Source organism: Coregonus clupeaformis, chromosome 5 (genome assembly GCF_020615455.1).
Source record: "Coregonus clupeaformis isolate EN_2021a chromosome 5, ASM2061545v1, whole genome shotgun sequence".
Classification (NCBI taxonomy): domain Eukaryota; kingdom Metazoa; phylum Chordata; class Actinopteri; order Salmoniformes; family Salmonidae; genus Coregonus; species Coregonus clupeaformis.
Window position 1 is genome coordinate 19,664,518 of NC_059196.1, and position 288,358 is coordinate 19,952,875.

The window sequence follows — 288,358 nt, forward strand, 5'->3', positions numbered from 1 at the left end:
GCCGCTCAGCAAGGAAGAAGCCACTGCTCCAAAACCGCCATAAAAAAGCCAGTCTACGGTTTGCAACTGCACATGGGGACAAAGATTGTAGTTTTTGGAGAAATGTCCTCTGGTCTGATGAAACAAAAATAGAACAGTTTGGTGCAGTGGTCTAAGGCACTGCATCGCAGTGCTGGCTGTGCCACTAGAGATCATGGTTCGAATCCAGGCTCTGTCATAGCCGGCCGTGACCGGGAGACCCATGGGGCGGCGCACAATTGGCCCAGCGTCGTCCAGGGTAGGGGAGGGAATGGCCGGCAGGGATGTAGCTCAGTTGATAGAGCATGGTGTTTGCAACGCCAGGGTTGTGGGTTCAATTCCCACGGGGGGCCAGTATGAAAAATAAAATAAAAAATAATGTATGCACTCACTAACTGTAAGTCGCTCTGGATAAGAGCGTCTGCTAAAATGACGTAAATGTAAATAATGACCATCGTTATGTTTGGAGGAAAAAGGGGGTTGCTTGCAAGCCGAAGAACACCATCCCAACCGTGAAGCGCGGGGGTGGCAGCATCATGCTGTGGGGGTGCTTTGCTGCAGGAAGGACTGGTGCACTTCACAAAATAGATGGCATCATGAGGAAGGAAAATTATGTGGATATATTGAAGCAACATCTCAATTCATCAGTCAAGAAGTTAAAGCTTGGTCGCAAATCGGTCTTCCAAATGGACAATGACCCCAAGCATACTTCCAAAGTTGTGGCAAAGTGGCTTAAGAACAACAAAGTCAAGGTATTGGAGTGGCCATCACAATGCTCTGACCTCAATCCTATAGAAAATGTGTGGGCAGAACTGAAAAAGCGTGTGCGAGCAAGGAGACCTACAAACCTGACTCAGTTACACCAGCTCTGTCAGGAGGAATGGGCCAAAATTCACCCAACTTATTGTGGGAAGCTTGTGGAAGGCTACCCAAAACGTTTGACCCAAGTTAAACAATTTAAAGGCAATGCTATCAAATACTAATTGAGTGTATGTAAACTTCTGACCCACTGGGAATGTGATGAAAGCAGTAAAAGCTGAAATAAATAATTCTCTCTACTATTCTTCTGACATTTCACATTCATAAAATAAAGTGGTGATCCTAACTGACCTAAGACAGGGCATTTTTACTAGGATTAAATGTCAGGAATTGTGAAAAACTGAGTTTAAATGTATTTGGCTAAGGTGTATGTAAACTTCCGACTTCAACTGTATGTTTGTGTGTATCAGATCATACACAGATCATATGTTTAGCATAAATGCTGTTTTTCTAATAACCAACTCTGTTGGGTTCATGCGAGTGGCTGATTGATTGTACACATTGATTGATTATAAATGGGAGGAATCCTCACTATCACTGTATAAGCAATTTGGCACTACGCCCAGAACATTGCTCTGGGGACCAAAAGGAGTATCTCAGTTTCAAGGTCCCAGCTTTGAGGGAAGAAGCCTTATCAGTCACATGCAGGAACCAACATTAATAAGGAATAATGAATATTGTAAATCATGCTTATATGACTTGTTTGTGTAGCAGTATATAAGGACTGAAAGGGAATGCCCTTTTCAGAGTTTTCATCAAGCTTGGATTGAGTTTGTGAACCTCTCCGGCCGTGATAATAAAGATTGATTAATTTACATTGAGTTTGAGTCCTTAGTGGTGAATTTCCACTACAATTTTGGCGTCACGAAAAGGATGTTTGATCTTCTTGACGTGATCCATCAGTGAAGGTTTGAGAGGGAACACCGGTGGCGCTTTCTTGGGAAGGCGTAAAGGGAAATTCCTGTCTCACTAAAAGAGGTCGAGGACCCGCCCGTAACATCCCTTCACTGTGGGATGCGTCTGGGAGGAAACATAACATCTACGATACCTAGTAGGACAACTCAACTGATTTTAGTAAGTCAATAAAACTAAACAAACCAATAAAACTAAACAAAAAAATGAAGAAACTGTCTTAGAAGAAGGCTAGAGTGAAGGAAGGAAAAGCCCCATTGACAATTGTCTGTAGGCATTCATGAGAAGTGTCTACGTGGTCTGAGAACCACTGTAATAGCACAAGGTGTTTTTGAGCAAGAGGTGTTATTTTATATGTAGGCATTTATGAGAAGCGTCTATGTGGTCTGAGAACCACTGGTAATAGCACAAGGTGCACAAGGTGCTATTCTATATGTATAGGAGGTAGAGGCAAGACTATAGAGCATATAGACTATAGAGACTGAGAGACTATAGAGACTCAGAGACTATGGCGACTATAGAGACCATGGCGATAGAGACTATAGAGACTATAGAGAGAACCGTTGAAGATGCATTTGTATGCATAAGAGGTAACGACAAGAGAATTGTTGAAGATGCATAAGGAGTAATAAGGGAGATTACTGAGTGTGTTTGGGAATAGGACCAAGTGAATGTGGATGTGAATATTGTGTGATTGACTAATTAACGGAACAGGGGTTTCGCCTTGGTGTGAGAGTTGTATGAGTGTGGGATGACGTGTTAAGCTGGACATTTTTTTTAAATGAGTTCAACAAGGGATTTAGTATGGGAAAGGAAAATAGTAAGAGTAGGATGGAGGATCCGTGCTGGGAACCAAAAGGGCTGTGCAGTGTAATGGCAAAAAAAATGGTAGGGGGGTACTAAACCAAACAGAAGACTGGACAAGATGGACAGATGGAGATTTCCCTGCTGATGGGACGCTGAGCATAGGAAAAACTGGAGTCTGTGAGAGGCCAACTTGAAAAGAAAGAAGGACAAAATAAAAAGAAGATGCCTGGCTGGCCTTTCTCTGAGGGGAACCCTTTCATGGGTCCCCCCTTGTATCCGCCACTGCCAAATCCTCCACCAGCAGATGGAGATGTTGGTCTCCCACCCCCTCATAACCCACTTGGAGGTGGGCCTGTGCCAGGTGGAGGATCCGTGGGATTAGGAGCTGTTGGAGGAGCTGCAGAAGGTGCTGGAGCTGAAGACAGAAAGCAACCAGCCAAGACAAGAACCAGAACAAACGAGCAGAGAGAAAAAGAGGCAGAGTAAGATTTAGAGGCCGAGGGGCCCCTGCTGGAGTTGACGGAGGAAGAGACTGGAGCTGCTACAACTGTGGGAAGTTAGGGCATTTCTCAAGACCAAGGAGAGTGGCCGTCCACACCTGTTGGCGTGCAGGTGGACAACCCATTTGGAAGAGGAGGTGGACGAGGGGGCTAACAAACACAGCATGAGACGGAAAACGAAGAAGAAACTAATGAAGAAAACAATGATGAAGAACCAGAAGAAACCTGTCAAATGCTAAAGTTGACCAACTTGTCAACCCAAAACCCCCTTATTGATATTTTAGTTAATAAACATAAAATTCCATTTTTGGTGGACATTGGGGCCGTGGTCTCAGTGTTGAAAATGTCTGCCCTGTCTGTCCCCCCCTCAATGAAAACAATGCACACAGTTGGATCATCTGGAAATCCATATGAAGAATGTTTTACCTTTCCCCTGGACGTGGAGTGGGGAGAGGGCAAATGGAGACTCCGATTCCTATACTCCTATGCATGCCCAGTACATTTATTAGGAAGAGATTTGATGTGTAAAATGAATTTATCTGTTGCCTGTACTGAAGAAGGATTGTCATTGGGATCGAGAGAATCTTCCCGTGCCTGTTACTATGCTTGGCACCTGAATGATCAACATGTTGCGGGAGAGCTGAGAGAGCAATCTGTCTCTTCCCCGTTGCATGCTAACTGGGAAGTGTCTGAACACCTACATTGTACTGCTGCTGTTCCCTCATGTGAAGAGGACCCTTAATACCAAAAGAGATGGTCAAAACAAAAAGAAAGTTGAGATGTCCGTGAATGGGTTATACAGAGGAGAAGACTTTGTAGCAGCTGGAGTGTTGCTGACGGATATTAAGATGAGTCTGTATGAAGTCCCTGGCTCTGTTCCCCATTGTAGCTTATCAAAAGCTCCTGGAAAACAATGGAAAGATGTGGGTATTTGGATGAAGAAAGTGATGGAAGCAACTGACTGGGTGGCCTGGAAGGGTCAGCTTCAACAGCAACTTTCTATTACCCATACTGGGCTACAGCAATGACAATACCAAGAAAAGAACGGATTCCCTTTCAAACCATGTCTGTGGTATTACAAGATAATTCACACATTGATTGGCTAAAAGATATACCTGAAGAACAGTGGGGTAAATCAAAGACCGACATGGGAAGCATGAAAGGAGCTGCGCCAGTTGTGGTCGTTCCAAAAAACGCCCACAGACCTTACAAAGCTCAGTACCCTCTTAGCAAAGAAGCCGAAAGGGGTATAATTTTCATTTATAGTGCTTTAGTTGAAAGAGGCGCTCTGGTTCACACACCAATTTTACCTTTTAGGTGATTATCGTTTTGTGCAAGACCTTAGAATAGTAAACAATGCTGTACATAATAAGGCACCCATAAATGAAATTGTGTAATGAAGAATGTGTGTAACTGTATGACCTACTAGTTAGATTTTACAACCCAGAATGAAGGGTTTGAAAGGATAGTGTCTGGTTTTATGTGTTGATTTTGCTTACTTTATTTTAATAGAACATTTGTGGAGGGAGCTGAAGGTTCGAGTTGCCAAACGTCAGCCTCAAAACCTTAATGACTTGGAGAAGATTGTCACGATCGTCTTGACGAGAAGGAGTAGACCAAGGCGCAGCGTGTGAAACGAACATGACTTTAATTAGTTAAAGCACAAGTACAAAACAAAACACGATCGTGAAGTCCACAGTAACACTGACTGAACACGGAACAAAAACCCACAACCCCAAGGTGAAAACAGACAGTATAAATATGGCTCCCAATCAGAGACAACGAGCCAACAGCTGACACTCGTTACCTCTGATTGGGAGTCACTCATCCAAACAAAGAAATACAACCACATAGAACAACCCAACCAAACAGAACACCACGAAACGAACACACCCTGGCTCAACATACAAAGTCCCGGAGCCAGAGCGTGACAGTACCCCCTAAAGGCGCGGACTGCGATCGCGCCTCAAAACCCCAAACAGGGGAGGGCTGGGTGGGCATTTCTCCTCGGAGGTGGCTCCGGCCCGGGCTTGACCACCACCCTTCCACAATCCCCCGTAGCGCCCCGGTCCGGTCTGACACCGCTGGCTGGATCTGGACCGGACATAGACGGAGCGGATTGCTCAAACTCCGTAGTGGAGTAGCTGACCTGATCAGGCACCGGACTGACGACGCGCACCCCTGGCTTGGCGCGTGAGGCAGGAACGGACCGGACCTGGCTGACGATACGCACCCTTGGCCTGGTGCGTGAGCCGAACGGACCTCACCAGGCTGACGACTCGCATCCTTGGCTTGGTGCGAGTAGCAGGAATGGGCTGGATCAGGCTGACGACTCGCACCCTTGGCTTGGTGCGAGTAGCAGGAACGAGCTGGACCAGGCCGACGACGCACCCCGTAGGCTTGGTGCGTGGAGCAGGAACAGGCCGGGCTGGGCTGGCGACGCACACCGTAGGCTTAGTGCGTGGAGCAGGAACAGGCCGGACAGGGCTGGCGACGCACACCGTAGGTTTGGTGCGTGGAGCAGGGACAGGCCGGGCCGGGCTGACGACGCACCCCGTAGGCTTGGTGCGTGGAGCAGGAACAGGCCGGGCTGGGCTGGCGACGCACACCGTAGGTTTGGTGCGTGGAGCAGGAACAGGCCGGGCAGGGCTGGCGACGCACACCGTAGGTTTGGTGCGTGGAGCAGGGACAGGCCGGGTCGGGCTGACGACGCACCCCATAGGCTTGGTGCGTGGAGCAGGGACAGGCTGGGCAGGGCTGTCGACGCACACCGTAGACTTGGTGCGTGGAGCAGGAACAGGCCAGGCAGGGCTGTCGACGCACACCGTAGACTTGGTGCGTGGAGCAGGAACAGGCCGGGCAGGGCTGTCGACGCACACCGTAGACTTGGTGCGTGGAGCAGGAACAGGCCGGGCAGGGCTGTCGACGCACACAGTAGACTTGGTGCGTGGAGCAGGAACAGGCCGGGCAGGGCTGTCGACGCACACCGTAGACTTGGTGCGTGGAGCAGGAACAGGCCGGGCTGGGCTGGCGACGCACACCGTAGGTTTGGTGCGTGGAGCAGGGACAGGCCGGACCGTACTGGGAACACACACCACTGGCTTTAAACGGGGATCAGGAACGGGCCGGACCGGACTGGCAATCCACCTCAGTCCCTCTCGCCGTGCCTCTACGACTTCCTTCCCTCCTCTCGCCAATGGCTCCCGTAACCCGGTGGCCTTCTCTCCTCTTCTCCTATTTCGCCCTGTGGCAGCCTCCTGCTGCCCAGTCGCCCATGCCGTGTGCCCCCCCCTAAAAAATTATTGGGGGTGCCTCACGTCCGTCCGACGATGGCACTGCTGACGCCGCTGCTCCTCTCTCGCCAGGGCCTTGATCCTACCCCAAGGTCCCTTGCCCCCGAGCATGTCCTCCCAGGACCACACTTTGCCCACCTGGGCCATCGCCAGCCTCTCCATCTCCTTTCCTGGCGCTTCCTCCCATGACCAGGCTGCCTGCTCCTGGACACGCTGCTTGGTCGTTGTATGGTGGGTTTTTCTGTCACGATCGTCTTGACGAGAAGGAGTAGACCAAGGCGCAGCGTGTGAAACGAACATGACTTTAATTAGTTAAAGCACAAGTACAAAACAAAACACGATCGTGAAGTCCACAGTAACACTGACTGAACACGGAACAAAAACCCACAACCCCAAGGTGAAAACAGACAGTATAAATATGGCTCCCAATCAGAGACAACGAGCCAACAGCTGACACTCGTTACCTCTGATTGGGAGTCACTCATCCAAACAAAGAAATACAACCACATAGAACAACCCAACCAAACAGAACACCACGAAACGAACACACCCTGGCTCAACATACAAAGTCCCGGAGCCAGAGCGTGACAAAGATCTGCAAAGATGAGTGGGACAAAATCCCTCCTGAGATGTGTGCAAACCTTGACATGCATTTTTCTGGATTTTGTTGTTGTTATTCTGTCTCTCACTGTTCAAAAAAACCTACCATTAAAATTATAGACTGATCATGTCTTTGTCAGTGGGCAAACGTACAAAATCAGCAGGGGATCAAATACTTTTTTCCCTCACTATATATATACGTATATATATACGTGTATATATATATATATACAGTGGGGGAAAAAAGTATTTAGTCAGCCACCAATTGTGCAAGTTCTCCCACTTAAAAAGATGAGAGAGGCCTGTAATTTTCATCATAGGTACACGTCAACTATGACAGACAAATTGAGATTTTTTTTCTCCAGAAAATCACATTGTAGGATTTTTTATGAATTTATTTGAAAATTATGGTGGAAAATAAGTATTTGGTCACCTACAAACAAGCAAGATTTCTGGCTCTCACAGACCTGTAACTTCTTCTTTAAGAGGCTCCTCTGTCCTCCACTCGTTACCTGTATTAATGGCACCTGTTTGAACTTGTTATCAGTATAAAAGACACCTGTCCACAACCTCAAACAGTCACACTCCAAACTCCACTATGGCCAAGACCAAAGAGCTGTCAAAGGACACCAGAAACAAAATTGTAGACCTGCACCAGGCTGGGAAGACTGAATCTGCAATAGGTAAGCAGCTTGGTTTGAAGAAATCAACTGTGGGAGCAATTATTAGGAAATGGAAGACATACAAGACCACTGATAATCTCCCTCAAGCTGGGGCTCCACGCAAGATCTCACCCCGTGGGGTCAAAATGATCACAAGAACGGTGATCAAAAATCCCAGAACCACACGGGGGGACCTAGTGAATGACCTGCAGAGAGCTGGGACCAAAGTAACAAAGCCTACCATCAGTAACACACTACGCCGCCAGGGACTCAAATCCTGCAGTGCAAGACGTGTCCCCCTGCTTAAGCCAGTACATGTCCAGGCCCGTCTGAATTTTTCCATCTATAAAGTTATCTAGGGGTTCCGTCCACCACCACCCATCGTAGTCTGGGACTACTAATAATAGCATGTTTTTTTATTTATTTAATTTTTTTATATTATTTAACCTTTATTTAACCAGGTAAGCCAGTTGAGAACAAGTTCTCATTTACAACTGCGACCTGGCCAATATAAAGCAAAGAAGTGCGATAAAAACAACAACACAGAGTTACATTTGGAATAAACAAAACGTACATTCAATAACACAATAGAAAATCCATATACAGTGTTTGCAAATGTAGTAAGTTATGGAGGTAAGGCTATAAATTGGCCATAGTGCAAAATAATTACAATTTAGTATTTACACTGGAGTGATAGATGTGCAGAAGATGATGTGCAAATAGAGATACTGGGGTGCAAATGAGGGGATGAGGTAGTTGGGTGGGCTAATTACAGATGGGGGTGTAGAGCTGCAGTGATCGGTAAGCTGCTCGGACAACTGATTTTTAAAGATAGTGAGGGAGATAAGAGTCTCCAGCTTGAGAGATTTTTGCAGTTCGTTCCAGTCATTTGCAGCAGAGAACTGGAAGGAATGGCGGCCAAATGAGGTGTTGGCTTTGGGGATGACCAGTGAGATATACCTGCTGGAACGCATACTACGGGTAGGTGTTGCTATGGTGACCAATGAGCTAAGATAAGGCGGGGATTTGCCTAGAAGAGATTTATAGAAGACCTGGAGCCAGTGGGTTTGGCTCGAGAATTGAACCCTGTGGCTCCCCAGGATATTATAACATTTAGGACCTTGAGCGTGGCTGAGGTGCACCCATGACCAGCTCGGAAACCAGAATGCATAGTGGAGAAGGTACGGTGGGATTCGAAATGGTCGGTGATCTGTTTGTTAACTTGGCTTTCAAATACTTTCGAAAGGCAGGGCAGGATGGATATAGGTCTGTAACAGTTTGGATCTTTTGCAGCTCTTTCAGGACATCAGCTATCGAATTTGGTGAAGGAGAAGCGGGGGGAGGGGCATGGGCAAGTTGCAGCGGAGGGTGCAGAGCTGGTGGCCGGGGTAGGGGTAGCCAGGTGGAAAGCATGGCCAGCCTTAGCAAAATGCTTATTGAAATTCTCGATTATCGTAGATTTATCGGTGGTGACAGTGTTTCCTAGCCTCAGTGCAGTGGGTAGCTGGGAAGAGGTGCTCTTATTCTCCATGGATTTTAGTGTCCCAAAACGTTTTGGAGTTAGTGCTACAGGATGCAAATTTCTGTTTGAAAAAGCTAGCCTTTGCTTTCCTAACTGATTGTGTATATTGGTTCCTGACTTCCCTGAAAAGTTTCATATTGCGGGGGCTGTTCGATGCTAATGCAGTACGCCACAGGATGTTTTTGTGCTGGTCAAGGGCAGTCAAGTCTGGGGTGAACCAGGGGCTATATCTGTTCTTAGTTCTGAATTTTTGGAATGGGGCATGCTTATTTAAGATGGAGAGGAAAGCACTTTTGAAGAACATCCAAGCATCCTCTAATGATGGAATGAGGTCAATATCCATCCAGGATACCCGGCCGGGTCAATTAGAAAGGCCTGCTCGCTGAAGTGTTTTAGGGAGCGTTTGACAGTGATGAGGGGTGGTCGTTTGACCGCAGACCCATTACGGACGAAGGCAATGAGGCAGTGATCGCTGAGATCCTGGTTGAAGACAGCGGAGGTGTATTTAGAGGGTAAATTAGTCAGGATGATATCTATGAGGGTGCCCATGTTTACGGATTTAGGGTTGTACCTGGTAGGTTCCTTGATAATTTGTGTGAGATTGAGGGAATCTAGTTTGATTGTAGGACGGCCGGGGTGTTAAGCATATCCCAGTTTAGGTCACCAAGCAGTACGAACTCAGAGGATAGATGGGGGGCAAGCAATTCACATATGGTGTCCAGGGCACAACTGGGGGCTGAGGGGGGTCTGTAGCAAGCGGCAACAGTGAGAGACTTATTTCTGGAAAGGTGGATTTTTAGAAGAAGAAGCTCAAACTGGGCACAGACCTGGATAGTATGATAGAGCTCTGCAGGCTCTCTCTACAGTAGATTGCAACTCCGCCACCTTTGGCAGTTTTATCTAGATAGAAAATGTTGTAATTCGGGATGGACATTTCTGAATTTTTGGTGGCCTTCCTAAGCCAGGATTCAGACACTGCTAGAACATCAGGGTTGGCAGAGTGTGCTAACGCAGTGAATAACTCAAACTTGGGGAGGAGGCTTCTGATGTTGACATGCAAGAAACCAAGGCTTTTACGGTTACAGAAGTCAACAAATGATAGCGCCTGGGGAGTAGGAGTGATACTGGGGGCTACAGGGCCTGGGTTAACCTCTACATCACCAGAGGAACAGAGGAGGAATATAATAAGGATACGGCTAAAGGCTTTAAGAACTGCTCTTCTAGTGCGTTGGGTACAGAGAATTAAAGGGGCAGATTTCCGGGCGTTGTAGAATAGATTCAGGGCATTATGTACAGACAAGGATATGGAAGGATATGAGTACAGTGGAGGTACACCTAAGCATTGGGTAACGATGAAAGAGGTAGCATCACTGGAGGTACCGATTGAGCCGGTCTCCGCGTGTATGGGGGGTGGGACAAAGGAGTTCTCTGAGGCTGGTTGAGCGGGACTGGGGGCTCTACAGTGAAATAGTACAATAAGAACTAGCCCAAACAGCAATAGGCTAGGCATATTGACATGGGAGAGAGGCATAACGCAATCACAGGTGTTATTCGAGAGGGCTAAGACAACAACTGATAATGGCGATGAAAGTTTGGGCTGAGGCTAAACAGATAAACAGGATAGGGTACTGTGTAAAGGAACAGTCCAGCAGGCATCAGCTGTGTAGCTGAGTGATCATAAGGTCCAGTGAACAGCAATAGGTAAGTCCGGGAGCAGTTCGTAGGCTGATACAGCACAGGCGAGCAGGAGGCACGGCTGTTGATTGCGAGTGCTAGCGGGCCGTGGCTAGCAGATGGATCTTCGTGGTCGTCGCAACGGGAAGCCTGTTGAAACCACATCAGACGATTACGTCGGCAGACCAGTCATGATGGATCGGCGGGGCTCCGTGTCGACACTAGGAGGTCCCGTCCGGTTGACAGAGAGGTAGATATACGGGAGATGGGCCTGGCTCGAGGCTAGCTCAAGGCTAACTGGGGCATCGGGACAGTGGTGAATTAGCCAACAACAGCCATTCGGTTGCAGCTAGCTAGTTGCGATGATCCGGTGTTAAGATCCAGTGATTCAGTGATTCCGGCAAAAATCCGATATGCTCTGGGTCGATAGCACGCTGTGCAGACTGGCCAATAATTGTCCAGGCCACGGACAGGGGTGAAGACCGCTAACGGTGGCTAATAGCAAGTAGCTAGTTAGCTGGCTAGCTGGCTAGTTTCAGCCGTAGGTTCTTGATAAAAATAAAGAAATAATAGAATCCGTTCCACATTGGGTGAGGTGGGTTACAGGAAAGTATATTTAGTTAAAGGATGGAAAGCGAGATAGAGAAATATATATGAAAAAAAGACAAAAAACAAAAAAACTGGTTATTTACACGAGGACACAACAGAATACACGACCACACTGCTACGCCATCTTGGATCTCATCTTGGATTTGTTTTATATGTATAGCGTAGCGGTCTATAGGGATTTCTGAATTGTCTATGTGGTCTGGGACCACTGTCTCTGGGAGGCTAGAACCGTTGAAGATACATATGGTGCATAGATCAAATCAAATCAAATTATATTTGGAACATGCGCCGAATACAACAGGTGTAGACATTAGAGGGAAATGCTTACAAGCCCTTAACCAACAATGAATTTTTGAAAGATTTCTTAAGAGCAGCAGTAAAATAAAATAATAGTAGGTAGGCTATATACAGGGGGGTACCGGTGCAGAGTCAATGTGCGGGGGCACCGGCTAGTCGAGGTAATTGAGGTAATATGTACATGTGGGTAGAGTTAAAGTGACTATGCATAAATAATAAACAGAGTAGCAGCAGCGTAAAAGAGGGGGGTGGGGGTGGGGGGGAAGTGCAAATAGTCCAGGTAGCAATGATTAGCTGTTCAGGAGTCTTATGGCTTGGGGGTAGAAGCTGTTGAGAAGCCTTTTGGACCTAGACTTGGTGCTCCGGTACCACTTGCCATGCAGTAGCAGAGAGAACAGTCTATAACTAGGGTGGCTGGAGTCTTTGAAAATGTTGAGGGCCTTCCTCTGACACCGCCTGGTAGAGAGGTCCTGGATGACAGGAAGCTTGGCCCCAGTGATGTACTGGGCCGTACGCACTACCCTCTGTAGTGCCTTGCGGTCGGAGGCCGAGCAGTCGCCATACCAGGAGGTGATGCAACCAGTCAGGATGCTCTCGATGGTGCAGCTGTATAACTTTTTGAGGATCTGAGGACCCATGCCAAATCTTTTCAGTCTCCTGAGGGGGAATAGGCTTTGTCGTGCCCTCTTCACGACTGTATTGGTGTGTTTGGACCATGATAGTTCGTTGGTGATGTGCACACCAAGGAACTTTAAGCTCTCAACCAGTTCCACTACAGCCCCGTCGATGAGAATGGGGGCGTGCTCAGTCCTCTTTTTTTTCTGTAGTCCACAATCATCTCCTTTGTTTTGATCAAGTTGAGGGAGAGGTTGTTATCCTGGCACCACACTGCCAGGTCTCGGACCTCCTCCCTATGGCTGTCTCACTGTTGTGTCGGCAGCAAACTTAATTTACGTTTTACATTTTAGTCATTTAGCAGACGCTCTTATCCAGAGCGACTTACAGTTAGTGAGTGCATCCAATTATAATTTTTTTCATACTTAATGATGGTGTTGGAGTTGTGCCTGGCCATGCAGTCATGGGTGAACAGGGAGTACAGGAGGGGACTGAGCACGCACCCCTGAGGGGTCCCCGTGTTGAGGATCACCGTGGCAGATGTGTTGTTACCTACCCTTACCACCTGGGGGTCGCCCGTCAAGAAGTCCAGGATCCAGTTGCAGAGGGAGGTGTTTAGTCCCAGGATCCTTAGCTTAGTGATCAGCTTTGAGGGCACTATGGTGTTGAACGCTGATCTGTAGTCAATGAACAGCATTCTCACGTAGGTGTTCCTCTTGTCCAGGTGGGAAAGGGCAGTGTGGAGTGCATTAGAGATTGCGTCACCTGTGGATCTGTTGGGGTGGTATGCACGTTGGAGTGGGTCTAGGGTTTCTGAGATAATAGTGTCGATGTGAGCCATGACCAGCCAGTCATTTAGGCAGGTTATCTTAGTGTCCTTGGGCACAGGGACTATGGTGGGCTGCTTGAAACATGTTGGTATTACAGACTCAGCCAGGGACATGTTGAAAATGTCAGTGAAGACACTTGCCAGTTGGTCAGCACATGCTCGGAGTACACGTCCTGGTAATCCGTCTGGCCCTGCGGCCTTGTGAATGTTGACCTGCTTAAAAGTCTTACTCAAATTGGCTACGGATAGCGAGATCACATAGTCATCTGGAACAGCTGGTGCTCTCATGCATGCTTCAGTGTTGCTTGCCTCGAAGCGAGCATAGAAGTGACATAGCTCGTCTGGTAGGCTTGTGTCACTGGGCAGCTCGTGGCTGTGCTTCCTTTTGTAGTCTGTAATAGTTTTCAAGCCCTGCCACATTCGACGAGTGTCAGAGCCGGTGTGGTACGATTCAATCTTAGTCCGGTATTGACTCTTTGTCTGTTTGATGGTTCGTCTGAGGGCATAGAAGGATTTCTTATAAGCGTCCGGGTTACAGTACCGCTCCTTGAAAGCGGCAGCTTTACCCTTTAGCTCAGTGCGGATGTTGCCTGTAATCTATGGCTTCTGGTTGGGGTATGTACATACGGTCACTGTGGGGATGACGTCAACGATGCACTTATTGATGAAGCCAGTGATTGATGTGGTGTACTCCTCAATGTTATACATATTTCAGTCTGTGCTAGCGAAACAGTCCTGTAGCTTAGCATCTGCATCATCTGACCACTTTTTTATTAACCGAGTCACTGGTGCTTCCTGCTTTAGTTTTTGCTTATAAGCAGGAATCAGGAGGATAGAGTTATGGTCAGATTTGCCAAATGGAGGGCCGAGGGAGAGTTTTGTATGCATCTCTGTGTGTGGAGTAAAGGTGGTCTAGAGTTTTTTTTCCTCTGGTTGCACATTTAACATGCTGGTAGAAATTAGGTAGAACGGATTTAAGTTTCCCTGCATTAAAGTCCCCGGCCACTAGGAGCACTGCCTCTGGATGAGCATTTTCCTGTTTACTTATGGTCTTATACAGCTCATTGAGTGCAATCTTAACGGCAGCATCGGTTTGTGGTGGTAGATAGACTGATTCGAATAATATGGATGAAAAGTCTCTTGGTAAATATTGTGGTCTACAGTTTATCATGAGATACTCTACCTCAGGCGGACAAAACCTCTAGACTTCCTTAGTATTAGATTTTGTGCCCAGCTGTTGTTTACAGATATACACAGACGGCCACCCCTTGTCTTACCGGAGTCAGCCGTTCTATCCTGCCGATGTAGCGTATATCCCGTCAGCTGTATGTTGTCCATGTCGTCGTTCAGCCACGACTTGGTGAAACATAAGATATTACAGTTTTTAATGTCCCGTTGGTAGGATAACCGTAATCTTCGGTCGTCCAATTTGTTCTCAAATGATTGAACATTGGATAATAGGATTGATGGAAGAGGCAGTTTACTTGCTCGCCGTCGGATCCTTAAAAGGCACCCCGGCCTACGTCCACGATATCTCTGTGTCTTTCTCATGCGAATGACGGAGATTTGGGCCTTGTCGGGTGTCTGTAGGATATCCTTCTCGTCCGGCTTGTTGAAGAAGAAATCTTAGTCCAATACGAGGTGAGTAATCGCTGTCCTGATATCCAGATGCTCTTTTTGGTCATAAGAGAAGGGTGGCAGAAACATTACAGTGAGGGAAAAAAGTATTTGATCCCCTGCTGATTTTTTACGTTTGCTCAATGACAAAAGACATCATCAGTCTATAATTTTAATGGTAGGTTTATTTGAACAGTGAGAGACAGAATAACAACAAGAAAATCCAGAAAAACGCATGTCAAAAATGTAATACATTGATTTGCATTTTAATGAGGGAAATAAGTATTTGACCCCTCTGCAAAACATGACTTAGTACTTGGTGGCAAAACCCTTGTTGGAAATCACAGAGGTCAGACGTTTCTTGTAGTTGGCCACCAGGTTTGCACACATCTCAGGAGGGATTTTGTCCCACTCCTCTTTGCAGATCTTCTCCAAGTCATTAAGGTTTCGAGGCTGACGTTTGGCAACTCAAATCTTCAGCTCCCTCCACAGATTTTCTATGGGATTAAGGTCTGGAGACTGGCTAGGCCACTCCAGGACCTTAATGTGCTTCTTCTTGAGCCACTCCTTTGTTGCCTTGGCCATGTGTTTTGGGTCATTGTCATGCTGGAATACCCATCCACGACCCATTTTTAATGCCCTGGCTGAGGGAAGGAGGTTCTCACCCAAGATTTGACGGTACATGGCCCGTCCATCGTCCCTTTGATGCGGTGAAGTTGTCCTGTCCCCTTAGCATGGTGTTCTTGGGGTCATAGGCAGCATTCCTCCTCCTCCAAAAACACGGCGAGTTGAGTTGCTACAAGACCATGGTGCTTGCCTACGGAGCTGTGAGGGGAACGGCACCTCCGTACCTTCAGGCTCTGATCAGTCCCTACACCCAAACGAGGGCATTGCGTTCATCCACCTCTGGCCTTCTGGCCCCCCTACCTCTGCGGAAGCACAGTTCCCGCTCAGCCCAGTCAAAACTGTTCGCTGCTCTAGCACCCCAATGGTGGAACAAGCTCCCTCACGACGCCAGGACAGCGGAGTCACTCACCACCTTCCGGAGACACTTGAAACCCCACCTCTTTAAGGAATACCTGGGATAGGATAAAGTAATCCTTCTACCCCCCCCAAAAAAAATAAATAAATAAATAAACATATTGTAAAGTGGTTATCCCACTGGCTATAAAGTGAATGCACCAATTTGTAAGTCGCTCTGGATAAGAGCGTCTGCTAAATGACGTAAATGTAAATGTTGATGCCAAAGAGCTCGATTTTGGTCTCATCTGACCACAACACTTTCACCCAGTTCTCCTCTGAATCATTCAGATGTTCATTGGCAAACTTCAGACGGGCCTGTATATGTACTTTCTATAGCAGGGGGACCTTGCGGGCGCTGCAGGATTTCAGTCCTTCACGGCGTAGTGTGTTACCAATTGTTTTCTTGGTGACTATGGTCCCAGCTGCCTTGAGATCATTGACAAGATCCTCCCGTGTAGTTCTGGGCTGATTCTTCACCCTTCTCATGATCATTGCAACTCCACGAGGTGAGATCTTGCATGGAGCCCCAGGCCGAGGGAGATTGACAGTTATTTTGTGTTTCTTCCATTTGCCAATAATCGCACCAACTGTTGTCACCTTCTCACCATGCTGCTTGGCGATGGTCTTGTAGCCCATTCCAGCCTTGTGTAGGTCTACAATCTTGTCCCTGACCTCCTTGGAGAGCTCTTTGGTCTTGGCCATGGTGGAGAGTTTGGAATCTGATTGATTGATTGCTTCTGTGGACAGGTGTCTTTTATACAGGTAACAAGCTGAGATTAGGAGCACTCCCTTTAAGAGTGTGCTCCTAATTTTTTATAAATTCACTCCCATTAATAGAAGTATAACCTTTATTATGATTATAGTATTACCATACTAATTAGATTGTATAACCCAGAATGAAGGGTTTGAAAAGTGTCTGGTGTTATGTGTTGATTTCCCTTACTTTAATAGAAATATGGTAGAAGCTCACATCTAAATGCTTACATTAACATTTAATGATTATTATCACACATGTGATAAGAGGATGGAATGTGATGGAAAATGTTATGTTGGTGCTTTTCTATTTTACCAATTTCTGTGTTCTATGTTTGTGCTTTTTATAAACCAATTTCTGTGTTCATGCAAGTGACCAATTGAATGAAATCTCACTATCAGTATCTGCAATTTGGCAGTACTTCCAGAACATTGTTTAGAGAAAAGGATATCTCAGTTTCAAGGTCTCAGCTTAGAGAGAAGAAGCCTCGTGAGGAATTGGTCTGTCTCATGCATGACCCAGTATTGGTCGTCACATGAATGATGCAAACATTAATTATGAATGATGAATAAGCTAAATCATGCAAATATAACTTGTCGATATATAAGGGAACTAACGGGACTGCCCCGTTAGAGCTCACTTCAGACCCGTACTTTATGCATCTAAGTTTGACTGTGACCTCTCCAGCTTGCTGACAATAAAGGATGATTCAATTAAGATTGACTTCGAGTGTCCCTGTGTAAGAATTTCCACAACAGCAACATGCAAAGATTTCAAAGATTTTACTGAGTTACAGTTCATATAAGGAAATCAGTCCATTTAAATACATTTATTAGGCACTAGTCTATGGATTACACATGACCGGGCAGGGGTGCTGCCATGGGTGGTTCTGGGAAGGCATAGGCCCACCCAATTGGCAGCCAGGCTCTCCCTATTGGGAGTCAGTCCCAGCCAATCAGAATGAGTTTTTCCCCACAAAAGGGCTTTATTACAGACAGAAATACTCCTCAGTTTCATCAGCTGTCAGGGTGGCTGGTCTCAGACGATCCCGCAGGTGAAGAAGCCGGATGTGGAGGTACTGGGCTGGCGTGGTTACACGTGGCCTGCGGTTGTAAGACCGGTTGGACGTACTGCTAAATTCTCTAAAATGGCGTTGGAAGCGGCTTATGGTAGTGAAATTAACATTCAATTCTCTGGCAACAGCTCTGGTGGACATTCCTGCAGTCAGCATGCCAATTGCACGCTCCCTCAAAACTTGAGACATCTGTGGCATTGTGTTGTGTGGCAAAACAACACATTTTTGAGTGGCCTTTTACTGTCCCCAGGACAAGGTGCACCTGTGTAATGATCATGCTGTTTAATCAGCTTATTGATATGCCACACCTGTCAGGTGAATGGATTATCTTGGGAAAGGAAAAATACTCACTAACATGGATGTAAACAAATGTTTGCACAACATTTGAGAGAAATAAGCTTTTTGTGCGTATGGAAAATGTCTGGGATCTTTTATTTCAGCTCATGAAACATGGGACCAACACTTTACATGTTGCGTTTATATTTATGTTCAGTATACATATTAGAGGCATGACTGTTCTACCTAATTTCTATCTGAACGTTCCACAACATTGTGCGCTGCTGAACATGGCCCAGGCATGAGAGCCGTAGAAAAGTACAGTATTTCTTTCCAAACCAGGAAATGGATATCATTATTTTCATAAATATCATTTCAGTCTAACTAAACATGTCAGTTTCTAATTAGCATTAGGTCCATTGCCTCAGGACCATAAGTATAAACATTTAAAAATGACTTTATGGCACACACTTCCTGCTCTTCAAATGGACAAGTGCAACTTCTGGTGACTGTATAGAGCACACTATGGCCTGAAAAGGGTGGTTCTGAACCAAAATGCATGACAAGCATGTCCGAATTAGGGGTGTGGTGTAGTGGAGAGAAATTAGGTGTTCTCTATTTACAATTGGTAGTTGGATCCGTAATTTCGATACCTTTTGGAAACAAAACACGTTTTACAAGGAGGATGGGATCCACCCAAATCATTTGGGTTCCTGGATCCTTTCACAGCATTATAAGGATGCGTTGAGACAATGACTTATCAATGACCCAAGTCCAGCTCAGTTAGTCCCTACTATTGTGTCGCTGAGTCGTCATAATGCTTTAGCGAATGTACATTATACCAGGGCCATTGGTAGACACAATGTAAGTAACCTAATTTATGTCCCTCTAACTGCCCTGAATGCCTCTGCTGATCCTACAGCTATTGTATGCAGCAATCATGTGCCTATGAAACAGATTTATGCTGTTAGCACTGAGGTGTCCCAGTAGGAAGTCCACTGTGTGCAGCACACCCTGCACTAACATAAATAACATGAGAATATCTACTTCTGATAAGCTTCCAAGTAAAGCAATGAAAACAAGCAAGCATCGCAGAACAGTGCTCAAAATAGCCCACGTTAACATATGTAGCTTAAGAAACAAGGTTCATGAAACTTGCTAGTAACAGATGACATTTATATTTTGACTATCTCTGAAACTCACTTAGATAATACCTTTGATGATACAGTGGTAGCAATACAAGGTTATAACATTAACAGAAAATACAGAAATGCTAGTGGTGGACGTGTTGCTGTTTATACTCAGAACCCCATTCCTGTAAAGCTTTGAGAGGATCTCATGTTAAATACTGTTGAAGTAATATGGCTACAGGTTAATCTGCCTCACCTAAAGCCCATTCTTGTGGGAAGCTGCTATAGACCACCAAGTGCTAATGGTCAGTATCTGGATAACGTGTGAAATGCTTGATAATGTTTGTAATATCAACAGAAAGGTGTTACAGGAGGGGGTCGCAGTTCCGGAGCGACCCACAAGGTGTCATCCTCCGATACCTTAGGCACCTCCTCACTCACAGTCGGGACTAATCATCATCCTATTGGTGTCACGTGTGTCTATCGGTTCACCTGTGTATTTATGCCCTCACTTCCCTGTGTTTCCTTGCTCAGTTTTCTCTATATCCAGCAGTACTACTCAGTGTCTGATCGGAGACCTATGTACAGGTACTTGAGAAGTGTTCTCCCTGGTTCGTTATTTGTTTCAGTCTTAGGTAGTATTTTGTATTTTGTCTGTCAGCCGGTTTTTGGAGACTTATTTGCTCCGCCTTTCTTTTATCGTGAGAAGTCCGTTCTTTTGTATTTTGGCTTCGGGACCACCAGTAAAGATCCTTGTTTCACCATCTCTGCCAACTGCCTACTGTATATCCTGCACCGCACCTGGGTCAAATCTCACCCCAACCATTACAGAAATCTGAGCCAATATGGACCCAGCGGAGGCAGCACAGTATAGGAGCGCATTGGCAACACAGGGAGCTATGCTGAACCAACACGACCACAGCCTGCAGCAGATCACCGAGAATCTCCGCCAGCTGACGATCGCCGTGCAGAGCCGGGTGGACACCCGACCAGCCCCGGCAGCCGCCTGCGACAATGCTGCACCATCGAGAGCATCCTGACCGGTTGCATCACCGCATGGTATAGCAACTGCTCGGCATCTGACCGTAAGGCGCTACAGAGGGTAGTGCGTACCGACCAGTACATCACTGGGGCCAAGGTACCTGCAATCCAGGCCCTATATACTAGGCGGTGTCAGAGGAAAGCCCAAAAAATTGTCAAAGATTCCAGTCACCCAAGTCATAAACTGTTCTCTCTGCTACCGCACGGCAAGTGGTACCGGAGTGCTAAGTCTAGGACCAAAAGGCTCCTTAACAGCTTCTACCCCCAAGCCATAAGAATGCTGAACAATTAATGAAATGGCCACCCGGACTATTTACATTGACCCCCCCACCTCACCCCCCCTCCATTTGTTTTTACACTGCTGCTACCCGCTGTCTATTAGATGTATAGTCACTTTACCCCTACCTACATGTACAAATTACCTCGACTAACCTGTACCCCCGCACATTGACTCGGTACCGGTTGCTTTTTATTATTTTTTACTTTAGTTTATTTGGTAAATATTTTCATAACTCTTTCTGGAACTGCATTGTTGGACAAGGTAAGTAAGCATTTTGGCGGATGTAAGTAAGCATTTTGGCGCATGTGACAAATAAAGTTTGATTTGATTTGAATTGATAAATGATAGTAAAAAGCTTTGGAGCTTATGGCTTTACACCCCCTGCTATATTGTGGATAAAGAGTTACCTGTCTAACATAGCGCAGAGGGTGTTCTTTAATGGAAGCCTCACCAACATAATCCAGGTAGAATCAGGAATTCCCCAGGGCAATTGTCTAGGCCCCTTACTTTTTTCAATGTTTACAAACAACATGCCATTGGCTTTGAGTAAAGCCAGTGTGTCTATGTATGCGGATGACTCAACACTATACATGTCAGCTACTACAGCAACAAAAATGACTGCATCACTTAACAAAGAGCTGCAGTTAGTTTCAGAATAGGTGGCAAGGAATAAATTAGTCCTAAATATTTCAAAAACTAAAAGCATTGTATTTGGGACAAATCATTCACCCAAACCCTAAACCTCAGCTAAATCTTGTAATAAATAATGTGGAAATTGAGCAAGTTGAGGTGACTAAACTGCTTGGAGTAACCCTGGATTTTAAACTGTCATGGTCAAAACATATTGTAGCTAAGATGGGGAAGATGTCTGTCCATAATAAAGCGCTGCTCTATCTTCTTAAAAGCACTATCAACAAGACAGGTCCTACATGCTCTAGTTTTTTCGCACCTGGACTACTGTTCAGTCGTGTGGTCAGGTGCCACAAAGAGGGACTTAGGAAAATTGCAATTGGCTCAGAACAGAGCAGCACGGCTGGCCCTTGGATGTACACAGAGAGCTAACATTAATAATATACATGTCAATCTCTCCTGACTCAAAGTGGAGGAGAGATTGACTTCATCTACTTGTATGTGTGAGAGGTAATGACATGTTGAAAGCACCAAGCTGTCTGTTTAAATGACTAGCACACAGCTCAGACACCCATGCATAGCCCACAAGACATGCCACCAGAGGTCTCTTCACAGTCCCCAAGTCCAGAACAGACGATGGGTGGTGCACAGTACTACATTGAGCCATGACTACATGGAACTCTATTCCACATCAGGTAACTGATGCAAGCAGTAGAATCAGATTGAAAAAAACAGGTAAAAATACACCTTATGGAACAGCAGGGACTGTAAAGCAACACAAACATAGGTACAGACACATGCATACACACACATGATAACATACGCACTATACACACATGTACATTTGTATTTTGTGTTGTAGATATGTATTAGTGGAGTAGGGGCCTGAGGGCACACACTTAGTATGTTGTGAAATCTGTTATGAATGTTTTGTAATGTTTTTAAAATTGTATAACTGCCTTAATTTTGCCAGACCCCAGGAAGTGTAGCTGCTGCCTTGGCAGCAGCTAATGGTGATCGATAATAAATACAAATACAAATTGCATAAAAAGTTGAAAACTCAACTTTTGTTAACCTGGTCTAGCAGGTCTCTTTTACAAAAGAGAATTGAGCTCAATGCGTCTAACCTGGATATATGAAGGGTTTATTAAAAAAAAAAATATATTGTGTTATACCTGTGTCAGACTGTTCTACTAACAAATGTTGTTATCCTGGGCCCATATTCATAAAACATCTCAGAGTAGGAGTGCTGATCTGGGAACAGGTCCCCCTTGTCCATACTGTATAATCTTGTTCATTACAAAACTGATCTTAGATCAGCACTCCTAGAAGCTTTATGAATATGGGCCCTGGCTGTGTGGTCATGGGAATACAGATTAGGGGACTATCTTAATTTAGTTATTACAGTCACATTATTCACCCAGTACTACCGCCTATTTATACTACTATTGAGCTGATACATTATGCATAGTGCTCCCCAATGTCACATTAATGTGTGTAGCCCTTTCCTGCAGTCAACTGACCAAATTGCCCTCAGCTTGGGGTGAAATAATGCAACTTTACTACTGCCACTATATAAAACTACTTTCAACCTCCTACTCAAGCAGAAAGACAAGTATTTATCAATTCCATCAAAATTAGTAAAGAAATATTACTTCAAATGCATCACACTGTGTTTACAATGGTTATCAACATCATAATTTTCATACTGGCTATCAGATACAGACCAAATATTGATACCTGTTCAGGCAAAACGTACCTAAAAGCAAACGTGTGATATGCTCCCTTGTCTGCGTTAACACAGGCAGCCCAATTCTGATTTTTTTCCCCACTCATTTGTATTTTGACCAGTCAGATTAGCTCTGAAAAAGATCTGATGTGAAAAGATCTGTGATTGGTCAAAAGACCAATTAGTGTCAAAAAACTATATCAGAATTGTGCTCCCTGTGTAAACACAGCCCTTGTGGTTGATTGAAACAACGTTTCAATTTTTTTTCCAATAAACCACATGGGAGCATTATAGATTACAGTGTTTGACTTTTTTTCTGAACATATTCTTGATTTCAGCAACCGCTTGATAATACTGGGCATGCATATCTATTTACAATCTGTATTAATACTCACAGACAGTCTAATTAGTGGAGATCCTTAAAAACAGCATGCTGTAATGAGGTTATACAATTCCGGTTGAGATATCTACACAAAAAAACACAGACAGATCCCCAATGTTAATTTTTTTATTCATCAAAAGAAATGGACTGGACCAGAAACAATTGATTTCTTTAATACTATATTTTCTTTCTTTCCTTTACAACTACAGTAACTCAATGCTACCTGGGCCTGAAGGAGGTGATACACATGGCTGAGACTCAGACAGAAGAGTGGTTAGGGGATGTTCTTCCAATTCAAGATTAATCCTATTCAAGTCACTGGAGATTATACTCTCTCAGTATGGAAAGCCGTTGTAACATATATTCATTGCATTTTTTATATAAATAATTGCTTTTTTAATAATATATTAAAAATTAAGGCCAGGCACCACAGGCTGAAATTACATTTTTGCATCTACCTATAAATGTTGAGATTTGTTGGTATTTTGGCACATTAATATTAGTATTTACAAAAAGTAAACATACAAATTTAAAAAACGTTGTTTATCATACAGCATTTTAATTAATTTTAACCACTTTAAAATGGACATACATAAATGATTTCAAAGACTCACTACATTAAATTACATAATTTAAAAGCCCATTTCTCAGAGAGTGTTACAAACTGGACTGTATTTAGTAATTTACTTTGAAGAGATGGGGATTGGGTCTTTTGGCATTTGGTAGTCTTAATTCAGTGTACTTGTCTTTAACTGCCATTTCCCAAAGTCAGACTCTTCCCCCATGCCAACTAATTTCTCTCAGCTTCAGAAGCATCTGCATTCACCAAATTGTGTGTGGTTATCTTTATATATATATTCTCCAGACTTGCCCAGAGGGAATTGTTGATATGTTGTAAATGTTTTATTCTCACTGATCAATTGCTCGCGCTTCTGCTTAAATTCTGCTTCCGGGCTATCGATGTTTGTCAGGTAGATAACGTCAGTGCCTGATTTAAAATGACACTATAAACTTGAATAAATAAGAAAAGAAAAAAAAAATATATATATATACAGTTTAAGTCAGAAGTTTACATACACCTTAGCCAAATACATTTAAACTCAGTTTTTCACAATTCCTGACATTTAATCCTAGTAAAAATTCCCTGTTTTAGGTCAGTTAGGATCACCACTTTATTTTAAGAATGTGAAATGTCAGAATAATAGTAGAGCTTTTTCAACTTTGATTTCTTTCATCACATTCCCAGAGGGTCAGAAGTTTACATACACTCAATTAGTATTTGGTAACATTGCCTTTAAATTGTGTAGCCTTCCACAAGCTTCCCACAATAAATTGGCCCATTCCTCCTGACAGAGCTGGTGTAACTGAGTCAGGTTTGTAGGCCTCCTTGCTCGCACACGCTTTTTCAGTTCTGCCCACAAATCTTTTATAGGATTAAGGTCAGGGCTTTGTGATGGCCACTCCAATACCTTGACTTTGTTGTCCTTAAGCCATTTTGCCACAACATTGGAAGTATGCTTGGGGTCATTGTCCATTTGGAAGAACCATTTGCGACCAAGCTTTAACTTCCTGACTGATGTCTTGAGAAGTTGCTTCAATATATCCACATAACTTTCCTTCCTCATGATGCCATCTATTTTGTGAAGTGCACCAGTCCCTCCTGCAGCAAAGCACCCCCACAGCATGATGCTGCCACCCCCGTGCTTCATGGTTGGGATGGTGTTCTTCGGCTTGCAAGCCACCCCCTTTTTCCTCCAAACATAACGATGGTCATTATGGCCAAACAGTTCTATTTTTGTTTCATCAGACCAGAGAACATTTCTCCAAAACGTATGATCTTTGTCCCAATGTGCAGTTGCAAACCGTAGTCTGGCTTTTTTATGGCGGTTTTGAAGCAGTGGCTTCTTCCTTGCTGAGCTACCTTTCAGGTTATGTCGACATAGGACTCATTTTACTGTGGATATAGATACTTTTGTACCGGTTTCCTCCAGCATCTTCACAAAGTCCTTTGCTGTTGTTCTAGGATTAATTTGCACTTTTCGCACCAAAGTACGTTCATCTCTAGGAGACAGAACGCGTCTCCTTCCTGAGCGGTATGACGGCTGCATGGTCCCATGGTGTTTATACTTGCTTACTATTGTTTGTACAGATGAACATGTTACCTTCAGGTGTTTGGAAATTGCTCCCAAGGATGAACCAGACTTGTGGAGGTCTATAATTTTTTTTCTGAGGTCTTGGCTTGAAGGTAGGCCTTGAAATACATCCACAGGTGCACCTCCGATTGACACAAATTATGTCATTTAGCCTATCAGAAGCTTCTAAAGCCATAACATCATTTTCTTAAAATTTCCAAGCTGTTTAAAGGCACAGTCAACTTAGTGTATGTAAACTTCTGACCCACTGGAATTGTGATACAGTGAATTATTTTCACGCCCTGACCTTAGAGATCACCTGTATTCTCTGTTTGGTTAGGTCAGGGTGTGATTTGGATACATTCTAGTGTATCTATTTCTATGTTGGCCGGGTGTGGTTCCCAATCAGAGGCAGCTGTCGATCGTTGTCTCTGATTGGGGATCATACTTAGGCAGCCATTTTGCCTACCTATGTTGTGGGATCTTGTTTCTGTTTGGCTTGTTGGATGTTTAGCCTCTTGAACTTCACGTTCTGTTGGATTTGTTATTTTGTCTGTGTTTCTTAGAATAAACGACTATGTACGCATACCACGCTGTACCTTGGTCCAATCCTTTATACAACGAACGACAGAAGATGTCCTAACCGACTTGCCAAACTATAGTTTGTTAGCAAGAAATGTGTGGAGTGGTTGAAAAACGAGTTTTAATGACTCCAACCTAAGTTTATGTAAACTTCCGACTTCAACATCCGACTTCAATATTGTAAGAGCTTTCATTGTCTGCTTATATGCCCCCTTTATTTATCATATGGTTCTGACTTGGTGTACAGGGAGAATAATGTAAGAACGGCCCATGTTCTGAATTCTGTCGCTGTACATTTCAAAAGTGCTGAACAAATAGCTATATTGACTACGTCTGTCCTAGCTCGGATTGACTCTTATACGCTCGTCGTTCCCTTATGCCATAGTTTGTATTTATTAAGGATCCCCATTATCTGCTGCCAAGGCAGCAGCTACTCTTCCTGGGGTCCTACAACATTAAGGCAGTTATATACAATTTAAAATATTACATTACATTATATTGGATGACTGTTCAAATAAGTTTTCCGTATTTTCCCAGTCTGAGCTAGTTTTTTTCATAGTTCCCAGTTGTCTTGAACTCACTGAAGTCTGAGATTTCCCAGTACCGAGTTTCCAGTTATTTTGAACGCGGCAGAAGTCATGCTGGATTGACAGCTTGGCCAATGTATTCAACCTTAACCAATTGGATATCACGAAATTGGGGTAAAAAAGGGGGTAAAAAAAATTATATATATACACTACCAGTCAAAAGTTTGGACACACCTACTCATTCAAGGGTTTTTCTTAATTTTTTAAACTATTGTTTACATTGTAGAATAATAGTGAAGACATTAAAACGATGAAATAACACATGGAATCATATAGTAACCAAAAAAGTGTTAAATAAATCAAAATATATTTTATATTTGAGATTCTTCAAATAGCCAACCTTTGCCTTGATGACAGCTTTGCACACTCTTGGCATTCTCTCAACCATATAATACAACAATATTACAATGTACGTGTGTTTAGAGTTTGTGTGCTAGCACTTGTGTCCTCTCTACATTTTCTTCATCTGTTTCTGCTGCTAAGGCCACTTTCTACCACTCTAAATTCCAAGCATCTGCCTCTAACCCTAGGAAGCTCTTTGCCACATTTTCCTCCCTGCTGAATCCCTGCTGACATCCGATCCTCGTTTGTTAAGTCTAATGACACTGCTGGTCCTACTCACACTGCCCTACCCTATGCTTTGACTTCTTTCTCCCCTCTCTCTCCAGATAAAATCCTGCGACTTGTGACTGCAGGCCGCCCAACAACCTGCCCGCTTGACCCCATCCCCTCCTCTCTTCTCCAGACCATCTCCGGTGACCTTCTCCCCTACCTCACCTCGCTGATCAACTCATCCTTGACCGCTGGCCATGTCCCTTCCGTCTTCAAGAGAGCGAGAGTTGCTCCCCTTCTCAAAAAACCAACACTCGATCCCACTGATGTCAACAACTACAGACCAGTATCCCTTCTTTCTTTTCTTTCCAAAACTATTGAGCGTGCCGTCTTTAGCCAACTCTCTTGCTATCTCTCTCAGAATGACCTTCTTGATCCAAACCAGTCAGGTTTCAGGACTGGTCATTCAACTGAGACTGCTCTTCTCTGTGTCACGGAGGCTCTCCGCACTGCTAAAGCTAACTCTCTCTCCTCTGCTCTTGTCCTTCTAGACCTGTCTGCTGCCTTTGATACTGTGAACCATCAGATCCTCCTCTCCACCCTCTCCGAGCTGGGCATCTCCGGCGCGGCTCACTCCTGGATTGCGTCCTACCTGACCGGTCGCTCCTACCAAGTGGCGTGGCGAGAAGCTGTCTCCGCACCACGTGCTCTCACCACTGGTGTCCCCCAGGACTCAGTTCTAGGCCCTCTCCTTTTCTCCCTATACACCAAGTCACTTGGCTCTGTCATATCCTCACATGGCCTCTCCTATCATTGCTACGCTGACGATACACAACTAATCTTCTCCTTTCCCCCTTCTGTGGCTCTGCTGTCCCCAGGCCCCGTTCCAATCCACACCACCACATGGTCCCTTGAGCAAGACACTTAACCCTAATTGCTCCTGTAAGTCGCTCTGGATAAGAGCGTCTGCTAAATGACTAAAATGTAAATGTAAAATGTGATAACCAGGTGGCGAATCGCATCTCTGCATGTCTGGCAGACATATCAGTATGGATGACGGATCACCACCTCAAGCTGAACCCTGGCAAGACGGAGCTGCTCTTCCTCCCGGGGAAGGACTGCCCGTTCCATGATCTCGCCATCACGGTTGACAACTCCGATGTGTCCTCCTCCCAGAGTGCGAAGAGCCTTGGCGTGACCCTGGACAACACCCTGTCGTTCTCCGCTAACATCAAGGCGGTGACCCGCTCCTGCAGGTTCATGCTCTACAACATTCGGAGAGTACGACCCTGCCTTACACAGGAAGCGGCACAGGTCCTAATCCAGGCACTTGTCATCTCCCGTCTGGATTACTGCAACTCGCTGTTGGCTGGCCTCCCTGCCTGTGCCATTAAACCCCTACAACTCATCCAGAATGCCGCAGCCCGTCTGGTGTTCAACCTTCCCAAGTTCTCTCACGTCACCCCCCTCCTCCGCACACTCCACTGGCTTCCAGTTGAAGCTCGCATCCGTTACAAGACCATGGTGCTTGCCTATGGAGCAGTGAGGGGAACGGCACCTCTGTACCTTCGGGCTCTGATCAGTCCCTACACCCAAACGAGGGCATTGCGTTCATCCACCTCTGGCCTGCTGGCTCCCTTCCTCTGCGGAAGCATAGTTCCCGCTCAGCCCAGTCAAAACTGTTCGCTGCTCTGGCACCCCAATGGTGGAACAAGCTCCCCTCACGACGCCAGGACAGCGGAGTCACTCACCACCTTCCGGAGACATTTGAAACCCCACCTCTTTAAGGAATACCTGGGATAGGATAAAGTAATCCTTCTACCCCCCCCCAAAAAAAATTGTAAAGTGGTTATCCCACTGGCTATAGGGTGAATGCACCAATTTGTGAGTCGCTCTGGATAAGAGCGTCTGCTAAATGACGTAAATGTGCCCTTGAGCAAGGCACTTAACCCTAATTGCTCCTGTAAGTCGCTCTGGATAAGAGCGTCTGCTAAATGACTAAAATGTAATGTAATGTAAATGTTCCATAAGGTGTATTTTTACCTGTTTTTTTTACAATCTGATTCTACTGTTTGCATCAGTTACCTGATGTGGAATAGAGTTCCATGTAGTCATGGCTCTATGTAGTACTGTGCGCCTCCCATAGTCTGTTCTGGACTTGGGGATTGTGAAGAGACCTCTGGTGGCAAAATGTCTTACAAGAACAATCTCTCCTTCACTTTGAGCCAGGAAAGATTGACATATATATTATTAATTTTAGCTCTCTGTGTACATTTAAGGGCCAGCCATGCTGCCCTGTTTGAGCCATGTACTTTTTCTAAGTCCCTCTTTGTGGCACCTGACCACACTACTGAACAGTAGTCTAGGTGCGACAAAACTAGGGCCTGTAGGACCTGCCTTGTTGATAGTGTTGTTAAGAAGGCAGACCAGCGCTTTATTATGGACAGACTTCTCCCCATCTTAGCTACTGTTGTATCAATATGTTTTGACCATGACAGTTTACAATCCAGGGTTACTCCAAGCAGTTTAGTCACCTCAACTTGCTCAATTTCGACATTATTCATTACAATATTTAGTTGAGGTTTAGGGTTCAGTGAATGATTTGTCCCAAATACAATGCTTTTCGTTTTTGAAATGTTTAGGACTAACTTATTCCTTGCCACCCATTCTGAAACTAACTGCAGCTCTTTGTTAATTGTTGCAGTAATTTTTGTCGCTGTAGTAGCTGACGTGTATAGTGTTGAGTCATCCGCATACATAGACACACTGGCTTTACTCAAAGCCAGTCGCATGTCATTATTAAACATTGAAAAAAGTAAGAGGCCTAGACAGCTGCCCTGGGGAATTTCTGATTCTACCTGGATTATGTTGGAGAGGCTTCCATTAAAGAACACCCTCTGTGTTCTGTTAGACAGGTAATTATTTATCCACAATATAACAGAGGATGTAAAGCCATAACACATACATTTTTCCAGCAGCAGACTATGATCGATAATGTCAAAACAGCCCCCACAATCTTTATATCATCAATTTCTCTAAGCCAATCATTAGTCATTTGTGTAAGTGCTGTGCTTGTTGAATGTCCTTCCCTATAGGCGTGCTGAAAGTCTGTTGTCAATTGATTTACTTTAAAATAGCATTGTATCTGGTCAAACACAATTGTTTCCAAAAGTTTACTAAGGGTTAGTAACAGGCTGATTGGTTTGCTATTTGAGCAAGTAAAGGGGGCTTTACTATTCTTGGGTAGCGGAATGACTTTTGCTTCCCTCCAGGCCTGAGGGCACACACTTTTTGTAGGCTTAAATTGAAGATGTGGCAAATAGGAGTGGCAATATCGTCCGCTATTATCCTCAGTAATTTTCCATCCAGATTGTCAGATCCCGGTGCCTTGTCATTGTTGATAGACAACAATACTTTTTTCACCTCTTCCAAACTGGCTTTACGGAATTCAAAAGTACAATGCTTGTCTTTCATAATTTGGTCAGATATACTTGGATATGTAGTGTCAGCGTTTGTTACTGGCATGTAATGCTTGAGTTTGCTAATCTTGCCAATGAAAAAATAATTAAAGCAGTTGACAATATCAGTGGGTTTTGTGATGAATGAGCCATCTTATTCAATGAATGATGGAGCCGAGTTTGACTTTTTGCCCAAAATTTAATTTAAGGTGCTCCAAAACTTTTTACTATCATTTTTTATATCATTTATTTTTGTTTCATAGTATAGTTTTTGTATTTTTATTTAGGTTAGTCACATGATTTCTCAATTTGCAGTACGTTTTCCTATCGGTTATGCTGCCAGACTTATTTGCCATACCTTTTGCCTCATCTCTCTCAACCATACCATTTTTCAATTACTCATTAATCCAAGGGGAGTTAACAGTTTTACAGTCATTTTCTTAATGGGTGCATGCTTATTCGTAACTGGAAAAAGCAATTTCGTAATGTGTCAAGTGCAGTGTCTGGTTGCTCCTCATTACACAGCACAGACCAGCAAATATTATTTACATCATCAACATAAGAATCACTACAGCACTTCTTGTATGACCTCTTATACACTTTATTAGGCCCAGCCTTTGGAACTTTGGTTTTCCTAGATATAGCTACTATATTGTGATCACTACATCCTATGGATTTGGATACTGCTTTAAAGCACATTTCTGCAGCATTAGTAAAGATGTGATGAATACATTTAATTCCTGTGCTGTTTGTAACTACCCTGGTAGGTTGACTGATAACCTGAACCAGGTTGCAGTTAATATCTAGGTGAGATGGTACTAACCAGTTAATATCTAGGTGAGATGGTAGTAGCCAGTTAATATAGGTGAGATAGTATACCTACCACAGTTCTCCTCATCAGCCCCGTTTGGGCAGTCTAGGTGTCAGTTTCAGTGAAGCAGCTGTGGCAGACACATACTCAGGTTGCCACAAGGGAACTGGCACAGTGGATAATCTTCCTCCAGCTGCAACCAGCCTGGATCCATCACTGCAGCTAGAAAGCAGCATTGGGGGTCAATTCAGGAAGCGCTTAAGGCATTCTTAATGAAATGTGTGTTTGATCTGTTATTTCATTTATTTAAACTTTTACAAAAGTAGCAGGTTGACAGGAAACATATGCTTAGTGCCAAGACACTACAGTACCCTCACACATGTCAAACTTACCCCAAAATAACTCATTTCACCTCATACTATTTTGTTCAAGCCCTGAAGCTCCACTAACCTGGAGCGTTACTCTGGGTAGGTTGTTAAAGGTATTTCAAATGACAAAACTGCACCTGTTTAGTGGTTAAGAGCGTTGGGCCAGTAACTGAACGGTCGCTGGTTCGAATCCCAGAGCCGAATCCCAGTGCCCGTGAGTAAGGAACTTAACCCTAATTTAAGCGCTTTGAGATTTCTATTATGAAAAGTGCTATTGAAGTTCAATAAATTATTATTATTATTATTATTAATTTCTCCTGTAAGTCGCTCTGGATAAGAGTGTCTGCTAAATGATTAAAATGTAAATGTCAAAACATGAAAAATCAGCATGCCTTCCCAGCGGGCTAAACTAGTTTGGTTAAAGCTACAGTCTGGGATTCGAAAAACAACAAATTCCAGCCGCCCCGCAACTTAGGTAGACAGCAAAGGGCTGTAGCTTGAGAAATGTAACCACTCTGAAATTCATAGCAAATGGGTACAAGGACGGACCACTACAATTTACAATTTACAAACAAGATGGGTTATGATGTACAACTGTACTAAGCTCAATAGGCATTTATAGGTTATATTTTTAAAAACCCAAATGGCCATTAATTCAAAAGTCCAAAAATGTATGTACCAATTGCAAACTGTAGCTTTAAAGTCTTTATCTGGTTGTAATTTGGCTAACTGACCAGATAAGCAAAATATCACGTCCTGATCTCGTCATGAAAAATGTATTTACCTGGTAATAACAGAGAACAGTTGTAATCTTTTCAACCACAAAAACAGTTTACATCCAGAAAATTACATTCAGATATCATGTGCCAAGTTTTGCCTGCTGGGTTGTTATTGTGCTGACAGGATGGAAATGTTTGAATGGATTCAAAAGAAAGTAAAATACTATCCATATCATTATCATCTATAAAGAAACTCACTCTTCATTTCAATTTCTATTAGACCTCTCAAAATCATACGTGATGCCTCGACGATGAGAGATGAGGAGAAGCGAGGGAGCAAATCAATATGATATTATAGTCAGTATTCTGTCTTCAAATGACAATATCAAAGCGTAACATGTAATAGAGATGCAGAGAAAGGGATGTGGTGTGTCTTTCAGTCTTATTTGTGTATGTCATCAACAACATTAGATTGGAAATGGAAACCAATTTCACCTTCTTTCTAGCACCTGTTTTCCTCAAGTCTAAGTATCTTGACAGCTTCATCAACCATTCAGAACTGACTGTTCGTCTCCACTTTGTTTCTCTCTCTTTGAATTAAAATGCATGACAGATAGGGGGAGTGAGAGAGAGAGAGCGAGGGGGGGGCAGGACAGAGAGCATGAATGGATATACAGTAGTTAATTTTTATGAATGAATGAATAAGTGAATGAATGAATGGTGTAAGTGCACATTTACATAGAGATCTGGGGCTCTGAACACTGAACTTCCACGATATGGATTAAATAAAGCCCCTGATTGGGACAAGATATAATAAATTGAACGTAATTTAAGTAAACTATCCCTTTAAGTTGCTTTAGTAAAAATGTCCAACAGAATGCAACTGAAAAAGGATATACATTATATATACAAAAGTATGTGGACACCCCTTCAAATTAGTGGATTCGGCTATTTCAGCCACACCCATTGCTGACAGGTGTATAAAATCGAGCATACAGCCATGCAATCTCCATAGACAAACATTGGCAGTAGAATGGCCTTACTGAAGAGCTCTGTGACTTTCAACGTGGCACCATCGTAGGATGCCACCTTTCCAACAAGTCAGTTTGTCAAATTTCTGCCCTGCTAGGGCTGCCCTGGTCAACTGTAAGTTCTGTTATTGTGACGTGGAAACGTCTAGGAGCAACAATGGCTCAGCGGCGAAGTGGTAGGCCACACAAGCTCACAGAATGGGACCGCCGAGTGCTGAAGCGCGTAGAGCATAACAATCATCTGTCATCGGTTGCAACACTCACTACTGAGTTCCAAACTGCCCCTGGAAGCAACATCAGCACAAGAACTGTTCGTCGGGAGCTTCATGAAATGGGTTTCCATGGTCGAGCAGCCGCACACAAGTTTAAGGTTACCATGCGCAATGCCAAGTGTCGGCTGGAGTGGTGTAAAGCTTGCCGCCATTGGACTCTGGAGCAGTGGAAACACGTTCTCTGGAGCGATGAATCACGCTTCACCATCTGGCAGTCCGACGGACGAATCTGGGTTTGGCGGATGCCAGGAGAACGCTACCTGCCCCAATGCATAGTGCCAACTGTAAAGTTTGGTGGAGGAGGAATAATGGTCTGGGGCTGTTTTTCATGGTTTGGGCTAGGCCCCTTAGTTCCAGTGAGGGGAAATCTTAACGCTAAAGCATACAATGACATTCTAGACAATTCTGTGCTTCCAACTTTGTGGCAACAGTTTGGGGAAGGCCCTTTCCTGTTTCAGCATGACAATGCCACTGTGTACAAAGCGTGGTCCATACAGAAATGGTTTGTCGAGATCGGTGTGGAAGAACTTGACTGGCCTGCACAGAGCCCTGACCTCAACCCCATCGAACACCTTTGGGATGAATTAGAACGCCGACTGCGAACCAGGCCTAATCGCCCAACATCAGTGTCCGACCTCACTAATGCTTTTGTGGCTGAATGGAAGCAAGTCCCCGCAGCAATGTTCCAACATCTAGTGGAAAGCCTTCCCAGAAGAGTGGAGGCTGTTATAGCAGCAAAGGCGGGACCAACTCCATATTAATGTCCATGATTTTGGAATGAGATTTATGACGAGCAGGTGTCCACATACCTTTGGTCATGTAGTGTAATTCATTAATGTGCATTTGGCGAGTTTCCTCACATTAATTTATTCAGAAGTTACCCTGACTACTCTGATAAATAGGGAAACAGAAGACAGAAGAGGACGCTCTATTCTTGGTGAATGACTCAATCATGACTTTACACCATATAAAAGACAGGTGTCAAACTCATTCCACGGAGGGCCGAGTGTCTGCTGGTTTTCCCTCCTCCCTTGTACTTGACTGATGAATTAAGGTCACTAATTAGTAAGGAACTCCCCACACCTGGTTGTCTAGGGCTTAATTGAAAGGAAAAACCAAAAACCTGCAGACACTAGGCCCTCCATGGAAGGAGTTTGACACCCCTGAAAAGGGTTATTTTAACAACATGTCAGCCTAGTTGTATTATTCACATCCCTGTCCCCATGCTGGGCCTGTATTGATAAGTCTTCCATAAACAAAGTTACACAAGTTAAAACTGAACACTCATGAAGTTATGAAGTAATGAGGAAAGCTAGTGTGTCATGGCAGAAATATGGGTGTCCCCCCAAGCACAGCACAAGGGCCTTTGCTTTCACAGTTATCATCAAAGTTATCATAAAGAAAACATCAGGAGTTATTTCTCTAAGCTTCTATTTAAAATTCCATTGAACAGTATGTGTTGTGTGTGTGATAATAGGGGCTATGAAAACACACACACTTCATAGACCCTATTATTTACAGTCACAATTAATAGTAATTAATTAATCCTGAAACCAAATGGCAGAAATAAAACTCCAATAAGACAGAGCAAACACATATTTTTAAGTGATAACATGTTTTTATAAAAATAGTACACATTGTACAGCATGTAGTAATAATGTTGAGCTATGTCCTTAAGAAGAAAATGAGTTTCATTGTTCAACTTGGCAAGATTTATAGATTATATCATATTATAAATATACACAGACAAGATCCGAACACACACTGACAACCTCAACATGCAAATCTATTGAAACTGTGGCCGAGATTCAATACAAGTTACAGAGCTGCGCACTAGACAGCCGACAATGTGTCTTCTAAAGGCGTTTTCCCGACCCTCGCGGAGATCGCATTCATGGTAAATGCTGCGCATGTCGGCCCAAGCGTAAATTACCTTTGAAAGTCCATTTTAGTGCGCTGCTCTAATGCGCCTGGCCTCAGTCATGAATAAGTTCCCAAACACACAGTCATGGACAGAGACTTGCATGAACCTTCCAAATTATATCTCCGCAAGATTAACAATATAGAAAACATTTATACTGATAGAGGAAACATGCTGACAATACGTTTGTTCATGACTCCACACACACACACACACATACACGCACGCACACTAAGACTGATAGTGTCTGAGTGACTATAACTCTTCCTTGGTGCTCTTGTTTAGTCCGTGTGGGGTTGTTGACCTCGACTCGTCCTTTAGCCACCTGTTGAAGACGGCGACGGGGTCGATGTTCCAGTGTTTGTGGAAGGAGATGGGCACCTGGTGGGCTAGGAAGTCTCTGGAGTAGTCTTCAGGTCGAGCCTGGAGGGACAGAACAATTATTGAAATGCTAATATCGAGGATATTGACTTGCATTGGTTTTGTGTCACAAATGCTCAAAAGTTAGTAAATGCTCAAAAGTTAGCATTTGGAGACAGTGGCTAGTAAACAAAACCAAAGCATGGATTGCTCTCTTATTTAGATTTGAGTAATTTAGCAGCCGCTCTTATCCAGAGCGACTTACAGGCGCAATTAGGGTTAAGTGCCTAGTCGGCTCGGGGATTCGAACCAATGACCTTTCGATTACTAGCCCAACACTCTTAACCGCTAGGCTACCTGCCTCGCTTACCTTGTTAATAGACTACTTACAGGGCAAGGAAACCAATTTGCTATTTTGTAATTTGAGTGAACTATTCCTTTCAACACCTTCCATTACCATCAGCCACAGGAGACTGCTGTAATTGCTACGATTAAACAGGGCTATTAAATACACTGGTACAATCAGAGAGAACCAGTCCCCCAGGAGATGAGGAGAAAGTAAGGAGTTAACTAAGGAGGGATATTGGCTATTGTCTAGTATCTTTGTTACCTGAGCCTTGCTACAACAACCATTGTTGAACTGTGAAATTGACGTACTGTGAAATGTTGTATTATCAGGTAAGAATAATGGGTAAAGAGTATTAGGTCTTAGGTAACTTATTAGATAACGGTAATGGGTTAGGGTAGTTGGTATTAGGTAAGGGTAATGGGTAAAAATGTATAAGGTAATGGCTCTCTCCCACAGTGCGTTTTTGATCATCCAAACCTCTTTGCTATGTCGTGCAGTGGAAGTGCTCCACTGTACGACATAACAGCTGATACATCTTGAGGATCTGCTATCTGAAGGGTGTTCTCACTTTACTACTTGTATAAATTAAGTAACATTTGCTTTGATTAGAATTTGTCTTTTCAAAATAGCAGAAAGTGCTTATTTGTCAAATCTGCCATAATCTGTGTTCTAGTAGGCCTACAATGTGGTTAATAAAATCGGATACTTAGAGATGGTCATTTAGGGTGTAGAAAATGTTAGATAACATGCTGTGTAGAAAGATGGACCAATTGCTTCATCTTTTCTACAGTGCATGCCAGCTTACAGCGTTCCTATTGGCGTGGAATCTCCTTCGTAGCAGTGTTCACACAGCAGGAAAAATGCAGGGCAACGACAACGACAGAAAAGTCTGTGTTGTCGGGAAATCACAAGTGCAGTAAATCCGCTAATGTTGACCCTGCCAGATTGAGCGACTCTAGAGCTCCCATTTTTCGTGTACGATCATGAAATAACAATCATGAAAATAGTATGTGACACATGAATCGTGCCAATAAAATTCCAAACTGTGGGTTCCTGGCATAAAGGTAATGGGTAAGGCCAGTGTTTTACCTGGTGGAAGAGGGAGCTATGTGTGATAGAGAGCCCCAGAGCATTGAGACACATCCCCAGCACCATGTCATCAGGGGCGTCATTACTGTAACACTTGCAGTCACTGGCCAGGAGCCTCACCACCGCGGCCCTACTGAACACCATCCTGACAGGACACAACACATGCACACACGCCAACACACATTAGCTTATGTGTGGTGAGCGTTCTGGCACAGAAAATGATTGAGCACCTACGTGGAGAATCCAATCAACTATTATTATTATTATTATTATTATTATTATCACACACATTAACATCACTACTCTGACCAACACAGTTAAGTGAAAACAAGGTGGATTGACAACTTAAAGACGCATTCCAGGTATTTTTGTACTTTTCCTGTTGAAAAACAAGATCCCACGTATAAATACAGTAATGTACACACATTTAAGGGTAAACAAATATGTTTTGAGCAAAATTGTGTTTTTTTTAGACACAAGTGCAAAATTAATGGAGTAGGCCATTAAAGGAGTCTGATGGTGCGCTCTGATGTCATAGGCCCCTTGCTTGAGGAACAATATAGGAGCAATAGAGAACAAAAGAGGAAAGCCCCCCCAACCCCATTTGTGCCATGTCAGAGGACACCTGGACCACCTATTGAGATGTGCCTTTTGTTAAGTAAATCAGGTGATAAAGGAGCTGAAAAGGAGATTGGAGTAGGACTTTAAAGGTTTATGTTCAATATTTCCAGTAAAGAGCAACCCTTAGCATAGTAGTCTGGTTAATTTCACATGTACTGTACACACAGATCCCACAAATAAGAATGAATGGCCTAATTGCAACGAAACCTGCGGATTACCTGTAGGTTGCCGCTGGTTTTCTTGACACGCTACTATACGGAGATTACGCGGAGCTCTGAGATAGAATAACTCAGTTTACAACTAAAAAACTGCACAATAAAACTACTAGACCAGCTGATCTGATGCTGTTATGGTGTCAAACCAGTTTAATACTAGAGAGCGGAAATGGCATGGGAAATGGTCATTGTCTGCCTTCACTACTCCCGCCCCAATGAAAAAACATCCTATTAGGAACAATGAAATTGAAATATGAAAAAGTTAAACGGAAGAATGTGACATATTACAACTGAAATAAAATGATTAAACTGGATAAGTAGCCCATGTCAATAACTTTGCGAAAAGAAAGTTATTGAAAACCAACTTTTAATTAATTAGCCTACCACATTGTAAATTAAAGTGATATCGATCGCAGCAATGACTGTTATAAACTATTTAAATATAATTATAAAACGAAACACTTTGCATCTGTTTCTTTGGATAACGACTTCCAAATAATACGAAACGACTCTCCCTACCACATTTCTTTCCAATTCAGACATTGTTTCTTCAATAAGGTAGACTACTGGCCTAATTAGTAGCCCTGTGCTAAATTATAAAGGTTCACTACTGAGTCTTATCACGTTGTTCTACAAATAACTTAAAGAACTATCCGCACAATATTAGAATACAATATTATTTGATTCAAAATACAACACAATCACGATTTTGTTTCAAATATCAAATGTGTAGCCTACAGTTCAGGAATATTTCCCTTTCCCTTCTTGATAAGAAATGGGCATATTTGATTCAGACAAGTAAAATCAATGTATTACAAAATCTTGAAAAAATATAAAAGCGACATCCATCTTAAGGCTTCCCATCCGAAAAAGTTCAAAACAGTTTGTGCATATGCAATGACAACATTTTGTGAAGTTGTTGTTCGTTTTGGTGTTCGGCAAGGGTTTTATCAGCTGTTCGTGCACACAAACATTTTCTTGAGGCAAGTCGAACTTCAGTTGCCGAAGTCTACGCCCCTTCGTCAGTGATTGGTCAACAGTAGGGATTCTTCAATGAACTGTTTGTTGTAATTCAAATTTCACTTGAGAAATATCGCACCAAAGATCTTAGTTAGATAGAAAATTGTGCATCTACGACCTTCTCTGCAAAAATGACAAAATTATTTGCAGATTTCTTGAGGAAGTGTACTGGCTACAGAGTCTCGAGGGACAAACAGCAAACCTAGTATAAGGACGCCTTTATGGAGCGGTAAATCGGTGGCAGATGATGGTTGCAATTGAAATCAGCTGTAGGGTGATTTTAGCGCATATTGATGGTTTAAACAGAGATCAGCTGGCAATAATCTAGTGGCCAATCTTGGTTGCAATTGGTCCAACATGACCCACATTTACAGTGCATTCGGAAAGTATTCAGACCACTTGACTTTTTCCACATTTTGTTACATTACAGTCTTACTCTAAAATGGATTAAATCGTTGTTTTTCTTCATCAATCTATACACAATACCCCATAATGACAAAGCAAAAACTGTTTTTAGAAATGTGTGCAAAAAAAATAAAAAAATAACTGAAATATTACATTTATATAAGTATTCAGACCCTTTACTCAGTACTTTGTTGAAGCACCTTTGGCAGCGATTACATCCTCAAGTTTTCTTAGGTATGAAGCTACAAGCTTGTCACATCTGTATTTGGGGAGTTTCTCCCATTCTTCTCCGCAGATCCTCTCAAGCTCTGTCAGGTTGGATGGGGAGTGTCGCTGAACAGCTATTTTCAGGTCTCACCAGAGATGTTCAATCGGGTTCAAGTCCGGCCTCTCGCTGGGCCACTCAGGGACATTCAAAGACTTGTCCCGAAGCCACTTCTGCGTTGTCTTGGCTGTGTGCTTAGGGTCGTTCTCCTGTTGGAAGGTGAACCTTCGCCTCAGTCTGAGGCTCTGGAGAAGGTTTTCATCAAGGATCTCTCTATACTTTGCTCCGTTCATCTTTCCCTCGATCCTGACTAGTCTCCCAGACCCTGCTGCTGAAAAACATCTCCACAGCATGATGCTTCCACCACCATGCTTCACCGTAGGGATGGTGCCAGGTTTCCTCCAGACGTGACGCTTGGCATTCAGGCCAAAGAGTCCAATCTTGCTTTCATTAGACCAGATAATCTTGTTTCTCATGGTCTGAGAGTCCTTTAGGTGCCTTTTGGCAAACTCCAAGCAGGCTGTCATGTGCCTTTTACTGAAGAGTGGCTTCTGTCTTGCCACGCTACCACAAAGGCCTGATTGGTGGAGTGCTGCAGAGATGGTTGTCCTTCTGGAAGGTTCTCCCATCTCCACAGAGGAACTTTGGAGCTCTGTCAGAGTGACCATCGGGTTCCTGGTCACCTCCCTGACCAAGGCCCTTCTTCCCCGATTGCTCAGTTTGGCCAGGCGGCCAGCTCTAGGAAGAGTCTTGGCGGTTCCAAATTTCTTCCATTTAAGAATGATGGAGGCCACTGTGTTCTTTGGATCCTTCAATGGTGAAGAAATGTTTTGCCACCCTTCCCCAGATCTGTGCCTCGACACAACCTGTCTCTGAGCTCTATGGACAATTCCTTCGACCTCATAGCTTGGTTTTTGCTCTGAAATGCACTATCAACTGTGGGACCTTATATAGACAGGTGTGTGCATTTACAAATCATGTCCAATCAATTGAATTTACCACAGGTGTACTCCAATCAAATTGTAGAAACATCTCAAGGATGATCAATGGGAACAGGATGTACCTGAGGTCAATTTCAAATCTCAGAGCAAAGGGTCTGAATACTTATGTAATAAGGTATTTTAGTTTTTTATTTTGAATACATTTGCAAAAATGTATAAAAATCTGTTTTAGTTTTGTCATTATGGGGTATTGTGTGTAGATTGATGAGGAAATTGTTTTATTTAATAAATTTTAGAATAAGGCTATAATGTAGCAAAATGTGGAAAAAGGGACCGGGTCTGAATACTTTCCGAATGCACTATGTCTGTCTTATATTCTAATATTCTATTATATTCTTCTTATATTTTGATCTAACAATCCAGTCAAATCTATAGTAACACCACATATGATTTGAAGTGAGAATGGGAAATTACACCATAAAGGTCAAATCATTACAGAGAAACATACAGAGAAACGAGGCAGAAATACAATAACTGAAGATAAGCATCTGTAGAGAAAACTTCAAGTTCGGATGTTTGGGAGATTGCTAAATGGATTTGTTCTAAATATAGTTCCTCCTGCAGTTTATCCACAGTTCAACAGCAACCTGCTGCATCCCACCCATAGCTACCACACAACAACAACAACAACAACAACATCAACAATTCCTCTAAAACAGTGGTTCCCAACTCCGGTCCTCAAGTACCCTTCAACAGCCCCATACAAACATACCTGATTCAACTCATTGAGGGCCTGATGATTCATTGACAAGTTCAATCAGGTGTGCTTGTCCGGGGCTACAATAAAAAACATGTACTGTTGGGGGTAGAGGTCTTCATGGGTCCAAAACGTTGGACCAGTTCCAAACTGGATCTGTGGCTTTCCCACCCGACCCGATTTGCATAAATTCATTTTATTTTAACGGAGACCCGTTCCGAATGGACCCGAGGACAGTCAGACCCATTCCGAAAAGGCCAGTGGAAAAACAGAGAGACCCGTTCAGATCCGAGAGTAGAAATCGAAGAAACCTCAGAATGCCAGCGCCATCAATAAACGAGCGATAGAGGCCAAATGATCGACAGTGTCCTTAAAAACTGCCTATAACTAATTTAAAAAAACTAATATTCATTGTGTTTCGATGTGTAGCATATTCATAACTTTATACTTTGTTGATTGAGTTGGAGGCGTGCTTGGCCACGCAGTCATGGGTGAACAGGGAGTACAGGAGGGGGCTGAGCACGCATCCTTGTGGGGCCGCAGTGTTGAGGATCAGCGAAGTGGAGATGTTGTTTCCTACCTTCACCACCTGGGGGCGGCCCGTCAGGAAGTCCAGGACCCAGTTGCACAGGGCGGGGTTCAGACCCAGGGCCTCAAGCTTGATGATGAGCTTGGAGGGTACTATGGTGTTGAATGCTGAGCTATAGTCAATGAACAGCATTCTTACATAGGTATTCCTCTTGTCCAGATGGGATAGGGCAGTGTGCAAGATGTGTAAACATTATTAAAGTGACTACTTTTCCATTTCTTAAAGTGGCCAGTGATTTCAATAGGCAGCAGCAGCCTCTAATGTGCTAGTGATGGCTATTTAACAGTCTGATGGCCTTGAGATAGAAGCTGTTTTTCATTCTCTCGGTCCCAGCTTTGATGTACCTGTACTGGCCTTCTGGATGATAGAGGGGTGAACAGGCAGTGGCTCGGGTGGTTGATGTCCTTGATGATCTTTTTGGCCTTCCTGTGACATCGGGTGCTGTATGTGTCTTGGAGGGCGGTTGCTGTATGTGTCGCCTGCGGTTGCGGGCGGAGTAGTTGCCGTACCAGGTGGTGATACAGCAAGACAGGACGCTCTCAATTGTGCATCTGTAAAAGTTTGAGTGTTTTAGTTGCCAAGACAAATTTCTTCAGCCTCCTGAGGTTGAAGAGGCTCTGTTGCACCCTCTTCACCACACTGCGTGGGTGGACCATTTCAGTTTGTCGGTGATGTGTACGCCAAGGAACTTGAAGCTTTCCACCTTCTCCACTGCGGTCCCGTCGATGTGGATAGGGGGGTGCACCCTCTGCTGTTTCCTGAAGTCCACAATCATCTCCTTTGTTTTGTTGACGCAGAGTGAGAGGTTATTTTCCTGGCACCACACTCCCAGAGCCCTCACCTCCTCACTGTAGGCGGTCTCATCATTGTTGGTAATCAAACCTACTACTGTTGTGTCGTCTGAAAACTTGATGATTGAGTTGGAGGCGTGCTTGGCCACGCAGTCATGGGTGAACAGGGAGTACAGGAGGGGGCTGAGCACGCATCCTTGTGGGGCCGCAGTGTTGAGGATCAGCGAAGTGGAGATGTTGTTTCCTACCTTCACCACCTGGGGGCGGCCCGTCAGGAAGTCCAGGACCCAGTTGCACAGGGCGGGGTTCAGACCCAGGGCCTCGAGCTTGATGATGAGCTTGGAGGGTACTATGGTGTTGAATGCTGAGCTATAGTCAATGAACAGCATTCTTACATAGGTATTCCTCTTGTCCAGATGGGATAGGGCAGTGTGCAGTGTGATGGCGATTGCATCGTCTGTGGATCTATTGGGGCGGTAAGCAAATTGAAGTGGGTCTAGGGTGACAGGTAAGGTAGAGGTGATATGATCCTTGAGTAGTCTGTCAAAGCACTTCATGATGACAGAGGTGAGTGCTACAGGGCGATAGTCATTTAGTTCAGTTACCTTTGCTTTCTTGGGTACAGGAACAATGGTGGCCATCTTGAAGCATGTGGGAACAGCAGACTGGGAAAGGGAGAGATTGAATATGTCCATAAACACACCAGCCACCTGCTCTGAGGACGCGGCTAGGGATGCCGTCTGGGCCGGCAGCCTTGCGGGGGTTAACATGCTTAATCACGTCGGCCACGGAGAAGGAGAGGCCACAGTCCTTGGTAGTGGGCCTCGTCAGTGGCGCTGTGTTATCCTCAAAGCGGGCGAAGAAGGTGTTTAGCTTGTCTGGAAGCGAGACGTCAGTGTCGGCGATGTGGCTGGTTTTCCTTTTGTAGTCTTTAGACCCTGCCACATACGTCTCGTGTCTGAGCCGCTGAATTGCGACTCCACTTTGTCTCTACACTGATGTTTTGCCAGTTTAATTGCCTTGCGGAGTGAGTAGCTACACTGTTTGTATTCTACACTGTTTGTATTCTATTGCTGCCATTTGTCGGGTAGGACTACATATAGTAGGCCTACCGGTAATTCTATTATATTGCGGCAAACACAACATTACAGTTGGAACTTAACTTGGCCTGTCACGATCGTTGCACGATGAAGCGGACCAAGGCGCAGCGTGATATGCGTACATCTTTTATTTCGTACACAACACTAACAATACAACAAACCAAACGATACGTGAAGTCCTAGGTTAACACACCAAAACAAACCTTACGGAACAAGATCCCACAATACTAAAGTGCCAAAAGGCTGCCTAATTATGGTCCCCAATCAGAGACAACGAGCTACAGCTGTCTCTGATTGGGAACCACCCTGGCCAACATAGAAAACACGAACTAGAACAAAACATAGAAAATCACACATAGAAAATCCACACCCTGGCTCAACATATAAGAGTCCCCAGAGCCAGGGCGTGACAGTACCCCCAAAGCGCGGACTGCACCGCGCCAACCAAACACAAGAGGGTAGGGGCCGGGTGGGCATTCCGCCTCGGAGGCGGATCCGGCTCCGGGCGTGACCACCACTCTCTCGCTACCCCCCCGTAGCGCCCCTGGTCTGGTCTGGCCCCGCTGGCCGGAGCTGGACTGCACACCGGTGGAGCGGATTGCTCTGGCTCCGGCGTGGAGCAGCTGACCGGTGCCGGACCAGGCACAGGTGGAACAGGCACGGACCGTGCCGGACTGACGACGCGCACCACTGGCTTGGTGCGGGGAGCGGGAACGGGCCGGACCGGGCTGACGACGCGCACCACTGGCTTGGTGCGGGGAGCAGGAACGGGCCGGACCGGGCTGACGACGCGCACCACTGGCTTGGTGCGGGGAGCAGGAACAGGCCAGACCGGGCTGGCGACGCGCACCACAGGCTTGGTGCGGGGAGCAGGAACAGGCCAGACCGGGCTGGCGACGCGCACCACAGGCTTGGTGCGGGGAGCAGGAACGGGCCGGACCGGGCTGACGACGCGCACCACTGGCTTGGTGCGGGGAGCAGGAACGGGCCGGGCCGGGCTGGCGACGCGCACCACAGGCTTGGTGCGGGGAGCAGGAACGGGCCGGACCGGGCTGGCGACGCGCACCACAGGCTTGGTGCGGGGAGCAGGAACGGGCCGGACCGGGCTGGCGACGCGCACCATTGGCTTGGTGCGGGGAGCAGGAACAGGCCGGACCGGGCTGGCGACGCGCACCACTGGCTTGGTGCGGGGAGCAGGAACGGGCCGGGCCGGGCAGGCGACGCGCACCACAGGCTTGGTGCGGGGAGCAGACACAGGCCGGACCGGGCTGGCAACGCGCACCACTGGCTTGGTGCGGGGAGCAGGAACAGGCCGGACCGGGCTGGCGACGCGCACCACAGGCTTGGTGCGATGGACAGGAACAGGCCGGACCGTACTGGGAACACACACCACTGGCCTTGTGCGGGGATCAGGAACGGGCCGGACCGGACTGGTAACACACCCCAGTACCTCTCGCCGTGCCTCTACACTCTCCTTCCCCCTCATGACCAATGGCCCCCGTAACCTGGTGGCCTCCTCTCCTAGTCCGCAAACTCGCCCTGTAGCTGCCTCCAGCAGCCCCGTCGTCCATGCCGTGTGCTCCCCCCAAAAAAATTACTTCGGGTTGCCTCTCGCCTGTCCGACGACGGCCCGGTTGGCGCCGCTTCTCCTCTCCTGCCTGGGCATCCTCCCTCATCGCCCTCCGGTAGCGGACGGCCTCCTCCTCCGTGATTCTCCCCCAACCGAGGAGGACATCTACCAGAGTAACCTCCTGTTCCATACCCGGCGTTTGCTCCTGCACACGCTGCTTGGTCCTATTTTGGTGGGATCTTCTGTCACGATCGTTATTAGAGGCAGACCAAGGCGCAGCGTGATAGGCGTACATCTTTTAATGAGTACTTTACACCAACAACAAAACGATACGTGAAGTCTAAAGGTTCACCAACACAAACCTATACAGAACAAGATCCCACAATACTAATGTGCCAAAAGGCTGCCTAAGTATGGTCCCCAATCAGAGACAACGAGCTACAGCTGTCTCTGATTGGGAACCACCCTGGCCAACATAGATATGAACGATCTAGAACAGACCCAATGAAAACTAAACATAACAAGTCCACACCCTGGCTCAACATTTAAGAGTCCCCAGAGCCAGGGCGTGACATGGCCAAAGAAAACGGCTCAATAGAATGAAACAAGGTTTGAAGGTTTAAACTTTCACAAAAGTTTTTAACAGGCTAGGCCTATTTTGCAGCAATTACCAACAAAGGCAGGTGCCTACTGTAGTCCTATCCGACAAATGGCAGCAATAGAGAGCAATAGTAATGGCGTCTTTTTGTAGGCACTAACTCCGCCATGGTTCGTTGGACACAGCCTATGGGAAAATGAACAGAGGTTTTGTCGGGTTTTTGGAAATGCAGAAAATAAGGTCTGTGGAAAACACAGGCTTAGGAGATCTTATACGTTGTAATTTTTCCTATTCTTTTCCCATTCATTTTCCCCATAGGAATGGCTGAACGAACCAGAGGTAACTCATTTCCGGTTTTTAGGACTACAAGCTGGCGAGCTCTATAGGCTAATGATATTTATTTTACAACAGGACCACTTGTAACCTATCTTAAACTAAATATGGAGCACAAAATCAAAAAGACAGTTCGAACTTAACTTATCCAATGAAAATGCCCCCCCCCCAAAAAAAATTGTAAAGTGGTTATCCCACTGGCTATAGGGTGAACGCACCAATTGGTGAGTCGCTCTGGATAAGAGCGTCTGCTAAATGACGTAAATGTGCCCTTGAGCAAGGCACTTAACCCTAATTGCTCCTGTAAGTCGCTCTGGATAAGAGCGTCTGCTAAATGACTAAAATGTAAATGTAAAAAATGCCTGAACAAAAGGAATCAAAACACTGCATATTTAAAGAACTGGTTTAGATTCTTAAATAGGCCTACAATAATAAAAATGATAATAAACCTAAATTGCATCAAACCTGAATAGCGAGTTGCACACAGTCCATTTGACCGCGCCAATGTTCTTCTCACCCTTGTCCACTACAATATTACAACTTGTCCCCACGGAGGACATTCCCCTTATCTGCTTCTTTTCACTACACTCTTTCTCCTCTAACTTTCGTTTTACTTCAATGAAAAAGGCCTCCATCTGCGCAATCAAGAGTAGCCTATAGGCCAAGGCTCCTCTCACTCGATCCGAGACAAAAGTGAGAATTTAGGACCCGGATCCGCTCCGGTCCCTGGTCGGGTCTCGGAATTTCGGGTCTGTTGGGGGTACTCGAGGACCTTAGTTAGGAACCACTGCTCTAAAAGTATGGCCTCTGTCTCAATTAACATCAATTGCTGCATCCAAAATGTCTGTGTCAGAGATGTTAGCTGAGTGCCAAAAAGCACCCTATTCCCTACACAGTACAGTACTTTTGATCAAAAGTAGTGTACTGTGCAGGGAATAGGGTTCCATTTGGGATGCAGATGTAAGTCACTTACCCCCCTCCTCCGGTGATGTAGCTGTAGCCTCCCTGGCCCAGCCCGTAGCCGTACCTCTCCCCTAGACACACCGGTTCAGAGGGGTCGTAACAGCTCAGCAGCATCTGCAGTCTGGGCAGGCTGGGGAAGGCACACACTCACACTCAGGTACACATGCATGTACAAACAAACACACACAAACAATGCACACACACTTGTACACTGGTAGGATATTCCTCATCAAAATCCCCCAATTAAATTCTGACACCACTGCACTCTACATCCAATATCCTCCGTACTAAATAAAAAATAATTAGTTTGCTGACTTTGCCCTCAGGAGGCAGCCTTGAAGAGTTCTTTCAACTTTTCAACTTTTTTATTTGACAGCTTTTTCACTGCACCAGGGGTTTTGGCATAAGTGTATACACACATTTTGACTGAGGAGGAACTATCACTCAGACACACCATCAGCCTTAGTGTCTGTCTGTGTGTGTGGCTGCATGCGTGCATGTGTGTGTGTGTGTGTGTGTGTGTGTGTGTGTGCGTGTACTGAGAGCTTTACCTGATGAGAGTGTCATCATCCACCACCAGAAGCCAGCTCGTCTTTGGCACCGCGTCGGTGACATACCTCTTCAAGATGGCAAACGTCTTCCCACAATGGCCTGCAGAACAAAACACACAGAGTACCGTTTCTGTAACTGTAGGACGCAAGGTTGCCCATCAGTTGACAGGACATTAAAGGGCCAAATCTTAATTTCAGATCTAGAATCCTCATTCGAGAACTAGAACTAAAAATAATTGTGCATATGGACCCGAGTTAGGATTAGGATTGACTGTGGGATATAGCTAGGTTGTTGTCTGTAACCATTTACTGACTTTGTTGACAGACTTATTGCGATGTCTGTTAACTTGTTGGAGACAGGTTGACTTTACAAACCAGATGTATTTCAATTCAGCGACACGGTCCAGAGAATCAAAGCTCTCATTCCCGTCACAGTAGGGGAATGCTTAAGGAGACAGGAAATCAATGAGGCTATTATGCCCTTTCTGACTAGAATTCAATCTTTATCCAACCTGGCCAATAAAAGTCAGAGAGATACTGTACAACAACAGGGGAGATGAATGTAGGCCTTTGCCTTCATTAATCTCCCCTGTTGTTGTACAGTATCTCTCTTTAGAGAAAGCATGAAAGAGGAGCATGGGATTTGAGTGAAGAGTGAGGTAGCAACAATGGTGGAGGGGGGCTAGAAAATGACTCATCAGTAGACGGAAAAGAGAAAGTGACACAGTGACACTAGCTGGGGTCTGACTTATTGCTAGAATAATACCTACCGGCTCAGACTTCATCCTAAATGGCAACCTATTTCCTTTATAGTGCACTACTTTTGACCAGGGCCCGTAGCCTGTTACAGGAGGACCACTCCACAACAAATAGCAAGAACCCAGTGAAATAATGTCGCCCATCGCCATCGGAATCCCCCGTCTGTCCCTCTCTCCCAACCATCGGGACTGAGAGACATGGTGGAATTCCCCAGTCAAGCACCACCATCACAGAGAATACACAGACCCTTATGCTTAATTTCTCTCCTCGTCTCTCCCTGTAGCACCCTTGTCTCGTTACCTCTCTCTCCCTTTCTTTGCCACCCCCTCTCCTCCTCTCTCTTTTCCCCCTCCTCCCTCGCTCTCTGTGTCTGAATGTGGAATAACAAGACAACACCATGAAATGCAGACAGGAAAGAAAGCCAATGGTACTATTACAGCCTACTATTAGAGCCAGTTCTGTGCACTAGTCTAGTTGCTCTAATTTCCCCACTCCTACAGTGTCTACTGCTCCCATATTAGTGATGTTACAATACCAGAATTGTGGACTTTGATGCCGACAAGGCCCTAGCCTTTTGGGGGCCCAACCACCTCTCGGGCAAAACATTTTAGTGGCCCTCCTCTTGACGGCGGAGAGAAACGTTTAAGTTTTAAAGTCAATTTCCTACAATTCTACACATTTTGCCATGGGGAGTAGAGAAAATGTTGCAGTTTTAAAGGAGCTAAATGTAATATTTGTGTGGCCAGCATGTCTCTTGTTGTCAAATTGACTGGGGCTGAGCAATTTGTACAAATCAAATCAATTGTTATTGGTCGCATATACATATTTAGCAGATGTTATTGCGATGTGCAGCGAACTGCTTGTGTTCCTAACTCAAACAGTGCAGTAATATCTCCAAAATCCCACCTCCATATTTCCATCAAAAAGGCACAATTGATCTATTTATATGTGGTCCTCTGTAGCTCAATTGGTAGAGCATGGCGCTTGTAACGCCAGGGTAGTGGGTTCGATCCCCGGGACCACCCATACGTAAACATGTATGCGCACATGACTGTAAGTCGCTTTGGATAAAAGCGTCTGCTAAATGGCATATTATTATATTATTATTCTGCCCATGGCAAGAACACCGGCCGGTCCTGGCAGTAGGACCGCAGGAACCTACCCACATCCTGATTTACCCGTTCCACCTGCCCATTACTCTCGGGGTGAAACCCAGAGGTCAGGCTGACCGAGACCCCCAGACGTTCCATGAACGCCTTCCAGACCGTGGATGTAAACTGGGGACCTCGGTCAGACACTATGTCCTCTGGTACCCCGTAGTGCTGGAAGACGTGAGTAAACAGGGCCTCCGCAGTCTGCAGGGCCGTGGGGAGACCGGGCAGAGGAAGGAGGCGGCAGGCCTTGGAAAAGCGGTCCACAGCGACCAGGATGGTGGTGTTACCCTGAGAGAGGGGAAGATCAGTGAGAAAATCAATACACAGGTGGGACCAAGGCCGTTGTGGAACTGGTAAGGGCTGTAATTTACCCGCTGGGTGGTGCCTAGGTGCCTTAATCTGGGCACACACCGAGCAGGAGGAGACATATACCCTCACGTCCTTAGCCAAGGTAGGCCACCAGTACTTTTCGGTCAGGCAGCGCACTGTACCGCCGATACCTGGATGACCAGAGGAGGGGGACGTGTGTGCCCAATAGATCAGACGGTCACGGACAAGAGACGGCACGTACTGCAGCCCAGCTGGGCACTGAAGTGGAGATGGCTCTGTGCGTAATGCCCGCTCTATGTCCGTGTCCATCGCCCACACTACCGCCGCCACAATGCAGGAGGCCCGGGAGTATGGGGGTGTTGTCTATGGGCATCTCCTCTGTGTCGTACAGCCGTGACAGTGTGTCTGCCTTCACGTTCTTCGTACCCGGGATGTAAGATAGTGTAAAATCAAACCGTATGAAGAATAGAGCCCACCTGGCCTGGCGAGGATTCAGCCTCCTCGCTGCCCGGATGTACTCCAGGTTACGGTGGTCCATCCAGACGAGGAAAGGGTGTTTCGCCCCCTCAAGCCAGTGCCTCCACACGGTCAGGGATCGTACAACAGCCAACAGCTCCCGATCACCAACGTCGTAGTTATGCTCCGCCGGGCTGAGCTTCTTGGAGAAGAAGGCACAGGGGCGGAGCTAGGGTGGCGTGCCCGAGCGTTGAGATAGGTCAGCGCCTATCCCTACCTCGGACACATCCACCTCCACTACGAATGGTAGTGATGGTTCGGGATGGGCCAGTACCGGGGCTGAGGTGAACAGAACCCTCAGGTTACTGAAGGCCCTGTCAGCCTCAGCAGACCAGCGGAGCCGGGACGGCTCACCCTTCAACAGAGATGTGATGGGAGCTGCGACCTTGCCAAAGCCCCGAATAAACATCCGATAGTAGTTGGCAAAGCCAATAAAGCGCTGCATATCCTTTACCTTGGTTGGAGTCGGCCAATTACGCACGGCTGAAATGCAATCTCCCTCCATCTCCACACCTAAGGTGGTAAAGCGGTATCCGAGGAAGGAGACGGACTGTTGGAAAAAACAAACACTTTTCTGCCTTGTCAAAAAGGTCATGTTCCAAAAGTCGGCCTAGCACTTTGCGAACCAGGGACACATTCTCGGCGCGCGTAGCGGAATACACCAGAATGTCATCGATCTAGACCACTATACCGAGACCAAGCATGTCCCGAAACACCTCGTTCACAAAGGACTGGAAGAAGGATGGAGCATTCATCAAACCGTACGGCATCATCAGGTATTCGTAATGCCCCGTGGTTGTGCTGAATGCTGTCTTCCACTCGTCACCCTCTCGGACACGCACCACGTTGTACGCACTCTGGAGATCTGATTTTTGAAGAAGCGCGCCCCATGCATTGATCATAGTGACTGGTGCTGTAACTTCCCTAACGAACCTGAACCCTAATGGTCGACTGTCAAGTGCTCTGATCGGGAGTGGAATGGATAGGGGAACCAATGTAATAACTAGCCTATGTGCTAATGACCTGTCCATTAAGTTCCCAGCTGCGCCTGAATCGACCAGCGCCTTACACTGGGGAACTACCGTGTAATCAGGGAAGTGGATGTGTAGGGTACAGTGCGCAGCAGAGGGCTCTGAACGATGGTGGGTGTTTGATACCTGGGGTGACGCGAGAGTGCCCTGCCTGCCGCCTCCAGACCCAAAAGAACGCTGACGACATCATGCAGTAGAATGTCCTCTCGTGCCTCTAGAAGCTAGCAGGTTGTCCAACCGGTTGGCCATGTCCAACAGTTGATTGAAAGACAACGTGTTGTCCCGGCAGGCTAGCTCCCTTCGGATGTCCTCTCACAGGTGGCAGCGGAAATGGTCGATGATGGCCCACTCGTTCCACCCGGACCCAGCCGCTAGAGTACGAAACTCCAGGGCAAATTACTGCGCGGTCTCGTCCCCTGCCTCAGGTGGACCAACCACTCGCCTGCCTGTCTCCCTTCGGGCGGGTGATCGAAGACGGCCCGGAAGAGGCGAGCGAACTCCCTGTAGTTGTCCAACGCGGCTCCTCCTTCACTCCAGACCGCGTTGGCCCACTCCATGGCTTTCCTGGATAGGCAGGAGACAAGTGCGGACACCTTCTCCCTCTCCAATGGAGCCGGTCTGATGGTCGAGAAGTATAGATCCAGTTGCAGGAGGAATACCTGGCAGCGGGCAGCTGTCCCGTCAAACTCCTTTGGTCGGAATATATGAAACCCTCTAGGTGCTGGGGTGTGGGTGGCTCGATCCGGTCACTCAGCTAGTCCTGAAAGATCGTGTCTTCTCCTCTCCAGGCATTGGACGACCTGGAGAACCCGATCCATCGCTTCTCCCAAGCTGGCTAGCATCGTCGAATGCTCCCGGACCCGCGCCACGTCTCCAGGCATGTGCTCCTCTCCTGCTGACTCCATGTCTTGGTGTGTGATTCTGTGATGAGGTGATTTCAAAGGAGTCAGGCGCAGGAGGGTAATTCACAGAATAACAGGATTTATTCCGAAACACAGAGTTACGCAGTAATGGGTCAAAACCCTCCAGTGCGCAAAACAGGAAAATACAAGGCACACAAGGAAATATTCCGGCGATACAAAATACACGGAACTCCACCGAGCTTCACTATCCTCCACAATAAACAATTACACACAAAGACAAGGGGGCAGAGGGAACACTTATACAGGTACTGATGAGGGAATATGAACAAGGTGTGTGTATTAAACAAGGCAAAAAAAATGGAATGATGAGATGAGGAGAGGCAGTGGCTAGAAGGCGGGTGACGACGAACGCCGAAGCCTGCCCGAACAAGGAGAGGAGGCAGCTTCGGAGGAAGTCGTGACAAAGGGACAGATTTCCACCGGTCTAATGTCCATTGCTAATGTTTCTTGGCCCAAGCAAGTCTCTTCTTCTTATTGGTGTCCTTTAGCAGTGGTTTCTTTGCAGTAATTCAACCATGAAGGCCTGATTCACGCAGTCTCCTCTGAATAGTTGTGTAGAGATGTGTCTGTTACTTGAACTCCGTGAAGCATTTATTTGGGCTGCAATCTGAGGTGCAGTTAACTCTAATGAACTTATCCTCTGCAGCAGAGGTAACTCTGGGTCTTCCTTTCCTGTGGCGGTCCTCATGAGAGCCAGTTTCATCCTAGTGCTTGATGATTTTTCCAACTGCACTTGAAGAAACGTTAAAAGTTCTTGACATTTTCCGGATTGACTGACCTTCATGTCTTAAAGTAATGATGGACTGTCATTTCTCTTTGCTTATTTGAGCTGTTCTTGCCATTACATTTATATTTACATTTCAGTCATTTAGCAGACGCTCTTATCCAGAGCGACTTACAGGAGCAATTAGGGTTAAATGCCTTGCTCAAGGGCACATCGACAGATTTTCACCTAGTCGGCTCGGGGATTAGAACCAGTGACCTTTTGGTTACTGGCACAACGCTCTTAACCACTAAGCTACCTGCCGCCCCATCATTTGGACTTGGTCTTTTACCAAATAGGACTATTTTCTGTATACCACCCCTAACTTGTCACAACACAACTGATTGGTTCAAACGCATTAAGAAGGAAATAAATTCCACAAATTCACTTTTAAGAAGGCACACCTGTTAATTGAAATGCATTCCAGGTGACTACCTCATGAAGCTGGTTGAGAGAATGCCAAGAGTGTGCAAAGCTGTCATCAAGGCAAAGGGTGGCCACTCTACCATAAAGGCCTGATTGGTGGAGTGCTGCAGAGATGGTTGTCCTTCTGGAAGGTTCTCCCATCTCCACAGAAAAACTCTAGAGCGCTGTCAGAGTGACCATCGGGTTCTTGGTCACCTCCCTGACCAAGGCCCTTCTCCCCCGATTGCTCAGTTTAGCCGGGCAGACAGCTCAAGGAAGAGTCTTGGTGGTTCCAAACTTCTTCCCCATTTAAGAATGATGTAGGCCACTGTTTTCTTGGGGACCTTCAATGCTGCAGAAATGTTTTGGTACCCTTCCCCAGATCTGTGCCTCGACACAATCTTGTCTCGGAGCTCTACGGACAATATTTCGACCTCATGGCTTGGTTTCTGCTCTGACATGCACTGTCAGCTCTTGTATCTTATATAGACAGGTGTGTGTCTTACCAAATCATGTCACATCAATTTAATTTACCAAAGGTGGACTCCAATCAAGTTGTAGAAACATCTCAAGGATGATCAATGGAAACAGGATGCACCTGAGGTCAATTTCATAGCAAAGGGTGTCTAAAAACCAGTTTTCGCTTTGTCATTATGGGGTATTGTGTGTAGATTGCTGAGGATAAAACAAATATATATATATTTAGAATAAGGCTGTAATGTAACAAAATGTGGAAAAAGTGTCTGACTACTTTCCAAATGCACTGTATATATGTGATGGGATCTATAGACATTATGGACAGTATGTTGATAGAATATGTAGTACATCTGTAGAATACGTAGGATAGAATAGTGTACGCAGAGCAATAGTTGAATAGGATGGCCTTGACTAGAATACAATATATACTGTACATATGAAATGCGTAAAACAGTATGTAAACATGATTAAAGTGACCAGTGTTCCATGTCTATGTACTGTACATAGGGCAGCAGCCTCTAAGGTGCGGGGTTGAGTAACCAGGTGGTAGCCGGCTAGTGACAGTGACTAAATTCAGGGCAGGGTATTGGGTGGAGGCCCGCTAGTGATGGCTATTTGACCTCGCCTTCTGGATGATAGCGGGGTGAACAGGCCATGGCTCGGGTGGCTGAAGTCCTTGATTATCCTTTTGGCCATCCTGTGACATCAGGTGCTGTAGATGTCTTGGAGGGCAGGCAGTGTGCCCCCAGTGATGCGTTGGGCAGACTGTACCACCCTCTGGAGAGCCCTGCGGTTGTGGACGGTGCAGTTGCCGTACCCGATAGGATGCTCTCAATGGTGCATCTGTAAAAGTTTGAGGGTCTTAGGGGCCAAGCCAAATTTATTCAGCCTCCTGAGGTTGAAGAGGCGCTGTTGCGCCTTCTTCACCACACTGTCTGTGTGGGTGGACCATTTCAGATTGTCAGTGATGTGTACGCCGAGGAACTTGAAGCTTTTCACCTTCTCCACTCCCTGTCGATGTGGATGGGGGCGTGCTCCCTCTGCTGTCTCCTGAAGTCCACGATCAGCTGCTTCGTTTTGTTGACGTCATGGGAGAGGTTATTTTCCTGGAACCACTCCGCCAGGGACCTCACCTCCTCCTTGTAGGGTGTCTCGTCGTTGTTGGCAATCAGGCCTACCACGGTTGTGTCGTCTGCAAACTTGATGATTGAGTTGGAGGCGTGCGTGGCCACACAGTCATGGGAGAACAGGGAATATAGGATGGGGCTGAGCACGCACCCTTGTGGGGCCTCTGTGTTGAGGATCAGCATAGTGGTGGTGTTGTTTCCTATATTCACCAGCTGGGGGTGACCGTTCAGGAAGTCCAGGACCCAGTTGCACAGGGCGGTGTTCAGACCCAGGGCCCCAAGCTTAATGATGAGCTTGGAGGGTACTATGGTGTTGAAGGCTGAGCTGTAGTCAATTAACAACATTCTTACATAGGTATTCCTCTTGTCCAGATGGGATAGGGCAGTGTGCAGTGCGATGGCGATTGCATCATCCGTGGATGTATTGGGGCAGTATGCAAATTACAGTGGGTCTAGTGTGTCGGGTAAGGTGGAGGTGATTTGATCTTAAAGCACTTCATGATGACAGACAGTCATTTAGTTCAGTTACAGTACCTTTCCTTTCTTAGGTACAGGAACAATGGTGGACATCTTGAAGCAAGTGGGGACAGCAGACTAGGATAGGGAGAGATTGAATATGTCCGTAAACACTCCTGCCAGCTGGTCTGCGCATGCTCAAAGGAAGAAGCTAGGGATGCCGTCTGGGCCGACAGCCTTACGAGGGTTAACACACTTAAACGTCTTACTCACGTCGACCACAGAGAACGAGAGCCCACAGTCCTTGGAAGCGGCCTGCATCGGTGGCACTGTGTTATCCTCAAAGCGGGCAAAGAAGGTGTTTAGCTTGTCCGGGAGCAAGACGTCGGTGGCTGGTTTTCTCTTTGTAGTCCGTGATTGTCTGGAGTCCCTGCCACATACGTCTCGTGTCTGAGCTATTGAATTGCGACTCCACTTTGTCTCTGTACTGACGTTTTGCCTGTTTGATTGCCTTACGGAGGGCATAACTGGACTGTTTGTAATTGACCATATTCCCATTCACCTTGCCGTTGTTAAATGTGGTGGTTTGCGCTTTGAGTTTTGCGCGAATGCTGCCATCTATCCACGGTTTTTGGTTTGGATAGGTTTTAATCGTCACAGTGGGAACAACATCCACTATACACTTCCTGAGTACCGCGCGCTAACGGATTGTGCCACATTCGGTTAGCGTTCGTCTTAGGCCCAGTCAATATGAGTGGCTCCAGTCAATTTGAGCTCCTCCGTGCGCTAACTGATTCGGTTAGCGTGCGGCTCAGGCCCAGTCAATTTGACAACAAGAGCCGGTCTGTCTTTTGTTGACTAATAAGTAGGATGCACCATTAGAGTGCAATTTTATTACTTTAGATATATTAAAGACATTTTCTGAAATTATATTGCAAAATTATGACATGTAGCTCCTTTAAAGCAAGCTTTCTGCAATTCTACACATCTTGCCATGGGGCGGAGAGAACATTTTACTATTTTATTACACATTTCATGCAACTCTACTCATTTTGCAGAGATATTTTTTTGTGTGCAGTTTTACAGCACATTTCCTGCAATTCTATGCACTCACTAACTGTAAGTTGCTCTGGATAAGAGTGTCTGCTAAATGACTAAAATGTAAAATGTTATTGGAGACTTTTGGAGACTCTGATGTGAAAGCACGTATCGTTCTTACTCTTCTCAACGAGCAGCGGGTGCTGCCGTGGGCCCCACCCCCATCCCAAAGCACTCACAGGCAGCCCAGTCCTCGCGCAGCAGTCCCTCCCAGCTGCAGTCAGAGCAGATGTTCACGCCTCCGCGTCCAGACTGCAAATGAATCGCGCATGCGAGAAGCCACCGCTGGCTGATCCCGCCCTGGCGATTCAGGGCGGGATGTAAATGTAAAATGTTCTTTGTCTAAAATAAATCACTGCACAAAAATAAATAAATGCATTTGACTCACACAGCCTCAGTCACTTACTCACCTCGTCCACTGTGTGTGTGCCTCTCTGTGACATAAGCTAAACATCTAGCTGGCTAGCTCATCATGTCTCAGTCTAAACTGTACACTCAAAAATACAGAAAGGAGTGGGAATCAAACCCTGAATTTAAAGGCTGGTTGAAGCCGTTTATTGGAGATGATACACGGGCATACTGCCTGTATTGTAAGGCTGATTTCTACGCCAAACTTAGTGATGTTAAAAAACACATGACAACTCAAAAACATACTCAAAAGGGAAAGCCTTATAACAGTTCCACCCAAAACAAGCTGCCATTTATGGTTAAAAAAATTGACTCTGCAAAAAAGGCTGAGGCCACCATGGCATTAGCTATCGCTGAACACTTCCATGCTGGCATGTGATCACATTGGAGAAGCATGTAGAGCTGCTTTCTCAGACTCCACTGCTGCTACCCACTTCAAAATGCACAGGACAAAGTGCACAGAAATGATTAATGGTGTTCTAGCACCATACTTTCTGAATAAGTTGGTCGCAGATGTGGGTGACCAGCGTTTCAGCCTCCTCCTCGATGAGTCCACGGATGTAAGTGTTTCTAAGTACCTGGAGGTTGTGATAAGGTACTTAAGTGACACCAAGCAGACAATTGTATCAACATTTCTGGGGCTTGTTGAGTTGGAGGGAGGAGATGCCAAATCTATAGCCCGTGCTGTTGTGGCTTTCCTCAAGAAATGTTGTCTTAAAAAATTGTAACTCCTGGGGATAGGGACTCTGTTATGACGGGGATTAACAATGGGGTCGATAAACTGCTGAAGGAGGAGTATGGCCTCAAAGATCAGGTTCTTATTCGCTGTGTGTGCCACTCTCTGCAGCTTGCTGTAAGTCTTGCTTCCAATGACACCATCCCCCGTAGTGTGGAGTACTTGGTACGAGAGACTTATAACTGGTTTTCAGTGTCTCCAAAGCGCAGGGAGGCCTACAAGGCCATATATGAGACCATCAACTGTGGGGAGAAACCTTTACAGATAACCAAGGTGTGTGCCACACGTTGGCTCTCCATTGAACTTGCGGTTTCACGCATTTTGGAGCAGTGGGAGGAGCTTAGGCTGCATTTCGCAGTCACCAAGTCCAGTGAACACTGCTACATGGCTGAGGTTTTATACTCCATGTACAGTGATCCTCAAAACATATTGTATCTGACTTTTTTGAAGTCAGTGCTGGGTGAGGTACAGTTGGCCATCAAGGCTTTTGAGGGAGAGCAAGTAGATCCTCTTAAGCTACTTGACAGCTTGGTAAGCCTGATCAAGTCTGTGAGCAGCAGGGTGTTGAATCCACACGCAAATGTTGATGTACTCAAAGGGCCAATAGATGGATACATCAGTCCCAAACCGTACCTTGGTTATCTTTTTGAGTCAAAGGCAGCTGAGCTCCACCTTGCGCCTGAGGATGGAAACAATGTCCAAAAGCGGTGTGTAGCCTTCACCATCTCCCTCACTAATGAGTTGAGGGTGAGACTGCCGGACAACATCGAAGCATTGCAGTACATGTCAGTTTTCAATGTGGAGGAAACTCTAAAGCACAATAAGAGCTCTGTAGAAATAGATAAAATAGCCAAACTCCTTGGCTACTCCCCTGCAGAGATAGACAAGATTGTCCAGCAATGGCGTGCCATCCATCTTAGTAAATGGAATGAGACAAAAAACACACTGGGCTTCTGGAGTGAGATTTGGAAGTTCAGGGATGCAGCTGATATCAACCCGTTTCAAGAACTTGCCATGGCTGCTGTGTCTGTGTTGTCCTTGCCACACTCGAATGCTGAAGTCGAGAGAGTATTCAGCCAGATGAGTGTGGTAAAAAGCAAACTTAGAAATCGGATGTCCTTGCAGACCCTTAACTCCATCCTGTACATTCGATATGGACTGAAGCTGTCTGGTGAGGCTTGCTATGAGCACCAGCTGCCTGATAATGTTTTGCAGCTTTTTGGCACATCAGCTGCTTACTCATTTAAGTCAGCTCCCTCAGTTGCTGAACCTGCCATAGAGAGCCTTGACCAAAATGACGATGACCCACTCTTTCTGTGAGCCAGCACAGCCTGTGTGTGTGTGGAGGGGGGTCTGAAAAAACAACAACAAATAACCTGAATTAGGGCCAGACTAGTTACCATCATTTTCTCACATTGCCATTGACAGTTTTTTCTATTGTCTCTTTTTGGTCAATTTAGATTGTTAATGTAGATTGTATACAAAAAAATTTGAAAAAATATTATGGTTAAAAATGTTGTTTAAAAATGACTTGTTGTAGGCTCCTAAGGTTAAAAACCAAACCAAACTTAAGAAAACTAAACCAAAAAAAATTTAATATTAAAAAAATAAAAATAAGCAACTCCGCCAGAGTGTCTCTTTTGGGTCACTCTTGCCGGTCCCAAGCCCAGATAAAGGAGGAGGGTTGGAATTGTGACATAAAAAAAAACAAGAATCAACAGAAGAAAGTTCATTTGAAGTTCTAAACATATTTAGGGTGTTTTTTACTGACTTTTTGTCTCTCCCACAACGTTATTCCTCTCCTACAGCGTCCATCACAATTACATGCACATTGCCAATTATGCAAATTAGTTGATGACATCATTTAGCGACATCTAGCGACTTTTAGGACAGCCAATAGCTACTTTCCTTACTGAGGAGTTGGCAACACTGATCACACAATAAACAGAGTTCACTCTCATAACAGCAACATTGTATTCCTTCAATTCCTTTTGTGTGTTGACTTCAATGCACAACACATCAGCTGTATGTGACCAGGCGAAAAAACCTTTCCTAGCCAAACTGCTACACACAACCTACATCGTTGTCACCATATTAGCTAAAGTAATGTCATAGTCAGCATAGCTAATAGAACTAATACGTTAGTAAATCCGCTACAATCATGCAGTAACGTTAGTGAACAGTCAGTAAGCAATTACACCGGCAGGCCCCGGTGGCAATAAATTAGTTAAACCAAAAGCTTACCTTGACTTGGAAGAGTTCCAGTGTTGTGTTGGAATGTCATAGCCAGCTAGCTAACATAGCATCTCTCTGTTTGAGCAGGATGTTTCAGTAGGCTAAACTAGCTAGCTGCATTTGCTAGCTAAGTAAGTGAAACTGAAAGTGAAAAAAAAAAGATCTCAATCTATTTCTCTCTTTCATTTTGGAAGAAATGTATTTGTTCAAAATTGTTCAACTATTGTCTCTCTCTCTCTTTGAGTCAACTACTCACCATATTTATGCACTACAGTGCTAGCTAGCTGTATCTTATGCTTTCAGTACTAGATTAATTCTCTGATCCATTGATTTGGTGGACAACATGTCAGTTCATGCTGCAAGAGCTCTGATAGGCTGGAGGACATCCTCCGGAAGTTGTGATAATTATTGTGTAAGTCTATAGAAGGGTGTGAGAACCATGAGCCTCCTAGGTTTTGTATTGAAGTCAATGTACCCAGAGGAGGAGGGAAGCTAGCTGTCCTCCGGCTACACCATGGTGCTACCCTACAGAGTGCTGTTGAGGCTACTGTAGACCTTCTTTGCAAAACAATGTGTTTTAATCAGTTATTTGGTGACGTGATTATATTTAGTATAGTTGTATTTAAAAAAAGAATTTTTTAAAAATGTTTTACCATTTTAATTTTTATGAACTTCACTGAGGAGGATGGTCCTCCCCTTCCTCCTCTGAGGAGCCTCCACTGGTGCCCACAGCCCTTTGTTTCATCCCAAATGTTATGAGAGCAGGATCAGACAGGAAGCCAAATTACACAATATAACGTGCAGTGCTATTGGTAGACCGGTATAACATGCCTTGCTTCACCTGTAGTATCAGACTCGCCATCTGACAGAGTTTATCAGACTGAATCAAATCAGGAAATAATTCAGTCCTTATCTATTCCATTCACTTGGGATTGCTAGCATGGGACATAATGTCATCTGACTTTTGAGGTCTAAAAACATCTGACAAACTTTGATTTTTATGAAGTGAATTATCTTAGATCTTAGCTTTATACAATTTTTTTAGTGATCTTTATCTTTGAACAAAATCAACTCTGAACTTATCAACGGTGCTTTTGAAATTGCATCAAATTGCATCCATTGCAACAGGTCCTGACTAGAGTGGAGATGTGGATGGGAGCAGGGCCTGTATTCACTCAGATTAAGTGTGCTGATCTAAGATTACATGATGTCCATGTAATCTTAATAATTATTAATATCTAAAAGGCAAAACTGATCCAAGATTAGCACTCCTACTCTGAGACATTTTATGGATACAGGCCCTCGATTAACTCACCTCTCTCTGTGTTGGGGACTCCTAGGTCGATGGTAGGTATGGACGGGTCAGTGTGGTCACTGTAATACTCCAACAGAGATGCCTCTCTCTCCCACGTCTTCTTCACCACTGGGACTGGGGCATGACAACAGGACGACAGGTCAAACAATACAGCTCAACACTTCCACACTACCATAATAAGTAGAATCAGGTTTCTGTACACAGAAAACTTGCAGCATTATTAATTATGAATGTTAAAAACATATAACATTTTGTCTTTTACATAACTGAAATGTTTATTTCAAAAGGTTAACGTTTTTGTCGTTTTTTCTTTTTCAATGCAAAATAATTGGAAAAATAAAAAAAACACACAGAAAGAGTAAAGTGTCAAAAGCAGTAAAGGACTGGAGTCAATTGAGGGAAAAATAGTAAATTACAAAATAAGCTTTTTTTCAGGTCCAACCCTTAATAAATCTAATGTCCCTTTTAATTATGTCCGTGTGTTAGTCGATTATGACTTGTCAGAGTATACTGTAATTAGTATAATAGGAACAATTGTCTGTGACCGACATGTCAGCTGGAGCTGATGTAGAATTTTCCAGATGCTTCCGAAATTCAAACAGCAACACTGTCTCATTAAGTTTGAATTGATTCCTGGTATTTAGAGCTGACCCAGAGCTGCCATGAAAGTTACATTAACCGTTAGGCTGTCAGAGGCGGGGGGGGGGGGAGAATACCAGTGAGGTGTTAAACGTTGCTGACCTGTCCCAAATCCACTGGATCTATCTCTAAGGGAATGAATGGTTTTAGCTTCTCTCAGAATCCACCTCTACGCCATGTCGAAGCAAGTTTGTGACTGACATCTTGTGCTGAGAGTTAAACCAGACCACCACAGTCAGCACTTTACCAGGAACACATCTCAACAGCTAAAAATACACTCCTTTAGAAGAATAGAGCAAATGTTGACATTAATATTTTACGAACGTTATGGACCCTGTCTGAGAAACCACCCCAGAGCTTCAGATGAGCTTTAAAGATCTGACTCACCTCTCTCACTGTGAAACTTCTTACAAGTTTTCACAGCGACAAAGATGTCTTCCTTCTTTACAGGCTCCCCCTGTGAAAAAAGCAGGAAAATAAGAATTAGACATATATTTTAGAGCCCAGATTTTTCTTGGTCAGGTCACATGGTCAGGAAAAACACTGGGCCCTAGTTATGGAACATACATCCCAAGAGGGGAGCTGTTATCGTTGTTGAAGCCCTATTGAGATGGTGACTTTTTCAAATTCCCTGTCCCGAGTTGTGGAGTCCTGAGGTATTATTAGGTTATTATTTGAGAGTGAAATGTGAATTGGCCATCTTTATTTAAGTGCTCAGGTCTCCTGCCTGTCTGTCTGTGGCTCTCAGGCTGATGCCAGAGGGAGGCCATGCGCCCTGCTGATAGGCTCTCCTCTATCTCTTTGTGAGGCCCAAGGCTTTCTGCTTTATGGTTGCATCTCAAATGGCACCCTATTCCCTATGTAGTGCACAACTTTTGACCAGGCAGGTAGGGAATAGGGTGCAATTTGGGACACAGCCTATGAGTAATCTCTATCTTCTCCGCATATTAGAGCTCTGGCAACAACCAGGTTAGTGGGAAGATGACATGGAGAAAGGGTAGGAGGGAGGAAGGATAGACGAGAGACTTTAAGAAATAAGCCAGGATAGGCAGAAATGAGAGAGGGAGAAAGGGTAGGAGGAAAGGGTAGAAGGAAAGTATGAAAATGTATGCACTCGCTACTGTACGTCGCTCTGGATAAGAGCATCTTCTAAATGACGAAAATGTAATTAAAATGTAATTAAATTACAAATGTAATTTAAATTAAATTACAATTAGGGAGGAAAGGTAGAATAAATACTAAAAGGAGAGAGCCAGGATAGCTGTGGATCTCTCTCCCAAAGGGGAATGAGAGAGAAGGAGACAGACTAAAAGGAGATAAGGCACCTTGTTCCATCATATCACTCTGAGCACTTTATTGAAAATGCAGACCAGGCTGAGGAAAGGCAACACTTCAAGGGGTACAAGGCAGACAGACAGGCATCAAGAACAGAGGGAATATATTAAGCGCATCTGAGCACAAACAAATCGGCCAGAGCTCAACACAGTGGTTTGTGTTGGGTGGGCAGCGGCGGTCCTCGAGGGCCGTTTTGCTGGCATCACACTTTTCAGCTCAACACACCACACCTGATTCAAATGAACTAATAACTAATCTTCATTTCAGCCCACAATTGGATTCATCAGGTGTACTGCTATGGTGCTGGAGAAAAGGTGTGACACCCACACGGCTCTTGAGGACTCCAGCTGCCTGCCGCAGTGAGACAGAATTCCAGTATGGAATGGCCTGCTGAAGAGTGTCTCACCCAGGAAGAGGATTTGAGGGTTCTCTAAAAAAACGCTTGAGGGTGAAAGAGGATTTGGACAATAAGGTCATCCTGAGATTCCTCTCCAACTCTCTGATAGTTTGCATGCATAAATACCGACATAATCATTGTTCCTGTGTGAGACTAGGGGGATGGAGCAGACATGTATCGTTTCCCCCCCCAAATACTTGGTTTTAATGGCCGGGTTGGCACTTATGGGACTATTCCATTGGTGCAATGTCGTTTAAACCCCAATCAAGTGCACCAAGTAAGAAAACGGAAACAAAAAAAATACTATTTTGACCCAGATCTGTGGTGAAGAATGGACTTGTGATGCACTTGGTACCTACACACAGTGGAGCAGGGCTGCTGAGGGTGGTAGCACAGTGTTGGGCAGTGGGAGAGTGTTCTGGCTCAGTACACAGCTCTGGGACTGCCGTCAGACGAGGCCCTTGGCCATTCTCCCAGATATACAGAGCCACCTGCAACACCATGGGAAGACACTGTTACTGATTTCTTTCGGCTGCTCATGCACACACATTTTTTTCTTGAGGCAAGCCGAAGTCGGTAGCTGAAGTCTATGCCCCTTCATCTGTAATTTGTCAACAGTAGGGATTCTTCAATGAAGTGTTTGTTGTCATTCAACGAGAGACAAATAATTTTCATACACATTTTGTCACTTGAGAAATACTGCACCAAACATCTTAGTTAGATGAAAAATTGCTCTACTAAGCTCTACTCGACAAAAACGTCAAAATGATGACAGATTTCTTGAGTTATCTTAGATTAATTCTAACTATTTTGATGAAGTGGCTATGGCGTCTCAAGGTGGACAAACAGTACTTTCGACGCTTTTTCTCATTTTTCAAGCGAAGGTCTTTTAAGGGAGTATGCGAGCACACTCGTTCGGTTCGACTAGGCGCCAGCCAAACCAAAGCATGCGGAAGGCTTTACAGTCACATCGGAAATGACTGGCACCCTTAAAAAAGATGGGCAAAAAATACTGTATAAAATACAAATACAATTGCTCTGAGAAAAATAGTAAGTAAGAAAAAAAATCTTAAAAAGATGTCAAAATGATTGGCACCCTTGTTTTGAATACTTTGTGCTCCCTCCCCTTGCGAGGATAACGACACTTAGCCTTTTTCTATAATGTTTTATGAGATTGTAAGAACCACAGGTTTTCAATGGGGTTCATGTCCAGAGACTGATGGCCATTGAAAAATGTTGATTTTGTGGTCAATTAAACATTTATGTGTGGATTTTGATGTGTGCTTGGGGTCATTGTCTTGCGAGGGAAAAAAGTATTTGATCCCCTGCTGATTTTGTACATTTGCCCACTGACAAAGAAATGATCAGTCTATAATTTTAATGGTAGGTTTATTTGAACAGTGAGAGACAGAATAACAACAAAAAAATCCAGAAAAATGCATGTAAAAAATGTTATAAATTGATTTGCATTTTAATGAGGGAAATAAGTATTTGACCCTCTCTCAATCAGAAAGATTTCTGGCTCCCAGGTGTCTTTTATACAAGTAACGAGCTGAGATTAGGAGCACACTCTTAAAGGGAGTGCTTCTAATCTCAGCTTGTTACCTGTATAAAAGACACCTGTCCACAGAAGCAATCAATCAATCAGATTCCAAACTCTCCACCATGGCCAAGACCAAAGAGCTCTCCAAGGACGTCAGGGACAAGATTGTAGACCTACACAAGACTAGAATGGGCTACAAGACCATCGCCAAGCAGCTTGGTGAGAAGGTGACAACAGTTGGTGCGATTATTCGCAAATGGAAGAAACACAAAATAACTGTCAATCTCCCTCGGCCTGGGGCTACATGCAAGATCTCACCTCGTGGAGTTGCAATGATCATGGGAACGGTGAGGAATCAGCCCAGAACTACACAGGAGGATCTTGTCAATGATCTCAAGGCAGCTGGGACCATAGTCACCAAGAAAACAATTGGTAACACACTACGCCGTGAAGGACTGAAATCCTGCAGCGCCAGCAAGGTCCCCCTGCTCAAGAAAGCACATATACAGGCCCATCTGAAGTTTGCCAATGAACATCTGAATGATTCAGAGGAGAACTGGGTGAAAGTGTTGTGGTCAGATGAGACCAAAATCGAGCTCTTTGGCATCAACTCAACTTGCCGTGTTTGGAGGAGGAGGAATGCTGCCTATGACCCCAAGAACCCCATCCCCACCGTCAAACATGGAGGTGGAAACATTATGCTTTGGGGGTGTTTTTCTGCTAAGGGGACAGGCCAACTTCACCGCATCAAAGGGACGATGAACGGGACCATGTACCGTCAAATCTTGGGTGAGAACCTCCTTCCCTCAGCCAGGGCATTGAAAATGGGTCGTGGATGGGTATTCCAGCATGACAATGACCCAAAACACACGGCCAAGGCAACAAAGAAGTGGCTCAAGAAGAAGCACATTAAGGTCCTGGAGTAGCCTAGCCAGTCTCCAGACCTTAATCCCATAGAAAATCTGTTGAGGGAGCTGAAGGTTCGAGTTGCCAAACGTCAGGCTCGAAACCTTAATGACTTGGAGAAGATCTGCAAAGAGGAGTGGGACAAAATCCCTCCTGAGATATGTGCAAACCTGGTGGCCAACTACAAGAAACATCTGACCTCTTTGATTGCCAACAAGGATTTTGCCACCAAGTACTAAGTCATGTTTTGCAGAGGGGTCAAATACTTATTTCCCTCATTAAAATGCAAATCAATTTAAAAAAAATTTGACATGCGTTTTTCAGGATGTATTTGTTGTTATTCTGTCTCTCACTGTTCAAATAAACCTACCATTAAAATTATAGACTGATCATTTCTTTGGGCAAACGTACAAAATCAGCAGGGGATCAAATACTTTTTTCCCTCACTGTATGTGTAATTTAATAGTTTTTATGTATTTTCGATTATTCTACAATGTAGAGAATAGTACAAATAAAGAAAAACGCTGGAATGAGCAGGTGTTTTCAAACTTTTGACTGGTACTGTACGTTTTTCCATCAGCAGACTATGATCAATAATGTCAAAAGTCACACTGAAGTCTAACCTATTAACTAACATTAACTATAAGCTTTATAAATAATTTATTAATCCATTTTTGATGGCTTAGTAAACATACATACCATTAATAAATGCTTAGTAGATATATTAATTAATCATTTATTAAAGTTAACTAATGCATTAACTAATGTTAATGTATCCTAATTGTAAAGCGTTACCATTCCCTGTCTTTCATATCTGAGGCAGAGAAATGTGACAATATGAGTCCAGAGTGTTGGGAGAAAAACCCAGCCGAGAGAGGGAGGGAGATAGAGGGAGGGAGAGAGAGACAGGGATACAGTGAGTGCTATTCTATTTCTCCCCTGAATGAAGGACTGAAGATGCTCTGAGATGGGGCAAAAAAAACACAGAAAATAAAGAGAAGGCAGTCACAGGGACAAAGTGTCCCTCAGACAACAATGTGACAGCCAGCTGGGCTTTAGGAGGAGAGAGATTTGAGGAGGAAGCTGCTTCTATTGGGCTATTGTCGGACGAGTTTTTGACACCAGGTTATATTGAAATTATACTTCATTTGATTAGCATCTACTAGGCTTAAGACAATGTTAGTGTATAGGCTCTCCTGTCAACAACAGCAGGAAAGGGCAGGGGACAGCAGAGAAGGATAATACAAGTTGAAGAAAGTGCAGTGTCATAAGTTAGGTTTCCATTCAATTGGCGACAGATTTTAATGAGAATATTCTAGAATTCTCAAAAAGAAAATATTCACATTTTCCCACCAGTGGTGTGTTTCCACCAAATGGACTTGTTGCGGGCAAAAATCCATGCGTGATGACGTAGTGCCCTCAAAATGTACAATACTTTTAACGCTTACATTTTCATGTACCGAAAAAAAATCTAAAGTTCAATGTGTTTCCATCACATATTCAACTCTACCGATAGTTTTGTCAAAAACTGTTGCGTTAAATAGCAAATGTGCCTACTCTGGTCTTGGCACGTGTGCTCTAACCAACAGCTGGCAGATACAGTGTGGGTAGGCTAGTCTACATGATGAGATTATTATGGATCAGAGCAAGAATATTTGTATTTGTCAAATGGCAGTCAAGCATCGATCATCATGTCACCAGAATAAGACCCTCGATATTTTTGGGAAAGGAGCATCAAGATCACTGTGCACTTGCACCATACTGTGAACTTCATCATAACTTATTTCATTTCTAGCCTAATAAACTGCATGGTTTCCCGAGTCGTAGTGGGAGGACCACACACCATATCATCGCGTGACTCCAAGTTTCTTTCGATATGATGGTTATTATATCAATATTTGCGCATAAAGACGTTTCCACTGCTATTTCTCGCATAATTAATTTTAGCGACACAAAAAGATCCCACCATAACGAATGAACAAATGATGTGTCTGCAATTATAAAATTGTACCCAAACTTCTTGTTTCCATCACAGCTGTCGTGATTTTTTTTATAAGGTATGACTTTACGCGCATAGAAACTGTGGATGGAAACGTGGTTAGTGACACAAATTATGATCCAATAACAGCATCTGCTTTACTCCATGCTGTCATAAACTGTAGCCGATATTTCCAAACGTTAAAAACTAATAATTTAAATTACTCTTTATACACATTTCCAACAGAACTCACAGCGATAATGCGGTCGGATATAAATCTTACCTCATGCTTCAGATCGATAGTGAAGTCAGACTTGAGTGGGTCATCTCTCACTTTGTTTGCGAGCCTGGAAGATAAAATCACTGTCTATTAGAATTTGCAGTTAGAACTTAATAAAAATATTATTACTTTCCCTAGACCACTAAGAATTTAACAATGATTGATGATAGAATGAAATAAACAGCATAAAAAAAGTTATTGTCCAGCAGAGCACATCATTTCTGAGATGTGGTTGCTATTCAGGTTTCTGAAGACCACTAGGGAAAAATTGATCTATGGACGCATCCATCAGATCAAACGTATAGTTCTAACTATGTTTTAAAGCTATAAAGTGTTTGTTTTCAACTTACACTTAACAAAAATATAAACACAACATGCAACAATTTCAAAGATTAGAAAAAAATTAATTAGGCCCTAATCTATGGATTTCACATGACTGGGCCCACCCACCCACTTGGCAGCCAGGCCCACCCACTGGGAAGCCAGGTCCAGCCAATCAGAATGAGTTTTCCCCCACAAAAGGGCTTTATTACAGATGATCCCACAGGTGAAGAAGCCGGATGTGGAGGTCCTGGGCTGGCGTGGTTACACATGGTCTGCCAAATTCTCTAAATCGACGTTGGAGGCAGCTTATGGTAGAGAAATTAACATTAAATTCTCTGGCAACAGCTCTGGTGGACATTCCTGCAGACAGCATGCCATTTGCACGCTCCCTCAAAACTTGAGACATCTGTGGCATTGTGTTGTGCGACAAACACAGCACATTTTAAAGTGCCCTTTTATTGTCCCCAGCACAAGGTGCACCTGTGTAATGATCATGCTGTTTAATCCACTTCTTGATATGCCACAACTGTCAGGTGAATGGATTATCTTGGCAAAGGAGAAATGCTCACTAACAGGGATATAAACACATTTGTGCACAACATTTTAGAGAAATAAGCTTTTTGTGAGTATGGAACATTTCAGGGATTATTTCAGCTCATGAAACATGGGACCAACACTTTACATGTTGCGTTTATATTTGTGTTCAGTGTACATTGTTTACAAACAATGGAGTAAAAAAAGCTTACATTTGGGGTTCTGATTGGATAAGACAGTTGAACTAAGCTCATGAGGCATTCATAAGCTATATTTTCCAAGAATAAATAAAGTAGCTATTTAATTAATTTAAAAGTAAAAAAGAAAAGATGTACAAATCACATAATGCACCTTTAAATAAAGGTAGATGGAGACAACAAGCATTAAAGGAAGTGAGATATAGATTAGGACCTGACCTGTCAAGCAGAGGGATGCTAAGGGCCCAGGCAGCAGAGAAGTCTGGGTATTTAAAGATGGAGGGGTTCTCTGCAAAGGCGTAGTGGTGGATGATGGTTGACTCCTCGTCATGAAGAGGTTTACCCAGGAACCACTCCTGAGGGATGGATGTGACATCATCAGCATCATGATGACATAGCTGCAAACACGCCACACATCTGGGCTGTATTCATTGAGGTGATGAACATTATAAACGTTGCAGAAATAAATTGTATAAAAAGAGCAAACATGATTCCCAATTAGACATGACAGGCAAATGTATGCATGTCTTTGTTAACAAACTACTGCTTGCATGCATACACTTCTTTTATTTTGATAAATGGAAGCATATCTCTGAGTGTCACGCCCTGACTCTGGGGACTCATATTTGTTGAGTCAGGGTGTGATTTTCTATGTTGTGTTGTTCTATGTTATAGGTTCTAGTATGGGCATTTCTATGTTGGCCGGTGTGGTTCCCAATCAGAGGCAGCTGTCGCTCGTTGTCTCTGATTGGGAACCATACTTAGGCAGCCTATTGGCACTAGTGGGTTGTGGGATCTTGTTCCGTGTGAGATATGTTGTTTGTGTACCTTGGACTTCACCTTTCGTTTCTTGTTTTGTCGTTGTGTTTATATGTATGCATATCACGCTGCGCCTTGCTCTGACCCGTTCATGAACGAACGTGACAGAAGATCCCACCAAACGAGGACCAAGCAGCGTGTCCAGGAGCAGACAGCCTGGACATGGGAGGAGATCCTGGAAGGAAAGGGTTCCTGGACATGGGAGGAGATTCAGGCCGGGATGGATCGCCGTCCTTGGGAGGAGACTGTGGAGGCGCAGTATAGAGAGGAGCAGCGGCAACGCAGAAGCCGCCGGCCGAGGAAGAAGCCCGAGAGACAGCCCCAATAAAACTTTTTTGGGGGGGCTAAAAGGGTGGTTGGCGGAGCCTAGTGTTAGAGCAGAGCCAACTCCCCGTACTCACGCGAGGAGGCGTGTGACTGGGCAGGCTCCGTGTTATGCTGAGATACGTACTGTGTCGCCAGTGCGCCGGCACAGTCCTGTGCTTGCACCACACACGTGCCGTGCGAAGATGGGCATCCAGCCAGGACGGGGTGTGCCGGCTCAACGCTCCTGGTCTCCAGTACGCCTCCTCGGTCCCGCATATCCTGCGCCAGTTCTACGAGCTGTATCGCCAGTACGCGTGCACAGCCCAGTGCGTCCTGTGGCAGCGCCCCGCACGTGTAGTGCGAAAGTGGGCAGCCAGCCAGGACGGGTTGTGCCAGCTCTCCGCTCCAGACCTCCAGTTCGCCTTCGCAGTCCGGTCCGGCCCGTTCCTGCCCCTCGCACCAAGCCAGTGGTGCGCGTCGCCAGTTCAGCCCGGCCTGTTCCTGCCCCTCGCACCAAGCCAGTGGTGCGCGTCGCCAGCCCGGTCCGGCCTGTTCCTGTCCCTCGCACCAAGCCAGTGGTGAGCGGGGCCAGCCCGGTCCGGCCTGTTCCTGCCCCTCGCACCAGGCCAATGGTGCGCGTCGCCAGCCTGGCCCGGCCTGTTCCTGCCCCTCGCACCAAGCCAGTGGTGAGCGTCGCCAGCCCGGTCCGGCCTGTTCCTGTCCCTCGCACCAAGCCAGTGGTGCACGTCGCCAGCCCGGCCCGGCCTGTTCCTGCTTCTCGCACCAAGCCAGTGGTGCATGTCGCCAGTCCGGCCCGGCCTGTTCCTGCTCCTCGCACCAAGCCAGTGGTGCATGTTCCTAGTCCGGTTCGGCCCGTGCCTGCTCCTCGCACCAGACCAGTGGTGAGTGTGCCCAGTCCGGCACGGCCCGTGCCCGTTCCACCGGTGCCTGGTCCGGCACCAGTCAGCAGCTCCAGTCCGGAGCCAGAGCAGTCCGCTCCACCAGTGCCTGATCCAGCTCCGGTCAGCTGCTCCACTCCGGAGCCAGAGCAGTCCGCTCCACCGGTGCCTGATCCAGCTCCGGTCAGCTGCTCCACTCCGGAGCCAGAGCAGTCCACTCCACCGGGGTCCAGTCCAGCTCCGGTCAGCGGCTCCACTCCGGAGCCAGAGCAGTCCGCTCCACCGGTGCCTGATCCAGCTCCGGTCAGCGGCTCCACTCCGGAGCCAGAGCAGTCCGCTCCACCGGGGTCTAGTCCAGATCCGGTCAGCGGCTCCACTCCGGAGCCAGATTAGTCCACTCCACCGGTGCCCAGTCCAGCTCCAGTCAGCGGCTCTAGTCCGGAGCCTGAGCAGTCCGCTCCACCGGTGCCCGGTCCAGCTCCGGTCAGCGGCTCCAGTCCAGACCCAGACGTCAGCCCCTCTCCAGGTTCGGGGTCTCCCACACCAGGGTCCAGACAGGGCTTGGAGTATAGTGGGAGGAAGGAGAGGGGAAGCAGCGCGCCGAGGTCCAGACCAGACCAGGGGCGCAACAGGGAGGCGGAGAATAGGTGGTTGTCACGCCCGGAGCCGGATCCGCCTCCGAGGCGGAATGCCCACCCGGCCCCTAGCCTGTTAAGTAAAGGTTGTGCGGTCGGAGTCCGCACCTTTGGGGGGGGGTACTGTCACTACCTGACTCTGGGGACTCTTATTTGTTGAGTCAGGGTGTGATTTTCTATGTTGTGTTGTTCTATGTTATAGGTTCTAGTATGGGCATTTCTATGTTGGCCGGTGTGGTTCCCAATCAGAGGCAGCTGTCGCTCGTTGTCTCTGATTGGGGACCATACTTAGGCAGCCTATTGGCACTAGTGGGTTGTGGGATCTTGTTCCGTGTGAGGTATGTTGTTTGTGTACCTTGGACTTCACGTTTCGTTTCTTGTTTTGTCGTTGTGTTTATAAGTCAAATAAACATGTATGCATATCACGCTGCGCCTTGCTCTGACCCGTTCATGAACGAACGTGACACTGAGGGGAGTCTACCAGTTTCACTGCCGGTCAAAAGTTTTAGAACACCTACTAATTCAAGGGTTTTTCTTTAATAGTGAAGACATCAAAACTATGAAAAACACATATGGAATCATGTAGTAACCCAAAAAGTGTTAAACAAATAAAAATATATTTTATATTTGAGATTCTTCAAATAGCCACCCTTTGCCTTGATGACAGCTTTGCACACTCTTGGCATTCTCTCAACCAGCTTCATGAGGTTGTCACCTGGAATGCATTTCAATTAACAAGTGTGCCTTCTTAAAAGTTAATTTGTGGAATTTATTTCCTTCTTAACGCGTTTGAGCCAATCAGTTGTGTTGTGACAAGGTAGGGGGGTATACAGAAGATAGCCCTATTTGGTAAAAGACCAAGTCCATATTATGGCAAGAACAGCTCAAATAAGCAAAGAGAAACGACAGTCCATCATTACATTAAGACATGAAGGTCAGTCAATACGGAACATTTCAAGAACTTTAAAAGTGCAGTCGCAAAAACCATCAAGCGCTATGATGAAACTGGCTCTCATGAGGACCACCACAGGAATGGAAGACTCAGAGTTACCTCTGCTGTTCATTAGAGTTACCAGCCTCAGAAATTGCAGCCCAAATAAATGCTTCACAGAGTTCAAGTCACAGACACATCTCAACATCAACTGTTCAGAGGAGACTTTGTGAATCAGGCCTTCGTGGTCTAATTGCTGCAAAGAAACCACTACTAAAGGACACCAATAAGAAGAAGAGACTTGATTGGGCCAAGAAACACGAGCAATGGATATTAGACCGGTGGAAATGTGTCCTTTGGTCTGGAGTCCAAATTTGAGATTTTTGGCTCCAACCGTCATGTCTTTGTGAGACGCGGTGTGGGTGAACAGATGATCTCCGCATGTGTGGTTCCCACCATAAAGCACGGAGGAGGAGGTGTTATGGTGTGGGGGTGCTTTGCTGGTGACACCGTCTGTGATTTATTTATAATTCAAGGCACACTTAACCAACATGGCTACCACAGCATTCTGCAGCTATACGCCATCCCATCTGGTTTGGGCTTAGTGGGACTATCATTTGTTTTTCAACAGGACAATGACGCAACACACCTCCAGGCTGTGTAAGGGCTATTTTACCTCAACCAAATTGAGATGGTTTGGGATGAGTCGGACCGCAGAGTGAAGAAAAAGCAGCCAACAAGTGCTCAGCATATGTGGGAACTCCTTCAGAAGACTGTTGGAAAAGCATTCCAGGTGAAGCTAGTTGAGAGAATGCCAAGAGTGTGCAAAGCTGTCATCAATACAAAGGGTGGCTATTTGAAGAATGTCAAATATAAAATATATTTTGATTTGTTTAACACTTTTTTGGTTACTACATGATTCCATATGTGTTATTTCATAGTTTTGATGTCTTCAATATTATTCTACAATGCTGAAAATAGTAAAAATAAAGAAAAACCCTTGAATGAGTAGGTTTTCTAAAACTTTTGACCGGTAGTGTATATTAGTAGTAGCTGTTTTAAAGTACCCAAAACTATTCTGGGACTTTTGACCATGGTAAAGATGGTCCCTGCGTTAATACTGAATTGAATTAAGCCTAAATTGAAGTCACACACACAGTGTGATGTATTAAAGTGAGTCATAAGACAGCCTACATCCTTTCCTCATCCCTGATATAGTGCTGGGCACAGAGCTCAGGGCTGTGTATGGATGATGAGATAATAATGAATTCTATTTCTCACTTGGAATTGAAATCCCTTACAGGTTCCAGGCTGTCCCGGCTAGCAGATGGAAGGTTCACTTAATTATTATGCATAGTTTTTCAGAGTAAGAATAACTTGATCCTCTGTTCTTTGTTAATAAGCACAAAACTGTTTTTTGTGAAGATCTGGTGTACCACCGGGAGGTGTAATTAGTTTGATGTTGTTCATTGGATGGTATCGGGATGTATCAGTATGAAAAATGTATGCACTCACTAACTGTAAGTCGCTCTGGATAAGAGCGTCTGCTAAATGACTAAAATGTAAAATGTAAATGTACTAATCAGGATGGCCGTTGGATGATTTTTGGCTTTGAGTTCTCTTTCCCATGCTTTGGTTTAAAGCCTGTTTCAACTGTCCAGGCTTATTAAAAAACTAATCATTCACCCATAAAAATAAGCAACAAAAACGTAATTTTTGAATTCCCAAGACAACAAGAAATATATGTTTGACTGTAGGAGAGCCAAGTAATTTGAAACATTGATAAAAACCTACACAAATTATTGATGGTAACAAAATCCAGACAGTTTAAGCATTCACTTTGCTGCAGTCAATAGGATGACAGGTGTTGCTTTAAAAAAATGACTGTAAGTGGCTTTGGATAAAAGCGTCTGCTAAATGGCATATTTATATTTATTTATTTATAAAAACAAATTAAGCAACCCTATCAACTGTCATTATCTGGTTTTATCCTCAGAATCCACTTTTTCAAAACAAAATTCATATTAACTCAAAAACACTGTGGAGGACAAAACCTTTTCTATTGGCATCCTGTGCTTGTGGTTTAAAACAACTCGCTAATCAACCTGCAACACCTGGATCCTGAATCTCAGAGAGGGAGCGGCTCTGGAGACGAGCTAGGAGTAAAATGGTTGATGACGCCTTAATAAACCCTGCCTGCATCTGTGCTGCCGCTAAACTACAATCATAACATCATGGGCCTCCGGAGAGGAGGGCGGCTAAAGCAGCTCATTCTGTGTTTGACAGACAGCCTGCTTTACAGGCTGGTTGGACTGCAGGCCTATATTAGTATTGGATATCCCAGACCTTGGAGCAGTGTAAGCTAGGCAACGGCACAAGGTCTGGGGAGGATGTCGGCTTCTCTCTGACATTTTGTAAAATTCCTCTTCAGACAGACAACTCTCCCAACAAATCATGAGTTTGGGTAGGCGGGGCTTAAAATGCAGGCAGGAATTATGTTCATGTTTAGCTAAGGCAGGGATGGGCAACTCTAGTCCTGGGATGCCAGAGTGGTGTCACACTTTTTCCCCATCCCTAGCAAACACAGCTGATTAAATTAATTGCATTCTAAACCGAAGTTGATTATTCAAGTGTGTTAACTGGGGCCCCTGAGGAGTTGCCCATCCCTGAGCTAGGGCAACAAGCAGATCCGGCAGTGACGTTACCGGTGAAGCGATTCCCATTTCCGACTCGTCCTCTCTGTCCCAACTGATGCTGGAACTTCTACAGATGTGTTAAGCTGGAGCATTGGTATATTGCCGGAAGCAACATGTCTGTCTAGAGACTTATATGGGCCCAGATACAGGATCCAACCCAATGCTTAAAGTTGGAATGAAAAACGATGTCCAATACTCACTTTCATTTTACCATAACCAGGGTTAGTATTTCAGAGCCAGTATTCTGCTGAAGAGGACCATACCCGGAATAGTTGTTTTCCTTTTCGAAGTTACCAAGAGAGTCCATCATTAATCCCAGACCCTAGTCACTGCTGTTGCCTTGGGTCTGGGTTTCCAAGACTAGGTCCAACCCACTGTCTCTATTACAGCTGCTGAGACAGAAGGCTGGTGCTCAGTGGGGAAATTCCCCTGTCGTTGGCCAAGGAGATGTGAAGTACTGTGATTACTGTACCAAGTAAAGAGTGGTACAGAGTGGTCACTCCATAGAGAAATATTATTATTACAATCCTAAGTCTGTGGGTCACTTACTTTTCTCCTGTCAAACTTCCTGAGGGCCTGGAGCAGCTTGGTCACCTTGACGTTAGTCTCCTCTTCCAGAAACACCAACCAGGACGAGTTCTTCCCAAACAACGATGAGAAGCTGAGGAGGCAGAAACACAGTCAGGGTCACCAGACCTTTACACAGCTTATTGAACCAGTGGATGCATGACTTGACCTATTCGTTTTGACCTTGTTGTAGCAACAGGCTAGCCTGGTCCCAGATCTGTTTTCACTCTTGCCTACTCCTTCCTTGTTGTCATTGTTTGGCATGAGAATTCAATAAGGAGTTGGCAAGAGAGCAGAAACAGACTGGCACCCAGGCTAGCAAAAGGCAGAACAGGGCATAAGGTGACGGGTGGCTATAGGTAACTATCAAGTATGGTAGCTAATCCTGTTATACAATAGGATAAATACCTTCTAACATTCAAACAAATTAAGTATTGTCTGTATTGACCTTGTTGTATATCATGCTGTACAAAATAAATAATACTTTCATATAACCTCCAATATTGCTACATGGTTATTTGCCAAAGATTATATGTGAAAAATGGTTAGAAAAGTTAGAAATGATTTCCCTCCTCTTTTTTTTGCTTGACCCTAGCAGGTGGAGACAGCCATTTGCTGTATAGTAGGGATGTGCATCTTTCCCTTTCAAGACGATTCGATACGTATCTAGATATATGAGCTCCGATACGATACAGGAACTATACGTTTTAGTTTGAAACGATTTCAAAGATTTGACTGAGTTACAGTTCATATGAGGAAATCAGTCAATTGAAATACATGTATTATCTATGGATTTCACATGACTGGGAATACAGATATGGATCGACACCTTAAAAAATATGGGCCTCACAATGGGCCTCAGGATCTCGTAAAATGCTTATTGTGTGCGTTGTCCGTAGTTTATTCCTTCCCATACCGTAACCCCACCACCACCATGGGGCACTCTGTTCTCAACGTTGACATCCACAAAACCGCTCGCCCACACAACGCCATACACGTGGTCTGCGGTTGTGAGGCCTGTTGGATGTACTGCCAAATTCTCTAAAATATCGTTGGAAATGGCTTATGGTAGAGAAATTAACATTCAATTATCTGGAAAGAGCTCTGGTGGACATTCCTGCAGTCAGCATACCAATTGCACGCTCCCTCAAAACTTGAGAAATCTGTGGCATTGTGTTGTGTAACAAAACTGCACATTTTGGAGTGGCCTTTTATTGTCCCCAGCACAAGGGGCAGCTGTGTAGTTATCATGCTGTTGAATCAGCTTCTTGATATGCCACAACTGTTAGGTGGATGGATTATCTTGGAAAAGGAGAAATGCTCACTAACAGGGATGTAAACAAATTTGTGTGTATGGTACATTTCTGGGATCTTTTATTTCAGCTCATGAAACATGGGACCGACACTTTACATGTTGCGTTTATATTTTAGTTCAGTGTAAATAAAAATCTGCTGCTGATGGAGCGCATGAGCTGGATCTGTCTGGTGTGTGTGTGTGTGTGTGTGTGTGTGTGTGTGTGTGTGTGAATGACGTATATGCCTATGGTGTATGTAGGCATCTGAGCCCAGCCATTAGGGAAACTGGGCATGTTAGATTTGGTGAAGGGATGGTGAAGGAGTAGCTCGCCCAACATGTCTTGAAAGCTGTATGTGCATGCATGACTTGTCTCCGGCAGTAGCTTAGGCTACTTTTATTCCAGTAAATCACAATTTTCAACAACGCATTTAAAGAAAATGACCTAGCAAATCAACGAATAAAGCCTAATATTGCGAAAGCCATTTTACAAACATTTGAATGCTGGAAGTGACTCGTAGATCAGAAATAGGCCTACCTCTCGTTGGTCAGCGCGCAAAGCTGCACACAAAGTTTGAATAGGCTACTGATATTGCCCGGGGTTGTTCGGCATTTAAAATTACTTGCAGATCAATGACTGTCAACATAATTACATTCTTAGTTCGACACTGAAGGAGAGGACGCAGTTGTCACAAAATATGAGCGGTATTTTCGGAAGGTAGAAAGAAAGTAATTTGAGGCCTAAGAAATTGTGAACCGGCTATTCGTAAAGTTTGAATTTATTTTCTGACCGACGCATGCTACATTTGGATTGGTTTGGGGTCCCGCAGACCATGCACTCATATCTTAATCATTTGAACCAGAGACCAGTAAGTATCTGTGAATCGTTACATCCCTACTGTACTGTATAGATGGGAATTACAAGATGAAAGTCTTCGTGAATGTGGGTAATGCCTGCTCTTTAGAGAGTTGACAGGCCCGAGCACTTACTAAGGCAGCAGAGGAAGAATGCTCCAGTCTCCCTCATTGTCTGTCAGACTGTGGAGGAGCAGGACCGGAGGGGGTGTCTGAAAAGAGAAAGAGTGTTTAAGTCAAGCCAGACAGGGAAACACTTGTTACTTTACAGCAGTGGGACCTCTGGAAATCTTTACTTTACAGCAGTACATGAAAGAAGTATTGACTTCAGAGCAGAGTAACCAAGGAAGTCTTTACAGTAGTAACCCAATTAAGTATTTTCTTTACAGCAGAGCAGAGTAACTAAGAGGTAGTCTTTACTTTACAGCAGAATCCTCGAGCAGAAAGAAAGGAACTCTTCAATTTAGAGCAGGGTAACCAAATAAGTCTAGTTTACAGCAGGAGGAAGGAGAACCTAAGGAACCTATGGAAGGACAGTCCTCAAAGAGTCTGGTTCTAGATTGGAAGCAATTGTGTTTGTTTAGTTGGAGACAGCAGAGACACAGGAACAAAGCCTAAATACTAGAGCTGGGACGATAAACCAAACATTTTCAACACCGACCATAGCGATCACTTATCGCAGGCATTTTGCTGATATCGTTCATTACGATAAGTAGCCTACACTAGAGAAATGTGAAGTTTGAAATGAAATACGTTTGCTAATATGGGTGATTGTTAATTGGGCAATTGATGGCTACAACCATCAAACTACTAGTAGTTGTTTAAAGGGTAATATTTTTATCGTTATCGCATCAATTCAGGCAATTTATCACAATATGGATTTTTGTCCATATCGCCCAGCTCTACTAAGTAACTATAGAATGGCTATTATAAAACAAAAAACTGTGGTAGCCTAACGGTACTCAGGTTTGCAAAAGATTGCCACAAAGTATTGAAGTATTGACTGCCCTATCCGCTGCTTGAAACATGTATTTTGGAGATGTAAACACGAAACTTGGGATTCAATCAAACCTTCTCTGATTCCGAGTTGAATTGCATGTGAGGTAGTCTGTAGTGGCCTGAGGTAGTCTCACACAGAGAGGTAAACAAGGGTTCATGACTGCATCCACTCCACTCAGTAGACTGGAAACCAAGGGGGACCATGCCGCTCACAGACACACAGCCTTACGGCCTCTCTCCAGATTGATTTAAATACTCAAGGTACTCAACAGCAATGCCCTGCAAACACCTACCATCCCACCATCATAGTACTGGACTGTAAATCCCTAACTCTAGCCTGTGTCCAGTATGTTAACCACGTTAGCCAGCCGGGGGTTTGCTAGCAGCTCAGTCAAGCCCAATATACACACTAACAACATAACGAGGCTCATAATGGCATATTCACCAGTCTAAACTTGACTTTCACCTCACCTCAGGTAGTAAGAAACAAGTCAGTTCAAACACCAGGCAGACTGCAGGGACAAAAAGCAATTGCTTTACGCCACTTCAGAGAGACACAGCCATCACAGAGACACAGTACGCTAGGCTTTACTCATGGAGTAGACTGGGTGGGGTGTGTGTGGAAAGGGTGGGGGGGGGCTTGGTCTCAAATCTCCAAAACTGCCAAGCTACAACCGCCACAGCCTCCACACTCATACATGCATACACACGCACACACACACGCACAAGCTCCTGCAAGTGACTGTCTTACACACAGCCAGTTTTTATAGAAATATGCAGCTGAATCAGTCTGACTGAGTATACCAAACATTAAGAACACCTTCCTAATATTGAGTAGCCAGGAGTTTGTTTTGTCGATTGCTTACGGACCCATGTAGCCTGACGACTCACACTCAATTATTCCATTGCTCTGTCATTCGCTACATACTTTAGCCTGGGACTGTCATCATTGAAGTTGTTTGTGGTGACGAAGGGCACGAGGGGCTTTGTACAAAACACATTAATCAGTGATTGGATCTTCTGTAACCAATCAAAGTATCAAAGCCAATGGCGCTTTACCCAAGTGTGTTCTGGCTCTGGCCCAACCCATCGGTTTCTGGACCAATCAGACGGCCCCGAATGTGTTCGCATTAGGTTAAGTGTCAGGCAGGTACTCAGATCCAGACTTCTAAATACAACACACACACACACACACACACACACACACACACACACACGCACACACGCACACACACACACACGTTGAGCGAGCTACTCCTTCACCATCCCTACAAGAGGCCACTACATGGTAGGTTACTCTAATATGTGGTCAAATGTATGAGTTAGTATATGCTCCAGTGTTCAGCTAGATGGACGGATATAATGGTGCTTCTAACTAGGTGACATCTGAGAACAGGACGGGTTTAATGAATTGAAGGACTAATGGGCTTCACAGCTGAGGTCATCTTGACATGAAAAATATGTTCTCTTGGAGTGCAGCTGATTTACATACTGAAGGCCTGAGTGTGTTTGTGTTTGAAGCAGTTCAATCTATTGCCCAGTTTTTCAAATGTTTTATTCAAGATCAAAATGGTTGTGCACTGTGTTAAATTCTGCTCCTCCTTAAGATGTGGACCCTCCTCCTATTTCTTTCTTTTTAAGTTTAAAGACAAAACAGAACCAATTAATATGTAACATATCACATTATATTTGCTACAACAACTATTATGTTATATGATCCCATGACATTTGGTCTAAATATTGTCTTCCTCCATCTTTCTAAAATTAAGTGGGAACAAAATTGAATAGGTGAACAGGATTGAGACAACACAGGATCATTTTGATCTGGAATAAATATTTTGAATAATGCTGACAGAATACAATATGATGTAGTCTGTTAAATAAAGGCAACCATGGTGATTTACTTAATTTTATTGCACTACTGGACAACACACTATGCTACCAGTACCTAGGTTTCTCTACCTCTCAGATGGGGCTGCAATCTGAGACAATGATCCTTTCCTTCATATCAAAAGCAACGCTGACACCATGTGGCAACAAGCATGGGCTGCACTGGTGCCTCTTTCATGGTTAATTGATGTTGATTATGTTTGTTGTGAAAAGATGTATCATTTATTTCCTTGGTTGTCTGCGGTATCTGTACGAACTTATAAACTCCACTCGTTAATTAGGTGTTAAAGGAACAATTTGTAGTTCAAAAAACAACAAAACAGCCACCCCACCACTGTTTTGGTAAGGGATGGGGCTGGAGAAATGTAACCACTCTCAATGGTTTATTTAATAAATTTAAAAGTCTAGCTTTCTCGCTCACAAGCCTGCACTGGTATTTGATCTCGCATCCTCTCTCACTAACACACCTGACCACCCTTTTGAAACACTTTAGCTGGAAGTGTCACCAAATAGCTAGCAATTCAATAGCACGGATGGTGGTATTTCAACATGAAGAGTTGAACTTGACTTGGTTACACTAAGCTGATGGTTTTCCACACAAATTATTCCAAAAGAGTAACAGCTATGACGACTATATGCTCCACAGGGAGTGAAGAGGGGAATAGGTAGTTAAGTAACAGCTATTTGTGGCCATGAACCATATTGCTTAGAGAAGATGGTTGAAGTTAAGGGATGCTGTAGTTTCTCTAAACACCTGTGTGTGTGTGTGTGTGTGTGTGTGTGTGTGTGTGTGTGTGTGTGTGTGTGTGTGTGTGTGTGTGTGTGTGTGTGTGTGTGTGTGTGTGTGCGCGTGTATTACTATCCTTGTGGGTACCGGAAATCCACAAAATTCCCCTCCAGGATAGTAAAACAAGAAATTATCCCTCGTGGGGACATTTCCCAGGTTAGGATTACAATTAGGGTTACAATTAGGGTTAGGTGTTAAGGTTAAGGGAAAATAGGATTTTGAATGGAAATACATTTTAGGTCCCCACAAGGATAGTAAAACATATGCTGTGTGTATCTAAGTGGCGCTGGTGGTACCTGTGCGAGGCTCTGAGTCTGTCGTAACAGGTCTGCTCTCTGTCTCTCCGCCCGACTCACGTGGAATGAGTTACTCTGGCTCTGGATGACAAACACAATCTCTCGCAGGTCTGCAACACACAAACAGCACAGGAACAGATCAGAGACACACGCACACACATCAGGTTAAAAAAAACATGTCGGAAAAACACAGCACAGGATGTGAATTAGCGCCACACCAACACAACACATTCCCCTTCGAAATAGATTTTCTTAGATCAAGAGGGCATTGAGCACTCCCACCAAACACAAAATGTTAGAAACATTATCCCACACTAGTCTATTAAGGAAACACTATCCCACACTATCTCTCTCAGTCTCGAACAAAGGAGAAACACTTTGTGTCGGTACCAAGTGGTGATGATAATGATGTTGACTAGATCTACAGTGCTCATAAAAGGAGTTGAGGTTTAAAAGCAGATGAAAGGATTTGGAATCTGTTAAAACTAAATTGCCTCTGGGTCCTGAATTATTGATGCCAAGTAGGGGGTTTAAGGCTGCCTTCAACACTCATTTACTGAGTTGTCCACGGAGACCTGGACTGCAGCATTTATAATGAGTGTGATTAAAGTAGGCGTACACACCCCTCTGAACTTGAGATGTTGAGTCTGGCTGGCTCTCATTCTGTGGCCATTACTTGCTGAGAATCGTAATAAGGTCCTTCTCTCTCTCAAATTCAAATAAGGAAAAGGAAAAATGTGTGTTGTTGAAATTTCTGTTTGCTCAGTCAAAGTTAGCTATTTGGATAGCAAGGAGGAACAGGGTCAAAGGTGGGGGGATAACAGACCCTTTACTATTATTTAATGGGATGGTCTCTGCGCGCCTTAGGGTGGAATTTGAGTTTTAAAAAATGATAAAAAGTGTGGAGATGTTTCAAGAGATATGGTGTGTTGGGGGGGCTGTCTGTATAGCTGCGGAAGATGATCTGGATATACAGTTGTAGAGGTGGTGAGGTTTGGGTTATTGTGATGTGTGGTGTTGTTTTTGTATCGTGGGGTAGAGGAAAAGGTGAGTATGCAGTACAGGGGATATTGGTAATTTGTTTATTTTATTTTAGGGGATGGGGGGTGGGGTGAGGTTTTGAGAAAATCACATTGTAGGATTTTTTATGAATTTATTTGCAAATTATGGTGGAAAAAAAGTATTTGGTCACCTACAAACAAGCAAGATTTCTGGCTCTCACAGACCTATAACTTCTTCTTTAAGAGGCTCCTCTGTCCTCCACTTGTTACCTGTATTAATGGCACCTGTTTGAACTTGTTATCAGTATAAAAGACACCTGTCCACAACCTCAAACAGTCACACTCCAAACTCCACTATGGTCAAGACCAAAGAGCTGTCAAAGGACACCAGAAACAAAATTGTAGACCTGCACCAGGCTGGGAAGACTGAATCTGCAATAGGTAAGCAGCTTGGTTTGAAGAAATCAACTGTGGGAGCAATTATTAGGAAATGGAAGACATACAAGACCACTGATAATCTCCCTCGATCTGGGGCTCCACGCAAGATCTCACCCCGTGGGGTCAAAATGATCACAAGAACGGTGAGCAAAAATCCCAGAACCACACGGGGGGACCTAGTGAATGACCTGCAGAGAGCTGGGACCAAAGTAACAAAGCCTACCATCAGTAACACACTGCGCCGCCAGGGACTCAAATCCTGCAGTGCCAGACGTGTCCCCCTGCTTAAGCCAGTACATGTCCAGGCCCGTCTGAAGTTTGCTAGAGTGCATTTGGATGATCCAGAAGAGGATTGGGAGAATGTCATATGGTCAGATGAAACCAAAATATAACTTTTTGGTAAAAACTCAACTCGTCGTGTTTGGAGGACAAAGAATGCTGAGTTGCATCCAAAGAACACCATACCTACTGTGAAGCATGGGGGTGGAAACATCATGCTTTGGGGCTGTTTTTCTGCAAAGGGACAAGGACGACTGATCCTTGTAAAGGTAAGAATGAATGGGGCCATGTATCGTGAGATTTTGAGTGAAAACCTCCTTCCATCAGCAAGGGCATTGAAGATGAAACGTGGCTGGGTCTTTCAGCATGACAATGATCCCAAACACACCGCCCGGGCAACGAAGGAGTGGCTTCGTAAGAAGCCTGTCAAGGTCCTGGAGTGGCCTAGCCAGTGTCCAGATCTCAACCCCATAGAAAATCTTTGGAGGGAGTTGAAAGTCCGTGTTGCCCAGCGACAGCCCCAAAACATCACTGCTCTAGAGGAGATCTGCATGGAGGAATGGGCCAAAATAATATACCAGCAACAGTGTGTGAAAACCTTGTGAAGACTTACAGAAAACGTTTGACATGTGTCATTGCCAACAAATGGTATATAACAAAGTATTGAGAAACTTTTGTTATTGACCAAATACTTATTTTCCACCATCATTTGCAAATAAATTCATTAAAAATCCTACAATGTGATTTTCTGGATTTTTTTTCTTCTCATTTTGTCTGTCACAGTTGACGTGTACCTATGATGAAAATTACAGGCCTCTCTCATCTTTTTAAGTGGGAGAACTTGCACAATTGGTGGCTGACTAAATACTTTTTTCCCCCCACTGTACCATTTAAAGAAAGACAAAAAGTCAAAAAAGTATCTCTCTCTCTCTCTCTCTCTCAGCTCCCTATCTCTCACAGCTCCCCATCTCTCTCAGCTCTCTATCTCTCTCAGCTCCCTATCTCTCTCAGCTCCCTATCTCTCTCAGCTCCCTATCTCTCTCAGCTCCCTATCTCTCTCAGCTCCCTATCTCCCCATCTTCCCCCTCTCCAAATCAAGGAGAGATATTTATGACACTGACCTTTCCGGCTGAAAGTTAAACACACCTCGCTTCTATTGATCCCTGCACCGAGCAATTAAAACTTGGTATGAGAGGAAATCATTTGCACTTGCTGTATGACACATGGGCCAGTGGCCTGCTGAAACACCTCTCGGTGGAATATAGATTCTCTCCATCCAACTGAATCGAACCCTCAGCATGCCTGAAAGTTGGCCATATTGAATTTGTACTTTTGGATAGAATATCCCTTAGCGCCTGGGGATCGGTATTAGAATGTGGCACTATCTGGCGTAACGGACATGCTTGAGCAGCTCAATTCTCTCCTGTGTGCCCCATCTCTTAGGGGCTCCCAAATGGATCCCTAGCAAGAGAGAGAGACATGGAGTGGGTTTTTATGTTGAGAGATGGATAATTCCGGAGCGGGATAATCCCAAAGTGTAACTGATGCAAGCCATCGGAGCATGGCAGCTTCCTACACCGACCCAATCGGCCCGCCGCTTATTGAAATGAGCTATTGACATCCTCCGTGTCTGTCTGCACTGATGGCTACAATAGAGAGCTCAGCATCTGCAATGACACATTAATTGTTCTCCACACAACACGCTAATGGCCTCACTGGTGGCGGTGGCAGTGGAGCTCCGTCTTTCTCAACAGAAGCCGAATGTCATTTGTCAAAGAAATTGGTCTCATTGAATCACACGACTGATCTGCCTCGATCTTTCCTATTCTGTGTATTGTTTATGCTTTGTGCAGTCAGGATTATCCGGCAGGCTAAACCGCTATTGCTGTCACACAGTTCATCATACTACTTCATCCCTTTTCCCCCCCAGTTGTGCTGCTGTGTGTGTGTTTAACTGCGCCGGGGGGTGTAAGTCGAGTCAGTGAACTATAGTGGAACTCCCACACCTTCTCTGCTCTGTGACACTGATGGGGATGACAGGCGCTGCAGGAGATTCCAGGGGGGAACGAACCTCCCCTGTCCCCGTCCCTTCTGCCACCCTTCCTCTCTCTCCTCATGCTCCTCTGTCTCCTGTCCCCTCACCCCCTGCCATCCTGTCCCTCCCTGCCCCCCCCGCCCCCCCCACCACCACAACCACCACCCTGCTCTCATGTGTCAGTATGGATTTGTGTCAACGAGGTGACAGCACTGCATGGCCAGGCAACCACATGCACAAAAACTCAATTTGTATGCTGCATTTTAGCAGGCATTTGTGCCCACGCATGGACACACACACAGACTTACTTTACAGTGCAGTCATGATCTGCTATTGTGTGCAGTCTACTGATCATCATCATAAACACACTTGGCTTTGCTTTTCCATCTTCTTCTTTCTATCTATTTCTCTTTCTCTCACTCACACCCACAGCATGCGGTGGGAGCGAATCGAGTATCAACTCTAACACACCCCAGTGCCCCTCACTGAGAAGAGAGGGTGATGGTGTAGGAAGGCTGGCTCTATGTGATGAGAAAAAGTACAGGAATGGAGAGGGGCAGAGCTCTCTGGTGTCTCATTCCAGGCAATGTATATTTTATGCTCGCCAGCTCTGCGATCAAACAACGACCTGGCAAATAAATGATCTGAAGATGGTGTGAGGTTAACGACTGTGTGTGCGCGCGCGTCTGTCCGTGTGTGTATTTGCGTGTGTGCATTTGTGTGTCAGTGGTGTCTCTGTCCTTGTGAGTGTATGTCTTTGTGACCGCACAACCAGTGCCAAGGGACGCTACGATCTCCCTAGCCACCTTCTTTCCCCTTAAGCATCACTCCCCTTTCAGCCGTAAGGCGTCGCAGAACAAAGCAGCGAAATCCACTTCCGTTTGTTGTTGAGAGGCGTTTCGCTGTGCTTTGCAGTGTCTTTGGCATGGGAGCCGCCATTTTAAATCAACTCTGCCATAATTCGATAGATTTATCGATCACTCACTTCCCCTGGGCCTGCCTGCTGTGGCTGTTGGGTCATTAGAAGAAGAACGTGGAGAGGCATTCGTGACTAAAGGGAGAGGACAGGAGGACAAGGCATGATGGAGATTAGGTTAGAAGGGGGGACTGTACCAGGATTCATAATTTTCCTCTCTTCATGTGCGTCCCACACGGCTAAGCCGTCATGGAACGGCACCTAGGGCTTTAGAATACAGTACAAGAGCGTGTGTACACACACACATACACAGGCGCAGAGTCAAACAGACACCACACTCAAACTAAGCGGACTCAGCAGAAGGGCGATTAGAGGTGGTGTAGAGGTACGAGAGACAGATTTTGTCTCTAAGCTGATCTTTCAGAGGGTGGTGTGTTGATCTATTGGGGTTCTGTGATGGGGTGTGGGGAACCAGGGCGGAGAGAAAGGCTGCACACCCAGCGCAACACACACTACATTAAAAAGATATGACACTGATCCTGACCCCTGTGCTGATTTCTCAGGCCCAGTGTGGGAATGGGTTCAAGTGGCATAATTGTGCCCCTGTGTGGGAATGGGTTCAAGTGCCATCCAGTGTGCTTATATCAGCTCTTTCTCAGCTCCTTCTCCTCCCCCTCTACCCCTCTCTCTCTCTCTTACCCGTGTTGCCATGCCACCACCACTCACCAGAAGAAGATTACAGACCTGTCACTAGCTGCCGTGACTTGTGTGTTAAAGAAATATGTCCCCCATGTTACTGTTTGTTAAAAAGGCTTTACAGAAACACAAACCTCCCCGCCGGTAATCATAATTTACGACACGCAATACTTTATGACTACATTCTGTGCAATTACTTAAGCGGCTAATTAAAATGTCCAGGACTTGTGTGTTTGTTTGAGCCCTAATGCGAGAGCAGGTACGAGGCCAAGGGCTCTAAAGTGCAATATTTGTATCTTCCTGTACAGCGGATCGCCGGGACCACATTTTACATCCATAAACCATTCGTGGGCCGTTCTAAAACTACTCGTGCGTCGACTTCGTTAACCATTTGTTTACACTTTGTTCAGTCGTTACTTAATTGGCTAGCTGGCTAACAACCTGGTAACTTTACCAGTATAACCAAACATTTGGGGCCACAGAAAGAAAGGTGAAGGGAGATCAATGATCATAGCAATGAATGAATGACAGATCTCTTGCATGTCGTCATCACAAACCTGACGTTTTTATAGACACTGTGTACAATTTTCTATGTAATGCATCTCAATATGAAAATAGTGCTTTTCCACAATGTAGAAACCTAATATTCCACAAATGATTTTGTAATTTCAATGACAGGTATTCGTATCAACGTTTTAGCTTTTATATTAAACGGATGTATTTACAGTGTTACATATTAGTTTCTAGGGCACAACATGTGCTTCAAAAGTAGCTAGAATTAATATAGGCCCAATATAGTCTGTATCTCCATCAATTAAAACAAACTTATTTGAAGTGCTCCTAACTTTTTTAAGTTGGGAGCAACAGTGCTACCAATGAGATATGTTAATTTCGAGCCTTGACGAGGCCCCAGAAGGTTACAGCAGAAGTCATTACAGGGAGTGCTGCCTGAGAGGCTTGGCTGCTAGACTCCTGCTGCCTCTCTAGGCAGTTAGTCTGTATACCTGGCCAATTCGCTCCTCTCTAGTTTCTACACCTGGATGTGGCTTGCTGCCCTACTGGGGCAGCAGTATAGACATATTCTGTGTTTATAGTCTAGGCCTATATCATGTAGCCTAGGGTCCAGATATTTAGAGACCTGTTCAAGAAGGTTGCTGGTTCAAATCCTGGTAGGGGCAATGGAAAGTGGGAGATGATCTGACAATCTCAAGGAAGGCTGCTGGTTTAAAATCCCAGGTTCCATCCATCCAGTCAGTGAGTCAGTCAGTCAGTACAGCTGGATGTGGCCTACTGTCCCAATGTGAGACACAACTATACTGAACAAAAATATAAACACAACATGCAACAATTTCAAAGATTTTACTGAGTTATAGTTCATATAAGGAAATCAGTCAATTTAAATAAATTCATTAGGCCTAATCTATGGATTTCACATCACTGGCAATACAGATATGCATATGTTACCATATGTTAACTCCACAGATACCTTTTTTAAAAAAGGTAGGGGCGTGGATCAGAAAACCAGTCAGTCTGACCACCACTTGCCTCATGCAGCGCGACACATCTTCTTCGCATAGAGTTGATCAGGCTGTTGATTGTGGCCTGTGGAATGTTGTCCCACTCCTCTTCAATGGCTGTGTGAAGTTGCTGGATATTGGTGGGAACTGGAACACACTGTCATACACGTCGATCCAAAGCATCCCAAACATGCTCAATGGGTGACATGTCTGGTGAGTATGCAGGCCATGGAAGAACTGGGACATTTTCAGCTTCCAGGAATTGTGTACAGATCCTTGCGACATGGGGCCATGCATTATCATGCTGAAACATGAGGTGATGGCTGCGGATGAATGGCACAACAATGGGCCTCAGGATCTCGTAACGGTATCTCTGTGCATTCAAATTGCCATTGATAAAATGCAATTGTGTTCATTGTCCGTAGCTTACGCCTGCCCATACCATAACCCCACCGCCACCATGGGGCACTCTGTTCACAACGTTGACATCAGCAAACCGCTCGCCCACACAACGCCATACACGTGGTCTGCGGTTGTGAGACCAGTTGGACGTACTGCCAAATTATCTGCCATTGTGTATGTGTGACAAAACTGCACATTTTAGAGTGGCCTTGTTTGTCCCCAGCACAAGATGTACCTGTGTAATGATCATGCTGTTTAATCAGCTTCTTGATATGCCATAATTGTCAGGTGGATGGATTATCTTGGCAAAGGAGAAATGCTCACTAACAGGGATGTAAACAAATTTGTGCGCAACATTTTAGAGAAATACACTTTTTTTTTTTTCTTTCAGGTCATGAAACATGGGACCAACACTTTACATGTTGCGTTTATATTTTTGTTCAGTGTATATTTTCACAATCCTCAGAGCAAAGGGCTGTAAACTTGTCAAAGACAGTTTAGGGGATTTGATAGGGGTTGTTGGGTGTAATTCCATTGAACGGTGTGATGGGACAAAATTGCACACATTCTTCACTCCATTAATCCTTCAGCCAGGTTGTTATTCCGTTGGCAAGCGAGAGAGACCGAGAGCTTATGTAGCTTACAGTCGTTCCCATGACCACCGATGTGATTCGTCACCCAGGCAAGGCCCCCATCCCATCATTACTATTCTGTAAATGGATTCCACATTAAGCCCGACTGCATTAGTTGGGCCTGTAATATGGGCCCTATAAAGGTGACAATAATATGATATGTAAACGTTTCACACGCTGAGGGGGCCCACTTCCCTGAAGAGCGACCGAGGCCATTAAAGAGACATTGTCGAGCAGCTACAGCAAACTATCAGCAGGCTCCCCGTTAAGCTCAGGCTCGTTACACACTGGAGATAATCAATAAAAGGCTGCCCATCTTGTTTCTCTGCCTCTGGGCTTTAGGCCAATTCAGCTATCTGTTGTGTTCAGCCACTGAATTAGCTAGTCCCCATCTGACTGATCATCATTTACTCTCGTGTGTGTGAGTGCGAGACAGTGACATTTAACGGACTCTGTCACTTAGGCCAAATGAAACTGTGATTGTCAACAATGGAGGTCAGAGTGAGGTAGTGTTTGTGTAGGAATTTAAGAGAGCCGTTAATATGAGATTTTCTTTGTGTGATTTTTCCTCTAGAGAGGCACACACACAGCCGAGCACTTTTGACAAGTACTCACACAGTGGCCCTGATGTATAGAGTGTTGAAACATGTTACACTATCGCAAACTGCTACATATTTTAGAGGACAGCTTATGGTGCCAACAGTATGGTTTCTGTCAACAACATGTGAGCGGGCCTCCTAGGAGGGCATCATGGTGGAGATCTCTCATCATGGGCTGGCTCCCGGCCATACAGTAGCATGGATATGAAGCCGCTGGCCCAAAGAACAATAGATAGCACTCCCCAGGCTTAGCCCGGCCTAATTATCTTCAGGGCCATAAGCACATTTACAATCGCAAAAGGAGATCCACACAGATACAATTACAGTGCATTTGGAAAGTATTCAGACCCCTTCACCTTTTCCACATTTTGTGACATTACAGCCTTATTCCAAAATTGATTAAATAAAAACATTTCCTCATCAATCTACACACAATACCCCATAATGACAAAGCGAAAACAGGTTAAAAAAAATATTTGCACATTTATAAAACATACATACACAAGTATTCATACACAAGTATTCAGACCCTTTGCTGTGAGACTCGAAATTGAGCTCAGGTGCACTCTTTTTCCATTGATCATCCTTGAAATGTTTCTACAACTTGATTGAAGTCCACCTGTGGTAAATTAAATTGATTGGACATGATTTGGAAAGGCACACACCGGTCTATATAAGGTCCCACAGTTGACAGTGCATGTCAGAGCAAAAACCAAGCCATGAGGTCGAAGGAATTGTCCGTAGAGCTCCGAGACAGAACTATGTTGAGGCACAGACCTGGGGAAGGGTACCAAAAAAATTATACAGCATTGAAGGTCCCCCAAAACACAGTGGCCTCCATCATTCTTAAATAGAAGAAGTTTGGAACCACCAAAACTCTTCCTAAAGCTTGCCACCCAGACAAAATGAGCAATCGGGGAGAAGGGCCTTGGTCAGGGAGGTAACCAAGAACCTGATGGTTACTCTGACAGAGCTCCAGAGTTCCTCTGTGGAGATGGGAGAAACTTCCAGAAGGACAACCATCTCTGCAGCACTCCACCAATCAGGTATTTATTGTAGAGTGGCCAGACGGAAGCCTTTCCTCAGTAAAAGGCACATGACAGCCCGCTTGGAGATTGCCAAAAGTCACCTAAAGGACTCTCAGACCATGAGAAACAAGATTCTCTGGTCTGATGAAACCAAGATTGAACTCTTTGGCCTGAATCCAAGCGTCACGTCTGGAGGAAACCTGGCACCATCCCAACGGTGAAGTATTGTGGTTGCAGCATCATGCTGTGGGGATGTTTTTCAGCGGCAGGGACTGGGAGACTAGTCAGGATAGGCTTCGGGACAAGTCTCTGAATGTCCTTGAGTGGCCCAGCCAGAGCCCGGACTTGAACCCGATCGAACATCTCTGGAGAGACATGAAAATAGCTGTGCAGCGACCCTCCCCATCCAACCTGACAGAGTTTGAGAGGATCTGCAGAGAAGAATGGGAGAAACTCCCCAAATACAGGTGTGCCAAGCTTGTAGCGTCATAACCAAGAATACTCGACACTGTAATCGCTGCCAAAATTGTTTCAACAAAGTACTGAGTAAAGGCTCTGAATACTTATGTAAGTGTGATATTACAGTTTTTTCTTTTTATATACAGTACGAGTCAAAAATTTGGACACAACTACTAATTCAAGGGTTTTTCTTAATTTATACTATTTTCTACATTGTAGAATAATAGTGAAGACATCAAAACTATGAAATAACACATATTCAATAATGTAGTAACCAAAAGAATGTTAAACAAATCTAAAATATATTTTATATTTGAGATTCTTCAAATAGCCAGCCTTTGCCTTGAAGACAGCTTTGCACACTCTTGGCATTCTCTCAACCAGCTTCACCTGGAATGCTTTTCCAACAGTCTTGAAGGAGTTCCCACATATGCTGAGCACTCATTGGCTGCTTTTCCTTCACTCTGCCATCCGACTCATCCCAAACCATCTCAATTGGGTTGAGGTCGGGGGATTGTGGAGGCCAGGTAATCTGATGCAGCACTCCATCACTCTCCTTCTTGGTAAAATAGCCCTTACACAGCCTGGAGGTGTGTTGGGTCATTGTCCTGTTGAAAAACAAATGATAGTCCAACTGAGCCCAAACCAGATGGGATGGCGTATCACTACACCATAACACCTCCCCCTCCATGCTTTACAGTGGGAAATACACATGTGGAGATCATCCGTTCACCCACACTGCGTCTCACAAAGCCACGGCGGTTGGAAACAAAAATCTCAAATTTGGACTCCAGACCAAAGGACACATTTCCACCGGTCTAATGTCCATTGCTCATGTTTCTTGGCCCAAGCAGGTCTCTTCTTCTTATTGGTGTCTTTGCAGCAATTCGACCATGAAGGCCTGATTCACACATTCCCTTCTAAACAGTTGATGTTGAGATGTGTCTGTGATTTGAACTCTGTGAAGCATTTTTTTGGACTGCAATTTCTGAGGCTGGTAACTCTAATGAACTTATCCTCTGCAGCAGAGGTAACTCCTGGTCTTCCATTCCTGTGGCGGTCCTCATGAGACCCAGTTTCATCATAGCTCTTGATGTTTTTTGCAACAGCACTTGAAGAAGCTTTCAAAGTTCTTCAAATGTTCCATATTGACTGACCATCATGACTTAAAGTAATGATGGACTGTCATTTCTCTTTGCTTATTTGAGCTGTTCTTGCCATAATATGGACTTGGCCTATTACCCCCCTCCCCTGTCACAACACAACTGATTGGCTCAAACGCATTAAGAAGGAAAGAAATTCCACAAATTAACTTTTAAGAAGGCACACCTGTTAATTGAAATGCATTCCAGGTGACTACCTCATGAAGCTGGTTGAGAGAATGCCAAGCGTGTTCAAAGCTGTCATCAAGGCAAAGGGTGGCTATTTGAAGAATCTCAAATATAAAATATATTTGATTTGTTTAACACTTTTTTTGGTTACTACATGATTCCATATGAGTTATTTCATAGTTTTGATGTCTTCACTATTATTCTACAATGTAGAAAATAGTAAAAATAAAGAAAAAGCCTTGAATGAGTAGGTGTGTCCAAACTTTTGACTGGTACTGTACATTTGCAAAAATGTATAAAAACCTGTTTTTGCTTTTCGGGTATTGTGTGTAGAACAATTTAATACATTTTAGAATAAGGCTGTAATGTAACAAAATGTGGAAAAAGTAAAGGGGTTTGAATACTTTCCGAATGCACTGTATATGGAGATCCTAATGGTTTGGTCCACAGTCAGTCACACTACATTTACATTTACGTCATTTCACTACACACTACTGGTATGCTAATTGCAATTTTATGGGTACATCTTTGGTTCCTTACAGTTGACATTTCAGTCATTTAGCAGACACTCTTATCCAGAGCATCTTAAAGGAGCAATTAGGGTTAATTGACAGATTCTTCACCTAGTTGGCTCAGGGATTCGAACCAGCAACCTTTCGGTTACTTCCCCAATGCTATTAACAGCTAGGCTTCAAGGTGTTTATTAGAGTGTCCTTCAAAAGGTATTTCCCATCTGTAATTTATGTACCCTATCCGGCTCGAAGGACCACGAAAAAGATGAATGGACCCAGAGAGAGATGCTGGTTTTGTACATGTAACATCAGTAAACCTCAAAAACACTGGAGGACAATTGTGACTAAAATAAATGCAACAGCCGACATGAACAGAATAAAAAATTTACTGTGGTTCTATAGTTCAAAGGAGCTTCCACATTGATTGTGTGTGATTTGCATCTCCACCATCTGTCGAGGGATAAGAGTTCACTGCATTTATTTTCAACAGATGAGGCAGATGCATCGAGGAGAGGAGGGTTTTGGAAGAAAGTGTACAGTACAGGGTATGTAGATGCCCGTATACCACACATTCTGTACACTCTCAGTGAGGTCTGCCACTCAGTGCACATTCAGCATCCACCGCTCCTTCTGAAGAACTCAGAACTCCAGCAACTCAAAGCCTGCAGCCACACAATGTCTTCTGGATCTCTGTCCAATATTTTCTAATTGGATACCCATAAATGCTCAATAATAAATAGGCCAGTAAGTTCAGAGAGTCCTAGCCTGATGCACATGATTTAATTTTGCCACTTTGGTTTTAGAAGTGGGGGATGTCCTCCCCCAGAATTTTTTTGGGCATCTAAAGCTCATTTCCTGCATTTTTACACAATCCAATATGCCGTCTCCATTTAGAACAAAAAGTAAATGCCCACAGTCTTCAAGCTAGGTAAGAGTTCGAGCCACCTGCACGCCCGACCCCCACCAGCCTAGTCAATAACTAAACTCTCTCCCAACACAATTTCCTTCCCAGTTCACACCATTAATTGTTCTAAATTCCCAAGGGAAAGGTTTGGAAAAAAACATTTTTTATTTTATTTTTAAACACAGACACCTCCAGAAACAGCAAATCCTCCATATAATTAATGTCATAGGACTAATAGTACTGTAGAGCTCATTTTACTTGCACACAATATAGCTGGTGCGCCCCGTCCTGTCCCTAGGGGTCCACCACCCTGCAGCGCCCCAACCCAACACACCTCACTCAGCTTTAGGGAGGCAGGTAGCTTAGTGGTTAAGAGCGTTGTGCCAGTAACCGAAAGATCGCTGGTTCTAATCCCCGAGCCGACTAGGTGAAAGGCACTTAACCCTAATTGCTCCTGTAAGTCGCTCTGGATAAGAGCGTCTGCTAAATGACCAATTTATTTTATTTATCTTAAATGAAACATTCCTTATTGGTTTCAGGTGTGTTAGGCCAAGGCCAGAGTGCCAACCCACAGGACGGCAGACTCCCAGGGCCAGGACTGAGCAGCCCAGCAGCTAGGGATTGCCTAAATTGGTATCTCCCCTGACGTGGGCATGTTTTCAATAATTCAGTCTATGGATGGCCTTAAACTGCAGTAATTTATGTCTGAGATTATATGAACATGAGTGGGCATTCAAACAGTTTATACCATGTCTTCCTCACATTTTTGTTTGACATGTTTTGTGTCATCGGGAAAAGCATTGATAACGTTTGGAAATCAACTTTAGAGGTTTGCCAGACTGCCTTAAAATAGCATCTGGCTTGTCCAGTGTTTGCTGCACAGAGAGAATAAAGTGTTGTTTCTGGAAAAATTCACCTCACCTCCGTCGGACTGCTCTTCCTTGGCTGCCTGACCCTGCTGAGACCCCTGTCACCATCTGATCCTCCTAAAATGAGGCATGACAAATAATTACCTTGGTGTAAATCTATACATTATATTGTCCAAGAATATAATCAATGGTTCAATAATTGAAATGACCATTATTTCCCAGATCCCAGACTGTAGCTTTAAGCTTAGGCTGCTGTCCTGTAGCGACTGTAGGTCTACCCATCAATTCAAGACGGAACTTTGTATTATTCACTGATATTGTTAATATAGGCCTAATGCAAAATTCACCTGAGCTCCGTAGACTGGTCTTCCCTGGCTGTCTGACCCTGCTGGGACCCCTGTCATCATCTGATCCTGCTAAGACATGATGAGCATAGTGTTGTGTACTGACTGCACTAGAGGGCTGCGGGTCCCAACAGAGATCATTGCTGCGCAGTCAGCATAGTTGGGCATGAGACTTCAAGTGCGCCTAGTATGTGTGGTCTCATTGAAATAGAGTAGGCTGCCTTTATGGGTGGAGAAATTAAGTGGCAGTTAACTTTAATATGAAATTAACTTAAATAGGATTAGAGTGTCTGTAAATAAATATTGATAATGGAAAGAAGTGGAGGGCGCTCAACCAACGTGAGTCGAAGTGCAATCAAAAAATGTAATCATAATTGAAAAGGAAAAGGCACAATGCACACATAGGTTAGACTACTATGGTGAGCGAGCGTCGCGCCTTTTCATGTTTAATAAATATTGATTACCCATTTATTTGTCTCTGCCTGCAAATCGGCCTCCTAAAAGGTAGGCTATATCCTATAGGCCTATGCTAAATGTAGCAAGTGTCGCTGTCATCATTCTTGCTGCTTCCAGTTCAGTAGCCATACCTGCGAGATCAGGTGCGCGTATGGTCTCAATTAAATAGACCAGGCTATAGCCTATGCATGGGCGGAGAAGCACGGGGCAGTTATCTTTCCAAGGAAATGTACTTCCTAAATAGGCCTATGATTAACCTATAGTTTACTACATTGCCTAGAAATACGCCTAAATATTCATCACCCACATTTCTCCGTCTGAAAATCTTCCCACTCCTAAAAGGTAGGCTATAAAAATAGCTAAAGAGAAAGTGCACGTCTCTCCAACTCTGCTCTCTTCAAACTACATCTAGCATATTGGCTGATATAGCCCAGTTATACAATATAAGGGCCATGTGAGAATCTCTGGAAATTTAACCTATTTCTTAAGTTAAATTAAGTTAACCTATTTCTTAAGCCAGCCATGCTGGAACCATGGCTGGCAAGTGAGCTGCGTCACATACGCCTAAAATAACATTGTGGGACTGCGAGTGGGTTTGGGACCCGTTCTTGCGGTAGCGGGTGGGAGTTGGACAGAAAGCCAGCTGGTGTGGGTGGGAGCGGGATGAAGAAATCAGTCCCGCGCAGACCTCTACTGTCCACCATGACAGTGAAGCCTGTAACGTTAGAGCTGTTTATTACTGTGTCAGGGTGTAAAGTAGGGAATTAGTTAGGGAAACTGACAGATCAATAATGTTACATACTGACTAATAAAACTCACATCGCACTGAAAAAACGTCAGAATTTTAATCATCAATTGTTTGGCCGATGGGTTCATCGTTTGATTCAGGTCTTGTGTGATTGAGGCAAAAATAATAGCTAACGTTAGCCAACTTTTGGCCAGCTCTCTCTCGAACTGTACATCAACTGGCGAAAGCTAGCCAAGTTAATTTACTTCTGAAACGGGACAAAACATTTCCGTTCAAACAACAGCTGTTAGATAGTAATAATAGCCAACTCATATCGCTATCTGACAGATTACAGTCTAGAGATTACTTCACTGTAGTAGCTACTAGCTAGTGTAGCTTATTCATTCACCTCAGTTGAGAGGGGATGAAACATTAGCTAACGTTACATGTCAGTTACAATACTAGCTCAGCACTGCGAATAAACACTAGTTTTTTTCTGTTAAGTTAAACAGCAGATACCTTGCCAGCTACATCAGTCAACTAAAGAGTAGCCAGATTCTGCTCTGCTTGCTTTTACAACTCAGTGAAAGAGCGCAACACATACACACTGAACTTTGCTCAACTCTCCCGTGCTGGTCCAGCCAGCATTCCAGAAGCTTCGCCTTCACACGTCCTATCAGCCCGCTCTGTGGTATCCGTGAAGTCCAAAATCCAAACCGGCTGAACACTCCAAACAGCCTACCCGACCGCTCTGAGGTGTCTGCATGGTCCTAAAGCAGACTGTTGACGCTTTTTGTATCACATTGCAATGATAAAACTGGGGGGGACAAAAATGCAATGTCAGGATGTGGGGGGGACATGACCCCCCGTCCCCAGTGAAAGTTGCGACCCTGCATTTAGCAGTTTCTCGAATTCCAACCCCACAAACAATATCCTTCGCCTCCCTGGTGTGACAGAGCAAATTACAATGGCAGTGCCAGATAGCTTGATTTGTTCAGATAACAGTGTCTGTGTGCATTTCCACTCGGCTAAGGTGCCAAATTAGGGCATTATAAACTTGCTTTCGTCTACTTTTGTTTCCGCCATGACCCAGTTGAGTGAGCAAGCCGGCAGAGGTCCAGAGTTTCCCCTCCAAAACTCCTTGGCGGCTTCCTGGAGCCCTCCCCTCAATCGGAGAACTCTGCTATTGTATTAAAGCTCTCAAGCATGAAAGGTAAACATCTGATCCCTCCACTCGCTCTACTTATGAAATGTCTGCTGCCATCAAATGAATAAGAGGAGAACTCCATTGAATGGCGAACAAGTGCAAAGCTCTATTGGGTTCATTTAACTTTCCAGGGTTTCCACGCCACGGTATCATTCTTTAATAAGATAGTTTAACATCAAACAGTTCTCATTATGCCCTTTCACAGGACCAATTTATCCTATATACAGTGCATTCTGAAAGTATTCAGACCCCTTGACTTTTTCCACATTTTATGCTGCCAAAGGTGCTTCAATAATGTATAGGGTCTGAATACTTATGTACATTTTATATTTCTGTTTATTTAATTTGTATACATTTGCAAATATTTATAAAAGAAAGTTTTTGCTTTGTCATTATGGGGTATTGTGTGTAGATTGATGAGGGGAAAACTATTTAATCAATTTTAGAAAAAGGCTGTAACGTAACAAAATGTGGAAAAAGTCAAGGGGTCTGAATACTTCCCAAATGCACTGTATGTCTACACAGCTGGGAGAGGATTGAATCTCTACCACACTACAGGATGTCTCTCAAAAACCCCTAATTTAACAATGATGGGGAATAAGGGAGCATTGTAGCATATGTAGTGGTCTTTATGAAGTGCATTCGGAAATTATTCAGACCCCTTCCCCTTTTCCACATTTTGTTACGTTACAGCCTTATTCTACAATGGATTACATTTTTAAAATTCCTCATCAATCTACACACAATACCCCATAATGACAAAGCGAAAAATGAGGGGAATAAACTATTTAATCAATTTTAGAATAAGGCTGTAATGCAACAACATTTGGAAAAAGTCAAGGGGTCTGAATACTTTCCGAATGCACTGTATGTACCACAGAAGAACCAAGAAATGAAGAGCAACACCACGGCTGTCTTTTTGGGCTTTTATGTAGATCAGCAATGGTATTATGAAAAGTCTGGACAGGAATACATCAGTCTTCAATGCACCATCTGACAAGTTGTTCTTTCTCTCTCAATGTTTTCAGGGACTGAGGAGAATGGGAGCTATGGGTAGTACCAGGGTGTTAGACGGTGACGTAGGCACCCAAATAAAATAAAATAAATGTAATGAAATAAAAAACGAAGATGTTAATATCATCCAGCTACTGTAGCTGCCTCCTTAACATCAACAGGCAGTACTAGTAGCGCAACCAATGAAAATATAAACCCAAAAAGTAAAGTACCTGGCGATCATAGCGATCTGATTCCCCCTTCTTTCTGAACTTGGAACATTCCTGTTCGCGGGCTTGGGCCACTGACCCTTAACATGGATGTTCTGTTCTAAATTGTATACTATTTTAATAATTTGAAGTTTGATGTAATAACCATTTTAACTCTCCTACACTTACCCCTTCTTCATTTCGGCAAACTTTAAGACATAAGGTAAGACTTTTTCCTCCACGGGTAACCTTGTCCTAAAGTCGTCCAGAAGGACAGCAAAGAAACGTTGGCAGGTAGAAATATGCCCTTATACATATAAACTATGACCCTCTAATAAAGTATTTGAAGTTCCCTTAATCTATTGACTTATTTTTTAAAGATCTATTTCTCTATTGATCTATCCTCTGGGCCTCTATGTTTCACTGGGGGTTCTGTCACTTAGGCCTACACTTCAACAAAAGTTGATAGGACTTGAATCAGGGCAGCAAGATGCTCTCTTTTGTCAGGCTCAGCGATCACTTGACTCATTGACTCAAAGTCTTCTGACAGGCTTCACAACTCTTCCAGTTCGAGTTCTCAAGGTGCCTTCACTAGGTCTCAGGACTGTATCAGTGAGCTCAGCCGTCTAGCTGTTTCTGTGCTCTTCCTCTCTCTGGTTACTCATTCTCTTCTTAGTAGATCTTATGCATCCAGAGCCGCTGACTGATGCACTTCTACTGCTGACGCCATCTAGACTGCTCACTGACGTCCCTTTTCTACTTGTGTCATCTTCAGAAAGGTCACTTGAATCATCACTAGGCATCCTTGAGGAGCTCCCTGTGCTCGAGCTAGCTGCATGTCCGGAGATTATGTCCTCCCTTGGACTTGGAGGATCGGCTTCTCTCATGTTTACTCCATCTTCCAGTCCCTAAGATCTTGGGGCTTCAGCTTCCGTGGGCCCCACAGTCCTTTTATCCTCTGAATCCTTATCCATATCGAATACCGGTCTTTCGTCACCGCTTTCTGCGTTTATGTCCTCCATTAGAGGCGACTGTGGACACCTCGTCTGTTTGTCCCACCATCAGGTAGTTCACTGGCAGTATGAAGTTTCGACAAACTATCTTACTCTTCTTGGTAGTAGGATCTTTGACTCTGTAGCTGTGCACAGGGGTCTTTCCAAGTGATCACATAGACCGTTGAATACCACAATTTGGCAAGTTTTCCATTTCCCCTTTCCTTTCGTTTTGCCAAGAGAACTCGATCTCCAATCTCCAGGGCAGTACCTTTCACACTCTTGTTATACTGCCTTGCTTTTTCTGAGCTTCAGTGGTGTTGGCTTGGGCGATCCTGACAGCCTCTCGCAGGTCCTTTTGGAACAAGTCGACATACTCGTCATGAGTCAACACGTCTTCGTTCCTCAAGGTGCTTCCAAAGACGATGTCCACTGATAGCCGTGGAACTTGGCCGAACATCAGGTTAGAACGGCACAAATCCTGTCATTTTGTGTGTGGTACAGTTGTACGAAAAGGTGTGCGTCTGTGTCATCTGGGGCCTTTTTTCTTTTGCTCTCGCTGGCAACGACCGGATCATGTTACTGAGCGTGAGGTTGAATCTTTCCGTCTGACCATTGCCCATTGGATGATATGGAGTGGTATGGGACTTTTTGACTCCTGACACTTGTAGCAATTCTGCGGTTAAGGGTCTCACACAGTTCGCTCCTTTGTTTGAGTGGATCCACTGGAGAAAACCATAGACACAGAATAACTGGTTTCATAACTTCTGGGCAACCACCTTTGCTGTCTGCATCGGGCAAGGAAACACATGTGCCAGCTTCATAAAATGATCTGTGATGACGAGTACATCAACGCTCTCTCCATTCCTTCATTCTGCTGACCATAAGTCTATCCACACCAGTTCCAATGCTGTGCTGGTCTGTATAGATTCCAACGGTGCCCTAGCCTCTGGCTCCAGTGTCTTGCCAACCATAAAGAGCTTACAGTAGGAGACATACTTCTTCACTTCCCCGTCCATCCCAGTCCAGAAGAACCTTTGACGCACCAGATGGAGGGCTCTAGTCTGGCCTTAGTGGCCGGCTTCGTCGTGGGTTCCTCTCAGAACGATGGCTTTAACCCTCCCGTTGTCCTAGGGTCAAAATGACCCGCCACTGTGTTGAACCAACTTTATTTTATTTTTATTTGTTGGGGATCATTTGTGAGAAGGAGGCAGTGAGACTTTAAAGAAAATATCACTGCCTCCTTCTCACAAATGATCCAAAAAATATAAAAATTAAATAAAGTTGGTTCAACACAGTGGCGGGTCATTTTGACCCTAGGACAACGGGAGGGTTAAGGGAGTCTGGCACTACCATCTGGTGCTTCTTCTTGCCAACTCTGTCCTTAGATCTTCGATAGAGAATGCCATCCTTGATTTAGAGTTTATCCCAATGCTTCAGCATTATCAACACTTGGGCAGTCTCATGAGCTCTCTCTCTCCGCGAAGGTCTCCTTCTCCTCTCAACGAAGTATGCCACCCGGGCCAGCACCTGGTCCGCCTTCTGTTTTCTCTGTATCGCGTCAGAAGAAAGGACTGGAAGAGCAGCCATCCCCCTTCATGCTGAAGGATGCTGGCAGAATACTGGGCTAATTGGAAGTTGCGCACTGGCACACTTGCATCCCACTCTAGACAGGATTCCAAAACTGCTTTCACTCCTTCAGGAGAGACTTGAGCCAGGATCTCGCCACTTTGGATCTTGACTGACAGATGAACTCTGAAGGTCCAGGGCTTCCTCCTCACTCTTCCCGAAAACCAGGAGATCATCCAAGTAACACAGGAGGGTCAAGTAGTTCTGGTCACTGAAGATTGAGGTCATCATTCTGCCGAATGTTGCTGGGCTGTTACATAACCCCTGAGCCATTCTGTTGTACTCAAATAACCCTGCAGGTGATGTGCATGCTGTGTACTTACATCTTCATGTATGGGGATGTTGTAGAATCCCGAAGTCAAATCCATAATACTGAAGAAGCAGTTCCTTCCCAAAGCAGCGAGAGCATCGGCTTGATGGGGCAATTGGAACGCATCTTTCTCTGTCCTCTGGTTCAATCTGAAATCTGAAATCAGTGCAAATTCTCAGCTCTCCTGACGGCTTCCAAACCAGGACGAGGAGGGAGGCCCACTCACTACTGGACTTACGGATGATGCTCCGCTCCTCCATCTCCTTCAACGTCTGCCTCAGTTTCTGGTAGTCGGATGGTGGAACCCTCCTGTACGGCAGCCTGAAAGGATTCTCATCTTTCACTCAGATCCGGTGGATTATGTTCTTCGCTTTCACACAGTCAAGTCGGTCCCTGGAGAAGATGCCTTCATACTGAGCAATCAGGTCCACTAGTTTTCCTTTCCACGTGTCAGACACTTCACAGGACTCTATGTCAACTTTTGTTAAGCCTAGCTCTTTCAACTTTTATAGATACTCCTTCTTTGCCATTTCCCCACTCACTGAACATTCTTCCCCGGCTTGACATTCTGAACAGCAGACTGGACCTTACTGGGGCCCTCAACATGGCTGGCGTAGAGCTCTAGGTCTTCTAGGGCTAGGCATGGGTGCACATCAGCCAGCTTGGTGTTACGGCGGAGAACAATAGGGCGGTTCAACATGTTGATCACTTTCATAGGGACACACTTGCCAACCCTCAAAGGACATACAGTGCGTCCTACTAGGATATTTCTTGGTGCAGATCACGCTGTAGTGGCCTCTACGACTACAGTACTACCAACTGATAGAGGCACCTTTTCTTTCAGTTTTCCCCAGACTAAACGTTCATGCTGAGGCATGAGTCACACTCTGCTTGAGCACTACAGTTCCCACTTTGTCTGGTATCTTGTCACCGTGCCAGCGGTTCACGTTTGCTAGCATGCTGAGTAAAAGTCCATGTGAATCTTCTTCGGCAGGTTTGGAAAGGCTGTCCCAATACCAATTTGTTTTCTTAACCTTTTGCATCATGTGTTTTATGCTGTTCAATCCAACTGTCTGTCCAGGTACAACTAAAACAGACACTGCCATCTTGCAATCTAAAAGATCAATGTTCAAGTCATATTTATATTTAGGCTGTGCGCCTGTTTGCCCCCACAGCCTACAATAACTACTTGAATTGGCTTTCTAGACTCTGGTTTTATCACGTTACATCTCAGAAGTGTTTCTTCAGCTGACTCACTTAACATGCAGGTCATAGCCCCACTGTCTATCAGAGCTTGAAGTTCTACTACTTCTATTGCACTATTACTGGAACATAAAATGTTCTGATAAATTGCCTCGGTTTTCATGGTGTTTTCAGTCTTTGTATCTATGGTGATCTGTGAGGGTGTAACATGTTCGCCCACACTGCCCCCCTCTTGGAGTGAGCATGTTTGTTTAAAGCGGGCCCAGGGGAGCCTCGGCAGTTGCCTCTACAACTCGTTTTCTTGCTGGACATTCAAAGCCTCTGTGGCCTGTCATGTGACACTTGAAGCATACGCCCTCCTTTAAGCAGTGGGACTAAGTTTAACCCTTTGACGCATACTATCACATATTTGTGATCATTGTTGAGTGGTCCCTGCAGCGTACCATCGCAAATATGTGATTGGAACAGTAGCAACAGAACGTATGATGCACACAACGCGTCTAAACAGAATTGTTGTCTGAAAAGCATCTAAACAATGTTTTGTATTGATGGGAAATAAAGGTCTTCACAACTTTATTCCTTAATTTCACCTTTCAATGTAAAAGATAAATGACACGGAACACATCCACATCTAAACTCATTCCATAAACAATCATTTTATTTGTTGGGGGTGGGGGTTTCAAGTCCATGGGGGGTAGAAATGGTGGAAGGTATCGTGGGGGGATATGATTCAGGAAATATTACTATGATGGGAGATTGATCAATAAATGAGGGCAAACACAGGAGAAGTTTATACGATAAATACCATTACAATCTATGCAAGAATCGGAATGCATCATTTTTCACCAGTACTTGAAAACGTGAATAAAACAGTAAATAAACTCAGCAAATGTCCTCTCATTGTCAACTATGTTCATTTTCAGCAAACTTAACATGTGTAAATATTTGTATGAACATAACAAGATTCAACAACTGAGACATAAACTGAACAAGTTCCACAGACATGTGACTAAAAGGAATTGAATAATGTGTCCCTGAACAAAGGGGGGGGGGGGAGCAAAATCAAAAGTAACAGTCAGTATCTGGTGTGGCCACCAGCTGCATTAAGTACTGCAGTGCATCTCCTCCTCACGGACTGCACCACATTTGCCAGTTCTTGCTGTGAGATGTTACCCCACCCTTCCACCAAGGCACCTGCAAGTTCCCGGACATTTCTTGGAGGAATGGCCCTAGCTCTCACCCTCCGATCCAACAGGTCCCAGACGTGCTCAATGGGATTGAGATCCAGGCTCTTCGCTGGCCATGGCAGAACACTGACATTCCTGTCTTGCAGGAAATCACGCATAGAACGAGCAGTATGGCTGGTGGCATTGTCATGCTGGAGGGTCATGTCAGGATGAGCCTGCAGGAAGGGTACCACATGAGGGAGGAGGATGTCTTCCCTGTAACGCACAGCGTTGAGATCGCCTGCAATGACAACAAGCTCAGTCCGATGATGCTGTGACACACCGCCCCAGACCATGACGGACCCTCCACCTCCAAATCGATCCCGCTCCAGAGTACAGGCCTCAGTGTAACGCTCATTCCTTCAACGATAAACGCGAATCTGACCATCACCCCTAGTGAGACAAAACCGCGACTCGTCAGTGAAGAGCACTTTTTGCCAGTCCTGTCTGGTCCAGCGACAGTGGGTTTGTGCCCATAGGCGATGTTGATGCCGGTGATGTCTAGTGAGGACCTGCCTTACAACAGGCCTACAAGCCCTCAGTCCAGCCTCTCTCAACGTATTGCGGACAGTCTGAGCACTGATGGAGGGATTGTGCGTTCCTGGTGTAACTCTGGTATTTGTTGTTGCCATCCTGTACCTGTCCCGCAGGTGTGATGTTCGGATGTACCGATCCTGTGCAGGTGTTGTTACATGTGGTCTGCCACTGCGAGGATGATCAGCTGTCCGTCCTGTCTCCCTGTAGCGCTGTCTTAGGCATCTCACAGTACGGACATTACAATTTATTGCCCTGGCCACATCTGCAATCCTTATGCCTCCTTGCAGCATGCCTAAGGCACGTTCATGCAGATGAGCAGGGACCCTGGGCATCTTTCTTTTGGTGTTTTTCAGAGTCAGTAGAAAAGTTAGTAGAAAGGTCTCTTTAGAGTCCTAAGTTTTCATAACTGTGACCTTAATTCCCTACCGTCTGTAAGCTATTAGTGTCTTAACGACCGTTCCAAAGGTGCATGTTCATTAATTGTTTATGGTTGATTGAACAAGCATGGGAAACAGTGTTTAAACCCTTTACAATTAAGATCTGTGAAGTTATTTAGATTTTTACTAATTATCTTTGAAAGACAGGGTCCTGATAAAGGGACGTTTCTTTTTTTGCTGAGATTACATTATGCTCCATACATGCAGTACATTCAGAAAGTATTCTGACCACTTCACTTTTTCCACATTTTGTTATTATCTTTTTTCCTCATCAATCTACACACAACACCCCATAATGACAAAGCAAAAACAGGTTTTTAAAAATGCTAGCAAATTTACTACAAATAAAAAACGGAAATACCTTATTTACATAAGTATTCAGACCCTTTGCTATGAGACAAAAAATTGAGCTCAGGTATATCCTGTTTCTATTTATCATCCTTGAGATGTTTCTACAACTTGATTGGAGTCCACCTGCGGTAAATTCAATTGATTGGACATTATTTGGAAAGGCACACACCTGTCTATATAAGGTCCCACAGTTGGCAGTGCATATCAGAGCAGAAACCAAGCCATGAGGTCGAAGGAATTGTCCGTAGAGCTCCGAGACAGGATTGTGTCGAAGCACAGATCTGAGTGGCGCAGTGGTCTAAGGCACTGCATCGCAGTGCTAACTGTGTCACTAGAGATCCTGGTTCGAATCCAGGCTCTGTCGCAGCCGACCGCGACCGGGAGACTCATGGGCGGCGCACAATTGGCCCAGCGTCGTCCAGGGTAGGGGAGGGAATGGCCGGCAGGGATGTAGCTCAGTTGATAGAGCATGGCGTTTGCAACGCCAGGGTTGTGGGTTCAATTCCCACGGGGGGCCAGTATAAAAAATATATATATATGTATTCACTAACTGTAAGTCGCTCTGTATAAGAGCGTCTGCTAAATGACTAAAATGTAAATGTAAATGGGAAGGGTACCAAAACATTTCTGCAGCATCGAAGGTCCCCAAGAACACACTGGCCTCCATCATTCTTAAATGGAAGACATTTGGAACCACCAAGACTTTTCCTAGAGCTGAGCAATCGGGGGAGAAGGGCCTTGGTCAGGAAGGTGAACGAGAACTCAATGGTCACTCTGTCAGAGCTCTAGAGTTACTCTGTGGAGATGGGAGAACCTTCCAGAAGGAGAACCATCCCTATAGCACCCCACCAATCAGGCCTTTACGGTAGAGTGGCCAGACGGAAGCCACTCCTCAGTAAAAGGCACATGACAGCCCGCTTGGAGTTTGCCAAAAGGTACCTAAAGACTCTCAGACCATGAGAAACAAGATTGAACTCTTTGGCCTGAATGCTAAGCGTCATGTCTGGAGGAAACCTGGCACCATCCCTACGGTGAAGTATGGTGGTGGCAGCATCTTGCTGTGGGGATGTTCTTCAGCAGCAGGGACTGGGAGAATAGTCAGGATCGAGGGAAAGATGAACAGAGCAAATTACAGTGGCAGGGACTGGAAGACTAGTCAGGATCCTCAGACTGGGGCGAAAGTTCACCTTCCAGCAGGACAATGACCCTAAGCACACAGCCAAGACAACACAGGAGTGGCTTCGGGACAAGTCTCTGAATGTCCTTGAGTGGCCCAGCCAGAGCCCGGACTTGAACCCGATCAGTCATCTCTGGAGAGACCTGGAAATAGCTGTGCAGCGGCGCTCCCCATCCAACCTAACAGAGCTTGAGAGGATCTGTAGAGAAGAATGTGAGAAAATACCCAAATAAAGGTCTGCCAAGCTTGTAGCATCATACCCAAGAAGACTTGAGGCTGTAATCGCTGCCAAAGGTGCTTCAACAAAGTGCTCAGTAAAGGGTCTGAATACTTATGTAAATGTGATATTTCCGGGTTTTTTAAAAATACATTTGCAAACATAACAACTGTTTTGCTTTGTCATTATGGGGTATTGTGTGTAGATTGATGAGGGAAAAAAACAATGTAATCAATTTTGGAATAAGGCTGTAACGTAACAAAATGTGGAAAAGTGAAGGGGTCGGAATACTTTCAGAACGCACTGTACATACGGTATGCTACAGTATAAACGAAAACACGATATACAGAAAATAAGGCACTTACTTTGACAGGAATGTACACATGTCCAAAGTTATTATTTGTAAGGAAAACAACAATGAAGGCAATGCGGGCTCCAGCCAGACAATGTGCCAGGGGGAAAAAGTTTGTGCAAGGCCTGTTCTGACTAAAGATGTGCAATGTCTTCATACTTGATCTGGGGAAAAACTGGGGAAGTGCTTGGGCTCTCGTGAAACATAAATTGTCCGCAACAGTGAAATGGGCTACTTCATATGTGAATTAATGAGGAGGCGGAACACACCTCAATTTAAACTGTTGTTAGAAAATCTAACTTGGTAGAAAAGTTTGAAATTGACAAGTTGAAACATAGTTTATAGATAGTTAGCAGGCAGCGTGCCTTGGTTTAAGGGCAGTGCGGGTTAACTGTCCTGTTGCGTAACAATCACATTTTGGAACAGTGAGTGTATTCTGACATCACGGGCATAAAAAAACTAACGCTGGGGCGACCGTTATAGATATTTGGAACTCACAAGTGAAAAGCTTAATGGTCTGAGCCTTACAAATTCTACAGGGGCCAGCTGATGTATTAGTTTGTGGCTTTTTGGCCGAAGTTCTCCTTTGATTCTGTTCCTGGGTTGAGAGAAGCTTTTCCAGGAGAGAAATCACTTTGTTCAATGAAGCCTGATCACTGTTAGTGCACGTATAGTGCTGGGTCAGGGCAGTGCTTTACAAACATCATTGTCACCTAATGACCTGGATCATCCACTCTTTTTCCCTGTCTTTGCAAGCACTCATTGGCAAGGTCAATTAATTTGTTTAGTCTGACCCAATAATCCAAGCAGCTCTCTGACTATCTTGGAAGGTTTCATAGAAGTATCCTAATGGAATTGTGAATGAGATTTCCTCTCCAAAGTGCTGCCTCAGGATATTGTATATGGCTTCAGGGTCTCTGTTTATGTTAACGAGGGGGTTTCCACGGAGCCCAATTGTCACGATCGTCGTAATGAGTGGACCAAGGCGCAGCGTGAAATGCGTACATCTTTTATTGAGTACTATAACAATAACAAAACAACAAAACGAAACGTGAAGTCCTCGGTCATAAACACAAACCTACACGGAACAAGATCCCACAAATGACAAGTGCACAACAGGCTGCCTAAGTATGGTTCCCAATCAGAGACAACAAGACACAGCTGCCTCCGATTGGGAACCACCCCGGCCAACACAGAAACACACAATCTAGAAAAGAACACATAGAAAACAAAACATAGACACTACACATAGAAACTAACACCCTGGCTCAACATATAAGAGTCCCCAGAGCCAGGGCGTGACAGTACTCCCCCCCAAAGGCGCGGACTGCGACCGCGCCAACTAAACCCAACAGGGGAGGGGCCGGGTGGGCATTCCGCCTCGGAGGCGGATCCGGCTCCGGGCGTGACCACCACCCTCTAACTACCCCCCCCCCGTAGCGCCCCTGGTCTGGTCCCGCTGGCTGGAGCTGGACTGGACATCAGTGGAGCGGATTGATTAGGCTCCGGTGTGGAGCAGCTGACCGGTACCTGACCAGGCACCGGTGAAACAGGCACGGGCTGTGCCGGACTGACGACGCGCACCACAGGCTTGGTGCGGGGAGCAGGGACGGGCTGGACCGGGCTGGCGACGCGCACCACAGGCTTGGTGCGAGGAGCAGGAACGGGCCGGACCGGGCTGACGACGCGCACCACTGCCTTGGTGCGGGGAGCAGGAACGGGCCGGACCGGGCTGACGACGCGCACCACTGGCTTGGTGCGGGGAGCAGGAACAGGCCGGACCGGGCTGACGACGCGCACCACAGGCTTGGTGCGGGGAGCAGGAACAGGCCGGGCCGGGCTGGCGACGCGCACCACAGTCTTGGTGCGGGGAGCAGGAACAGGCCGGGCCGGGCTGGCAACGCGCACCACAGGCTTGGTGCGGGGAGCAGGAACAGGCCGGGCCGGGCTGGCGACGCGCACCACAGGCTTGGTGCGGGGAGCAGGAACAGGCCGGGCCGGGCTGGCGACGCGCACCACAGTCTTGGTGCGGGGAGCAGGAACAGGCCGGGCCGGGCCGGGCTGGCAACGCGCACCACAGGCTTGGTGCGGGGAGCAGGAACAGGCCGGGCCGGGCTGGCGACGCGTACCACAGGCTTGGTGCGAGGGGCAGGAACAGGCCGGGCCGGGCTGGCGACGCGCACCACAGGCTTGGTGCGAGGGGCAGGAACAGGCCGGGCTGGGCTGGCGACGCGCACCACAGGCTTGGTGCGAGGGGCAGGAACAGGCCGGGCCGGGCTGGCGACGCGCATCACAGGCTTGGTGCGGGGAACAGGAACAGGCCGGACCGGGCTGTGGAGACGGACTGGAGGTCTGGAGCGAAGAGCTGACACAACCTGTCCTGGCTGAATGCCTATTTTTACACACTCTGTGTGAGGCATCAGCACAGGACGTACAGGGCTGTGTACTCGTACTGGCACTACAGCACGTGGCACTGGCGCAGGATATCCGGGACCGAGGAGGGGTACTGGAGGCCACGAGCGTTGAGCTGGCACACTCCGTCCTGGCTGCATGCCCACCTTAGCACGACACGTGCGTGGTGCTAGCACAGGACGTACAGGACTGTGCCGGACCACTCGTGGCACAGTACGCAGCTCCGCATACCTCGGAACCTGCCCAGTCTCACGCTGCCTAGCCTGAGTACGGGAGTTGGCTCTGCTCTACCTCTAGGCTCCGCCAACCTCCCTTCCAGCCCCCAAACCCGGTGGCCTCCTCTCCTAATCCACAAACTCGCCCTGTAGCTGCCTCCAGCAGCCCCGTCGTCCATGCCGTGTGCCCCCCCCAAAACATTTATTGGGGTTGCCTCTTGCGTGTCCGACGTCGGCACGGTTGGCGCCGCTGCTCCTCTCTATGGCGCGCCTCCACCGTCTCCTCCCACGGACGCCGATCCATTCCGGCCTGGATTTCCTCCCAAGTCCAGGATCCCTGCCCGTCCAAGATCTCCTCCCAAGTCCAGGCTGTCTGCTCCTGGACACGCTGCTTGGTCCTGTTATGGTGGGATCTTCTGTCACGATCGTCGTAATGAGTGGACCAAGGCGCAGCGTGAAATGCGTACATCTTTTATTGAGTACTATAACAATAACAAAACACAGAAACACACGATCTAGAAAAGAACACATAGAAAACAAAACATAGACACTACACATATAAACTAACACCTTGGCTCAACATATAAGAGTCCCCAGAGCCAGGGCGTGACACCAATCCTGACTATGTCTTTAGACCGCCCCATTAGCCTGTCCTGTATATCTTGCACCTGTTCTGATATACTGCATCCCTTCTTTTTCAGGTGAGCTTGCATCATTTCTTGCCATTCAGTCACTGTGCACCGGTCTGTGCTACCACCCCTAAAGTGGTGGTTCTCTGACGTCTGACTTCAGAATTAGGTTGACCTTTGACCAATCAGGTATTTGTGCTATGGGCTTGAAAGTGCTTGGAGCAGCCCCTGCTAGACTAGCAGCAAGTTGATTTCCTATTTCACTGCCCAGTTGTTTGACTAACTCTGCAAGGGATTGCAACTGGGTTTGGTTTTCATTTTCACCCCCTATGGGCTTCTGATTCAGGAAGTGGGGAGTTCCGTTGTTTCACATTCATTTTGTACATTGTCTTATAACAATAGGTAAAAGGGTATTGTACAGTGCAATCATAATGTATGCAATATTGGTGGAATCAAGTGAGACATTTCAGAAGATTAGATTAGCAAACAGCTGAATAAATTCATACTTACTGGACCTTTAAAAGTGGTCCTTCCTATTGAACCATTTCTAGCTGAATGGAGAATAATCAATGAGACTCACCAAATTGGCTGTCATAGAGGACTTCCTCTGCATCCTGGTTCTGAGGAGTGAGAGAGAGAGACTTATTAGGAGGCTTAGTCGCACGGTTGACTTTTCAATTGAATGTAACAAAACAAAGCAGCAGCTCCAAACGCTTTCATGTGACAGTCCCACCGTCCCAGTATTAACACTCCCCTAATTTACATTTTACATTTCAGTCATTTAGCAGACGCTCTTATCCAGAGCGACTTACAGTTAGTGAGTGCATACATTTTCATACTGGCCCCCCGTGGGAATCGAACGCAAACGCCATGCTCTTCCAACTGAGCTAATTTCACAGCATTGTGTCAAAGAAAGGTAATAACTAATGGAAAAGGATTAGGTCTATTTATCAGTCTCAGGGGAGGATTAAGCTAAACAGAATATAAACACACTGGGCCATAGCCGCGGGAAGACGTTATGGGGTGGCGGTGCTGTGCCGACCACTGAGGTGGGGGGGGGGGCTTTGGGGGGTGTTTGTACGATGCAAAAAAATTTGAATTGCCCACGCTGAAGACGTCTATATCGTTCGCTAATACATGATAGTAAAGGCCATTACTTCGTGAAAAAATGTATTTGTAACTTGAGTCTGATAATTATCTGCACAAAACAGTTAATCTGATAATATTTGTAAAAAATATATATATATAATGCTTGATATATGTTTTCCAGTTCCTTGAAATACTTCCAAATGCAACTTATTTATATGTGAAAACTCAAATGGTATATTAATTCCTTTTACATTTTAGTAGATGCTCTTTCTAGAGCAACTTACAGTAGTGAGTGCATACAGTCGTGGTCAAAGGTTTTGAGAACTGAGGCAGCAGACTTTGTGAAAATTAGTATTTGTGTCATTCTCAAAACTTTTGACCACGACTGTACATGTACATTTACATACTTTTTCGTATTGGTCTCCTGTGGGAATCAAACCCACAACCCTAGCTTGCAAGCGCCATGCTCTACTAACTGAGCCACATCATCACAAACCACTTGATGTCTCAAGGAATTACTGTATTGTGCATAATTTTTCTTCATGGTGATGGAAAGTCTACAAGTACAAACCTAGATGACCAGCCTATGTACAATACAGTAATACACATTTACATTAAGTGGTTTGTAAGCATGGTAAATTAATACTGAACAAAAAGTGGTTGTTTTCCATGTTATTTTATCAAGAAAAATATTTAATTTGATGTGGATGTTTTGAGTCTTTGTCCATAACTTTGCACCTTTTGATGTACTGTACCAGTGAAAAGTTTGGACACACCTACTCATTCAAGGGTTTTTCTTTATTTTGACTATTTTCTACATTGTAGAATAATAGTGAAGACATCAAAACTAAGAAATAACACACATGTAATCATGTAGTAACCAAAAAAGTGTTAAACAAATCAAAATATATTTTATATTTGAGATTCTTCAAAGTAGCCACCCTTGTGGAGGCCAGGTCATCTGATGCAGCAAACCCTCACTCTCCTTCTTGGTCATATAGCCCTTACACAGCCTGGAGGTGTGTTGGGGCATTGTCCTGTTGAAAAACAAATGATAGTCCCACTAAGCCCAAACCAGATGGGATGGCATATCGCTGCAGAATGCTGTGGTAGCCATGCTGGTTAAGTGTGCCTTGCATTCTAAATAAATCACCAACAGTGTCACAAGCAAAGCACCCCCAAACCATCACACCTCCTCCTCCATGCTTCATGGTGGGAACCACATATGCAGAGATCATCCGTTCACCTGCTCTGCGTCTCCCAAAGACACGGTGGTTGGAACCAAAACTCTCAAATTTGGACTCATCAGACCAAAAGGACAGATTTCCACCGGTATACTGTCTATTGCTCGTGTTTCTTGGCCCAAGCAGGTCTTTTCTTATTATTGGTGTCCTTTAGTAGTGGTTTCTTTGTCTCCTATGAACAGTTGATGTTGAGATGTGTCTGTTACTTGAACTCTGTGAAGAACTGATTTGGGCTGCAATCTGAGGTGCAGTTAAGTAAGCATTTCACTGTAATGTCTGCACCTGTTGTATTCGGCGCATGTGACCAATAAAATGTGATTTGATTTGATTTGAACTCTAATGAACTTATCCTCTGCAGCAGGGGTAACTCTGGGTCTTCCTTTCCTGTGGCGGTCCTCATGAGAGCCAGTTTCATCATAGCGCTTGATGGTTTTTGCGACTGCACTTGAAGAAACTTTCAAAGTTCTTGACATTTTCCAGATTGAGTGACCTTTATGTCTTAAAGTAATGATGGCCTGTCATTTCTGTTTGCTTATTTGAGCTGTTCTTGACATAATATGGACTTGGTCTTTTACTAAATAGGGCTATCGTCTGTATACCACCCCTACCTTGTCATAACACAACTGATTGGCTCAAACACATTAAGAAGGAAATGAACTTTTAACAAGGCACACCTGTTAATTGAAATGCATTCCAGGTGACTACCTCATGAAGATGGTTGAGAGAATGCCAAGAGTGTGTAAAGCTGTCATCAAGGCAAAGGTTGGCTACTTTGAAGAATCAAAAATATAAAATATATTTTGATTTGTTTAATTTTATGGTTACTACATGATTCCATATGTGTTATTTCATAGTTTTGATATCTTCACTATTATTCTACAATGTAGAAAATAGTAAAAATAATGAAAATCCCTGGAATGAGTAGGTGTTCCAAACTTTTGACTGGTACTGTATATGTTTGAGGACAGGGTTTTGTTCTTTCTGGATTCCATTAGAATGATGATCGAAGAGAAAGGGACAGGACAACAACTCTTACAATTCCAACTATTAAACCCTGCAGGATACTGTTCATAATTATACAACTACTTTTTTGCCAAACCTGAGATGCTGCAAAAATACGTTTGCCCATGCTACAGACGTCAGACGTCTATATCGGTCCAATACAGGACTAGTAAAGGCCCAGCGCACTACTTTTGTGAGAAATAAATACATATTTGTTTTGTTATTCTGATTTTTCAAGGGGTGCTGCAGTACCCTGAGCACCCCTACTTCCCGCAGCTATGAACTGGGCTATTTCCATTCATTGGATAATTACCCCACTTCCCTTCCTCATCTTGTACAGCCTAAAGTTTGTCACTCATGTACTGTTTTTTTGCAACGCTAAATGTAGAAACCCCTCTGGGTTATTGGGAGGAATAATAGCCGATTTGCCATGTCATTAGTAGCTCCTAATTGTGTGGGTTTCTTAGCGCCTGTAGCATGCCGGGCTCCTTCGCGCCGAGTGCTCGGCTCAATTAAGACACAGTCAGAGAGAAGTTCCTCCACAGTGGCTGTCAATAGCCTGTAGCTGCCTGCAACAGACCATGGAGGAAGGAGGAAATCAATCACAGCTTTGAAGAGTATTTTCTCCTCCCATCTTTCAGAAGAAGACAGGTCTCAGTCTTTGGGGAGGAAGGAAGACTGTATAGCCTACAGTTCTGGCAAGTATCAGGAACTCTGCAGCAAGAGCAGAGCGGTAACAGATAATGAGTAGGAGAGAGATAAATAAATATTTTGATTTATGACTACCTCTAGACTGACAATTACTCCCCTCCTGGGCTCGGCAGGTCCCTTTGGAGATGAGCACAATCTAAACAAGTCGTAAATTCACAGTGAGGCGGGTGTGGCACATTGTTTTGGCATGATCGGGGCGACCAAGGGGAGGGGTGAGGACAGTGAACGGAGCCATTGGAGGAAAGCCATCTATTAACCTCCCCTCAGGAGATGACCACTAAGAACTATTAGAACAACACTGGCCAGAGATGGTCATTTAGCTCATAGATGTCCTCCCCCTGGTTGAGCTGCTGCCTGAACCCTGTCACAACAGCACTCTCTCACTCACCTGTCACTTACTTCTCCTTATTCCCTTGATTCCCTCTAATATTCATCAAACCTTAATATGAGTCTCTAACAAGTACTGTCTCTAGCAGAGACATTTGAATAACAGGATGCTAAGATTGAAGACGAGCGGCAGGGACCGAGAGAATGATAAATCTTCCATGATGCTTGTTCACTTGCATGTACTTTGTGTTGTCAGATTTGGGTGTGATCAGAGTGAGAGGCAGATTTATTCATCGGAAGACAAGACATCCAGAGCTGATTTTAATTAAATTTAATTCAGTGCCATTGGTGGATAAAAATACATTGGTTTAATTGGGCTCAGTAGCTTAAGTCAGTCAGGCCCATGAATTTCTCAATCCTCACACTGCATTCCTCTGAAGCCGGTTTCTAAGGAGAGACGCTGCCATCCTCAGGCTGCATTCTAAGAGATGAATAGTCTATATATTTCTTAAATATTATATCATCCCATCCCCTGCCTCTTAGAAGCCTGGAGGCATATGTATCTGCAAAAAGTTATTAACCATTGTGAATATCTCAGTGAAAAAACACAAATCACATGCACAAGTCACTGGCATTTGCTTTATTTTCAGCAATCAACTAACCACCATAGAATATAATAAGACATGAAGCGTTATTGCAGAAAGCAGGATTATCATGTTAACAAGCTAACTTTGATAAACAGCCACATACATCTTGATTGTTTTGGTATTTGGTATTTTATTAGGATCCCCATTAGCTGTTTCAAAAGCAGCAGCTACTCTTCCTGGGGTCCACACAAAACATGAAACATGACATAATACAGAACATTAATAGACAAGAACAGCTCAAGGACAGAACTACATCAATTAAAAATTTAATAAAAAAGGCACACGTAGCCTACATATCAATACATACACAAAAACTATCTAGGTCAAATAGGGGAGAGGCGTTGTGCCGTGAGGTGTTGCTTCATCTGTTTTTTGAAACCAGGTTTTCTGTTCATTTGAACAATATGAGATGGAACGGAGTTCGATGCAATAATGGCTCCATATAATACTGTACGATTTCTTGAATTAGTTCTGGATTTGGGGACTGTGAAAAGACCCCTGGTGGCATGTCTGGTGGGGTAAGTGTGTGTGTGTCAGAGCTGTGTGTAAGTTGACTATGCAAATAATTTGGGATTTTCAACACATTATTGTTTCTTATAAAAAGAAGAAGTGATGCAGTCAGTCTCTCCTCAACTCTTAACCAAGAGAGACTGGCATGCATAGTATTTATATCAGCCCTCTGATTACAATGAAGAGCAAGACATGCCGCTCTGTTTTGGGCCAGCTGCAGCTTAACTAGGTCTTTCCTTGCAGCACTCGACCACACGACTGGACAATAATCAAGATAAGACAACATTAGAGTCTACAGGACTTGCTTTTTGGAGTGTGGTGTCAAAAAAGCAGAGCATCTCTTTATTACGGACAGACCTCTCCCCATCTTTACAACCATTTAATCTATATGTTTTGACCATAACAGTTTACAATCTAAGGTAACACCAAGTAATTTAGTCTCCTCAACTTGTTCAAAAGCCACACCATTAATTACCAGATTAATCTAAGGTCTAGAATTTAGGGAATGATTTGTACCAAATACAATGCTCTTAGTTTTAGAGATGTTCAGGACCAGTTTATTACTGGACACCCATTCCAAAACAGACTGCAACTCTTAGTTAAGGGTTTCAGTGACTTCATTAGCTTTGGTTGCTGATGCGTATATGGTTGAATCATCAGCATACATGGACACACATGCTTTGTTTAATGCCAGTGGCAGGTCGTTGGTAAAAATAGAAAAGAGTAGAGGGCCTAGAGAGCTGCCCTGCGGTACAACACACTTTACATGTTTGACATTAGAGAAGCTTCCATTAAAGAAAACCCTTTGAGTTCTATTAGATAGATAGCACTGAATCCACGATATGGAAGAGGTTGAAAAGCCATAACACACACGTTTTCTCAACAACAGGTTATGGTCAATAATATCAAAGGTTGCACTGAAATCTAAACGTACAGCTCCCACATTCTTCTTATTATCAATTTCTTTCAACCAATCATCAATCATTTGTGTCAGTGCAGTACATGTTGAGTGCCCTTCCCTATAAGCATGTTGAAAGTCTGTTGTTAATTTGGTTTACAGAGAAATAGCATTGTAATTGGTCAAACAATTTTATCCAACAGTTTGCTAAGAGCTGGCAGCAAGCTGATATGTCTGCTGTTAGAACCAGTAAAGGCCGCTTTACCTCTCTTGAGTAGCGGAATTACTTTGGCTTCCCTCTAGGCCTGAGGACAAAGACTTTCCTCTAGGCTCAGATTAAAGGTATGACAGATAGGAGTGGCTATAGAGTCAGCTCCCATCCTCCGTAGCTTTCCATCTAAGTTGTAATGCCAGGAGGTTTGTCATTATTGATCGATAACAATAATTTTTCCACCTCTCCCACACTAACTTTACAACATTTTCTTCATTATTTGTTTTTTTATGCATGAATACGATGAATCACTATTCGTAGTTGGCATTTCCTGCCTAAGTTTGCCCACTTTGCCAATTAAGTAATCATTAAAATAATTGGCAACATCAAATGGTTTTGTGATGAATAAGCCATTTCATTAGATGAAAGATGGAGTTGAATTTGTCTTTCTGCCCATAATTTCATTTAAAGTACTCCAAAGTTGTTTTCCATCATTCTTTATATCATTGATCTTGGCTTCATAATACAGTTTTTTTCTTATTTTTGTTGAGTTTAGTCACAAAATTTCTCAATTTGCAGTAAGTCACCCAGTCAGATGTGCAGCCAGACTTATTAGCCACTCCTTTTGCCCCATCTCTTTCAACCACACAGTTTTTAAATTCCTCATCAATCGATTGAGACATTACAGTTCTAACAGTCTGTTTCTTAACAGTTGCTACTTTATCAATAATTGGAAGAAGCAATTTCATAAATTCATCAAGTGCAGCGCCTGGATGCTCCTTATTAATCACATCAGACCAACAAATATTTTTTACATCATCCACATAAGAGTCACAGCAAAATATTTTGTATGATCTCTTATACACTATTTTAGGCCCAGCTTTTGGAACTTTGGCTTTCCTGGATATAGCCACTATATTGTGATCACTGCATCCAATGGATACGGATACAGTATTAGTAAAAATGTTATCGATACATGTGGATGATCTTGTTCCTGTAGTGTTTGTAAACACCCTGGTAGGTTGATTAATAACTTGAACCAGATTACAGCTTCCTCTTGAGCGGACAGCTTGATAAAAACCAGTCAATATTCAGGTCCCCAAGAAAGTAAACCTCTCTGTTTACATCACATACACTATCAATCATTTCACACATATTATTTAGATACTGACTGTTAGCACATGGTGGCCTATAGCAACACCCCAAAAGGAAAGTCTTTAGATGTGCCAAGTGAACCTGCAACCACAACACTTCAATAACACTTGACATAAGTTATTCTCTAAGCATGACAGGGATATGGCTCTGAATATATACAGCAATACCTCCCCCATAAGCATTTCTGTCTCTTCTATAGATGTTATGTCCTTGTATTGCTACTGCTGTATCATCAAATGATGTATCTAAGTGAGTCTCAGAAATGGCTAATATTTGAATGTTACATGATGTTAGCAAGTTATTGATTTCATGAACCTTATTTCTAAGGCTACATATATTAATATGGGCTATTTTCAGCCCTTTCCTGGGTAGCGTATCAGAGATAGACATAATGGGCCTCCTAAGTGGCGCAGCAGTCTAAGGCACTGCATCGCAGTGCTTGAGGCATCACTACAGAACCGGGTTCGGGAGACCCATGAGGCAGCGCACAATTGGCCCAGCGTCATCCGGGTTAGGGGAGGGTTTGGCCGGCCAGGATGCCCTTGTCCCATCGCATTCTAGTGACTCCTTGTGGCGGGCCGGGCGCCTGCAAGCTGACATCGGTCGCCAGTTCTACAGTGTTTCCGAGCAGTGTGTCAAGAAGCAGTGTGGCTTGGCAGAGTCGTGTTTCGGAGGATGCATGGCTCTCGACGTTCGCCTCTTCCGAGTCCGTACAGGAGTTGCAGCGATGGGACAAGACTGTAATTACCAATTGGATATCACCAAATTGTGGAGAAAAAGGGGTAAAAGTACAAAAAATAAAGAATAAAAAAGAGATATACATAATATGGAAACAAGCAAAAAATATATATATACTTGGACAAAACAAGTATTTTCTTGTTGTTGTAACAACTACTTGTAGAACTATTTTTGTTTGTTTAAAAGATCCTTCACCGGTGATAGAGAGACACCACTGTCCTCAACGGTACTCCCGCCGGCTTTGGTCTTTGTCATGGTAGCTAGCAACTTAGGTTACGCTATTACTCCTCGCAGTTCCAGACAGGGCAGGTCACAGGGAAGATTGAAAACAACAAAAAGCAGGGATCTAGACAGCCACAAACCCGGGACAATCCCCGGCCCAGCCACAATGGCTAAGCACGTCGTGGGGTGAGTTCAAGCCCTCAAGAAACCCCACTAGCTTGATAGGCAGCTAGCTAGCAGCTAGGCTAGCTGCTACGCCAAATAGCTCCTCAGACCCGGCCTTGGTCGGCAGAGTTGCAGTCCCAGCAACTGATGCCAACCGCGTCGCGGGATCCAAACTAAAAATTTAGCTAGCTACTAAGAAACTTTCTAATACATTTTCAAAACAACAAACCGAGCTCTCCCTCATTCCGCGTTCAACGGGAAGTGACTGAGACTTACCTGTCTTATGGTTTTTCTAGTTGATAAAGAAAGCTACATTTGTATAGTGGTTGTTGTCAATTCAATTATACCTTGTCAATGTTAAGTTTTTTAAAGCAATTCTGGACAGTCAGCTGCCTAACTCATTGATCCAGCTTTCTGGAACAGCCCCATGATGATGGGAAATACATAGTGTCTTCAGAAAGTATTGACACCCCTTGACTTTTTCCACATTTTGTTGTGTTACAAAGAGGAATTAAAATGGATTTAATTGTATTTTTTTTGTCAAAGTGGAAGAAAAATTCTAACATTTGAATCACGTTTGCCAACGATCACAGCTGTGAGTCTTTCTGGATAAATCTTTAAGAGCATTGCACACCTGGATTGCACAATATTTGCACATTATTCTTTTTCAAATTCAAGCTCTGTCAAGTTGGTTGTTGATAATTTCCTGACAGCCATTTTTAAATCACCATAGATTTTCAAGACGATTTAAGTCAAAACTGTAACTAGGCCACTTGGTAAGCAACTCCAGTGTACATTTGGCCTTCTGATTTAGGATATTGTCCTGCTGAAAGGTGAATTTGTCTCCCAGTGTCTGTTGGAAAGCAGACTGAACCAGGTTTTCCTCTATGATTTTGTCTGTGTATTTTTGTTTCCGGTAAAAAACTCCCTAGTCGTTGCCGATTACAAGCACACCCATAACATGATGCAGCCACCACCATGCTTGAAAATATGAAGAGTGGTACTCAGTGATGTGCTGTGTTAGATTTGCCCCAAACATAACACTTTATATCCCGTGTGTTTCAGTTGCTAGAGCATGGCACTTGCAATGCCAGGGTTGTGGGTTCGATTCCCACGGGGGACCAGTACCCAAAAAAAAATGACAATGTATGCATTCACTACTGTAAGTCACTTTGGATAAGAGTGTCTTATAAAATGTAAATAAATAAAAAATGTATTCAGGACATACATTTCATTTCTTTGCAGTTTTACTTTAGTGCCTTCATGCAAACCGGATGCATGTTTTGGAATATTTTTATTATGTACAGGCTTCCTTCTTTTCACTCTGTCAATTAGGTTAGTATTGTGGAGTACCTACTATGTGGTTGATCCATCCTCAGTTTTCTCCTATCACAGCCATTAAACTCTGTAACTGTTTTAAAGTCACCATTGGCCTCTGGGTGAAATCCCTGAGCAGTTTCCTTCCTCTCCGGCAACCAAGTTAGGAAGGACACCTGTATCTTTGTAGTGACTGGGTGTATTGATACACCATCAAAAGTGTAATTAATAACCACCATGCTCAAAGGGATATTCAATGTCTGCTTTTTTTTCTACCAATAGGTGCCCTTCTTTGCAAGCCATTGGAAAACCTCCCTGGTCTTTGTGGTTGAATCTGTGTTTTGAAATTCACTGCTAGACTGAGGGACCTTACAGATAATTGTATGTGTGGGGTAGAGAAATGAGGAAGTAGCCTAGCGGTTAGCGCGTTAGGCCAGGAAACGAAAGGTCGCTGGTTCAAATCCCCGAGCTGACAAGGTGGAAAATATGTCGATGTGCCCTTGAGCAAAGCTCTTAACCCTAATTACTCCAGGATGGCCGTTGATAATGGCAGACCCTGTCTGTGACCCCACTCTCGGAGAGAAAAAATACACATTTCCAATTCACACATGCATATTAACACACACTTGTACTTAAATAGGACAAATGTAAGCTCCCACCTAATTTTATTATACACCATTGATGACAATTCTATATACACAGACCAATTGTTTTCTTGGTGACTATGGTCCCAGCTGCCTTGAGATCATTTAACAAGATCCTCCCGTGTAGGTCTGGGCTGATTCCTCACCGTTCTCATGATCATTGCAACTCCACGAGGTGAGATCTTGCATGGAGCCCCAGGCCGAGGGAGATTGACAGTCTTTTGTGTTTTTTCCATTTGCGAATAATCGCAACAACTGTTGTCACCTTCTCACCAAGCTGCTTGGCGATGGTCTTGTAGCCCATTCCAGCCTTGTGTAAGTCTACAATCTTGTCCCTGACATCCTTGGAGAGCTCTTTGGTCTTGGCCATGGTGGAGAGTTTGGAATCTGATTGATCGATTGCTTCTGTGGACAGGTGTCTTTTACACAGGTAACAAGCTGAGATTAGGAGCACTCCCTTTAAGAGTGTGCTCCTAATCTCAGCTCGTTACCTGTAAAAAAGACACCTGGGAGCCAGAAATCTTTCTGATTGAGAGGGGGTCAAATACTTATTTCCCTCATTAAAATGCAAATCAAATTATAACATTTTTTACATGCGTTTTTCTGGATTTTTTTGTTGTTATTCTGTCTCTCACTGTTCAAATAAACCTACCATAAAAATTATAGACTGATCATTTCTTTGTCAGTGGGCAAACATACAAAATCAGCAGGGGATCAAATATTTTTTTCCCTCACCGTAGGAACGTACATCTTCCTGAAGGACTATCCTGAAGCTGTGCGCCAGAAGATTAAATAACTTATCCCAGCCATGGAAGCTGCCAGAGCGCATGGGGACATTGCTTACATCTGCTTTGACAGGCTCAATGTCCACCCTCCCTCCCAAAAGCCTGGAAGGGATGAGAGAGCCAAGCGTGTGGGTTCGTAGCTTCAACCCCACAGCACACACAAACACCAACTGATTGATGGACTGCTGAATAATGTATATTTTTTCCCTCTTGCTTTGTTTGTTATTTTCCATCTTACGTCTATCTCTGATAAGCTACCCAGGAAAGGGCTAAACATAGCCTATATTAATATATGTAGCCTTAGAAATAAGGTTCATGAAATCAATAACTTGTTAACATCAGATAACATTCATACTGTATATTACATTTCTGAGAATTACTTAGATAATTCCTTTGATGATACAACAGTAGCAATACATTTTACATTTACATTTTAGTCATTTAGCAGACGCTCTTATCCAGAGCGACTTACAGTTAGTGAATACATATTTTTTTATACTGGCCCCCCGTGGGAATCGAACCCACAAGCTACATCCCTGCCGGCCATTCCCTCCCCTACCCTGGACGACGCTGGGCCAATTGTGCGCCGCCCATGAGTCTCCCGGTCGCGGCCGGCTGCGACAGAGCCTGGATTCGAACCAGGATCTCTAGTGGCACAGGAGTACAAAGATATAACATCTATAGAAGATACAGAAATGCCTATGGGGGAGGTGTTGCTGATTATATTCAGAGCCATATCCATCTAACACTTAGAGAAGATCTCATGTCAAGTGTTATTGAAGTATTGTGGTTGCAGGTTCACCTGCATCATCTAAAACCTATTATTGTAGGGTATTGCTATAGGCCACCAAGTGCTAAAAGTCAGTATCTAGATAATATGTGTGAAATGCTTGATAGTGTATGTGATGTAAACAGAGAGGTCTACTTTCTTGGGGACCTGAATATTGACTGGTTTTCATCAAGCTATCAACTCAAGAGGAAGGTTCTCACTGTAACCAGTACCTGTAATCTGGTTCAAGTTATTAATCAACCTACCAGGGTGTTTACAAACACTACAGGAACTATATGAATGTATTGATCACATTTTACTAATACTGTAGAACTTTGTCCTAAAGCTGTATTCGTACCCATTGGATGCAGTGATCACATTGGCTATATCCAGGAAAGCCAAGGTTCCAAAAGCTAGGCCTAAAATAGTTTAAAAGATAATCGAGTTTAAAAGATTATGCAAAATATTTAGCTGTGACTCTTACAGTATGTGGATGCTACAAATATTTGTTGGGCTGATGTGATTAATAAGGAGCATCCAGATGCTGCACTTGATGAATTTATGAAATTGCTTCTTCCAATTATTGATAAACATGCACCTGTTAAGAAACTGAATGTTTTAACTGTTAAGGCACCATGGATTGAGGAGGAATTGGAAAAACTGTATGGTTGAAAGAGATGGGACAAAAGGAGTGGCTAATAAGTCTGGCTGCACATCTGACTGGCTGACTAACTGCATATCGAGAAATAATGTGACTAAAGTCAACAAAAAGAAAAATTAACTGTATTATGAAACCAAGATCAATGATATAAAGAATTATGTAAAAAAAAAAAAAAAACTTTGGGGTACTTTAAATGAACTTACGGGCAGAAAGACAAATTCAACTCCATCTTTCATCATTTCATTGAATCAGATGGCTTATTCATCACAAAACCATTTGATGTTGCCAATTATTTTAATGATTACTTCATTGGCAACATGGGCAAACTTAGGCAAGAAAAGCCAACAACAAACAGTGAGCCATCATAATCATCCATAAAAAACAAATAATGAAAGAAAAGCATTGCAAGTTTGAATTTTGTAAAGTTAGTGTGGGAGAAGTGGAATAATTATTGTTATCGATCAATAATGACAAACCTGGCATTGACAAGTTAGATGCTACGGAGGATGGGAGCTGACTATATAGCCACTCCTATCTGTCATATCTTTAACCTGAGCCTAGAGGAAAGTGTTTGTCCTCAGGCCTGGAACGGTAAAGCGGCCTTCACTGGTTCTAACAGCTGACCTATCAGCTTGCTGTCAGCGCTTAGCAAACTATTGGAAAGAATTGTGTTTGACCAAATACAATGCAATTTTTCTGTAAACTAATTAACAACAGTCATTCAGCATGCTTATAGAGAAGGGGCGCTCCTGTAGGCTACATGCGCACCTTCGTCCACTCACAAAATAATTCCAGAATCCAAACCCCAACAGTGAACTGTGCACCCGAAATTTGATAAATGGAAACAGACATCTGCGATTGTCATAAGGACTATACTTGTAGCCTGAATTTATGCGTCTACTGTTGTCCATGCGCATCTCAGTCTCTGCCACTCATCTCCACCTTGGGCAAAATGTAAGTGTTCTCGTCAAACTACAAAGTATTCACACCCCTTTACTTTCTCCACATTTTGTTGTGTTACAGCCTGAATATAAAATTGATCAAATTTCAATTTTGTTTCACTGATCTACACACAATACCTCATAAGTCCCCTGTAGCTCAGTTGGTAGAGCATGGCGCTTGCAACGCCAGGGTTGTGGTTTCGTTTCCCATGGGGGGCCAGTATGAAATTTTTTTATGCTAAATGACTAAAATGTAAAAAAAAAGTGGAATTTTGTTTGAATAACTTTTTCAAAATCTGAAATGTATTGCGTCAATAAGTGTTCAACTCTTTTGTTATCGCAAACCGAAATAAGTTCAGGAGTAAAAATGTTCTTAACAAATCGCATAATAAGTTGCACTGACTTATTCTGTGTGCAATAATAGTGGGAAACATGATTTTTGAATAACTACCCCATCTCTGTACCCCACACATACAATTATCTGTAAGGTCCCTCAATCGAGTAGTGAATTTCAAGCAGAGATTCAACCACAAAGAGCAGGGAGGTTTTTCAATGCCAAAGAAGGGCACCTATTGGTAGATGCGTAAAAAAAAATGAGCATGGTGAAGTTGTTAATTAGGCTTTGGATGGTGTATCAATAAAACCAGTCACCAAGAAGATACAGGTGTCCTTCCTAACTTGTTGCCAGAGAGGAAGGAAACTGCTTAGGGTTTTCACCATGAGGCCAATGGTTTAATGGTTATGCTATAAGGAAACTGAGGATGGATCAACAACATTGTAGTTACTCCCAAATACTAACCTAAATGACTGAGTGAAAAGAAGGAAGCCTGTACAGAATAAAACATATTCCAAAACATGCATCCTGTTTGCAAAAAGCCCCTTAAGTAATACTGCAAAAAAATTGACAAACTAATTAATACAAAGCGTTATGTTTGGGGCAAATCCAACACAACACATCACTGAGTACACGGCTGGCCTGCTCATTAGGCAGGATTAGGTGGCCGCCTATGGCAGCAGATTTTCTGAGCAAATCTGACCAAGACGCACCTCCAACAACAACACATAAAACCTCTCATAATTCTGCCCAAAAAGAATGAACATTTCTCTCAAATATTGGCTTTTTAGGTGAGCGCTGATGCCACCCTGTGATAAGTAGTGCCCACTTTGTCAAAGAAAGGGGCACAAAATATTTTGCTTGTCCATTCCCAGCGCGCCTCTCCAGGGTGCTGTTGGAGAGACGCATCGCTGCGGCACTCCACCAACGTTCCGTCAAAGTAAAAAAAAATCATCTAACATATACTACATGACCAAAAGTATGTGGATACCTGCTCGTCGAACATCTCATTCCAAAATCATGGGCATTAATATGGAGTTTGTCCCCCCTTTGCTGCTATAACAGCATCCACTCTTCTGGGAAGGCTTTCCACTAGATGTTGGAACATTGCTGCTGGGACTTGCTTCCATTCAGTCACAAGTGCAATCGTGAGGTCGAGCACTGATGTTGGGCGATTAGGCCTGCCTCGCAGTCGGCGTTCCAATTCATCCCAAAGGTGTTCGATGGGGTTGAGGTCAGGGCTCTGTGCAGGCCAGTCAAGTTCTTCCACACCGATCGACAAACTATTTCTGTATGGACCTCGCTTTGTGCACGGCGGCATTGTCATGCTGAAACAGGAAAGGGCCTTCCCCAAACTGTTGCCATAAAATTGCACATAATCCTCTAGAATGTCATTGTATGCTGTAGCGTTAAGATTGCCGTTCACTGGAACTAAGGGACCTAGCCAGAACCATGAAAAACAGTCCCAGACCATTATACCTCCTCCACCAAACTTTACAGTTGGCACTATCCATTGGGGCAGGTAGCGTTCTCCTGGCATCCGCCAAACCCAGATTCGTCCGTCGGACTGCCAGATGGTAAAGCGTGATTCATCACTCCAGAACAACGCGTTTCCACTGCTCCAGAGTCCAATGGCGGCGAGCTTTACACCACTCCAGCCGACACTTGGCATTGCGCATGGTGATCTTAGGCTTGTGTGCGGCTGCTCGGCCATGGAAACCCATTTCATGAAGCTCCCGACAAACAGTTATTGTGCTGACGTTGCTTCCAGAGGCAGAACTCCTAGACTTATCCACTTCACAATAACAGCACTTAACAGTTGACCGTGCAGCTCTAGCAGGGCAGAAATTTACAAAACTGACTTGTTGAAAAGGTGGCATGCTATGACGGTGCCACGTTGAAAGTCACTGAGCTCCTCAGTAAGGCCATTCTACTGCCAATGTTTGTCTATGGAGATTGCATTGCTGTGTGCTCAATTTTATACACCTGTCAGCAACGGGTGTGGCTGAAATAGCCGAATCCACTCATTTGAAGGGATGTCCACATCCTTTTGTATATATAGTGTAAATCATGTAGCAGATATAGGATATGGTAGAAAGAGTGTGGCCTTTTCTGTAACCTACAGGCTGAAGATAAAATGTATGACAATGTAATGAGATGGACACTTTCTACATCATGCAGGTTTCTCTATTCAAATAGCCTAACCTAAATGGTGCTCAATCAAATAAAAAATGTGCTGTCATGTTAACAAACACATATCCTAAAAACAGCACAAGTCAAAGTAAAATGGACAATATGGAATGGACAATCACAACTGTTGTCCAGGAGTTTCACCGCATTGTCATGACCAGTGGTTTCAAGTTTGTATCCGTACATCTTTGACAAGCTGATCATAGCGAAAAAGACAATTATTCTGCATTTCCCGCTGTGTAACACATTGCAAATAGACTCACGATAACTCCTGATAAAGTTGGGTAGCTGATATTCAGAGCTTAAAATGGCCAAATTGATTAGTCACAGGAATCAGGTCTAATAAAGCCAATGCTACAGCCTGTTTTGCAAACGGTGGGCCTACCACATGTATGAGCATTCATAAAATTCCATTGCGCTGACATGGTAGGCTACACCCCAGTAAGCACGAGCCAACGTCTTTTGATATTTTTTTGGTGTTTTACAAATGGTAGGCTAACCACATAGATGGGCATTCATAAAATTCAATTTCAGGCAACACTGTAGGCTACACCTCAGTAAGCACAGACCTTTTGGACATCTTTTTTTGGTGCAGTCCATCTATGTAGATGTCTATGTTTGATTCAGATTTGGTGTGGTCCAGATCGGCCTTGATTTCAACGTCCATGGACATTGGCTCAGATTTGGTCCAGACCAAAAATCAATCATAGACGTCTATGTTTGGTTCATTTTTAGTCCGGTCTGGACCAGCCTTGATTTGGCCCAAACATAAACGTCTATAAATTAGTTCTTTTCAACTTTCATTCAGAAACGAAAATTAACCTGATTTCAACGTCCGGAATTTACGTATTTTTCAACGTCCGGAAAATATGCCTTTTCAACGTCCTGGAAAATATGTATTTTAAACAGACGGAAAATACCTTTTCACATTTCATTCAGACACCTAATTCAACGTCTGGAAAATACGTATTTCAGACATCTTTCCAACGTCATTTTGCTTACCTGGACTATTCTAGTTTTGCGGGGGACTAACGGTCAAAAGTTTTAGAACACCTACTCATTCAAGGGTTTTTCTTTATTTTTATTATTTTCTACATTGGAAAATAATAGTGAAGACATCAAAACTATGAAATAACACATGGAATCATGTAGTAACCAAAAAAGTGTTGAACAAATCAAAATATATTTTATTTGTGATATTCTTCAAATAGCCACCATTTGCCTTGATGACAGCTTTGCACACTCTTGGCATTCTCTCAACCAGCTTCACCTAGAATGCATTTCAATTAACAGGTGTGCCTTTTTAAAAGTTTATTTGTGGAATTTCTTCCTTCTTAATGCGTTTGAGCCAATCAGATGTGTTGTGACAAGTTAAGGGGGTATACAGAAGATGGCCCTATTTGGTAAAAGACCAAGTCCATATTATGGCAAGAACAGCTCAAATAAGCATAGACAAACTACAGTCCATCATTACTTTAAGACATGAAGGTCAGTCAATATGGAACATTTCAAGAACTTTGAAAGTTTCTTAAAGTGCAGTCGCAAAAACCATCAAGCGCTATGATGAAACTGGCTCTCATGAGGATCGCCACAGGAATGGAAGACCCAGAGTTACCTCTGCTGCAGAGGATAAGTTCATTAGATTTACCAGCCTCAGAAACTGCAGCCCAAAGAAATGCTTCACAGAGTGCAAGTAACAGACACATCTCAACATCATCTGTTCAGAGGAGACTTTGTGAATCAGGCCTTCTTGGTCGAATTGCTGCAAAGAAACCACTACTAAAGGACACCAGTAAGAAGAAGAGACTTGCTTAGGCCAAGAAACACAAGCAATGGACATTAGACCGGTGGAAATTTGTCCTTTGGTCTGGAGTCTAAATTTGAGAATTTTGGTTCCAACCACCGTCTCTTTGTGAAACGTGGTGTAGGTGAACGGATGATCTCTGAATGTGTATTTCCCACCGTAAAGAACGGAGGAGGAGGAAATGTTATGGTGTGGGGGTGCTTTGCTGGTGACACTGTCTGTGATTTATTTAGAATTCAAGGCACACTTAACCAGCATTGCTAACACAGCATTCTGCAGCGATACGCTATCCCATCTGGTTTGGGCTTAGTGGGACTATCATTTGTTTTTCAACAGGACAATGACCCAACACACCTCCAGGCTGTGTAAGGGCTATTTTACCAAGAAGGAGAGTGATGGAGTGCTGCATCAGATGACCTGGCCTCCATAATCCCCCGACCTCCACCAAATTGAGATGGTTTGGGATGAGTCGGACTGCAGAGTGAAGGAACAGCAGCCAACAAGTGCTCAGCATATGTGGGAACTCCATCAAGACTGTTGGAAAAGCATTCCAGGTGAAGCTGGTTGAGAGAATGCCAAAAGTGTGCAAAGCTGTCATCAAGGCAAAGGTTGGCTATTTGAAGAATCTCAAATATAAAATATATTTTGATTTTTTTAACACTTTTTTGGTTACTACATGATTCCATGTGTGTTATTTCATAGTTTTGATGTCTTCACTATTAATTCTACAATATAGAAAATAATAAAAAATAAAGAAAAACCCTTAAATGTGAAGGTGTTCTAAAACTTTTGACCAGTAGTGTAAATGTAGGGACATTAGATTTGATCCAACATGGATCACAACTGTCTTCACTTCTGCAACGAACAAGATATCAAAATATTCTGGGCATTCTTCCAAACACTGTTTCCCTGCACTGGCTGTTTTTGCATTGCATGCTATAGGCCTATCGCAACAGCTGTTTGTCACTTGACTGTCATTCAGAAAAATATTTCCTGGATCAGCTGATGATGTTTGACAATATCACTAGGCCTAACTAAACAGCTGGATAGCAAATGTGCACCCAACAAGTAGATCTATTAGCCTACGCTTAGCCTATTGAAGAACCACGCAAGTTAGGGGACTCTTTCGATAAGAAACATTCAATTTTGCAATAGCATACATCATTTTGGATTTGTGTGCCCATGAAGAAAAACAAATACGCCATTGCCTAAAATATTCATTTCAACATTTGATGAAGCGGTGCTAGAGTTAATAGCGCACTATCTCATACTTTTGTCCCGCTAATGGCCCATAAGGGGTTGATGGGTTTCGTATTCAGATAAGCTTTCAGAACATTCACAACTAGCCTACTGGTCAATCAGCTCACAGTTGTCTGGACACGTTCCTATGTGCAGTGCAGGTCAGTCATATTTCCCACTCCTTTTCATCGAAAAAATGCAACTGGTAGCCTATTGATAGAGATTTTGCATAGGCTATTGGTGCAAATCACTATAGCCTAATACTCCGACAAACAGCGGTGCAGAATCTCTAATCTTTCATGTGTTGAAAATGAATGAATCTGCACAGCTCTCGCTAAAGCCAATTATGATGTTTGAGTAGGCTAAGCCTATTCAAGAACATATCATAGGCCTAGTGTGATTATATTGATGATTAGATTCTATAGAGAAAATTGAAAGAAAATGAATTATTACAAGGTCGAAATAACATTTTTTTTATATGTGCACATCTTTAAATTAATTAATGAATATATCTAGTTTTCACCCAACCATGTTTGATTTATTCTGTCTAAAAGGAAGGCAAAGAATGCAGCACATTTTATTTATTTATTTAATACAATATTCTGCCCATATTAATTAATTTATACACAATATTCTGACCTTACGAACAAATGTATTCAAGGGCATAAGTGAACCAATATATGAGTGCCTTCAGACCGAGATACAAGAGCATTCACGAGTGCATGGAGCCACCAACACACAAGCGTTGTTCCCCAGCCAGCCGCGGATGAAAAAGTCGCCAACAAAGGAGTTTGCTTCTGCTTCAGCCTTAGAGGTAAAATATAACGTGTTGCGGCGGTGCTTTGACACAGACAGCAGTGAAACACTATAAGGCCAGTAAATGCAGATGAGTTCAAAACGTCCCTGAATACCAATGAGGTGAAAAGGCCATTGTCCTTCACTGTGTCCCCAGATGGAGATCACAGTTGTCACAGATGAGCCGGAGCAGAGCAGGAGCCATAATCCCATCTGTGCCAGAGTCCCAGTCTCGCATGCACTGATCCCCCCACTATCATCAACCCTACACACACACACACACACACACACACACACACACACACACACACAAGCTGTCAGTGCTCTCTCTCTCCCTTAGCAGCAGCACAGCCTCTAAAGCAGAAGAGATACAGCAGATTATTGCTATGCCACCGAGTGAATCAAAGTGAGGACGATGATACAGTTGGAAGTTTACATACACCTTAGCCAAATACATTTAAACTCAGTTTTTCACAATTCCTGACATTTAATCCTAGTAAAAATTCCCTGTCTTAGGTCAGTTAGGATCACCACTTTATTTTAAGAATGTGAAATGTCAGAATAATAGTAGAGAGAATGATTTATTTCAGCTTTTAATTATTTCATTACATTCCCAGTGGGTCAGAAGTTTACATACACTCAATTATTATTTGGTAGCATTGCCTTTAAATTGTTTAACTTGGGTCAAACGTTTCAGGTAGCCTTCCACAAGCTTCCCACAATAAGTTGTGTGAATTTTGGCCCATTCCTCCTGACAGAGCTGGTGTAACTGAGTCAGATTTGTAGGCCTCCTTGCTCGCACACGCTTTTTCAGTTCTGCCCACAAATGTTCTATAGGATTGAGGTCAGGGCTTTGTGATGGCCACTCCAATACCTTGACTTTGTTGTCCTTAAGCCATTTTGCCACAACTTTGGAAGTATGCTTGGGGTCATTGTCCATTTGGAAGTCCCATTTGCGACCAAGCTTTAAATTCCTGACTGATGTCTTGAGATGTTGCTTCAATATATCCACATAATTTTCCTTTCTCATGATGCCATCTATGTTGTGAAGTGCACCAGTCCCTCCTGCAGCAAAGCACCCCCACAGCATGATGCTGCCACCCCGTGCTTCACGGTTGGGATGGTGTTCTTCGGCTTGCAAGCCACCCCATTTTTCCTCCAAACATAACGATGGTCTTTATGGCCAAACAGTTCTATTTTTGTTTCATCAGACCAGAGGACATTTCTCTAAAAAGTACGATCTTTGTCCCCATGTGCATTTGCAAACCGTAGTCTGGCTTTTTTATGGCGGTTTTGGAGCAGTGGCTTCTTCCTTGCTGAGCAGCCTTTCAGGTTATGTCGATATAGGACTCGTTTTACTGTGGATATAGATACTTGTGTACCTGTTTCCTCCAGCATCTTCACAAGGTCCTTTGCTGTTGTTCTGGGATTGATTTGCACTTTTCGCACCAAAGTACGTTCATCACTAGGAGACAGAACGCGTATCCTTCCTGAGCGGTATGACGGCTGCGTGGTCCCATGGTGTTTATACTTGCATACTATTGTTTGTACAGATTAACGTGGCACCTTCAGGCATTTGGAAATTGCTCCCAAGGATGAACCAGAATTGTGGAGGTCTACATTTTTTTTCTGAGGTCTTGGCTGATTTCTTTTGATTTTCCCATGATGTCAAGCAAAGAGGCACCGAGTTTGAAGGTAGGCCTTGAAATACATCCACAGGTACACCTACAATTGACTCAAATGATGTCAATTAGCCTAAAGCCATGACATCATTTTCTGGAATTTTCCAAGCTGTTTAAAGGGACAGTCAACTTAGTGTATGTAAACTTCTGACCCACTGGAATTGTGATACAGTGAATTGTAAGTGAAATTATCTGTCTGTAAACAATTGTTGGAAAAATTACTTGTGTCATGCACAAAGTAGATGTCCTGACCGCCTTGCCAAAACTATAGTTTGTTAACAAGAAATTTGTGGAGTGGTTGAAAAACAAGTTTTAATGACTCCAACCTAAGTGTATGTAAACTTCCGACCTCAACTGTACATTGACTGGTTAGAGAGCTGCTGCCAGTAAATGGACAGTGTGTGTGTGTGTGTGGCCTCTGTCGTTCTGTTGTTCTCCCCAAGAACCAATCCTATGAGACTGCAGTGAGAGAAAAAATAAGACAGGTGGGGAATACAGATACAGTATTTGGTATTTTTTTAGGATCCCCATTAGCTGTTGCAAAAGCAGCAGCTACTCTTCCTGGGATCCACACAAAACATGAAAGATGACATAATACAGAACATGAATAGACAAGAACAGCTCAAGGACAGAACTAAAAAGGCACAGGTAGCCTATATATCAATACATACATACACACAAACTATCTAGGTCAAATAGGGGAGAGGCGTTGTGCCGTGAGGTGTTGCTTTATCTGTTTTTTGAAACCAGTTTTGCTGTTTATTTGAGCAATATGAGATGGAATGGAGTTCGATGCAATAATGGCTCTATATAATACTGTACGCTTTCTTGAATTTGTTCTGGATTTGGGGACTGTGAAAAGACCCCTGGTGGCATGTCTGGTGGGGTAAGTGTGTGTGTCAGAGCTGTGTGTAAGTTGACTATGCAAATAATTTGGGATTTTCAACACAATGTTTCTTATAAAAAGAAGACGTGATGCAGTCAGTCTCTCATCAACTCTTAACCAAGAGAGACTGGCATGAATAGTATTTATATCAGCCCTCTGATTACAATGAAGAGCAAGACGTACCGCTCTGTTCTGGGCCAGCTGCAGCTTAACTAGGTCTTTCCTTGCAGCACTCGACCACACGACTGGACACTAATCAAGATAAGACAAACTATAGCCTGTAGAACCTGCTTTTTGGAATGTGGTGTCAAAAAAGCAGAGCATCTCTTTATTTCGGACAGACCTCTCCCCAACTTTACAACCATTGAATCTATATGTTTTGACCATGACAGTTTACAATCAAAGGTAACGCCAAGTAATTTAGTCTCCTCAACTTGTTCAACAGCCACACCATTCATTACCAGATTCAGCTGAGGTCTAGAACTTAGGGAATGATTTGTACCAAATACAATGCTCTTAGTTTTAGAGATGTTCATGTATTAAACCCCGTAGAGTCACACGGTGACATCATTTAGAATATTGAATAGCTCCCTGTGTGTTTATGCTACAGACTTACCATTTCTTGTAGTGGCTGCAGCTAAATCCCCTCTTTCACCCGATATAAAGTTTGCGTCCATTTCCTAACATGGGCTTGTGAAAGCTGCCCTTTTCTAAACATGAGAGGATCTGGACAAGAAAATCCTAATAAAATTATTTGTAAAACTCGAAACGCGCGAGTTACAAACTCATAAGTCACCACCATCGAAAGATGAGACTCTCACTAACACTACAATGTCGGTTGTTTTGCTCTACAATATCCACAAGCTTTACCGCATTCGTCTGAACTCTCTGTTGCGGCTTTCCTCATTTTGAAGAGGTCTTCTCACAAAACCAACTGTCCAGACCGAACCGTTGGAGCTACAAACTAATATTTCACCAATATCGAAAGTGGAAACTCTCACGAACACAAAGGTGCCGGTTGTTCTGCTCTGCTCTACGACGCACACCAGCTTCAGGGGAGTCTACCCAGTACCAGGCTGTACAAATTGTGAATCACGTGACCAAACATGGGTGAATTTACTATATTTTCTGAGTTTTTTTATTTAGCTCGGATATAGGCCAGACTTCAAAACCTTGTTTCTTATGATTACTTTTTTTACTACATGTTTTGCCATGTACAAAAGTGTTTTTCAATGTGTTTCTATGGGCTATAGCGATAAAGACAACATTCAATGTTTCATCAAATAACTTTGTTATATTTTTCATTTTACACCACGGGTCCTAAAGTTCAAAATCAAATGGCTAAATGATACATTTTATGACCATCTTAAAACAATTCAATATGTTAGCTCAGTAGATATTGTGATCTAAGGGCTTAGTTAACAGACAACCTTTGCCCTCCTAGACCCACCTGTCACGATCGTTAGAGGGAGTAGACCAAGGCGCAGCGTGATGAACGAACATATTTTACTTTCAAAAGTGAATACACGAACAAAACAATAAACGATGACGTGACGTCCTAGGTTAAACAACCAACACGGAACAAACCAAAATGAACAAGATCCCACAACTACTGTGGGTAAACTGGCTGTATAAATGTGGTTCCCAATCAGAGACAACCAGCCACAGCTGACACTCGTTGTCTCTGATTGAGAACCACACTGGCCAACATAGAAATAGAACCCATAGAATTTACACCATAGAACAAAAACACATAGAATTTACACACCCTGGCTCAACATATAGAGTCCCCAGAGCCAGGGTGTGACAGTACCCCCCCCCAAAGGCGCGGACTGCGACCGCGCCTCAACATAAACAAAACAGGGGAGGGCTGGGTGGGCATTTCTCCTCGGAGGCGGTTCCGGCTCCGGGCTTGACCACCACCCTCCAATAATCCCCCCGTAGCGCCCCTGGTCCGGCCTGGCCCCGCTGGCTGGAGCTGGACTGGACATCGTAGGAGCGGATTGCTTAAGCTCCGGTGTGGAGCAGCTGACCGGTACCTGACCAGGCACCGGTGACCCAGGCACGGGTTGTGCCGGACTGACGACGCGCACCCCTGGCTTGGTGCGTGGAGCAGGAACGGACCGGACCGGGCTGACGATGCGCACCCCTGGCTTGATGCGTGGAGCAGCAACGGGCCGGACCGGGCTGACGATGCGCACCCCTGGCTTGGTGCGTGGAGCAGGAACGGGCCGGACCGGGCTGACGATGCGCACCCCTGGCTTGGTGCGTGGAGCAGCAACGGGCCGGACCGGGCTGACGATGCGCACCCCTGGCTTGGTGCGTGGAGCAGGAACGGGCCGTACCGGGCTGACGACTCGCACCCCTGCCTTGGTGCGTGGAGCAGGAACGGGCCGTACCGGGCTGACGACTCGCACCCCTGGCTTGGTGCGTGGAGCAGGAACGGGCCGTACCGGGCTGACGACTCGCACCCTTGGCTTGGTCCCAAAGCATGTCCTCCCAGGACCACCCTTTGCCCACCTGGGCCATCGCCAACCTCTCCAGCTCCTTTCCCGGCGCTTCCTCCCATGTCCAGGCTGCCTGCTCCTGGACACGCTGCTTGGTCCTGGTATGGTGGGATCTTCTGTCACGATCGTTAGAGGGAGTAGACCAAGGCGCAGCGTGATGAACGAACATATTTTATTTTCAAAAGTGAATACACGAACAAAACAATAAACGATGACGTGACGTCCTAGGTTAAACAACCAACACGGAACAAACCAAAAGGAACAAGATCCCACAACTACTGTGGGTAAACTGGCTGTATAAATGTGGTTCCCAATCAGAGACAACCAGCCACAGCTGACACTCGTTGTCTCTGATTGAGAACCACACTGGCCAACATAGAAATAGAACCCATAGAATTTACACCATAGAACAAACACACATAGAATTTACACACCCTGGCTCAACATATAGAGTCCCCAGAGCCAGGGTGTGACACCATCACTCTGAGAATATACTCCACTCACTAGGAGAGCTGTAAAACAATTCTAAAGGCTTTAGAATGGACTCTGTCATTGCAGAAAAGCAATTAAGCGATCTGAATAATCCTCTGCTTGGCTTCAGTAAAGTCTGGGGGGGTCATTTCACCCCCAAGCAGGAGTTTAGCACAAAGTCTGCAGACAGAGTATTGCTGAATCAAGGCGATGTGCAGTTGCTATCTCAATGGCATTGTTAAAGCAAAGAAACGCTGGTCCATTCAGAGCACATTCCATGAGTGCACCTCTCTGCAGACCTCATAAAGGCGGGCTGGCATAAAACTGGTGTGCAAATCTCCCTCACAGTAAATTATTTGATGGACAGTGGCAGAGAGCGCTGAGGTCAAATCCAGCAGCATTTTCCCCATTATCCCAGAGATGGATTGTTCTCGGCTCATAGAGCTCGAGCCGATCGGTGCCAGCTAGGGCTTGAGCCCAGATAGCACGCCGTCTGTCTGTCTGTCTAGGCCTATTCCGGTAATCCTATCTGACAGGAGGCTGTCAAACATTTTGCAGGATGGGCCCTGGAACCCGGTGGTGTTAAAAACACATTACACTGAGTCCACACCACTCAACCCATCTCGTAGGCTTAGATAAATCACTCAATAAAACATTTCTTCCTTGACCGTCTCTCTCTCTCCCCTGGAGTGGTTATCCTTCGAGCGGGGGAGTAGTGAGAGTGTCGGCCACTGCAGTGAAGATACAGAGAGAGAGAGAGTCATAGAGATGGCGGCTGACTGGTTGTCTGTAACTCTGACACCCATCGCATGTTAGCCTCAAAACATGGCTAGTAGCACCATGTAGGAGTGATTGACTGTAGTCTGTTCATCTGCAGTGTCTGTCGACATGGGAACATTTATCTGTATAGCCCTCACCTATGGCACAGACAGGGCTGGAGAGGGATGTCCCAAATGGTACTCTATTCCCTACTATGGGCCCGTAGGGCTCTGGTCAAAAGTAGTGCACTATGGGAATAGGGTGCCATTTTGGCATGCAGTCTACAGTATACATCTCATACATACTACACATCTACAATACATCTATTGCCATCTATATATAATTGGGGTTACAGAGGTGGAGAAAGATCAGGGGCATTACATCTAGGAGAGGCTCGGAGAGAAAGTAGTTCCATATTTCAATATTTTTGAAATTGGGGTTAGTGGCGAGTCAGCTGACAGCCACGTCTTCCAGAGCCTGGTTAATAAGTGCTATCCAATCAAGGACACCTGCTGATGCTGAGACCTAGGGTTTATCCCAAATTGCACCCTATTCCCTACATAGTGCACTACTTTTGACCAGGGCCCATAGGACTCTGGTCAAAAGTAGTGCACTATGTAGGGAATAGGGTGCCATTTGGGATGCGACCCTACTTCCTTCCTTCAGATCTTTACCTGTGACTGGCCAGGGGCCTGTTCACATCACAGGAAGTTGGTGGCACCTTAATTGGGGAGGAAAGGCTCGTGGTAATGGCTGCAGCGGAATAAGTGGAATGGTATCAAATACATTAAACCATTCCATTCACTCCGTTCCAGACATTATTATGAGCTGTCCTCCCTTCAGTAGCCTCCACTGATTCACATAGAGTAGGGATGGATTTTTCTTGCCCACCCGTGTTCAATCTGAACGCCACCACTCACCTATGCTAACTCACTACAAAATGAAGATTGCCTTGTTACAACAGGGTAGGGAGCTGAAGAACACCCTGTTCTCTATTAATGAACAATTTCCCCATTAAATAGTGGAGAGACGACGTGCCCTGTACCCCACTTTCAAAAGGCTCCAAGCAGAGAAGCAGAATGTTAATCTAGTGGTCGATAAATTGTACGTAAACAACCAAACGTTCAAGTACTCGAAGATTACAACTTGGCTGTGAATGAGTTACCTCCTGCTGAAGTAGTTTTGTTTGCTTATTTATTTAATTTGAAGATTGCACAGGCAGTAAATTACAAATACAAACGTGTATTATATAAAAACACGTTATAAAAACAAAACGTGTGTGGGTGGAGAGAGGGTTGGATTTACAGGTTTACTCGCTCTGAATTGTCAGTACTGCATGTCTTCTTTGCTATCGTGCCATGGCTGTGTCAGGGTCGATTGTAAGTTAAACTTATTTATCCCTTTATGGGTAGTGTGATTCCTAAGAAACATTTTTACTGGCAGTCACTAGCGGCTGTTAGAATGCATGTTCCTTTTTCCTTCTTCATTTTTGTCAGAATAAAACAGGATATAATAAGGACTACATGAAATATGTCTCTCTGCCGATAGGCAATGGACATGAAGAACTGGTCTTGCGATATTTATAGGCATTCTTCTCTTAATTGTTCATTTTTTTTCTAACAATTGGATCCAATGAACTGAGCAGACTGGGCTGACATGTTTATAGCCTTTGTTAGGACTTTCTTAATATGAGCATCAAACTATTATTGTTATTATATTATTAATAATATAATTTATTATTTCATTATAATATATATTATTATTTTATTATTATTGTATTTTTCTGACAGTTTTCCATGTTATTTGGTTAGTTCTCTTAGGTCTTAGTGACAACAGACATCCTAGATATGGGGGGAGGTTTTAGTGGGTGGAATATTAGGACAATTGGAGGTTTACACAGTTTCAGCTACAGTATGCTTAACAGGGCAAATATTATGGTACTGCTATATGGACACTTAATCATCATGGTGCTTTTTGATAGTAAGTTAACAAACATTGGTTGTGGTAAGTATAATTGAAACTTGGGTATTGTCATGACTTGCCCTCATGGGTTGAGGATCAAAGATGCCGGCTGGGCAAAGGTTTGAACACCCCCTTTCCTGGGGGCCAGTTTTATGACCGGTCGTAAATTCCTTGAAGAAACATTATTTTCCATGCCATGCAGTATTGGGAGAGGGAATTTCCCTGTGGAACAAAGGAAGTCTTCCCGCCAAGACTCCAACATCCAAAAGTGGATAATGAAACAATATTCCTACTTCAAAAATGTGGGAAATGGTCAGTGGGGACTTAAAGAACAATCATGTAAATTCGTTACTATGTTGTGATGTCAAGACGGTGGAACAACATAACTGTATCTCCGGGGGTGTACACTTCCCAGTTACGAGGTTTGCATCTAATTGTGGTATAAAACGAAATATTAAGTATAATAATACTTTTGTGAAGATAACAATGTGAATTTAGCATTCTAGATTACATTATTGTTTTCCTTATTGATTTGTTCTCAGTCAGTGGCCTCGCCCAGATGAGCACAAACATGATGAAACGCCCCTTTTCTACTCAAGTATAAAACCCCTCATGACGAAATTCCCCTCAGACCAAGCAAATTACGGTATAAGCCGGATGTTGCAAATGGTTGAATTTCTACCAGACCAGGAAGCGTGAAGCTGAAGCTACACGGCTTAAAACGGTTAGACCAGGAAGCCACACGGCTTAAAATGGTTGACACTCTACAGACCAGCATACGTGAAGCGTGAGCTAAACGCTACAAAATGGTTAGACCAGAGAGACCAGAAAACATGAGAGTGGCGACTGCACGTTTGAATATGGAGAAACTGAAACTCTCAACCTCTACATGAGGTGAAGAAGAAGACAACGCACTAGACCTTATCATTTCAGTCTGCAGCTGGCATGTATAGTCGTCTAGAGAACATTCACTAAAGACACGAGTTGGGAAGGACAATCCCTCTCAGACAACCGTTGGTACATCTGAAGTATCAATTCGAACAGATCTCTACGAACTACAGGGTACGCTGAAGTATCCATTCTAACCACCACTACAACCAGAAACTCTACCAAGGACATTGGGATCTCTGGTGGGCAAACCAGAGTCCTACACCATCAACTCAACTATCGAGGACAGCTACACGTAAATACATGTTGCATTTCTAATCCGAATGAGCGGGTGCTAAACATTTGTATTTCCATGAGCGTAGTTTCCAAAGTATCAACGATAGAGATTCAAACTATCTCTTCCTTCCAAGCATTCATGCTATTGTTTGTCCAGTCCACTAGGGACCTGTTTTCATTGTATTACATTAGTAATCAATAACCTATGTGTGTGTGTGTTTGTATTGTGTTATTATTTAGTTAGTTAGTGAATAAATAATTAAGCCAATTTGTGTTCAGAATGGGACTAATAAGAGGTAATTATTTAATAAGTGACTGTTATTGATATATAACTTATATACACTACCGTTCAAAAGTTTGGGGTCACTTAGAAATGTCCTTGTTTTCGAAAGAAAAGCAATTTTTTTGTCCATTAAAATAACATCAAATTGATCAGAAATACAGTGTAGACATTGTTAATGTTGTAAATGGCTATTGTAGCTGGAAACTGCACATTTTTTATGGAATATCTACATAGGCATACAGAGGCCCATTATCAGCAACCATCAGTCCTGTGTTCCAATGGCACATTGTGTTTGCTAATCCAAGTTTATCATTTTAAAAGGCTAATTGATCATTAGAAAACCCTTTTGCAATTATGTTAGCACAGCTGAAAACTGTTGTGCTGATTAAAGAAGCAATAAAACTGGCCTTCTTGAGACTAGTTGAGTATCTGGAGCTTCAGCAATTGTGGGTTCGATTACAGGCTCAAAATGGCCAGAACCAAATAACTTTCTTCTGAAACTCGTCAGCCTATTCTTGTTCTGAGAAATGAAGGCTATTCCATGTGAGAAATTGCCAAGAAGCTGAAGATCTCGTACAACACTGTGTACTACTCCCTTCACAGAACAGCGCAAATTGTTTCTAACCAGAATAGAAAGAGGAGTGGGAGGCCCCGGTGCACAACTGAGCAAGAGGACAAATACATTAGAGTGTCTAGTTTGAGAAACAGGCGCCTCAGAGGTCCTCAACTGGCAGCTTCATTAAATAGTACCCGAAAAACACCAGTCTCAACGTCAACAGTGAAGAGGCGACTCCGGGATGCTGACCTTCTAGGCAGAGTTGCAAAGAAAAAGCCATATCTCAGACCACCCATCTTAATCTTTTCTTTTTATTGGCCAGTCTGAGGTATGGCTTTTTCTTTGCTACCAAAAATAATTTTAAGAAACTTGATACAAATGATGGAGTCATTCATGATTCACCAAATGATATTTTAAAGAGGAAGCAAAATATTTTAAGAATATGTTTTATTTTCAGTCTCCTCCATCTCCACTGAATGATGTTAACTGTAAGGATTTATTTTCTAATAATAATAATAATGTAAAATTAACAAATGAAGGCCAACTTACAGAGGAGGAACTTTGAGGCAATTAAATATGTTCAGTCTGGAAAAAAACCAGGGTTTGATGGTATACCAGTAGAGGTATATCAGACCTTTTCTGATGTACTCAAAGATCCATTATTAGTATGTTTTAATTACTCCTATAAAAATGGTAGACTTTCAGGTACTCAACAAGGTCTGATTTCATTACTACTGAAACAGGACCCAGGTGGTAAGTATAAAGATCCAGTCCATTTAAAAAACTGGAGGCCTCTTACACTTCAATGTTGTAATGCGAAATTCCTGGCGAAATGCATAGTACATGGAATAAAAAAGGTTTTAGCAGATATTGTTCATCCTGATCAGACAGGTTTTTTAAACGGACGCTAAATTGGAGATAATATACAACAATTACTTGAAACAATGGAACATTATAGCAGATTTCGAAAAGGCGTTTGATAAAGTACGACTAGAATGTATATATAAATGCTTGGATTACTTTAATTTCGGTGAATCTCTTATACAATGGGTTAAAAGTTATGTACAGCAACCCCAGGTGTAAAATAGTAAATAATGGTTACTTCTCAGAAAGTATTGAGCTTTTAAGAGGAGTAAAACAACGCTGTCCGTTGTCTCCATATCTATGTATGATGGCCATCGAAATGCTAGCTATTAACCTCTACTTGATGGGTGTCCCGAAATCGGGACAGTTGTTGCTCAACACGAATAATGTGACTACAATGACGTTGTAAACAAAAGCAAATTTTCACAGACATATACAGACATCCATTTTTATATCCTAACACAGTCCATGTTGTATACAGCATTTTGCCTGAATTCTGACTAGTTGAACTTGCAACAAAACATTTAAACGTAATATAAACGCTACACCTTGAATTGAAGATCTTGATCACTTTTCTAGCCTCTCTGGAATAAAACCTAATTATGACAAGTGTACCATATTTACATAAGTATTCAGACCCTTTACTCAGTACTATGCTGAAGCACCTTTGGCAGCGATTACAGCCTTGAGTCTTCTTGGGTATGACGCTACAAGCTTGGAATACCTGTATTTGGGGAGTTTCTCCCATTCTTCTCTGCAGATCCACTCAAGCTCTGTCAGGTTGGATGGGGAGCGTCACCGCGCAGCTATTTTCAGGTTTCTCCAGAGATGTTTGATCGGGTTCAAGTCCGGGCTCTGACAGGGCCACTCAAGGATATTCAGAGACTTGTCCCGAAGCCCCTCCTGCATTGTCTTGGCTGTGTGATTAGGGTCGTTGCCCTGTTGGAAGGTAAACCTTCGCCCCAGTCTGAGGTCATGAACACTCGGGAGCAGGTTTTCATCAAGGATCTCTCTGTACTTTCATCCATTCATCTTTCCCTCAAACCTGACTAGTCTCCCAGTCCCTGCCGCTGAAGAACATCCCCACAGTATGATGCTGCCACCGCCATGCTTCACCGTAGGGATGGTGCCAAGTTTCCTCCAGACATGACGCTTGACATTCAGACCAAAGAGTTCAATCTTGGTTTCATCAGACCAGAAAATCTTGTTTCTCATGGTCTGAGAGTCTTTTAGGGGCCTTTTGGTAAACTCCAAGCAGGCTGTCGTTCCTTTTACTGAGGAGTGGCTTCCGTCTGGCCACTCTACCATAAAGGCCTGATTAGTGGAGTGCTGCAGAGATGAGATGACTGTCCTTCTGGAAGGTTCTCCCATCCCAACTGCTTGGCATCCGACCGTAAGGCGCTACACAGGGTAGTGCGTATGGCCCAGTACATTACTGGGGCTAAGCTTCCTGCCATCCAGGACCTCTATACTAGGCGGTGTCAGAGGAAGACCCCAAAAATTGTCAAAGACTCCCGTCACCCAAGTCATAGACTGTTCTCTCTGCTACCGCACGGCAAGCGGTACTGGAGCGCCAAGTCTAGGTCCAAAAGACTCCTTAACAGCTTTTACCCCCAAGCCATAAGACTGCTGAACAATTAATCAAATGGCCACCCGGGCTATTTACATTGATCCCCCCTTTGTTTTTACACTGCTGCTACTCGCTGTTTATTATCTATGCATAGTCACTTTACCCCTACCTTCGTGTACAAATTCCCTCGACTAATCTGTACCCCCACACATCGACTCTGTACCGGTACCCCCTGTATATAGCCTCGTTATTGTTATTTTATTGTGTTACTTTATATTTAATCTTTTACTTTAGTTTATTTAGTAAATATTTTCTGAACTCTATTTCTTGAACTGCATTGTTGGTTAAGGGCTTGTAAGTAAGAATTTCACGGTAAGGTCTACACCAGTTGTATTCGGAGCATGTGACAAATAACATTTGATTTGATTTGAATACCGCCCATCCCTAATGCGCATGTGCGTCTACACACGTGCGTGCACGCTTGAAAAATATATGAGTTGGATGCACAGGAATGGAAATACATCAGTAGCTAGGTTTCCATCCAATTGGCGACAGATATTCATGTGAATATTCTAAAATCTGCATTAAGAAAATGTGTGTGATGACGTAGTGCATATAACATTTCATTTTTCGCTTAAATTTATATGTACCGAATAAAACTCTAAAGTTCAATGTGTTTCCATCACATTTTCAACTCTACCGATCTGTGTTAAATAGCAAATGTGCCTACTCTGGTCTTGAAATCTGTGCTCTAGCCAACAACTCGCAGATACAGTGCAGGTAAACTAAAGCGAGAATATTTTTATTTGTCAAATGGCAGTCAAACATCACTAATCATGTCACCAGAATAAGACCCTTGATATTTATTGGAAAGCAGCATCAAGCTCATCACCGGGCACTTTCACCACCCCATGAAGTTCCTCATAACTTATTTCATCTATAGACTAATAAACTACATGCTTTCCCAAGTCGTAGCGGGAGGACCACACACCATATCATCGCTTAACTTCAAGTTTATTTCGATATGATGGTTATTACACTGAACAAAAATATAAATGCAACATGTACAGTCGTGGTCAAAAGTTTTGAGAATGACACAAATATTAATTTTCACAAAGTCTGCTGCCTCAGTTTTTATGATGGCAATTTGCATATACTCCAGAATGTTATGAAGAGTGATCAGATGAATTGCAACTAATTGCAAAGTCCGTCTTTGCCATGAAAATGAACTTAATCCCAAAAAAACATGTCCACTGCATTTCAGCCCTGCCAAAAAGGACCAGCTGACATCATGTCAGTGATTCTCTCGTTGTGTTGACGAGGACAAGGCTGGAGATCTCTCTGTCATGCTGATTGAGTTACAATAACAGACTGGAAGCTTTAAAAGGAGGGTGGTGCTTGAAATCATTGTTCTTCCTCTGTTAACCATGGTTACCTGCAAGGAAATACGTGCCGTCATCATTGCTTTGCACAAAAAAGGGCTTCACATGCAAGGATATTGCTGCTAGTAAGATTGCACCTAAATCAACCATTTATCGGATCATCAAGAACTTCAAGGAGAGAGGTTCAATTATTGTGAAGAAGGCGTCAGGGCGCCCAAGAAAGTCCAGCAAGCGCCAGGACCGTCTCCTAAAATTGATTCAGCTGTGGGAAAAGGGGCACCACCAGTGCAGAGCTTGCTCAGGAATGGCAGCAGGCAGGTGTGAGTGCATCTGCACGCACAGTGAGGCGAAAATTTTTGGTGGATGGCCTGGTGTCAAGAAGCGCAGCAAAGAAGCCACTTCTCTCCAGGAAAAACATCAGGGACAGACTGATATTTTGCAAAAGGTACAGGGATTGGACTGCTGAGGACTGGGATAAAGTCATTTCCTCTGTTGAATCCCCTTTCCGATTGTTTGGGGCATCCGGAAAAGACCTTGTCCGGAGAAGACAAGGTGAGCGCTACCATCAGTCCTGTGTCATGCCAACAGTAAAGCATCCTGAGACCATTCATGTGTGGGGTTGCTTCTCAGCCAAGGGAGTGGGCTCACTCACAATTTTGCCTAAGAACACAGCCATGAATAAAGAATGGTACCAACACATCCTCCGAGAGCAACTTCTCCCAACCATCAAAAACAGTTTGGTGACGACCAATGCCTTTTCCAGCATGATGGAGCACCTTGCCATAAGGCCATTGAGAACTTGTGGTCAATCCTCAAGAGGCGGGTGGACAAACAAAACCCCACAAATTCTGACAAACTCCAAGCATTGCTTATGCAAGAATGGGCTGCCATCAGTCAGGATGTGGCCCAGAAGTTAATTGATAGCATGCCAGTGTGGATTGCAGAGGTCTTGAAAAGGAAGGGTCAACACTGCAAATATTGACTCTTTGCATAAACTTAATGTAATTGTCAATAAAAGCCTTTGACACTTATGCAATGCTTGTAATTATACTTCAGTATACCATAGTAACATCTGACAAAAATATCTAAAAACACTGAAGCAGCAAACTTTGTGAAGACCAATACTTGTGTCATTCTCAAAACTTTTGACCACGACTGTAAAGTCCCATGTTTCATGAGCTAAAAAATAAATAAAAATATTTGTTTTCCATATGCACAAAAAAACGTATCTCTCAAATTGTGTGCACAAATTTGTTTACATCCCTGTTAATTAACATTTCTCCTTTGCCAATATAATCAATCCACCTGACAGGTGTGGCATATCAAGAAGCTGATTAAACAGCATGATCATTACACAGGTGCACCTTGTGCTGGGGACAATAAAAGGCCACCTTTGTCACACAACACAATGCCACAGATGTCAAGTTTTGAGGGAGCGTGCAATTGGCATGCTGACTGCAGGAATGTCCACCAGAGCTGGTTGCAGAGAATTGAATGTTAATTTCTCTACCATAAGCCACCTCCAACATCGTTTTAGATAATTTGGCAGTATGTCCAACCGGCCTTACAACCGCAGACAACATGTATGGCGTCATGTGGGCGATCGGTTTACTGATGTCAACATTGTGAACAGAGGGCCCCATGGTGGCGATGGGGTTATGGTATGGGCAGGCATAAGCTACGGACAACGAACACAATTGCCTTTTACTGATGGCAATTTGAATGCACAGAGATACCGTGACGAGATCCTGAGGCCCATTGTCGTGCCATTCATCCGCCGCCATTACCTCATGTTTCAGCATGATAATGCACGACCCCATGTCACAAGGATCTGTACACGATTCCTTTTTATTTTTGTTCAGTATACAGTATATAGATTGTTGCGCATAAAGGTGTTTCCACCTCCATTTCTCCCATAATTAAATTTACCGACACAAAATGATCCCACCATGTCGAACAAACAAATATTCTGTTGGCATTTATCAAATTGTACCAACACTTCCTGTTTCCATCACATTTTGTTTTAGATGGAAGGACTTTACTCGAATAAAAACTGTGGATGGAAACGTGGTTAGTGAAATGGATTCACAAAGCAAACAAAGTTTGGAGTCAAATAAAGATCCTTTGAAGTTTAAAGCAGTGGTTAAAGTCTGTCTGTTGGCTGTGACAGCAGCTCGAGCCGCAGAGGCAAGCGTAAACGAGAGGCAATGGGTACAGTCTCCCTCCTTTAGATGGGTACAGTCTCCCTCCTTTAGATGGGTACAGTCTCCCTCCTTTAGATTCCACTGTAGTTTCTTACGCCTTGTGATTATTTTCTCTGCCTGGCACTGTTTTAAACTGACAAAAGCCAAATGAAAAAATATGATACAGAAACTGTGAACGTATGTGGGGGAGGACACAATGGGGAGGATGTGGAGAAGAGGGGAGGCAGAAACTGCTGACAGGAGGTAAACAAAGAGAGAATTTCGGAGCGGAGCGTGTGAAGCTAAGCAGCTCCGCCATAAGCGCTTCTGTCAGCGTTCCCCTCACACCGATAACAATTATAGTGACTGAACACCCTCATTATTTATTGAGAGGTGAGTACGCAGGACTGATTGAAAACAAAAAAGGAAAAGAACAGCAACAGCAACAGTAAAGGAGCCGCTACTTGAGGGCGAGAAAGAGAAGAGATAAAAAAGGGTATGGATTTGTAGCGATAGCGGGGATTTGACCAGGAGGCCATTGATCAAGCGGTTGATAGAGAACAGAAAAGCTTGGGGTTTGATTCAGGTTGCTGAAGAAATCAAATCCTTTAATAGGGGTTGATGAGGGAACCGGTAGAAACATGAGAAGCATACCAATCAGCCCAAATTAGCAACAGGCACTCAAATAAAGTTGGAGTGAAATTAGCATAATTGTGGCATCATGACGCAATGAAGCAAAAAAAATATCCTTACCTGGGAGCCTTGTCTTGAGCTGCTGGTGGCAATGTAGGCAGGAACTACAAAGAACAAGAGAAAAAATATATATCACAAATCAAAATGAGACACTGAAGTCACTGAAAGCCTGACAATTAATTTTTTTATTTTATTTTATTTAACCTTTACTTAACTAGGCAAGTCAAACCATTTAGACTGGTTGACAGAAATGTGCACCAAATATATATTTTGGCCCAAGGACTTTATAGTCACGACTCTGCTCAGTATAGAGGAACCTGCCTAATGAAACATAATTGGAGCCCATCGTAGCAGAAATTTGTGTGTGTGTGTGTGTGTGTGTGTGTGTGTGTGTTGAGTTTCTGATAGTACGCAGTTTGTGTGCACCACGATTAATCTATGAAAGTTTGCAATTAGACCATGGAGAGCCTATATCCAAATTTAACGCTATTGATTCAAGGCAAAAGGGGCCTTCGCATGAGGATTCCAAATCAATACTGAGGATCAAAACAGCAGTTTGGAGAATATATTTCTAGAATGGTCAATTTGACATTAGCAGGCTGCTGTGTGTGTGTGTGTGTTGTGGCTCCTAACAGCTTCAGATCTAAATGTAATTACCAGATAGAGCTGAAGAGTCACATTTCCTGTATTGTCTAAAGTAGCCATCCGAGGCTCAGACACACACACACAGAGAGCGAGAGAGAGAGAGAGAGAGAGAGAGAGAGAGAGAGAGAGAGAGAGAGAGAGAGAGAGAGAGAGAGAGAGAGAGAGAGAGAGAGAGAGAGAGAGAGAAAGCAAGAGAGAGAGAGAGAAAGCAAGAAAGAGAAAGCGAGAGAGAGAAAGCAAGAGAGAGAAAGCGAGAGAGAGAGAGAGAGCGAGAGAGAAAGCAAGAGAGAGAGAGAAAGCAAGAGAGAGAAAGCAAGAGAGAGAGAAAGCAAGAGAGAGAAAGCAAGAGCGAGAGAGAGAGAAAGCAAGAGAGAGAGAGAGAGAGAGAGAGAGAGAGAGAGAGAGAGAGAGAGAGAAAGCAGAGAGAGAGAGAGAGAGAGCGAGAGAGAAAGCAAGAGAGAGAGAGAGAGAGAGAAAGCAAGAGAGAGAAAGCAAGAGAGAGAGAGAAAGCAAGAGAGAGAAAGCAAGAGAGAGAGAGAAAGCAAGAGAGAGAAAGCAAGAGAGAGAGAGAGAAAGCAAGAGAGAGAAAGCAAGAGAGAGAAGAGAGAGAGAGAGAGAGAAAGCAAGAGAGAGAGAGAGAGAGAGAGAGAGAGAGAGAGAGAGAGAGAGAGAGAGAGAGAGGAGTTGTTGATGAAGCTGCAGGAGCCCTAGGCTGAGGAGAAGCCAGCCAGGACACAGAATATAGCCTTATGAATATATACTACTGCCTAGCCTATACTTTATATGTACTTAACACCACTCAACATTTTCCACATCTGTGTTGTAGTACATTCATTTTTTTGAATATGTATTTTTAGAGTACGTGCATCTGCGGCAATAGAAACACACCCTCGGCATTGCTAGTTACATCCTCTTACCAACTGAGCCACACAGGAACACATGTGATTCATTTCATCAACCAACCCACACATGATGTACTCTGAGAAGGAGTCAATCGTTTCTACCTATGTTCATTAGGCCTACACTGTTTCACCCACACAGTAACATTGTGAAGGAAACAACGCATTTTCTTTATGAGCATCCAGCTGTGTCCCCATCATGTCAACTGGGTAGTGTTCATTAGGACATGGAAAAGCTTCTACCCCCAAGCCATAAGACTCCTGAACAGCTAATCATGGCTACCCAGACTATTTGCACTGCCCCCCCCACCCCCACCCCATCTTTTTACGCTGCTGCTACTCTGTTAATTATTTATGCATAGTAACTTTAACTCTACCCACATGTACATATTACCTCAACTACCAAAACTAGCCGGTGCCCCCTCACATTGACTCTGCACCGGTACCCCGCTGTATATAGCCTCCCTACTGTTCTTTTATTTTACTTCTGCTCTTTTTTTCTCAACACTTTTTTGTTGATGTTTTATTTTACTTTTTTATTTAAAAAATAAATGCATTGTTGGTTAAGGGCTGTAAGTAAGCATTTCACCGTAATGTCTACACCTGTTGTATTCGGCACATGTGGCAAATAAAATGTGATTTTAATTTGATTTGAAAACGAAAATTTGAGTTTCTTATTGAAAACACCTGAAGTGCACATATTAGAATTACATTTCTTTTTTCATCCTTGTTACGTTCCCAAGCAAGAAACCAAAAATTGTCACTCAAACAGCAGGAGGAACTAACAAAGAGTCACCAACAACAACCAAAACGAAACAGGTGGGGTTCTAGGAGGGCTTCTGAAAGACACAGAAAGTTGACTAGCAACAACAACTGGGACGTAAACGACACCCACCATGAGCGGCCACAAAATTTGCCCAAGAGGAGGCAAACAAAATTTAAACTCACACCAAACTTAAAAGAAAGGAAGCAAACCAAAAAGTGGAGCAAAATGAAAACAGGGATGAACCAATAAAGGATTATTATAATTGTTTTATCAAATAGGGAGAGCCAACTTCAGGTGTTAACCCTTGACATTGCTCAAGCCAACTGGAGCACTGGGCCAGCCAATCTTAAATCTCACCTGTACAGGTGAAATTTAATTAAAACAAGCACCTTTTCTATTAATATATATACAGTACCAGTCAAAAGTTTGGACACACCTACTCATTCAAAGGTTTTTATTTATTTTTACTATTTTCTACATTGTAGAATAATAGTGAACACATCAAAACTATGAAATAACACATATGGAATCATGTAGTATCAAAAAAAGTGTTAAACACATCAAAATATATTTTATATTTGAGATTCTTCAAATAGCCACCCTTTGCCTTGATGACAGCTTTGCACACTCTTGGCATTCTATCAACCAGCTTCACCTGGAATGCGTTTCCAACAGTCTTGAAGGAGTTCCCACATATGCTGAGCATTTGTTGGAGGCTTTTCCTTCACTCTGCCGTCCGACTCATCCCAAACCATCTCAATTGGGTTGAGGTCGGTGGATTGTGGAGGCCAGGTCATCTGATGCAGCACTCCATCACTCTCCTTCTTGGTAAAATAGCCCTTACACAGCCTGGAGGTGTGTTGGGTCATTGTCCTGTTGAAAAACAAATGATAGTCCCACTAAGCCCAAACCAGATGGGATGGCGTATCGCTGCAGAATGCTGTGGTAGCCATGCTGGTCAAGTGTGCCTTGATTTCTAAATAAATCACAGACAGTGTCACCAGTACAGCACCCCCACACCATAACACCTCCTCCTCCATGTTTTACGGAGGGAACTACACATGCGGAGATCACCCATTTACCCACACTACGTCTCACAAAGACACAGCGGTTGGAACCAAAAATCTCTAATTTGGACTCCAGACCAAAGGAAAGGTTTCCACCGGTCTAATGTCCATTGCTTATGTTAATTGGCCCAAGCAGGTCTCTTCTCCTTCTTATTGGTGTCTTTTATTAGTGGTTTCTTAGTGGTTTCTTTGCAGCAATTTGACCATGAAGGCCTGATTCACACAGTCCCCTCTGAACAGTTGATGTTGAGATGTGTCTGTGACTTGAACTCTGTGAAGCATTTATTTGGGCTGCAATTTCTGAGGCTGGTAACTCTAATGAACTTATCCTCTGCAGCAGAGTTAACTCTGGGTCTTCTATTCCTGTGGCGGTCCTCATGAGAGCCAGTTTCATCATAGCGCTTGTTGGTTTTTGCAGCTGCACTTGAAGAAACTGTGAAAGTTCTTGAAATGTTCCGTATTGACTTACCTTTATGTCTTAAAGTATTGATGGACTGTAGTTTCTCTTTGCTTATTTGAGCTGTTCTTGCCATAATATGGACTTGGTCTTTAACCAAATAGGGCAATCTTGTCACAATACAATTGATTGGCTCAAACCCATTAAGAAGGAAATAAATCCCACAAATTAACTTTTAAGAAAGCACATCTATTAATTGAAATGCATTCCAGGTCACTACCTCATGAAGCTGGTTGAGAGAATGCCAAGAGTGTGCAAATCTGTCATCAAGGGTGGCTACTTTGAAGAATCTCAAATATAAAATATATTTTGGTTTGTTTAACACTTTTCTGGTTACTACATGATTCCATATGTTTTTTTGATGTTTTCACTATTATTCTACAATGTAAAAAATAGTAAAAATAAAGAAAAACCCTTGAATGAGTAGGTGTCCAAACTTTTGACTGGGAGTATATATATATATATATACAGTGGGGAGAACAACTGACTGATACACTGCCGATTTTGCAGGTTTTCCTACTTACAAAGCATGTAGAGGTCTGTAATTTTTATCATAGGTACACTTCAACTGTGCGAGACGGAATCTAAAACAAAAATCCAGAAAATCACATTGTATGATTTTTAAGTAATTAATTTGCATTTTATTGCATGACATAAGTGTTTGATCACCTACCAACCAGTAAGAATTACGGCTCTCACAGACCTGTTAGTTTTTCTTTAAGAAGCCCTCCTGTTCTCCACTCATTACCTGTATTAACTGCACCTGTTTGAACTCGTTACCTGTATAAAAGACACCTGTCCACACACTCAATCAAACAGACTCCAACCTCTCCACAATGGCCAAGACCAGAGAGCTGTGTAAGGACATCAGGGATAAAATTGTAGACCTGCACAAGGCTGGGATGGGCTACAGGACAATAGGCAAGCAGCTTGGTGAGAAGGCAACATCTGTTGGCGCAATTATTAGAAAATGGAAGAAGTTCAAGATGACGGTCAATCACCCTCGGTCTGGGGCTCCATGCAAGATCTCATCTTGTGGGGCATCAATGATCATGAGGAAGGTGAGGGATCAGCCCAGAACTACATGGCAGGACCTGGTCAATGACCTGAAGAGAGCTGGGACCACAGTCTCAAAGAAAACCATTAGTAACACACTACGCCGTCATGGATTAAAATCCTGCAGCGCATGCAAGGTCCCCCTGCTCAAGCCAGCGCATGTCCAGGCCCGTCTGAAGTTTGCCAATGACCATCTGGATGATCCAGAGGAGGAATGGGAGAAGGTCATGTGGTCTGATGAGACAAAAATAGAGCTTTTTGGTCTAAACTCCACTCGCCGTGTTTGGAGGAAGAAGAAGGATGAGTACAACCCCAAGAACACCATCCCAAGGTGGAAACATCATTCTTTGGGGATGCTTTTCTGCAAAGGGGACAGGACGACTGCACCGTATTGAGGGGAGGATGGATGGGGCCATGTATCGCGAGATCTTGGCCAACAACCTCCTTCCCTCAGTAAGAGCATTGAAGATGGTCGTGGCTGGGTCTTCCAGCATGACAACAACCCGAAACACACAGCCAGGGCAACTAAGGAGTGGCTCCGTAAGAAGCATCTCAAGGTCCTGGAGTGGCCTAGCCAGTCTCCAGACCTGAACCCAATAGAAAATGGGGCCAAAATCCCTGCTGCAGTGTGTGCAAACCTGGTCAAGACCTACAGGAAACATATGATCTCTGTAATTGCAAACAAAGGTTTCTGTACCAAATATTAAGTTCTGCTTTTCTGATGTATCAAATACTTATGTCATGCAATAAAATGCAAATTAATTACTTAAAAATCATACAATGTGATTTTCTGGATTTTTGTTTTAGATTCCGTCTCTCACAGTTGAAGTGTACCTATGATAAAAAATTACACACCTCTACATGCTTTGTAAGTAGGAAAACCTGCAAAATCGGCAGTGTATCAAATACTTGTTCTCCCCACTGTATATAACACCACTTAGGCTTCTACTTCCAGCTTATACATCCTATCTACATTTTATGGATACAGTATCTTTTACAATAGTTATCTTTTGTTTGTTTTCAGCCACATCCTTCAGCCCCATCCTTCAGCTACCCGCAACCCCTCCCATATATCTCTGAAGACCACACAGTTCTGATTTCTATTTGCCATATATTTTTCTACTGCGCTGTTTCACAAAAGTTTCTGAACCTACAGTTGAAGTTGGAAATTTACATACATTTAGGAAGGAGTCATTAAACTAGTTTTTCAACCACTCCACAAATGTCTTGTTAACAAACTATAGTTTTGGCAAGTCGGTTAGGACATCTACTTTGTGCATGACACAAGTAATTTTTCCAACAATTGTTTACAGACAGATTATTTCACTTATAATTCACTGTATCACAATTCCAGTGGGTCAGAAGTTTACATACACTAAGTTGACTGTGTCTTTAAACAGCTTGGAAAATTCCAGAAAATGACGTCATGGCTTTAGAAGCTTCTTATAGGCTAATTGACATAATTTGAGTCAATTGGACGTGTACCTGTGGATGTATTTCAAGGCCTACCTTCAAACTCAGTGCCTCTTTGCTTGACATCATGGGAAAATCAAAAGGAATCAGCCAAAACCTCAGAAAAAAATGTGTAGACCTCCACAAGTCTGGTTCATCCTTGGGAGCACTTTCCAAATGCCTGAAGGTACCACATTCATCTGTACAAACAATAGTACGCAAGTATAAACACCATGGGACCACGCAGTTGTCATACCGCTCAGGAAGGAGATGCGTTCTGTCTCCTAGAGCTGAACGTACTTTGGTGCGAAAAGTGCAAATCAATCCCAGAACAACAGCAAAGGACCTTGTGAAGATGCTGGAGGAAACAAGTACAAAAGTATCTATAACCACAGTAAAATGAGTCCTATATCGACATAACCTGTTAGGCCGCTCAGCAAGGAAGAAGCCACTGCTCCAAAACCGCCATAAAAAAGCCAGACTTACATTTGCAACTGCACATGGGGACAAAGATTGTACTTTTTGGAGAAATGTCCTCTGGTCTGATTAAACAAAAATAGAACTGTTTGGCCATAATGACCATTGTTATGTTTGGAGGAAAAAGGGGGACTTGCAAGCCGAAGAACACCATCCTAACCGTGAAGCACGGGGGTGGCAGCATCATGCTGTGGGGGTGTTTTGCTGCAGGAGGGACTGGTGCACTTCACAAAATAGATGGCATCATGAGGAAGGAAAATTATGTGGATATATTGAAGCAACATCTCAAGACATCAGTCAGGAAGTTAAAGCATGGTCGCAAATGGGGCTTCCAAGTGGACAATGACCCCAATCATACTTCCAAAGTTGTGGCAAAATGGCTTAAGGACAACAAAGTCAAGGTATTGGAGTGGCCATCACAAAGCCCTGGCCTCAATCCTATAGAACATTTGTGGGCAGAACTGAAAAAGCATGTGCGAGCAAGGAGGCCTACAAACCTGACTCAGTTACACCAGCTCTGTCAGGAGGAATTGGCCAAAAACCTATTGTGGGAAGCTTGTGGAAGGCTACCTGAAACGTTTGACCCAAGTTAAACAATTTAAAGGCAATACTACCAAATACTAATTGAGTGTATGTAAACTTCTGACCCACTGGGAATGTGATGAAAGAAAAAAAAGCTTAAATAAATCATTCTCTCTACTATTATTCTGACATTTCACATTCTTAAAATAAAGTGGTGATCCTAACTGACCTAAGACAGGGAATTTTTACTAGGATAAAATGTTAGGAATTGTGAAAAACTGAGTTTAAATGTGTTTGGCTAAGGTGTATGGAAACTTCCGACTTCAACTGTACATACATACATATACACACAGTGCATTCGGAATGTATTCAGACCCCTTTACTTTTTCCACATTTTGTTACATTATAGCCTTATTCTAAAATTGATTCAATAGTTTTTTCCCCCCTCATCAATCTACACACAATACCCCATAATGACAAAGCAAAAACTGTTTTTTTTAATTTTTGCAAATGTATTAAAAATGAAAAAATGACACATCACATTTACATAAGTATTCAGACCCTTTACTCAGTACTTTGTTGAAGCAACTTTGGTAGCGATTACAGCCTCAAGTCTTCCTGGGTATGACACAAGCTTGGCACACCTGTATTTGGGGAGTTTCTCCCATTCTTCTCCGCAGATCCTCTCAAGCTCTGTCAGGTTTTTTTCAGGTCTCTCCAGAGATGATCGATCGGGTTCAAGTCCCGGCTCTGGTTGGGCTATTCAAGGACACTCAGAGATTTGTCCCGAAGCCACGTCTGCGTTGTCATGGCTGTGTGCTTAGGGTCGTTGTCCTGTTGGAAGGTGAACCTTCACCCCAGTCTGAGGTCCATAGCGCTCCGGAGCAGGTTTTCATCAAGGATCTCTTTGTACTTTGCTCCATTCATCTTTCCCTTGATCCCGACTAGTCTATCAGTCCTTGCTGCTGAAAAACATCTCCACAGCATGATGCTGCAACCACCATGCTTCACTGTAGGGATGGTGCCAGGTTTCCTCCAGATGTGACGCTTGGCATTCAAGCCAAAAAGTTACATCTTGGATTCATCAGACCAGAGAATCTTGTTACTCATGGTCTGAGAATCCTTTAGGTGCCTTTTGGCAAACTCCAAGCGGGCTGTCATGTGCCTTTTACTGTGGAGTGGCTTCCGCCTGGCCACTTTACCATAAAGAGTCTTGGTGGTTCCAAACTTCTTCCATTTATGAATGATTGAGGCCAATGTGTTCTTGGGGACCTTCAATGCTGCAGACATTTTTTGGTACCCTTCCACAGATCTGTGCCTCGACACAATCCTGTCTCAGAGCTCTACGGACAATTCCTTCGACCTCATGGCTTGGTTTTTGCTCTGACATGCACTGTCAACTGTGGGACCTTATATAGACAGGTGTGTGCCTTTCCAAATCATGTCCAATCAATTGAATATACCACAGGTATATTCAATTGTAGAAAAATCTCAAGGTTGTTGTAGAAAAATCTCAAGGAAGAGAAATGGAAACAGGATGCACTTGAGCTCAATTTCGAGTCTCATAGCAAAGGGTCTGAATACTTACGTAAATAAAGTATTTATGTTTTATATTTGTAATACATTTGCAATTTCTAAAAACCTGTTTTCACTTTGACATTATGGGGTATTGTGTGTAAATTGATGAGGGGAAAAAATAATTTAATCAATTTTAGAATAATTGGGCTCCCGAGTGGCGCAGTGGTCTAAGGCACTGCATCTCAGTGCTTGAGGCGTCACTACAGACCCCCTGGTTCGATTCCAGGCTGTATCACAACTGGGTTGGCCGGTGTAGGCCGTCATTGTAAATAAGAATTTGTTCTTAACTGACTTGCCTAGTTAAATAAAGGTTAAATTAAAAATATATAAAATAAAAAATAAGGCTGTAACGTAACAAAATGTGGAAAAGTCAAGGGGTCTGAATACTTTGCGAATGCACTGTATATACACCTTTTGTTTTTACACTAAATGGTGAAGTATGAGTGTCTTTAAAACCTCAAGGTCCTTAACCTCTTGAGAACCACACCACCGATCAAAAAAACATGCTTGATTCCTTGCGAATTCAACATGGCTTTGTGATTCTGTCTTTCGTAATTTACGGAACTGTTGTCTGTGTGCCTTTGGAATCAACACGTAAGCCCGAAGGAGAGCAGCTTTAACAGTGTCATAATCTGAACTCCGGTCAAGAGATAAAGCGGCGTACACTTTCCAGTGATGTAAAGTACTCAAGTAAAAATACTTAAAGTACTACTTAAGTAGTTTTGGGGGGGTATCTGTACTTTATTTTACTATTTACATTTTAGACAACTTTTACTTAACACATTTCTAAAGAAAAGAATGTACTTTGTACATACATTTTCCCTGACACCCAAAAGTACTCGTTACATTTTGAATGTTTAGCAGGACAGGAAAATGGTCCAATTCACGAACTTATCAAGAGAACATCCCTGGTCAACCCTACTGCTTCTGATCTGGCGGACTCAATAATGCTTCATTGGAAATTATGTCTGAGTGTTGGAGTGTGCTTCTAGCTATCCCCAAAATTATAATTTAAAAAAATACCATTGTGTCATCTGGTTTGCTGAATATAAGGAATTTGAAATGATTGATACTTTTACTTTTGAAACGTAAGTATTTTTGAGCAATTACATTTACTTTTGATACTTACGTATATTTAAAACCAAATAATTTTAGACTTTTACTCAAGTAGTATTTTACTGGGTGACTTTTACTTTTACTTGAGTAATTATCTATTAAGGCATCTTACTTTTACTCAAGTATGACAATTGGGTACTTTTTCCATCACTGACACTTTCTGAGCTTCTCCTACCAGAACACTTCGGATGAGCAGTGACCAGATATCGCGTGGCCATTTTAGGGATATGGCAATCCGCTCAAACTGGCTGTTCCGACCAAGATCAAACTCTGTTGAGGGTGCAGGATGGCCTGACTGGATGCAGAGTGCTTCCAGATCTATCTCTCTTAATCAAAATGCATTCTCACAGTTTTTTATGTTTGGCTGCACGCTCCTCTTGTGCTCTAACTGGAATTTCTGTTGCTCCAACTTTAGTTCTAACTCCCTCAGTTGCACGTCTACGGGGTGTACTCTACCATAGGACCCTCAATGATGAGCAGATTTGCCTTCATACATTTATCTAGCATCTACCGTGTATGGTTTTTCACAAATGCTTCCAACTTAAAGTCCATGGCAGATTTATTTTATATTTTATAAGCATGCGTGTTTATGCAACTTTCAAAATGATTTCACCAATCTTATAACCCCTCTGGGTGGATGTCAGTGGCAGAAACTCTTCCACAAAAATGTCTCTTGAACACTCAAATATCTGGGCACAGCAGAGCTTCAGAGTAGGTGATTAAAGCGACTACCATACACATGGGAACCAAGATCCCGGACGAGCCCCCATTTTGTTTTAAATTATATCTGTGGTTTAAAGATTGGTACCAATATATCTGTAAAAGCCTAAAAATGCCAACATCGACCGATACTATCGGTGAACCGATGTGTTGGTCTGGCTTTTGTTTGGTGCCTAATGAACACAACCCAGGTCTGTACATCGGCCATGGTACAGTGTATCTCTTACTAAATTATTCACAAGGTTCGGTTCTCTTCAAATTAAAACAGTGTACGCAAGCAGCCTCGAGAATAGGCCATTAGTTGGAGTAGGAATAAGCTTGAATATTCAGAGACATCCAGTAATGACACTGAATAGACCAGAATAAAAACAAAAACAGGCCAATTTCCTCAACTAAATTACAAATGTCTCACCACAGGTACAAGAATACATTTACTGGTGTGGTGTAGTAGAGTGCAAGGCAGCATACTGTGTGTGTGTGTGTGTGTGTGTGTGTGTGTGTGTGTGTGTGTGTGTGTGTGTGTGTGTGTGTGTGTGTGACTGAATGTACAGTAACTCAGGGAAACCAACCTTTAATGAAATTGTTTTTCCAAAGAGGGAAAACGCAAATTATTTTTAGGTACTTACAAGGATGTAAGGATAGAGGTGTAAGGAGAGATCACCATAGTATAATTAAAGTATCAACGTGAGAGACTCACAAAGCTCCACGGAGTGCTTACTGCTAATTAACCAACCGCCAAGAAAACAACAATTAACATTCCGATTAATTATTTTAGCGTGCATAAACGCAAACAGCTTTGGCTACACAGAGCACAAATAGCTCTCAACAACATTAGCGTCCCAAAGAGAGCTGAGTGTGAACGGTTAAAGAGCGACTGCCCCTAAAAAAGCAACTTCTCATTTTGAAAACAGCCTATGTGGCATCAATATGAATCAGAAACCTTTATTCTAGTGTCAAAATTGACTTCTTTTTTTTATATGATAATTTTGGTCATAATGGTATGTCATGTAATGAAGGGTACTCCTTGGGTTGGGTTTATTTCAATCCTGCCTATATGCCCACAGCACCCAAGTAATCATCAATTCGGAGCGCAGCTGCATGCGACCCGATCGTAATGCCCACGGTCAATTTGGTTTGACATTCGATATCCCTATGGGGCTAGTTAGTAAATTACACAATGTTCATGGGACAATATTTCCACATTTCAATGAATTAAAAACCTCAAACAAACTATAAATTGTAGAAATTCATATACAAATATTGACAAAATGCAATGAGACAACTAAAAGATGTGCAACATGTGGTCCTTTGTAGCTCAATTGGTAGAGCATGGCGCTTGTAACGCCAGGGTAGTGGGTTCGATCCCCGGGACCACCCATACGTAAAAATTTATGCTCGCATGACTGTAAGTCGCTTTGGATAAAAGAGTCTGCTAAATGGCATATTATATTATAACATGAAAATATTGTCCCATTTACATTGTTTAATTTATTGACGTTCCCTAACTAACCCCAGAGATAGGCTATCCAATGTCATGTCAAACCAACTTTGCCACGGTCGCACACCGGCTAATTGGCGAAAGAAGCTGGCTAGCACTACTAGCTAGCCTAGGGGCATTTCCATCTAAAAGGACCCATGAGCACCAACATGTGAAGTTCATAGGAGCATGTCAAATTGGGTGTCAAATGAAAGCTAAGAGTCTATATTTTTTTGAAGTTGAGGCATATATACATTTTTCAAACAAACATTTTCCATCCTAAAAATGTGGAATAAGGAAAGGCTTTGATTTCTGGCCAAACAGATGGACAAGGGATCTTAGACAACATCTAGCAGAAAAAGTTTTAAAAGGGATTAGAAATACTGTACATCAAAACCCAATAATGTTGAAGTAAAAAGCCCTGCTAACTAATATTAACACTTATGTTTAGTTTTGGATAAATTATTTGCCTTGTGTAAATTTAAGAAACATTGCATTTTGCCTTGTAATTTCATTACCAAAAACATTACATTTACATTACATTTATGTCATTTAGCAGACGCTCTTATCCAGAGCGACTTACAAATTGGTGCATTCACCTTATGTTGTTGTTGGCTAATCAGCCTTGAGCTAGCCTCGAGTTAGGCACATCTCCCGGCTATCTACCTCTCTGTCAACCGGACGGGACCTCCTAGAGTCGACACGGAGCCCCGCCGATCCATCACAACTGGTCTGCCGACGTAATCGTCTGTGGTTTCAACAGGCTTCCCGTTGCGACGACCACAAAGATCCATCTGCTAGCCCCGGCCCGCTAGCACACGCAAACAACAGCCGTGCTTCCTGCTCGCTGTGCTTTAGCACCAATTCGAACTGCTCTCGGACTCACATATTGCTGTTCACTGGACCTTATGATCACTCAGCTGCACAGCTGATGCCTGCTGGACTGTTCCTTTACACGGTACCCTGTACTGTTTATCTGTTTAGCCTCGGCCCAAACTTTCATCGCCATTACCAGTTGTTGTCTTAGCTCTCTCTAATAACACCTGTGATTGCTTTATGCCTCTCTCCCATGTCAATATGCCTTGCCTATTGCTGTTCCAGTTAGTTCTTATTATACAATTTCAATATAGAACCCCAAGTCATTCTCAAACTGCCTCAAATAGCTCCTTTGTTCCACCCCCTATACACGCCGAGACCGGCTCAATCGGAGCCTCCAGTGATGCCATCTCTTTCATTGTTACCCAACGCTTAGGTTTACCTCCACTGTACTCATATCCTTCCATATACTTGTCTGTACATAATGCCCTGAATCTATTCTACAACGCCCGGAAATCTGCCCCCTTTATTCTCTGTACCCAACGCACTAGAAGACCAGTTCTTAAAGCCTTTAACCGTATCCTTATTCTAGTCCTCCTCTGTTCCTCTGGTGATGTAGAGGCTAACCCAGGCCCTGCAGCCCCCAGTATCACTCCTATTCCCCAGGAGTTATCATTTGTTGACTTCTGTAACCGTAAAAGCCTTGGTTTTCTGCACGTTAACATCATAAGTTTGAGTTATTCACTGCGTTAGCACACTCCGCCAACCCTGATGCTCTAGCAGTGTCTGAATCCTGGCTTAGGAAGGCCACCAAAAATTCAGAAATGTCCATCCCCAACTACAACATTTTCTGTCTAGATAGAACTGCCAAAGGGGGTGGAGTTGCAATCTACTGTAGAGATAGCCTGCAGAGCTCTATCATACTATCCAGGTCAGTGCCCAAACAGTTTGAGCTCCTACTTCTAAAAATCCACCTTTCCAGAAATAAGTCTCTCACTGTTGCCGCTTGCTACAGAACCCCCTCAGCCCCCAGCTGTGCCCTGGACACAATATGTGAATTGATTGCCCCCCATCTATCCTCAGAGTTCGTACTGCTCAGTGACCTAAACTGGGATATGCTTAACACCCCGGCCATCCTACAATCCAAACTAGATGCCCTCAATCTCACACAAATTATCAAGGAACCTACCAGGTACAACCCTAAATCCGTAAACATGGGCACCCTCATAGATATCATCCTGACTAACTTACCCTCTAAATACACCTCCGCTGTCTTCAACCAGGATCTCAGCGATCACTGCCTTATTGCCTGCATCCGTAACGGGTCCGCGGTCAAACGACCACCCCTCATCACTGTCAAACGCTCCCTAAAACACTTTAGCGAGCAGGCCTTCCTAATTGACCTGGCCCAGGTATCCTGGATGGATATCAATCTCATTCCGTCAGTAGAGGATGCCTGGTTGTTCTTTAAAAGTGCTTTCCTCTCAATCTTAAATAAGCATGTCCCATTCAAAAAATTCAGAACTAAGAACAGATATAGCCCCTGGTTCTCCTCAGACTTGACTGCCCTTGACCAGCACAAAAACATCCTATGGCGTACTGCATTAGCATTGAATAGGCCCCGCGATATGCAACTTTTCAGGGAAGTTAGGAACCAATATACACAAGCAGTTAGGAAAGTGAAGGCTAGCTTTTTCAAACAGAAATTTGCATCCTGTAGCACTAACTCCAAAAAGTTTTGGGACACTGTAAAGTCCATGGAGAATAAGAGCACCTCCTCCCAGCTGCCCACTGCACTGAGGCTAGGAAACACTATCACCACCGATAAATCTACAATAATCGAGAATTTTAACAAGCACACCAGCTCTACACCCTCCGCTGCAACTTGGGGGTGCCACAGGGTTCAACTTTTGGGCCGACTCTTTTCTCTGTGTATATCAATGATGTCGCTCTTGCTGCTGGTGACTCTCAGATCCACCTCTACCCAGACGACACCATTTTGTATACATCTGACCCTTCATTGGACACTGTGTTAACAAACCTCCAAACGAGCTTCAATGCCATACAACACTCCTTCCGTAGCCTCCAACTGCTCTTAAACACTAGTAAAACTAAATGCATGCTCTTCAATCGAACGCTGCTGGCACCCGCCCACCCTACTAGAATCACTACTCTCGACGGGTCTGACCTAGAGTATGTGGACAACTACAAATACCTAGGTGTCTGGTTATACTGTAAACTCTCCTTCCAGACTCACATTAAGCATCTCCAATCCAAAGTGAAATCTAGAATCGGCTTCCTATTTCGCAACAAAGCCTCCTTCACTCATGCTGCTAAACATGCCCTCGTAAAACTGACTATCCTACCGATCCTTGACTTCGGCGATGTCATTTACAAAATAGCCTCCAAAACTCTACTCAGCAAATTGGATGTAGTCTATCACAGTGCCATCCGTTTGGTCACCAAAGCCCCATATACTACCCACCACTGTGACCTGTACGCTCTTGTTGGCTGGTCCTCACTACATATTCGTCGCCAAACCCACTGTCTTCAGGCCATCTATAAATCACTGCTAGGCAAATCTCTGCCTTATCTTAGCTCATTGGTCACCATAGCAACACCCACCCGTAGTATGCGCTCCAGCAGGTATATCTCACTGGTCATCCCCAAAGCCAACACCTCCTTTGGCCGCCATTCCTTCCAGTTCTCTGCTGCCAATGACTGGAACGAACTGCAAAAATCTCTGAAGCTGGAGACTCTTATCTCCCTCACTAACTTTAAGCATCAGTTGTCAGAGCACCTTACCGATCACTGCACCTGTACACAGCCTTTCTGAAATTAGCTCACCCAACTACCTCATCCCCTTATTGTTATTTATTTTGCTCATTTGCACCCCAGTATCTCTATTTGCACATAATCTCTTGCACATCTATCATTCCAGTGTTAATACCAATTGTAATTATTTTGCACTATGGCCTATTTATTGCCTTACCTCCATAACTTGCTACATTTGCACACACTGTATATATATTTTCTGTGGTATTTTTGACATTATGTTTTATATATGACTTTATGTTGTTGTTTTTATCGCACTGCTTGCTTTATCTTGGCCAGGTCGCAGTTGCAAATGAGAACTTGTTCTCAACTGGCTAACCTGGTTAAATAAAGGTGAAATTAAAAAATAAAAAATAACATGATAGCCAGTGGGACAACCACTTTAAAATTCCACATATCTTTAAGATATTTTCTAATTTCTCTCCCTTATGAAGAGGGAGGATAATGAAAGTTAATAGAAGTAACAAGGTAGACCTACCAATTAGTTATAGTGTTTTTACTGATATCAAGTTTGTTTATGAATTATTCTGTGATGAAATCTGTTATCTGTAATGGAATTACCGAAAAATCTGTAACGGAATTACAGCAATTGAATTGGCTACTAAGGGAAATCATAGAAGTCACAAACCAGCTAATAAGGGAAATCATAGAAGTCACAAACCAGTTGGGTGACCTGCTACTCTCTTCCACTGGCATACTGTTATGTACAGTGGGGAGAACAAGTATTTGATACACTGCCGATTTTGCAGGTTTTCCTACTTACAAAGCATGTAGAGGTCTGTAATTTTTATCATAGGTACACTTCAACTGTGAGAGACGGAATCTAAAACAAAAATCCAGAAAATCACATTGTATGATTTTTAAGTAATTCATTTGCATTTTATTGCATGACATAAGTATTTGATCACCTACCAACCAGTAAGAATTCCGGCTCTCACAGACCTGTTAGTTTTTCTTTAAGAAGCCCTCCTGTTCTCCACTCATTACCTGTATTAACTGCACCTGTTTGAACTTGTTACCTGTATAAAAGACACCTGTCTACACACTCAATCAAACAGACTCCAACCTCTCCACAATGGCCAAGACCAGAGAGCTGTGTAAGGACATCAGGGATAAAATTGTGGACCTGCACAAGGCTGGGATGGGCTACAGGACAATAGGCAAGCAGCTTGGTGAGAAGGCAACAACTGTTGGTGCAATTATTAGAAAATGGAAGAAGTTCAAGATGACGGTCAATCACCCTCGGTCTGGGGCTCCATGCAAGATCTCACCTTGTGGGGCATCAATGATCATGAGGAAGGTGAGGGATCAGCCCAGAACTACATGGCAGAACCTGGTCAATGACCTGAAGAGAGCTGGGACCACAGTCTCAAAGAAAACCATTAGTAACACACTACGCCGTCATGGATTAAAATCCTGCAGCGCACGCAAGGTCCCCCTGCTCAAGCCAGCGCATGTCCAGGCCCGTCTGAAGTTTGCCAATGACCATCTGGATGATCCAGAGGAGGAATGGGAGAAGGTCATGTGGTCTGATGAGACAAAAATAGAGCTTTTTGGTCTAAACTCCACTCGCCGTGTTTGGAGGAAGAAGAAGGATGAGTACAACCCCAAGAACACCATCCCAAGGTGGAAACATAATTCTTTGGAGATGCTTTTCTGCAAAGGGGACAGGACGACTGCACCGTATTGGAGGGGAGGATGGATTGGGCCATGTATCGCGAGATCTTGGCCAACAACCTCCTTCCCTCAGTAAGAGCATTGAAGATGGGTCATGGCTGGGTCTTCCAGCATGACAACGACCCGAAACACACAGCCAGGGCAACTAAGGAGTGGCTCCATAAGAAGCATCTCAAGATCCTGGAGTGGCCTAGCCAGTCTCCAGACCTGAACCCAATAGAAAATCTTTGGAGGGAGCTGAAAGTCCGTATTGCCTAGCGACAGCCCCGAAACCTGAAGGATCTGGAGAAGGTCTGTATGGAGGAGTGGGCCAAAATCCCTGCTGCAGTGTGTGCAAACCTGGTCAAGACCTACAGGAAACGTATGATCTTTGTAATTGCAAACAAAGGTTTCTGTACCAAATATTAAGTTCTGCTTTTCTGATGTATCAAATACTTATGTCATGCAATAAAATGCAAATGAATTACATACAAATCATACAATGTGATTTTCTGGATTTTTGTTTTAGATTCCGTCTCTCACAGTTGAAGTGTACCTATGATAAAATTACAGACCTCTACATGCTTTGTAAGTAGGAAAACCTGCAAAATCGGCAGTGTATCAAATACTTGTTCTCCCCACTGTATAGTCCCGTGTAGCTCAGTTGGTAGAGCATGGCGTTTGCAACGCCAGAGTTGTGGGTTCGATTCCCATGGGGGGCCAGTATGAAAATGTATGCACTCACTAACTGTAAGTCGCTCTGGATAAGAGCGTCTGCTAAATGACTAAAAATGTAAAAATGTAATGTTCAGCTTATAACAGTTTTTTTCTCGTGGTCAAAGCAAGACTGTGGAAAGTCTGGACAACCCCTCAATCTCATTCTCCCTCTCCTCTCTTTCTCCAGTTAATGTCACCTCTCCCGGCTCTTACTGACACCTGCCGTCTTTCCATTTACTGAAACAAGCATCCTCACTCACTGAGCACCGATCGACACCGGATGTCCATGGATGTTGAAAAGTAGTTTAAATTTGGTCAGTCCGCAAAAATATGCAAAATAATCTTTCATGTGACAATTTCTTGATTTTTTAAAATGTCTGGATGAAGATGCCCACTAAAATGATATCGGACTGAATGCTGTTTGCATTAATGAAGGCTTTTAGCAGGGCAAGACATGGGCTCGGTGGTTACCCATGCCTAATATTGTGTAATGGAAGATAATATATTTATATTTGAGCTATTATGTTACAAGTTAATGATTGGGCTACTATTCAGAGCGGTAGCCTAATTTCTGCAACTCACAGCCAATGTGCATCTAACGAATAGGCAAATGAGACACTGATGGATTGGATGTATAGGGTCCTTTGGTGAGGGTGAATCTGAGTGTGCTTTTCTCTCACCCACGTTTCATTAGGCCTACTGTTACAACAGTATATATTGTTTTCTTGAAGGCTACTATTACGGCTGTTATAGGACCTAAGGTAAGCTGTATGATCACCAAAGTTGCAGACTGTGGGTCGCTTTCTCTTCTTTCTCTGTTCAATTATTTTGGGCGGTTATAAGGCTTGTGTTGAGTCTAGTGTAGGATTTTTATAGATTATGGTGGATAGATTACGGCCAACAAGCCTATACACTGTGTATAAGGGATAAAAGTGTGTTGCCCATTGAAGCTGACAGCCTTATGATAAAATGAATAAACTAGAATAAACGTCCCCATGGTATTCAGGTTTTCTCACAGCTTAATGGGAATTTGAGAAATATAGCCTTTAAACCAAATTATGGTATGTCAAATTTTTTTGTATTTTTGCATGTCGGTGCGAAATAGGTAGGACCCTGATGGTCTGTATAAGGGGTGATCGTTTAGACTATTATAAGGTAGGCTATTCATAGAAAAATGGTGCCGGAGGAGATGGCTGCCGTTTACGGGCTCCAAGCCAGGTGTTCCCTGTGTATTTGCAGTGAGAAACAATTAGCTATTTTGTGTGTTTTTTCGCATTGTTTGTAACTTATTTTGTACATAATTACATTTTCAAAATGTCCCTGGCCGAGTCTGTTATACAGTGGGGGAAAAAAGTATTTAGTCAGCCACCAACTGTGCAAGTTCTCCCACTTAAAAAGATGAGAGAGGCCTGTAATTTTCATTATAGGTACACGTCAACTATGACAGACAAAACGAGAAAGAAAATTCCTAAAAATCACATTGTAGGATTTTTAATAAATTTATTTGCAAATTATGGTGGAAAATAAGTATTTGGTCAATAACAAAAGTTTCTCAATACTTTGTTATATACCCTTTGTTGGCAATGACACAGGTCAAACGTTTTCTGTAAGTCTTCACAAGGTTTTCACACACTGTTGCTGGTATTTTGGCCCATTCCTCCATGCAGATCTCCTCTAGAGCAGTGATGTTTTGGGGCTGTCGCTGGGCAACACGGACTTTCAACTGCCTCCAAAGATTTTCTATGGGGTTGAGATCTGGAGACTGGCTAGGCCACTCCAGGACCTTGAAATGCTTCTTACGAAGCCACTCCTTCGTTGCCCGGGCGGTGTGTTTGGGATCATTGTCATGCTGAAAGACCCAGCCACGTTTCATCTTCAATGCCCTTGCTGATGGAAGGTTTTCACTCAAAATCTCACGATACATGGCCCCATTCATTCTTTCCTTTACACGGATCAGTCGTCCTGGTCCCTTTGCAGAAAAACAGCCCGAAAGAATGATGTTTCCACCCCCATGCTTCACAGTAGGTATGGTGTTCTTTGGATGCAACTCAGCATTCTTTGTCCTCCAAACACGACGAGTTGCGTTTTTACCAAAAAGTTATATTTTGTTTTCTTCTGACCATATGACATTCTCCCAATCCTCTTCTGGATCATCCAAATGCACTCTAGCAAACTTCAGACGGGCCTGGACATGTACTGGCTTAAGCAGGGGGACTGGCTTAAGCAGGGGGACACGTCTTGCACTGCAGGATTTGAGTCCCTGGCGGCGTAGTGTGTTACTGATGGTAGGCTTTGTTACTTTGGTCCCAGCTCTCTGCAGGTCATTCACTAGGTCCCCCCGTGTGGTTCTGGGATTTTTGCTCACCGTTCTTGTGATCATTTTGACCCCACGGGGTGAGATCTTGCGTGGAACCCCAGATCGAGGGAGATTATCAGTGGTCTTGTATGTCTTCCATTTCCTAATAATTGCTCCCACAGTTGATTTCTTCAAACCAAGCTGCTTACCTATTGCAGATTCAGTCTTCCCAGCCTGGTGCAGGTCTACAATTTTGTTTCTGGTGTCCTTTGACAGCTCTTTGGTCTTGGCCATAGTGGAGTTTGGAGTGTGACTGTTTGAGATTGTGGACAGGTGTCTTTTATACTGATAACAAGTTCAAACAGGTGCCATTAATACAGGTAACGAGTGGAGGACAGAGGAGCCTCTTAAAGAAGAAGTTACAGGTCTGTGAGAGCCAGAAATCTTGCTTGTTTGTAGGTGACCAAATAATTATTTTCCACCATAATTTGCAAATAAATTCATAAAAAATCCTACAATGTGATTTTCTGGAAAAGAAATTCTCAATTTGTCTGTCATAGTTGACGTGTACCTATGATGAAAATTACAGGCCTCTCTCATCTTTTTAAGTGGGAGAACTTGCACAATTGGTGGCTGACTAAATACTTTTTTTCCCCACTGTACCTACATGTTTCAAGCAGACCACCATAGTCCCTGTGCCCAAGAACACCAAGGTATCCTGCCTAAATGACTACCGACCCGTAGCACTCATGTCTGTAGCCATGAAGTGCTTTGAAAGGCTGGTCATGGCTTCCATCAACACCATCATCCCAGAAACCCTAGACCCACTCCAATTTGCATACCGCCCCAACAGATCCACAGATGACACAATCTCTATTGCACTCAACACTACCTTTTCCCACCTGGAAAAAAGGAACACCTATGTGAGAATGCTGTTCATTGACTACAGCTCAGCGTTCAACACCATAGTGCCCTCAAAGCTCATCACTAAGCTAAGGACCCTGGGACTAAACATCTCCCTCTGCAACTGGATCCTGGACTTCCTGACGGGCCTCCCCCAGGTTGTAAGGGTAGGCAACAACACATCCCTCAACGTGATCAAGAGAAAGGAGATGATTGTGGACTACAGGAAAAGGAGGGCCGAGCACGCCCCCATTCTCATCGACGGGGCTGTAGTGGAGCAGGTTGAGAGCTTCAAGTTCCTTGGTGTCCACATCACCAACAAACTATCATGGTCCAAACACACCAAGACAGAAGAGGGCACGACAACGCCTATTCCCCCTCAGGAGACTGAAAATATTTGGCATGGGTCCTCAGACCCTCAAAAAGTTATACAGCTGCACCATCGAGAGCATCCTGACTGGTTGCATCACCGCCTGGTATGGCAACTGCTCGGCCTCCGACCGCAAGGCACTACAGAGGGTAGTGCGTACGGCCCAGTACATCACTGGGGCCAAGCTTCCTGCCATCCAGGACCTCTATACCAGGCGGTGTCAGAGGAAGGCCCTAAAAATTGCCAAAGACTCCAGCCACCCTAGTCATAAACTGTTCTCTCTGCTACCGCATGGCGAGCGGTACCGGAGCGTTAAGTCTAGGTCCAAAAGATTTCTTAACAGCTTCTACCCCCAAGCCATAAGACTGCTGAACAGCTAATGAAATGGCTTCCTGGACTATATTTATTGGCAACTCGAACCTTCAGCTCCCTCCACAGATTTTCTATGGGATTAAGGTCTGGAGACTGGCTAGGCCACTCCAGGACCTTAATGTGCTTCTTCTTAAGCCACTCCTTTGTTGCCTTGGCCGTGTGTTTTGGGTAATTGTCATGCTGGAATACCCATCCACGACCCATTTTCAATTCCCTGGCTGAGGGAAGGAGGTTCTCACCCAAGATTTGACGGTACATGGCCCCGTCCATCGTGCATCAAAGGGACGAAGTTGTCCTGTCCCCTTAGCAGAAAAACACCCCCAAAGCATAACGTTTCCACCTCCATGTTTGACGGTGGGGATGGTGTTATTGGGGTCATAGGCAGCATTCCTCCTCCTCCAAACACGGCGAGTTGAGTTGATGCCAAAGAGCTCGATTTTGGTCTCATCTGACCACAACACTTTCACCCAGTTCTCCTCTGAATCATTCAGATGTTCATTGGCAAACTTCAGACGGGCATGTATATGTGCTTTCTTGAGCAGGGGGACCTTGCGGACGCTGCAGGATTTCAGTCCTTCACGGCGTAGTGTGTTACCAATTGTTTTCTTGGTGACTATGGTCCCAGCTGCCTTGAGATCATTGACAAGATCCTCCCGTGTAGTTCTGGGCTGATTCCTCACCGTTCTCATGATCATTGCAACTCCATGAGGTGATATCTTGCATGGAGCCCCAGGCCGAGGGAGATTGACAGTTCTTTTGTGTTTCTTCCATTTGCGAATAATCGCACCAACTGTTGTCACATTCTCACCAAGCTGCTTGGCGATGGTCTTGTAGCCCATTCCAGCCTTGTGTAGGTCTACAATCTTGTCCCCGACATCCTTGGAGAGCTCTTTGGTCTTGGCCATGGTGGAGAGTTTGGAATCTGATTGATTGATTGCTTCTGTGGACAGGTCTCTTTTATACAGGTAACAAACTGAGATTAGGAGCACTCCCTTTTAAGAGTGTGCTCCTAATCTCAGCTCGTTACCTGTAAAAAAGACACCTGGGAGCCAGAAATCTTTCTGATTGAGAGGGGGTCAAATACTTATTTCCCTCATTAAAATGCAAATCAATTTATAACATTTTTGACATGCGTTTTTCTGGATTTTTTTGTTGTTATTCTGTCTCTCACTGTTCAAGTAAACCTACCATTAAAATTATAGACTGATCATTTCTTTGTCTGTGGGCAAACGTACAAAATCAGCAGGGGATCAAATAATTTTTTCCCCTCACTGTACATTTTACAGACACAGTATATTTTACATTAGTTATCTTGTTATTTTTTATCCCACCCTTCAGCTCCACTCAACCCCTCCCATCCATCTCTATTTGCCATATATTTTTCAACTGTGATGTGATGTTTCACTTTTGTATAATAATTTAAATTGAAAAACTAAGTTTTGAATCCGGCGTCGTTTTGTGTATCAGTTCATAAACCATGTGCCATGGAATTGCTACATCGAAAATCTCTTCCCAACTATTTAGCAATCTATATGGCACAGCTGTACATTTTTTGGTCCTTAAATGAAATGGGTATATATATTTTTTAGCACAATTTTCTTTAACCAATATTGGTCTTTAATGCCGGGCCGACAGACAAGTTCCTTACTTTCTCCCCCTTCCATTTTTGCGGTAATGCTGCAATTAGTTGGTTGTAATTTTGAGTAGAGCAAACATTTCCATATATTTCTGTTAGCTGCATGTGTGACATAACGCCACCAGTCCTATTTATGATAGAATTTACAAAAATATTAAACTTTTATTTTAATTTTTTCAAAAATGTTTAACCATAATATTTGTTGTAATATTTGTTATGTCTTTTCTGGTGGATTAAACTGAAATTGCAACCAACTTTCTTTGGCTTGTAATAAAAATTGCGATATTTTGGAGATTATTTCATTTTCAAATAACCAAAAGTGAGTGGTTGTAATCTGAATAAAGGGAAAAAGACCATTCCTGAACACGGGGTGAGACATTCTTACTAATCTGCTAGAGAAACAGTTTGGATTTAAGTATAACTTTTGTATGACTGAAGCCTTTAGTGAGAGGTATAATGCTTTAATATTTAATAATGTCTGCCCTCCGAATTCATATTCATTATATAAATAGGCCCGTTTAATTTTGTCTGGCTTGTCGTTCCAAATAAAAAGGTATATTTTTTGCTCATATAATTTTAAAAAACAGGTCGCTAGGCGTAGGCAAGACCATAAGCAAATAGGTCAACTGGGATATGACTAAAGGGTTAATCAGGGGGATTATTCCACAAATAGACAGGTATTTTCCTTTCCATGGTAGCAAGATCTTATCTATTTTTGCTAACTTTCCATTAAAATTATTGTAGTGAGATCATTCCTTTCTTTCAAAATATGATTACCGAGTATGTCAACTTCACCGTCAGACCATTTTATTGGTAAACTACACAGTAATGTAAAAGTATTTTCTTTTAGTGATCCAATATGTAATATAGTACACTTGTAATTTGGTTGTAATCCAGAGAGGTTAAAAGTATCTAGATCCTCTATGAGGCTGTGGAGGGATCCAAATTGTGGATTTAAAAGAAAACATGAATCAGCAGCGTACAATGACACCTTTATTTTTAAGCCCTGGATTTCTAATCCCTTGATATTGTTGGATCTGATTTTAATAGCTTACATTTCGATGGCCATAATAAATATACAGTATATGCTGATAGTGGCCAAACTTGTTTTACTCCTCTTGACAGTTTAATATTTTCTGAGAAGTAGCCATTATTTACTATTTTACACCTAGGATTATAACTTTAACCCATTGTATAAGAGATTCTCAAATATTGAAATATTCCAGGCATTTATATATCAATTCCAGTTGTACTTTATCAAAAGCCTTTTCAAAGTCAGCTATGAATACCAGGGCTGGTTTCCCAGATTTTTCATAGTGTTCTATTGTTTCCAGTACTTGTCTTATATTATCTCCAATGTATCATCCATGTAAAAACCCTGTCTGATTAGGATGAATAATATCTGACAATACCTTTTTAATTCTATGCATTTTGCTAGAATTTTTGCATCACAACACTCAAGTGTAAGGGGCCTCCAATTTTTTTATGGACTGGATCTTTATATTTAACACTTGGGTCCTGCTTCAGTAATAATGAAATCATACCTTCTTGTTGAGTATCATGCTAGGAGCGTTTGATTCGTATTAAAGAGTTGGAGTCCAGACAGGCTACTTTAGGAAACTTTCTGAATGGACATATAGGCCTGTATTGTTACAAATGATGGAGTCACCCATGATTCACCAAACAATATTTTATAGGAGTGGTTAAAACATGCTAATAACGGTCCTCTGAGTACATCAAAAAAGGTTTGGTATACCTCACTGGTATGCCATCCAGCCCTGGAGTTTCCCCGGACTTAAAGACTTAAATTGCATCAAGAAGTTCCTCCTCTGTAATTTGGCCTTCATGTGAGTCTTTCTGTACAGCTGTTAATTTTACATTATTAATAGAAAACAAATCCTTACAATTAACTTCGGTTAGTGGAGATGGAGGAGACTGAAATGAAAACATATGCTTCAAGTACTTCGCTTCCTCTTTTAAAATATTGTTTGGTGAATCATGGGTGACTCCATCATTTCTAACAATATAGGCCTATATGTCCATTCAGAAAGCTTCTTAAAGTAGCCTGTCTGGACTCCATCTCTTTAATAAGAATCAAACGCTCCTGTCATGATTTGATCTTGAAAAAGGCCTATTTTCAGTAGCTTATGCTACATTATTTCTCTCATTACGGAATCCTCTCTTTGAAGAACATATGCTAATGCCACTGCCATGAAATGACAGCAGCAGCAGGGTTTGTTAAGTTATGCAAATATTTCGGGAACCGTGGGAGAAAAACCAACAGACTTTGTGTGAATGGTTTTTGCGTCAAAACAGGATCCTGATTGAAACATTGTATATGCAGAAAAGCCAACAGACAACGACAAGGTAGGCATATATCTTTATTTTTACTCTGTCATGCTGTGTCAATACGAAAATGTGACAGATCCTGTCCAACCTGGCATTTCTTAATTTGAAGATTAATATTTATAAGTAATAACCTGAATAATAATAATGAAATGCCATGATAATAACTAAGTGTAATGGCTTGTTTCAAATAGGTTTTACTAAGAAGCATCCATGTAAACAAGTATACAAACAGAAATGTGACCTCCCTTTTTTTTTTTACATAGGGCCTTATAGGCCTAAGAAAACAGTAACATACATTTAACTAAAATGGACACATCAAAAGCAATACGAAAAATACATGAAAAGGGAAAGAAAAGAAAACTCCAGTAACGATGTGTTATGCAACAGTGAAATTGCACGTTTCTTTTGAGTCTGATAGCCTGCGTTAAGTTGTGTCAATACGGAAATGTGACAATCCTCTCCTATCTGACGTTTCTTACATTTTTATACGAGACTTATATTTAGAGGTAATAACTCAAATAATAAAAATTTAATGATAATGATAATAACGAAGTGTAATGGTAATAGTGAAGCTGCAGAGAAAAGCCACCTTGAACGGTATATATCGGCCAATTACCCTAACCTCCCTAATTTCAAGACCGTCACAGCCCTATAGCTGACACCACCTCATTCCTTCTGCAGACATCTTTGAATCTTAATTCGAAGCAGATTTTTTGAAAACGTGGTCGCATAAAATACTGAGGGAGAATACCGTAATTGTATTACAATTAACTTCTGTTAATTGCAACCGAAGGGGATGGCTGCCGTTTTATGGGCTCTTAACCAACCGTGGTATTTGGTTTGTTTATTCGCATTGTTTGTAACTTATTTTGTACATAATGTTGCTTCTCTTATGACCGAAAAGAGCTTCTGGACATCAGAACAGCGATTACTCACATTGAACTGGACTAATCATTTTTCTTTAATGAGTCGGACGAGAGGGATTTTCTCCAGACACCGGACAGGGCCCTCATCCCCGTCATTCGTAGTAGGAAGACACGGAGATATCGCGGAAGGAGATCGGGGTGCCTGGTAAGGAGCCGGAAACTAGTGGCTAATCTGCCTTTGCCATCGGTACTATTGGCCAACGTACAATCGCTTGATAATAAAAAGGACGAACTACAAGCACGTATATCCTACCAACAGGACATTAAAAACTGTACTATATTATGTTTCACAGAGTCGTGGCTGAACGACGACATGAATAACATACAGCTGGCGGGTTAGACACTGTATCGGCAGGATAGAACAGCAGCCTCTGGTAAGACAAGGGGTGGCGGTCTATGTATATTTGTAAACAACAGCTGGAGCACGATATCTAAGGAAGTCTCGAGGTTTTGCTCGCCTGAAGTAGAGTATCTCTACCAAGAGAGTTTATCTATATTCTTCGTAGCTGTCTATTTACCTCCATAAACTGATGCTGGCACTATGACCATGAGCTGTATATGGCCATAAGCAAACAAGATAACGCTCATCCAGAGGCGGCTCTCCTAATGGCCGGGGACTTTAACCTCTACGGGATCGGTGTCCCGTATACGGGACTGATGAGCTAACGTGCGCTAATGTGATTAGCATAACTGTTGTAACAGCAAACTTTCCAGGACATAGACATGTCTTATGTGGGCAGAAAGCTTAAATTCTTGTTAATCTAACTGCACTGTCCAATTTACAGTAGCTATTACAGTGAAAAAATACCATGCTATTGTTTGAGGAGAGTGCACAACAACAAAAAACGTATCACGGCAACTGGTTTGATACATTCACCTCTGAAGGTAAATAATATGATTTGTCATCCTAAGGGTCCCAGAGATAAAATGTAGTATAGTTTTGTTTGATAAAATCAATTTCTATATTCAAATGAAGAAACTGGGTTCTACAGTTTGAACCCCTGCTGTCTCTGGCTCCACACCCACCCCACCCGGCCATCTAGATGTGTGAAAGTTAGTGTATAAGCTAATGATCCATCATGTATGACATTCCTGGGAGTGTGAAACTTACATTTTGTATTACCATATCATTTTTGTATGTTCTATATAGTTCTGTACTTGAAAATGTATCAATTGACCAATTCAACACATTTGGGCAGACTTGATACAAAATAGTCCAGCATTGCAATGCTTGCCTGGATCAATCTGAAACTTAGCACACACACACACACTGCTGCCATCTAGTGGCCACAATCTAAATTGCGACTCAACTGCAATATTACTATTGTGTCCTTTCTCTTTCATTTCATAGATGATGGAACAAAAAAATATATAGAAAACGCATGTTTTTTTGTTTGTATTATCTTTTACCAGATCTAATGTGTTATATTCTCCTACATTAATGTCACATTTCCACAAACTTCAAAGTGTTTCCTTTCAAATGGTATCAAGAATATGCATATCCTTGCTTCAGGTCCTGAGCTACAGGCAGTTTTCATTTTAGGCGAAAATTGAAAAAAAAGGGACCGATCCTTAAGAGGGAAACTTAAATCCGTTTTGCCTCATTTCTACCAGCATGTTAAATGTGCAACCAGAGGGGAAAAAACTCTAGACCACCTTTACTCCACAAACAGAGACGCATACAAAGCTCTCCCTCACCCTCCATTTGGCAGATCTGACCATAATTCTATCCTCCTGATTCCTGCTTACAAACAAAAACTAAAGCAGGAAGCACCAGTGACTCGGTCAATAAAAAGGTAGTCAGATGAAGCAGATGCTAAACTACAGGACTGTTTTGCTAGCACAGACTGGAATATGTTCTGGGATTCTTCTGATGGCATTGAGGAGTACACCACATCAGTCACTGGCTTCATCAATAAGTGCATCGATGACGTCGTCCCCACAGTGACTGTACGAACATACCTCAACCAGAAGCCATGGATTACAGGCAACATCCGCACTGAGCTAAAGGGTAGAGCTGCCGCTTTCATTGAGCGGAACTCTAACCCGGAAGATTATAAAAAATCCCGCTATGCCCTCCGACGAACCATCAAACAGGCAAAGAGTCAATACAGGACTAAGATGGAATCGTACTACACCGGCTCCGATGCTCGTCGGATGTGGCAGGGCTTGCAAACTATTAGACTACAAAGGGAAGCACAGCCGCGTGCTGCCTAGTGACACGCGCCTACTAGATGAGCTAAATTACTTCTACGCTCGCTTCGATGCAAGTAGCATCAGCTGTTCCGGATGACTGTGTGATCACGCTCTCCGTAGCCGATGTGAGTAAGACCTTTAAACAGGTCAACATTCACAAGGCCGCAGGGCCAGACGGATTACCAGCACGTGTACTCCGAGCATGTGCTGACCAACTGGCAAGTGTCTTCTCTGACTCAACCTCTCCCTGTCTGAGTCTGTAATACCAACATGTTTCAAGCAGACCAACATAGTCCCTGTACCCAAGAACACTAAGGTAACCTGCCTAAATGACTACCAACCCGTACCACTCACGTCTGTAGCCATGAAGTGCTTTGAAAGGCTGGTCATGGCTCACATCAACACCATTATCCCAGAAACCCTAGACCCACTCCAATTTGCATACCGTCCCAACAGATCCACAGATGATGCAATCTCTATTGCGCTCCACACCTGGACAAAAGGAACACCTATGTGAGAATGCTATTCATTGACTACAGCTCAGCGTTCAACACCATAGTGCCCTCAAAGCTCATCACTAAGCTAAGGACCCTGGGACTAAACACCTCCCTCTGCAACTGGATCCTGGACTTCCTGACGGGTCGCCCCCAGGTGGTAAGGGTAGGTAACAACACATCCGCCACGCTGATCCTCAACACGGGGGCCCCTCAGGGGTGCGTGCTCAGTCCTCTCCTGTACTCCCTGTTCACTAATGACTGCATGGCCAGGCACGACTCCAACACCATCATTAAGTTTGCCGATGGCACAACAGTGGTAGGCCTGATCACCGACAACGATGAGACAGCCTATAGGGAGGAGGTCAGGGACCTGGCCGTGTGGTGCCAGGACAACAAAATCTAATCAAATCAAATTTTATTGGTCACATGCGCCGAATACAACAGGTGCAGACATTACAGTGAAATGCTTACTTACAGCCCTTAACCAACAGTGCATTTATTTTTAACAAAAAAAGTAAAAATAAAACAACAACAAAAAAAGTGTTGAGAAAAAAGAGCAGAAGTAAAATAAAGTAACAGTAGGGAGGCTATATATACAGGGGGGTACCGTTGCAGAGAGTCAATGTGCGGGGGCACCGACTAGTTGAGGTAGTTGAGGTAATATGTACATGTGGGTAGAGTTAAAGTGACTATGCATAAATAATTAACAGAGTAGCAGCAGCGTAAAAGGATGGGGTGGGGGGACAGTGCAAATAGTCCGGGTAGCCATGATTAGCTGTTCAGGAGTCTTATGGCTTGGGGTAGAAGCTGTTGAGAAGTCTTTTGGACCTAGACTTGGCACTCCGGTACTGCTTGCCGTGCGGTAGCAGAGAGAACAGTCTATGACTAGGGTGGCTGGAGTCTTTGACAATTTTGAGGGCCTTCCTCTGACACCGCCTGGTATAGAGGTCCTGGATGGCAGGAAGCTTGGCCCCAGTGATGTATTGGGCCGTACGCACTACCCTCGGTAGTGCCTTGCGGTCGGAGGCCAAGCAGTTGCCATACCAGGCGGTGATGCAACCAGTCAGGATGCTCTCGATGGTGCAGCTGTATACTTTTTTGAGGATCTGAGGACCCATGCCAAATCTTTTCAGTCTCCTGAGGGGGAATAGGGGGCTTCACGACTGTCTTGGTGTGTTTGGACCATGATAGTTCATTGGTGATGTGGACACCAAGGAACTTGAAGCTCTCAACCTGTTCCACTACAGCCCCGTCGATGAGAATGGGGGCGTGCTCAGTCCTCTTTTTTTTCCTGTAGTCCACAATCATCTCCTTTGTCTTGGTCACGTTGAGGGAGAGATTGTTGTCCTGGCACCACACGGCCAGGTCTCTGACCTCCTCCCTATAGGCTCTCTCATCGTTGTCGGTGATCAGGCCTACCACTGTTGTGTCATCGGCAAACTTAATGATGGTGTTGGAGTCGTGCCTGGCCATGCAGTCATGGGTGAACAGAGAGTACAGGAGGGGACTGAGCACGCACCCCTGAGGGGCCCCCGTGTTGAGGATCAGTGTGGCAGATGTCTTATTATAAAATATACTGTGTATACTGTGTAAATTGTTCAAAATAGTACAAGACAACACTTGTTTGGCTTCAGTCATGGCCGCTGCATTTCTTTATGACCAAGCCAAACAGGAACAGGTTTCACTGGAGGGAAGCATTCAGAACAGCTGATGAAAGGAACAACGTAGCACACAGTCCTGCAGTATGACTGAAATACACACAGTCCTGCAGTATGGCTGAAATACACACAGTCCTACAGTATGGCTGAAATACACACAGTCCTGCAGTATGGCTGAAATACACACAGTCCTACAGTATGGCTGAAATACACACAGTCCTGCAGTATGGCTGAAATACACACAGTCCTGCAGTATGGCTGAAATACACACAGTCCTACAGTATGGCTGAAATACACACAGTCCTACAGTATGGCTGAAATACACACAGTCCTGCAGTATGGCTGAAATACACACAGTCCTACAGTATGGCTGAAATACACACAGTCCTACAGTATGGCTGAAATACACACAGTCCTGCAGTATGGCTGAAATACACACAGTCCTACAGTATGGCTGAAATACACACAGTCCTGCAGTATGGCTGAAATACACACAGTCCTACAGTATGGCTGAAATACACACAGTCCTACAGTATGGCTGAAATACACACACTCACACACACACACACACACACACAACAGACAGACAGAGACACACACACACACAGTCCTGCAGTATGGCTGAAATACACACACTCACACACACACACACACACACACACACACACACACAACAGACAGAGACACACACACACAGTCCTACAGTATGGCTGAAATACACACACTCACACACACACACACACACAACAGACAGACAGAGACACACACACACACAGTCCTGCAGTATGGCTGAAATACACACACTCACACACACACACACACACACACACACAGTCCTGCAGTATGGCTGAAATACACACAGTCCTACAGTATGGCTGAAATACACACACACACACACACAACAGACAGAGACACACACACACAGTCCTACAGTATGGCTGAAATACACACACTCACACACACACACACACACACACACAGTCCTACAGTATGGCTGAAACAAACTGAACACACACACACACACACACACACACACATTCCTATAGTACGACTGAAGTAATACACATAGGCTTAATTCACACTGTGCTGGAGCAAATGCTGTTGATCGGTCAGACACAAACTGTTAGAGTACACCTAAATAGCATGTACGAACAAACCTATAATGGCAAAGAGTGCAATTCATTACTGCCGACCGAGTGGAGCTGAATGATGTCCATAGTGATGACTGCATTAGCTCCTCTTACAGTTCGATCTAGTGGGTGGGCAGACCAGGACTTTAAAGGGATACTTCAGGATTTTGGCAATGAAGCCCTTGATCTACTTCCCCAGAGTCAGATGAACTCGTGGATACCATTTTTATGTCTCTGCATGCAGTTTGAAGGAAGTCGCTAACTAGTGTTAGCGCAATTGCTAACTAAGTATCACTTTAACCACTCTATGAAATGATCAAAAACGTGATGTGAATGGCCAAATTACGAAATGATGAAATGATCAAATGGGAAAAATGATAGGCAAAACCTATCTGAGAACCATTGCATATGATTGTTAAGATGATCTCGAAAAAATAAGGGTTTTCATTTGGGTTTTAATAAGCTCTCCCTCAGCACACAAAGAGAGGAGGCCAATTTCACCTTAAGCTTGTCTTGTGTCTGTTCACCGGCGTAGAGAGAAGGGGTGAGACAGTAGCATGTAAATTATCCCAAAGATAAACTACAAAAGTTGGGAGAGCGAAATCCCAATCTTGATGAATAGTTGAGAAATGGGAAGCGGTCTAAAATCCACTTGAAGATAGATTAATCAGAGTAAGTAACATAAACAATCTGGGTTCCACCAAAAACCGGATAATTTCCTGAGCATCACACAGAAAGACTGGCTGCAACATTCTCATCTGGTCTTCCAGGCTCTCAATCCTGTCAGCTAGAATTAAAAATGCAACATTTCTCTCAAAACGCAGCTTCCTGCAGGAATACATCTAAGTTCACTACCCGTTCTGCTACATCTGTCGCAACTTGCCATCTTTTCAAGGAGGTCCCTAGATAAAGATTGGCAAAAGACAGAACGAGGGGGGAAAACCCATTTTAATTGCACATGCTCGGCGTGCGCTGCCTGCACGATGCCACTAGTGCTACTGCTGAGAGGACCTCACTTCAAACCCTGCAGTATAATTAGGCTAGCCTTGCTGTTTTCAACAATGTCTCCACTCTCCAATTCACTTGCAATGAGACAGACAGCTCACTACTCCCTTTGATATTTTAGCAATGTACATGGTCTAAGAGCGAGGGGAACTTTGTTTGAAAGCTTTTCATGTGTCACCACATTTCATGCATGCGTGATCTCCTATGCCTCAAAGCAACTTCCTCTGACTGGTCGAGACGACAACATTTGTTCAGCTGGTTGCCCTTTCATTTCTCAGTGCAACGGCAAACCTTTTAAGAATGCCACCTTATTATAACTGTTTTCACCTTCAACCCACAGTGAGAGGACTAGGAATATTTTCAATACCATGAAAAATGCAGCGTTAGTGTTAAGGACAAAAACCAACAAGGTAGGCCCTATTTCATGAAAATGTATTGATTTTGTGAGACCGTCATGTCGATCGTGGTTGGTAGCACAGGCACGCACACACAGGTAAAAATATAGAATGAATCATGCTGCTGGTCAAGAAGATGAGCCTTGAACTACTCTGGGTTCTATACTAGGATGAGGGATAGAGCAATGAGCTTTATGGTAAAACACTGACTGTATCACCAGAAATGATGGGTAGAACACATCCAGCTGCTCCTCTGATAAAACTGTATCTTCCTCTTTCACCCCTGACTCATATCGTAATTGGCCATTCTCAATTCATAAACTGATTTTCAATTTACTTCCTGAATTGAAAATTGTATTGACCCTTACCCTGATGCGCATCATACTGTACTGTATATAAACATGCATTATACAGTAAGCTATATGACATGATTGCTCTCAACAGTCACCACTTACATGATGAGAGCTGATTTGTGAGCACCATCCACACACAGGCCTGTAGCAGGGTTTCTGGGCTAAAACCTTCAGCCATAATATAGTCCCACAGTACATGTATTGTCTGGTTGAATGTTTTAGACCTTTCAGGGTTTTCTATTCATATAGAATGGACATTGTGAATGATAGTTGCTTGAGACACAACAGTTAACGAAACAATAGAGAGTGAAGTGTGGATCACACACAGCCCTTCTAACAGCGGCGGCCTGTCCATTATGGGCGCGCCCCACCTGTGATTGGCCAAAAAAAGAAAGTACAAATATTTATATTAAAAACGATGTATGTATATATATATATATATATATATATATACATACACTGCTCAAAAAAATAAAGGGAACACTTAAACAACACAATGTAACTCCAAGTCAATCACACTTCTGTGAAATCAAACTGTCCACTTAGGAAGCAACACTGATTGACAATACATTTCACATGCAATAGACAACAGGTGGAAATTATAGGCAATTAGTAAGACACCCCCAATAAAGAAGTGGTTCTGCAGATGGTGACCACAGACCACTTCTCAGTTCTTATGCTTCCTGGCTGATATTTTGGTCACTTTTGAATGCTGGCGGTGCTTTCACTCTAGTGGTAGCATGAGACGGAGTCTACAACCCACACAAGTGGCTCAGGTAGTGCAGCTCATCCAGGATGGCACATAAATGCGAGCTGTGGCAAGAAGGTTTGCTGTGTCTGTCAGCGTAGTGTCCAGAGCATGGAGGCGCTCCCAGGAGACAGGCCAGTACAGGAGACGTGGAGGAGGCCGTAGGAGGGCAACAACCCAGCAGCAGGACCGCTAACTCAGCCTTTGTGCAAGGAGGAGCAGGAGGAGTACTGCCAGAGCCCTAAAAAATGACCTCCAGCAGGCCACAAATGTGCATGTGTCTGCTCAAACGGTCAGAAACAGACTCCATGAGGGTGGTATGAGGGCCCGACGTCCACAGGTGGGGGTTGTGCTTACAGCCCAACACCGTGCAGGACGTTTGGCATTTGCCAGAGAACACCAAGATTGGCAAATTCGCCACTGGCGCCCTGTGCTCTTCACAGATGAAAGCAGGTTCACACTGAGCACATGTGACAGACGTGACAGAGTCTGGAGACGCCATGGAGAACGTTCTGCTGCCTGCAACATCCTCCAGCATGACCGGTTTGGCGGTGGGTCAGTCATGGTGTGGGGTGGCATTTAGCCTGACTGCCATTAGGTACCGAGATGAGATCCTCAGACCCCTTTTGAGACCATATGCTGGTGCGGTTGGCCCTGGGTTCCTCCTAATGCAAGACAATGCTAGACGTCATGTGGCTGGAGTGTGTCAGCAGTTCCTGCAAGAGGAAGGCATTGATGCGATGGACTGGCCCGCCCGTTCCCCAGACCTGAATCCAATTGAGCACATCTGGGACATCATGTCTCGCTCAATCCACCAACGCCACGTTGCACCACAGACTGTCCAGGAGTTGGCGGATGCTTTAGTCCAGGTCTGGGAGGAGATCCCTCAGGAGACCATCCGCCACCTCATCTGGAGCATGCCCAGGCATTGTAGGGAGGTCATAGAGGCACGTGGAGGCCACACACACTACTGAGCCTTATTTTGACTTGTTTTAAGGACATTACATCAAACTTGGATCAGCCTGTAGTGTGGTTTTCCACTTTAATTTTGAGGGTGACTCCAAATCCAGACCTCCATGGGTTGATACATTTGATTTCCATTGATAATTTTTGTTTGATTTTGTTGTCAGCACATTCAACTATGTAAAGAAAAAAGTATTTAATAAGATTATTTCATTCATTCAGATCTAGGATGTGTTGTTTAAGTGTTCCCTTTATTTTTTTGAGCAGTGTATATATATATATATATATATATATATATATATACACACAGTGGGGGAAAAAACTATTTAGTCAGCCACCAATTGTGCAAGTTCTCCCACTTTAAAAGATGAGAGTCCTGTAATTTTCATCATAGGTACATGTCAACTATGACAGACAAATTGAGAAAAAAAAATCCAGAAAATCACATTGTAGGATTTTTTATGAATTTATTTGCAAATTATGGTGGAAAATAAGTATTTGGTCACCTACAAACAAGCAAGATTTCTGGCTCTCACAGACCTGTAACTTCTTCTTTAAGAGGCTCCTCTGTCCTCCACTCGTTACCTGTATTAATGGCACCTGTTTGAACTTGTTATCAGTATAAAAGACACCTGTCCACAACCTCAAACAGTCACACTCCAAACTCCACTATGGCCAAGACCAAAGAGCTGCAGCTTGGTTTGAAGAAATCAACTGTGGGAGCAATTATTAGGAAATGGAAGATATACAAGACCACTGATAATCTCCCTCGATCTGGGGCTCCACGCAAGATCTCACCCCGTGGGGTCAAAATGATCACAAAAATCCCAGAACCACACGGGGGGACCTAGTGAATGACCTGCAGAGAGCTGGGACCAAAGTAACAAAGCCTACCATCAGTAACACACTACGCCGCCAGGGACTCAAATCCTGCAGTGCCAGACGTGTCCCCCTGCTTAAGCCAGTACATGTCCAGGCCCGTCTGAAGTTTGCTAGAGTGCATTTGGATGATCCAGAAGAGGATTGGGAGAATGTCATATGGTCAGATGAAACCAAAATAGAACTTTTTGGTAAAAACTCAACTCGTCGTGTTTGGAGGACAAAGAATGCTGAGTTGCATCCAAAGAACACCATACCTACTGTGAAGCATGGGGGTGGAAACATCACGACTGATCTGTGTAAAGGAAAGAATGAATGGGGCCATGTATCGTGAGATTTTGAGTGAAAACCTCCTTCCATCAGCAAGGGCATTGAAGATGAAACGTGGCTGGGTCTTTCAGCATGACAATGATCCCAAACACACCGCCCGGGCAACGAAGGAGTGGCTTCGTAAGAAGCATTTCAAGGTCCTGGAGTGGCCTAGCCAGTCTCCAGATCTCAACCCCATAGAAAATCTTTGGAGGGAGTTGAAAGTCCATGTTGCCCAGCGACAGCCCCAAAACATCACTGCTCTAGAGGAGATCTGCATGGAGGAATGGGCCAAAATACCAGCAACAGTGTGTGAAAACCTTGTGAAGACTTACAGAAAACCTTTGACCTGTGTCATTGCCAACAAAGGGTATATAACAAAGTATTGAGAAACTTTTGTTATTGACCAAATACTTATTTTCCACCATAATTTGCAAATAAATTTATTAAAAATCCTACAATGTGATTTTCTGGAGAAAAAAAATCTAAATTTGTCTGTCATAGTTGACGTGTACCTATGATGAAAATTACAGGCCTCTCTCATCTTTTTAAGTGGGAGAACTTGCACAATTGGTGGCTGACTAAATACTTTTTTCCCCCACTGTATATATATAATATATAATATACAAGTATTTGATACACTGCCGATTTTGCAGGTTTTCCTACTTACAAAGCATGTAGAGGTCTGTCATTTTTATCATAGGTACACTTCAACTGTGAGAGACGGAATCTAAAACAAAAATCCAGAAAATCACATTGTATGATTTTTAAGTAATGAATTTGCATTTTTATTGCAAAGAAACCACTACTAAAGGACACCAATAAGAAGAAGAGACCTGCTTAGGCCAATAAACACGAGCAATGGACATTTGACCGGTGGAGTCCAAATTGGAGATTTATGGTTCCAACCGCCGTTTCTTTGTGAGACGCGGTGTGGGTGAATGGATGATCTCCGCATGTGTAGATCCCACCATAAAGCATGGAGGAGGAGGTGTTATGATAGTCCCACTAAGCCTTAACCAGCATGGCTAAAACAGCATTCTGCAGCGATACGCCATCCCATCTGGTTTGCGCTTAGTGGGACTATCATTTGTTTTTCAATAGGACGATGACCCAACACACCTCCAGGCTGTGTAAGGGCTATATTACCAAGAAGGAGAGTGATGGAGTGCTGCATCAGATGACCTGGCCTCCACAATCCCCCGACCTCAACCCAAGTGAGATGGTTTGGGATGAGTTGGACGGCAGTTTTGATGTCTTCACTATTATTCTACAATGTAGAAAATAGGAAAAATAAAGAAAAACCCTTGAATGAGTAGGTGTGTCCAAACTTTTGACTGGTACTGTATATATATATATAAAATGTATAAATAAAATACATACAGTGCCTTCAGAACGTATTCATACCACTTCACTTATTCCACATTTTGTTGTTACAGATTTATTGAAAATGAAATACAGAAATATCTCATTTACATAAGTATTCACACCCGAGTCAAAACTTTGTAGAAGCACCTTTGGCAGCGATTACAGCTGAGAGTCTTTCTGGCTACGTCTCTAAGAGCTTTCCACATCTGGATTGTGCAACATTTGCCCATTATTCTTAAAAAAATTCTTCAAACTCTGTCAAATTGGTTGTTGATCATTGCTAGACAACCATTTTAAGGACTTGCCATAGATTTTCAAGTAGATTTAAGTCAAAACTCGGCCATTCAGGAACATTCACTGTCTTCTTGGTAAGCAACTCCTGTGTAGATTTGGCCTTGTGTTTTAGGTTATTGTCCTGCTGAAAGGTGAATTCATCTCCAAGTGTCTGGTGGAAAGCAGACTGAACCAGGTTTTACTCTAAGCATTTGCCTGTGCTTAACTCCATTCCGTTTATTTTGTATCCAGAAAAACTCCCCAGTCTTTAACGATTACAAGCATACCAGTGGAGGCTCCTCTGAGGAGAAATGGAAGGACCATCCTCCTCAGTGAATTTCATACAAATAAAAACGGTAAAACATTGAAAAAGTTATCCTATTTAGATAGAACTATTCTAAATATATTCACGTCACCAAATAATTGATTAAAACACACTGTTTTGCAATGAAGGTTTACAGTAGCCTCAACAACACTCTGTAGGGTAGCACCATGGTGTAGCCAGAGGACAGCTAGCTTCTGTCCTCCTCTTGGTACATTGACTTCAATACAAAACCTAGGAGGCTCTTGGTTCTCACCCCCTTCCATAGACTTACACAGTAATTCTGACAACTTCCGGAGGGCGTCCTCTAACCTATCAGAGCTCTTGCAGCATGTTATTAACCCAATCAAAGGATCAGAGAATGACTCTAGTACTGAAAACATAAGCTACAGCTAGCTAGCACTGCATGTGTCTTTAGTAGTTGACTCAAAGTGAGAGAAAGACAATAGTTGAACAGTTTAACAAATTAATTTCTTCCAAAATGAAGGAGAAGCAAGAGAGAGAGTCATTTTTTTTCACTTTCAGTTTCACTTACTTAGCTAGCAAATGCAGCTGGCTAGTTTAGTTACTCAAACCCTCGTCTCAAGCAGAGGGATGCTATGTTAGCTAGCTGGCTATGACTATCCAACACAACACTGGAACTCTTCCAAGTCAAGGTAAGCTTTTGGTTTTATTAATTTATTGCCACCGGGGCTGCTTACTGACTGTACGCTGTAACGTCACTGCATGATTGTAGCGGGTTTACTAACGCATTAGTTATATTAACGTTAGCTATGTTGACTAGGACGTTACTTTAGCTAATATGGGGACAACGATGTAGGCTGTGTGTAGCGGTTATGACATGGTTTGGCCACTGAAGCATACCCATAACATGCTGCAGCCACCACTATGCTTGAAACTATGGAGAGTGGTACACAGTAATGTGTTGGATTGGATTGTCCCCAAACATAACACTGTATTCAGGACAAAAGGTTAATTGCTTTGCCACATTTTTTCTATTACTTTAGTGCCTTGTTGCAAACAGGATGCATGTTTTGGAATATTTTGATTCTCTACAGGCTTCCTTCTTTTCACTCTGTTAATTAGGTTAGTATTGTGGAGTAACTACAATGTTGTTGATCCATCCTCAGTTATCTCCTGTCAGTTTTTAAATCACCAAAGGCCTCATGGTGAAATCCCTGACAGTGTTTATGCTATATATACAGTATATATTTTCTTTATTGACCATGTTCAATTATCATTGTAATTGCACACACATTGATTTCAGACATACAGTGGGGAGAACAAGTATTTGATACACTGCCGATTTTGCAGGTTTTCCTACTTACAAAGCATGTAGAGGTCTGTAATTTTTATCATAGGTACACTTCAACTGTGAGAGACAGAATCTAAAACAAAAATCCAGAAAATGACATTGTATGATTTTTAAGTAATTCATTTGCATTTTATGGCATGACATAAGTATTTGATACATCAGAAAAGCAGAACTTAATATTTGGTACAGAAACCTTTGTTTGTAATTACAGAGATCATACGTTTCCTGTAGGTCTTGACCAGGTTTGCACACACTGCAGCAGGGATTTTGGCCCACTCCTCCATACAGACCTTCTCCAGATCCTTCAGGTTTCGGGGCTGTCGCTGGGCAATACGGACTTTCAGCTCCCTCCAAAGATTTTCTATTGGGTTCAGGTCTGGAGACTGGCTAGGCCACTCCAGAACCTTGAGATGCTTCTTACGGAGCCACTCCTTAGTTGCCCTGGCTGTGTGTTTCGGGTCGTTGTCATGCTGGAAGACCCAGCCACGACCCATCTTCAATGCTCTTACTGAGGAAAGGAGGTTGTTGGCCAAGATCTCACGATACATGGCCCCATACATCCTCCCCTCAATACGGTGCAGTCGTCCTGTCCCCTTTGCAGAAAAGCATCCCCAAAGAATGATGTTTCCACCTCCATGCTTCACGGTTGGGATGGTGTTCTTGGGGTTGTACTCATCCTTCTTCTTCCTCCAAACACAGCGAGTGGAGTTTAGACCAAAAAGCTCTATTTTTGTCTCATCAGACCACATGACCTTCTCCCATTCCTCCTCTGGATCATCCAGATGGTCATTGGCAAACTTCAGTTGGGCCTGGACATCCGCTGGCTTGAGCAGGGGGACCTTGCGTGCGCTGCAGGATTTTAATCCATGACGGCGTAGTGTGTTACTAATGGTTTTCTTTGAGACTGTGGTCCCAGCTCTCTCCGGGTCATTGACCAGGTCCTGCCGTGTAGTTCTGGGCTGATCCCTCACCTTCCTCATGATCATTGATGCCCCACGAGGTGAGATCTTGCATGGAGCCCCAGACCGAGGGTGATTGACCGTCATCTTGAACTTCTTCCATTTTCTAATAATTGCGCCAACAGTTGTTGCCTTCTCACCATGCTGCTTGCCTATTGTCCTGTAGCCCATCCCAGCCTTGTGCAGGTCTACAATTTTATCCCTTATGTCCTTACACAGCTCTCTTGGCCATTGTGGAGAGGTTGGAGTCTGTTTGATTGAGTGTGTGGACAGGTGTCTTTTATACAGGTAACGAGTTCAAACAGGTGCAGTTAATACAGGTAATGAGTGGAGAACAGGAGGGCTTCTTAAAGAAAAACTAACAGGTCTGTGAGAGCCGGAATTCTTACTGGTTGGTAGGTGATCAAATACTTATGTCATGCAATAAAATGCAAATTAATTACTTAAAAATCATACAATGTGATTTTCTGGATTTTTTAGATTCCGTCTCTCACAGTCGAAGTGTACCTATGATAAAAATTACAGACCTCTACATGCTTTGTAAGTAGGAAAACCTGCAAAATCGGCAGTGTATCAAATACTTGTTCTCCCCACTGTACACCTACCCCAATGCGCTGTTGCTGATGACTGGGATGAATGCATGAGCAGATTTCAGGAGCAGGACAAGACACCCTCTTTTTTTGACTGATGACTGATAAGGGCATGTACGTGACAGGCCTATCTGGCTTATACGATTATGATGGTCATAATGCTTCTTGACAGTGTCATAAAGTGTATTTTCTTAGTCCAAGTAAAGTGACACAGGATGGTCATAATGCTTCATGACAGTGTTGTAAAGTGTATTTACTACAAGTTGTTTAAAATATTATGAAAAAAACATGACTGTAAAGAATTCATTTCAACAACAAAGGATTTAAGAAACAAACTTCCAAACGAAAGGAAACTTCTTGGCAGGGGAAAAACTCTGAATAAATGTGGGTTTTGACACTCTTATGTAGGTGTCATATAACCAGCCATAAAATAATGCAATATATGTTACAACAGGTGTAAATATATAGGACATGACAGTGTTATGACCATATTATGAAAGGCTATGACAAGTTATGTCAGCTGTTATGACATATTATGACATGGTTATAACCGTGTCATAATGTGTTATGACACTGGATGTCATGTAAAAAGTGTTACCGATAATTGTATGTGTTGGCTACAGAGATAAGTTAGATAAATTTATGTGACTTGTTAAGCAACTTTTAAATCCTGAACTTATTTAGGCTTGCTATAACAAAGGGGTTGAATACTTGACTCAAGACATATCAGCTTTTCATTCCACTTTGGAATTATCGGGTATTGTGTGTAGTTGACCAGTGTCAAAAAAATCTCAATTCAATCAATTTTAAATTCAGGCTGTAACACAACAAAATTTTGAAAAAGTCAAGGGGTATGAATCCTTTCTGAAGGCACTGTATTATATAAATCATGGATTATGTATTAAATGCTCATAAAAGTGTGGTAAATGTGTACATTTTCCCATTTCAAAAAATATGTAGTTCAAAACGAGCTGTTCAGTTACTACTCTGCCGCTCAGTGACTGCCAGCAGCAGCGCCGCCTCTGTGGGCGCATAGGCCATGCAAACATTGCTTGGATTGTTTTGCCAGCTATTTGCTATAAGGGGGAAATGCCCCAATAAAATGGCAGGATTTCATAGCATAAATTATAACAGCACAAAGTAAATGGACCGCCCTGGGGCGCTCAAATGTGCTTCTGTTAAGTCAGAACTTCTGGGTCTGCTCTAGTCACCTCCTCCCAATGAGTCTCTCGCGCCAGATGGCTTACTTCCGCATGCGAGACTAGATCTATTCTATCAGGTACAGATGGCGCTAAAGCAAAAAGCAAATACTAATTAACTTGTAAATAATCATAACAGACATGGGAGCCTGGGACCTGAAACTAGACAACTACATCCAACAAGAGTCAAAGGACAGTGTCACGCCCTGACTCTGGGGACTCTTATTTGTTGAGTCAGGGTGTGATTTTCTATGTGGTGTAGATCTATGTTTATAGTCTAGTATGTCTAGTGTCAATAGAGCAGTGGCTCGTTGTCTCTGATTGGGGACCATACTTAGGCAGCCTATTGGCACTAGTGGGTTGTGGGATCTTTTTCCGTGTGAGGTACAGTGGGGAAAAAAGTATTTAGTCAGCCACCAATTGTGCAAGTTCTCCCACTTAAAAAGATGAGAGGCCTGTAATTTTCATCATAGGTACACGTCAACTATGACAGACAAAATGAGAAAAAAAATCCAGAAAATCACATTGTAGGATTTTTAATGAATTTATTTGCAAATTATGGTGGAAAATAACTATTTGGTCACATACAAACAAGCAAGATTTCTGGCTCTCACAGACCTGTAACTTCTTCTTTAAGAGGCTCCTCTGTCCTCCACTCGTTACCTGTATTAATGGCACCTGTTTGAACTTGTTATCAGTATAAAAGACACCTGTCCACAACCTCAAACAGTCACACTCCAAACTCCACTATGGCCAAGACCAAAGAGCTGTTAAAGGACATGGACTTTCGTTTGTTGTTTTGTCGTTGTTTATTCGGTTCAAATAAACATGTATGCATATCACGCTGCGCCTTGGTTCGACCAGTCCTTCAACGAACGTGACAGACAGAGGGGATACATTAGCTAGAAACTTCTCCTCGCGGATCTGGTAGGACAAAAAAGCATGGCCAATTTTATTCTTTCTCCCTGATGTTGTTTATCAGGTTCTACTGTAGGTGACAGGGGGACATATTGTGCGGACTAAAACAGCATAAAACCAGATGTATCACGAAGCATGATCAAATTAATTAGCCAGCTACAGTAAGTTTCAGAAACATTGAGAAATAGTTTGGTAAAAGTTTTGGTCAAATTGATGAGCAGAAATAAAGCAATACCTTTCTTTGCTTACATTTATGATATTATAGTTTGTTGTTATATCATATACTAAGCATTTAATAATTGAATTACACATTGACCTTGAATTCCTGGATATTGCTGTCGGACTCTTTTTCGTATGGAGATCTCGGAAGTGTACTGTAACCTTGTAACATTTCGTATCTCCCTATGTTACAGTGTGAAAACAGTTTTCATGGGCACAAATATCCAAAATAATGTATGTGATTGCAAAATCCAATGCTTCAAACATAAAATTAAAAAAATCGATACTGTCATTAACAGGGTTCGTCAATAATTTCGCATAATAGTAGTTTGATGCACATTTGATGTCTAGCTGTTTAGTTATGTGGGGACATTAATCGCGCAACATCAGCTGATTCAGGAAAGGATTTTCTGAATAACAGCCAAGTGATAAAGAGCTTATGTGATACTGCACGTGATTTAAAAGCCAAAACACGGGAATTAATGTTGATCTCGAGGATTGACAGAACATTTTGGTGTCTATGTTATTATGGCAGTAAAGATAATTAGTCAACTTTGTGAACAACATGAAATCATGATTCCTGAGGTAAGATTATAGTCCGTGTATGTTATGATCATTTGTTTTCTGAGTTGAAACGGAGCAATCGGGAACTTGAAAATGGCCTCTTTATTTGTTTTTGAATAGAAATCGAACAATAAAAAAAATTGCTTGTTTGTTTTTTGATTGTGCATATAAAACCCCAAAACAACTTGATATTTCGATGTTCAAATGTGGGTGGGGTTGAATGTGGATTGCCTGGTCAAGTGCACAACTTCTTCCTGTCCTTTCAAAGTAGGAGTTCACCCTTCTAACTCCATTCTATAAATCTATGAATCTAAAACTCATCAAAAAAAGAAACATCCCTTTTTCAGGACCCTGTCTTTCAAAGATAATTCGTAAAAATCCAAATAACTTCACAGATCTTCATTGTAAAGGGTTTAAACACTGTTTCCCATGCTTGTTCAATGAACCATAATTAATGAACATGCACCTGCGGAACGGTCGTTAAGACACTAACAGCTTACAGACGGTAGGCAATTAAGGTCACAGTTATGAAAACTTAGGACACTAAAGAGGCCTTTCTACTGACTCTGTAAAACACCAAAAGAAAGATGCCCAGGGTCCCTGCTCATCTGCGTGAACGTGCCTTAGGCATGCTGCAAGGAGGCATGAGGACTGCAGATGTGGCCAGGGCAATAAATTGCAATGGCCGTACTGTGAGACGCCTAAGACAGCGCTACAGGGAGACAGGACGGACAGCTGATCGTCCACGCAGTGGCAGACCACGTGTAACAACACCTGCACAGGATCGGTACATCCAAACATCACACCTGCGGGACAGGTACAGGATGGCAACAACAACTGCCCGAGTTACACCAGGAACGCACAATCCCTCCATCAGTGCTCAGACTGTCTGCAATAGGCTGAGAGAGGCTGGACTGAGGGCTTGTAGGCCTGTTGTAAGGCAGGTCCTCACCAGACATCACCGGCAACAATGTCGCCTATGGGCACAAACCCACCGTCGCTGGACTGGCAAAAAGTGCTCTTCACTGACGAGTCACGGTTTTGTCTCACCAGGGGTGATGGTCGGATTCGGGTTTATCGTCGAAGGAATGAGCGTTACACCGAGGCCTGTACTCTGGAGTGGGATCGATTTGGAGGTGGAGGGTCCGTCATGGTCTGGGGCGGTGTGTCACAGCATCATCGGACTGAGCTTGTTGTCATTGCAGGCAATCTCAACGCTGTGCGTTATAGGGAAGACATCCTCCTGCCTCATGTGGTACCCTTCCTGCAGGCTCATCCTGACATGACCCTCCAGCATGACAATGCCACCAGCCATACTGCTCGTTCTGTGCGTGATTTCCTGCAAGACAGGAATGTCAGTGTTCTGCCATGGCCAGCGAAGAGCCCGGATCTCAATCCCATTGAGCACGTCTGGGACCTGTTGGATCGGAGGGTGAGGGCTAGGGCCATTCCCCTCAGAAATGTCCAGGAAGAGTGGGGTAACATCTCACAGCAAGAACTGGCAAATCTGGTGCAGTCCATGAGGAGGAGATGCACTGCAGTACTTAATGCAGCTTGTGGCCACACCAGATACTGACTGTTACTTTTGATTTTGATCCCCCCTTTGTTAGGGACACATTATTCAATGTGTTAGTCACATGTCTGTGGAACTTGTTCAGTTTATGTCTCAGTTGTTGAATCTTGTTTTGTTCATACAAATATTTACACGTTAAGTTTGCTGAAAATAAACGCAGTTGACAGTGAGAGGACGTTTCTTTTTTTGATGAGTTTATTATCTATTCATTCATTCATTCATTCATTCATTCATAGCTGCCCATACCGTGCCACAGTGCCAAAATAAGGTACGAATTCTCAATTTCTGCATAAAATGTAGTGTGTATTGACTTATTAATGAACTGCTGTCACTGTAAATGGTTAGCTGACTGATCTATCCTAGCTATCTTGCTAACCATTTGTAATCTTATTAAATTATGCTATACAGCCAAAACAACTGTATCTATTGCTAGACTAGAGATATTCCCCTAGCTATAGTTAGTCAGTGGTTGCACATCTAACTAGCTGGAATGAAGCAAGGGTGTGAATAGTAGACATGTAAATATATAATTTCACTGTTTACAGCAGGTCTCCAATTACCCAGACCTGTCTGATCAGCCTGAAAGGGTGCCGTGGGTGTTTCCAGCTTACACCTGTGCAAATCTGTGTGTGTATAGCAATGGAATTAAACATCCAACCAATGCCTATAGGTCCACCACACACCCAAAGGGTTGTGGGGTCCTGTCTAGAAACAACCATAGCCCCTACCCCTAGACACTTGTGGAGATCTGAGAGAATTGGACAGGTGTAAGCAATGCCGTCAAAATTCCACCAAGCCTATCAGAGGGTAAGGTGAAGCTCTCACCATGCCATCACCCATCAATCCCTCTCAGATCTCCACAAGTGCCTAGACTCTGGGCAGTAGGTGCTAGGGGTTGTTTCTGGACAAGACATGGGTATTATGAGAGCTCAGTCAAATCAGTATGGAACTGTCAAAATATGTTAATAGCTGTCAAATACTTGCATCCTTTGCCCTTGGGAGAATCTCAATTCCATTTCCTTGATTTGTTGTAGGCTCTCCCATCTCCTTTTCAAAACCCATTGGATGAGAAGGTCAGAGGTCCCTCACCTCGCACATTCTTAATCCAATGGATTTTGAGAAGGAGGCAAGGAGAGAGGATGTGACGAATGAAGGAAATTATATTGAGATTCTCCCCTTGTTTCTGCCATTCCTCACCTCCCTCTCAAACACATTGGGGGAGAGGAGGGAAGCTTCCTATCCTCGGTCTCCAATGCACTTTTAGGAGAGGCAAGGAGTGGAGGAAACAAGGACAGAGGAAGCAAGAATGTTCACACACACACACAAACATACACAAACTGCTTGAATAGTACTGCCTATAATGATTTCATTATTGGTTATTATTATTGTTAATGATTTTGTGGACAGAACCCATTGTATTATATTATTGTATGAAATTATTATATAAACTACAAAAAAAGATAGAAATGCTGTTGTTTATCTTTTCCATTCTTCTGGAATGTTTAGCATGGCTATAAATGATAGAGAAGTTGACTAAACCACAAACAGACCTGGCTACTAAGCACGACAAAGAAACATACAGCGTCCATGTTTTTTTTTACCTTTATTTTACCAGTGAAGACATATTGAGACATGCGTTTTTTTCTCCAAATGTGCCCTGCACAATACAACACAAATACACACACATTTATATATATATATATATATATATATATATACATATATATATACATACACATACATACATACACATATATACACAGGGCATTCGGAAAGTATTCAGACACCTTCCCTTTCCACATTTTGTTACGTTACAGCCTTACTCTAAAATGGATAAAAAAAATAAAAAAAACATCAATCTACACACAATACCCCATAATGACAAAGCAAAAACAGGATTTTATTTTAGATAATTTCAAAAAAATTCAAAACGGAAATATCACATTTACATAAGTATTCAGACCCTTACTCAGTACTTTGTTGTAGCACCTTTGGCAGCGATTACAGCCTTGAGTCTTCTTGGGAATGACGCTAGAAGCTTGGCACACGCGTATTTGGTGAGTTTCTCCCATTCTTCTCTGCACATCCTCTCAAGCTCTGTCAGGCTGGATGGGGAATGTTGCTGCACAGCTATTTTCAGGTCTCTCCAGAGATGTTCGATCGGGTTCAAGTCCAGGCTCTGGCTGGGCCACTCATTTACATTACATTTTAGTCATTTAGCAGACGCTCTTATCCAGAGCGACTTACAGTTAGTGAGTGCATACATTTTCATACTGGTCCCCCGTGGGAATCGAACCCACATTGCAAGCGCCATGCTCTACCAACTGAGCTACACGGGACTACACTCAAGGACATTCAGAGACTTGTCCCGAAGCTACTCCTGTGTTGACTTGGCTGTGTGCTTAGGGTCGTTGTCCTGTTGGAAGGTGAACCTTCGCCCCCAGTCTGAGGTCCTGAGCGCTCTGGAGCAGATTTTCATCAAGGATCTCTCTGTACTTTCCCTCGATCCTGACTAGTCTCCCAGTCCCTGCCGCTGAAAAACATCCCCACAGCATGATGTTGCCACCACGATGCTTCACTGTAGGTATGGTGTCAGGCTTCCTCTATAAGTGACACTTGGATATTTAGGCCAAAGAGTTCAGTCTTGATTTCATCAGACCAGAGAATCTTGTTTCTCATGGTCTGAGAATCTTTAGGTGCCTTTTGGCAAACAAGCGGGCTGTTATGTGCCTTTTACTGAGGAGTGGCTTCCGTCAGGCCACTCTACCATAAAGGCCTGATTGGTGGAGTGCTGCAGAGATGGTTGTCCTTCTAGAAGGTTCTCCCATCTCCACAGAGGAACTCTTGGTCACCTCCCTGACCAAGGCCCTTCTCCCCCGATTGCTCAGTTTGGCCGGGCGGCCAGCTCTAGGAAGAGTCTTGGTGGTTCCAATCTTCTTCCATTTAAGAATGATTGAGGCCACTGTGTCCTTCAGGACTTTCAATGCTGCAAAAAAGTGTTGGTACCCTTCTCCAGATCTGTGCCTTGACACAATCCTGTCTCTGAGCTCTATGGACAATTCCTTCAACCTCATGGCTTGGTTTTTGCTCTGACATGCACTGTCAACTGTAGGACCTTTCCAAATAATGTCCAATCAATTGAATTTACCACAGGTGGACTCCAATCAAGTTGTAGAAACATCTCAAGGATGATCAATGGAAACAGGATACACCTGAGCTCAATTTCGAGTCTCATAGCAAAGGTCTGAATACTTATGTAAATAAGGTATTTCCGATTTTTTGTACATTTGCAAAAAATTCTAAAAACCTGTTTTTGCTTTGTCATTATGGGTTATTGAGTGTAGATTGATGAGGGAATTTTTTTTTAAATGTAATCCATTTTAGAATAAGGCTGTATGGAAAAGGTGAAGAGGTCTGAATACTTTCTGAATGCACTGAGTGAACAAAACATTAGGAACACCTGCTCTTTCCATGACAGACTGACCAGGTGAATCCAGGTGAAAGCTATGATCCCTTATTGATCTCACTTGTTAAATCCACTTAAAATCAGCGTAGATGAAGGTGAGGAGACAGGTTAAAGAATAATTTTTAAGCGTTGAGACAATTGAGACATGTATTGTGTATGTGTGCCATTCAGAGGGTGAATTGGCAAGACAAAATATTTAAGTGCCTTTGAAGGGGGTATGGTAGTAGGTGCCAGGCGCACCAGTTTGAGTGTGTCAAGAACTACAACGCCGCTGGGTTTTTCACATTCAACAGTTTCCTGTGTGTATCAAGAATGGTCCACCACGCAAAGGTCATCCAGCCAACTTGACAACTGTGGGAAGCATTGGAGTCAACGTTGCAGTCCATGCCCCGCCGAATTGAGGATGTTCTGAGGGCAAAAGGGGGTGCAACTCAATATTAGGAATGTGTTCCTAATGTTTTGTGCACTCAGTGTATATTATTATTATTTTGTATTGTTTCATTCACACCTGCACTGTTGGAGCTCGGAGTTTAAGTATGTACACTGCAACTACATCTGTGACCATGTGCATGTGACTACAGTGAGGGAAAAAAGTATTTGATCCCCTGCTGATTTTGTACGTTTGCCTACTGACAAAGAAATTATCAGTCTATAATTTTAATGGTAGGTTTATTTGAACAGTGAGAGACAGAATAACAACAAAAAAATCCAGAAAAACGCATGTCAGAAATGTTAAAAAATTGATTTGCATTTTAATGAGGGAAATAAGTATTTGACCCCCTCTCAATCAGAAAGATTTCTGGCTCCCAGGTGTCTTTTATACAGGTAACGAGCTGAGATTAGGAGCATACCCTTAAAGGGAGTGCTCCTAATCTCAGCTTGTTACCTGTATAAAAGACACCTGTCCACAGAAGCAATCAATCAATCAGATTCCAAACTCTCCACCATGGCCAAGACCAATGAGCTATCCAAGGATGTCAGGGACAAGATTGTAGACCTACACAAGGCTGGAATGGGCTACAAGACCATCGCCAAGCAGCTTGGTGAGAAGGTGACAACAGTTGGTGGAAGAAACACAAAAGAACTGTCAATCTCCCTCGGCCTGGGGCTCCATGCAAGATCTCACCTCGTGGAGTTGCAATGATCATGAGAACGGTGAGGAATCAGCCCAGAACTACACGGGAGGATCTTGTCAATGATCTCAAGGCAGCTGGGACCATAGTCACCAAGAAAACAATTGGTAACACACTACGCCATGAAGGACCGAAATCCTGCAGCACCCGCAAGGTCCCCCTGCTCAAGAAAGCACATATACAGGGCCGTCTGAAGTTTGCCAATGAACATCTGAATGATTCAGAGGAGAACTGGGTGAAAGTGTTGTGGTCAGATGAGACCAAAATCGAGCTCTTTGGCATCAACTCAACTCGCCGTGTTTGGAGGAGGAGGAATGCTGCCTATGACCCCAAGAACACCATCCCCACCGTCAAACATGGAGGTGGAAACATTATGCTTTGGGGGTGTTTTTCTGCTAAGGGGACAGGAAGACTTCACCGCATCAAAGGGACGATGGACGGGGCCATGTACCGTCAAATCTTGGGTGAGAACCTCCTATCCCTCAGCCAGGGCATTGAAAATGGGTCGTGGATGGGTATTCCAGCATGACAATGACCCAAAACACACGGCCAAGGCAACAAAGGAGTGGCTCAAGAAGAAGCACATTAAGGTCCTGGAGTGGCCTAGCCAGTCTCCAGACCTTAATCCCATAGAAAATCTGTGGAGGGAGCTGAAGGTTCGAGTTGCCAAACGTCAGCCTCAAAACCTTAATGACTTGGAGAAGATCTGCAAAGAGGAGTGGAACAAAATCCCTCCTGAAATGTGTGCAAACCTGGTGGCCAACTACAAGAAATGTCTAACGTCTGTGATTGCCAACAAGGGTTTTGCCACCAAGTACTAAGTAATGTTTTGCAGAGGGGTCAAATACTTATTTCCCTCATTAAAATGCAAAACAATTTATAACATTTTTGACATGGGTTTTTCTGGATTTTGTTGTTGTTATTCTGTCTCACTGTTCAAATAAACCTACCATTAAAATTATAGACTGATCATGTCTTTGTCAGTGGGCAAACGTACAAAATCAGCAGGGGATCAAATACTTTTTTCCCTCACTGTAAATACAAATGGAATAAAAATAATCCTCAGATTTAGCCTAGGCCTAGTTCACAGTTAGATGCAGTGTGGTGCAACATGATGGTTTCTGTCATGTGAGAAGTCTCCCACTGCCGATCATAAATGCAGTAACAGTATGGTGGCTTCTGCCAACTTCATCAATATACACTGCTCAAAAAAATAAAGGGAACACTAAAATAACACATCCTAGATCTGAATGAATGAAATAATCTTATTAAATACTTTTTTCTTTACATAGTTGAATGTGCTGACAACAAAACCACACAAAAATTATCAATGGAAATCAAATTTATCAACCCATGGAGGTCTGGATTTGGAGTCACCCTCAAAATTAAAGTGGAAAACCACACTACAGGCTGATCCAACTTTGATGTAATGTCCTTAAAACAAGTCAAAATGAGGCTCAGTAGTGTGTGTGGCCTCCACGTGCCTGTATGACCTCCCTACAACTCCTGGGCATGCTCCTGATGAGGTGGCGGGTGGTCTCCTGAGGAATCTCCTCCCATACCTGGACTAAAGCATCTGCCAACTCCTGGACAGTCTGTGGTGCAATGTGGCGTTGGTGGATGGAGCGAGACATGATGTCCCAGATGTGCTCAATTGGATTCAGGTCTGGGGAACGGGTGGGCCAGTCCATAGCATCAATGCCTTCCTCTTGCAGGAACTGCTGACACACTCCAGCCACATGAGGTCTAGCATTGTCTTGCATTAGGAAGAACACAGGGCCAACCGCACCAGCATATGGTCTCACAAGGGGTCTGAGGATCTCATCTCAGTACCTAATGGCAGTCAGGCTACCTCTGGCGAGCACATGGAGGGCTGTGCGGCCCCCCAAAGAAATGCCACCCCACACCATGACTGACCCACCGCCAAACCGGTCATGCTGGAGGATGTTGCAGGCAGCAGCACGTTCTCCATGGCGTCTCCAGACTCTGTCACGTCTGTCACATGTGCTCAGTGTGAACCTGCTTTCATCTGTGAAGAGCACAGGGCTCCAGTGGCTAATTTGCCAATCTTGGTGTTCTCTGGCAAATGCCAAACGTCCTGCACGGTGTTGGGCTGTAAGCACAACCCCCACCTGTGGACGTCGGGCCCTCATACCACCCTCATGGAATCTGTTTCTGACCGTTTGAGCAGACACATGCACATTTGTGGCCTGCTGGAGGTCATTTTGCAGGGCTCTGGCAGTGCTCCTCCTGCTCCTCCTTGCACAAAGGTGGAGGTAGCGGTCCTGCTGCTGGGTTGTTGCCCTCCTACGGCCTCCTCCACGTCTCCTGATGTACTGGCATGTCTCCTGGTAGCGCCTCCATGCTCTGGACACTACGCTGACAGACACAGCAAACCTTCTTGCCACAGCTCGCATTGATGTGCCATCCTGGATGAGCTGCACTACCTGAGCCACTTGTGTGGGTTGTAGACTCCGTCTCATGCTACCACTAGAGTGAAAGCACCGCCAGCATTCAAAAGTGACCAAAACATCAGTCAGGAAGCATAGGAACTGAGAAGTGGTCTGTGGTCACCACCTGCAAAACCAGTCCTTTATTGGGGGTGTCTTGCTAATTGCCTATAATTTCCACCTGTTGTCTATTCCATTTGCACAACAGCATGTGAAATGTATTGTCAATCAGTGTTGCTTCCTAAGTGGACAGTTTGATTTCACAGAAGTGTGATTGACTTGGAGTTACATTGTGTTGTTTAAGTGTTCCCTTTATTTTTTTGAGCAGTGTATATGTTCTCTAGTCAGGTGCCGTGCCGGGCCTATGAATGTAAGTCAGTGTCACTGGTAATTAATAGGAACCCTCACACCAAGCAGCAAGGCCAACTTTTACTTTGTTTGACTCATGTTAAAGGTCATCAGACAAGATGCAGGATCTCTCAATGACCTTTCCCTCAAGGACTTTGAGGAACCTTGATAAAAATACAATAAAAACACCTTTATAATAAAGCATTGCATGCATCTATGCAGACTAACAATAAAATACCATTCCTAATGTGATGAGTAGCCTAAGCATACAGTAACAGTATCACTGCAGCCTAAGTTAATTTAACTCATGGCTGTTTGCAAAAAGCCTGTTGTGAACAACACACACATTTCTTTGTACTACATAATTACAACGGGTTTGTGTGTGAGAGAGACAAAACGAGATGGGGTTGTAACTAAGATAGTGCCTAATAAAACTGAGCACAAAAATAAATAGTTTCAGGACCATGGCCAACTATGCGAGCCATCGCGAAGAAAAACACTCACCTCAATCCAGCACCGGCGGGACCACGCCCTGTATTGCTTGCTAGTGGGCTAGTAAGCCTACGTATTTGACATTGGCCGGAGCAGGGCTGCGAGCCGAGGGCGAGAGCGTGTTTAGAATTGTAAACTAATAGAAAATAGAAGTGGGAGACTATTGCGAGCTAGAATTCTCATTCTCAGCCCGAACCCAATGAGGCCCGGCCGGCCACTCAAATTCTGTGAATTGATTCTGGCCGGGCGGGTTTCAGGCTTGGCGTGTTGTGAAAAAAAAGTATAATACGCTTCTCTCTCAGCCGCAGCAGCAGGCGACAGGATTCCAATATTGGCTGGGCCAGAGAAATCTGTGGCCATGATTAAACTTGTTTTTCTGATTATTTAAATGTTTCAAATTGCAAAACAAATAGGATGGAGTTCATTCTGGAGAATGATGATCCACAAGACCAGTATCAGGAGAAGCCCATATTCCAATGGCATCTGTTAACTCCTAACAAAATACACCCTATGACCGCACTGCGGCTGCTAATGTGCTTTGCTGGACCTTGTAAACTATCTACTTGTAAACTATCTACTTAAGTAGACCCAAATGTTTTCCTAATCAAACACGGGGCTTTTAAGTGATTAATCAAATGGATGTTTGGCAGAAAATCTATTTATTTATTTGTTTGTTATTTCCTAAAAAAAATTAAATGCTTGATTGTATTTAAAGGCATGAATGACTCTTATGCTCTGTAATGACATGAATGAAGGATTGTTTATATTGAAGTAAGCTAAGTTACTTTAAGGCAGATAAAACAGGAAGGGCTCTCACAACTTGATGTTGGATAGATTATATAAGGCTACTACTTGAGTCTAGAGCAAAATAATACACTTTTTTTAGTCTACATTATTGCATGCTAAATGTTTCTGATCAGTGATCGATGACAAACAAATAAATGAGTTACCACCTCCACTTGCCCAGCCAGAGATCAATTAACCAAATAAACAGACAGAGATTCAGTGAAACAAAATCACATTGATTGATTATCAGACAAGTCACAGGCTTTTGGGTCGGGAGTAGGACAGGCTACTATGCGAGTGAAGAGCAAAATCCACTTGTTAAGCTACATAACATGCTAGAAAAATTTTCTGATCAGCTAATATATGAGCACTCAGCTCAACTTAGCTAACATTTTCCCAGCCTAATTGTTACCAAATATCCAAAAAGAGATTCAGTGAAAACTAAAATATGACATTGAGTCCCCCACACTTGTCTCAAAGCAGCACGATGGTGCTGTCCCAATCAAAACGGTGCCGAAATGATCATCTATGTGACCACACATGACTATTGTAGAATATGACTTTGGGAGATTCCGTTCAATCGAGTACAGGCTTAACTTAATGAACAACAAAGACGGAATGCAATATGGAATCTTATTAAATAGTTTGAGGCCTCGTCTCCGAGGGAAGATCGTCGGAGCCAGATGATGTGATGGCAGGTAGCCCTATGCGGGTCTCCTGGCATCGGAACCCCCCGCCCCGCTGGGGGAAAGGAGTTCCAATGACGGCCTTAAGGTTATTATAGCTGGTGGTGGAGGGGAGGTGGATGGTTGTCAAAAACTGTTGCTGAAAAACAGCAAGAGAGAACAAATATAAATATATCCCAAGATTTACGCCCATTGATTGAGAGAGAGGAAGGTGATAATAAACAAGCAAGCATGAGGAATGTGCATTATTGTGCTTATAAGCTATAAGGTAAATAGGTGAATGGCATTCCGCACATGGCTAATAGGAAAGAGGAGAAGAAACCAGATGCTATGCGGATGATGATACGTTTGTATTCATTCCCACTACGCCCATAGAAAAGGAAACTAAGTGAACTATGTTATGCCTACTGAATGAAGTTAAACAAACATTCAGACCAGCCTTCCTGATTTAACTTTCATAAACTACATTATAAGCAAGAATTTGATACATGTGTGCCTTCAAATACATTAGCATACTTTATTCCAATAGTTTCGTCATTTAGTTGATCATAACTAAGTAACTGAGTTCTCCTCTCTCTCTGCACTTTTTTAGATTTTTTACATTGTTACAATTGTATTCTTTTTGTTTTATCGACGTTACATGTCACATTAGTATGTATGTCTTGCATGCGTTTTAACCTTGTTTGCCATTCATTTAATTAAAACAAATCTTATACAAACCTTGGCTGTCATCTCCTCCACGACGCGGTCATCTCTCAATATACCCTTTTTATTGCAACAACAAATTCTTACACCTCTTCTGCAGGGGGTGCTGGCGTTTTGCCATTTCACCACCCCACCCTCCTTACTTCCAGCGGCTATAGGCTTGGGCGATATACCGTTTATACAAATGTATATATAATTATTATTGCTATACATTTTTGGGGGGTGTTGGGGGCACCAGCTCAGGGCTCCAGCTATGCATTTGGTTTGCCAACTTGCTAGCTAAGTAGCTAGATCACGTCAAGAGCAAGCTTATTGGTTACAGCAGAGACATTCAATCCCCTCCTGGATCAAGATCACTGTTGCCAAAATAGTTTTGTTCGCAAAAATATATATCAAAAAAAGTCAAAAACAACTCTAATGTTAATGCCTTATGACAGGGTTCTTCAATTCCGGTCCTGGAGGGCCGAAACACTTCTGTTTTTTATTTCTACCTGGTAGTTAATTGCACTCACCTGGTGTCCCAGGTCTGAATTAGCCCCTGATTAGAAGGAGAGGATGAAAAACAGAGGTGTTTCGGCCCTCCAGGACCGGAATTGAAGAACCCTGCCTTATGATCACAGCACAACTGTTTTACCCTATCATTCCAAAATCTCTGATTTTTAGGTTTTTGTTGAGTCTTATGTTAAGTCCTTTCTGAGTATTTGTAAACAAACAATAGCTCCAAAATATATTTAACCTAGAATCCTTAATGGTGAAACAGCCACGTTCGTTTGGGGTATAACAACAACAAAACCACACTGCTCGACGCACCTTACCTCCATTTCGTCAACAAAACTAAAACAAAGCTGCTGGGGCTGTTCTTTCTTACTGATTAATTCCTTCTGTCTTTCTCACTTAAACACACACACACTATTTGTGTGTGGACAACCACACACACACACACACACACACACACCGAGCGCTGCTCCTTTCCAATACAACGGTTGGATTTTCAAATCCAAACAACGAGAGTTCTCAACCCCCCAGGGTTTTTTGTTGTTGTTGAGAGAACCAATCAAAGCTCAAGACAATTTCTGTGTGAATATTGCACCAACAAACTGACTCTTGTCCAGACCAGTGTGTCACAGCTCTCCCTTGCTGTGTACCACGTGAATCCCGTCAGCCAGGCTATGCATCCATAGCTCCATCTATGAATTTGAAAGTGGTTACATTTTCTCCCAACATTCCAATCTATAAACCTGTGGTATTACAGATACATTCATGTAACATCTATTCCATTCACTTATGCCATTCAACAATTACATTAATGTTCATGAGGCTGTTAGTAACAACAGTACAGCGTGGACAAGTTGGTTACATAATCTGTAACCACTATGGTGAATAATGAATAGCAGACATGGGTTCAAATCCTATTTGATTAAACGCCCACAAGAGCGGAAATTCACTTTTTTTCAGCTGAAAGACTATGACCTACCCATGATGTTACACACGGATAAGTCAATAAGTCATTGTTTTATTCAAAGTATGATATATTGAGGTTGAAGTGGAAAATCCGAAGTGGTAACTTCTGATATTTTCCATGCCAATGCCATGTGTTTCCCCTATGATATGACATGCTAATACTTTACAGTCTGTTTCTTTTCAGGGCTGGGTTTTATTTGAATGTTGCCACCCACCAGCATGGCATTGTTTATTAATCATAAACACCTGCAAAGTACTTCCATCCTCACGAGTCGTGACTGAGCTGAGCAATATAATTGATCATCTTTGGCTGAGCCAAAAAGCTTTTCGCCATAGCCTACACTTGGCTGCCTGAGCCATGGAGCAAATTAAAATATGGGGTGTAAACATGTTTTAGCACCACCACTTTTTTACCAGCAAATGATCATCATTTCAGTTATTTTGGAGCTAGAAATCACCACAACGTTCCCACCCCCAATTCATGCATATGTATTAGCAGCCTACATCATTCTTCAGAGGTAGAACCTAAAAACGACAATTTCCGTTATAGGACAAAAATTACATTGAAATAGGGGTGACATTGCCCTCTGGTGGGGGCTTTTAAATAATTTCAAATGCTTTAGCTGTGCCTGACTGAGCCTGCCTGTTCCAATGGATACAATAGAAAAGTCCCAAAAGAGCAAACCCCGCCCACCTGACAGACACTCGGGGGTGGTTTTCTGGACACAGATTAAGCCTATTCCTGGACTAAAAAGCAAGCTCAATGGAGAATATCCATTGACAGAGTATTTAGTCCAGGACTAGGCTTAATCTGTGTCCAGGAATCCTACCCCTCAAATTACACTTGATATAAAAAAGTATGTGGACACCCCTTCAAATTAGTGGATTTGTCTTTTTCAGCCATACCCGTTGCTGACAGGTGTATAAAATCGAGCAAACAGCCATGCCATCTCCATAGTCAAACATTGGCAGTAGAATGGCCTTACTGAAGAGCTCAGTGACTTTCAACATGGCACCGTCCAACAAGTCTGCCCTGCTAGAGCTGCCCCGGTCTGTAAGTGCGGTTATTGTGAAGTGTAAAAGGCTCTGCTGCGAAGTGGTAGGCCACACAAGCTCACAGAACGGGACCAGCGAGTACTGAAGCGCATAAAAATCGTCTGTCCTCAGTTTAAAAACTCATTACCGAGTTCCAAACTGCCGCTGGAAGCAACGTCAGCACAATAACTGTTTGTCGGGAGCTTCATGAAATGGGTTTCCATGGCCGAGCAGCCGCACACAAGCCTAAGATCACCATGTGCAATGCCAAGTGTCGGCTGGAGTGGTGAAAGCTCGCCACCATTGGACTCTGGAGCAGTGGAAACGCGTTCTCTGGAGTGATGAATTACGCTTCACCATCTGGCAGTCCGACGGACTAATCTGGGTTTGGCGGATGCCAGGAGAACGCTACCTGCCCCAATGCATAGTGCCAACTGTACATTTTGGTGGAGGAGCAATAATGGTCTGGAGCTGTTTTTCATGGTTCAGGCTAGGCCCCTTAGTTCCAGTGAAGGGAAATCTTAACGCTACAGCATACAATGACATTCAGGACGATTCTGTGCTTCCAACTTTTGGGCAAAAGTTTGGGGAAGGCCCTTTCCTGTTTCAGCATGACAATGCACAAAGCGAAGTCCATACAGAAATGGTTTGTCGAGATCGGTGTGGAAGAACTTGACTGGCCTGCACATAGCCCTGACCTCAACCCCATTGAACACATTTGGGATTAATTGGAATGCCGACTGCAAGCCAGGCCTAATCACCCAACATCAGTGCCCGACCTCACTAATGCTCTTGTGGCTAAATGGAAGCAAGTCCCCGCAACAATGTTCCAACATCTAGTGGAAAGCCTTCCCAGAAGAGTGGCGGCTGTTACAGCAGCAAAGGGGGGGGACCAACTCAACATTAATGTCAATGATTTTGGAATGAGATGTTCGACAAGCAGGTGTCCACATACTTTTGATCATGTAGTGTATTTGAAAGAACCCAGGTTTGCTGAATAACAAGAAAGAGAAAAACATTAGTTTCCATACTTTATAAATTCTTATTTAACATTTAGTCAGGATCATTGATATTGATCATTATTGATACTGATGGGTCATACATGCTTATGAGAAGTCTTATGATGCATAGTCTTCAGGTATTGTTAATCTGTTACCTGAATTTATATTGGCAAAATAATAATGCAATAGCGCGCTGATTTAAAGTTAGCCACTGAGCTGCTGTAATAACCCCGGCAGCAACTACAGCAATTGGTCGCACATGCATGGAACACTTTGAGTTATTGGGCGGAGTTATCAATGAATACAACAATTGTAAAAGTATTTTTCAGAGAACGTAGCTACAACTCGCACACCCACAAACTGCTCACGCAGCAGCCTGCAAAACACTGGGGCGTATTCATTACGGAAACCGTTTACCGTTTAAGAACCAAACGGAAGCAAACAGAGCCAAAACGAGAGTCCCTCCCCGTTTCGTTTGCTTCCGTTTAAGAAACGTTTTGCAACAGAATCGGCGTAATGAATATGCCACTGGTCAGGAAGTTTAGACTATACTCTAGATACAGTCGCTAGCTTCCACAGCGTCTAGGTTCTATCCTAGTAAAAACATGCGTTTAGGCAATTCACAATGAACTAAAGACACAATTTAACACCAACAGTTGTGAACGAATGTGTAACTACTCCAATTAGGAGTTTCTAACTTCCTAACCAGATGCAAATCTTTGCAATGTTCAGTCATCTGTTGGCTAGCTACATGTCTAGCTAGCGTTAGCTCTTCTAATGTGTGCAACACGGTGTCCCCACAACTAGGCATGATGTTAGATTGCTCTACTCCCTGATTAAAGCAGCCACTTGCCACATAAAGCAAGAGTAAAATGCGAATAACTTCACATAGAACGGTAAGTAAACCAATACTTACCGAACGACAGAAAACATAAATAAAAAGCAACGGTGTGTCCGACATCTGGGTTGTCAGGGATCATCGTGCAAGACAGAGAGAGATGCTGACAGCCTCCGGTGTGGCTTTGACAGTGTTTGGAAAAGATTTTACCCACAATTTTTAGGACAAGAGAAGGAGACGAGATTTGGTATCTTCACCGCCTCTGATGTGACTCAGGCGCGCTCTTGTGGCCAAATGCTGCGCTGTTCATAGTCGTACGGACTAGGCTACACAAGCCTCTTGTCTTTTTTGGTAGGCACAATTGTATCTATCAAAGCAAAAATATATAAATAATAATCACATCTTTATTTGACTAGACGGTAGCCTGCACAAATAGCTTTGCAACGTAGGCTAAGCACGCTTGCTTCATTAGGTCTATTTTATTATAACATTATATACAATAGATTCCGGTAGCTTCAGTCATCACGTCTACAGTAAAGGAGAATCATTCAATCTCCTTGAAATATTTAGGCGTCAATCAGATTCCCAGCAAACATGACCCCATTGGCTAGCCCACAACAAGCTAGCCTACATTTTAGTAATTTAGCAGACGCTCTTATCCAGAGCAACTTATAGGAGTGAGTGCATACATATTTCTTACTTGTCCCCAGTGGGAATCGAACTCACAACCCTGGCGTTGCAAGCGCTATACTCTACCAACTGAGCCATAAGGTACTACGCAAGCCCAATACAGGCTAGCCCACACCAGCCCAACATGGGCTAGCCTACACCAATCCCACAACAGCCCAAAACAGGCTAGCCTACACCAGCCCAACACGGGCCAGCCCACACCAAGCCCAACACAGGCTAGCCCACACTAATCCCACACCAGGCCAACACAGGCTAGCCTAAACCAGCCCAACACAGGCTAGCTAGGGCCAGCCCACACCAAGCCCAGCTAGAGGCGGGACTCATTTTAAAATTTGAGGGTGTGGTTTGCATTCAGTTATTTTTGTGCAACCATCAGTATTTTGTGTGATACCCACGTTTGTTTTATCTTGTACACTGCCAATGATGAAGTCTTTAAAAATACTTAAATAAGTGCATGTGTCATATGAGAAACTTAGTCCTCATGTAATTTAATTTAACGTGTAGCCTTACACAACCCAACTCTGAAATATGGTCCCTATCATAATGTTTTCTTTCTCCTTGCTTTTTACGCATGAAATGTTAGCTGTAATGAGATTTCCTAATACTGTTGGAATGAGACTCGTATCAGGACTTTTGTAATTAGTTAATTGTTTATTGGAAGTTGTGTTTAGGCTTAGTACCCACCCCTCCCCAAATGAACAGAATGTATAAACAATTTGAGGAGATTTCAGCTGCAGTCTACATGTTTTTCAGTTACTATCTGCATTACATTTCTCCCTACAGTGCTGTTGTATCATTTGGATCTAAAAACAGACTAGTGGGTAGCAGCCAAAAATCAGGTAATAATTTTGGCTATTGACACATTTACAATGTGGTTCTCTGTTGGACACACAAACACAGGTCTAAATCAGTCCCTGATTAGAAGGCAAGAATGAAAACCGGACGTGTTTCGTATTGAATAACCCTGATCTAGATTAATTTCTCAGGTCCCAGTGATAATGAAGGTTATATGCTGTCAACTAGTCTATATTTTCTTTAGATGCTTTGAAAGTGATTGTACTATAGAATGCTTTAACCAATCACCTGTTTTCGTGTTTGTAATGGCACAAAACATATTGAAATTATTAACACAGTGAAATATATTTATTTCTGCACGTTTAACGCTGGTCTCAACTGCCTCCGACTGATCAACGACACCACAGCAGGTATCATGGGAGATTGATCCTTCTCGTCTGGCAAAGTGCTCCATGAATTATACTGTACGAGGAACCATTAATATTCCTCTGTCTTCTGTCTCCCTCTAGTTGCTTTGAATTATGGCATATACTGTACAAAGAGGACCTCCCATCAGCCAATGAAAAACCCAAGATAGTGGTCTTTGTTGACATGGGACATTCAGCCCTCCAGCTGTCTGCCTGTGCATTCAACAGGGCAAGTTAAAGGTATGGATAAGTAAAGTGAAACATGGCTTTAGCCAGGCAAGGTATGCTAACGTGTCTAAATTAAACTCCTAACTGTGCTAGCCTATAAGTACACACTATATAACATAAAATCTGATGTAAAATCAATGGAAGTGATGATGGCATGCGGTACCAGTAAAAAATAAAAATAATAATAATTGTGTTGATTTGGGCTTTTTTTGGCCTCCCCTGGCTTTTTTTTTTTTACAGGTACCGCCTGCCTCCCCACTTACATATACTTTTAAATAGTGGTGGCACGTTTTTTTTTTAGCAGGTAAATTGACTGAGAACATAGTCTCATTTACAGCAACAACCTGGGGAATAGTTACAGGGATGACTGAGCCAATTGGAAGCTGGGGATGATGGGATGAGGCCCAGATTGGGAATTTAGCCAGGACACCAGGGTTAACACCCCTACTCTTATGATACTGTAAGTGCCATGGGATCTTTCATTGACCACAGAGAGTCAGGACACCCATTTAACATCCCATCCGAAAGACAGCACCCTACACAGGGCAATGTCCCCAATCACTGCTCTGGGGCATTGGAATATTTTTTTAGACCAGAGGAAAGAGTGTCTCCTACTGGCCCTCCAACACCACTTCCAGCAGCATCTCGTCTCCCATCCAGAGACTGACCAGATCCAATCCTGCTTAGCTTCAGTGGAAAGCCAGTAGTGGGATGCAGGATGGTTTGCTGCTGGCTGAAGTAAATTGAAGTTTGGATTGACTGTTTAAAGAAAACCGAACCATGGATTACAGTTTCTCCTGGCCTATAGACTACTTTCAGGGTGAGGACCCATCTAACATTAAATTGTAAAATGCTGAACTTCCCTTTCAAGGAAAGCATGTCTGTTCATGTCTGTTAAGCATTATAACACTAACCGTCTTTTTCCGGTGTTGGCCACAGCTTTTAATCCTTACCTGGGAGGCAGAGACTTTGACTGGTTGCTGGCAGAGCATTTTTGTGCAGAGTTCACACAACCAAGATTTGATTCAAGTTCAACTACCACCAAGCTACTGCTAAATGTAGTTAAATTACCAGTTGAACTACATGTAGTTCACTACTCCCCAACACTGTTGATGAGCAATATTTCAACAGACATCCTTCTCAACATGGAGTGATTTATTGATGATGTGGATGTCTGTGGGAAGCTGAACTAGATAACGTTTTTTGAAACGGAAAGCGAAAAGGATACTTTTTTATTTAAGTTAATAAAGTATTATTTAAGATAATTTCACCAAATGACTTTGTCAACAATTTTGAAAAGTAGGTTGACGACATCCGATCCTCATTTATTAAGTCAAATGACACCGCTGGTCCTGCTCACACTGCTCTACCCTATGCTTTGACTTCTTTCTCCCCTCTCTCTCCAGATGAAATCTTGCGACTTGTGACGGCCGGCCGCCCAACAACCTGCCCGCTTGACCCTATCCCCTCCTCTCTTCTCCAGACCATTTCCGGAGACCTTCTCCCTTACCTCACCTCGCTCATCAACTCATCCTTGACCGCTGGCCATGTCCCTTCCGTCTTCAAGGTCTGCTCATGTGCCTGGGGCTGGTCTAGCGGGTAACACTGTCGCCTGCAGCACATACACATTGTGTCAGTGTGGGTACAAATCCCCCTACTCCTATGTGTGTTTCTGTCTATCTCTCGCTCTCTGCCTATCATCAAAACAATTAGACAGAAAAAAGGAAATGGTGGGAAACAGTAAAAACTGTCCACTGATATACAGAAGGGTTTTGTACGGTCACATTTAACCGATCACTATAATCATTTTGATTAATTTGTTCTTCTGTTGTGTCTGATAGTATTTCACGTGTACAACAAACATTGACTTTGGACATTGCTGGGATGAGTAACACATGGTTTTGACTGCTGCCGGGGAAAATTATCATACAAGACCAGCTGGAGAGAGCAATGCTAAAAACACTGTGGAGGAATATGTGTACTACCTCAGACATAAACTGGAGGGGCCTGTCATGCCAAATAGTGTCTCCCTGCCAAAAAGTGTCCCCCCTGCATCACAATGGGATTTGATGAGTTCTAGCTTCCGTTGCTAGGGCTGTTGCTTGAAATTGCAAAATTGTGACCAGCCTACGTAATGAACCAAAGCGTCCGTTGCTACTGTATGCTGGTTGCTTGTCTCTATTTCACCTCATAAGTTTGCGCAAAATTATTACTTCAGAATTGCTCTCCAAGGACGGTGTTTTTGACGGTGACTACCTGCTGACTACCTACTGCTTCAGACGACCGAAAAGACTGGAAAGAGAACACTCTTTCTTTACCATATATTTGTCTTTATATAAGAAAATATTGTTAAATAGAAAGAAATCATTTAAGCTGTTTTTAGATTGACGTTGCTAGCTACTGTACTTATTTACCTCAGCCTGCCTAGTCAGCTAGCCACACAGTTTTATTCAGCTAATGTTAGATAGCTAGCTAGCTAACTGTTATTATACGAAGTACAATGAAGTTCGAAGTAATGTTTTCATCTTATTAGCTAAACAAACTTGTTTGAACAGCGGAATTGTTGCAGAAAATCTGCATTGTTTGCATAGCGGGATGAAAATAATGTCATTTAGGCTGTAATAGGCCCTTTTCACGTGACGTCAGACAACTTCCGTTCTGCCGCGATGCAGGTTATGTTTACATCCGGTGTCGCTTAGGAACGCTTAGCTAGTAGCACATCATTATGGAGTTCACCCAGTCCCTTTCACATCTGCCACCAATACGACTTAACGACGTAGAACGACTTGCTGACAAGTGGTCCCTTACTTCAAGATCGAAGCTTGATAAAGGCTACAAGTTCTTCGTTGAAGGTTACCTGTTTGATTATGAAGGTACGTGTTTATCTTTATTTAGCTTAAATTAGCCCTATGCTAGCGAAGGTTATGAGCTGACGAGTTTCTGTTTTGCAGCCTCTTTTTAATATTACTGCTGTTTGTATCGACCGTAAGATAAGAGTCAGTAATGTATTAATGGCTAATGCTGCGCCCTTTCTCCCAATCACTGTATTGAAACAGTCTCAAGTGTAGTTAACGGTGAGGTGACAGTGAGAGGGCGATGTTACAGGTCCATGAAGAAAAATGAGGAGGCTCATCGGCTTCAGGTTTCTCAGATAAACAGTTCTCTAACATTATGATAAGATAGGTTAAGATAGATAAGTTTTCTTTTGTTGTGTTTTGCTGCGGTTGCAGATTTAATAAGAATGATTCCACAATGTTCCACTGTGGATCAGTTTGTTTCTCAGTCTGAGCTCTGATTTTGTATCATTAAACTTAATACACAACGAAATTCTAACAAACCGATGTGGGTTGTTGACGGCAATAAAGACTGGGAAAGATTCTGTGATAACTCAAAATGTTCAAATTTTCGATAAGTGTTGGCACTACTTGTCAAAGGTTTCAGAACAGCCAATTTTTCTTAATTAAAAAAAGAAATTGGGTTTTGAAAATTGTGTACAGTAGTTTATAATGAAACGAGAAAAAATGTTTTGTAAGTACAGCACTAATTGTTATGTCTCTATGAACAGGTTACACTAGACTCTGCAGAGGTTCCTGTGGTACTCAATCACATGTCATGTTCCTGCTCTGCTGGGAAAGCACTATGTAATCACATAGTAGCACTTCTTTTCAAAGTGCTCACTATGTTACCATGGGCTTTAAGACAGTGCCATTGCCTCTGTCATGCACCAGCGCACTGCAGACCTGGCACCGGCCTAGGACACAGGTCAGACATTATTTGTTACACTGATGCAGAACTTTGCAGTTTGTATTGACTTTTGACAATGTATTGTTCATCATTATTATATCACAGGGAATTGTACCAGAGGCCACCAATGATATGGCGGTGTGTAAACCAGCGGCTAAGAAAAAAACAAGTGTCAGAGCTGGTGTGAAGTGCACACTGTACCGAGCCTATGATGGTGAGTCTGAATGAGCCCCCGCCTGTACTAGAGCACAAAGACTTTAGTGCATTTCTAAAATAATACAAACATAAAAGTGATTATTATTTGTTACTTTTTATATAGACTTTCAGTGGATATTTTTTATTTGTATTAGAAGCATGTACGAGACTGGATGAGTGTGGTTGTCTTTTTTAGTGAAAAAGATAAGGTGGCATTTAATGAAATCTAAACTTGACATATCTCACTTTCATGCCAGGGCCTATTCCGGATCCTCACGTCATGGCCAGTGCTGAGAAACTGAAAGACATCCGTCCACAACCAGGGATTTGCAAATTGCTGCACGGGCTTGAGGGCCTTAATTTGGTGGACTCTAAATTTGGCCCTGTGCCATTTGGGTCTGTGCTTTCTTACCAGTGCCCTCTAGAATTAAGTAGAGATATTATTAAACACCCTGGTGCCAGTGAGTTTCCTCAGTTGCCTATTGAAGGTTACAACTTTAAATTTCCCATTGATTTTGAGCCCAACTACATACAACAATGTCATTTGGACAGCCTGATTGTGTCAGAGGAGATGTCTGCTGCTATTGAAGCAGAAACAAGAATGCAGTCAGAATGCCAGCTGTGGAGCCAGGTACGCAAACCCCGACTGACAGCCAGCAGATTCCGTGAAATATGCCATGTTCGTGGGGAGTTGTCTGCCAAGGCTTTGGCAACCCGCATTCTGAGAGGAACTCCTCAGACAGCTGCTATGAGAAGAGGGTTGGATCTGGAACCTGAGATACTGAGGCAATATTCTGATTTTTGTGATGTCTCTCTGAAACAATGCGGGGTCATCATCCACCCTGATTCACCTCACCTTGCAGCCAGCCCGGATGCTAAAGTCTTCTGCCCAACAGAAGCACCACCATTTGGTCTTGCTGAGGTTAAGAGTTGCGATGTTGAAAATGTTACCCAAGTTAAACACCTGATCACAGTTAAAGGCCAGGCCTGCCTTAAGAAGAGCCACAAATACTACTATCAGGTTCAAGGCCAACTCGCCTTAAGCGGACTTCAGTGGTGTGACTTCATTACAGATACCCGCACTGACTTCACAGTTGAGAGAATCTTTAGGGATGAGGAGATTATCCACTCAATGCGACAGAAGCTTGATCATTTCTATTATAACATCTACATGGATGTCTTAAGTTATAAAACATAAGGCAGAATTTTATGTGTAAATAGTGTTAAGGTAAATGTGGAAGGTGAACCTTTGACATTTTTTTTCTTTAACTGCAAATTAACTTGTCATATACTGTATATCTCCTATGTACTGAAACACACATTTTGAAAAGGATTGTGATGTAAATGTCGACATGTTTTTCTTTAACTGCAAATGAACTTAATTGTGTTATATACTGTATATCTATGTATTGAAATACAAATTTTGAAAAGGATTGCGATGTTGTAAATGCTCTTACCAAAATCAAAAAGGATTGGAAGCAGTTGCTTGCAAACATATATTTAATAGTTCCATCAGTGCCATGACACATAAGCACATAACATGGTTAATAGTTGGATATTTTTACAATATATCACATTAGGTTCATTAATAGCTATGAAAAAGTTATTACCCTTAACAAAAACATACAGTATAACATTAGATCAATTAAATTACCAACAAAGTTAATTCATATTTACATTTTTTTGTACATACAATACAGTAATATAAAAGTACTTCTATTTACAGCCCATCTAGCTTACTCAGGAAATATACAACTTCCAGTTGACAAAAACATCAGACTGGTTTGTCTCCTTTAATGTCAAGAGGTCCCTGATAGTTCGACATGAGGCAGCAGATGGCCCACAGCTGATTCACTGAACCCACTGTGGAAAGAGGAACAAGCCCATCCCAGATATGGTACTCCTTCACCCTCCGTATGGCCCTCTCGACTAAAATCCTCAGCCGGGCGATGGCCTGGGTCTTAAGAGTGTCCTCCCTGCTGTGCTGAGGAGATTTTTACGGGAAGATACGGGAATTTCTGTTTGTTGTTTGAACAAAATGGTACACTGCAATAGCATCTTCTCGAAGATTGTGCCATGCTTCGGTGTTGGATGGGATACTGTTGCGATACAGACACCGGGAGAAAAGAAACAGCTAAATTAACATTCAGCTTTGACCAGGAATCAATATTTATCTAGCTATCATGCACAACAGTATTTGAATAGGTGAGTTACTATACATTCATGAATAAACTAACTGCCTAACAAAGGGTTAGATAGCTAGCTAAGTAAACTTGTTACATTACAGCCAGGCAGCAATGTAACGCTACCTTTTAACGTTATCGGTATCTGGTACTAAGTTGTTGTTAGCTAACGTTAGCCCACTTTTAAGTAACTAAGGCAGTGAACAATTATGAATTAACAATAACGTTAGCAAGTTACAAACCATTGCATATACGTAAACATTATTACTCTTAACTTTACTAATTTAACTTAAACGTACCTCAGAAGAGAAGTCTCAGGTTACGGGCGAACGGAAGTGAAGTTAACCTGCTACGCGGAAAGGCGGAAGTTAGATGACGTCATCGTGAAAAGGGCCTATTATCACCAAAATTCAAATCATTAGGTCATCACACCGTTGATATAGCAACGGACGCTAATAGTTTATTGAATCCCATTGTGACCCACTTTTTGGCTGGGGGACATTATTTGGCATGACAGGCCCTATCTGATGATCTTGAGCGCTGAAGTATTATAACACTATCAGTATAGACACTATCAGTATTAACACTAGTAGGAATTCTCAATCCACTCCTAAAAAAAAAAAGAAATATGCACCAGAATGGCCTTACAAACATTCAATATCCACAAGACTGAATCTATCTGTACAAAACCTCAATTCAAATTAAACTTGCTGAAACATAGACATTAGTAGAGGTTGTAGTTGATTCTTTGCCAAGAGGAGCTATCACAATGCACATTTGTTGAAATTTTTCAGGAGCTAAAGGGACTCACAGAGCTGCTGACTGTGACAGATAACTGGCTGTATGAAGGAGAGGACGAGGACAAACTGACCTATCTGGACAAGCTGGCTCAACTACAAGTAGGACATCATTAGTCGACATTTACCAACACATAAGCACATCTGTTTGGAACCAATTAACGATGTGCCCCAGATTCCAATTACTAATTGCCTAGGCATGTTTTGATTGTCAATTAATTTAATCAAATTTACCCAAACCAAAAAACATTTATGCTAGCATTATTGTCTAGCTGACTGTACATTCCTCTCGCTCATTATCAGTCAATGTAAATACAGTGTGTTTTAATTGACCTGCATTAAGCTGGCATCTTGCGGCATTGGGCACGGCCATCATAGGGGATCAGTGGATGATAAGTCATTACTGTTAGAACCCTTCTCTCCAAATCCCTTGATGGACTTAATGCAGAGAGCAATCACTAATTGGCTGCTTCTGTACCGAGCCATACGATGGATTACTTAATGACTCCAAAAGCAGCGATGTAAAATGAAATCAAATTCTCTGCAGAAAGTGGGTGTGCCTTTGGAAGACACATACCAGGAAGCCGAGAGGAGACCCAGGATGTTGGAGGAGCTCTGTCAGAACACAGGCCTGTAGTACGACGCTAGAACAGTAAAGGAACGGGATAAAAAAATCCTCTCCCCAACACGTTATATAAATATATTTAACATGATCTGTCCAGATGTTGTCTGTTATATTTCATGGAAACCAACGGCTGATAAAACGGTGGGAAATCCAATCTACAAATGAAGTTTGATAAGGTCATAGATGATATAAACTAAATGACCAAAAGTATGTCGACACCTGCTCATCGAATATCTCATTCCAAAATCATGGGCATTAATATGGAATTGGTCCCCCCTTTGCTGCTATAACAGCCTCCACTCTTCTGGGAAGGCTTTCCACCAGATGTTGGAATATTGCTGCGGGCACTTGCTTCCATTCACCCACGAGCATTAGTGAGGTTGGGCACTGATGTTGGGTGATTAGACCTGGCTCGCAGTCGGCATTTCAATTCATCCCAAAGGTGTTCGATGGGGTTGAGGTCAGGGCTCTGTGCAGACGAGTCAAGTTCTTCCACACAGATCTCGACAAACAATTTCTGTATGGACCTCACTTTGTGCACTGCAGCATTGTCATGCTGAAACAGGAAAGGGCCTTCCCCAAACTGTTGCCACAAAGTTGGAAGCACAGAATTGTCAAGAATGTAATTGTATGCTGTAGCGTTAAGATTTCCCTTCACTGGAAGGGACCTCCATTATTCCTCCTCCACTAAACTTTACAGTTGGGACTATGCATTCGGGCAGGTAGCGTTCTCCTGGCATCTGCCAAACCCAGATTCGTCCGTCGGACTTCCAGATGGTGAAGCGTGATTCATCACTCCAGAGAACGCATTTCCACTACTCCAGAGACAAATGGCGGCGAGCTTTACACCACTCCAGCTGACGCTTGGCATTGTGCATGGTGATCTTAGGCTTGTGTACGGCTGCTCGGCCATGGAAACCCATTTCTTGAAGCTCCCGACTAATAGCCATTCCTTCCAGTTCTCTGCTGCCAATGACTGGAACGAACTGCAAAAATCTCTGAAGCTGGAGACTCTTATCTCCTTCCTTAACTTTAAGCATCAGTTGTCAGAGCACCTTACCGATCACTGCACCTGTACACAGCCCATCTGAAATTAGCCCACCCAACTACCTCATCCCCATATTGTTATTGATTTTGCTCATTTGCACCCCAGTATCTCTATTTGCACATCATCTCTTGCACATCTATCATTCCAGTGTTAATACTCATTGTAATTATTTTGCACTATGGCCTATTTATTGCCTTACCTCCATAACTTGCTACATTTGCACACACTGTATATATATTTTCTGTTGTATTTTTGACTTTATGTTTTGTTTTACCCCATATGTAACTCTGTGTTGTTGTTTTTATCACACTGCTTTGCTTTATCTTGGCCAGGTCGCAGTTGTAAATGAGAACTTGTTCTCAACTGGCTTACTGATAGATTAATTATTAATGACTAATTATTACACCCTGAAACTGTGTATAATGTGTTAGAAATGTGTGAGTGTAGGACCAGTAAAGGCTATGGCATTGAGCCACTATTTAGCAATGTGAGTAAGAGTTAGGCCAGACAACAAAGACAACTGAGAAACTAAGATAAAGAGGCCTCCCAATTTAGGGAGGGGAGAAACTGTTATGAAAACATGGTGCAGAATATTGTGAGAACGGCAATAACTGAGTAATGCAGGGAGTAGGATATGTGTGTGTGTATGTGTATGTATGTGTGTATGCATGTGTGTATATGTGTGTGTGTGTGAACTGAAGGTCAGTAGAGCAGTTTTAGAGTGGAAAACTACAGCCCGCCTACAGAGGGGAGGGATTTCTTTTTGTATGACGTATGAGTATAAAAGATGGACTCTGAAATTGTGATGGCAGAATTCTCAATGAATAAATATCTCTGACTATGCAGACCGGGACTCTGGCCGTTACTTAAATCCCAAAAGACTTACAACCTTTTGGGAGACGCACAGAGACACTAAAATAGTTTGTTAAATAATTAACATAACACTTACCTGGTTAAATAAAGATGAAATAAATAAATTGTGCTGATGTTGCTTCCAGAGGCAGTTTGGAACCCGGTAATGAGTGTTGCAACCGAGGACAGACGATTTTTACGCGCTGCCGCTTCAGCACTCGGTGGTCACGTTCTGTAAGCTTGTGTGGCCTTCCACTTCGCGGCTGAGCCGTTGTTGCTCCTAAACGTTTCCACTTCATAATAACAGCACTTTTTTTTTTTTTTTCTTTTTTTTTGGGGGGAATGGATCAGCTTAATATTGCAGATAGATTGTATCTTCTATCAATGTAATTGTCTGCATCACTTCCAATCCCCCATTTTTTTTTTTTTTTTTTTTTATATATATACTCCCCTTTATTACTTTTCAACCCCACCATCCTTTCCCTACTTGGAGTAAATTAGTGAACAACAATGCCCAGGTCTCTACTTCCGGTCTATACTTACTATCTACACCTTATGGACACAGTTAATTTTACAATAATTCTATTATATATATACATATATATATACATATACATACATACATATATATCATTATTATTATTATTATTATTTATTTATTTTTTGCTCCTGAACTACTTCTACTCTCAACCTCTCCGATCGTTTTCATGATGTCCATCCGGTTTGCTTCTATATGCCATATCTTTCTAACTGTGCTCTTTCCCAAAAGCTCCCAACATACAGCCTATATACTTATTATGGACACAGTATGCTTTACATTATTAGCTATCTTTGTTATTATTTGTTGTTATTTGTTATTAGTCCCATCCTTCAGCTCTATTCAATACCTCCCATCTATCTCTTAACACCATCCATATCGGATTTCTATTTGCCATATATATTTCAACCGTACTGTGATGTTTTACAATAATTCTGAACCTTTCTATTCTCATTGCTTCTACAGATTGAGAGTTAAAAATAAACAGCTTTGCTAAAAGTATTATTATATTATTGATTGATTGACTATGACTTTTCAGATCACCCAGTAATGCTATCTGCAAGGTTAGTTCCAGGTAAATATTGCAATCCTTTAGCCATTCCTGGACCAGTGTCCAAAAACAAGCTACAAATGGACAGAACCAAAACAAATGGTCCAATGATTCCGTCTCTTCACAGCAAAATCTGCAGAGCTGGGAGGATTGTATCCCCCATATAAATAACATTCTATTGGTAGCAAGGATTTTATATAATAATTTAAATTGAAAGATTCTAATTTTTGAATCCGGTGTCGTTTTGCGTGTCAGTTCATAAACACTATGCCATGGGATCGGTACATCAAAGATCTCTTCCCAACTATTTTGCAATCTATATGGGACGGCTGTCAATCCTTTGGTCCTTAAGTGAAACTGATATATTTTTTTATTTATCACAGTTTTCCTTAACCAATTATGTTCTTTAATGCAAGGCCGACAGACAAGTAACAGCACTTACAGTTGACCAGAAATTTGATGAACTGACTTGTTGGAAAGGTGGCATTCTGTGACGGTGCCACATTGAAAGTCACTGAGCTATTCAGTAAGGCCATCCTACTGCCAATGTTTGTCTATGGAGATTGCATGGCTGTGTGCTCGATTTTATACACCTGTCAGTAACGGATGTGGCTGAAATAGCCGAATCCATTAATTTGAAGAGGTGTCCACATACTTTTCTATATAGTGTGTATGTTGGATATGTTATAAAATACATTTATACTTCAAATATTAATCGGTTAAGTAGCTTTTTCTGAAAACAAGATGACATACTGTTCAGAATTAATGTCAGATATTACAACAGCCCTATGCCCTACTTTGTGAGACTGCTTAATGCTGCTTTATTGTAGCAGTTGTATACTGTATCTGAAATACCAGTGACTTCAATTTTGGATTTTAATTAGTTGTATATTTATTTTTCTACTTACTTATGTAGGCCTATGTATGCTGCAGTTCAGCTTTTATCTGGGGAGTGGCAGGTCGCCTAGTGGTTATAGAAGCAGGCCTGCAACCGGAGGGTTCCAGTTCGAATCCAAGCTCAGATACCATTATCCGCCATTGTGCCCTTGAGCAAGACACTTAGCTTAGCCCCATATTATTGCTCCAGCGGCACTGCACTGTGACTGACCCATTTCTTCTAGCCCGTTGGGGTATGTGTGTGTGTGTCTCAGGTTGTGAGCATAAAGACACATTTCCATTCTCTGTGAGTTAAAGGGATACTTTGGGATTTTGGCAATGAAGCCCTTTATCTACAGTTTGAAGGAAGTTGCTAACTAGCGTGAGCGCAACTGCTAACTAGCATTACCGCAATGAAATAAAGTATGTTCTAATATTTAATATATTATGAATATTAGTCCCATGTAGTTCAGTTGGTAGAGCATGGTGCTTGCAGCGCCAGGGTTGTGGATTTGATTCCCACAGGGAGACCAGTACTAAAAAGTTGTATTAAAATGTATGCACTCATTACTGTAAGTCACTCTCGATAAGAGCGTCTGCTAAATGACTAAAATGTTTTTGTTTGTTTTTTTACGGTGATTTCCCCTATACAGTATTATGATAACCAGCTTCAAAGGGGTATTTGGTTTCACATCTTTGTATGTAACACAAGCATGCAACCATTCACCCTTAAACAGTGTAGGTAGTAGGGGAGACCGGGGTTGGTTGTCACACGGGTTGGTTGACACAGTGCCTATTACGTGTAATATTTTCAAGATAGAAATGTGTGTCCTCTATAGGAGAGGTCATTCATTTGGTCAATTCAGGTCAGGATCACAAAACATTGCTATGAGAGGAATATTAGCATTTTTCACAAGCATATTCATATGCTTGTTATTTCATTAATAAATAGTTGTATGATGCGAGTATCCATAAACAATTAATTTTATTGAAAATAGAAAAGGGAGAGTCATATGTCTCATGTGGTTCATAGTTCAAGCCATGTGGTTCATAGGTCAAGCCATGTGGTTCATAGGTCAAGCCATGTGGTAACTAGCATCTTAATTAGCACTTCCGAGGGGTGGTTGGGGATGGTTATCACATTGTGAGAACCATCCCCATTGTAACAATGTACCCAGTAGGCTAAATGGCGTTGAAAAGACGCCTAGAATACATTTTCCGTATGTTGAAAATATGTGTATGTTTCACAAGTTTGGACAGCACAGCACAGCACAGCATAGCACAGTACAGTCCAGTAGAGTTGAATTCAGCAGAGTACAGTACAGTATATTACAGTAGATTACAGTACAGTACACTAGAGCAAAGTAGAGTACAGTTCAGTATAGTTGAGTTTAATTCAGTAGAGTAGAGTACAGTATAATAAAGTACAGTATAGTGCAGTACAGTGCAATACAGTGCAGTACAGTTTAATTCAGTATAGTACAGTAGAGTAGAGTAGAGTACAGTACAGTAAAATTCAGTAGAGTACATTAGATTACAGTACAGTACAGTTACATTTAATTCAATACAGTAGGATACAATACAGTACATTTTACTGTACTCTACCCTACTGTGCTGTACTCTACTTTACTGTACTATATTGTATCCTACTGTGCTCTACTGTACTGTACTGAACTGCACTATACTGTCACGGATTCAGCCGAGGCTGCCCCTCCTCCTTGCTAGGGCAGGCTTCGGCGTTCGTCGTCACCGGAGTACTAGCTGCTACCGATCCATGTATCTATGTTCGACTTGTTTTGTCTTTATTGGTCACACCTGTTTCCCATTATGTTGTGATGTCTTCCCTATTTAATGTGTTGTGTGTGTTTGTTCATGTTTCGGCTGTCGTTAGTGTGCGGGTTTGTTCCCTCCCTGCGTGGAGGTTGTTGTTCTTTCTTTTACCTTCGAGTAAAGTACGCCTTTTGATTAGCTCTGTGTCCTGCGCCTGACTTCGCCTACCGCATTACACTGACGCCTTGACATATACTTTACTTTACTGTACGCTACTGTACTCTACTCTACTGTACTGAATACACTCTATTTTTCTTTACTGTACTGTACTCTACTGTATACTGTGCTGTCCAAACTTATGAAACATAGATGTCTATGATTGGTTCAGATTTGGTCCGGTCCTGCTTGTCAAAACTGTGAGTCGTGCGACTCCGACTGAGAGTCAGCAACATTCACACAGACACACACAAACATTCCTTGTTTTTCAACACAAAATTTACTTAACACAAATGTTTACAGCTTTACTTCTTTCACTTTATCAAAATATTTCATTTTCATCCAAATATCAGATGGGTTACTGTTGTTTGTTAGATTAAGCATTGATATGACAATTTGAGTGGAGTAGGAACTACAATGTCAAAGCAAATATTCAACTATGTTGAATTTATTTTTACTTATTTATTTGTATTATGCTAGACATAAATACTGTTCAATAAATGAAGGCTTTACTTTTTTCAAATACTTTTTCTAAAACTTTGTAAATTGGTTAAGTTGTTGCTGAAAAACAAATGGCAAACACAGTTACAACCAACCCCATTCTGTGTGACAACCAACCCCAGGATGGGGCTGGATGTCACAAGTGGACAGAGTGTGTTTAATGGCTTATAACTCCATGTTGGAATAAAATATGAGGGTCAAAATGGTCCGCATTTAAACCCAAGACCCTGGTCTTTCTCTTATTGAAAATAGTCTTGTAAGATATATTGGTGCTAAGAAATACACAAATTAGTAAAAAGTGTGACAACCAACCCCTGTCTCCCCTAATCAATCCAGGACTGTGCAACTCTTTAAAGTTGTGCAACAGCTCACATTTCAGCACTTCTGATTACTTGCAATGGTGTTGTAACTCCTCTGTCCTTGAAGCATGTTGAGTTCATGGTGCACAGGACCTATGGTCACAGTTTGAGTTCCTGTTATGATTTTATTGGGATTCAGCCGACTCCTGTTCCACAAAGGTGGATATGAAAGGATCTATGCCAGCCAGGGAAAGATCGGGCCTCTCGCAGGTGGTCGGGGCGTCGAAGATATCAAAGTACTTGAGAGTGTGGTAGGCCTTGGGTCCGCCATGATTTGGTGGCTTGTTAGTATGCTTGAATATTTCATGTCGAAGTCTGAAATGTGAGAGATAGCAAACAATTTACTGCCGGCAGAAATTAATTTCTTCACATGGCGTGTTCTGAGCCTAGACCTGTATCTGCTTGCCTACTATCTACTGCATCACGCGTGTAATGTGGCTCACTCACCGTTTCCCATGTTCTTCTGTGTAACAAGAGGTTTTAATCTCCTCCTTGATGTCTGTGTCGCTGATGGACAGTGGAGGGTGTCTAAGCTTGCTGGGCGAGTCGGACTGCAATTACATCTCGAGAGAGGAAGATCAGTAGCATATAGAGGAGAGAGAGCGGGAGAGAGAGAGGGGGTGAGGGAGGATGAGAGGTAAAGGAAGAGAGAGAGGGAAAGATTGACAGAGGGGGAGCACGAGAGAGAAGTTGAGAGGGAAAGGAAGAGTGAGGAAGAGTGATGGAGGGAGAGCTTGAGGTAGAGAGATAGAGAGGGAGAGAGTGACAGAGGGACAGACAGAGAGAGAGAAGTTGAGAGGAAGAGGAGAGAGTGGGACAGAAAGAGAAAGAACATGAGATAGAGGGAGAGAAACAAAGGGAGAGAGAGAGAGAGAGAGAGAGAGAGAGAGAGAGAGAGAGAGAGAGAGAGAGAGAGAGAGAGAGAGAGAGAGAGAGAGAGAGAGAGAGAGAGAGAGAGAGAGAGAGAGAGAGAGAGAGAGAGCGGAGAGAGAGAGAGAGAGAGAGAGAGAGAGAGAGAGAGAGAGAGAGAGAGAGAGAGAGAGAGAGAGAGAGAGAGAGAGCGAGAGATGCGAAATCAGCCCTGTACATGCACATTTTCTCTGAACATTCCACTTTTGGTAGGAGGAGAGAGCGGGGATGTAGAGAGAGCAGGGATGTAGCTCAGTTGGTAGAGCATGGCGTTTGCAACGCCAGGGTTGTGGATTCAATTCCCACGGGGGGCCAGTATGAAAAAAATAATATATGCACTCACTAACTGTAAGTCGCTCTGGATAAGAGCATCTGCTAAATGACTAAAATGTAAATGTAAAAAATGGTAGCGTCGATGAAGAGGCTCGGAAATTACCTTTTTTGTACGCACCTTTGGCTCAGAGTCGTCAGCGTTAATGACGTCGGACACTCTGGTCTCTCCCTCCAGGATGGGGTGAGCTGGCATGCTCAGAGGGTCGATCAGGATCTCATAGGGAACGGCAGGATGCTTCCAGGAGGAAGGGGTGTGGATGCTCCAATTGTCCTGCTGCCCAAACGTCCCTAAGGAGAGAGAGATAGAGATAGAGAGAAACATTCTCCATTTGTACTTTCAATCAGTTACTTTCATAAATTTATACTTTAAATTGGTCAGTGTTGAGAGTAAAAGAGTAAGAAAAAAAGTGCCATATAGAAGCAAACCGGATGGACATCATGAAAATGATCGGAGAGGTTGAGGGTAGAGGAAGTTCAGGAATAAAAACAAACCAAATAGAATTATTGTAAAATGTATATAGTATGTATAAACTGGAAGTAGAGGCCTAAGCATTGTTGTTCACTAGTTTACTCCAATTAGGGAAGGGGTAGTGGGGTTGGAAAGTAATAAAGGGAAATATATTTTTTTAAAGGATATGTGTATGAATATGTATTTATATATATGTATGTATGTATGTATATATATAGTTGCGAGAGAGAAAAAAACATATGGGGGATTGGAAGTGATGCAGACAATTACATTGATGGAAGTTACAATCTATCTGCAATATTAAAGCTGATCTACCCCCAGAAAAAAAAAGAAAGCTGTTATTAGGAAGGTAGTGTTTAACTGATCTAAATAGCATAACTACAACAGTGGTTATCATAGTCTATACAAGGGAAGCATCTATCCCCAAAACACACCCCTATCTACTGAACATTAATCTTAAAACATAAATCATAAAACTTGTATACAGAGGAGGAGGAGACAACAGGACGAACGACCTGTGTGATTTGACCCCTACCTATGAACTCTCCGTAGGCACTCCACAGGCGCACAGTGCAGTCTATGGACGAGGTGAGCAGTACTTGGTCATTGTCAACAATCTGCAACCTGTACAAGATGGTTAAAGGGAGGAAGTGAGCAAAATGTGAAGCACAATTTTGTTGTTTATGTTCGAGAGGGTGTTCCCGATTAGCAGGTGCTGCACGTACCCGGTGATGCTGCCGGTATGGGCACGCCAGTAGTTTTCAGCTGAATAAATAAAGACGCTTTTTACTTTTTTAATGCATAGATCAATATAACGCTCTGAGACTAAATAAATCATGCTCTCTTTTGATCTCTTTTGATCAGACCTGTTCTAACGAGTTGAGAAAACAATCTTACCTCTCGGTGGGGTTTTCTCTGAGCCAAGAGCATATGTCTTTATGGCATAGACATAGACATAGCCAAGTTGGTCAGCCGCATACAGTGAGGTGTCTTCCTTTGTCACTGCCAGTTTAGTGATCAGCTGCTGGAACCTAGACTGAAGAACATATTCCTTTAGTTACACTTGCTTCATAACGTTCACGAAAAAACCTGAATAAACAATTTATAAATATTGTACATAGCCTACTATTAATAAATAAGCACAATCATTTATAACATGTTAGCATTACAATATGCATTTTAAGCACTTACTATCGTTCCTAACATATTTCTAAACATTTATACACATTAATTGAGTAAGAATTTATAATGGCTTATTAAGAAAAGTTATTATAATAAACTGTTGTTATTGCTTTATGCTCCATGACGTCTAGAAACATCCAAAGGTTATAACATAAAAAGGAGCACAATGAAAGTTGCCATGTTAACACATACTGCCTCGAAGTTGGCCAAGAATTTCCCGCCGTTGAGCACGTTCCAGAAATTAATGCAACCTTTGTTTGAAGACATCAAATAATACTTCATTGGAACATCTTCCTCTGTGAATTGCACTGCACAATATATTATTATAATACATTTGATTTTCTATAATATATCATACATGCCATTTAGCAGATGCTTTTATCCAAAGTTACTTACAGTAATGTGTGCATACATTTTTGTATTGGTTGTACCAGTGGGAATCGAACCCATGATTCCTGACACTGACCTGTGGGTCCTGAGGACAGGAGGCATGCAGCGGAGGAGAACTCAGCATGTAATGCTCGGCTCCTCAGGAAGATGATGCTGGGAACACTGGTATCCATCCCTTATAGAGCACAAACATCCCACACTTTGTATTTGACTTCCTATTCCCTTTTTACTTAGTCCCTTTATACTGCACATTCCTCATTTTGTTTTGAAAAACAGATATTTACCCTGAGGATTGTTCTACACTGTAAATAAAGAAGGGTACGGTCAAGGTGCATTTCTGTTTCCCAGGGTACAAATGTAGGGTACACTAATGCTTGGTGCTGATATGTACCTTTGCTTAGTAGAAAAGGTACAAATTGACAATGTATTGAAGAAAGGTACATATTTGTACCCACATAAGGAACAATGATGAATCCACCTGTGCCATCTCTTTAGAGGTGTGGCTTAGTGGGGGCGGGGCTTTCAGTTAGCTCTTTTTGGCCACCCAACCATGAGTGGAAGTGTTGTACAAGTTTAAGTGTTCTATAGTTATGTTAACTAAGGTTTTCCAAAGTCTTTATAATGGCTAACATAAGAGCATGTGACAATAAAGAGCTTTTAGTAATATGGTAGCGACCTTAACCCAACACCTTGCTACCTCATCAAATGGTTCGGGCCTCGTGGCGTAATGGTTAAGTTGTTGGCCTGACAGTTGCTGGAGATGGGTTTGAGGCCAAGTCGGAGATACCTGCTTAATTCGCTACATTCAGACAATTGAAGCGGTGTATACACGTGAGGGACTTGGTACAGAGAAGAGGTACATTTTTGCCACCTAAAAGGCACAAACGGCTTTGTCATTGTGGTGTTACCCTAAAAAGGCCAATTTGCACCTTTTCTAAAGGTACACTTTTGTACCATGTCCCCTAAGGTACACTATTGGCTCTTCTAAGGTACAAACTGCAAGGGTACAATTAGGTACCTATAACTAATGGTACAATGGATGTACCCTACATTGTTTGTACCCCTTTAAGTACAATTCAGTACCTTTTCTTCTGAGAGTGTAGGCTTTAGCTACACTCTATGGCATGCAGGCGAACCGCTCAGGGTTGATAGTGTGATCTGACCTTGGGCATGGCAGCAGTCAGGTTGCAGACGGCTGGCAAAGCGACACTGGATGTGTCCAGAGACCAGGTTCCACACAATGACCTCCCCGTCGTAGCTGCTGGTGGCCAGGAGGGACGGGGGACACTGGGCCACACACAGGATGTCCTCTATGTGGCCCCTCCTCTGGAGACAGCACAGGAAGACCATTCGGTTCTATATTATAATTCTATTAAATTCTAGTTTATTCTATAATTATATTCTATCTATTATATAATTATATTGTATTGTATTTAATTGTATTTAATTTAAGTGCTTTCTTTCAAATCAGTGTCTAATTTAAATCATTAGACCTTAGAACCCAAGTGTGTACCACTCAGTGACATGATGGATGAATCAGTGGCATGATGGATGAATTAGGTACCAGGCAAAGGAGAAAACCAGACCCTCAAGGACCGGAGCTCCCCATCCATGACCTGCAGTAGTATATCAAAGATAACTGGGGCCGACAACTTGGGCCGTAAAGTAGGAGTGCTGATTTAGGATCAGTTTAGCTTTTTAGATCACAATGAATAAGATTATATGGACAGCCTGATTCTAGATCAGCATTCCTACTCTCAGCTACTTAATACAGCCCCTGACATAAGCACTCAGATTAGCCCTATATATTCTGATTGGCATTGCATGTCTAGTTCCCTATTCATGTTCCTCATTCATTCCTTATTCACCAGATCGTCCTGCCATGAGGGCTGAGGCTTCTGGATGTGGTGAGGCTCGTCTGGTGAATCCTAGCATGGAAACATACAGGGCATGCAGTCAACATTTGGAAATGAGGATCTTCAACCAGCCGTCTATTGTTGAAGTCTAGAAATGAGAGAGGCACGTGTGTATTTCTAACTGGATCCCTCTGATGCCCTTTCTGTGACTTAGTAAAGTGCGCTGCCATCTCTACAGCTCTGGTCTCTGTGCCTCTGACCTCGTCCCCAGGGCAATGTGGACGGAGGTGGCTGGGAACGAGATTACTATGCCTCATAGTTATGTGGTCTTTGAAATCCAGCTCTTATGATGTTCTCGATGCTCTCAGAATCAAAGGTGGATGGGAGGGCTCTGTGGGAGGAATTACAGCTCTGTGGACAGGTCCATGCATACCTTTGTTACTACAGGCCTGGAAGAGTGTGAGTGTCACTGAAGTGCTATTGAATATGGAATTCTATAGAAAGTCTATTCTTTAGAACCTATCACCTCTGAGTTGGTTCTCTTACTTGAATGCTTAGAAGTCTCTTATACTGAAGAATAGTGTAGAAGAAGAGGGATTTTTCAGACACTCAAAGACTGCCATACATAAGTAAAACATTTTGAAGAGTAACGAGGCAGGCAAGCTTATTAGGGCGTTTATATTCCTCGCTGATAATATACTCCGAATATGCTCTTGAAGAGTTTTCAAAGATTGTCTCGTGTTTTTGTGAAGTCATAAAACACTTTGAATTTGGCATGGCTACCGGTGCAGACTCTCAGGTGGTCTCTGCTCTGGTGAGGCGTATGCAGAAGGTAATGAAAATGGAAATGGGATCTCAAGGTTGAATAGGTTCTAAGAGGAAGACGGGTCATTGGAGTAGTAAATGTATAGAATCCAATAGTGAAATCATTCACATAGAAAATATGTGGCCTATCTGGCTCATAGAGATAGTTGTTCTTCACCTCTATACTCACAGAGTATATGTCAATCCTGCGGTCCCATCCAACAGACATCACATACCTGGAAAAATGTATTGCACGAGGTTAAGATGAATCATTATTCCTCGCAAATCAACATTTGTCACATCCATCATTAGTTCTACTCACGTGTTTCTGTGGACTGTCAGGTAGGTGCAGTCACACACCTCGTTGGACTCCCCATCTGTGTGACATGTTTACGCGAAACTATTATAGCACATTAGTGGTTATATAGCCTGTGTTATGGAGGCAGTTGACATAAGGGACAACAACAAATTAGCCTGTCATCTATAATGCCAATGATTGTTACCTTTATAATGTCTTATGCTGTTGTTCATAATGTTTATGACTGCCTATGACAGATGTTATAATGTATTATATAGCTGTAATAATGGCTTTATGAATGCATACATAAGGGGGGCTTCAGTAAAGTGTTACCGAATCACCTCATGCAGCATATAACAGAGAGAATATATAAATCCTGATCACTGTATTGCTCCTAACACCACCTTTATACTGTGAGATATGAATTAGAATGTACTCACCCTTTTTTAGTATCTTCAGACACTGACCATTGTTAAAGTTCCAGATCTTTAGAAAGCCATCTCTCCCCCCAGTGACCAGTCTATAATGAGGAAGTTTCATCTTATTTCTTTCTTTCAAACATTTATTGAAAATACATTTATTTTTGTAGTTTTATTTTGAACAAAATAAGGAAAACACCACAATACAAACACACAAATACAAACAAAATAACATCTGCAGTGCACACTCTTCATCACTCTTAATTTACCTCATTAATCTGAGCTTCCATTAGGTAGGCAACAGTATGGTCATATTGCATTCATGGAAAAATATCACATTTCAATAATCAGTCATTAAAAAGAGCTTCACATACCTCCTTCCTTTGGGGTCAAAGGTCATACAGGTAATGGCAGATTGTCCGTGGGCACCACCAAATTCAAACACCTGGCTCCCTGTGTCGAAATCCCACACCTTCACCACCTAGGATCAGTTAGACAACATGTTGTGTGACCAATGACATCATATCGTATACAATATATGTGTAGTGTTCAGTAAATCATTATATAGTATATGGGAGGGTGCTGGTCCCACAGAGATCATATTAAATTACTATTACTAGTTCTATATGTAAGTAATTCTGTCTGTGGGACCAGTATCTACTGCAGCATTTGCTGGAATTATGTTCTGGGTGAAAGGGTCTCAGTGTCGGAGTACTGGTCTATGCAGCGGACAGCACAATGCCCCTATGACGGGGATTCTGTCCTTCTCCTTCTACCTGTCTCCCACTTACCTTCCCAACTGTTGAAATAAAATCTAAGAAACTAAAGTCCATTCCCCCCCCCCCCTTTTTTTTAAAGAGGGGGAAAAAAGAAAGGGTTTCCGAGGTGAGAATGACTTGAAACTCACGGATCCTTCGGTGCAGCTGACGACCTGTCTGAACTCATGGCTATAGCCGCAGCACAACACAGGTTCCTTGTGAGACACGATCAGATGTCCCTGGGGCTGGGGCCTGGAGGAGAAAAGAGGAGAAAGATGGTGAGGAGGACAGAGGACAGACATGATGAGGAGTAGAGAGGAGAGCAATGGAGAAGAAAGGAGAGTAGAGATGGTGAGGGGAGAAGAGAAATGGTGAGGTGAGGAGAGAGAGATGGTGAGGAGAAGAGTTTACCACATGAGAAAAGGAGAGGTGTGAAAACCATTACCTCAACCTGAATGACTTAAGATAACAAACCTTTATCTCTTTGATTAAAACCTGGTAAAAAAAAAAAATCTGTTATCATTCTTCCCTATTATCCTAGTATATTACCCCATGTACTTAATCCTAGTATATTTCCCTCTCATGTTGCCCTAGTTCAGGGATGGGCAACATGTACAGTGCATTCGGAAAGTATTCGGACCCCTTGACTTTTTCCACATTTTGTTACATTACAGCCTTATTCTAAAATGGATTAAATTGTTCTGTTTTTCCCCTCAGCAATCTACACACAATACCCCATAATGACAAAGCAAAAACAGGTTTTTAAATTTGTTTGCTAATTTATTAAAAATAAAAAAAATTGAAATATCACATTTACATAAATATTCAGACCCTTTACTCAGTACTTTGTTGAAGCACCTTTGGCAGCGATTACAGCCTAGAATCTTCTTGGGTATGACGCTACAAGCTTGGCACACCTATATTTGGGGAGTTTCTCCCATTCTTCTCTGCAGATCCTCTCAAGCTCTGTCAGGTTTGATGGGGAGCGTTGCTGCACAGCTATTTTCAGGTCTCTCTAGAGACGTTAGATCGGATTCAAGTCCGGGCTCTGGCTGGGCCACTCAAGGACATTCAGAGACTTGTCCCGAAGCCACTTCTGTGTTGTCTTTGCTGTGTGCTTAGGGTCGTTGTCCTGTTGGAATGTGAACCTTCGCCCCAGTCTGAAGTCCTGAGCGCTCTGGAGCAGGTTTTCATCAAGGATCTCTCTGTACTTTGCTCCGATCCTGACTAGTCTCTCAGTCCCTGCCACTGAAAAACATCCCCACAGCATGATGCTGCCACCACCATGCTTCACCATAGGGATGGTGCCAGGTTTCCTCCAGACGTGAGGCTTGGCATTCAGGCCAAAGAGTTCAATCTTGGTTTCATCAGACCAGAGATGGTTGTCCTTCTGGAAGGTTCTCCCATCTCCACAAAGGAACTCTAGAGCGCTGTCAGAGTGACCATTTGGTTCTTGGTCACCTCCCTAACCAAGGCCTTTCTCCCTCAATTGCTCAGTTTGGCTGGGCGGCCAGCACTAGGAAGAGTCTTGGTGGTTCCAAACTTCTTCCATTTAAGAATGATGGAGGCCACTGTGTTCTTGGGGACCTTCAATGCTGCAGAAATGTTTTGGTACCCTTCCGCAGATCTGTGCCTCGACACAATCCTATCTCGGAGCTCTACCGACAATTCCTTCGACCTCATGGCTTGGTTTTTGCTCTGACATGCACTGTCAACTGTGGGACCTTATATAGACAGGTGTGTGCCTTTCCAAATCCTGTCCAATCAATTGAATATACCACAGCCGGTGATTTCGTCAGCCGGTGATTGTGAAGCAAATAACTGTCGGTCTCACGGTAATTGACCATTAATTAACATAAACACATTTAGCATCTCCTGGCTTCCACACATAGCCTACAAGTTACTGGCAGACCTTCAGAACATCTACATTTTAAAAAGTCTAATAAATCCATTTAATATAGCCTACACCTTCACAATAAATCCATTATTTATTTTAGACAGCTCTAAAGAAGCATGATATGAAGAAAATGTAGTCTATTTCAGAAGAAAATAATAGCAAACTCTGAGTTGTCCTTATGTTAGGTCCTGATGTGGCTATGCCAAATGGCTGTGGGCTACACTAGTTCATTTAGCAGACAAGATTTGCTTAGAATTCCGTGGCATTATTCTATATTATTTTATAGTATGATGAATACAATTGAACAAAGCTGAATAAAATATAAATATTTTCTCCAAACAATTTGAGGGAGTGCTGAGTGGTTAAATAAGAAATAACTCCTATATGCTTAATTTAGAGTTATTAATGTCACTTTAGTTGTTCTACAAACGTTGGGCTATCTGTTTAGATTTGTAATACATTGTAAGGCTGCATGATGAGACTCTAATGATGATTTGAAAAAAGTCGCTTGAAAGGCATGAGCTCTGCTTTGTTTTTTGCGCAGGCTGTACACATTCCAATAGTCTCTCATTCACAAATTGACAAGCTCTTGATAATGCCTCAAATTTCACGGTGGCATCCCCTTTGTGGCTGTAATGCACCCTAAAAAAATCCATGCCTTTTGAGGCCCGGAGTGCTGCGTTGTGCCCTTCTCCCTGAGTGCTGCGCAATCCGAAGCGCCTCTCACTCACATGGCTCTCCATCACGTGATCACAGGCTAAAAGTGAAGACAGACACATCGGGGACGCAACTGCGTGTGTCCTTATCCAATTCCGAGGTGCATATTGAAGATATTGGAAGAACTGTCCACATTTACTTTTCGTCAGCCAACAAGATGAGTAGGCCTAACGAACAGCAAAAGCACTAGCCTATGACAATCTACTATTCCCCCATAGCACAAAAGTTGACCTATTCTATTCTGTGCAATAAATAAATATTCCAAACATAGTCTGGGACAGTTGTGGGGTGCAATAGATCCCACATTAATACAACCACTAGCATCCCAAAAACATTTTTTACGCAATGTGGCTTACACAACAGATCCGAACGTTTAGCTTAAAATGTTGATAAACTATTAGGCTATTTCTTCACATTATAAGCGCAGCAATGCGCACATGGCAGTAGGCTATAAGTGCAAATGTTCCATTAGCGGGAAAAGTGACCACAAATGTGATTATGCATGTAATGCTTTTATTATAAAGCTGCATTTTTATGGTGAAAGTTATCATCCCCAAATTTGAAACTCATGCGCTGTTTATGTATGCCTTGTAAAGCGGATTAATGTGCTTAATTTTAAGAAGTTATTTGGCCACTTTAGTTGTGATACAAACCTTATCAAAACATATAGGCCTATGGGCTAAGCTACATGAGGTGTGCAACTATGATTAGAACAAGTCGCAAAAAAAGGCAGTTTCTTATGCTGGGCATCATTCACAAGTGATAATATATATTTCACAAGTGATAGGCTAATATTGTCACCCATCAGACTATTCTTAATTTAATCTTGTCTTTACATATACTAAATAATATATGTGTGAAATTTGTTTTGATTTAGAATGGACCATTATCATGCACCTGTCTCGAAACAGGGGCAGCGGGAAAAAATTTATGTCATCTATGCACTTAAATAGCGAATGGAGGACGCTTATCCTGTGGTTCATTTTTATGCCAGCCAGGTAGGCTATACTCCTGTTGTAAAGATAAACAATGTACTTAATATTAGGAAAGTTGAGAAATAAATATAGTAGGCCTAGTCTATAGAAAGCTGATGGGATCCTCCTCTTTTTAGTAGAGGCCATCACTTTTTTTTCAATTGCATAGCCTATAGAAATGTTGCGCAACATGAGCTCATAGGCTCTCATTGTCACGCCCTGGCTCTGGGGACTCTTAAATGTTGAGCCAGGGTGTGGATTTTTCTATGTTTAGTTTTCAATGTTTTTGTTCTAGTTCGTGTTTATCTTTGTTGGCCAGGGTGGTTCCCAATCAGAGACAGCTGTAGCTCGTTGTCTCTGATTGGGGACCATACTTAGGCAGCCTGTTTTCACTAGTTAATTGTGGGATCTTGTTCCGTTTGGTTTGTGGTGTATAACCTAGGACTTCACGTATCGTTTGTTTGTTTGTTGTTTTGTTCGTGTTGCACACTTAAATAAAGATGTACGCTGATCACGCTGCGCCTTGGTCCGCTTCCTGTAACGATCGTGACACTCATGAAGTGTTTGATTAGATATCCAATTACATTTGCATTGACGTCAGAGTGATTAGAGGGACAGTTGGTAGAGCATGGCGCTTGCAACGCCAGGGTTGTGGGTTTGTTTCCCACGGGGGGCCAGTATGAAAAAAATGTATGCACTCACTAACTGTAAGTCGCTCTGGATAAGAGCTTCTGCTAAATGACTAAAAATAAATAAAATAAAACAATAGAGTGCTGAGTACCAGGCAGTTAGCAAGTTTGGTATGCTACTAATGACCATAAGCAGCATCAGAGTTTAGAGAAGCATAATTACTGTGACTAAACGGTCACATGGAATTTGACTGCCTTCATGACTTGAGACCGCCGGTGTGGCGGTAATACTGTCACCGCAACAGCCTTAACCACAGGTGGACTCCAATCAAGTTGTAGAAACATCTCAAGGATGTAAATACATTTGCAACAATTTCTAAAAACCTGTTTTCGCTTTGTCATTATGGGGTATTGTGTGTAGATTTCTGAGGATTTGTATTTATTTAATCAATTTTAGAATAAGGCTGTAACATAACAAAATGTGGAAAAAGTCAAGGGGTCTGAATACTTTCTGAAGGCACTGTATATATATATATTTTGGAACTCAGTCGGGGTCTCAACTTACTGTTGAGAGTTAGAATAATATTATACACAAGGTGCAATTTCGAAATTTGGTTGTGCATCAGCAGTCATTCAATTAGCTCATGTCAGCAAAAAGTATTTAGATTGGTAAGTTAGTCTAGCGGCCACCTATCTAAACTTGTAGTAAGCATGGTCAAATTACTGAACGGCATGGGGCCCATTGATCATCAGTTATCATATTAAAAACTGCAAACATTTGCCTCCACCCTATGGAGGGTATGGATGTGGGTACGCAGATCCACGAGTCACTGCAGCCCCTCATGATGAGTTCTGTTTTTTTTGTGGCCACCAGCCCCATCAAAGTTGCCCATCCCTGCCCTAGGTGAACAAATAAGCCTTATTAACTCACAGGTGCAAATTTGACAGTATATTCCCTATTTAGTGGCACCCTAATGGTAACAAATGGCACCCTATTCCCTATAAAGTGCACTACATTTGACCAGAGAGAAGTAGTGCATCATACAAAGCTATTCGCTGCTCTGGCACCCCAATGGTGGAACAAGCTCCCCCACGACGCCAGGACAGCGGAGTCACTGACCACCTTCCGGAGACACTTGAAACCCTACATCTTTAAGGAATACCTGGAATAGTATAACAGTAATCATTCTACCCCCCCCAAGAAAAAGGTGGTTGTCCCACTGGCTATCCTAAGTTGTAAGTCGCTCTGGATAAGAGCGTCTGCTAAAATGTAAATGTAAATGTATGGAATAGGGTGGCGTTTAAACCAAAGCCCAGTAGTAAAGTAACCAACCTGTGGTCCTCTGTAGCTCAGCTGGTAGAGCACGGCGCTTGTAACGCCAAGGTAGTGGGTTCGATCCCCGGGACCACCCATACACAAAAATGTATGCACGCACGACTGTAAGTCGCTTTGGATAAAAGCGTCTGCTAAATGGCATATTATTATTATTATTTAACCTGGTCCTGAGAGAGAGCAGCGCTAGTGAGTCTGCTGCGATGTACAGTGCTTTGGTGGAGGGAGAATAGAGGCATGCAGAGGTGTCTCCACGGATGAGGCTGGCTTTGGGGTGGGCTGTGATGAGGCAGCTTTGGTCTTGGATATCCCAGATCTGAACGACAGACAGTTATCAATTATTTAAAGGGCCATTACACTCCAAAACCAACGTTTTCCAGATGTTTTCAGACGTCAAAAGTAGTCTAAGGTCAAGATGAATTCACATCCCTTGCTATCTGTTGTGTAGATACAGCTATATGCCTCCACTTTTCAACCCCAAATGAATGGAAAAGATGAGCACCACGAATCTAGATTACATTACATGGTGCTCCTCTTTTCCATTCATGGATTCTGGCCTATAGCTGCATCTACCAAACTGATGGCCTAGGGTGTGGACTTATCTCAACAGAAGATCAATTTTGAGGAAAGTCAGCCAATAAGTTCTAGTTTGAAGGAGAATTAAATGGTGTCCCACCTTGGCAGTGTTGTCCATAGAGACAGAGAAGATACGGTTTTCCTCTGAGGAGATGAAGAGGTAGAAGATGGGAGCAGAGTGTCCATTTAACACACCTGTGGGCTTCCTGTTATAGAACAACAACAGAGTGTCCCTTTAACACACCTGTGGGCTTCCTGTTATAGAACAACAACAGAGTGTCCCTTTAACACACCTGTGGGCTTCCTGTTATAGAACAACAACAGAGTGTTCCTTTAACAATGCCGGTGCCTTACTGCAGGGCTGGATCAAAAGCCTGTACACCCAGTAGCTCTCTGAGACATAAGAGTTTCCTGTGCGTTTCCTCATTAGCTCATTCCTTTGGATGTGTCCAAATAAATGTCATTAGAAAACAGCTTAAACAAATGCAAATGCCGCTACTGTTGTTATTCTGGCTGCACTGTTTGACGTGACTGTCAGTTAGCCGTAGTTGGCTAGCTAGCAAGCAAGGGATAAGAACGTTGCCAGCCAGTATGGCAATGGAACATTTAGAACAAACGACTGGGTCGGGTCCATAGATACAAAACAAAAAGACTGAACGACTGGGTTGCGTTTCCTCACCCAGGGACGTATGGGTTCCACAGACGCAGCACCCTGTCCATCCCTCCGGTCACCAGCAGGTTGTGCTGTTTGCTGAGGTCAAAGGTCATGACGCCCTTGTAGACGGGGAAGACGGTCTGGTCACATGGTGCCCGGGGCTGAGGAGACCCATTGTTATTAGAAAGGGCCCTCCTGGCCTTCCCATCCCGACACACCTCCCTGATCTCCCTCATCTGCTGCTCGATGTTGGTGGACGGGAGAACGCAGCCTGGGTGTGAGATCAGAGCATGTTGTTTCAAATTCATAAGTGATACATTCAATTATATCAATTAAGCATAAAAAGCACTAATATGCTGTTAAATATATGCGCATACCTACACTCTTACAGACAGACAGACAGACAGACAGACAGACAGACACACACGCATGCACGTACGATACACATACAGTGGGGAAAAAAAGTATTTAGTCAGCCACCAATTGTGCAAGTTCTCCCACTTAAAAAGATGAGAGAGGCCTGTAATTTTCACCATAGGTACACGTCAACTATGACAGACAAATTGAGGAAAAAATTTCCAGAAAATCACATTGTAGGATTTTTTATGAATTCTTTGCAAATTATGGTGGAAAATAAGTATTTGGTCACCTACAAACAAGCAAGATTTCTGGCTCTCACAGACCTGTAACTTCTTCTTTAAGAGGCTCCTCTGTCCTCCACTCGTTACCTGTATTAATGGCACCTGTTTGAACTTGTTATAAGTATAAAAGACACCTGTCCACAACCTCAAACAGTCACACTCCAAACTCCACTATGGCCAAGACCAAAGAGCTGTCAAAGGACACCAGAAACAAAATTGTAGACCTGCACCAGGCTGGGAAGACTGAATCTGCAATAGGTAAGCAGCTTGGTTTGAAGAAATCAACTGTGGGAGCAATTATTAGGAAATGGAAGACATACAAGACCACTGATAATCTCCCTCGATCTGGGGCTCCACGCAAGATCTCACCCCGTGGGGTCAAAATGATCACAAGAACGGTGAGCAAAAATCCCAGAACCACACGGGGGGACCTAGTGAATGACCTGCAGAGAGCTGGGACCAAAGTAACAAAGCCTACCATCAGTAACACACTACGCCGCCAGGGACTCAAATCCTGCAGTGCCAGACGTGTCCCCCTGCTTAAGCCAGTACATGTCCAGGCCCGTCTGAAGTTTGCTAGAGTGCATTTGGATGATCCAGAAGAGGATTGGGAGAATGTCATATGGTCAGATGAAACCAAAATAGAACTTTTTGGTAAAAACTCAACTCGTCGTGTTTGGAGGACAAAGAATGCTGAGTTGCATCCAAAGAACACCATACCTACTGTGAAGCATGGGGGTGGAAACATCATGCTTTGGGGCTGTTTTTCTGCAAAGGGACCAAGACGACTGTAAAGGAAAGAATGAATGGGGCCATGTATCGTGAGATTTTGAGTGAAAACCTCCTTCCATCAGCAAGGGCATTGAAGATGAAACGTGGCTGGGTCTTTCAGCATGACAATGATCCCAAACACACCGCCCGGGCAACGAAGGAGTGGCTTCGTAAGAAGCATTTCAAGGTCCTGGAGTGGCCTAGCCAGTCTCCAGATCTCAACCCCATAGAAAATCTTTGGAGGGAGTTGAAAGTCCGTGTTGCCCAGCGACAGCCCCAAAACATCACTGCTCTAGAGGAGATCTGCATGGAGGAATGGGCCAAAATACCAGCAACAGTGTGTGAAAACCTTGTGAAGACTTACAGAAAATGTTTGACCTGTGTCATTGCCAACAAAAGGTATATAACAAAGTATTGAGAAACTTTTGTTATTGACCAAATACTTATTTTCCACCATAATTTGCAAATAAATTCATTAAAAATCCTACAATGTGATTTTCTGGATTTTTTTTCTCATTTTGTCTGTCATAGTTGACGTGTACCTATGATGAAAATTACAGGCCTCTCTCATCTTTTTAAGTGGGAGAACTTGCACAATTGGTGGCTGACTAAATACTTTTTTCCCCACTGTACATAGACACGTCAACAGACACACACACACACACATAACAGATTGTTGAACTTGATAGATGAGCCATGAGTCATCGCCGTCCAGAATGTTATTCAGAACAGATTAACATAAATTATATTACATGGAGACTGTAGTTTTTGACAGGTGCCTCTGCACATGATAAATATGCTGGATTAATTGCTGCTTTTCAGGTAAACACATCATTTTTAGGTTATAATGAGGCAGAAAGCCAGATAATTACTGATATTCTTTTCAGAACCTGTGCTCTACAACATAACTCCCATACCAGAAGTGAATGCCTATGTATTTTTTAAGAAAAAAAAAAGTGCTTTATGGCAATGGAACATTTAGAACAAACGACTGGGTCACGTCCATAGATACAGAACAAAAAGACTGAACGACTGGGTCGCGTCTCTGGCAACCGAACCAATAGAACAAACGACCAGCCGGCTTGGGTAGCAACCCTAGGTTTGTGTCGGGACTATATCTTGTGGAAGGATGAAATAGTATGAATAAATTCATCAAAATAAAGTTTTTAATGAAAATATGTCAGTCATTATTTGAATATGTTGGTAACCCATTGTATAAAAGTGATAATGCCCTCGAAGCCAGTGTTTGGAGGATATACCCGTGCCAGCATATCTTCCAACACCGGCTTCTCGGGCATTATCACTTAAATGTACCTAGACCACCAGACTAAATGGCCTGCACACCAGAAGTGAGTTTGAACTTGAATACATCCAGCTGAGATGAGAATATTGATGTGACAATGAGTAATTACCTATGACGAGGGAAGAGGCTTCATGGTTGGAGGTGGAAACAATCGCACAAATGTCTGGAAAATATTTCACCTAAAGTTGAAAAGAAATCTCAAGGTATTGTTATGTGTAAAAATCACGATAATATACATACAGTGCCTTCAGAAAGTATTCATACCCCTTGACTTATTCCACATGTTGTTGTGTTACAGCCTGAATTCAAAATGGATTCAATAGATTATTTTCTCACCCATCTACACACAATACCCCATAATGACAGAGTGAAAACATGTTTTTAGAAATGTTTGCAAATGTATTGAAAATGAAATACAGAAATATCTAATTTAAGTATTCACACCCCTGAGTCAATACATGTTAAAATCACCTTTGGCAGTGATAACAGCTGTGAGTCTTTCTGGGATGAGTCTCTATTAAGAGCTTTGCACACCTGGATTGCACAATATTTGCACATTATTATTTTACAAATTCTTCAAGCTCTGTCAAGTTGTTTGTTGATCATTGCCATTAAACTCTGTAACTGTTTTAAAGTCACCATTGGCCTCATGGTGAAATCCCTGAGCAGTTTCCTTCCTCGTCGCAACTGAGTTGGGAAGGACGCCTGTATCTTTGTAGTGACTGGGTGTATTGATACACCATCCAATGTGTAATTAATAACTTCACCATCCTCAAAGGGATATTCAATGTCTGTCTTTTTTTATACCATCTACCAATAGGTGCCCTTCTTTGCGAGGCATTGGAAAACCTCCCTGGTCGTTGTGGTTGAATCTGTGTTTGAAATTCACTGCTCGAATGAGGGACCTTACAGATAATATGTGGAGTACAGAGATGAGGTAGTCATTCCAAAATCATGTTAAACAATGTTATTGTCCATGCAACTTATTATGTGACTTGTTAAGCACATTTTCACTCCTGAACTTATTTAGGCTTGCCATAACAAGGGGGTTGAATACTTATTGACTCAAGACATTTCAGCTGGTGAAGTGTATAAAAATTATGAGGAACATTATCAAGCAAAAGTACTTGTGAGATTTTAGGGGGCATATTTGTGCGTCAGGGCCAGTATTCATGTTGAGTCTATGGGGAGAGAGGGGGTCCCCCTTTTTGTACCATACAGATAATCATCTAATAGGCAGAAATGGTTATTCAGTAGATAAACAGGGATCCCAGTGTGCATCGAGAAATAATAAACATCACCTTTGTCACCCAGTCCTGGTGGACCTTCCATCGAATGTATGTCACATTCGGAGAAAGCACTGCGTTGTCTATCCCTATGTTAGGCACATTCTCAATCTTTGGTAATTTCTTCCACATTCTGCAAATAAAGATGTAGAACTGTATGAAATGGCACTAACTTATAGTTACAGTTACAGTGTTGGCACAAAGATGTTTGGCTGTCACATGTTCTGTGCGAGTACGACCAATCTGGTCAATGACATCACATTCCCAAATTAGTTACCAGTAAAGATATTACAAATTAAAAAAGGAATAATTTGAAATGTTTCTATTTTTGTGTGCAAACCACCCTTCTTATCACATAATCCAAAAACAGAAATAGTAGATTTGTGTATCACTCAAAGCCTCAAATTAGGCTACTAAGCTATAAATCGTCATGGAAACAGTAGACAGGCATTTTAAGTTACATTTGCCTTTTTTCCTAATGCTTTTTTGTTGCCTTGAGAATTTGCCTTTAAGATGATGATGCATTCCTGTGGTAGTTCAATAGATGCATAAAGATAATATTTAAAAAACCTGTTTACCTCAGCGTCTCCCCCACGGAGGTAATTAATATGATATTCACGCAGCCCTAGAAAGCAGAAAGAGAAGAATAACCCTTCATAATTAATCAGCTTAGTGGCATTTAACTTTTCCCGTCTGGTAATTGAATTTGTTGTCAAGCAGAGAGAGGACTTTAATTACCTGGGAGTCTCCATACAGAATAGAACACTCATCAGGTCCAGTGTAGCTGAGGGGAGAGAAAGACAGGAATACCAGTAAAGCAGGTCTCAGATCAGGTTAGACATTAGTGAGACATGGTTTAGGCTGCCAGTGTGTGATGTGGTTTTAGCGAGACATGGTTTAGGCTGACAGTGTGTGATCTGGTATTAGTGAGACATGGTTTAGGCTGCCAGTCTGTGATGTGGTTTTAGCGAGACATGATTTAGGCTGCCAGTATGTGATCTGGTATTAGTGAGACATGGTTTAGGCTGCCAGTGTGTGATGTGGTTTTAGCGAGACATGGTTTAGGCTGCCAGTGTGTGATCTGGTCTTAGTGAGACATGATTTAGGCTGCCAGTGTGTGATCTGGTATTAGTGAGACATGGTTTAGGCTGCCAGTCTGTGATGTGGTTTTAGCGAGACATGATTTAGGCTGCCAGTATGTGATCTGGTATTAGTGAGACATGGTTTAGGCTGCCAGTCTGTGATGTGGTTTTAGCGAGACATGATTTAGGCTGCCAGTATGTGATCTGGTATTAGTGAGACATGGTTTAGGCTGCCAGTCTGTGATGTGGTTTTAGCGAGACATGATTTAGGCTGCCAGTATGTGATCTGGTATTAGTGAGACATGGTTTAGGCTGCCAGTCTGTGATGTGGTTTTAGCGAGACATGATTTAGGCTGCCAGTATGTGATCTGGTATTAGTGAGACATGGTTTAGGCTGCCAGTGTGTGATGTGGTTTTAGCGAGACATGGTTTAGGCTGCCAGTGTGTGATCTGGTCTTAGTGAGACATGATTTAGGCTGCCAGTGTGTGATCTGGTATTAGTGAGACATGGTTTAGGCTGCCAGTGTGTGATGTGGTTTTAGCAAGACAGGATTTAGGCTGCCAGTGTGTGGGAACCAGTATGTTAGCGAGACATGATTTAGGCTGCCTGTGTGTGATCTGGTATAAGTGAGACATGGTGCAGGCTGCCAGTGTGGGATCCAGCATGTTAGCGAGACATGGTGCAGGCTGCCAGTGTGTGATCTGGTATTACATGGTTTAAGCTGCCAGTGAGTGCGAGACTAGATGCTCACCAGTAGTCCAATCTCAGAGGGACAGTCTCCAGGGCACTGATCTGACAGTAAGGCTCTAGAGAGGACAGCTCATACAACTGGATCTCTCTGTCTCTGTAACACAGGGCACACCGACAGGAACGTTGTCCCTGGTTGCATTCCAAATGGCACCCTATTCCCTAGGCCTAGTGCACTTCTTTTGAACAGGGCCCATGGTCAAAAGTAATACACGATATAGGGAATAGGATGCCGTTTGGGTCGCAGCCTCTAACTGGTACCATGGGTATAACAGGTCACACCTCTGTTCAACTGAGACTCAGCGATATGGGACGTGAACACGAGCAGTGGTCGAACACAGATGTTGTCTAGAGAGTGCATAACAACAGGCTGCACTAACACAAGTCATTTGTACAAAAGTAATGCTCTAGTTACTTTTCAGCTAAGCCTACATTCTGAAACAGACAATACAGTTCTTACCCTGTTCCGATGATAAGTTTGTTGTACTGTGGCATGGTGATGAAATCAGTTGCCCATTTTGGTTTTCTGCTCACAGGTCTTTCATGCTGCATTCAAAGCAAATCATTGAATTGAATTTATGCAAATGACAGCATACATGCTCCTCTGAGAATGGTGTGATCCTACATAAACAAGGACAAGTCTACATCCTCACACTTCAAAACTACTCACACACACACACACACACACATACATACAAACACGCTCTTGCTCCTCTTCAGGTTGAGCTCAGGGCTCCAGTAGTAGACAGCCCCGTCCTCGCAGACGGTGACGATGGTGCCATCGGGGGTGGAGTGGATGCGCAGAACGGGCTCTCCGTGGCACAGGGCCCTGACCGTGGCAGGCAGGGAGAAAGCCACCTGTTTGCTGCGCCACGCTGACTCCTCCTTCTCTGTGTACTCCAACTGCATGTACGTACAGAACTCATCCTGCAGGAGATAGGGCAATGTCAAATCAATATGGTACTTTATTTATCCCACAAGCTGCAATAGGCAATAATGCAGGCAAGCAGTGCGAATACATAAGACAAATAACATGAGAGATATCAAATGGAACATTGAGATATTAGTTATTAAAAACATGTGTGGTGTAATGATAGAAGTGCAACTCAAGAGTGATCATCAGCAGTTGTGACACACATATTTGTACCGTATACTCTATAAATGGGGTATCAAACTAAGTTCCTGGGACCAGGCTAAAACAAAATCTTTGTTAGCCATGGAATCAAACCCAAACATTTTGAAGGCCAGTTTCATGGAAATTGTACTTCATATTTTGAAATGAATTTGTTCTTGTCAATTGCTTTCCTCAGGCAATCACCATTCCACTGTAAGGGGAATAAATATTTTGTGACCTGAGTAAAGGAAATGAATCTCATCATCTCACCCATTCAATCCTCCCCTGGCCAGAATAATCGATCTTCATGAATAGTTCTTGGATCTGGGCATTGTTCTGACGTTCACAGGACAAAGGAATGATGGAACAGACAATAACAACATAGCTGAGTTCAAACATCATTATCAGTGTTGTTTAAAATACAATGAAACATTTACAGTGTGACAAATAGAAAACTATTTTACTGAAAGAGAGAGAGAGAGAGAGAGAGAGAGAGAGATCAGCCACAGAGGAGGGAGGGGGAGAGAGAGAGACAGAGACAGAGAGACAGAGACCGCAAGAGAGGAAGAGAGAGATCTATTTCACTTTCTTTGGCAATGTAAACATATGTTTCCCATGCCAATAAAGCCCTTTGAATTGAATTGAATTGAGAGAGAGAAAGAGACAGAGATAAGGGCCAGAGATCCATTCATTTATTAATCTATCTGTCTGATAATTAAAAGGTGGGTCTTCTTGGTGCTTTTCCAGTTCCATTGACACGTACTATGTTGTGTAAGTCCAAACACTTCTTCACTATCAGTCCAAAGTTGAACACGTCCAGCGATCTTAGGCCACCCATTTCAAATTCCTGCAGAGGAGAAGGTGTCATTAAATGCATTGGATCACTGAATTCCAAATTGACTCCAAGGCCCTACATCCTAGGTACTTCTGTAGATTTGAGGATTGGATATTCATTATAGTAATAGCTTAATCTTGCCTTCTGATTGACTGGATAGAATTGTTTCCGCCTATCAATCCTCTCAGATCTCCAGGATTGGCTAGGGTTCGATTGGAATTCAACGCATACAATACCAGCCAAAAGATTGGACACACCTACTCATTCCAGGGTTTTTCTTCATTTTAATTTTTTCTACATTGTAGAATAACAGTGAAGACATCAAAACTATGAAATAACACATATGTAATCATGTAGTAACCAAAAATGTGTTAAACAAATCAAAATATATGTTATATTTGAGATTCTTCAAAGTAGCCACCCTTTGCCTTGATGACAGCTTCGAACACTCTTGGCATTCTCTCAACCAGCTTCATGAGGTAGTCACCTGGAATGCATTTCAATTAACAGGTGTGCCTTGTTAAAAATGAATTTGTGGAGTTTCTTTCCTTCTTACCTCCCGAGTGGCGCAGTGGTCTAAGGCACTGCGCAACTAGAGATCCTGGTTCGAATCCAGGCTCTGTCGTAGCCGGCCGCGACCGGGAGACCCATGGGGCGGCGCACAATTGGCCCAGCGTATGGGAGGGAATGGCCGGCAGGGATGTAGCTCAGTTGGTAGAGCATGGCGTTTGCAACGCCAGGGTTGTGGGTTCGATTCCCATGGGGGGCCAGTATGAAAAATAAAAAAAATGTATGCACTCACTAACTGTAAGTCGCTCTGGATAAGAGCATCTGCTAAATGACTCAAATGTAAAAATGTCAAATGAAATGTGTTTAAGCCAATCAGTTGTGTTGTGGCAAGGTAGGGGTGGTATACAGAAGATAGCCCTATTTGGTAAAAGACCAAGTCCATATTATGGCAAGAACAGTTCAAATGAGCAAAGAGAAACGACAGTCCATCATTAAGACATGAAGGTCAGTCAATCCAGACAATTTCAAGAACTTTGCAAGTTTATTCAAGTGCAGTCGCAAAAAACATCAAGCGCTATGATGAAACTGGCTCTCATGAGGACCACCACAGGAAAGGAAGACCCAGAGTTACCTCTGCTGCAGAGGATAAGTTCATTAGAGTTAACTGCACCTCAGATTGCAGCCCAAATAAATGCTTCACAGAGTTCAAGTAACAGACACATCTCATCATCAACTGTTCAGAGGAGACTGTGAATTTTTATTTATTTAACAAGGCAGTTAAGAACAAATTCTTATTTACAATGACGGCCTACACCGGCCAAACACGGACGATGCTGGGCCAATTGTGCGCCGCCCTTTGGGACTCCCAATCACGGCAGGTTGTGATACAGCCTGGAATCGAACCAGGGGGTCTGTAGTGATGCCTCAAGCACTGAGATGCAGTGCCTTAGACCTTCATGGTCGAATTGCTGCAAAGAAACCACTACTAAAGGACACCAATAAGAAGAAGAGACTTGCTTGGGCCAAGAAACATGAGCAATGGACATTAGACCGGTGAAATCTCTCCTTTGTTCTGATGAGTCCAAATTTGAGATTTTTGGTTGCAACCGCTGTGTCTTTGTGAGACGCAGAGTAGGTGAACGAATGATCTCCGCATATGTGGTTCCCACCGTAAAGCATTGGTGCTTTGCTGGTGACACTGTCTGTGATTTATTTAGAATTCATGGCACACTTAACCAGCATGGCTACCACAGTATTCTGCAGCGATACGCCATCCCATCTGGTTTGCGCTTAGTGGGACTATCATTTGTTTTTCAACAGGACAATGACCCAAAACACACCTCCAGGCTGTGTAAGGGCTATTTGACCAAGAAGGAGAGTGATGGAGTGCTGCATCAGATGACCTCGCCTCCACATTCACCCGACCTCAACCCAATTGAGATGGGATGAGTTGGACCGCAGAGTGAAGGAAAAGCAGCCAACAAGTGCTCAGCATATGTAGGAACTCCTTCAAGACTGTTGGAAAAGCATTCCAGGTGACTACCTCATGAAGCTGGTTGAGAGAATGCCAAGAGTGTGCAAAACTGTCATCAAGGCAAAGAGTGGCTACTTTGAAGAATCTAAATATAAAATATATTTTGATTTGTTTAACACTTTTTTGGTTGCTACATGATTCTATATGTGTTATTTCATAGTTTTGACATCTTCAATATTATTCTACAATGTAGAAAATAGTTAAAGTAAAGAAAAACCCTTGAATGAGTAGGTGTGTCCAAACTTTTGACTGGTACTGTATATCCATAAGGAATGACAATACTAGGTCATCCCAACAACACATTCTCAAACCATAGCAGAAATGTACCTCAAAGGCCAGCTTGAGCTTTTTCAGGCTTTCAAGGGATACTCTCTGCTCAATCTATTTGAAAAAAAGATCAATTATTGTCATTATAGTGTCACAAATTATATTTTTTGAAAGTAATTCCACACAGGAATGAACAGAAACTTCAGATCAACGCAGTGTTTTAATATACGATGAGATAAATATGGAAGTGGAACAATTTTTCATAATTGTTCCATTACCTCGGGATAATGAAGAAGAGTGAAATAACAAGGAGAGGTGGAGAGGTGACAGATCAAACTGCTCCTTCAATTTTCACAGCCCATGCAAGACTCCACTTACCAGCCAGTTAATGAACTCAGAGCGCTAGAGATACAAGGCAAGGGAGGGGAGGGGACGATGTTGAGAGAGGACTCTGGCTAACATGGCACACCATTTCCATTTCATTAACAACACACATCAATAGGTGCCACCTTTGAGTGGTGGTTCGACCCCCATTTTAGTGGCCCTGAGATGCAGGCATCAATCATACACACACTCACAAACACTCATACACACAATACAATATTACACACGCATACACACACATACACACACACACACACGTAACATTATTGCTTCCATCCCTCTCCTTGTCCCAACCTGGGCTTGAACTAGGGACCCTCTGAACACAACTGCCACCCAAGAAGCATCGTTTCCTATTGCTCCACAAAAGCTGTGTCCCTTGCCCCGTGTAGCTCAGTTGGTAGAGCATGGCGCTTGCAACGCCAGGGTTGTGGGTTCGTTTCCCACAGGGGGCCAGTATGAAAAAATGTATGCACTCACTAACTGTAAGTCACTCTGGATAAGAGCGTCTGCTAAATGACTAAAATGTAAATGTAAATGTAATGATATACATTCAATCTCACACTGCACACACAAAGTGGAGGGTGGGGAGGGCAAGGAACATGCATCTCTGTATGTTCCTAGGGGGAGGGGGGTGTGACACCTTGACATGGTGACATGCCATGCTCTCTGTAATAATGGCCTCTCTCAGATGTGACAGCCAGGGTCTCCTAGCAACAGGCCTTTCATCCAGGGAGCCTCTTTGGTCTGTCTTTAATAAGTATCAGGGATAAACACACTGGCAAACTCCTGGACTGCCTGTGTGAGTGTGTGCAAGTGTGTATTGCTGATGTGAAATGACTAGCTAGTTAGCGGATGGGAAATGACTAGCTAGTTAGCGGATGGGAAATGACTAGCTAGTTAGCGGATGGGAAATGACTAGCTAGTTAGCGGATGGGAAATGACTAGCTAGTTAGCGGATGGGAAATGTGGGTGTGTACTATATAGCAACAGTTAACTTACTAGTGGAGATAGAGAATTTAATCAATCATTACATTTTGGGTGCATTTGAAATATGTTTAACCACACTATTCAGCATCAAACACAGGGACTATGCCAGGGTTCTAACAGGAGCCATCACAACGCTAGAAGAAATGGTGCTATATAGAACCGAAAAGTGTTAAAGGGTTTGTTTCATATAGCCATCAAAATGTTCTATAAAGAACCACAAAGCATTCTTATTGTTTAGCAGTGCAGGACAATCATTATTTATCAGTCTCATTAACCCCATTGCTCTCCAAATCCTTCTACTGACTGACTTCTACTATTGACTCCATTAATAGGCAGAATGTACCTGCTATCACATGGAAGTCCTTAAAGGGGCAATCTGGGATTGGTACATCCATTTGTTTTACTTTTACTTAATGATATATGGCCATTGATTGTTAATGGATATAACTTAACCTCTTGAGCTTAGTTCACCTGTTTGACACCAGCAGAACCCAAAATGTAAGGTTGTTTTACTGTATTGTTTGTAATCAATGTATAATTGTAAACAAACATTGTAGAGCTTCAAAACATAGTTCAAACTACCATTTTGATATCATGGATGGTCAGTCCTTGCATCCGTAGCTCCATCTATTTTAGAGTGATTACATTTTTCCAGCCCGATCCCTGGCCCTTTAATTAACAGGTAAACTATAAAGAGAATCTGCTCTCTAGCCGAGCTATTTCAGCAGAGCAGTATTCTCATTAGATGACCAAAGCCAGAAGAGGCTAGCCTGGAATCCACACAGAATATTGCTCTGTTTCACTATTGTCTGACTTTACTGAATAGAGCAATGTTCAGTGTTAATTCCAGTGACAGTCTATTAAGAAGAGACATTTATAGACAGACAACTGTAGTGGCCAGGGTTCAGGTCAATTCCGTTTTCAATAAAGTAAATTCATGAATTGAAAACTGTCCATTATCTTCAATTAACTTCCTAGATTTCTGGAATGGACTCAATTTAGTAGTGACAGTTTGGGATTACTCCCCTTTCTCCAGTCAGGTTGAAGGCTGTTATTTGTATCAATGGAAATCCATTTAGCAAGACCCAGTAATTGTGTCTGTCTTAGTTCGGATCTAAAACAAGGCCTTCACTGGTCCTGATAAATTGCCCCTAATTCGCTGCCTGCCCAAGTCCCTGTCAGGTAATGAGAAAATTGATTCTCAACTTGATTCAAAATGTAATTTCTGGCATAACCTCAAATGAATTCCTCTTGTGGGTGTCTGTGGGGAGGGAAGGGGACCGATGGGGGAATGAGGCAGAACCTCAGCTGACACTCTACTGACACCTTGAGGTTAAACTCATCATGATAGAGACTCTATGAGTCAGTCAGTCAGCGTTTCAGTTTGGTATAAAGCTAAGGGATGGGGCTGGTGAAATGTAACCATTCTCAAATTCATAGAGGGGTCAAACAAGCAAAACAAATATTCAAATGTTTGTGTAACATTACCTTTCTAGGCACCAGTACCCAATTCGTTTTTAATTCATCAAGACTGTCTGACTTTTGTTGGAGAGAAGCAACACAAAGAAAATTACATTTGCTCTTCCACTATTCCAGAGCTTGTTACATCCTCATGGAGACACGTTCATGGATAGTGAACATGTAGGCCACTGATCCGTTAGCAACCCTGACGTCTGTCTATACCTGTCTCTAAGTAACAGATGCCCAACAAACCTTCCTCTGCTGCTGGCTGGTAACCAATGCCTGGCAACACCACCCAGGGTATGAGGAGGGTAATGGGTTGACAGTCACAGACCATATAATAATCACACAACATCAAACCACATTCATCTTCCAAAATGAGTTTGTAAGACCTACAACGAGGATAAATATTAAAGCGAATAATTAAAAAGCCGACTTCTGTACTAAAAACTATGGGACAGGTGGAGATCGAATTTGAATATTGAAACAATGTTGCAAATGTCGGAGAGTCAGACAGCAAGGTTTATACAAATCTCCGCTGTTGAAAACTAAATGTTAGTCTAAAAGAAATGTGAGATAATGTCTAGATGCTTTTTATAGTAGAGATCAAGTTTATAAATTGCTTGGCTGGTCTGATGAGACAGTGGATTGCGCAGTCAGATGGAACAGAGTTAATAGTCATTTTAACGTCATAGATTTAGCCGGTGGTAACATGTGGAATAGACCCACCCGTTGTATAATGGGCAACAACGTATTTTGCTTTTTAGTCTAGGCTTAGTCTCGGTCCGGGAAACTGTCCTTTAGGGTGGTATACCTTAAGCTTGCTGAAGCTGCGTGTGGGATCGTCACTGTAGAGCAGTCGTGACCTCAGTTTGACCTGGTCTCCCAGGGTTACAGAGTGGCGGCGGTTCTCCTGTCTCAGTAGCTCACGCTCCAGCCACTTAGGAGGTGGCCTGTCCTCTGACAAGGCCCCCAGGTACACCCTCGCGACACCAGGGGCCAATCTCTCTCCCCGCTGCTCTGGCCCCGACGTCTTAGTCCCTCGCTCTCCTGCACTCCCCAGCTCAGCAAGGATGCTGTGGAAGAAGAACCCAAAAGTCTCAGGTTATGTCCAGAAAAGAAGACCCTGTTTGAATACTTTGAAAATGCATCCTTCCTTCCTCCCTTCCTTGAAGTAATCACTGAACTAACACACATTGACAGGTATAAGCCAATGGTTCTATCACAGCTTTCACCAATCTAGGCATTTCAGATCAGGAATGTAGGCCTAGGAAGGGAGGATAGGTGGGTGCATTGTTCAAATATTCCAACAGGGCAAAACCCTACTCCCCCTAGGCACAAAAGGATAGACATAAACAGAAAATTGTAGTAGCTCCACCTTGCCCTCTGATAGGCTTGGTAGGACTTTCACTGTACCAATCAAATCCTTTCAGATGTCCACAATTGCCAAGGAAGTAGGGGATAGGGTTGTTTCTGGACATTAAAATAAATACAAGTTAATAATTGTAATAATTGGCATGTCTAAGCAGAATGAAGTGCTGTATGCAAATTCTGGTTTAACTTCTAGAAATATGCTTTAAATATGCAAATCTGTAATAATTAAGTCTCAGACTTCACAGTGTTGTGTAATTGGTGCTGTGACCTAGAGGGGATTCAACCTTACATTTCCTTGCTCATTACACAAACAGCCAAATTCAGATATTTTCCCAACTAATTGGTCTTTTGAACAATCACATCAGATATTTTCACATCAGATCTTTTTCAGAGCTGATCTGATTGGTCAAAAGACCAATTCTTGAAGAAAAAAAAGATCAGAATTGGGCTGGCTGCATCTACACAGGCAGCCCAATTCTGATATTTTTTTTCATGAATTGTTCTTTTGACCAACCAGATCACCTCTGAAAAAGATCTGATGTGAAAATATCTGATGTGATTGGTCAAAAGACCAATTAGTTAGAAAAATATCAGAATTGGGCTGCCTGTATAAACGCAGCCTTAGAGACTTAGAGCTTAAAGCTCAGTGTCAATGTTGTGAGAGGGAGGAAAGCCCTGTTTGAAGCTACATCCACCAGATAATTGAGTCAGTTTCAAAAGCCTTCCAGACAACCCAACCACACAGCAGACTCCGAGAAGACAGGGGTTGCAAATGAAGTTGTTCCTTATGTAATATGCGGTAGATAACTACTGTACATCAGCGGGAGTCCGTGTGTATAGCAGAACTTCTCTGTGAGGATCTAAACTTTGCTTGACACAGCCGAGCCAGTTTTACGACAAACTCTGCATGATCTGGCAATTACATTTTGTTTACCAAACAGAAGATAGGAAGGGGGCTAGGAATAACAGCATTAAAATCTTATCAAATCTGGGGAAATGTATTTATCGGAGCTCAAATTAATTAGGCTTCCAGTGCTACATGGTAAATGTAGATCTGTGCCACCGAAGCCGCCTCCACAACCCCTTGACAACAGTCAACAGGCTCTGAAAAACAGGTGTTCTGCTCCTGTGGAGAGCAACAACATGGCAGTGCAACAACGCAGAAGCCTCAACCCAAATCACCCCGTCACCCCAGCTCAACCCAGTCAGCCCCATGCTGAGATGAAAGCCCACAGTGGAAAACAGCATGTGATAATCAATTAGAAAACCAGCATGGAATCTGCTGTTAAAAGCAACACCAACACAGTGGCTCATGACTGACTCTCAAACTGACAGGAGACAAAGCAGAGCAGAAGCAGAATACCTGGACACATTCTGAATCTCTAGTTTCCCAGCAGCTGAAGAAGGGCGAACTTTCTTCCCCAGCGGCATCCCAGTAGTCTTTGTATGTCTGTCTGTATGTCTGTCTGTCTGTCTGTCTGTCTGTCTGTCTGTCTGTCTGTCTGTCTGTCTGTCTGTCTGTCTGTCTGTCTGTCTGTCTGTCTGTCTGTCTGTCTGTCTGTCTGTCTGTCTGTCTGTCTGTCTGTCTGTCTGTCTGTCTGTCTGTCTGTCTGTCTGTCAGCCTGGTCCAGTGTTCACTTGTCTGTTAGAGTGGAGGAAATGGAGGAGCTCAGCACTTCAGAGCCAGTCCAGCCCACAGCCTCTGCTTCTCCAGGTCTCACATTACCTGACACTCTAGAATTTCACCTGGACTCGTGGGTGGCTCTCTGGTCACTAAGATACTCTCTGGTAACTAAGATACTAAGATAACTACTGGATGCATTGCTGCTAATATTGTCTGTTCCACAGAGCAGACAGAACCTTGGATTAGATCTAAAGGGCACCACCCTATTGGTGTAAACCTGCGTTATTGTCATGTAACTACCATGATATAATGATGGTATTACACTACTGACTGTCTCTGAAACCTCATTCTGAAGCCTTCTAAAACGTAAGACTACAGTTGATAAATGTGAGGTTTGGTTCTGGAATTATGGTAACACTGCACCAAATAAGCATTTGATTCAACTAGATAAAACACAGCAAGTAAAACTGCACTTACATCTATGATATCTACAGTACAACTCGCTAAAATAGTAAATCAATGGATTGCTGTTATTGAGTACTGTTATAGTTAGATTGCAGATGTAAACAGAAGTATCGTTGCACTAAATTCATTGGCTTTATTTTCAGAAATGTCAAGGCAGTTACAACACTGCAAATAAAGCCCTTAACCAACAATGCAGTTTTAAGAAAAAAATCACAAAAAAATACAATATAAAAAATACGAAATAAAAGTAACAAATAATTAAAGAGCAGCAGTAAAAATAACAATAGCGAAGCTATATACAGGGGGAACGGGTACCGAGTCAATGTGCGGGGGCACCGGTTAGTCGAGGTAATTGGGGTAATATGTACATGTAGGTAGAGTTATTAAAGTGACTATGCATAGATAGTAAACAGAGAGTAGCAGCAGCGTAAAAGAGGGGTGGGGGGCAATGAAAATAGTCTGGGTAGCCATTTGATTAGATGTTCAGGAGTCTTATGGCTTGGGGGTAGAAGCTGTTTAGAAGCCTCTTGGACCTAGACTTGGCGCTCCGGTACCGCTTGCCGTGCGGTAGCAGAGAGAACAGTCTAAGACTAGGGTGGCTGGATTCTTTGACAATTTTTAGGGCCTTCCTCTGACACCGCCTGGTATAGAGGTCCTGGATGGCAGGAAGTTTGGCCCCAGTGATGTACTGGGCCGTACGCATTACCCTCTGTAGTGCCTTGCGGTCGGAGGCCGAGCAGTTTCCATACCAGGCAGTGATGCAACCAGTCAGGATGCTCTCGATGGTGCAGCTGTAGAACCTTTTGAGGATCTGAGGACAAATGCTAATAATGCATACTCTGAGGACAAATGCATACTTGTCAAAAGAAAAGGGAATAAGATGCCTTATAGCAGCTGCAGCTTGCCCATTAGGGTGTTAGGGGCGGTGCCCCACTTGTGATTGGTCAAAAACAAAAAAAGTACTCTTATTTTTATTAAAATACAGTGGCTTGCGAAAGTATTCACCTCGCTTGGCATTTTTCCTATTTTGTTGCCTTACAACCTGGAATTAAAATTTATTTTTGGGGGGTTTGTATCATTTGATTTACACAACATGCCAACCACTTTGAAGATGCAAAATATTTTTTATTGTGAAACAAACAAGAAATAAGACAAAAAAACTGAAAACTTCAGCGTGCATAACTATTCACCCCCCAGTCTCAAATCTCTGGAAGATAGAAACAGGTTTCCCTCAAGAATTTCCCTGTATTTAGCGCCATCCATCATTCCTTCAATTCTGACCAGTTTCCCAGTCCCTGCCGATGAAAAACATCCCCACAGCATGATGCTGCCACCACTATGCTTCACTGGGGATGGTGTTCTCTGGGTGATGAGAGGTGTTGGGTTTGCGCCAGACATAGTGTTTTCCTTGATAGCCAAAAAAGCTCAATTTTAGTCTCATCTGACCAGAGTACCTTCTTCCATATGTTTGGGGAGTCTCCCACATGCCTTTTGGCGAACACCAAACATGTTTGCTTATTTTTTTCTTTAAGCAATGGCTTTTTTTCTGGCCACTCTTCCGTAAAGCCCATCTCTGTGGAGTGTACGGCTTTGCAGCTCCTTCAGGGTTATCTTTGGTCTCTTTGTTGCCTCTCTGATTAATGCCCTCCTTGCCTGGTCTGTGAGTTTTGGTGGGCGGCCCTCTCTTGGCAGGTTTGTTGTGGTGCCATATAATGGATTTAATGGTGCTCTGTGGGATGTTCAAAGTTTCGGATATTTTTTTATAACCCAACCCTGATCTGTACTTCTCCACAACTTTGTCCCTGACATATTTGGAGAGCTCCTTGGTCTTCATGGTGCCACTTGCTTGGTGGTGCCCCTTGCTTAGTGATGTTGCAGACTCTGGGGCCTTTCAAAACAGGTGTATATATACTGAGATCATGTGACACTTAGATTGCACACAGGTGGACTTTATTTAACTAATTATGTGACTTCTGAAGGTAATTGGTTGCTCCAGATCTTATTTAGGGGCTTCATAGCAAACGGGGTGAATACATATAGTATGCAAGCACCACTTTTTGAGACAAGTTATTATTTTCATTTCACTTCACCAATTTGGACTATTTTGTGTATGTCCATTACATGAAATCCAAATAAAAATCCATTTAAAATTACAGGTTGTAATGCAACAAAATAGGAAAAACGCCAAGGGGATGTGTACATTTTCCTGTTTCAAAAATATATTGTTCAAAACAAGCTATTCAGTTACTACTCTGCCGTAGGTCTGCTCTAGTCTCTCTCCCAATGAGTCTCTTGCGCCAGACATCTTACTTACGCACGTGAGAATAGATCTGCTCTAAAGCAAAAAGCAAAAAGCAATAATGAACTTGTAAATAAATAATCATAACAGTCATGGGAGCCTGAGACCTGATAAACCAGACAACTACATCCAACAACAAGAGCCGAAGGACAGAAGGATACACTAGCTAGAACCTTCTCATCGTGGATCTGGTAGGACAAAAAAGCATGGCCAATTGTATTGTTTCCCCCCATGTTGTTTATCAGGTTCTGTTGTAGGTGACTGGGAGACATGTTGTGTGGACTAAAATAACATAAAACCGGATGATTCACAAAGCATGTTCAAATTAAATAGCCAGCTACAGTAATATTTTGAAAAATTTAGATTTTTTTTTTTCAAATTAACTAGTTATCTACCTTTAACATTTACATTTACATTTACGTCATTTAGCCGACGCTCTTATCAAGAGCGACTTACAAATTGGTGCATTCACCTTATAGCCAGTGGGATAACCACTTTACAATATGTTTTATTTATTTATTTATTTTTTATTTGGGGTGTGGTAAGGGGGGGTAGAAGGATTACTTTATCCTATCCCAGGTATTCCTTAAAGAGGTGGGGTTTCAAGTGTCTCTGGAAGGTGGTGAGTGACTCCGCTGTCCTAGCGTCGTGAGGGAGCTTGTTCCACCATTGGGGTGCCAGATCAGCGAACAGTTTTGACTGGGCTGAGCGGGAACTGTGCTTCCGCAGAGGTAGGGGGTCCAGCAGGCCAGAGGTGGATGAACGCAATGCCCTCGTTTGGGTGTAGGGACTGATCAGAGCCTGAAGGTACGGAGGTGCCGTTTCCCTCACAGCTCCGTAGGCAAGCACCATGGTCTTGTAGCAGATGCGAGCTTCAACTGAAAGCCAGTGGAGTGTGCGGAGGAGCGGGGTGACGTGAGAGAACTTGGGAAGGTTGAACACCAGGTGGGCTGCGGCATTCTGGATGAGTTGTAGGGGTTTAATGGCACAGGCAGGGAGCCCAGCCAACAGCGAGTTGCAGTAATCCAGACGGGAGATGACAAGTGCCTGGATTAGGACCTGTACCGCTTCCTGTGTAAGGCAGGGTCGTACTATAGCTAGCTGGTAGCTTTCTAGATAGTTAGCACCTAAGCCAATTTCAAGACTTTCTAAATTAATATTTGACTAACTCGGAAATATGAAGTTATTTCAGGATGAAACATTATGTTAGCTAGCTATGTGTTTCACTTATTGCATCTGCATGCTTGTTGCGTTCTCCCTAGTGCAAATAGTATAATCTAATCTGTTCAAAACTGTGGCAGCATGTACAGCAGTGGCCATTCGGTTTTTGACATGCAAAAGTGAAATAGGTGTATTTATGCTGTTGTTTAAATGCACAGACCGCTTTATATATATTCTCAAAGAAACTACCGGTAGTTCGAAAACTTGGCATCATATTTCTGTCACGCTGCTTTGTTGACAACTCCAACCACCTCGCCCCCTGGGTATTCAGCCAATCAGCGGCCGCCACTGCCTTATAGGATGGCTCCGGGGTTTCCCCTAGGTACAGATCTAGGATCAGCTTCCCCTCCCCAAATACTAACCTTAACCATTAGTGGGGAAAATACAAAACTGACTGAAGATCACTGTCTAGGGGCAACTTCACTCTACTCATAAGATGTAGCCAGGCAACCCATAACTTACCTATACCCCTGGGGGCCACTCCGTGCAGTGCGTTGCAGCCGTAGCGAGACATGTTGCCATGCAGCTCAGACCGTTGCCTGGGCTGGCAGTGGTTGTGCCTCATCTGTGTGTGCGTGCAGTGAGGGACTTGGCGTTTGTGGCTCAGCGGGGCGAAAATCGGGTGTTTCAACTGAAGCACTGTAAAAAGACGAAAGCTCACAAGAGAAAACTTGCAAGGGGAACGCTATAAGGGGTAACACACAACTGGAGTGAAGATGTACTGCTGTCTTCTGCTCAAATTGAAGACAAAACCCCCCAAAACTCATATTCAATTGCAGATAATGGTTTCCAGATAACGCGTTCAGAATTGCGTTTTAAGTTCCACAGCAGAGAATCCCGAAGGGAAGATGTTAGACATTTAGAAACTTAATTTAGAAACTTAACCGTTACATGGCATGACCTGTTCCGTTCGGACGCAAACCTGGCTGAGAAGTCATACAGTGTATGCAACTTGACTGATAATTATGTTATTTGTTGTACAAATAAAAAATACTTCTGAATGTGCTATCTGCTTGCTTGAATCCTGGTAAATATTTATTTTTGGGGTGTTCCGTCTTCAGTTTGCACAGAACTATAACTTTACCCTAGTTGTTTCTGTCATAGAGATACTCATGGTGGGGAGTACTTCGAAACACCAGTACTTCGAAACAGGGTGTGGCTCTGGACAAAAGTAGTGTGGGTATCATTTCAGACACAGCTCAGAGCCTATATTCATAAAGCGTCTCAGGGTAGGAGTACTGATCTAGGATCAGTTTAGCCTTTTACAGCTGAATTAATAAGATTACATGGAGAGGAGGGGGGGACCTGATCCTATATTAGCACTCCTACTCTAAGACACTTGACATATATGCCCCCTGCTCTCTCTACCTTGAGGCATGCCCAGGAAGTCAGTCCGGTAGGTGGACCAGTACTGGGCAGACAGAGAATTTCGAATCTCTTCCTCAGAAGGAGGACTTTCCCAGGGGGACCAACCATCTGCAGAGCTCTGCTTCATGTCTTTGGGCAGTCGCCACACCATGAAGGACTGGACATTTTTTAAATAATGTTTAGCACCTTTCATACAATACATCGCTGCCCAAAGAGCTTAAAATGTTAAGTAATAAAGCATAGAGGTACAATAATAGGAACATAGTGATAACAGGGATGCGGCTCAGATGACACCCTACACTCTTAGAAAAAAAGGTGCTATCTAGAACCTTAAAGGGTTCTTCGGCTGTCCCCATAGAAGAACCCCTTTGAAGAACCCTTTTGGTTCCAGGTAGAACCCTTTTGAGTTCCATGTAGAACCCTTTATACAGAGGGTTCTACATGGAACGCAAAAGGGTTCTACCTGGAACCGAAAATGGCTCTACTTGGGACCAAAAAGGTTTCCCCTATGGGGGACAGCCGAAGAACCCTTTTGGAACACTTTGGGCCCTGTTCAAAAGTAGTGCACTATGTAGGGAATAGGGTGCCATTTGAAATACAACCCTGGATAGGGGCACCAGAGGGTACAGACAGGTTAGTTAGCTAAATGTTAGATTAATGTTTGTTAAGAAGCTTTTATTTCTGCAAAAAGGAAATGGAAATGTATGAATGTTTAGACTTTTCCAGAGGATAGAGTGTGGATATGGATCTCTGCCTGACTGGCATGTGGGTTGTTCCTCCTGTTCCCAGAGGCTGATCCCGAGCGAATGCTGTCAGGTTTAGCGGCTGGCTTCCAACAGAAGTCCTCATTGTACACAGTGGCACCCACAGGACAAACTAGTGCATAGAAGTTTCTACAGGCACTTGTAGTTGTTTTTATTTTATTTAACCATTATTTATACAGGTTTTTCTCATTGAGATAAAATCTATATTTCAAGAGAGACCTGGTCCAACAGCAGCAGGGGGAACAAAGTTTCAGACAAAACTACTTACATACCCTAACACAACATTGAACAAAACTATAGACACACATACAGTACAACAATTACATATTACGTAAAGAAACACGAATGTCAAAACTAAAAAAACAGCTGTCCTAAAGACAATTACACTCTTCTATGATATTTACATCGACCAAGTGTTTAAACTCCACCAACGTGACTAGATCATCAAATATTAAAATGTTCAGGAGAGAATTCCAGGACCACGGAGCTAAGTAACTAAAACTATTTCTACCATGACCTGTTCTAATTCTTGGTACTGTTAAAAGAAAATGAGAATGGGACCGTAATTTATATTTATTTACTGACCTGATTAAAAAAGAACTGAGATAAAGTGGCATTTTACCCAGTATGGCCTTATAAATCAGTGTATACCAATGTTTAAGCCTACGCAAGGTCAATGACGACCAGCCAACAGTGCTGTAGAGATCACAATGATGTGTTAGATGTTTTTGATTGGTAATGGACCTGAGGGCCGCATGATATACTGAATCAAGTGCTCTCAGGGTAGTGGTTGAGGCCTGCATATATACAGTACCAGTCAAAAGTTGGGACACACCTACTCATTCAAGGGTTTTTCTTTCTTTTTACTATTTTCTACATCGTAGAATAATAGTGAAGACATCAAAACAATGAAATAATACATATGGAGTAGTAACCAAAAAAGTGTTACACAAATCAAAATATATTTTACATTTGAGATTCTTCAAATAGCCACCCTTTGCCTTGATGACAGCTTTGTACACTCTTGGCATTCTCTCAACCAGCTTCACCTGGAATGCTTTTCCAACAGTCTTGAAGGAGTTCCCACATATGCTGAGCACTTGTTGGCTGTTTTTCCTTCACTCTGCCGTCCGACTCATCCCAAACCATCTAAATTTGGTTGAGGTCGGGGGATTGTGGAGGCCAGGTCATCTGATGCAGCACTCCATCACCCTCCTTCTTGGTAAAATAACCCTTACACAGCCTGGAGGTGTGTTGGGTCATTGTCCTGTTGAAAAACAAATGATAGTCCCACTAAGCCCAAACCAGATGGGATGGCATATCGCTGCAGAATGCTGTGGCAGCCATGCTGGTTAAGTGTACCTTGAACTCTAAATAAATCACAGACAGTGTCACCAGCAAAGCACACACAAACTAACACCTCCTCCTCCATGCTTTACGGTGGGAAATACACATGCAGAGATCATCCGTTCACCCACACCGCGTCTCACAAAGACACGGCGGTTGGAACCAAAAATCTCCAATTTGGACTCCAGACCAAAGGACAAATTTCCACCGGTCTAATGTCCATTGCTCGTGTTTCTTGGCCCAAGCAAGTCTCTTTTTCTTATTGGTGTCCTTTAGTAGTGGATTCTTTGCAGCAATTTGACCATGAAGGCCTGATTCACGCAGTCTCCTCTGAACAGTTGATGTTGAGATGTGTCTGTTACTTGAACTCTGTGAAGCATTTACTTGGGATGCAATTTCTGAGGCTGGTAACTCTAATGAACTTATCCTCTGCAGCAGAGGTAACTCTGGGTCTTCCATTCCTGTGGCGGTTCTCATGAGAGCCAGTTTCATCATAGCGCTTGATGGTTTTTGCGACTGCACTTGAAGAAACTTTCAAAGTTCTTGAAATGTTCTGGATTGACTGACCTTCATGTCTTAAAGTAATGATGGACTGTCGTTTCTCTTTGCTTATTTGAGCTTTTGTTGCCATAATATGGACTTGGTCTTTTACCAAATAGGGCTATCTTCTGTATACCTTGTCACAACACAACTGATTGTCTCAAACGCATTAAGAAGGAAAGAAATTCCACAAATTAACTTTTAAGAAGGCACACCTGTCAATTGAAATGCATTCCAAAATGTATGCACTCACTAACTGTAAGTCGCTCTGGATAAGAGCGTCTGCTAAATGACTAAAATGTAAAAATGTAAATTCCAGGTGACTACTTCATGAAGCTGGTTGAGAGAATGCAAAGTTGTCATCAAGGCAAAGGGTGGCTATTTGAAGAATCTCAAATATAAAATATATTTTGATTTGTTTAACACAATTTCCCTCATTAAAATGCAAATCAATTGATAAAATGTTTGACGTGTTTTTCTGGATTTTTTTGTTGTTATTCTGTCTCTCACTGTTCAAATAAACCTGCCATTAAAATTATAGACTGATCATGTCTTTGTCAGTGGGCAAACGTACAAAATCAGCAGGGGATCAAATACTTTTTTCCCTCACTGTATGCATCCTCAACATTAGTCATTTCACCATTCACTGTATGAACCCATTTCACTAGACCCAGTAAGTTACATGACTTAAACCCAACAATGGGTGTTTTTTCTCCCTTTAATATGAGATGTATCATCTACCTCCAGCACCAATGTGCATGTCCCTGAAGTGACGATTGCTTCACCACTATAAGCTTTCAGTCTTATCCTTTGTTTTGTGTTCACCACTGGTTTTACCTGTAACCGTAACAATTCAGTCTCTGGAATGATGTTGACCTGTGCTCCAATGTCAAGTTTGAACACAATGTCAGTTCCATTAGTCTTGTAGGTAGCAGTCCAGTCCTCGTCTGGTCCTGCAAGTGTGACTGTTCCCACAAAGGTATTTTGTTGTCTCCGCTGCCTGCATTTGAGTGCGAAGTGGTTCTTCATGCCACAGTTGTAACACTCTTTTCTTTATGCTGGGCACCGGTGAGGTCTGTGCTCTCCTCCGCAGTGGCCGCACGAGTGCTGGTTCCCTGAAGGGCGCTGCTGACTGCTGTCGGTGCTGTCCTTTGAAGTTAGCCGTTTAGCTGTAGCTCTTCCTTTGCTAACATACTCCACTTTGCATACTGTGTCACTAAGAACACCACTGTCCATTGACCGTATGCGATTCTTAGTCACCTCTCTAACTTGACACATTTGTATTGCTCTTTCTAGTGTCAGTTCATTCTCACCAATTAACTTTTCTCTCAGCCCCTTGTCTCTCACCCCCATGACAATTCTATCTGGTATCAGCGAGTCTGCAATTTGACCGAAATTACACAACTGACATTTCAGTTTCAGGTCCATAATAAAACTCCTCAACAGTCTCTGTTTCATTCTGACATATACTGTTTAAAACTAGTTTCTTCTGGAAGTACAAAAAGACCGAAATTTGCTAATACCAGTTCATAATCTGCTTGCTCTTCATCCATTAGCTGAAAGCTGTTGTAGACATCAATGGCGTCCGAGCCACATATGTGAGAGTGCTGGCCCAGTACCGTCCCCACGCTAAGACAAAGGTATCAGCAGATGCATCATCCTTCAGGCTACAGGCGGTCCTCACACAGATGCAGGACAACATGGAGTGGCGTCCAATAGCATACATCTCACAAAGCTTTTCCGACAGGGAGTAAAGGTATGCACAAGTGGAGATGGAGGCGTTGGCTATCACATGGGCATGTGAAAGGCTCAGCCAATACCTTATTGGCCTGCAGTTTACAGCAGAGACTGACCACAAACCACTGTTAACTCTGTTAGGGACAAAAGCACTGGACGACTTGCCTCCCAGAGTTCTGCGCTTCCGCCTCAGATTGTTGCGTTCACCTACAAGTTTGTGTATGTGCCAGGGAAGGCACTGATCACAGCAGACACACTCTCCAGGGCCCCAATTAAACGTCCATTAACAGAGGAGGAGCAATGTCTAGAGGGTGAGGTACAGGTGTCCATTAATGCAGTAAGAGAGAGCCTACCTGCATCTCAGACCAAACTGCAGCAGATTGCAGAGGAGCAACAGCGAGACCCCATCTGCCAACAGATAGTACAGCGGTGCATAAAAGGATGGCCCAGGCAGGAGGAACTACCTCAGCTGCTGAAGCCCTATTGGGTGCACCAAAGTGACTTCTACTCTAATGAAGAACTTCTCATGAAAGGACAACGGATAGTTATCCCAGAGACTCTACAACCGAAAATGCTAGGCATGAGGGACACATGGGGATAACCAAATGCAGACTGAGGGCTCAACAGTCGGTGTGGTGGCTTGGTCTGAGGACTCAGATTGCCAAGCTGGTGGCCCAGTGTGAGGTGTGTGCAAAATGTCAACCTTGTCATCCTGAACCAATGATGGCAACGGAGCTGCCAAAATGGCCATGGCAAAAGGTAGGAGCAGATATGTTCTATTGGAAAAATGACACTTATCTGCTAGTGGTAGATTACTATTCAAGATTCATTGAAATAGCAAAGACACCTATAACCACATCAGCTGGTGTTATCAATGGATTAAAGTAAATTTTTTCCAGGCAAGGGGTCACTGAGGTCCTGGTTACAGGTTATGCTCCCCAGTTCTCTGCGAGCTCTTTTTCTGCTTTTGCCACAGAATATGACTTCACACATGTGACCAGTAGCCCCTACCATGCACAGAGCAACAGTGAGGCAGAGAGAGCTGTCAAAACAGTCAAGGGACTGCTGAAAAAGAACAAGGATCCGTACAGGGGTCTGTTAGCTTACAGAGTTACACCACTGCCGTCGCATGCCGAGCTCCTGATGGGCAGGAGGCTGCGTTCCCCATTGCCTGTCTCGCCAGCTCAGCTTAAACCCAGATGGCCTAACAGGAAGGCCTTCGCTGAGAGGGACAAACGGCTGAAACAAACACAGACTGGAGACTTTAATCGGAGACACCGTGCTACGGAGAGGCCAGAGCTGACAGAAGGTCAACGTGTGTGGATTACAAACACCAGCAATAGTGCTGAGGAATGCGGATGCCCCACGCTCCTATGTGGTGGACACAGGCTCAGAGGAGGTACGGAGGAACAAAACACACCAGTTCTGCATGGAAGAGTGGGCCAAAATTCTTCCACAGCGACGTGAGAGACTGATCAACAACTACAGGAAGTATTTGGTTGGAGTCATTGCAGCTAAAGGTGGCACAACCAGTTATTGAGTGTAAGGGGGCAATTACTTTTTCACACAGGGGAATTGGGTGTTGCATAACTTTGTTTATGAAATAAACATGTAATTGTTGTGTTATTTGTTCACTTATGTTCTCTTTATCTAATAATAGGTTTTGGTTGAAGATCTGATAACATTCAGTATCACAAATATGCAAAAGTAGAGAAAATTAGAAAGGGGGCAAATACTTTTTCATAGCACTGTATATGTAATTAGAATTACTCAATAGAGTCTGCAAAACTTAAATTGGTCTCTTGTGCTGACCAACGGGTTTAATACAGAGTACTGGTGACTTCTTACTCCACCCACTCCATGAATTACATAGAGAAAAATGTGTTACATGTGCTGAGGTAAAGGTGTGATTGGGATTACTGAGTAGGGTCTGTAGAATCTATATATGGTGTTATTTTTTTACTCTACTTTTGATCTACAGCCCAAAATGTCTTTGGTGTTTCAAAAACAGTGTATTGCACTGTGGCCAATGGAGAGGGTGGAGTAGAAAGTGCTGCTGGGTATTTATACCTCAGTTCCCCAAGAAAGAACACCATATACACTGAGTGTACAAAACATAAAGGACACCTACAGACCCTACTGAGTATTCCCAAACCCACTTTTACCTTGGCGCGTAGAATCGTTTTTTCTCTACATCCCAATGTTGAGAACATACCAATCTGAACATTTTATTTTGTTTCCATAAAGTCCTTCTTGCATTTGCTTATAAGCACAATCAAAATTGACATAGATTAACATGTAATATCTCTTGAATGAGTTCTCCACTTTGCAAGAGGGTAGGTTGATGTCAGGGGGAGACTCCTGACGAGGACGGAACTAGTGGGTTGCTCTTTGTTGAAAGATGGCAGAAGCTGGAGCAGGTGGCGATCTCGAAACTAATGGCGGAAAAAGCAAGGAAGATTAAACAATGGTCCAAAAGAATGCAAAACGGACCAAAGTAGTGCTGGAAAACAAAATGGAAAGTTCTGTGAATGCCCCTTCTTATCTTGTAGGATTGCGGTTTGTTGAGGAGGGGCGGATCGAGTTGCCAAACCTGAGGAATCCATTTGAAATATCCAAGCTGGGTGGAAAGAGTGATGGGTAAAGTAAATGCAGTAAGGATTACGAGAAGTGGACTTTGTTTGATTTCGTGTACTTCTGATAAGCAGAAAGCGCTTGTGTTGCGTTGTACTGGAGTCGAGAATGTTGCCGTGTCGTTCGTAGCTCTTCGGAGCAGGGCCCCCTCAAGGTGGTAATATCTGGCGTTTTGTGGGAAGTCGAGTTGGAAGAAATTAAAAATATCCCTAGAGTGATTGATGCACGTTGGATGAATTGAGTAGTTAATAGAGAGAAAGTGAAGAGTATATCTGTTCTTTTGTTTTTTGAGGCGGAGTCCCTCCATACCGAGGTGAAGTTGGGGTATATGAATTACTGTGTAAGAGCATTTGTCCCAAGATTGTGATCGCTGTAGTGCCTTTGGTGGTGGATAGGCATTCACTGCAGGCTGCAGGGTTTGCCTCTCATCAGCAGGACCCAGATATTCTATAGGTTAAGAAGGTAGACTTTGTACTCTTTATGGCTATGGTGATCAATGGCATTTCCAAAGTGGAGAAAAAGTCTAGAAAGATGGACATCATTGTGGATGCGGCGGAGCGGTTTCTGAGAATGGTGGACTTCTCGGCAAAGGAGTTACATGAAAGGCTATCACAAGCCGTACTACCCTCTCAGGCCCCAGAGCCTGAGCCCCAAGGGAGGCTCCTGACGACCCAACGGCACGGGGAGGTGGACGATCCGGACGGTTACGGTGGAATGCCTGAATCATCTCTGGGTCGAGGATGTCCTGGTCGGGAACCCAGGACCGGTCTTCAGGCCCATAACCTTCCCAGTCCATTAGATAGTGGATGCGACCTCTCAGGCGTTTGGAATCAAGGATGGCCTGAATGGTGTAGGTAGGTTCCCCTCCGACGTCCAACGGTGGGGGCGCACTGCGGGTTGAGACTGGAGGATGAAGAGGACTGTAGGTGATCGGTTTTAACAGAGACACATGGAAGGACGAGAAGATTTTATACTGACGGGGTAACTGGAAGCGATACGTGACAGGGTTGATGCGATGGGTTATCTTGAAGGGACCAATGAAGCGAGGACAGAACTTTTTGCAGGCGGAGCCGGATGTCTCTGGTGGAGAGCCACACACACTGTCCGGGGTGAAAGAGTGGCGTAGGTCGGCGGGTCTGTGAGGGATTGGCAAAGGTTGAAGCTTACCGGAAGGGAGATGACGAGGGCTTTTGCTTTGGGCGCAGACAAGACAGGAGAGTACGTAATCCCTTACGTCGGATGCCAGTGAGGACCACCAGAACTTACGGGCTAGAAGTTTGGTGGTTCGTGTAATGCCTGGATGTCCTGACCCCAAGGACGTGTGACACCATTGCATCAGTTGGGCTCTAACAGCTACTGGTACGTAACTCTTCCCAGCTGGTGTCTCAGGAGGAGCCGGGTCTGAGGTTAGGGCTTCTTGTATGGCAGAGTGAACCTCCCACTGTACCGGTCCCTTAATGCAAGAGGAAGGAAGAATGGGTGTAGGGTCTGAGTTACAGGTAAGGAAGGTCAAACTGGCAGGAGAGAGCATCAGCTTTTACGTTTTTCTTTCCAGGGATGTAAGTAACATGAAAATGGAAGCGTGTGAAGAAGAGAGCCCAGTGGGCTTGTCTGGAGTTTAACCTCTTGGCCCCTCTGATATATTCCAGATTACGATGATCTGTTAGGACGAGAAAGGGATGTTGTGCGCCCTCCAACCAGTGGCACCACTCCTCGAGGGCCAGCTTGATGGCGAGGAGTTCTCTGTTCCCCACATCGTAATTCCTCTCAGCGTTGGATAACTTCCTGGAGAAGAAGGCACAGGGATGTGATTTTGGAGGTGTTCCCACCCGCTGAGACAGTATGGCTCCTACTCCTACTTCGGAGGCATCCACCTCCAGGGTGAAAGGAAGGGTTGGATCAGGTTGGCGAAGGACAGGAGCTGAGGTGAAGAGGAGTCTGGGTCTTTTGGCTGGTAAGGGCAGTGAGGGGAGCGGCAGTAGAATTGAAGTTCCGAATTAACCGGCGATAGAAGTTGGAGAACCCAATGAAACGTTGGAGTTCCTTAACAGTGGTGGGTTTGGGCCAGTTACTGATGGTGGTGACTTTGTTCTCATCCGTGCTGACCCCTCCAGGTGTCAGTACGAAACCGAGGAAGTTTACAGAGGTTACATGGAAGGTGCTCTTATGGTCAAGGAGCCGTTGAAGAACCCTTTGTACATGCTGTATGTGTTCCTTCAGGGAGTGGGAGTAAATCAGGATGTCATCAATGTAGACGATGAGAAAGCGGTTGATCATATCCTGGAAAACCTTGTTCATACAGGATTGGAAGATGGCGGGGGCGTTAGTAAGACCGTAGGGAATGACCAGGTATTCGTAGTGCCCTCGTGCGGTGATAAAGGCCGTCTTGTATTCGTCGCCCTCACGTATACGGACAATGATATATGCACTTCGCAGGTCGAGTTTTGTATAGATGTTGACGCGGCCCACTTGTTCAAGGGTCGCTGGGATCAGAGAAAGAGGGAAACGGTTCTTGACTGTGACGTCATTCAGGGAACGGTAATCAATACATGGATGGAGACCACCGTAATTTCTTCCAACGAAGAAGAAGCTGGATGCAGCCGGGGAAGAAGAAGGACGGATGAAACCATTTTCGAGTGCTTCATCAATGCATTTCTCCATTGCCTCATTTTCCGGGATAGATAGGGGGTAAACACGGCCCTTAGGTGGGGACACTCCAGGGAGTAAGTCAATAGCACAGTCCCCTGGGCGATGTTGTGGCAGAGTGGAGGCCTTGATTTTGCTGAAGACATTGCTGTACTGGGCGTATTCAGATGGTATGGTGGGTGGCACTGCAGAGGCAGAATCCTCAATGGTGGTGGCTCTGCAGGGTAGACTGAGACAACTGGTGACGCAGGTAGAAGACCAGGACAGTAGTTCACCTTGTCACCACGAGATGGCAGGGTCGTGACGACAAAGCCAGTGGTGTCTTAGGATGAGTGGCTGTTTGGGGGATGAGTTTCATGAGTTTAATGGTTTTGGTGTGGAAGACTCCAATCTGGAGGGTGACGCTCTGTGTCAAGTGCGTAATGAAGCCTGTGTCCAATGGCTGCCCGTCCAGGGCGTTCATCTTTAAGGGAGGGGTGACAGGCGTTAGATCAATGTCAAGCTCTTGTACTAGCTGGTGAATCTATCAAGCCCTCTACGTACTTAGTAATATGGAACTTTGAAGGACGGAAGAAGTGGGAGTCTGTTTTGGTTTGTTTTGTTTTGTAGACTATTTTAGTTGTGAGGAGTAAGTTTGTTTTTCCCCATCAAGTGTGGTTTTCTTTTTTACTTTGAATCCAGTAGTGGGCAGCAATACAACTTTTTGAATGTCGTCCACCCTAAAACCCTAGCCTCGTACGAACCATCCTGATCTTGCGAGCTTACATTCTGTTTCGCTAGATCAGGATGGTTCGTATGAGGCTACTAAAACCACTGAGGTAAATAAGAACTGGAGACTGCGTCCAAGATGACCGCCTGTTGTTTTCAAGGAAATCTACTCACATTTGCATATGCTGATCATGGACCGTCTATATCCGGTTTATACGGACCAGCATTTGCATCCAGTTTATACGGGCCAACATCACATGCACACTAGCACTCAGTACGAGCAGCGACGAGTCCTACGACGTCATCACGTCATCCAAAAACATGGCAGACATTGGATGAATATAAAATATTAATATCTTCGGCTGTGAGTGATGGGACAAAAAATCATCCTCAGCAACAATTACTTTAATAATTCAATGGAAGTTTTGCACACAAAGGTGATGACTAAAGTGTTTTATTAGGAATTTTCTAATCTAACTTCTATGTGGCCTTGTATGGAAATTGTATTTCTGGGCCGGGCATCAGTTGAACTGCAGTACCGAAGCAAAACTGTAGGAGCAGTCGAAACCGTGCTTCTAGACCGGAACCCTGGCCACTTGACTAAAACCCCACCAAAGAAGAAGATCCACATTTCAATGTTTTAAAATGCGGGCTTTTATTTTTTGAAGGATTCATCATTACCATACGTAAGTGACGTTATTGTTTGTGCTGCTGGCAGAATATTAATCATCGTCCCATTGTTGTTTGTTGAGGCATAACGTTAGCTGGCTAGCTAATTGAGGGTATGTATTTACACCAAAAATATTAGCTAAAATATATAGCGAATTATTGGAAATAGGAACATGGCAATGAAATAATTATTGTATTTTGCTGAGTTTTCAATAGCTTGCTAACTAGCTATGTAGATGGGGGCTAACAAAGACAGCAAACAACCGCTAACGTTAACCAGCACATTTTTTCAGGCACCACCTAAAACAGCTTCAATAACGTTAGTTGGTTTTAAAAACTCGTGGAAGCAATACATAGCTAACTAGCTATATTTTATTACATCTAGTTAGCTATCTAACGTGAGTTATTTTTGCTCTAGCTAGCTGGCTAGCCGTGGCTAACAAGCAAGCTTGTCCACCTGCGCTGACATTCGCTAATAACGTTAACAGAGATCTCGATTTTCTTTGCTGTAACGTAGTTATTGTTGTTTTGTCCCATTTGATACGAGTCAGATTTTCGGTCTTCATTTTGTTTTTTGCAACACTAACACGTTAGTTAGCTAGCTATAACGGTTAGCACACTGCAAGGCTAGTTACCTACGACACAACAATGGGATGGATCCATGATGGCTAGCTAGTAATTCTATGCTGTTGAGGGGGGCTGGATTCGAAGCTAGCGAACTGCCATTACTAGCTACAGTGGTCATGCATCTAGTTACCATTCTTAGCTTTTACAAATGTTACTTTTCAAGAAAGGTCGAGACAAATGTGTACCTCCCCAGCCCCCATTCATTTAATGTGGTCAAAGCGCAGGGTTTGTCCTTATGTTTTTAAAACTGTTTGTACACCCTCTCCTACTAGACCTACACTAGTCACCATGGGGAAAGATCCTAGGAAACCGAGAGGCAAGATGTCATCATATGCTTACTTCGTGCAGACCTGCAGGGCTGAGCACAAGAAGAAACACCCCGAAGCCAGCGTGAACTTCTCTGAGTTCTCCAAGAAATGCTCAGAGCGATGGAAGGTAGCATTACACACCAGTGAATGATTGTGAAGTGACATGTTTGTGGTACATATGTACAATGATTATGGATTTACTTCCACCATAGTATGTTTTGTTACTATGTTTTGTTACACGTGAGTGACCTTGTGGACAGTCTAGCAGTGGCCATGTAGATGTGTAATAATTTATACCTCTATATCCAGCCCATGTCTCCTAAAGAGAAAGGCAAGTTTGAAGACATGGCGAAGCAAGACAAGGTCCGCTACGAGAGAGAAATGAAGAACTACATCCCACCCAATGGCCAGAAAAAGAAGAGGTTCAAGGATCCTAATGCCCCCAAGAGACCGCCGTATGTACCATAATTTACTGAGTTTGCATGTCAGATAGACTGGATAGCCATTACAGAGGTGAATTAAACTTCCCTGTGAATTTACATTGTTTGTTTTTGTTTCTCAGGTCTGCATTCTTCGTCTTCTGTGCTGACTTCCGGGCCAAGATAAAGAGTGAGCACCCAGGTCTGTCCATCGGAGACACTGCTAAGAAGCTGGGAGTGATGTGGAACAGCTCTGCAGCTGAGGAGAAGAAGCCATACGAGAAGAAGGCAGCCACGCTGAAGGAGAAATACGACAAGGTGAGCAGGGCTTTGATACAACCTACAGAGATGGGGTTTGCCGGATGACAGGAATTCCTGCTTTTCTGAGATTATCCTCTATTCAATCGTCATTGAAGTTGATATACAAACTTCTGATTTCCTGATCACGATGCAATTACATTTTATTTGAATAAAGATGGGTGCAGACAATTCCACCGATATTCAATAAATAGGATGAAAAAAGGGAATCTCATGCGGCTATTCTCATGATGTCATTATTGTCACAATGTAAGAAATAAATATTTTGAAGCATATTTCTTGGACAATTGCTCTTTTGGATGGCAATTTGAGAATTCAGTGTGAAAAAAATGAACTTCCCCCTGTAAAACGGTATGTTGACAGATACATCGGTCTGGCTCTATAAATCATTCTGTTGTGTTCCACAGGATATCGCCTCATACCGCACCAATGGTAGAGTGGATACGGCCTCCTCCGCAGCTGCTGATGATGACGACGAAGAGGAGGATGAGGAGGATGACGACGATGAGGATGATGACGAGTAGCCTCCCTGCTGTTGGAGCCTACATTCTTGTTTAATGCTATGTAACCCTATTGTACACACTTTACATCTCTGAACAGACCCAGACGCAACGAGAACACGTTAGGGTGTGTATATTTTAATGTTTTTAAGATGGATGGTGTAATGCTCCCTAACTGGTTTAAGTTAACACTACATGTGTTGAATTTTATGTTTTTATATTTTTTTGTTGTAGTAGCCTTTATTCCTGCACTTGCCTGTAACTGCTTTGGAGGATTATAAATCAATATGGAAGTAATAAGTTATCTTTAGATGTGCAACTCTCAAATCAGATTTCTGGGTTGGTAGCTAGTGTATTTGTTTTTTTCCTGTATTTGTTTTAAAGGATATTTTTTCATATGTTTGTCACAAGGTATTTTTATTGTTCTTTGAATACCACTCTTAAATGCGGCTGACATTCAGGAATGTCTTCAATAAAGGTCTTTTTTTAATAAATTGTTTTTGTTTATTTGGAAGATTTACCATGAATTAAGACATTTGGTTGTCTTCGATAAATGTTTACACAGTACATACAGTGCACAGTACATACAGTGCCTTCAGAAAGTATTCATACCCCTTGACTTATTCTACATTTTGTTGTTAAAGCCTGGATTCAAAATGGATTAAATAAATACAAAATCTCACCCATCTACAAACAATACCCCATAATGACAAAGTGAAAACATGTTATTAGAAATGTTAGCAAATTAATTGAAAATGAAATACTGAAATATCTCATAAGTATTCACACCGCTGAGTCAATACATGTTAGAATCATCAGAGGCAGTGATTACTACTTAAGTATCTAAGAGCTTTGCACATTATTCTTTAAAAAATTCTTCAAGCTCTGTGAAGTTGGTTGTTGACCATTGCCTGACAGACATTTTCAAGTCTTGCTATAGATTTTCAAGCTGATTTAAGTCAACTAACATTCAATGTTGTCTTGGTAAGCAACTCCAGTGTATATTTGGCCTTGTGTTTTAGGTTATTGTCCTGCTGAAAGGTGAATTTGTCTCCCAGTGTCTGGTGGAAAGCAGACTGAACCAGGTTTTCCTCTAGGATTTTGCCTGTGCTTAGCTCTATTCCGTTTATTTTTATCCTAAAACACTCCCTTGTCCTTGCCAATGACAAGCATACCCATTACATGATGCAGCCACCATCGTGCTTGAAAATATGAAGAGTGGTACTCAGTGATGTGTTGTGTTGGATTTGCCCCCAAACAACGCTTTGTATTCAGGACATAAGACAAAGTTAATTTCTTTGCCACATTTTTAGCAGTTTTACTTAAGTGCCTTATTGCAAACAGGATCCATGTTTTGGAATATTTGTAGTATGTACAGGCTTTCTTCTTTTCACTCTGTCATTTAGGTTAGTATTGTGGAGTAACTACAATGTTGTTGATCCATCCTCAGTTTTCTCCTATCACAGCCATTAAACTCTGTAACTGTTTTAAAGTCACCATTGGCCTCATGGTGAAATCCCTGAGCGGTTTCTTTCCTCTCCAGCAACTGAGTTAGGAAGTACGCCTGTATATTTGTAGTGACCGGGTGTATTGATACACCATACAAGGTGTAATTAATAACTGCACCATGCTCAAAGGGATATTCAATGTCTTGTTTTTTTTTATCTCCCCATCTACCAATAAAACAGTTACAGAGTTTAACGGCTGTGATAGGAGAAAACTGAGGATGGATCAACAACATTGTAGTTACTCAACAATACTAATCTAAATGACAGGGTGAAAAGAAGGAAGTCTGTACATAAGGAAGCCTTTGTGAGGCATTGGAAAACATCCCTGGTCTTTGTGGTTGAATCTGTGTTTGAAATTCACTGCTCAACTGAGGAACTTCACAGATAATTGTATGTGTGGGATACAGAGATGAGGTAGTCATTCAAAAATCATGTTAAACACTATTATTGCACACAGAGTGAGTCCATGCAACTTATTATGTGATTTGATAAGTACATTTCTACTCCTGAACTTATTTAGGCTTGCCAAAACAAAGGGGTTGAATACTTATTGACTCAAGACATCAGCTTTTCATTTTTTATAAATTTGTAAAAACATAATGTAACTTTGACATCTTAATTTAATAAGTTTAAAATGTAGGCTAAACACGACAAAATGTGGAAAAAGTCAAGGGGTGTGAATACTCTGAAGGCAGTGTAGATTTCATATGACCGTTTAAAATCAAGGTTATCATCTGAGATTATTGAATCTAATTATAAGAATGCTCTAATAAATATATAGTATTAATCATATAGCAGGTTCTATTTGTGTGATCGAGTTGCACAATAATGGCAGTAGAATACAAGTGTATGTCAGTACTATGTAAATCCAGCAGGTGGTGCCATGGAAAGGAAGGTTGGCCGCCCAAAGAAGAAATGGAGAAAGAAAAATGAGAAGGAAATTAACATCTCCAGCAAATGTTGAGGCCAATTGCTTCACTATGAGCTGAAAGTAATAAGAAATAACAGTGTCTCTTGACAAATGCAAGTCACAAAATAATTCAAATTGAATCTATGTTCAACCACAAGACCTGATTAAATATGTGGAGCTATACACACTCCAGAACCTGGGATAGATATGCCTCCCTGCATCTGCTGTATCAGTAGACCGAAAACAAAATGATTATTGAAATACAATCCAAAATGTACACAGAGTTAATTTGTTCAGAAGGAACCTCGTTCTATCCCTAATCAAACCTGCTTCGGTGTCACATCTGCTCCTGCAACCTGTTCCATAAACAAGACCTCTACAAATACTCAGTCCTGCCACTTCCACACTGCCAGATCGTAATCTCTGCTCAGTCAGTCTACGGTTCTAGCCGTTTGTTACTATCAGATCCTGTTGTGCCTGTTTTCCTTGCCTGTGTCGTAGTAAATATATAATGTTATAGCTTGGTCTGACTAAAATCTTGTGCATGACCCATCTTGTGTTGGGCCTTTGTATTTAATACAATGCACAAGGACTTCTATCTTGTCGGCCTTATCAGCAGGTGGCTATGGACAACACCCACGCCATAGGTCTCTCAGTTCTCCCAACTCACGAGTTCTTGCGCTGAGGACACACACCCCCACACACACACTCACATACACACACACACACACACACACACACATCATCATTGTTAAACATACACACACATACACACACACACACACACACACACACACACACACACACACACACACACACACACACACACACACACACACACACGACACACACACACACACACATCATCATTGTTAAGCACACACACACACAAAAACCCCCTTCTCTTAGGCTGAACATCTGAAGACAGAGAACCCGACTCAGAGCCAATGCAACAGTGACACTAGCCTGGAGGTGACCTCGACCAACTCATCAGGACCAATCAGAAGATCAGAACTACTAGAGATGAGGTAATATAAAATATAAAAAACTATCGGCCTATATCGAATCTTCCATTCCTCTCAAAAATTTTAGAAAAAGCTGTTGCGCAGCAACTCACTGCCTTTCTGAAGACAAACAATGTATACGAAATGCTTCAGTCTGGTTTTAGACCCCATCATAGCACTGAGACTGCACTTGTGAAGGTGGTAAATGACCTTTTAATGGCGTCAGACCGAGGCTCTGCATCTGTCCTCGTGCTACTAGACCTTAGTGCTGCCTTTGACACCATCGATCACCACATTCTTTTGGAGAGACTGGAAACCCAAATTGGTCTACACGGACAAGTTCTGGCCTGGTTTAGATCCTACCTGTCGGAAAGATATCAGTTTGTCTCTGTGAATGGTCTGTCCTCCGACAAATCAACTGTACATTTCGGTGTTCCCCAAGGTTCCGTTTTAGGACCACTATTGTTTTCACTATATATTTTACCTCTTGGGGATGTTATTCGAAAACATAATGTTAACTTTCACTGCTATGCGGATGACACACAGCTGTACATTTCAATGAAGCATGGTGAAGCCCCCAAAATTGCCCTCGCTAGAAGCCTGTGTTTCAGACATAAGGAAGTGGATGGCTGAAAACTTTTTACTTTTAAACTCGGACAAAACAGAGATGCTTGTTCTAGGTCCCAAGAAACAAAGAGATCTTCTGTTAAATCTGACAATTCATCTTGATGGTTGTAAAGTCGTCTCAAATAAAACTGTGAAGGACCTAGGCGTTACTCTTGACCCTGATCTCTCTTTTGACGAACATATCAAGACTGTTTCAAGGACAGCTTTTTTCCATCTACGTAACATTGCAAAAATCAGAAATTTTCTGTCCAAAAATGATGCAGAAAAATTAATCCATGCATTTGTTACTTCTAGATTAGACTACTGCAATGCTCTATTTTCCGGCTACCCGGATAAAGCACTAAATAAACTTCAGTTAGTGCTAAATACGGCTGCTAGAATCCTGACTAGAACCAAGAAATTTGATCATATTACTCCAGTGCTAGCTTCCCTACACTGGCTTCCTGTTAAGGCAAGGGCTGATTTCAAGGTTTTACTGTTAACCTATAAAGCGTTACATGGGCTTGCTCCTACCTATCTTTCCGAGTTGGTCCTGCCGTACATACCAATACGTACGCTACGGTCACAAGACGCAGGCCTCCTAATTGTCCCTAGAATTTCTAAGCAAACAGCGGGAGGCAGGGCTTTCTCCTATAGATCTCCATTTTTATGGAACAGTCTGCCTACCCATGTGAGAGACGCAGACTCGGTCTCAACCTTTAAGTCTTTACTGAAGACTTATCTCTTCAGTAGGTCATATGATTGAGTGTAGTCTGGCCCAGGAGTGTGAAGGTGAACGGAAAGGCTGGAGCAACGAACAGCCCTTGCTGTCTCTGCCGGGCCGGTTCCCCTCTCCACTGGGGTTCTCTGCCTCTAACCCTGTTGCAGGGGCTGAGTCACTGGCTTGCTGGTGCTCTTTCATGCCGTCCCTGGGAGGGGTGCGTCACTTGAGTGGGTTGAGTTACTGACGTGATCTTCCTGTCTGGGTTGGCGCCCTGCATAAGTGGAAGATACTCCCTGATCCATCTCTTCCAGAAGAGGTCAGTGATATATTGTACTTGCTTCCATCTCCTTCGTGAGTATAGGTCACTTCTCTGGAATAGTCCTGGTGGCAGGACTGGCTTTGCTTTCAGATGAAGCAGATGGTTCGGAGTCAGGGGTTCTAGATCGTTAGGGTCATTTGTTACAGTAGTGATTGGTCTGTCGTTCATAATCGCCTCAACTTCACACAAGGCTGTCTGCAAAGCCTCATCATCCAGTACTTGCTCTTTAAGGACTGAATAGAGGATCTTTTTCACCAGTCGGATCAACCTCTCCCATACCCCCCATGGTGGGCTCCAGAGGGAGGGTTGAATGACCATGTCACTCCTTCCTTCAGTAATTTATTTTGAATCTTGTTGTGATCCAGCTCTTTCAGAGCTTCTCCTAGCTCTCTGTGTGTTCCAACAAAGTTGGTGCCATTGTCTGTTCTGATACTTGTTACTGGGCCCCTTCGACAGATGAACCTGCGCAGGGCATTGATGCAGGAATCAGTATCCAGATAACTAGCAACTTCTAGATGGACAGCTCGACTCACAAGGCAAGTAAAGATCACACCATACCGCTTCACATGAACGCGGCCTCGCTTCACCTCTATGGGGCCAAAGTAATCTATGCCCACATGGGTGAAAGGCGGCAAATCAGGTGCTACCCGATCTTGTGGAAGGTCAGCCATCTTCTGTTCCCCAGCTCTAGCTTGCATCCGCCTGCAGAAGACACAGCTCTTAAGGATCTTCCTTGCTAAGGAGTTGGCACAGGGTATCCAATATCGCTGGCGAAGTCTAGAAAGCATGTGACCTCTCCCAGAGTGGCCAACCTGCTCATGGATGTGGAGTAAGATCAGTCTGGAGATGTAGGAGTCTTTGGGCAGGATCATAGGATTCTTTAGTTCCGTAGGCATAGCAGCTTTGCTTAACCTTCCTCCTACTCTCAGAATGCCATTGTCAACTATTGGATCAAGCTTACAGATTGAGCCGCTTCTCTTGGCACATTGTTTTCCTTTTACAACTAGTGCAATTTCTTGTTTAAAGTGCTGTCGTTGCTCAAATCGAATGATGACCTTTTCTGCTTCATCTAGGTCATCTACAGACAGACTTTCTTTTCCAAACGTCAGTTTGAACTTGTCAATTTGTTCCTTCAGTGAGTTTGTCAGACTCTGATCTGATCCTGGATCAGTTTGGGTGAGAACTTTCCTTTTCTGGCTTAACTGTAGTAGAAGTCTCTTCAGTTTCAGCATCCAGGCAACTGCTTTCTTCAAGCTGTTCCATGTTGAATAGTACTCAATCAGTTTGCTGGTCGGACTCTTTTCTTCCACACATGTACTGTTTACGATGACGTCTTTTCTCACCTCTGGATCATCTGGAGGGATGGAGCCAAGCTCCTCGGGGACTTTCGGCCATTGTGTTTCTGTTTTCTCCAGGAATTCTGGTCCTTTGCGCCATCTCTTTGAGTTCAGGAAAGTTTCAACATGTAATCCTCTTGAGGCATCATCGGCTGGGTTGTGTTTGGAGTTCAAATACCTCCACTGTTTTGCTTTCGATAGGTCACGGATCATAGCAACCCTATTAGCCACAAAAGTATGGAATCTCTTGGTATCGTTGCGGATGTATTTTAGCACCGACTGGCTGTCTGTCCAGAAAGTTGACTCCTCAAGTTCAATCTGGAGCTCCAACCTTAACATCCTGTCCACTCGCACTGCCAATGTTGCTGCAGCAAGTTCCAGTCTGGGGATCGTCATCTGCTTGAGTGGAGTCACCCTTGATTTCCCCAGTATGAATGCGATGTGGACCTTTTCCATAACGTTTGTGAACCTAAGGTAGCTTGCCGTGCCATAACCTTGTTCACTTGCATCACCGAAGTGATGCAGCTGTGCGGTCTTGATTTGACCAAAGTTCTCCGGCATCATACACCTGTTGATCTGGAATCTGGAGAGCTGGTCCAGCTCTGAGAGCCATCTCTTCCATGAAATAGAGTGTTCTTCAGGGATGACTTCGTCCCATCCACACTTTAGCTTGCAGAGCACTTGAAGAATTTGCTTTGCCTTTAATACGAATGGGGCGAGGAAACCTAATGGATCATAAATAGAGCTGACAGTTGAGAGAATACCTCTTCTTGTAAGGGGTCTGTTCTTGACAGTGACCTGGAAGTTAAACACATCCCTTTCAATGTTCCATCGGATTCCAAGTGCTCTTTCAACAGGCAGCTTTTCTCTGTCCAGGTCCAGTTCTTTTATCTGCTTGGCTTTGTGTTCATCAGGGATAGAAGCTAGTACAGTGCGGCTGTTGCTGACCCACTTGGTCAATTTGAACCCACCTTGAGAGCACACATCCCTGAGGTTTCTTGTGAGAGCTATGGCTTGTTCTTCTGTGGCCACTGACTTGAGGCAGTCATCAACATAGAAGTTGGACTTGACTGTTTGAATCACCTCTTCATCGTACCCCTCACAGTTGTCTTCTGCAGTCTTTCGCAGTGCAAAGTTTGCACAACTTGGAGAGGATATAGCACCGAAAAGATGTACTGTCATTCTGTACTCCTCCAATCTTTTGTTAGTATCACCATCCGGCCACCATAGGAATCGCAGGAAGTCTAAGTCATCTTCATGGACACGTACTTGATGGAACATTCCTTCGATGTCTGCCATCATGGCAATGTGCTCTTGCCGAAATCTTAGCAAGACTCCTATAAGCGTGTTTGCCAGGTCAGGGCCTTGAAGGAGTTCACTGTTAAGAGATGTACCTTTATAGGATGATGAACAGTCAAACACCACTCGTATCGTTCCTTTGCGCTTATGGTGAACGCCATGGTGTGGTATGTACCATACCTTGCCTTTCTCTCTGAGGAGCTGTTCTTGTGGTACCTTCTCGGCGTAACCTTTTGTTATCATCGCTTCCATGAAGCCTTTGTACTCTGCAGCGTAACCTTTGTCCTTCTTGAACTTCCTGATAATATTTAGAGCCCGCTGCTTTGCCATGTCACGGTTGTTTGGCAGGACTACATCTTTGTTGCGAAAGGGCAACGGTAAGTAGTAGTGATGGTCTTTGAGGGTTATGGAGCTTGATACTATCTCCATAAACCTACGATCCTCAGCTGACATCTCACTTTTCTCTTCATACTCTCTCTCAGGGAAGTCATGGTTGTACTGATTTACAAGAAGAACCCCCAGGTCGGCCATTGAGATACGATTGGCCATCACCGTAGGACGCCCGGATTCTTCTGCCATGGTACAACTGTTGAGAGGACCATTCATCACCCATCCAAAGAGGGTTTTCACTGCATACGGTCCGTTGCCTTGGCTATTTATAATTTGCCAGGGTTCCATTGCCTTTGGAGCATTTACGCCAATCAGAAGTTCGACGTCAGCATCAATCTCCTTCAACTGAACCTCTTTCAGGTATGGCCACCTTTTGAGCTCTTTCTGAGTGGGAATGTTCTCTCTTGTCACTGGGATCTTATGTTGGGTGTAGACCTTTGGTAATGCAAGAAATGTGTCGCCTTCCACATTGCCAATCTCTAATCCAGATATCTCAAAGCTCTTGGTAGGACTCTCCTGCCCCATTGTGCGTAGCAGAATTTCAGTCGCACTGCCTTTAGCTTGCAACTGCCTCATGAGTCTCTCCGTACAAAATGTTGCTGAGCTACCAGAATCGAGAAACGCATAGGTTAACACAGACTTGCTTCCATTTGCCACCTTTACTTGAACTGGCACAATTGCAAGTGCACAATCTGTACCGGCCCCGGTATCTTCACCAGCTTCCAGTGAAACAAGAGCACTGCTGACAGTCTCCTCCCGCTTTACTGCTACACCACTCATATCTGCCTTTTGAGATCTAAATCTCTCTCTTCCTTCAATGTGCAGGATAGTGGGGTGCTTTCTTTGACAGCTCTGACAGGTCATCCTTCTTTTACATTCTCTGCTTAAGTGTCCTCTCATCAAACAGCCAAAACAAAGGCCTTTTGATCTCAGAAACTCAACCTTGAATTCATGTGGCTGTGCCTTCACCTGTTGGCAGTCGACCAATAAATGCGCACCAGCACAAAATATACATGAGATACTGGGAGCATCAGAAGGGTAGGTGCCTGGTCTCTTTACTTTGAATGTTTGTTCTTTTAAAGGTTTTTCAGAGTCACAATCTGCCACTACAGCTACTGTAGTGGCAAAGCTGCTTCCCCTACTCTTGGACTTGAACTGCTGTTTAAAGTCAGCTTCTGTTTTGGGTTTTAAAAACCTTTTGTTGCACTATATCCCTGGATCTCATTGAATGTTTGGCCGTTTGGAAACGTTGAGTGTGGACTGTATGCGTCCGAAACAACCCCGCTTCAGGCTAGGGCAGTGGCTATGGTAAAGAGGAAAGGAAGCCACTACATTCAAGTCAAAAAACTCCGTGAAGGATTACTACCGGAAGGAAATCTCCGGTTCGGACACACGCTGGATTTTGTTCTATTTGTAATTGCATTCGGACCATAAGGACAGCTCGCTTGGAAGGATTTGAACTCCTAGATTTCGCCAGCCGTGAGTAACCACTGCGAATGAATGAGCTGCCCTGTTCAAGGCGATCGTTTGATCATGCATATTATGGAAGCGCAAATGTGCTTATAATTGGAATGTTTGATAAACTTGGGAATGGAATTCAAAATACAGCGCTGTGAAAACAATTAAGAAGTTTAAGTTTGGGAAACACAGATCCTATGCACAATGTAGCCTAATCATATATCTAATATTTGGCCTAACGTGGAAATGCAATCCATCAACGCAACGAATGCAACTTAAGGATCTAAAGATACTGCGTGTTAAAACTTCATTAAAGGGACAAAACCTCAACGGGATGAAATGTTTAAAACGCATCTAAAATGCCAAACTTGCACATGTGCAATTCAAAATGGGTCAATATGCTGAAATGGACGACTGTGTTTTTAAAGATTAAAGGAGGTCTAAAGGGGCATTACGTTTAACAATCAAACCAACAACCGTGTCATTGTAAATTGAGTGAACTAAAAGTGAATGATGGAGGAGGAAATCCCAAATAAGACTCCACTGGAGAGGGCAGAGGAGCATCTAAATTCACTCTATGTAGCCCGGAGAGGCAAACTTGGAGTGTGTACACGCAAAATGAATGAAATAAAAGTCCTTCTTGTTGATGGAGGAAACATTGCAACTGTGAATGAGAGTCTTGAAGCATTTGATGCTGTGCTCAATGACTTTAAGAAGGCTCATGAATCTGTGCTAGAGCTGGTCACAGAGGAGGAACAGGAACAGGAGAGCATTAACTATTATCAACCAAGAATGAGAACTTATGAACATTTCCTGAAAGAGGTGGAAATATGGAAAAAGGCTGAAGTTGAGCCACAAACGCTCATTGAACCACATGACAGCATTTCCAATGTGTCAAAAATATCAAGTAAAACTAAGTATTCTAAGACTGCTTCCTCAGTGTCCTCTGAACGCCTTAAAGCCGAGGCAGAACGAGCAGCTCTACTAGCTCGCCAAGCATCATTACAAGACAAGCATGCATTGGAACTGGAGAAAGCTCAACTGAATGTTAGGATGGAAAAAATGGCACTGGAAACGGACATAGCAGCATATAATGCCAAACTGAAGGTCCTGGAGAGTACCGAGTCAACTTCTCAATCCCATTCTGTGGCAGCCCATTTACTAAGCCAAGAAGATGGAATGAACTCTTATTTTGAGAAACAGGAACCAGAGGTCTATGTGGAACCTGAACCATCACCTGTTGAGTTTGCTGCATTAGGTGCAGTTCCAAAGACCCCACTACAAAGAGTTTTACAACAACCGACCACAAAGCCATCAAACCCTATTCCGAAAACAGTCGTAAACCACACTCTTCAGCAGCCAACAGCAAGGTCTAGCAATCGACACAGAATCAACACTGCGGGTATCAGCCATAATACCAGCCATGATAACCTCTCTACTGTCATGCAAAGGCAGAATGAAATTGCTGACCTCCTTGTACTACAGCACAAACAAGCCACACTCCCTGTTAGGGAGATACCTATGTTTGACGGTGATCCTCTAAACTTTAGGCCATTCATGCGTGCATTTGAGCATGGTATAGAAGATAAGACAAGCAGTCACCAGGATAGGCTCTATTACCTGGAACAATACACCTCTGGTCAGCCCAAGGATCTGGTCCGTAGTTGTCTGCATATGGAAGCCAGAAGAGGCTATGCAGTAGCTAAGAGGTTGTTAAAGGAACACTTTGGCAATGAAATCAAAGTCACCACTGCTTACATGGAAAAGGCTTGGAACTGGACAAACATCAAACCCGATGATGGAAAGGGACTGGGTGGTTATGCACTCTATCTAAGAGGTTGCTGTAACGCTATGCAAGACCTACAGAACATGGAAGAGCTTAATCTTCCCTCCAACATAAAGCTGATCATGTCAAAACTTCCCTACAAACTAAGGGAAAAATGGAGGTCTATGGCATGTGATATTTTAGAGAGAAGTCACCTGAGGGCCCAGTTCAGTGACCTGGTAACGTTCATGGAAAAACAGGCCAAAATACTGCAGGATCCGTTGTATGGAGATATTCAAGATCCCCTGTACAACAAAAGGTTTTTAAAACCCAAAACAAAAACCCCTACCTGTCCCAGACCTGCTGTTTTCAACTCTAAATGATCGGCTATGAAAAGCCAACTGAGAGACCTGAGCCCTAGGACCATACGTCGGGACTACCGGCCGTGGTGACTCCTTGCTGTCCCCAGTCCGCCTGGCCTTGCTGCTATTCCAGTTTAAACTGTTCTGCCTGCGGTTATGGAACCCCTACCTGTCCCAGACCTGCTGTTTTAAACTCTAATGATCGGCTATGAAAAGCCAACTGAGATTTATTCCTGATTATTATTTGACCATGCTTGTCACTTATGAACATTTTTGAACATCTTGGCATGGTTCTGTTATAATCTCCACCCGGCACAGCCAGAAGAGGACTGGCCACCCCTCATAGCCTGGTTCCTCTCTAGGTTTCTTCCTAGGTTTTGCCTTTCTAGGGAGTTTTTCCTAGCCACCGTGCTTCTACACCTGCATTACTAGCTGTTTGGGGTTTTAGGCTGGGTTTCTGTACAGCACTTCGAGATATTAGCTGATGTAAGAAGGGCTATATAAAATAAAATTGATTGAAAATTGATTGACTAGAATCAACCTACTTTATTTTATTGTATAAAATGTCAGCACACAATGTTTAGGGGCTCGCGCTCTCAGATATCTCCCTACGAGATTGACGAACGGGTCCGTGCACGCTATTTACAGATATCTTTACCTCTGAATAAACTGCCTTATATTATACAATTATCCACCTTGTCCGAAAGTCTCTACTTGGTCTCCGTTCTCCAGTAAACTTGTGATCATCAACAAAATTGGTAGCAGAGGGTGGTTTTCTAACTCTGAATTCGGTCCATAAAAGTTGATAGAGACAGGAGACAAGTAAGAGACGGATCTGAAAGGACGGGTGACCTATCCGCAGGAGCAGCCGGGAATCCAGCTCGCCTCAGGAAACTGATCTAAACCGACGTCAATACAAAGGTAAGCAGAACCTGTTAAAACAAAATCTGCATATTGTATTGTAGGATAAACCAAATTATGATCAGTAGTACTGGGCGTGAGTATGGATTACTGTTAAATTTATAACATATCTATTATGACTCAAAAGGCACATATGTAAAGATATCTGAATTCTTTAGGTTTTTACTGTTGAAATGTGACTCTCTAGGGGAGGAGTCTAGTTACAGAGGTTGTGGTTCACGAGAGACGGACCCTTTTATTTTTTACTGTTGATATCTGAAATCT

General features: G+C 43.3%; 4 protein-coding genes across 6 annotated transcripts; 1 reads left to right on the top strand and 3 right to left on the bottom strand.

The window, feature by feature from the left end:
- Positions 1–35,204: 35,204 nt before the first annotated feature.
- On the bottom strand, positions 35,205–210,703 carry LOC121561828 (beta-1,3-glucosyltransferase-like). 2 transcript variants are annotated; one of them, XM_045213245.1, is made up of 15 exons: positions 210,506–210,703; positions 149,546–149,589; positions 112,706–112,745; positions 82,885–82,994; positions 79,048–79,124; positions 76,746–76,857; positions 70,130–70,266; positions 68,859–68,922; positions 64,508–64,639; positions 62,804–62,873; positions 61,778–61,891; positions 48,045–48,144; positions 47,504–47,623; positions 37,326–37,470; positions 35,205–35,950 (listed from the first exon to the last, which is right to left on the bottom strand). In XM_045213245.1, the coding sequence occupies exons 1-15, from the start codon at positions 210,567–210,569 to the stop codon at positions 35,783–35,785; spliced, it is 1,497 nt and encodes a 498-aa protein (XP_045069180.1). In that variant the 5' UTR covers positions 210,570–210,703; the 3' UTR covers positions 35,205–35,782. The 2 variants fall into 2 exon arrangements, with proteins under 2 accessions (XP_045069180.1, XP_045069182.1); XM_045213247.1 differs by lacking the exon at positions 37,326–37,470 and having other exon boundaries at positions 35,828–35,950.
- A 16,655-nt stretch (positions 210,704–227,358) lies between these two features.
- Positions 227,359–230,257, bottom strand: LOC121557011. Its single transcript, XM_045211440.1, has 7 exons — positions 230,161–230,257; positions 229,887–229,945; positions 229,410–229,548; positions 229,238–229,277; positions 229,048–229,136; positions 228,147–228,331; positions 227,359–227,364 (listed from the first exon to the last, which is right to left on the bottom strand). Exons 1-7 carry the CDS (start codon positions 230,255–230,257, stop codon positions 227,359–227,361), a joined length of 615 nt encoding a protein of 204 aa, XP_045067375.1.
- A 937-nt stretch (positions 230,258–231,194) lies between these two features.
- On the bottom strand, positions 231,195–256,728 carry LOC121556999 (WD repeat-containing protein 49-like). Its single transcript, XM_041870890.2, has 13 exons — positions 256,661–256,728; positions 254,738–254,999; positions 247,524–247,758; positions 241,025–241,271; positions 240,446–240,551; positions 239,934–240,085; positions 234,369–234,471; positions 233,836–233,942; positions 233,483–233,562; positions 233,067–233,121; positions 232,935–232,980; positions 231,953–232,012; positions 231,195–231,410 (listed from the first exon to the last, which is right to left on the bottom strand). The coding sequence occupies exons 1-13, from the start codon at positions 256,726–256,728 to the stop codon at positions 231,195–231,197; spliced, it is 1,737 nt and encodes a 578-aa protein (XP_041726824.2).
- A 16,508-nt stretch (positions 256,729–273,236) lies between these two features.
- LOC121561811 (high mobility group protein B1) lies at positions 273,237–275,985 on the top strand. 2 transcript variants are annotated; one of them, XM_041874267.2, is made up of 5 exons: positions 273,237–273,336; positions 274,219–274,381; positions 274,564–274,709; positions 274,817–274,991; positions 275,399–275,985. In XM_041874267.2, the coding sequence occupies exons 2-5, from the start codon at positions 274,235–274,237 to the stop codon at positions 275,513–275,515; spliced, it is 585 nt and encodes a 194-aa protein (XP_041730201.1). In that variant the 5' UTR covers positions 273,237–273,336; positions 274,219–274,234; the 3' UTR covers positions 275,516–275,985. The 2 variants fall into 2 exon arrangements, with proteins under 2 accessions (XP_041730201.1, XP_041730194.1); XM_041874260.1 differs by lacking the exon at positions 273,237–273,336 and adding an exon at positions 273,343–273,432.
- The last annotated feature ends 12,373 nt before the right edge of the window (positions 275,986–288,358 follow it).

Bases quoted from the DNA above. Each gene is read 5' to 3' on its own strand.
- LOC121556999 (XM_041870890.2), bottom strand. From the start codon at position 256,728: ATGCCGCTGGGGAAGAAAGTTCGCCCTTCTTCAGCTGCTGGGAAACTA. The intron at 241,272-247,523 runs GTATGTGTGTGT...TCTCACACCCAG, and splicing joins GAGCAAGAGCGTGTTTGTAT to GCTGCGTTCTCCCGTCCACC. The intron at 234,472-239,933 runs GTTAAATAATAA...TTTCTCCTCCAG, and splicing joins CTGCTCTCTCTCAGGACCAG to GCCCCAGCCCCAGGGACATC.
- LOC121561828 (XM_045213245.1), bottom strand. From the start codon at position 210,569: ATGATCCCTGACAACCCAGATGTCGGACACACCGTTGCTTTTTATTTA. The intron at 68,923-70,129 runs GTCAGGTCCTAA...TTTATCTTCCAG, and splicing joins AGCATCCCTCTGCTTGACAG to GCTCGCAAACAAAGTGAGAG. The intron at 47,624-48,044 runs GTAAAGCTCTCA...TGCCTTCCCCAG, and splicing joins GATGATGACACTCTCATCAG to CCTGCCCAGACTGCAGATGC.
- LOC121557011 (XM_045211440.1), bottom strand. From the start codon at position 230,257: ATGGATACCAGTGTTCCCAGCATCATCTTCCTGAGGAGCCGAGCATTA. The intron at 229,549-229,886 runs GTATGTGTTAAC...TATGTTCTTCAG, and splicing joins TCTTGGCCAACTTCGAGGCA to TCTAGGTTCCAGCAGCTGAT. The intron at 228,332-229,047 runs GTAGGGGTCAAA...CTCTCTCCTTAG, and splicing joins TGCCTACGGAGAGTTCATAG to GGACGTTTGGGCAGCAGGAC.
- LOC121561811 (XM_041874267.2), top strand. From the start codon at position 274,235: ATGGGGAAAGATCCTAGGAAACCGAGAGGCAAGATGTCATCATATGCT. The intron at 274,382-274,563 runs GTAGCATTACAC...CTCTATATCCAG, and splicing joins AATGCTCAGAGCGATGGAAG to CCCATGTCTCCTAAAGAGAA. The intron at 274,992-275,398 runs GTGAGCAGGGCT...TGTGTTCCACAG, and splicing joins TGAAGGAGAAATACGACAAG to GATATCGCCTCATACCGCAC.